Below are 262,010 nucleotides of genomic sequence, written 5' to 3' on the forward strand. Positions count from 1 at the left end.
CGTTATCATCATCAAGCATTTTAAATTGATCTTATTCTTTGTTCCTCACAATGACCTTATGAAGGAGGCTAAGTTAGAATTATCATCATTTTTTAAATTTTGTTTTCCAGATGTGGAAACTGAGGCACAAAAAGAGTCAAGGACTGACTCAGGGTCCCCAAGCTAGTGACATATTTGGACTTCAGTCTTCCAAGAGACAAAAAGAGCTGTTCCTTCCCTTGCACAAATCTTGGTCAGGAAAGGGTGGGGGTGGGGGTGGGGTGGGGGTGGGGTGAACCAACAGCTGCCAGACAGGAAGAGGACCAGACAGGGATGGCTGTTTTAGACTCTTAGCTAGGAAGAAACCTTAGGGATCATCCAGTCCAAAGCTCTTTTTACACAGGGGCACATAACAGAGAATCTACTAGCCCCAAATCACTCAACTAGTGTGTGGTCATATGGGACCCCGACTTCCAGTCCAGGGGGTTTTCTTGCCAGCCAGCCTCCAGCACCCACTGGGATGAAAGAGACAGAGTCCTTGTCCTCAGGGATCTTAGCATCATAAATGACATTCACTTAAAAATGTGCAAAACTCTCAGTCACTACTGAGCCTTAGAGTCTAATCCCTACAAGGTATTCTGCAGATGAGGAAACTGAGGCACAGAAACAGCTGTGACAAGTCACTGTGGAAACGACTTGCCAATGAGAGTTAGCACACACAGCAAGCCAGTGTCTGAGCTACCAAGTTCAGCACTATCTCCTGAGCCACCTAGATACATGCAGTGAGTCCCTGATTCTCCCTCTTATAACCACATCCACAATCTTGGGCGGATAAACATCCATACAAACAACCATACATACAGCCACATGTACACCACAGACAGCCGCCAATCGTGACTTCCCACAGTGTAGGATACAGTGGAGAGGGTTTGGGGGAAGAGAGCTGAATTTGAATCCTGACTCATTAACTTTCTAGAAGCCTTAGTCCCAAGGTGCCTCAGGACCTCAGTTTCCTTATCCGGAAGAGATTTACCTGTGAGAGTTCTCCAGGTCCCATCAGAGAACCAATGTAAGAAGCTATGGGAATGTGAGTTATCATGATTATTATTCCACGATCCTAGTCACCCAAAACAGAGGAGGGGGTGCCCGGGAGGAGTCTGGACCTCTTCCCATGGAGGGTGGATGCAGGGGCAGAGCTGGGAGCACCGGGTTAAAGACGGGCAGGATTCTGAAGGTGGATGCTTGAGGGGAGGGAGCCCCTGGCTTGGGCTGGCGGGGAACAAGGAGCAGAGAGGAGGGAGGGGGGAAGGGAGGGAGGGAGAAGGGAAGCAAACACCCCCCCATACACACACACACACACACACACACACACACACACACACACACACACACACACACACACACACACACACACCACTGCCCCCACCCTTAGCCTGGGAGCTCTGGGAACCCAGCCTGCCAAAAGAGTTCTCTGAGAACTCCCCTCCCAGGCGCCCCGGGGCAGCTTTAAAGGGGGAAAGAGAGAGGGAAACTGGGGACCCAGGGGGCGGGGGTGGGGCTGGGGGAGGGGCGTACATCCACCCCAGGCCCTCAGCTCCCGGCGCTGCCGGCTCTGAGCCCCCCAGACCTTTTAAAACCTCAGCGCGGGAGGTGGGGGCGCTGAGAGGCGGGAGCCCCCCAAAAGGGAGAGAGCAGAAAATCGTGTGACTGAGTGTATGTGACCTCGCGTGGACACGCGTGTCTGTGTGATTTTTGTGAGTAAATCTCTTGTCAATCTCCCTCCGTTCTCCAGAGTGCTCCCTCCACCATAGTAGGAGCTTCATAAATGTTGGCTCGGATTGCGACCCGGTGAGGGTCTGGGTTTGACGGTGGGTTTGAGGGGTGGGCGGGAATCCGCGCTCCGTGGGGCAGCCAGCGCGTGGGAAAGGGGGTCGGCACAGCTGTGGGGCCGGGGGGGGGGGGCTGTGGGCCAGCGGGGGGCACCGTCACGGCAGGAGAGAAACTCGCTATCAGAGGCGCGTGTGTTCGTGTGTGTGTTTGGGGGGGGCAGGTGTGGGGCAGGCTTTAGGTGTGCAAATCCCACCCATGTGAGAGGAGAGGTGGGAGGGGGAGCGTGGGCGCACTGCTGTGTTCTCGTTCGCGAGGACCTCGGCGCTGTGGATGTCAGAATGTGAGTTAGTGTGTGTGTGCCGGGGGGCGGGAGGAGCTAGGGGAGGGAAGGGGAGGAGAGACCCTCTCCCCTCCGCCGCAGCGGCCGCTCTCGCCTGGCGCCATCGCCCTTTTAAGAGCTGAGCCTGGAGAGGGAGGGAGAGAAGGCTGAGCGGAGCTGAGGGAGCAGCGCGCGATTCCTGGAACAGCCGGACCAAAAAAAAAAAAAAAAAAAAACCCAAAGCCGGAGCTGAAGCTGGAGCCGCCGCGACCGTTTCAAGTTCCCCCCGCGTGGAAAATGTACCTGATTTCTGTCCAAAGCTCCGGGATGTAAAACTAAAAGGGGGAGGGGGGGTAGCTATGGAGATGGAGACCTCGGCAGGCTCCTTTCTTTGACAGGTGTGGAGTAGGGGAAAAAGTCTGAAAGAGAAACAAGCAGCATGTACGCCAAGGGAGGAAAGGGCTCCGCCGTCCCCTCCGACAGCCAGGCTCGGGAAAAGTAAGTGCGGAGGCGCCGGCGCAGGAGCCGGGCGGCCGGGAGTCCCCGGGAGCGCGGGGCGCGCGGGGGCCGCGGCGATCGCGGGGGGGCCGCCTGGGGCCGCGGGAAAGCGGGGGAGCTCGGGAAGAGCCGGCGGGAGCGCGGAGCCGCCGGAGAGGCGAGGGTCGGAGGGGAGCGCGGGGCCGGGGCGCGCTGGGCTGCGGGGAGCGGAGGGGCGCGCGGGGCCGGGCGCACGGGGCCCCTCGGGGACACAGAGGGAGGGGGACCCGGAGTCCTGGGCCTCGGGGCGCGGGCCCCACGCAGCTCCGGGGCGCTCGCGGGCAGCTGCTCCCGGCAGGGAGAGCGAGGCTGGAGAGCCGGGGAGCTGCCGAGTTGGGGGTCGGGGGTCCCTGTTCCGTGCGGGGCCCTAGTTGCCTGCCACCTCCGGGGGCGTCGGACACGGGGAGGCAGCCCCCGGAAGGGGACGAGTGGCCGAGCCCCATCCCAGTCCCCTGTCCTCCCGTCGGTCCCCCACGTACTAACTCGCCGCCGCCTTTAAAGTTTTCGCTGGGCGCCGCGCGGCGGGGCTGGGCTGGGCCGCCCTGGCGCGCCTCGGCTCCGGCCCTAGAACGCCGTCAGCCCCGGTCGGAGCCGGGGGGCACCGGGACTAGGCAGGCGAGGGCAGGAGGGCGCCGGGGAAAAGTTTGGGAGCAGAGCCGCGGCGAAGTTGGCGGCCCCTGGCCCGCGGCGATAGTGGGGAGCGGCCGGCCCGGAGCCAGGCAGAGCGGGAAGGGTAGGATTTGGGGCGGGGGCCAGGGCCAGGGCTCTGCAGGCTGGGAGCCCCGGGGCCTGGGGCCCAGGCTGCGGCGGCAGAGGACGAGGGGCCCGGAGCGGGGGGCGGGAGGGCCAGGCTGCAGGGGGAGGGAAGGATCCGGCTGCCAGGAAGTTCTCCTCTGGGTTGCTTTGCTGTCTGTCCGGCCGCTGAGCTGAGCTGCAATCAGGTCCCGGGGACCTCAAGGCAGCCTGGACCCGGAAGGGTTTAGAAGGCCGCCGAGGGGAAGGAGGCGGTGGTGTGGACGGGACCATCCCCATCCCTCCTCTCCAGCTGTAGGAGATCACCGAGCTTAGGCCGGTCACCCCCGCTCCAGGATCCCAAGATTCCTGGGCCCCCTCCTCCGCCCTCCTGCCGCCCCAAGCACTAGGAGCTCCCGGGAAAGTTGCTGGCGAAGTGGTGGCCCCCTGGGCCCCTGGGGACAGACACGCCCCCTCCACCGGCGGCCCCGCCCCGCGGCCACCTGTCCGTCTGCCCCCTGGTCCCCTCCTGCTCCTAACGACGGGGAGGAGCTCCACACTGAGCTTTGGGGCGGGGCGTAGGGGCCTCCCTGGAGACTGGCTTGGGCTGGGGTCAGGGCGGGGTCGGGGGCTGGAGGAGTCGGAAACTTGGAGATTTTGGGGGGAGGTGGGGGCCTCGGCTGCCCAGAGGGTAGAAGGTGGCCTACTGTGTTCAAGGCCGCCACCACCGAGACCTGGGCTGCGGGACCCAGACCGGGGCTCGGGAGCAGTGGGGCCCTTCTCCATGGCTAGAGCTTCTGGGTAAGATCCAGGGTCCCCAATCTGCCCCTCCTCTGCTGAGGCTGAGCGCCCATGCTATCATGGTTTGGTTTCCCAAGAGGCCCTTCCCAGCCACCCCCTACACAAATAGGCTCCCACACACCCCACCTCAGTGGGCTCCCTTCCTCCTGCCTCAACAGGCCTGGCCTTCTGGTGATGGCTTGCTATTGTAGGGTAGCTCTTGCCGGGCTAAACCTGGATTTAGAGGGTTCCGGCAGGGAAGACCCCAAGATCCCTTAGAACAGAGGAGGCAAAATGTCATCGTTGGAGAAGGAAGGCTCTTAGTCCAGAAGGTCACAGCTGGAGAGGGCTTTCAAGGTCTGAGTTGGGAGGCACCTTAGAGATGAATGAATGCAGCCCCCTCATATCAGGAAATCCTATAACCGGCACCCCACACTCTGCCCTCTAGGACCAATCAGGCGTGTGCTTCTCCTATATAATAGCCTTTCAAAGGCAGTTATCCTGACTACTCTGAGTTTTTGCTTTTCCTACATAAATTTTAATTCCTTCCAATAATCCTATGACTCAGGTTCAGGGGACTTCATCATGCTGCTGGCTCTCCTCTGGAAGCTTAATTGTTTATATCCTTCAATGTAGAACTGAGCACACTGCTCCACATGTGGTCTGGCTAGGGCATAGTACAGAGGGCCTATCAACTCCTTATTTCTGGAAGCTCTGAAGCCCCAGATTTCTTTCCGTTTTTGAGCTGTCCTATTACACACTGTTGGCTCCTACCCAGTTTGCAGGCCACTAAAAAACCCCAGATCTTTGCCCCCAAATCGAGCTTCCCCCATCATCTACTTGTGAAGTTATTTTTTGCAATGTGATATTTCTTCCTATTGACTTCTTGTGAAGCTCCTTAAGGCCTTTTTTATTCCTTATTCTGTCTTCCTGTGTTAGCTAGCTGACCTACCCCACCTCATATCACCTACAAATGTGATAAGCATGCTAATGTCTAGGACTGAGGGCCAGAGGACTTTATCCAAGTCATTGATAGAATTGTAGGACATTCTTGCAGTAGGTAGTCACTGGAGACCTTCAAAGCTGACCTGGAACTATTTATTGAGGGCTATTTTAAAAAATCTAATCTTCAGTGTCCTAGCTTGTCTCATGGTCTAGCCAGGTTAAAGGCTTAGTGGCACTGAACCCCAAGGCTGTTGGGGAGGACCTTTTCCCCTGGCTCAGGTCAGAGGTATCTCCTTCCAAAGACCTTACTCCTTGGGACTTTACCTTCTCATCCCCAAGACTTCCCCAGCTTTTCCAAGCCCCTGGATGAGCTTCTTTTACCCTTCAGCATTAGGTTTCCCCAAGACTTCCCATTTTCAAGCTTCCCTGTCAGTCCAGGAGAACCTAAACTCACAGAATTTGACTTGGAAGTGACACCAGGAGACACGTATTCCCAACTCATGCCAGAACAGGAATCCCCTCTTTAGCATCTTTCTATAAATGGTCATTGAACTTCTACTTGGAGACTTGTAGTGATAGGAAACTCACTATCTCTAAAGGCAAATCATTTTACCTTTGGATAGTCCTAATTGTTAAGAAGCTCGTCCATTAAATTTGCTTGTAAAAAGCACTGGTTTGGGTTGCAGAGGAGCGATGTTCAAAACCAATTTCTGTTATTGTTATATTAGATAAACCATTTAATCTCTGGGAACCTCAGTTTTCATATCCATAAAATAAGTGGGTTTCCACGTCTATAAAATAAGTGGATTGGACCACATGATGTATAAGATCCTTTTGAGCCATGAATGAATGAATGATTCATGTGGGAGGCACTGGGAAAACAAAGAATGGGACAAAGTAAGCCTACCTTCAAGGAGATCACATTCTGATGGGGAAGACCATATGGAACGGTCACATGCACAAAAGAGAGCTAAATTGAAGAGAATCTCAGACGGAGAAAAGGCACTAACAAGACTTCTTGCAAAAGGTGGGATTTTAATTGAGACTTAAAGGAAGCCAAGAGTTGGAGAAAGAAGGGAAAGCATTCTAGGGATGAAAACTACTTGAGGGAGGTGGAGGATCTTGTGAAAAGAATTGCCATGAGGCTGCACTGGATTGTAGAATATATGGAAGGGTAGAAGGTTAGGAAGGGGCCAGATGAGAGGGTTGTCTGTTTGATCCTGGAGGCAATGGGGAGCTACTGGTGTTGATTGAAAAGTGGGGTGGCAAGGTAGGGGAGGGGAGGGGAAGGTTTATGAAAAGCATGGACTCTGCCTGCCCTTGGGGCACTTACATTCTGATAGGACATGCAGGAGACTCATGCCCAGTGAAGAGCCCCTTGGTTTGGAAAGTTTCTGGGGAGGGTTTGCAAATACTGACACATACTTAAACTTCTCAAGGGGATATTCCAAGCTGACTTTGGTCTAGTGGAAATTGGAGCCAGGAGACCTGGGTCTGTTCTTTAAGGCCAGATATGTGTCTTCAAATAAAGAGACTGCCCTCCCTGAGCCTGGAAAATGGATAAAAATCCTACTTGTCCCACTCACCTTGCAGGAATATTGGGAAGAAAATATGACATAAAGTGCCATGTCAATGTCAGTTACTATTATAAAATCCTTTACATTTTGATTTAATAAAAATACCATTTTTATTCAAGGCCCTCCAAGAGCTGATTTCAAATCCCTGTCTTTTTATTTATTCCCTTGATCCTGGGCATTCTTATGATCTTTGTGTCTTCATGAGTAAAAGGAAGGGATTGGAGTAGATAACTTCCAAAGACCCTTCTGGTTCTAGGTCTGTCAACTGTCTGGTTCTAGGTCATCTAGCCTCCAAAGATTTTTCTGGCTCTCTGTCTATCATCCCATCACACGAGCCCACTTCTTGCTCCAGCTAGGCCCCTCATTTACCATGGTATTGTTTGGAAATGCCCCCTGTCTAGTCTGATCCTTTTGAGTGGAAGACCCAGAATCCTAGAGCTAGGACTTCAGGAGCCCCCTCAGTTTATAGATAAGAAAGCTGATATCCAGGGAGGTTTTTGGGGAAAGATAATGAACACAATGAGACTGACATTATTTGAACTTCCTGGAGGAGGTGGAATATGGTTAGTGGTGTGAGAGAAAAGTTTGGAAAATCCTAACTTGGTGGATATATCCCTTATAGTTGCTAACACATAATAGGTATTCAAGTAAATATGTCTTGAATGAATGAATGAGCTAGTTCTCTGCCTGGCATTCAAAACCTTCCACAAAGAGCTCCCTTACCTTTTCAGCTTGAGTCAGTCCTTTCTCTGCATTTTGTAATGAGCTCAAGTAGACAAATCTCTGTCTCTTGAAAATTGTTCTTCAGCCTTCATATCTTTGCTCAGGATTTAGCTGTGCCTGAGATGTTCACCCCCTCCTACAACTGTTAAAGTACTACCCATCATTCAATCCCCATTTATTAAGCACCTACTATGTACAAGATATTTTATATTTTATAAGCATCTCCAGACCTTCACCCTTCCCTCGAGACAACAGCCTTCCCTCTCAGCCTTGCATTTATGCTCTCTCTCTGATGCAATTATCCAGTGATGCTGTGTATAGATATCGATTGACCACTCTTCTTCTTAGACTGTGAGTTCCCCATACATATCTGAACATTGCATGTCCTCCAAGGCTCAGCCTTGTAGGCTCTGCACATAGTAGGCACTTGATACATGTAAAATGAATAAACAGATGAATAAGATACAGATTGTGGGGAAGTCGGCTACCTGAAAGAAAGAGCTAGAACTCTGGGAGTGAACAGAATTAATTTCAAGGAAAAAAAAGCAAGAGGGCATGGGGAGAGAGACAGAGAGGAAGGAGGGAGGGAGAGAAAGAAAGAAGGGAGGGAAGGAGAAAGAGAAACAGGTGGGGGGAGGGAAGGAGTGAGACAGAGAGGAAGGGAGAATGTAGTGAATGTAAAGAAGGAAAGGAAGAATTTGGTTTCTGGCTAAGTCTTGAGAAATGGTCAGATGTGAGAGTACACTAGTAGAGAAACAATCTGATAGGTGAGAAAAGAATAATTCAGAGCAATATCACAGGACGCAAGAGAAGAGAGCTTCTGGAGGGAGACCGGGACAGCCTCAGTGCCCACTGATGGCGCCGAGAGGTCATAGAAGAATTCACCCAAGATTAAGATATTTAAGTCCTTGGTGATCTGGAGATAGCAGCTCGAGATCAGTCCTGAGAAAAGTCACATAGTGAGGGCTAAGGAATGAACGAATGAAAGGTCATGAGCACCGATGCATCATTATTGGTTGCAGAGTGGAATTGTGAGCTGCTCCAACCATTCTGGACAACAATTTCTATTATGTCCGAAGGGTACGGATTCTTAGACCCAGCTCAGTACCCCAAATAGATCAAAGAAAAGACAAATATATTTGTAAAAGTTCTTTTTGTGATGACTAAAAATCGGAAATTGAGGGAATGTCCACCAGTGGGGCATGGCTGAACAAATTATATTTACTATTGTAGTAATCTCAATATAAGAAGTTATAGGGGGGAAGGGGGTTCAGAAACACCCAGGAAGACCTACATGAACTGATGCAAGGTGAGGTGGACAGAAAGGAGAACACCTTCCACATAAGGGCAATACTATAAGGATGATCAGCTGTGAATGACTAAGCGATTCTTTCTGAGCAATACAATGATCCAGGACAATTTCAAAGGACCTGGGATGAAAAATGTTGTCCTGATGGGGGTCTGAGTGCAAGTTCTAGGAAGGGCTTCCTCACATTTGTAAGTTTTGGGGAAGGAGAAGGTACAAAGGAAGCCCAGGTCTCAGAAAAGGAAGGTAGCGTGGACATGGAAAGAGCCCAGTTTTGCCCAGGACTGACTGGACTCAGAGTCTCTTGTCTCCCAGGACAAGGCTGCCCTTCTGATTTAGGGGGATCCTAGATGATGTCAGGTGCACCAGAGAAAGGACAGGAGGAGGAGGAGGAGCCCCTTAGCATGGACTGTGGCTTCCTTCAAGGCTCAGCTCAAGGCCATTTTTAGCAAGAGGCTATTCCCAGTCGTCCCCCACCCCCCTAGTTCTGGACCTTTGTACCAGCTGTCCCTCATTCCTGGAATATTCTCCCTCCTCCCCTCCCCCTATGAGTTTCTCTGGTTTTCTTCAGGTCTCAGCTGAGATCTCTTTTCAATAGACTTTCCCCAGCCCCCCAACTGCCAGTGCCTTTGATGGGGGTTGAGGTCCCTTTAAGATTCCTTCCGGATTCCCCAATCCCCATGGCGTTTATCCTGACCCTGCCATCCCTCTCTTACTTCTGGCGTGGTGCAAGAACTCACTATGGGGTGCAGTCCATTTTCCATTCAGCCACTAAAGTAATTTACCTAAAGCCTAGATCGGACCATGTAACAAATCCCCACTTAGTAAACTTCAGTGGCTCCTTGTCGCCTCCAGGATCAAATACAAAATCCTATTGGGCCTTTAATCCCAGCCCCCTCCTACCTTCCCAATTTTCTTACCCCTTCCTCTCCACCAAGTGTTCTCCCATGCAGTGATCCTTGCTCCTATGCCTAGAATGCTCTCCCTCCTCATCTTTCCCTCGGGGCTTCCCTATATTCCTTTATTTGTGTTTCTAAAATCCCTTCCTTTACAGGAAGCCTTCCACAGCCCTCTTCATCCTCTGTACTTAGTTCCTATTTATCTTGTATGTAGCTTGTTTGTATGTTTGCATGTTTTCTCTCCCATTGGTTTGTGATTCCCTGGGGGCAGGGACTGCCTTTTGCCTCCTTTGTACCCTCAGGCTTAGCACAGTGCCTGGCACATAGTAGGCACCTAACAAGTATTGATTGTTTGGGGTTTTTTTTGCATTCCCACGGTTAACACATAATAAATACCTGTTGATCTAACTCATTGGTTCAGTGAAAGTGACCCAAGGATCCGAGTTTGAATCCAGCTATAGCTCTGTGATTGTTTGTGTGTGTTCCTACTGTGTTCCACTGTGCTTGGGAGCCCAAAGCCCCCCAGAATTCAGCCCCTCCCTCCCTGGGTCTCCAGTTACTTGGGGATAGGGGAGATGGAGAACAGAACATCTGATACACAGATACCTGGCCCTGCTGCATTTTCCCCGTGCCCTGAGTCTGGCCTTCTCTGTGTAGGTTGGCGCTGTATGTATATGAGTATCTACTTCATGTGGGAGCCCAGAAGTCAGCCCAGACCTTCCTGTCGGAGGTGAGAACCAGCTGGCTGGGGTAGAGCCGCCCACTCCTGCTCAGCTTCCCCTTTCCCTCTTCTTCCCTGCTGTCCTCTCACCTACCCCCACCCCCTTCTCTCCCAGGTTCCTTGGCTCCGTTTTAACTGAGATGAGGAGGGGGTGGGGAGTCTGAAACGATTCAGGGCCTGAAAGCTCGGAGGAGGCTGAGATTGTGGGGACTGAATGACTAACCCTCCCTAATTGCTGCTCTTTAGTCCCAGGATTTAGAATTAAGGCTCTATGAGGAATGAGGGGGCTTGCAGGGCTGAGGGACCCTGGGAGAAGAGAGAGCCAAGATTTATAAGGTGGGGGAAGGGAAGTGAGGCGGGGTGGGGGCAGGCGTGGGGGAGGGTTGGGCAGGGGCTCTCTCTTTCTAATCTGCTTCTGGCTCTGGCAGATCCGGTGGGAGAAGAATATTACATTGGGGGAGCCCCCGGGGTTTCTACACTCCTGGTGGTGGTAAGTTTTTGGGGAGCCCTAGAGATAGGAATGGGGGGTCCCAGTGAAGGGGGAAGGGGCCATCTCTGGGAGGAGCCCCCAAGGCTAGGAAAAGAATGATGGGAAATACTTAGAAAGGAGGGATGGAGTTGGGGAGATGGGGATCTAGGTACTGCAGGGAGGAGTAACAATTTGGGGTGACTGGAGGGGTGAGGGGACTAACAAGGGCATTGGGCAGAGCCTGGTGTGAGTTGTGCCTCTGTGTCTTTTTGACCATTTCCTTCCCCTACAGTGTGTTCTGGGACCTGTACTGTGCAGCCCCTGACCGACGGGAAACCTGTGAGCATTCTAGCGAAGCTAAGGCGTTCCATGACTACGTGAGTTCCTGCCCTGTCCAGGGCCAGATCTGGGGCTGGTGGGTGGCTTTGGGCTGCGGCTGAACATGAGTACAGCCGTGTTTTAATAGTGCCGGGCGGCTGGCTCAGTCTCCCGACTCTGGGGAGAAGGAAAGCCCCAGATTTTCTTTCTTGAGGAAGTCTCAAGTTGTTTGTCTGAGGCTGCCTCCTTCTACAAATGGGCAGATACAGAAAGAGGCTGCAGATTATAGGAACTAAGCCATTTTTACAGATGAGGAAACTGAGACCTAGAGGGGGTGAAGGGACAGAGCTGAGATTCAGACTGGGGTCCAAGCGTGGCGCAAGGGCTATGGACAAAGGGTGTTCACACACACATTTCCCCTTTCTCTCCTCTCTACCTTACTCTCCCCCCTTTCTTTCTCCCCTTCTTCCTTTCTGTCTCCATTACCCCAACTCTTCCATCTATTAGATATGTACACGAATATATTATATACATATATAAATATACATACACATACCTTCGCCTTCATATACACATCTCCCCAATAGATGCAGCAGAGTCACAGACTCTCTGAGTCAAGATGGGGGGCCCAGTGACCCCCCCCAGCTTGCCCCCTCCCCCTCCTGCATCCCCTCCACAGTAGATGGCAGCAGCTTTTTCCCTGAAGGTCTCCAGGAAAGGGAACTCACTATCCCCCTCTTTGGAGAGGAAGGTGAGAGGGGCCCCAGCTCTAATAGGCTTCCCTAGGACCTCCCTTTCCTGGTTCTGCCCTCTGGGACCCAGCAGGATAAGTCTCCCTCCTTGGGCCTGAGTTTTCTAAGTGAATGCCCACTTCTGGCTCCTTCCCCACTCATTACTCCCCTTTCTAAAATACCCAGCCCAGAGATGAACACAATATCAAGGTGTGATCTGCCCTGGCACAGGGGACAGCTGCCGGGTCTCACGGTGGGCTCATTGTGGCAACGAAACCCCTGGATCTTTCCCATACCAGCTGCTATCTAAGAAGCCCCTCTCCTGTTTGTGAGGTTGACTTTTGGGCCCCAAGTAGAAGACATATGTTAGAGCAAAGATGTGCTGCAAAATGTTTAACAATCAGCTCACCAAAAAGTAAATTGCCCAGGACATTTTACCTTTATTCTATACCCTTAACATTTTCTCCATCATCTCCATAATAGATAATAAATAAATAAATAAACAAACCCTAGTTTGTAACCTTTGCTGATTTTTAACTTATACTGAAATCTTATGCTGAAAATTTAACTACTGGCTCCCACACACCCCTGGATAGGAGCACAAAAGGCTCCAGAGGGATGGAGACAAAGAATCAGGTGCTAGATCCAGATTTTGCTGGATGGTATAGAGGATGGAATGTTGGATTTGCAGTCAGGAAGTCATAAATTCAAATCCTCCCTCAGACACTTATTATTGTATGCTGGGCCAGGTACTTAGTTATCTGTAATACAGGAAGCCCTAACTGTTCTTTATTTCAAACTCCCTGATCTTTGGAAAGTGCTGGTTAACATGTAAGAAATCTTAACTCTCTCTCTAAGCCTTAGCAATTATTCTGATTAATTACAACACATGTTACTTTGGCCTCGGCTCTCTGCCTCAGTTTCCTCATCCCTGCCTCTCAATTCCATTATGGGAGTCTTAGAGTTCTAGACCAGCTGCTATCCAAAGCACCAGCTCTCCTGTTTGTGAAGGTGAATTTTGGGTTCCAAGTAGAAGACATATATTACAGCAAAGGTGTGCTGATCAGTGTTTAACGATCAGCTCTCCAAAAAGAAAATATGTCCAAGACAGATTTTTATATCCTGCATTTCAAGAAATGCAGCTATGATTATTACTTTACTGAATGACTGTGGGCTTCAGTTCCCCATCTGTAAATTAAGAAGGCTGGAGGAGGTGGCCCCTAAAGTCCACCCCAGCTTTTAGGTTATGGGCATCCAGTTCCACATGTGCCCTCACACTTATATCTATGAAACCAGGCTGACAGCACCAAGCCCACAAACTCACCCTTGCATTTTTTTTTTTTTTTTTTTTTGGCTTAGGCACTTGGGTTAAGTGACTTGCCCAAGGTCACATAGCTAGGAAATGTTAAGTGTCTTGAGGCCAAATTTGAATTCAGGTCCTCCTGACTTCAGGGCTAGGGCTCTATCCACTGCACCACCCCCACCCCCCATACACATTCTTAAAACAGGCCCAGTCTTAGAGCACCCAGAAGCTTGGTCCCTTCCAGCCCCCAGCCCAAATCTGATCTTCCCCTCAGTATGAGCAGGGCTGGGAGTGGATGGACTGGAGGTGGAGGAGGCTGAGGAATGGTCCTCAGTGGCTGGTCTGGCTGCCCAAGTCACTTCCCCCCTCACCTCCAAATTCTGAAGATGGAGAGAGGGGATACTTTCCTCCGGGCCCAGATGACCCACTAGGAGCTATGAATTTCTCCATGACCTATATGATAGGTTCTTTGGACTTAGGAGTGAGTGGGGCGTCTGCCTCAAATTTTCTGGGGCCTAAGAAGTGACTGCCCAAAGGCCACCAAGCTCTTTAATGGCAGACTCAGGGCTCCTATCCAGACCAAAGCTGGAACCTCATAAGGATTTGTCTCCAGAGAACTCCTTAAGGAAGGATGGGAAGGATGGAGCCAAGAGGGGAGGTTGCTGGCTGATGGTCAATATTGCAGACAGTTGGGGAGGGAGAGGCAGAATGGGATGTTTTTTGGGGTTTTTTTTGTTTTTTTTTTTTTAACTAGGGTGAATTGAGGCCCCAGGGCAGCTCCACCTCCTATCTGTAAATCTAGGTCCCCACCCCTTCCCCCTGGGTGGTGGAAGGGAGGAGCAGAAAAGAGAAATTCTGAGGTAAGAAATGAAGGCCTTAAGGAGGACTTTTGACTTCTGTCTGCCCAGTTCCTAGATATCTTTCTTGTCTCTATTGGGGGAGCTCCAGGAAGCTGTTTCCAGGGGACTCCCCCTGCCTCCAGGTGGTATCCCCAGCACCTACCATCCAACCCCATATACAAGTACATTCATCCAGAAACTCAGAGATCAAAATAACTCATATCATTGCTTTTAGATTTTTAACATTCAGCTCAGGAAGGGCAGTGACTGACCCCCTTGTTTTCAGTCACATCTGACTAACTTTCTGTAATCCCATTTGGAGTTTTCTTGGCACAGATACTACAATCTTTTGCCATTTCCTTCTCCGATTCATTTTACAGATGGGGAAACTGAGGCACATAGGATGAAAGGAATTTGCCCAGGAGCACACAGAGAGGAAGTGTCTGAGGCAGGAAAATGAGTCTTCCTGACTCCAGGCCTGCCACTTGGGCTATTCCTGACTTAGTTGTGAGAGGTAGGATTTGAACTTAGCTTCTCCTGACTTCCAAGTCCAAATTCTTTCCATGCCCAGTCAGAGACAGAGAACCTCCCCCAGTAGAAATAAGATCCTAGCCGAGGGGATTCCCAAGGCTATCTAGGCCACCTTGCATGTTTTACAAATGAGGAAACTGAGACTCAGAAAGAAGTCATTTGCCAAAGGTTGTAAGCATCAAAAGTGGAATTTGCACCCAGGTCCTTTGACTGCATTCAGTGCTCTTCCATACTCTCTGACAAACACAAAAAACCCATAGAGACTCACTCAGCAGCACAACACCCCCCCCCACCTATAACCATAAATACCCACAGGCCACACAGAAGGCTGTGGGGAGGCTACCCACAAACACCCCCTTCGTTACAGGTGCAGCCAGTGTACATTACCCATTCACAACAGCATCAGGGATTAATACACAAATACTATCTCTTTTTCTTTCAATCTCTGTCTCTTTTTGTTTTTCTCTTTTTACTCTTTCTGTCTCACTTTTTTTTTTTTTTTTTTTTTTTTCTCTTTTTCTCTCTGTCTCTGTCTCTCTGTTTGTCTCTGGACTGGCTGGTTTGGCAGGGTCTTACTTTCTCTACCCAATTTTCCCCTACCCTTCCCCAGTAAGACCCCCTTAAGGTTCTTCAGATGGATTTTTTGGGAGGAAGGGTGTGACTGGAGAGGGAGGGAGGAGTCTTGAGAATTTATGTTTGGGAGACTCAGAGCCTGAATTTTTCTCCAACACAGAGTCCTTCATCCCCCCCTGCCTATTCCCCAGAACCTTCCTACCCAGTGGTCTTTTTAGTGCGGAGGAGGTGCAGGTCAAGACTTGGTTCCCACAAAAGGTTGATTCTTTCTGACCCTTCCTTCTCCTTTCAACTCTGAGGGCCCCACCTCCAACCTCCTTTTTTTATACTATGTCTGTCTCCTGTTCAAAACTTATCTCAGAATGTGACCCTTTTACCCCTTCTTTCCTTAGCTGGTTTTTAGACTAGGGATGGCACCCCTTTTTCTCACCTACCCTCCTTGCTTTCATGATAGAGCCAGACTATCCAGGAGGGAGCCTGGGGCAACTGGGGACTAGGACTGTTTAGATAACAAACCCTTCATCCTCCTATTTGAGATTCCCTTTCCACACCCCATTCAGTCCAAGCATTTCCATAAACAGCAAGAGCTGGGGAAGCTAGTTGGGGAAGTGAGAAGAGAGATGAGGAAGCTGGGGCTCCTCCTAGGTAGAGCAGGCTGGGCTGGGCTGGATGAAGGAGGAGTGAGGTGAAGGAAAACAAGATTGTCCCTGGCCAGAAAGGATCCCAGGACTTCATCTCCAATTTGCTGCTTGTCTGTTTCCCTGTTCTGCCTCAGCTCCTGGATCTCTATAGCACTCATCTCTGCCTCAGTTTCTCTCTGTGTCCTGTCTTTGCCACAATCTCTCTCCCTGTTCTTTTTCTGCTTCAGCTTCTCTCCCTGCCCTGTTTCTGCCTCATTTTCTCTCTCTCTCCTCTGCCTTTGCCTCTCTTCCTGCCCCAGACCTTCCTCAGTATCCTCTCCATCTCAGCATCCTCTGCCCCTCTGCCTCCTGGTCCTTTCCCTCCATCCCTTTCCTGTTTCCCCTGTCTGGCCCTCCAGATCTCTTGGCTAGCTACTCCTTCATTTCATTCTGGAAACATTTAGGGAGGGTTTGCCTGCTGTGGGCAGGGTGATTACTCTAGCTGGCTCTCCACATGCATCTCCCCCACCCATACCAAGCCAGAGTCAGCCCTCCAGAAATCTGGGCTGTTACCTTCTCTCCCTCCTTCTCTCCCCCCCCCAACTCTCTCTCTTTTCTCCCCTCCCCCCCATTTAAAAAAATCTTTTCTATCTTCATCAATTTTTTTTTGTTCTGGTCCTCCCTTTCCCTCCTTTCTCTCCATCCGCTCTGGCTTTCTCTCCATCCGCTCTGGCTTTCTCTCCATCACCCCATTTATTTCTCCGTGTCTCACTCCTGAACCCATTCTCCATCAATCCAGGCCTCTCTGTCTCTGCTCAATGTCTCCCTTTCTTTCCTGTGTCTCTCTCTGAGTGGGTCTATCTGCTTGCACGGCTCCACCCCCACCCGCGCCCCCAAATCTCTGCACTAAGAGCCTTGGGAGCTTAGGAAAGGGGGGGGAAGAAGAGGGGAGGGAAGCTGGGGTTGTGGAGCCTAGCGCAGGGAGCGGGGCCCATTTCCATTTCAGAATTAATGAGATTCTCCTGAAGTGAGACACACGCGCGGCTTCAGAGGGCCGTCTGCCTTGCGGGTCAGCCCTGCGGAGTCAGGCCCCGTTGCCATGGCAGCGCTGCCTTGCATATGTAAAGGCTAGAGAGAGGAGAGAGAGAGAGAGAGAGGGAAAGAGGGGGAAAGAGAGAGAGAGGAGAGAGAGAGAGAGAGAGAGAGAGAGAGAGAGAGAGAGAGAGAGAGAGAGAGAGAGAGAGAGAGAGAGAGAGAGAGAGAGAGAATGAGAATGAGAGAATGAAAGTGAGAGTGAGAGAATGAGAGTGAGTGAGAGTGAGTGGGTGAGGGAAATATGGGAAGAGATATGAAGAACTGAAGAAGGGGAAGAGAGAGCAGAGCTGGAGAACTAAGTAACTCCAGGATCCAAGCTGTCCCATTTTGGCCCACAAATTGGGGGAGAGGGGCGCAGGCAGGGGAGCCAGCCTCTGAGGAGCAATGAGGGGGAGGGGAGGCCAGACAAAGGCTAAGGTTAGCCTAGAAAGGGGAAATGGAGGCATGTGGGAGGTGGGTCTGGGAAGGAGGGGGGATTCTGGAAAAGGGAGGGTTAGTTAGAGAATGGGAACATACTGGGAATGTGTGGAGAGAGGAAATCTCTGGCAGTGAGGGAGCTGAGGATGGGGAACAAGGAGGCCCTGAAAGAAGACAAGACCTAGTGATATCGGCGGGGGAAGCAGGAAGAGGGGACTGCAGAATAGAGAAATGGAAAAGAGGGAGATTGATGCTAGAAAGAAGGGGAAATGGAATTGGAAAAAGTGGAGGTTTCACATCTCTGGCGTTTCACGTTCTGGCCCAAAGGGCTGCCTTCTTTCAGCCCCTGCCTCAAGGTCTCTAGCCTTTACACTTCGATGCCAGAAATACCCGACCGCAGCTGTCTCCCTCTTCTCCCACCCAAGCCTGAGCTCTATACCCTGAAGGGGGGGCAGGTTTAGGAAGGCCTTGGGGCAGAGATCAGGGGATGGGGGGGCGCAGATTCGCAGAAGCTGCCACATCTGTTACCAACTATCGAGGGGGGAGGGTGCCGCGGCCCTACCCCCGGCTTTGGGGAGAAACGGGTTGAAGCTCGGGAGCTTTATCCGCCTCCCCCCCCCCTCCCACCGGTCTTGGGGGCGCCAGGCCTGGCTGGGCGAGGAGGGCCAATCGCCTGGCTGTGGGGGGGAGGGGGAGGGAAGCGGGCGGGCCCGGGTCGCGGCCAGGAAGCTGGGCGGACATCCTGTCGGTGGAGCCGGGCCTGGCCGGAGGCCCCCACTCCCCGTGGCTCCTCTCGGGCCCCCGGTTCCTAGGCTGTAGCGTGGGGGTGGGGTAAAAGGGCTCGAGCGATCCCTGAGGGCCGGGGCAGCTCCAAGCCCCTCCCTGGCCCTTCTGTCTGTACTGTGGGCCCCTCTTCTGACCCGAGGCTCTGTATCCCTTTTTCCTGGTTCTGTAGAGGTCCCTCCATTTCTCCCCTCTGCATCCTGGGGACTCTCCCCTGTTTTTGCTCTCAATTCCCTCCCATTTCCTTTGCTGTGTTCAGTTCTCTTCCCTCCCTTTGCTGTATCTCTGAGTCTCAGCCGCCCCCTCTTTCCTTTGTTGGGTCCCCGATCTCTTGGTTTCTCCTTTTCCCCCCTTTTCTGGGTCTCTGTCTGTGCTTCTTTGTGACCTTGGTATCTTCAGGAAAAGCCCAGCGCTCCCCAAGCAGTTGTCATGGCAACGCCTGTTTTGCCTTCTCCGGGAAGCTCATCAGGCCCTGATTGACAAGGGGGGGAGGCTGAGGGGCCCCCCAGCTCCCCAATCCCCGGCCCGAGGGGGAGGGGAGACTACTCCCTGCCTCCAAGCCTTTCCCAGTCCCGCCCCCGCCCAGTCTTCCCTACCCTAGAGGCCAGCCCCCGGATTGTCCCGGGGAGGGCTGAGCCCGGCCTGGGGGATTAACCCCTCAGACCCCGCTCCGAGGCCACGTGGGGGCTGCTGGGAGCAAAGACTGGGACCCCCGCCCCCACCCCTCATCCATCTACATACAAGCGCCTTCCCTTCCCTGGTTCCCTCGCGGGGTGGGGAGAGGCAGCCACCCGCTGACTCCCCTGGGCCAGGTCCACCCGCCTGCCGGCTTCCTCCTCCTCTGACCCATCCAGGAAGCTCTGCGGCGCCTGGCGCTGCCCTCAGGGCTGGGCTGGGCTGGGGGAGGGGGAGGGGAAGCAGCGAAAGCCCCGAGAGGCTGGGAAAAGATCTCGGTAGCCTAGGAAGGACTGAGAACTGGAAGGGTCCTTAGAACTTAGAATGCTTTTGCAGGAAGGACCTTCCTCACAGCTGGATCGACCCTTAGGACGCAGAATCTAGGATGTCAGAACTGAGAGGGACCTTTTGAAGATGAAATGTCAGAATTATTGGGGACTCTGGTACTCTTATGTCAGGCCTATTCCACTTGCTGTGTGCAGAGGGCTAAAGTTTGCATGGGTGGATACCAAGATGACCCTGTCTGGACCCTCTGGAGCTCCGGGGAAAGTGGGGGTACAATATAGAGTGTTTTGGAGGTAAAGGTGACATCTAAACAATGCAACTGGAAGTTTTTAAGAGTCGGGAAACCTGAGGTCATCCTGAGTGTCTCTAGGACTGATAGATTTTGAAAGGCAGAGGAAGGGAGGGAATGTGGCTCAGGCGGAGGGGACAGCTAGTGGGAATCTCTTTGGAAACATAGGAGACTGCTGGTAATCCTGTTTTGCTGGAATTGAGAGTACTCAGTGGGCAGAAGAATAAAATGAGACTGGAAGGGTAAATTGGGGCCAGGCTGAAGGGCTGGGGAGCCCTTGGAGGTTTTTGGATTAAGGGAGTAAGCAATAAAATTCGTTTGCTACTGACTTGAAGCAGAGGCTAAGCTAAGAAACTTCAGCAGGAGTTGTGGGAACAGCAGAGTCTACAAGCCTTGGAATCCCACCTTTGACATTTATTGTGTGACCTTTAGGCAAGTTTTCTTAGTCTCAGTTTCCTCATCTGTCAACCGGATGGCCTCCAAGTTTCTTTCTGACTCTTCAACCACGCAAAAAAAGTTTTCCGAATATTTTATCTTCTCAATTGGGTAATAGGTACTATTATTATCCAGATTTTACAGATTAGGAAATTGAGACCGACTGGGGTTAAGTGCTTTGCTTATCCAGAGTCACATCTAGTAAAGATCTGTCATGTTTGAATTGAGATCTTCCTGATTTCAGATCTGACACTTTAGCTGCTTCTTAAAATTTTATTTAAAAACTTGTGATCCTTTGATCAAATCTATCTGAAGTTGTAGAAATGGGAAAACAGTCCAAAAGGGTTCTGATTTGGACCTAGCACAAAATCAGGCTAGCTTCCCTGGCTTGGGAGGATCCCTAGTAAACGAATGGGGGTCGCCTGAAGCCGAAGGCTGGCGCGGGGGAGCAGACTGTGTGGTGGGCAGGGGAGAAGAGGGTTAAGGTGGGGCTGCCGGCTACCGGCCGGCGGGTCCACCCGGGACTGGGCTGGGCGGAGCGCGCTGGGAGGAGGGGAGCGCTCCGCAGCCTCGCCCCGGGCGCTGTTGGTCTTGGCGGCGGCCACAGACACGCCATTGTCTTGCTAATGATTCGCGCCGAGCCCTCCTTCGAGTTCAGCTGGGTCCAGCAGCCTAGAAACCCGGCGCCTCCCCCTCCCCGGGCCCTAGCGCCATCCTGGCTCTGACTTAAGCCTCGGAGCCCGGGAGGCCCCCAGCCGAGGAGGGCAATTGGGGAAGCCTCCCCCCACCCGGCCTCTCCGGGGACCCGGGCAGGAGTGCTGGCTCTGGGACTGGCTAATTAAGTGACCTTGAATAAGTCCCGTAACTCTCTGGGTCTTATGGTCCCCATCTCTCTAGTGAGGGGGTTGGATTAGCAAAGTAGGACCTCCCAGCCCTGACAGTCCAGGGCTTTTACCCCCGGATTCCGGTTTCTCCTCTTGCTGGGCTGTCCTTGGAAGGAAGGGCAATGGGGGTTGGGGAAGGGACCCTCCCTCTGCTCCCGGATCCTCTTAGACCGGGCGATCCCGAGGGACCCCGGAACCCGGAGGAGGAGGGAGGGGCAGTGGGAAGCCACTCCAAGCCCCTAAACTTATAGCAGATGGGGTGGGGTTAATGGGGCCCGCCTCTTCTGGCTCCTCCTTCCACTGTGCGGAAACCGAGCTGGGGAATGTTGGAAACGGGACCTGAAGCTTGGCCTCTGGTCTTAATTACGACAGTAATAATAACTAGGTTCGCTCCAGCTGTATCTACATTATCGCCTTTGATCATCACTACTGCCCAGGGGGAGGGAGGTGGGGACCATTTATTCTTATTTGACAAATGAGGAAATTGACTCGGGGAGAAATGGTTGCTGAGAGTCTGAGAACTGAAGCCCGGGCTCCCCGATATTCCCATTCAGTCTGCAGCCCCAGAGGCAAGACCCACGTCTTTTGTCTTGTATGGCTGGTGCCACGCACACAGGAAGCGCATAATGCGTGCTTATCGACCCACTGGCTCCGTCCCTCCACTCCTTCTGAACCTTTGTCTTCTCATCTTAAAGATGAAGGAATTGGGACTAGACAGTGAATGGTGGTGTCTATAACGTCCATAACCTTGTACTCTGGCAGGTCTGGAGGGGGCTTCTAATCTGGACAAGTAGCATCTGTCACTGACGGGTCCTTTTAAAGCTACCACTAGGTAGCAAAAACGCCCCGTCCTCAAGGAGCTCCTTGGGGGAGGAGGAGCGATCACTTGGTTGGGGGAGGGGATCTCTAGTCGGTTGGGGGTGGGGAGCAGGGGCAGTCTCAGGCCTTCATCTCCTACTGACAACTGAGCAGATTTTAGCAAGATGCTGGTGAGACTAAGAGGCAGAGGATTTGGGGGCAGCCTGGGCAGAAGAGAATGCTGTCATTGATTATGAGGTCTCGGAACCTGAGTTTCCTCTTCTGGAAAACAGAGCAAAGAGTAGTAATACCCACTGGTGTTCAGTTGTTTTCCATCGCATCTGGCTCCCTGTGATCCCATTTGGGGTTTTCTGAGCAAAGATACTGGAGTGGTTTGCCATTTCCTTCTCCAACTCATTTTACAGATGGGGAAACTGAGGCAAACAGGTTAATTGCCTTGCTCAGGGTCACACAGCTAATAAGTCTTCCTGACTCTGGGCCCAGCATTCTTCTATCCAGTGCACCACCTAGCTGCCCCAATACTCACCTACCTCATGTTTAAGGGAAATTATATAATAAGTTTTGGAAACTTTTACCTGTTATGTAAATATCTGATATTTACATAACAGGTAAAAGTTTCCAAAACTTATTATATATATTGTAAAGACATGTGTATGATATGGTCCAACCTGTGCTTTAGGAAAATGACTTGAGCAAACGGGTGGAGAATGAAGTGGAATAAGGAGAGATTGTATGCAGGAAGATCAGTTAAGAGTCTGTGCCTCCAAATCCCATACTTAGCCTCCAGTGACTCAGTCTCCAATGTCCCCTCCTCCAGGTAGCCTTCCAGGATCACCTGGTCCTCAGCTCAATCTCCTTTTGTTGCAGTGGTCTAAACTTCCCCCTCCCATCTCTAGCCATACTAGTTATCTATATCTCTTTGCCCATCTTGTTACCTCTGCTAGCTAGATACTCCCTGAGGGCAGGCACTGGCTTTAGCCTGTTCTGGCTTCCCTCAGCAGAAGCCATCTGGGGGCCTTATGCATAATTATTGAATGAATTCTTGAATCTCTCTGTGACTTGTCATTCAGTGAGCATTTCTTGGGACCAAATACGGGGTAAGGTAGTACAGGCTTCTGGAGAAAAACCAGGGTTAATCACATGGGGGCAAATAAGACATAATCTCAGGACCTTAGAAGCCATATAGTCCAACACTCAGGAAACTGAGGCCCTGAAAAGATAAATGATACCCTTTATATTCCCTTAAATATCAAGCCACAATATTTAATGTGAGGGAAATGGGATGCTGAGTTCACTAGTTTACCAGGTGAGCCACTTTGCTTTTACATTTAAAAATAATGAGGTCTGGGGGAATAAAGATAGCTATTTGAACTGTGACAGAGCTGCACTTTATAGTAATAAACTATTTACTAAGTGTCAAGCACTATGGTAGGTGCCAGGGATACAAGTACAAAGAATGAATCGATCTCAGGGCAGCTAAGTTGCTCAGTGGATGGAGCACTAGCCCTGAAGTCAGAAGGACCTGAGTTCAAATCTAATCTCAAATATTTAATACTTCCTGGCTGTGTGACCCTGGGCAAGTCGCTTAACCTTAATTGCCTCAGCAAAAAAAGGATGAAATGCTCTCTACACACAACCTAACTACCCAATAGAGAAACATCTGGCATCTTCCATTTACATGGCCTCAGTTTACCCATTATAAGTCATTTTACCCACGCCTAATTTGAGCTTTAAGACCACTCTGAAAAGCATAAATATTCTTCCATTTTATAAAGCAGGGAGGAGATGGCCAGAGCTGATTTCAAATCAGCGACCCACACACACACCCCTGTATGAAGTTGAACATTCATTTCAACATCCTGTGCCTCAGTTCCCTTATTTTGATCTCTATGCTCCCTTTCTGATGCTATGGTTTATGATCGTGTGGGGATACTGAAGTTGAGTATCATTACATAGTTTTCCCAAGAACTCACCTTCATTATTATCCCTTTTAGTCATAATATTGACATTTGTATTGTTTTTTTTTTCCTATGAACTTAGGCGGTCCCATTGGATTTTGACCCCTACCCCATGGCGATCCCTCCCAAGGCTTTTTCTAGTACATCCAACAAAACATGCTGTTGGGGGAGGGGACTTGTCTATGCTGTAATGTTGGAGTCTGTCATTCATGGAAATAGGATGTAAAGTTGACAAGTTAAACTTAACTCCTGATCTTGAAATCAGGATTCACTTGGGGAACCCTTAATGTGATAGAACATAACATCTAGGAGACAGAAGGGACCTGGAAGATAATGCCAGGCTGAAAAACCAGGCAGAACAGGGTCTAATCTGTTATCCAGTAACAGGTCTTTTGGTGGTGGCTGTTTCTTGGAAGGCATTGAAACCAGGAAGTGTCTCAGGTTAAATTTGAACTCAGGACCTCCTGACTCCCCCCCCCCCCCAAGCCTTTGTTGAAAGATGTTCCCAGCCTTGGGTCAGGTTTTGAAAAAGGAGATTGAATTTCTGCCCTCTGAATTGTTTAATTTTTGTCTTTGTATTTCGAGTGCTGGGCCATAAGTATCTTACAAGTGATTGATGAATGAATGTTCTTAAATTGAAGGGAGGGGGATTCAGAAGCAGACAACCCAAAAGTTCTAGAGTCCTCTGTCTCTCTTTTTTCCTCATTCGATCCAATGAAACCACCCTCTCCAAAGGTACCAGTGATCTCTTAATTGTTCAATCCAAAGGCCTTTTCGCTGTTCTCATCCTTTGAGACCTTCCTCTAGTCTTTGACAGTGACCATCCCCTCGTCCATGTTGGATTTTCATGACCCCCATCTCTCGGGTTTCCAGCTGTGCTCTCTTAGCCACCTTTGTCCTTTCTTCATACCTGAGTGTCCTCCAAGGCTGATCCATTTTCTCCTCTCCCTCTCTACTGTTTCTCGGGGTGATTTCATCAGCTCCCAGGATCAGTTTTCCCTCTATGCAAATGATGCTCAGACCTATAGATCCTGCCCCAGGCCTGAGCTCTAGCTCCCCTGGCTTCTGGCTCTTGGACATCTCAAATTCAACATCACCCAGCAAGAACTCATTATTTTCCCCCCAGCATTCCTCTTACCATCAAGGATACCTCCATCCTCCCCATCACCTAGGCTTTCAGCCTCATTTTTCAGCCTTCATCTCACTATGTATTAATTGCCCAATCTTGTGGATTCTCAGGCAGTAAAAACGCATTAAGCTCCTACCATGTATGCACCCGACATTGTGCTAAGAGCTGGGGATACACAGAAAGGCAAAAGGCAGACCCTGGTCTCAGGGAGCTTATATCTGGTGTGAGAGAAGAGATTTAAACCATCAACAAATAAGCCTTAGACGGGATAAATGGGAGGTAATCAATGTAGGGGAGGCACAAGGATTTTAAAAAGACTAGAAGGGGGTTTTTGCTGGGACTTTGGGAAACCCAGGGGGTAGGGAGGAGAAGGGGGAACATTCCAGGCATGGGGACAAGCAGGAGATATGGTAGGAGTTTGGAGATGGGACTGTATTGATCGGGGTGGGGATCCTTAACCTGAGACCCTCCTGTTTGTTTTCTTGACTGGGGAAAAAATGCCATTTTTATCCTTAGGAACTTTTAGGTTCCATTGTATTCCTGTAGCTTTTATTCATTTTAAAATCCAATTTGGAGAAGGGCTTCCTTTACCAGCTTCACCACCAAAGGGGTCCAGGATCCCAGGGCAAGATTCTCCTCCTTCTGGGCTTCAGCTTGACCTAACTGGTCTCTAAGGTCAAGGATCTCATGATTCTCTGAATTAGGGAATTTTAGGATTTAGACCCAGAAAGAAACCAGTATGTCAGAGCTGGGAGGGCCCTTAGAACTGAGAATATCAGGGCTAATAGGGTCTTTAGACTGCAGAATGTCAAGGCTGGTAGAGTTTTAGAACAGAGGATATCAGAGCTGAGAGGTCCCTCAGAACCCAAGATGGAGTTTAGAGATCAGCCTTTTGATACCAAATCCAGTGTTCTCTCTAAGTGCTGTGGGAGCCCCAGGGCTGGGACTGGAAGGGAACAGAAGGCCCAGAGCTGGGAATGGGGACGCTCGGACCACATTAGGTTAGATTCAGACTGACCCTTCTCTTTCTGCTTTTCAGAGTGCGGCTGCAGCGCCTAGCCCAGTGATGGGGGGCATGGCGCCCAGTGATGGGATGCCCATGCCAGCTGGCTTCTTCCAGGTACCACAATAGGGCGGTCTCCTGGGGAGCAGAATGGGGTGGGGCCCGGACTTATCCTTTGGCAGCTTCAAGGATGAGGCCATGGAGACAGTAAAGTGAATTTTTTCTCATTGCATAGGGCTCTGGGATGTGTGTTTGTGAGAGAGAGCAAATGATATGTGTGTCTGAGAGGGGGGAAGGGAGAGAGAAGGAGGAGAAAGAGAAGGAAAGGAGGAGAGAGAGTAGAAGAGAAGAGAGAGAGAAATGGAAAAAGGGGGTGTGGGGGTGTAGGGTCTACTTGTGTGAGTCAGAGCAGCATGGAAGCTATGGCCGTGTATTTGTATAAGAGAGAAAAAAGATAGGGCCTGCCGTGGAGGAGGCTTGTGTAAGAGAGGCGCAGTCTGTCGGTGAGCTAGAGAGGCAGAATGTGGGTGTATGTGTTGGTGAGACATAGAACTGGGGGGGCTGTGGGCATGTATGCAGAGAGGGAGAGGTATGGGGGCATCTCTGTGTGGGAGGGGGATCTGTGGGAGAGAAAGGCCCGAGGTCTTTGTGGCTCTGGGGTCTGTATGTTTGTAAGAGAGAAAGCAGCATGGGGTCTCTCGACTTGGATGTGAACGAGAGCCACGGGGTTTGTGTGTGGGAGAGAGAAAGAAATCAGCAGGAGGATGTATGTTATGGGGGGAGGGAAGGAGAGAGGGAGGTACGTATCCAAGATGGGTTGATAGCAAGGCATGGGGGGCATGGGGTTTGGGGATATAAAGGGCAGGGGCATCTGTAGGGGAGAGGGGGTGAGAAAAGGAGAGAGGAGGATGTGAGAGAGAGCTGTGGGGTCTGTATGGGAAAGAGAGGAGGGCTAAGAAGCATGAAGTCTAGGGAATATGGAGGCATCTGTTTATGGGGGAAGGGTGGGGGAGCAGATCTATGGAGGGTAGGGGTCTGTGTGTGAGGGGGATGGGGGCTCAGAGACTAGGAGAAAAAGTCTAGAAGTGGGTTTAGAGACTGAAAGAGAGAAGCTTGAGGTCTGTATGAGAAAGGGAGAAATAAAAGGGAAGGTCTTTGTACACCAGGGAGAGAGAGATCAGATTCTTTGGGGGTCCTCTGGGGTGGAGAAGTTGGGGGGTATGAGAAGTGGGGGGAGAGGAGGGTATTGGGTCCCTTGGTGTGTGAAAAAAGCATGAAGTCTGTGAGAGAGAAGGAAGGAAGGGGGAATAAGGGTCTGTATGTGAGATTTGTGAGAAAGGAGAGAAACAGTGAGAGAACATAGTATGTGGGGTCTCTTGTGAGCAAGAGAGGTGTTGGGGGGTGTAGGGATGGTGGGGAAGGGATGGAAGTTGAGTGATGGTATATATGTGTCAGGAAGCCAGAGGTTCCACATTCAGAAAATTGGAGCTGTGGGTCTCAGCTACTCTAATTCAATGATAATTTAGGTAGAAGGCCTCTTGGAACAGCTTTGTGGTACAGCAACCTGAAATCAGGAGTCAGACCTGAGTTCAAATCCTCCCTCAGACATTTATTAACTGGGCAAGTCACTTAACTCTGCCTCCAAAAAAAAAAAAAAAAAAAAAAAAAAAAAAAGAAGGAAAACTATTGGATTTCCTGGCCATCTTGCATTCTTGTCAGTGATCTGGTCAAGGAAGCTTGGACCAGAGATGATGGATAGCTGGGAGAGTTGCCTAAATGCACTGGAGAGACCAGAACACTGAGCTGGTCCCACCAAGATGTATTTAGTAGAGATACATGTAAAGTCCTACAAGTTGAAGAAATCAGCTTCTTAAATACAGGATAAAAACAATCATGATGGTAATGGCCTTAAAGACCGAAGAACTCTTCATATACATTATTTGAATTTCATTAAAACATCGAGGAAGGTTTGGCCCCCCATGTTCTTTATTTTCCACCTCAGGTTCATAAAGCTAATTGTTAGGGAGGCTTCAGAGGAGGCATTCGAACCATGAATTTCATGTTCCTGAGTTGAGCCCCAGAATCTAATGCTCTGCAATACACAGAAGTTTGCTTGACAAAGATCTTGGGGTCCTTGTGGATGCCAGGTTCAGGATGAAATCAGTGATGTGATAGCCAAAAAAAGCTGAGAAAGCCTTAGACTTGCACTGAAACATTGTAAAAGAATTCTGCTACTTTCTGTCTCAGGCCACGTCAGAGATACTATGTACCCTTCTAGATGCTACATTTTAGGATGTTCAGAGAGAACCCAGAGGATAGTGATCAGCATGAGGAAGTGCCTCAGATCCACGACAGTATGAGAACCAATTAAAATAAGTGGGGATGTTCATCACCTGGAAAATCACAAGACACAGGAGAAACCTATATCTTTGGGACTCTGAAGGGCCATCCTGTGAAGATGGAGGGATCAGTTCCAGAGACGAATTAGGGGGAGGGGGTTGTGGATTGAGCTTGACAGAGAAAAAGCTTCCTAACCGTTAGAGCCGCCCCCGAGTAGAACCGGCCGGCTTGGCAGGGAGTGGGGCCCCTTGGGCGAGGGCTAAGGATGTGGTAGAGACAGTTCTTGTTGATAGATGGGCTGCTGAGGCTGCCCTGGGAGGACCCTGCTCTGAGAGCCCGGGCTTCTGACAGAAGGGGGAGTGTGTGTGTGAGTGTGCAAACGTGTGTGAATGAGAGATGTGTTGCTCTATGAGACAGGGATGCATGAGGTGGGGGAGCGTGGGTCTGTGGGAGTGAAAGGGAGAAGAAAAGAAAGGAGGGGATTGAGTCAGAGAGAGGAGGGCGTGATGTCTCTGTGTGTGAGGGGGAGGTGGAGACCGAGACCTGGGATCTGTGTGTGAGAGAGGAGTGTAGATGTGTATTGTGAGTATGTGAGAGGAGTGTAGACATGTATTTGTGTGTGAGAGAGGAGTGTAGATGTGTATTTGTGTGTGTGAGAGGAGTGTAGACATGTATTTGTGTGTGAGAGAGGAGTGTAGACGTGTATTTCTGTGTGAGAGGAGTGTAGACGTGTATTTGTGTGTGAGAGGAGTGTAGATGTGTATGTGTGTGAGAGAGGAGTGTAGATGTGTATTTGTGTGTGAGAGAGGAGTGTAGATGTGTATTTGTGTGTGAGAGAGGAGTATAGACGTGTATTTGTGTGTGAGAGAGGAGTGTAGACGTGTATTTGTGTGTGAGAGGAGTGTAGACGTGTGTGTGTGTGAGAGAGGAGTGTAGACGTGTATTTGTGTGTGAGAGGAGACATGTATTTGTGTGTGAGAGGAGTGTAGATGTGTATTTGTGTGTGAGAGGAGTGTAGACGTGTATTTGTGTGTGAGAGGAGTGTAGATGTGTATTTGTGTGTGAGAGAGGAGTGTAGACGTGTATTTGTGTGTGAGAGAGGAGTGTAGATGTGTATTTGTGTGTGAGAGAGGAGTGTAGACATGTATTTGTGTGTGAGAGGAGTGTAGATGTGTATTTGTGTGTGAGAGGAATGTAGACGTGTATTTGTGTGTGAGAGAGGAGTGTAGACATGTATTTGTGTGTGAGAGGAGTGTAGACGTGTGTGTGTGTGAGAGAGTAGTGTAGATGTGTATTTGTGTGTGAGAGAGGAGTGTAGATGTGTATTTGTGTGTGAGAGAGGAGTGTAGATGTGTATTTGTGTGTGTGAGAGGAGTGTAGACGTGTATTTGTGTGTGAGAGAAGTGTAGACGTGTATTTGTGTGTGAGAGAGGAGTGTAGATGTGTATTTGTGTGTGAGAGGAGTGTAGACGTGTATTTGTGTGTGAGAGGAGTGTAGACGTGTATTTGTGTGTGAGAGAGGAGTGTATATGTGTATTTGTGTGTGAGAGAGGAGTGTAGACGTGTATTTGTGTGTGAGAGAGGAGTGTAGATGTGTATTTGTGTGTGAGAGAGGAGTGTAGACATGTATTTGTGTGTGAGAGGAGTGTAGATGTGTATTTGTGTGTGAGAGGAGTGTAGACGTGTGTGTGTGAGAGAGAGTAGTGTAGATGTGTATTTGTGTGTGAGAGAGGAGTGTAGACGTGTATTTGTGTGTGAGAGAGGAGTGTAGATGTGTATTTGTGTGTGTGAGAGGAGTGTAGACGTGTATTTGTGTGTGAGAGAAGTGTAGACGTGTATTTGTGTGTGAGAGAGGAGTGTAGATGTGTATTTGTGTGTGAGAGGAGTGTAGACGTGTATTTGTGTGTGAGAGGAGTGTAGACGTGTATTTGTGTGTGAGAGGAGTGTATATGTGTATTTGTGTGTGAGAGAGGAGTGTAGACGTGTATTTGTGTGTGAGAGAGGAGTGTAGATGTGTATTTGTGTGTGAGAGAGGAGTGTAGACGTGTATTTGTGTGTGAGAGAGGAGTGTAGACGTGTATTTGTGTGTGAGAGAGGAGTGTAGACATGTATTTGTGTGTGAGAGGAGTGTAGACGTGTGTGTGTGTGAGAGAGGAGTGTAGATGTGTATTTGTGTGTGAGAGAGGAGTGCAGATGTGTATTTGTGTGTGAGAGGAGTGTAGACGTGTGTGTGTGTGAGAGAGGAGTGTAGATGTGTATTTGTGTGTGTGAGAGGAGTGTAGACGTGTGTGTGTGTGAGAGAGAGGAGTGTAGATGTGTATTTGTGTGTGAGAGAGGAGTGTAGATGTGTATTTGTGTATGAGAGAGGAGACATGTATTTGTGTGTCTGGGAGACAGGAGGGAGAGATGTGTGTTTCTGTGAGAGGAGTGTAGATGTGTATTTGTGTGTGAGAGAGGAGTGTAGATGTGTATTTGTGTATGAGAGGAGTGTAGACGTGTGTGTGTGAGAGAGGAGTGTAGATGTGTATTTGTGTGTGAGACAGGAGTGTAGATGTGTATTTGTGTGTGAGAGGAGTGTAGATGTGTATTTGTGTGAGAGAGGAGTGTAGATGTGTATTTGTGTGAGAGAGGAGTGTAGATGTGTATTTGTGTGTGTGAGAGGAGTGTAGACGTGTGTGTGTGTGAGAGAGGAGTGTAGATGTGTATTTGTGTGTGAGAGAGGAGTGCAGATGTGTATTTGTGTGTGAGAGAGGAGTGTAGACGTGTATTTGTGTGTGAGAGGAGTGTAGACGTGTATTTGTGTGTGAGAGAGGAGTGTAGACGTGTATTTGTGTGTGAGAGGAGTGTAGACGTGTATTTGTGTGTGAGAGAGGAGTGTAGACGTGTATTTGTGTGTGAGAGGAGTGTAGACGTGTATTTGTGTGTGAGAGGAGTGTAGATGTGTGTGTGTGTGAGAGAGGAGTGTAGATGTGTATTTGTGTGTGAGAGAGGAGTGTAGATGTGTATTTGTGTGTGAGAGAGGAGTGTAGATGTGTATTTGTGTGAGAGAGGAGTGTAGACGTGTATTTGTGTGTGAGAGGAGTGTAGACGTGTGTGTGTGTGAGAGAGGAGTGTAGATGTGTATTTGTGTGTGAGAGAGGAGTGTAGATGTGTATTTGTGTGTGAGAGAGGAGTATAGACGTGTTTTTGTGTGTGAGAGAGGAGTGTAGACGTGTATTTGTGTGTGAGAGGAGTGTAGACGTGTGTGTGTGTGAGAGAGGAGTGTAGATGTGTATTTGTGTGTGTGAGAGGAGTGTAGACGTGTATTTGTGTGTGAGAGAGGAGTGTAGACGTGTATTTGTGTGTGAGAGGAGTGTAGACGTGTATTTGTGTGTGAGAGAGGAGTGTAGACGTGTATTTGTGTGTGAGAGAGGAGTGTAGATGTGTATTTGTGTGTGAGAGGAGTGTAGACGTGTATTTGTGTGTGAGAGAGGAGTGTAGATGTGTATTTGTGTGTGAGAGAGGAGTGTAGATGTGTATTTGTGTGTGAGAGGAGTGTAGACGTGTATTTGTGTGTGAGAGAGGAGTGTAGACGTGTATTTGTGTGTGAGAGGAGTGTAGACGTGTGTGTGTGAGAGAGGAGTGTAGACGTGTATTTGTGTGTGAGAGGAGTGTAGACGTGTATTTGTGTGTGAGAGAGGAGTGTAGATGTGTATTTGTGTATGAGAGGAGTGTAGACGTGTGTGTGTGTGAGAGAGGAGTGTAGATGTGTATTTGTGTGTGTGAGAGGAGTGTAGACGTGTATTTGTGTGTGAGAGGAGTGTAGATGTGTGTGTGTGTGAGAGAGGAGTGTAGATGTGTATTTGTGTGTGTGAGAGGAGTGTAGACGTGTATTTGTGTGTGAGAGGAGTGTAGATGTGTGTGTGTGTGAGAGAGGAGTGTAGATGTGTATTTGTGTGTGAGAGGAGTGTAGACGTGTGTGTGTGTGAGAGAGGAGTGTAGACGTGTGTGTGTGTGAGAGAGGAGTGTAGATGTGTATTTGTGTGTGAGAGAGGAGTGTAGATGTGTATTTGTGTGTGTGAGAGGAGTGTAGACGTGTATTTGTGTGTGAGAGAGGAGTGTAGACGTGTATTTGTGTGTGAGAGGAGACATGTATTTGTGTGTGAGAGGAGTGTAGACGTGTATTTGTGTGTGAGAGAGGAGTGTAGATGTGTATTTGTGTATGAGAGGAGTGTAGACGTGTGTGTGTGAGAGAGGAGTGTAGATGTGTATTTGTGTGTGTGAGAGGAGTGTAGACGTGTATTTGTGTGTGAGAGAGGAGTGTAGACGTGTATTTGTGTGTGAGAGGAGACATGTATTTGTGTGTGAGAGGAGTGTAGACGTGTATTTGTGTGTGAGAGAGGAGTGTAGACGTGTATTTGTGTGTGAGAGGAGACATGTATTTGTGTGTGAGAGGAGTGTAGACGTGTATTTGTGTGTGAGAGAGGAGTGTAGATGTGTATTTGTGTATGAGAGGAGTGTAGACGTGTGTGTGTGTGAGAGAGGAGTGTAGATGTGTATTTGTGTGTGAGAGAGGAGTGTAGACATGTATTTGTGTGTGTGAGAGGAGTGTAGACGTGTATTTGTGTGTGAGAGAGGAGTGTAGACGTGTGTGTGTGTGAGAGAGGAGTGTAGATGTGTATTTGTGTATGAGAGAGGAGACATGTATTTGTGTGTCTGGGAGACAGGAGGGAGAGATGTGTGTTTCTGTGAGAGGAGTGTAGATGTGTATTTGTGTGTGAGAGAGGAGTGTAGACGTGTATTTGTGTGTGAGAGAGGAGTGTAGATGTGTATTTGTGTATGAGAGGAGTGTAGACGTGTGTGTGTGAGAGAGGAGTGTAGATGTGTATTTGTGTGTGAGACAGGAGTGTAGATGTGTATTTGTGTGTGAGAGGAGTGTAGATGTGTATTTGTGTGAGAGAGGAGTGTAGATGTGTATTTGTGTGAGAGAGGAGTGTAGATGTGTATTTGTGTGTGAGAGAGGAGTGTAGATGTGTATTTGTGTATGAGAGGAGTGTAGACGTGTATTTGTGTGTGAGAGAGGAGTGTAGATGTGTATTTGTGTATGAGAGGAGTGTAGACGTGTGTGTGTGAGAGAGGAGTGTAGATGTGTATTTGTGTGTGAGACAGGAGTGTAGATGTGTATTTGTGTGTGAGAGGAGTGTAGATGTGTATTTGTGTGAGAGAGGAGTGTAGATGTGTATTTGTGTGAGAGAGGAGTGTAGATGTGTATTTGTGTGTGAGACAGGAGTGTAGACGTGTATTTGTGTGTGAGAGAGGAGTGTAGATGTGTATTTGTGTGTGAGACAGGAGTGTAGACGTGTATTTGTGTGTGTGAGAGGAGTGTAGATGTGTATTTGTGTGTGTGAGAGGAGTGTAGACGTGTATTTGTGTGTGAGAGGAGTGTAGATGTGTGTGTGTGTGAGAGAGGAGTGTAGATGTGTATTTGTGTGTGTGAGAGGAGTGTAGACGTGTATTTGTGTGTGAGAGGAGTGTAGATGTGTGTGTGTGTGAGAGAGGAGTGTAGATGTGTATTTGTGTGTGAGAGGAGTGTAGACGTGTGTGTGTGTGAGAGAGGAGTGTAGACGTGTGTGTGTGTGAGAGAGGAGTGTAGATGTGTATTTGTGTGTGAGAGAGGAGTGTAGATGTGTATTTGTGTGTGTGAGAGGAGTGTAGACGTGTATTTGTGTGTGAGAGAGGAGTGTAGACGTGTATTTGTGTGTGAGAGGAGACATGTATTTGTGTGTGAGAGGAGTGTAGACGTGTATTTGTGTGTGAGAGAGGAGTGTAGATGTGTATTTGTGTATGAGAGGAGTGTAGACGTGTGTGTGTGTGAGAGAGGAGTGTAGATGTGTATTTGTGTGTGTGAGAGGAGTGTAGACGTGTATTTGTGTGTGAGAGAGGAGTGTAGACGTGTATTTGTGTGTGAGAGGAGACATGTATTTGTGTGTGAGAGGAGTGTAGACGTGTATTTGTGTGTGAGAGAGGAGTGTAGACGTGTATTTGTGTGTGAGAGGAGACATGTATTTGTGTGTGAGAGGAGTGTAGACGTGTATTTGTGTGTGAGAGAGGAGTGTAGATGTGTATTTGTGTATGAGAGGAGTGTAGACGTGTGTGTGTGTGAGAGAGGAGTGTAGATGTGTATTTGTGTGTGAGAGAGGAGTGTAGATGTGTATTTGTGTGTGTGAGAGGAGTGTAGACGTGTGTGTGTGTGAGAGAGGAGTGTAGATGTGTATTTGTGTGTGTGAGAGGAGTGTAGACGTGTGTGTGTGTGAGAGAGGAGTGTAGATGTGTATTTGTGTGTGAGAGAGGAGTGTAGATGTGTATTTGTGTGTGAGAGAGGAGTGTAGATGTGTATTTGTGTATGAGAGAGGAGACATGTATTTGTGTGTCTGGGAGACAGGAGGGAGAGATGTGTGTTTCTGTGAGAGGAGTGTAGATGTGTATTTGTGTGTGAGAGGAGTGTAGACGTGTGTGTGTGTGAGAGAGGAGTGTAGATGTGTATTTGTGTGTGTGAGAGGAGTGTAGACGTGTATTTGTGTGTGAGAGAGGAGTGTAGACGTGTATTTGTGTGTGAGAGGAGTGTAGACGTGTATTTGTGTGTGAGAGAGGAGTGTAGACGTGTATTTGTGTGTGAGAGAGGAGTGTAGATGTGTATTTGTGTGTGAGAGGAGTGTAGACGTGTATTTGTGTGTGAGAGAGGAGTGTAGATGTGTATTTGTGTGTGAGAGAGGAGTGTAGATGTGTATTTGTGTGTGAGAGGAGTGTAGACGTGTATTTGTGTGTGAGAGAGGAGTGTAGACGTGTATTTGTGTGTGAGAGGAGTGTAGACGTGTGTGTGTGAGAGAGGAGTGTAGACGTGTATTTGTGTGTGAGAGGAGTGTAGACGTGTATTTGTGTGTGAGAGAGGAGTGTAGATGTGTATTTGTGTATGAGAGGAGTGTAGACGTGTGTGTGTGTGAGAGAGGAGTGTAGATGTGTATTTGTGTGTGTGAGAGGAGTGTAGACGTGTATTTGTGTGTGAGAGGAGTGTAGATGTGTGTGTGTGTGAGAGAGGAGTGTAGATGTGTATTTGTGTGTGTGAGAGGAGTGTAGACGTGTATTTGTGTGTGAGAGGAGTGTAGATGTGTGTGTGTGTGAGAGAGGAGTGTAGATGTGTATTTGTGTGTGAGAGGAGTGTAGACGTGTGTGTGTGTGAGAGAGGAGTGTAGATGTGTATTTGTGTGTGAGAGAGGAGTGTAGATGTGTATTTGTGTATGAGAGAGGAGACATGTATTTGTGTGTCTGGGAGACAGGAGGGAGAGATGTGTGTTTCTGTGAGAGGAGTGTAGATGTGTATTTGTGTGTGAGAGAGGAGTGTAGATGTGTATTTGTGTGTGAGAGAGGAGTGTAGATGTGTATTTGTGTATGAGAGAGGAGACATGTATTTGTGTGTCTGGGAGACAGGAGGGAGAGATGTGTGTTTCTGTGAGAGGAGTGTAGATGTGTATTTGTGTGTGAGAGGAGTGTAGACGTGTGTGTGTGTGAGAGAGGAGTGTAGATGTGTATTTGTGTGTGTGAGAGGAGTGTAGACGTGTATTTGTGTGTGAGAGAGGAGTGTAGACGTGTATTTGTGTGTGAGAGGAGTGTAGACGTGTATTTGTGTGTGAGAGAGGAGTGTAGACGTGTATTTGTGTGTGAGAGAGGAGTGTAGATGTGTATTTGTGTGTGAGAGGAGTGTAGACGTGTATTTGTGTGTGAGAGAGGAGTGTAGATGTGTATTTGTGTGTGAGAGAGGAGTGTAGATGTGTATTTGTGTGTGAGAGGAGTGTAGACGTGTATTTGTGTGTGAGAGAGGAGTGTAGACGTGTATTTGTGTGTGAGAGGAGTGTAGACGTGTGTGTGTGAGAGAGGAGTGTAGACGTGTATTTGTGTGTGAGAGGAGTGTAGACGTGTATTTGTGTGTGAGAGAGGAGTGTAGATGTGTATTTGTGTATGAGAGGAGTGTAGACGTGTGTGTGTGTGAGAGAGGAGTGTAGATGTGTATTTGTGTGTGTGAGAGGAGTGTAGACGTGTATTTGTGTGTGAGAGGAGTGTAGATGTGTGTGTGTGTGAGAGAGGAGTGTAGATGTGTATTTGTGTGTGTGAGAGGAGTGTAGACGTGTATTTGTGTGTGAGAGGAGTGTAGATGTGTGTGTGTGTGAGAGAGGAGTGTAGATGTGTATTTGTGTGTGAGAGGAGTGTAGACGTGTGTGTGTGTGAGAGAGGAGTGTAGATGTGTATTTGTGTGTGAGAGAGGAGTGTAGATGTGTATTTGTGTATGAGAGAGGAGACATGTATTTGTGTGTCTGGGAGACAGGAGGGAGAGATGTGTGTTTCTGTGAGAGGAGTGTAGATGTGTATTTGTGTGTGAGAGAGGAGTGTAGATGTGTATTTGTGTATGAGAGGAGTGTAGACGTGTGTGTGTGAGAGAGGAGTGTAGATGTGTATTTGTGTGTGAGACAGGAGTGTAGATGTGTATTTGTGTGTGAGAGGAGTGTAGATGTGTATTTGTGTGAGAGAGGAGTGTAGATGTGTATTTGTGTGAGAGAGGAGTGTAGATGTGTATTTGTGTGTGTGAGAGGAGTGTAGACGTGTGTGTGTGTGAGAGAGGAGTGTAGATGTGTATTTGTGTGTGAGAGAGGAGTGCAGATGTGTATTTGTGTGTGAGAGAGGAGTGTAGACGTGTATTTGTGTGTGAGAGGAGTGTAGACGTGTATTTGTGTGTGAGAGAGGAGTGTAGACGTGTATTTGTGTGTGAGAGGAGTGTAGACGTGTATTTGTGTGTGAGAGAGGAGTGTAGACGTGTATTTGTGTGTGAGAGGAGTGTAGACGTGTATTTGTGTGTGAGAGGAGTGTAGATGTGTGTGTGTGTGAGAGAGGAGTGTAGATGTGTATTTGTGTGTGAGAGAGGAGTGTAGATGTGTATTTGTGTGTGAGAGAGGAGTGTAGATGTGTATTTGTGTGAGAGAGGAGTGTAGACGTGTATTTGTGTGTGAGAGGAGTGTAGACGTGTGTGTGTGTGAGAGAGGAGTGTAGATGTGTATTTGTGTGTGAGAGAGGAGTGTAGATGTGTTTTTGTGTGTGAGAGAGGAGTGTAGACGTGTATTTGTGTGTGAGAGGAGTGTAGACGTGTGTGTGTGTGAGAGAGGAGTGTAGATGTGTATTTGTGTGAGAGAGGAGTGTAGACGTGTATTTGTGTGTGAGAGAGGAGTGTAGATGTGTATTTGTGTATGAGAGGAGTGTAGATGTGTATTTGTGTGAGAGAGGAGTGTAGATGTGTATTTGTGTGTGAGACAGGAGTGTAGACGTGTATTTGTGTGTGAGAGAGGAGTGTAGATGTGTATTTGTGTGTGAGAGAGGAGTGTAGATGTGTATTTGTGTATGAGAGGAGTGTAGATGTGTATTTGTGTGAGAGAGGAGTGTAGATGTGTATTTGTGTGTGAGACAGGAGTGTAGACGTGTATTTGTGTGTGAGAGAGGAGTGTAGATGTGTATTTGTGTGTGAGAGAGGAGTGTAGATGTGTATTTGTGTGTGAGACAGGAGTGTAGACGTGTATTTGTGTGTGTGAGAGGAGTGTAGATGTGTATTTGTGTGTGTGAGAGGAGTGTAGATGTGTATTTGTGTGTGAGAGAGGAGTGTAGATGTGTATTTGTGTGTGAGAGAGGAGACATGTATTTGTGTGTCTGGGAGACAGGAGGCAGAGATGTGTGTTTCTGTGAGAGGAGAGCACCAGGGCACGTGTGGGTTTGCAGAGAGGAGGTCCATGTGTATGAATGAGAGGAGAAGCCTGGGGAGGGGTGAGAAATCCAGGATGATTGGGGGGAGAAAGACCTGGGGTGTGTATTTGTGAGAAGGGGGTGTGCTGCGGAACTAGGGGGTAGGAAAAAGCGTGAGCTGCGCTAGTGTGGGAGGGCGGGGGTGGGAGAGGTTTGGGCACATGGGGGGGTCTGTGCGAGAGAGCAGGGTTTGGAATGTGCGAAGGGATGGGGTCCATGTGTATGTGAGAAGAGGCCTGGGGCTTGTGGGTGTGGGGCGTTAGGGGTGGTCTGTGTGTGTGAGAGAAGGGAGGTGTGGGGGCTCCTGGGGAGCGGCTGTCTGGGAGGCACACACACGTGGGGGACTCACGTTGTTGGGAAGGTTTCATTTAGTGTGTCTGCGAGTTGTGTGCTCACTGGTCTGTGAAGCCCCACAGCTTCTGTATGTGTGTATGAGACAGACAGACAGACAGACAGAGAGAGAGACAGAGACAGAGAAAAGACAGAAAGACAGAGAAGGGGGGGGGTAAGGGAGGGAGAGGGAGAGAGAGAGAACAACAGAGAGAAAGGGAGGGAGTCAGAAACAGAGGCAGAAATAGAGAAAGACACAGAGAGACAGAAGAGGAAGAGAAAGAAGGAGAGGAGGGAGGGAGAGAAGAGACAGAGAAAAGGAGGGAGGGAGAAAGAGAAAGAGAAAAACAGAAATAGAGACAGAGAGGGAGGGAGAGAAACAAACAGAATTGGGTTTGTGTGTGTGTGGAAAGAGAAACATGCATGGGCTCTGAGAGGAGTATATGGGTGTGTGTGTGTGTGTGTGTGTGTGTGTGTGTGTGTGTGTGTGTGTGTGTGTGCAGCAGAGCCTGCAGGCTGTTGTGTGGATCTCTGCCATCCCATGGTGAACACTCGCCCCCCCCCCAACCAGGAACTGCCTTATAAACTCATCTGTTCTTAATTAGTGCTAATGGGAAACAGAGAGGGGCTTCCTTCCCCTGCTAATCCAATGCTTGGCCTTCTGGGAGGGGCCCAGGCTGGGACTGGAGGTGGGGCGGGTGTGGAGAGGAGAAGGGAGGGGGCCAGAACAGGGCTTTGGGAAGTGGGGGGGTCAGAGGGACTGGAGGGGGGAGGATGAGGAGGAAGAGGATGGGAATGGGCCCTGAGTGAGGGAGGTAAAGAGAGGCAGGGCTGGGGGTGAAAGGACAGCAGGCTTGGGCATGGAGCTGGTTTGGGGAGCTTTGGGCTGCCCCAGGCTCCAGGAAGCTTTCCCTTTCCTTCTCCATCCTACCTCTGGCTTCTCCTGCTTCGGTGCCCCAGGTGGGCAGCCCTCTTCGGCCTGTGCTGGGAGGCAGTACCATCACCCTGTGTGCCCCCAGCACCGGTCCCAGCCCCTGGGGGCCACCGTATCCACTTGGGTCTTTTGCCAGGGGTTTCAGGAGGGTACTCAAGGGCATCACAGACAGCCTGCCAGGGCCCAAGGCCTTAACAACGTAACCCTCTCTGTTCTGCTTTTCCCCCAAGGGCCCTCCTGGCTCTCAGCCGTCTCCACACGCCCAGCCCCCCCCACACAATCCCAACGCCCCCATGATGGGCCCTCATAGTCAGGTAAGGACCTCGTGTGGCTCCAGTCCGGTGGTGTGCCCCCGCAAGGCCCAGCCACCGCCCCCTGCCCGGTGGCCCTCTCCCTTCCTCCTCCCCATCTCTTGCTGGTCCTCTTGGGCTCTTCCTGCACACATCCCCCACTTCTTCCAGGTGTGCCCATTTGCACATGTACATCCCCCCCAGCTCCCATGCATTTACTACTCTCCCAGTGCTCAAGACTCCCACTTTGCCCACATCTCTACACCCACAGACACCATGCTTTGTATCTATTTTACACACGTGTACACAGCCTCAGTCATCCTAGACATGGTGGAGGGACAGGAGCAGAGGGGCAGGAGCCTTGCCCTCCATGTGCCTGAGCCCCGCCTTGGAGCTTTTGTTCCCTCCCCTCCAGGGTGCTCTGACCCTGCACACCCCTCACATACATGACAGGGGGAGCAGAGGCCTCCAGGCCAGGAAGAAGCTACCAGTTAGTCAGGCTTAAGGGGCCATGGGGCCGGGCTCCCCCCAACCTGCCTGAAGGAGCCGCTGACCTCAGTGGCCCCCCTCATTTCTTGCAGCCCTTCATGTCCCCTCGGTACCCAGGAGGACCCCGGCCATCCCTCCGAATGCCAAACCAGGTACACTCCCTTGCCTGATGCAGCCGCTGGGTCTCCTCTGCTGGGGCTCTGGGCCAGGGGGACTGAGGGCTGGAGGGGAGGGTCTGGGCCTGCTCTGCCCCTGGGCCTCATCTTTGCACTCCCTTGTAGCCACCTGTGGGAGTCCCGGGCTCCCAGCCGCTTCTGCCCAATGCCATGGACCCATCCACGAGGGCTCAGGGTGAGTAGCATAGCCAGAGCCCCCCACTCCTCTCGAACCCTGCAGGTGTCCGTGGGGCCTAGCCACAGCTGGGAAAGGACAGCGGAACAGCTGGGAGCCTCCTACTTCTGCGCTCATTAAGCACTTATTGTGTACAGGGCATTGTGCTGAGGGCTGCAGACATAGCTAGAAAGGCAGAGTCCCTGTCCCCAGGGAGTTGCCGGTCAGACACCTGGAGCTGGGGTCAGCGCGCATTTAGGCTGGCTGAGGGAGGGCTGGACGAGAAAGGGGAGTCCAGTCCACGGCCTGGGGAGGCTGCCGGGGAGAGGGTCGGGGTGGGGCAGCCTGGGGGGAGAGGGAAGGCCTAGAGCAGGACTGAAGGGGCGGGAGCTGGCCCCAGGGGGCACTGAGGAGACAGGCTGCCATTGGAGCTCTACCCTGGGCCTGCTGTCCGAACTGTGTTGCCCTTGCTGGGGCGACCCGGGGCTGGCACAACACTGACCTCGGCACCTTCTCTCCCAGGCCATCCAAGCATGGGAGGCCCGATGCAGAGGATGAATCCACCCAGGGGAATGGCGGGGATGGGGCCCCAGGTAAGGAGCGGGCCTTCCTTAGGGGCTGTGGGGCCCAGGCTCGACCCACACTCACAGCCCTGTCTCATTGCTTACAGAATTACGGCAGCGGGATGCGGCCCCCACCCAACGCCCTTGCCGGCCCCGGCATGCCGGGGATGAACATGTAAGGAAGCCTCCCAGGGGTGCTGGCCCCCTTGTGCATTCGTCTCTAGCTGCTGGTGCATGTGCACACGTGTGTGTCTGACTGTATGCTCATGTGCCTCTGGGCTTGTGCACACATATGTATCTGGCTGTATATACACACCTCTCTGGGCTTGTACACACGTGTGTCTGGCTATATACTCATGTGTCTTGGGACTTGTGCACATGTGTGTGGCTATATACACACGTCTCCAAGCTTGTGCACACATGTGTGTCTCTGTATACACACATGTCTTAGGCTTGCATGTGTCATACATGTGTTTGTGCGCGCCCCTAGGCACGCATCGTACAGGGCACGCCCACGTTTACAGGACACCCTGTCCTGGGTGTGTGCTTGTGCGTGTGTGTCCGAGGCGTGCCCATGTCTCTTTGCACATGTGTGTACCTGTGTGTGTTTGTGCCTTCTGGGGGCCAGACAAGCTCCCACATTGGTACCCCTCAGGCTGACCCACCCCTGTCTGTTCCAGGGGTCCAGGAGGACGGGGGCCATGGCCTAACCCCAGTGCCAATTCGGTGAGTCCCTGGCAAGGGATGAGGGGAGCATGGCTGAATGGGACAGACCCTTGGGGGGGGCTCACAGATTTCTCCTGGGAGGGGGTTGGAAAGTAAAAACATTCAGAGCTAATGACTGCTTCCTCCCCTCCCCCAGATAGCATACTCCTCTTCCTCCCCCGGCAACTATGCGGTGAGTCTCTAGGCTGACCTCACTGGATTGGCCAGGGTGGGATGGGAGGTTAGAGTGGATCTGGGCCTGAGGGAGGTCTGAGAGGTCTTAGGTCAGAGTTCAAGGTGAGGCTGAGGTTAGGATGAGGTCAGTTATTGATTAAGGGTATAAGACAATTTAGGACCTCTGTCCTCACTGCTTTTTTACCTCATCCCCTCATGTGTCACAGGGACCCCCAGGAGGAGGCGGCCCCCCTGGAACCCCCATCATGCCCAGTCCTGGAGGTACAGTGGTGTTGGTAGGGGCAGGTGGGAATGATGAAGAAGCCTTATGGGGGGAGGGCACTGGGGGAGGGGAGGAGGAGGAGGGTCTTTGCTCACTCACTTCTCTCCAACTCCCAGACTCAACCAATTCCAGTGAGAGCATGTACACCATGATGAACCCCATTGGGCCAGGCAGCAACAGGCCCAATGTGAGTGACCTCTGCCCCCTCTCAGAGCCCCCTCCCCAGCCTCTGACTTCCCAGTACCCCAACACCCCAACCCTCCCCAGCACCTTTCTATGCTCTGTACTCCACCCACACTGACTCGTTCTCTCTACAGTTCCCGATGGGCCCTGGGCCTGAGGGTCCTATGGCAGCAATGGGGGCAATGGAGCCCCACCACATGAACGGCTCATTAGGTACGTGACTCATCTGTGACATTCTATGTCCTACGCTCCGACATTTCTCCCAGCCCTGACATTCTCTGTTCTAAGGATGCTTCCAACTCTGACGTTCCATGTTCTAAGGGCCTCCTCCTCTGACATATGTTCTAAGGGCCTCCAGCTCTGGTCTCCTGGCTTCTAAGGTCTTCTCCTGAAGGCCGCTGGCTTTTTCCTCCCTCCTTCTCCCCCAACTGCCCCTTTGAGTCCCTTCCCACATTCTGAGGGTCTGAAGGCTGTTCTGTAGTTGGCGAGTTCCCTCTAGTGGTCACACTTTGTCACTACAAGAATAAATCTCTCCACAACTACTTTTTCATGGTAGTGGGCAGGGTCCATCAGTGGGAATGGCTGAGACAGAGGAGTTGCCCCTGCCCTGGGTGGTGGGTACCTGGGTGGGTATCGCTCCAGATTGAAAAGTATAAGGGGAATTTGAGAACCATCAGTCTAGATGCAGAGTGCTCCAAGAGAATTTAGAGAAAGAATTAGACTCAGCATCTGAACAGGCTGCTCCGTCACTGACTTGCTATATGGCCTTAATAAGCCTTTTTGCCTAAGTGTCAGTGTGACAGTCTTTATAACTGGATTTTTCTCAAGTCTCTCCCTGTATTCTAAGATCCCTCCCAGCTCCAACCTCTTTAGTTCTAAAGGCTTTCTCAATTCTAACATTCCATGTTCTAAGGGCCCTCCCAGCTCTGACCTCCTGGGTTCTAAGGGCCCTCCCAGCTCTGACCTCCTGGGTTCTAAGGGCCCTCCCAGCCCTGACCTCCTGGGTTCTAAGGGCCCTTCCAGCTCTGACCTCCTGGGTTCTAAGGGCCCTCCCAGCTCTGACCTCCTGGGTTCTAAGGGCCCTCCCAGCTCTGACCTCCTGGGTTCTAAGGGCCCTCCCAGCCCTGACTTCCTGGGTTCTAAGGGCCCTCCCAGCCCTGACCTCCTGGGTTCTAAGGGCCCTCCCAGCTCTGACCTCCTGGGTTCTAAGGGCCCTCCCAGCTCTGACCTCCTGGGTTCTAAGGGCCCTCCCAGCTCTGACCTCCTGGGTTCTAAGGGCCCTCCCAGCCCTGACTTCCTGGGTTCTAAGGGCCCTCCCAGCCCTGACCTCCCGGGTTCTAAGGGCCCTCCCAGCCCTGACCTCCTGGGTTCTAAGGGCCCTCCCAGCCCTGACCTCCTGGGTTCTAAGGGCCCTCCCAGCTCTGACACCCTGGGTTCTAAGGGCCCTCCCAGCTCTGACCTCCTGGGTTCTAAGGGCCCTCCCAGCCCTGACCTCCTGGGTTCTAAGGGCCCTCCCAGCCCTGACCTCCTGGGTTCTAAGGGCCCTCCCAGCTCTGACCTCCTGGGTTCTAAGGGCCCTCCCAGCTCTGACATCCTGCCTCAGCCTTTTGGATAGCCCCCTTGTCAGAACTAAGTTTGAAAAATAATTCAGGAAATAACATTTCAGTCAGAGGTGAGTAAAAGTCAAGACATTATTTCTTTTCATCTCCAAGTTTACAGACCCCTTGAGATCTGCCCCTAAAGCCCTTGCAGGCTGAGAATCCCCTCAAAGGACCCTTTCTGATGACCTCATGAGGTGGCCCAGGCCTGAAGGCCTTGGATGGAGGGGAGCCAGCTGCCCTCTGCATTTCCTATTGCAGAACTCTGAGGAGCTCTTTCTCCCTGCCAATCCAAGATCAATTCTTCCCCTCTGTCACTTCTCCAAATTATCCCCCTTGTGCTCTTTGGGGCCCAGCAAAACTAGGCCAGGGCCTCTTCCACATGAGAGCCTTTGGATGTTTGAAGATCGTTATCAGCCTGCCCTTCCAACAGAACATGGTGCCCCTGCCCACGCTTACTAGTTCTCTGGCACTCAAGCGAAACGTCTTCATTTCCTCAGTCTTGCCATCCAGACCCAGCTCTGGTTCACCATCTTTCTTAAACGCAAGTTTCAGCACAATGCTCCCATGGGGTCTGAGGGCAAAGGACAATGTCACAGCCATCCCATCCCCTACTTTGTATGCTGATGCAGCTTTAGATTGATTTGGTTCTTTTGGAGATAAATTGGACTCATGCTGATCTTGGGCTTTAATCAACACTTGGATTACTGATACAACTGGAACACAGTTGGTGCTTAATATGTGTGTGGTTTAAAAAAAATAATAGCTTTTCATTTTTCAAAATATAGGCAAGGATAGTTTTCTTTTTTTTTTTTTTTTTTTATTTTTTATTTTATTTTATAATTATAACATTTTTTGACAGTACATATGCATGGGTAATTTTTTACAACATTATCCCTTGCACTTACTTCTATTCAGATTTTTTCCCTTCCTCCCCCAACCCCCTCCCCCTGATGGCAAGCAGTCTTATATATGTTAAATATATTACAGTATAATTTAGATACAATATATGTGTGTAGAACCGAATTTTTTGTTGCACAGGAAGAATTGGATTCAGAAGGTAAAAATAACAGTTTACATTCATTTCCCAGTCCTTTTCTGGATGTAGCTGGTTCTGTCCATCATTAATCAATTGGAATTGGATTAGCTCTTCTCTATGTTGAAGAAATCCACTTCCATCAGCATACATCCTCGTACAGTATCATTGTTGAAGTGTATAATGATCTTCTGGTTCTGCTCGTTTCACTCAGCATCAGTTGATGTAAGTCTCTCCAAGCCTCTCTGTATTTCTCCTGTTGGTCATTTCTTATAGAACAGTAATATTCCATAACATTCATATACCATAGTTTACCCAACCATTCTCCAATTGATGGACATCCATTCATCTTCCAGCTTCTAGCCACTATGAAAAGGGCTGCCACAAACATTTTGGCACATACAGGACCCTTTCCCTTCTCTAGTAGTTCCTTGGGGTATAAGCCCAGTAGTAGTATGGCTGGGTCAAAGGGTATGCACATTTTGATAACTTTTTGGGCATAATTCCAGATTGCTCTCCAGAATGGCAAGGATAGTTTTCAACATTCACCCTTACAAACCCTTGTTCCAAATTTTTCTCCCTCCCTCTTCCCCCCTCCCCAGGATAGCAGGTAATCCAGTATAGACTAAAGATGTACAATTCCTTTAAACATATTTCCACAATTATCATGCTGCACAAGATAAATTGGATCAAAAGGGAAAAAATGAGAAAGAAAAAAGCAAGCAAACAACAACACAAAAGATGAAAATATTATGTCATGATCCACATTCAGTCTCCATAGTTCTCTCTCTGGATGTGAATGACATTTTCCAAGCCAAGTCTATTGGAATTGACCTGAATCACCTCATTGTCCAAAAGAGCCACGTCCATCACAGCTGATCATCACATAATTTTGTTGTTGTTATGAACAATGATCTCTTGGTTCAGCTCATTTCACTTAGTATCAGTCTATGTAAATCTCCCCAGGCCTCTCTGAAATCAGCCTGCTCATCATTTCTTATAGAAATGAGTTTCTTGAGTGACTGCCATACCTTCTTGGGCAGTTGATTTTTATTGAGCACAAGTTAAAAATTGTGTTATTATCCTTGGCATACCACATATTGACTTATATTGACCTAGGGCTGGGAGGGACCTTAATGATCATCCCACTCATTTTACAGAGGAAATCGAAACCTGAAGAAGTTTAAATGTTGTCCAAGATAATCCTGATGATGAGTCAGGATTTTAATTCAGATCCCCTGGCCTAAATTCTCATGTGCACCAAACACATACTGATCTATGGAGATCCTTGTGTATACTGAGATCACCAGATGTGAATTCAAATCTAGTTTCAGACACTTACAAGCTATGTGATCCTGAGCAAGTCCCTTAACCCAGTTTGTATGTTTTCTCATCTGTAAAATGAGTTGGGGAAGGAAGTGCTCTAGTATCCTTGCCAAGAAAATCCCAAATACACAAGACTGAAATGACTGAACAACAGAGAAGAGAGAAGAAAAGAGCAATTTTACCCAACTTGACATAACTCTTCGATCTTATTGAATGGCATTAGGTCAAGGCCAGATCCCTGAGGCATTCAGCTGGAGACTTCCTTCCTTTTTGACATCTCCCTGGTAATTCTTAAACTTTGGAGTCTGTTCTTTATGGATGCCTTCCCACCATAATCCTGCCCTCCTCCTCCATCTATCCCACCAGGAGAACAGAAGAGACTTGGTCAGAAACATAGCTAAAAATCCAGAAACTAAAATTAGAGTTGATTTCCTAATCTCAGAACTCCAAGAAGCTGAAGTTAGTCAAAGTTACCCTCTGCCGGCCTCTACCTGAAAAGCATGCACATTTCACGCTTTTCCCTTTTGGAAAAGTCGGGACCTCTGCCTCTCTAGGCTTATGGTATCCCACCCGTTCTCCCACATGTTTCAGAGATCAGTGATAGCTCCTCAGTGGCCACACCTGCCTGTTAGCCAGCCCCCCAAGTTAGTACTGACTTCATTAAGGGTAATTCAGTACTTTCATCTCCTGATTTATTCCTACCAGCCACACTTTTGTCCTCTCACCCTAAAAATCATTCTTCTTAGTAGACAAACACCTGAACAATCCACCTAGTCTCCATCAGTCATTTGACAAGCGTTTATCAGTCAATAAACTTTTTTTTTTTTTTTAAAGCAGCTACTCTAGGTCAGTCAGGTCTGAGGGGTGTTAAGTGCCATGGGTCTGAGAACAAGAAAAGGCTGTACCCGCAGGCAGTTTATAATCTGGTGAAAACAATGGAGAGGCAGAGAAAGTATATTTGGGTAATGGGGTTTGTTATCTTGGCAGTCCGAGTTGCCCAGTATCACACAGCTAGTAAAGGTCAAGTGTCAGAGGCAGAATTTGAACTCAGATCCTCGTGCTTTCAGGATCAGTGGTCAGATGAAGTAATATTGGAGGCAGGGGTCAGTCTGTCAGGAGTAAGGACTGAGCATCTCCTATGTCCACTGCCCACTTTGCTGCACTGTGGAAAATCTCGGTTCAAATCTGGCCTTAGACACTTAACACTTCTTAGCTGTGTGACCAGGGCATGTTACTTCACCCCAATTACCTCAGGGAAAAAAAGCAAACAAACGTGGGCACGACAGAACTGGGGCTTACATCCGCCTCCAACGCTTCCTGGGTGGGATGTGCGGTGGAGTCACTTAACCTGCGGGTGCCTCGGCTCTCGCAGCTGAATGGGTTGGAGTCACGGCCTCTAAGTTGAGAATCCCTTCTCTGACCTTGCTCTTGCCCCGGTGCGGCTTTTTCTGCTTGTCCTGGGAGCGGCCTGCCCTGGCTCCGGCGCCTCCCTCCCGCCCGGCTCTAGTTGGCTAAGCGGAAGTTGACCTGCTGGCCCGTTCCTCCCTGTCGCCCTCCCGCCTGCTTTTCCTTCCTTCTCAGGATCCTTTCTCTTCAGATTCCCATTTTCTGGGCAGAATCTCTAAGAGAAGGGATAGCTTCTTTCCCAGGTCTCCCTCTTTCCAGCCTTAGTCTTTGTGGGACCCCTTCCACCCAGCGGAAGCGCATCACCCGCGGGATCATCCCGCTTTGGGACACTTATTGTTGTTGAAGTCGGGAAGTTTTTCTTTTCTGAGATCTGTATCTTGGGACCTCCCCCGCCCGGGGCCTGGTTGGGAGAACCCGGAGGCGGGGAGGTCGGCGGGGCTCCCTGGGAGGAGAGGCTGGCCTCCGGAGGCCCGGCCTCCCCCGCCCACAGCCGCGTCCAGCTCTCTGTTTTCCCGCACAGGCTCAGGTGACATGGACGGGTTGTCCAAGGTAAGGGAAGTGCCCGCCGCGCTGATCTGGTGACGCTTTTGGCCTCTGCCCCTTGCTCCTGACCCCCTGCCCTCCAAGCAGCCTCCGGGCCTCTGCCCTCCCCCCACTCCTTCCCCGCCAGTGCCCCTCATCACTGGAGAGACCGCCCCTCGTGGAATCCCCTGCTCCCAGCCCAATCCAAGGCCGGGTGGGCCCCAGGGCGGGGAATGGGGATGGGACCCACTGACCGGGGGGCTCCCCCCACCCCCAGAACTCTCCGAACAACATGGCCGGCATGAGCAACCCCCCAGGCACCCCACGGGACGACGGCGAGATGGGCGGGACCTTCCTCAACCCCTTCCAGAGCGAAAGCGTAAGCGACCGTGCCAACCCTCCCCCCGCGTCGGGCAGGAGGGGCCTCGCGGGCAGGCCCAAGCGCGGTGGCCGGGGGGCCAGAGCAAGACCGTGACCGCCGGGCCGGGCCGAGGGGCACCAGGTGGGAGGGCCGGCCGCGGGCAACCCCTGTTCCTCCCCACCCCTCCCCCGCCCACGGGCACTGCCCCCTCCCAGAGGCACCAGCGCCCAGCCCCTCCCAGGGTGCCCAACTCCCGGGAGGTCTGGAACCCCCTTCCCCTGGGGAGGCGGGCGGCAGAGCGGGCAGCAGCAGGACCCCTGGGTTCCAGCGCCCTCCCCTTCTAGCTTGGGGGGCTCCCCTAAGCTGGGGCGCCCTCTCCCGGCCCCAGCACGCGGGGTGCTGGTGAGCAGCGAGGCTCCCCCAGAAGGAGCTGCTGGCGCTCTGCCCCGGCCCCTTCCCGCTGTGACTCCCCGCACTCCGGGCGGTTTCTCCCCGGGTGGCTCGGGGAGGGGGCCTGCTCCCCCCGGACAGCCGCTGAGCCCCCCGCCCCGGCCTTTCTGCTCTCTCCACAGTACTCACCCAGCCTGACCATGAGCGTCTGAGGAGAACGGCCCTCCCCTCAGCCCCGGCCCCCTTGTAAACTTGTGTATTTAAGGACCGGACACCCTCCTTTCCCTTCGGCCCCCTTCCCCCCTTCCCCAGCCCTCTGACCCCACCCACCGGGCTCTGGGGCCGGCTCCCCCATCACCCCAACCTTGGGCCTTTCGGACAAGCTGGGGGTGGTGGGGGTGCCCAGCACTCTGCCTGGGGTGGGCAGGGGGCTGCCCCTCCCTGAGGTCGAGGCGACCCCTGCTGGTCTTTGGGCCTGGGGAAGGGGCAGGGTGGGGAGGCATCAGAGGTTACTTCGGACCCTTGGACAGAGCAAGGAACGGGCGGGGCCATCCCTTCAGTGGGCCCCCGGGCCTTCTGACAGCCCGGCCAGGGGAGGCCGAGGCTGCCCACCTCTGCCGCAGTGCCCCTGCTTCCGGGGGAGGCAGAGCAAGCAGACTTTCAGGCCCGGGGCTGCCCGCCGGGGCCCACAGGCCTGACATTCATGCACCAACAACTTTACTTTTATACCGCGAGGACCTCAGAGACAGATGGACCGGAGTCCACTCCCCAGCTGGACAGCCCTTCGCCCCGCTGGGGCCCCGGGGCCCGGGTCGTGGGACTGGACCTTCTATCCCCACTGCCGGGGCTGTCGAGATGGAGCCATGGGAAAGGGCGGGGGGAGGGGGAACCTGCATCAATAAATGGAATTTGATTTTTTTTTTCATAACCCCTCGTGTGACTCTGGCTTCTGACCCCATTCCTAAGCACCCCAGCTGGGGCAAATGGTTCCCCCACTCTCGTCCCATAGAAGTGGGGGCTGGAGATGGGTCAAGAATAGACACAATGGGGGAGGCAGCCCTGAGGAGAGGGAAAAATCACAAGATCAGGGGTTCAGAGGGGAAGGAATCTCCCATTTTACAGATGAAAAAACCGAGGGCCAAGGAGGCTACTTAATATGCCTTAAGTAGTAAGTGTCTGACACAGGATTTGAATTCGGGTCACCCCCCACTTTCTCTAGCACCCTGCTGCCTAGGATGGTTTAGAGTGGCTGAGGAAGAAACTAGGTGGGTGGGTTGGGGGCAAAAAGTGGAGATAGGACTAGAAAATGAATAAGGAGCTCAGAAACCAGGGAGTGCAAAAAAATGGGAGGGCCCAAGGAATGAAGGCTGGGTGAAGGAAGAAACGCAGCCTTGAGTTTAGAGGTAGGCTGGGCTAGCCTCAGAAGGGGCTAGCCTGTTGGAGAGCTGAGTGACTCAGTGGACAGAGCAGTCTGCAAGGGCTGAGTTCTAATCCAACCTCACTCTCATTAGCTGTGGCCCTGGAAGAGTTACTTCATGTTTGCCTTGGTTTCCCTATCTAAGAATGGAGATAATAAAAGAGCACTTTCATTTGCCAAGGCTGCCGTGGGACTAGCCTAGTGGGCGCTATGTGGGTGCTGGCTGCTGGGAGGCCTGGGAGCCAGAAGCCCCTGTGAGCCCGCTGAGCCCCGGGGCACCCTACTAGGCGGGCTTTCTCCCCTGAGGGCTTCGAGGAGCTTCAGGCAGGAGTCAGGGAGAAGCCTTCAGGTGGAAGGAAAAGGGGGGGGTGGGGGAAAGGCAGGGTCTGGTGAGGACCCAAAAAGCAAGGGCATGGTGCTGAAGGCCAAGGCCTCAAGAGGGCTGGGGGGACATCTGGGCAGGGGGCTCTGGAGACCCAAACTGAGCGCCGACGGGCCAGTTTTGGGGTGCTGGAAGGGGCGAGGGAGGCTGGGGTCGGGGATGAGACTGCACAGGATGAAGTTTTGGGGAGGAGGGAGCATCTGTAGGACCTCAGAAGGGCAGGGGCCCAACCTTTCATTTCCCAGATGAGGAAACGGGCTGTGACTGAGGGCCCAGAGAAAAGATGCGGGATTGAAACCCAGACCGTTGTTACGATGCCTCCTTGGGGAGGGCCCCCCCTCCCCATGGAATCACTGAGCCTATGGGCCACAACCTCCCTGGCTCTGTGGCCATCCAAGGCGACCTCGGGAAAGACAATCAGCTGAGAGTTCATTCTCATGCTAGATTTATTGATTAGAGAGGCTGGATTCACAGTGGCCTCCATGGGCATCATGGCAAGGGAGGAGACTGGAAGGGATCATTAGTGAAGATCCCAAGGCACCTAGCTGGCAGAGGTATGCTGGTGCCCGTTGGTGCTCTCCACATAACCATTGGGGGGAGAAGCTGCCACCCCCTTCTTCATGGGCACAGGGCAGGCAGGGGCTTCGGTGCCCTCACATCGAAACTCGCTGCTCACACGCTCCATCTTGTGCTCCAGCAACATGTGGTTCTGGGGAGCAAGACCCAGGCACGCCCTGAGAGAAGAGAGACGCTGTCAGCCCTGGCTGAGAGGGGGGCTTCCCCTTGCCCCCCACCCCCGTAGCCCAGTGCCCGAGGTAACCCTCCACCAGGGCCCGTGGGCTCTCACCTGAGAATGTTCTCGATGCAGCTTCTCTGCCGAAACAGAGCATTGACCACGGGGGTGCCCGGGGGCACCAATGGGGCCTTGCAGAGGAAGCTCAGAATGGACAGGACCGAGTGGAAGCTCTGGAAATGAGGATCGCTGTCGGTGCAGAAGGTGATCCGCTGGCACAGCTCGGTGAGAATCACCAGGTCCAGGATGATGGGGCTGGCCAGGAGGGAGTCCTGGGCACAGAGAGAAGATGGTTGGGCATGTGGAGGAGCCGAGAGCCCCTCCCCCCAGAGCCCCCCAAGCAGCGCCGGCCCCACCCCGTACCTCGCAGGTGTTGTGCAGGACGATGGTGTTGGTGCCCCCGAGCATGATCTCCGATGTGTATTCATCCAGGGCTCGCTTGCTGTCCCCCACGTAAGGGACGTATTTGATCACGACCTGGGGAGGAGAGGGGGAACAGCATTGGTTCCTTGGCTAGTGGGTCCCTTACACACGAGTGGTGTGGTGGCGAGGGAGCAGGCTCCAGCCACACGAGGACCTGGGTTCAAGTCTCCTCTCCCACACACTGTGACCCAAGAGCACAGCGCCTGCGCACAGTAGGCACTTAGACTCCTGTTGGCTGCTTTGCCACAGGGATCCCTCTCTCTAGTTGTATACATTTATATATAGCTTTATAGATATGGATTTTCAAGACACACACGGATAATTTTTCAACTTTGACCCTTGCCCAGCCTGTGTTTCAGATTTCTCCTCCTTCCCCCCAGCTCTCCCCCTGCATGGCAAGTAATCCAATATATGTTAAACTATACTACCTGGCACTTTTAAAGGTTTGCAAAGCGCTTTACCTGTCACCTCACTTGATATTCACAATAACCCTGGGAGATAGGGGCTATTCTAATGTTTTACAGATGGAAAAACAGGCTCAGCAGTGAAATGACTTGCCCACAGTCCCACATTCACTGAATACATATGGGGAGATTGTTTCACTTTTGCTTTTGTGTCCTTTGAAAGTCTGGCATTCCTAATAAGTGCTTGGAGTCCAGGACTTCCAGAAGTTCAGTTCTAGCTACTAGTTCTGCTCCATCTTGTCTTTGCCCTGCCCCCAACCCGAGGTCCGCTTCTCCTGGTACCTTACAAAATAAACATTATTCAGCCTCACCGGGGTCCTCACTGCAGCAAGGCAATCGTTTTATTCCTCCCTGATTTCCCTGAATCTACTTCTCTTCTCAAGCCTTGTGTTCCTCCCCCTTTCCTTTGTCTGAAAGCTTTGCCTCCTTGCTGAGAAAATTTGGCAGCCCAGAAACATTCCCTTCAGGCTTGCCTTTAGACTGCACCCTCCGTGATCTCCCACCCCCCAGTTTTCACACTCTGTCCATCAAATGGTTGCTTCCCAATAGCCTTCAAACAGAGAGCTCTGAGCTCCCGCCTAATTCAGGTCCCCAATCCCTTGTCCCCTGGATTATGTGCCACAGAGCTGGGCCCAGACTCAAGTGATTTCCAAGTTGCCTCTGACAGGTGCTTCGCTTTTGCCTACCTCAGTTTCCCTGACTGTAAAACAGAACAGTGACCACTTCCAAAAGTTGTGAGGGTCTAATGAGTTAAAATACTTGTAAACCGGCCAGTACACAGCAGGTGCTGCCCCTCCCACCTGTATAACTTTGCATGGTGGTCCTCCCTCCCTCTGTCTACCTCACAGAGTTAAGAACTACCTTTGGCATGGAGCCTTTCCTACCCCACCAAAACCAAGACCCGCCTGCCTTCCCTCCCCAGATCCCCTGTCTTGATTAGACATTTGTGTCAATCTATTGATATTTGCACTGTACATCTGGCCCACCCTCCCAGCCCCTTCCCAGTTGGGATGCACACTCCTAGTTCCATTCTTTGTCCTTGCATTCCAAGGGCCTGGCCCAGTACCTGGGGGCTAATACTTGTTGATTGCCTGACACCACCAGTCACTACCAAGAAGTCACCCAGACTTCGATCTGTTTGCTCAGCACAGGAGCTAAAGCACACCCGCAGCCCCTTGTCCCCCACGTGCTCGCCCTGCTCTCCACGATGGGCCCCCGGCCCCCCCGGCCCCACCCCGCCCCAGCCTCATAGCGCCTGCTCCTACGCACACAGTGGTCGGGCTCCTCCCCAGGGCTGTACAGCAGTGGGTTGCTCTGCACCATGTCATCCACCACGTTGCTCTTAGAGACCTCCTTGGAGTGGAACTGCTTTGGGGCTGACAAGTTCCGGCCATCGTTGTTCCCCAGGTGGTTATAGCTGACGATGGACACGGTCTGTGGGAAAGAGGAGGGGGCGTGGGGAAGAACGCTGCAACTGTGTGCCAAATGTCCGCCCTTCCTGCCAACCCTCGTAAATGAATGGGACCCAAGGCTGGGTTGCCCAGCCCTTCATCTCCCTCCATCATCCAAGGACGGGAAAAGAACCTCAAGTTGCCACCTGGGCAGCCCGACAAAGTTCTGGCTCTCGTAAAGTAACTAACTTCTCTTCTTCAAGGGGAAACTGGGCCAGCTTCGGGTAAAGGCCCTGTCCCTGCTGAGATGGCACCAGCTCGAAGGCACCTTCCAGCCCTGCCATCCTCCTCTCCCCCCGCAGGATGGGAGTCGCTCTGACCCCAGCTGTGACATTCTGCCTTCCGGCAAGCTCCTGCCACCCTCTTACCTTGAGACCAGCTCCAATGAGGAAGTCCACAAGCACGGATTTGATCTTAGTCTGGCCGCTCTTGAAGTCGTCTCCTCCGATGTAGACCCGTCTCTGCATGGCGAGTTCTATCGCACCTGGCACGAAGGTGTTCTGGGGAGCACCATTGAGGTAGGCGCAGCCTTCCAGGATGCTGGCCACCGCAAACAGGGTGGAGGGGGACACCTCCAGGTCCCGCTGTTGGGAGAGGGATGGAGCCTTAGGACATGAGACGTCCAGGCTGGGAAAGTCCTTGGGACACAGAAACATCAGAGCTGGGAGGGATCTCAGAGCACGTGTGTCAGAGTCAGGAGAACAGGAGTGTCAGGGCAGAGAGGGACAGTAGGACATGGACCATCAGAGCTGGGAGAGATCTTGGAACACAGGATGTCAGAGTCAGGAGAATAGGAAAATCAGGACAGAAAAGAACCTTAGAAGAAAGAAGAACTAGAGAATTATAAAAGACAAAATGGACAACTTTGATTATATCTAATTAAAAGTTTTTGCACAAACAAAACCAATAGAAACAAGATTAAAAGTACAAAGCTGGGGGGGAAAAAAACCTTTATAGCCAATATTTCTAAAATACATAAAGAACTGTGTCAAATTTATAAGAATACAAAGTATTCCGCAATTGATAAATGTCCAAGGATAAGTACAATTTTCATATGATGAAATTAAAAGCTATCTGAAGTCATATGAAAAAATTAGCAAAATGCAAACTAAAAACTCTGAGGTACCACCTCACACCTCTCAGATTGGCTAAGATGACAGGAAAAAATAATGATAAATGTTGGAGGGGATGTGGGAAAACTGGGACACTGATGCATTGTTGGTGGAGTTGTGAAATGATCCAACCTAGAGACCAATTTGGAACTATACCCAAAGAGCTATCAAACTGGGCATACCCTTTGACCCAGCAGTGTCATTACTGGGTCTGTATCCCATGAAAATTATAAAGGAGGAAAAAGGACTCACGTGTGCAAAAATGATTGTAGCAACTCTTTTTGGGGTGGCAAAGAATTGGAAAAGGAATGGACGCCTGTCAATTGGGGAATGGCTGAACAAGTTGTGGTACATGAAGATAATGTTCTATATTATTGTTCTATAAGAAGTGATGAACAAGCTGATTATAGAAAATCCTGGAAAGATTTACTTGAACTGATGCTGAGGGAAACAAGCAAAATTAGGAATATATTGTATAGAATAACAGCAACAATGCAAGATGGTGATTCTCCTCAGTGGTTCAGTGATCTAAAGCAATCCCAATAGACTTTGGACAGAAAATGCCATCTTCATCCAGAAAAAGAACTAAGGAAACTGATTGTAAATCAGCAATGCTATATTTACTTCTTTTTTTTCTGTTTTTTTTTTTTGTTTTGTTTTTATCTCGCCCATGACTTTTCCCTTTTGCTGATTTTTCTCTCCCAACATGACCCATAAAGCAATGTGTAATAAGAACAAATAAATAAAAAAAAATAAAAAAATTTTAAAAGTATATGGAATATCTGAAGTCAGGAAGACCCGAGTTCAAATCTGACCTCAGACACTTAACGCTTTCTAGCTACGTGACCCTGGGCAAGTCACTTGACCCCAATTGCCTCAGCAAAAAAACCCAAAAAATTATATGGAACATCAGAGTTGAGAGGGACCTCAGAACACAGGAGAACATAGAATCCAGGCCTTAGAACATGGAACATCAGAACTAGGAGACACCTAGAATATAGGATGGCAGAGTTAAAAGGGGAACACAGAATGTTAGGATAGAGGAAGCCTTAGAACACAGAATATCAGTTAGAAAAACATAGAATGTTAGGGTAGAAAGGAAATGTTAGGGCGGAGAGGGACCTCAGAACCTGAAACATCAGAGGTAGGAAGGCCCTCAGAACATAGGATGTCCCGGAAAGGAAAAGAGAATGTTAAGATAGAGAGGAGGCTTAGAACATAGAATGTCAGAGCTGGAAAGAGCCCAAACTCTACCTTCAAACTCCTCAAAGACTATTTCAGGAAGCTTTCTCAGATACACGCCTCTCCCTCCTCGCTCTAATGTACAGTTACCGGGCATCCTAATTCTCTGTTTTGGCATCTTAACCTTTTGTAGAGTGTGAGCTCTGCCTTATTCTCCTAAGGCCTGAGTGCAGAGCTCTGTTCAGTGAATATTTGACAAATGAGTGAATGTGGTCTGTTGGAGCGTTTAAAAGATCATTGGATTCAATCTCTCCCTTTTACAGAGAAAAATAAGGGAATTAGGGAAAGAAAGCTATCCAAGACCAGCCAGCGAGGCGGTACTTTGGGGAATGTGGGACTGGAAGCCAGTTCTCCAGATCCTCAGTCCAGGGGTCTGTCGTGTTAGCGGCTTAGGCCGAACTGTCCCCCCACCCCAGGCTTCCGGAGCTAGGTGGGTCCTTTCCCCGGGATTTCTCAATGCTCTGCTCGCACCTCAATGGCCTGCAGCAGGTTTTCAGCTGTGTCATTGAGTCCAGGTACCACGTCACAGAAGCACTCGGTATTAGCCGTCCACAAAACGATGACCTTGTCCACCCCACTTTTGGTCCGGAACTCACGGATGTCCTTGCGGATCTGCTCCAGCTACAGGAAGGAGGGTAACAGCCAGGGGTCACACGGGATCCCCGCCACCATCATCCTACCTTGATGCTCTCCTGCTCCTCCCCAGGGCCCAGGCACCCACCTGCTGGGCCCGAGAACCAGGAATGAGGTTATCTGCTCGGCTCTCCTGGTTTGCAGCGATGAACTTGGGGATATAGACTGAGGGCCGGGGCCGCAGCTGTTCCATATGTGGCCACAGCTGTTCCTGGAGAGCCCAGTCCAGCACCTGTGCCCGCTTCATGGCCTCTGCCAGGTTCAGGGAAGAGATGTCCCAGCCTGAGGGGGCAGCAGATAATGTTCAGTTAGTATTATTCTCTCTCCTACCCTACCCCCAAATTAGGCTCATAGTGAAAGGATCTCAGAATGGAGAATGTCAGGACTGGGAGGATCCTCAGAACAAGGAATGTTAGAGCTGGGAGGGCCTTTAGGACACAAGATGTCAGGGCTGGAAGGGCCCTTAGAACCCAGGAGGTCAGTGCTGCTTGGGGGGGGGGAACTTTAGAACAGAGGATGTCAGAGCTGGGAGGGCCCTTACACAAACAAGGGGCTTGGTTTTAGGCAGTGTAGCATATTGGAGATGACACTGGAATTGAAGTTAGGATGCACTTGGGGGGTCAAATTTCCCCTCAGACACTTAGTACCTGAATGATGCAAGGTCCCTGAAGGCTTAAATAACTTGACCTAAGCTCTCTGGGCTCCAATTTGCTCATCTGTAAAACTCAGGAGTCAGACATCCTGACCTCTCCCATCTACGGTCCCACGAATTCCCACTCAATGTTCTCTGCCCTCAAGCCTTTTGCAGCTCTGGTTCTGAGATCTGTAATCTCAAAGGCCCCACTGACTTCCCCTGAGCCCCATTCCTCCAATCTCTCCGTAGGAGGAGGGGGTCTGGGGTACCTCTGGCCCCTGGGAGGAGGATCACCGGGTCAGATTTGAGCTATAAGGAACCCCTGCCATTTTATAGACGGGAACGTTCGATTGCGAGAGGTGGCGACTTGGCTAAGGTCTCCCAGATGCCAAGGGGCAGAGAGGGGGATCTAAGCCTGGCTCCTCTGGCTCCAGCTCCAGAGCTGTTACAGCTCACCAGGCCACCCCAGGCAGAGATGGACACGACTGGCCCACGACACAGACTGTCAAGAGCTAGGAAGGACAAGCCCATCCAGCCCCTCCACCTGGAGGAGTTCAGAAGCGACTTTTCCCAAGGTTTCAGTCATAACCTGGGTGCAGAGCCTGGGCTAGAGTCCAAGTCTCTCGATTTCCTGTCCTATGCCCTTCCCCCTGCACTGGGACTGTCCCCAAACACCAGCCCTGCCCACGCCTGTTCTCCCTGGGCCCCAGCATTTCCCAGCCCTGACTGCTTCTCCTGGTCCCATTTCCTCTCTGCTTACCATCAAAGACAATGTCATCGGGCGAGACCATGGGCAGCAGGGCACGAAAAGGGACGTGGATGCTTTGGCCATGGTCATCGCTGCCCAGGCTCACCGTGGCAGCTTGCATCAGGGAACCATAATAGTTGGCTTCCTGTTGGCAGAGTGGGAGGTGGAGTGAGGGGTGGCTCAAATACCAGCCCCTCAAGTCCCTGGCCCTGGTCCCCCATTCCTCACCAGCTAACGTTCTTACCTTCCTACCAGTCTTGGTCATCCAGGAGAGTTTAAACTTGTTGGCCAACACAGCAGCTGTCACCGTGGAGCCGTTGTTTCCACCCCATCCTACTAGCATGACCCCCAGTCGAGGCACTTTCCGCTCGGTCCGGAATGTGAAGCGGGTCGAAATGGGATGCACCTAGTGTGTGTGGAAACAGGGAGAGCTGAACAGCCTTAACCTCTCTCAGGGCTCTGTCCCATGCTGCCTTTGGGTCCCTTCCCTCCCCCACAACTCCATATTTTTCTACATCCCTCCAAAGAGCTAAACTCTCTCTGTAACCCATTCCAAGATTCCCTGAGCTCAGGATTAGCCTCCCCTCCCACAACCCCGCCTAGAACTCCTTGGCTCTGGGCCTGGAAATTGTGCCTCCTCCCCATCCCTCCGGGATCCTACTTTCTGCCCGATTCATCCCAGGATGCTCCTCACTGTCCCTGTTTTCCCACAGCCCAGCCTGAGGGAACTCTGGGACTGCTTGCTCTGTGGGGAACAAGGCAGGTGGGAGGCAAGGGACGCAGGCTACCTTAAGATTGCCTCCATCCCGGCTGACCCGGGTCGTCTGGTACGTGTAGTGGGCCTGGATGACATCGGGCCCGTAGGTGACATCGGGACTCTCCACCACAAAGGTCTCCATCTCCACTTTCTTCTCTGGGGTCCTGGGAGCTACCTGGGATCTCAGGGGCACTGGCGTCTGGAGGTGGGGATGAAACTTGGCTGCCCTTCCCCAAGGACCCCGGCCTCCCTCCCGGCCCCACCCCGGCCCCTCAAAGACTGGCCTGTCCAGTCCTGCAGAGGATGCATGCTGGGACAGGCTGACCCTGTCCGATAGGGCTGGGTACACTCGAAGGACAAAGCGAGCCGGTTGGGTGGGCAGGATGGAGGCCCGACTTGGCTCGGCCAGACACCCCTCCCCTCCAAGGTAAGGGGCTTGGTACAGGATGTTCTCTCTGGGGCGCTTGGGGGAGGGCTTTGGGAGAGGAAGGAGATATCAGGCCACACCCCCCACAGGTTTGGGGGAGGAGAGGAGGGGACCGAGAAAGGGGAGGAAAAAGAGGAAGGGGGAGTAGGAGTAGGGAGGAGTGGGGAGGGAGGAAGAGTGGGGAGGGGTGAAAAGGAAAACAAGGAGAGAAAAGGAGAGGAGAGGAAGGAGGAGGAAAAGAGGGGAAGAAGAGGAAGGAGGAAGAGGAAGGAGGAAGAAGAGAGGAGAGGAAGAGGGAAGAGAGGGAAAAGAAGAAAAAGCAAGGAAGGAGGGATGTGGAAGAGGAGAGAGGAAGAGAAGAGGAGAGAAAGAGGAGAAAAGAGGAGGAGGAGGAAGGGGGAGTGCTTGCTGCGCGGCCGAGGTTCCGGACTCCGGGGCCCCCGGGCTAGGGAAGGGTCTCCCGTGCCTGCCCGCGGCGGCTCCCACTCACCGGGAGGCTGGCGCGGCGGCGGTGGCAGCGGCGGTGGCGATGGCCTGGCTGGGGACAGCTGGCCGAGCTGGGGACATAGGACGCGCAGGTCTCTGGGGTCCTGCTGGCGGGTGAGCGGGCGTGCAGGGGCGGCTCTGGCTCGGGGCCCCGGGGAAAAAGGCGGCCAGCCCCGCCCCAGGCAGCTCCGCCCCGCCCCTAACCCCCCAACCCCCTCCGGCCGAAACTTTCCATCCCCAAGCGGCTCCCGTGGCCCTCCAAGCCCCCCCACCAGGTACACTCTCACCTCCACGTTGCCAGGGGTGACTCTGAATATGCCCAATTCTCACCAGCCCTCTCCCCTCCCCCACGCACAACTGGGGGCTCTGAATCCCCCGTACCTCGGCCAGAGTTGGGGGAGATGGGGCAGATGGAGGCTCGGAGCTGCGGCTAACAAAGGGAAGAATACCAGACCTCGTGGCAGGGGGGAAGAGGGAGCAGAGGCCCCAGAGCCTTAAGGAAATTGGCCCCATTTCACAGCTGGGAGAAGGATGTCGGGAGAGAGAACAACGTCTCATGGGGGTCGGCTCCAACTGCACTGAGCTGACTGCCCCCCCCAGCGAGGGGGTGAACCCAGAAAAGCCAGCTCTTGCCTCAGCCGTGCTGGCCACTGGGGGGGGTGAGAAGTCAGGGTCTGCAGCACCCCCCGTCCAAAGCAGGGCACAGCCGTGGCCCTCTCTAGCTCCACCTGCTCCATCCAAGCATTTTCTGGGCCTGTTAAGTGGGAGAGTGTCACCTACCTCCCAGAGTCCTTAGGAGGGTCCAAGGGGAGAGCAAAGGTGGGAGGGGGCCTATGGAGAGGGCCTGCCCTGTCTGCCCGGTCCTAGAGGGAGGGGAAGGACTCTGAGCTCCGGCTGCAGCGAGTCTCGGCCCCCTCAGCTGTGCTGTATCCAGCAGCTGATAACAGGCGTGAGAACCAGCCGCTCTGAGCAACAACAACGGATACTCACAGAAACGGGGGTGGGGGCTCGCCTCTCCGAGACATCCACCACCCATCTTCCGGAGAACTTTGGAAAACAAATGGCCTTTGGGGCTAAAACTTTCCATGCTGGCCCAGGGCCCAAAAGGTGGATTATTTTGGAAAGGCAGAGGGGTTGTGGAGGGAAGCAGGGGGAGGCAGGGGAGAGTTAACTCAATTCGGTCCAATCCAACACTTATTAAGCACCAACTATATACACTCGGTGCCAGACTGGGCCTTCAGAGAATGCCCAATTGGGACGTGGGAGGGCTGGGGAGGTGGGGAAACAGTGAGGCAGGCTCCCTGGGAAGAGTTCCTCAGCTGCTGTGGTGGAAGCATCGCCAGAGCGTGGCTCCCAATCTCCACAGGGCCTAGGGGAGGGAGACGGGCTCCTAGGGGGGCTGGGCTTCCCGGGGACACACTTGGGCCAACTTCTCCCAGATTGCAGGAGTTGCTGTAATAGGGCCGACTTCCTGCTAATTCATCCATCGGCTGGTCGGAGGGGGGGGGTGTTCGAATGCCCATCAGAGCTGAAGAGGACCCTCAAATGTGCAATGTCGGCTGGGAAGGCCCTCAGGGCCCCGCATCTCAGAGGCAGGAGGGACCTCGGGGCCGGCATCTCAGAGGCAGGAGGGACCTCGGGGCCCCGCATCTCAGAGGCAGGAAGCACACAGAATGTCAGAGATGAAAGGGACCTTGGAACACAGAACTTAAAAAAAGGAGGGAGAAAAAAAGAAGGAAGCCTCTTAAGGCCCATTGAAGGTAACTAGTCCAACATTGCAGAAGCCTCTGAGGGAAGTGAGAGTTCAAGACCTGCAGCCTCTTACAGGTATCATCCATAGGCTGCAATTAGACCAAATGGAGCAAGCTTAACCTTTGGGCTTATCTCTGGCCTTGGGGAGCTTCTGGAAAGGAGGAAGAATGAAGGGAGAGGAGGGCAGCTCTGGGAGGGGAGGGCATCTCCAGCTTGCCTTCCAGATCCAGGCTCAGGGGCAGGGAGCCCCTCTCACATCCGGCCTGCTCCTCACCACCCAGGATGGGATGGTGGCTCAGGGGCTAGGCAGGAAGTTGGTAAATTTCCACTGACAAATCTTTCCTTCTCCAGCTGCCTGCTAATCTGTCCCCACTCCCTGACCTTGGGGGAGTCTGCCCCATCGGTGTAAGGGAGCCAAGCCTCCAGGGGCCTCGAACCCACTCCTGGCACAACCTATGTCAGCTCCCCCTGGTCCTGCTGAGGTTTTTAAGGTGGACCCCCAACCCATCCCACTTAGTTTCCTAACATTCAACAGCCAAGACCACTCCGGGGCTCCCTTGGAGACAGCCCATAAAGCGCTAGGAATCAGGAGCGAGCCAACATCTCTAAGGGACATGTCTGAATAAGCCCAACTCAGTGGGAGATGGAAACACCCCTGGAATGGCATTCGGATTGAATTAAATCCAAATGCCTAGGAGTCTGCCTTCTGAGGACTTTGACCACCTACCTCTCCTGTCTTATCTCCCTCGGCCTTCCTTCCCCCTCCCTTAGCTCTGGACAGACTGAACAGACTTCCCTGTCCCCAAGCTCTCCCCTCCATGTGTTCGCTCCGTTTCCTTGCCTGACATGCCCTTCCATCTCTTGGACCTAAATCCTCCCCAACCTTCAAAGTTCCCCTTTGACAGCGTCCCGATTCCCGATGCTGATGTAAAGATCATAAAATACCAAAAATTCAATAGCCTTTTTGGTTGATTTAACTAAGGCCTAGATTTGTCCAGGGCCACACATCTAACGTGGCTCTCCCTCGTAACCCAAATGTGCCATGTTTCAGAGAGAAACGAAAGGGATCACAGTCACCTAAAGGAACTTCCTACTCACAAGTAGGAATGTTCTATAGTCGGGAGAGGAAGGGGATGCCATCCAGGCCCAATTTAAATGTCTCCAATTAAAATTAAAGGGAGCTCAATCCTTTTCACCATTCCCAAAACCCTCATTTTCCAATATCTTTATAAATCTGTAGTTAACACTTTTTTTCCCCCAAATGGACCCTGAATATGTGTGTGTATTTAAAAAGACATTTATTTATAAATGGGCCCTCTTAGCAACTTTGACCACAAGGTCCCAGTTCTGCTGTGAGGGAAAGCTAAAGAGTTTCATAAGCTTAAAACTTCCTTTTCTAAGGGCTTACAGAGGACCCTGGAATTAGGGCTGGGGAAGAAAGGAGGGCTATGATTTCTTCAGGTTTCTTCCCAAGTTCTCCCTAAGGAAAACATTTCCCCTAGCCCTCCACCTCTACTTAAGGCTTCCAAACCTTAAGGCAAAGGTGGTGCAACAGTTCAAGAAATTATCAGGTTGTAAAGGGCCTAAGGGCTCTGGTCATGCAGAGCGACGGCCCCCAGGACTATGGGTGCCTAGGCAGATAACAAGGGCAGAGGTTAAGGTTTATGGAGGCAGTACATGACGACATCCAAGTCCAGCCCCAGACGGTGAGACACAGATGTACCTGGGCTGTGTTGGCTAATTACTAGTTACAAGTAACGGCCTTTTTCTAAACTTGTTTGTGAAAAGATCCCTGGCAGGGCTTTCCCTTCAAGGGTCCTCTTGAAGAAACTATTTTGAAATGTTTAGTGCTGAAAATGGTAGCTGTATCTGGAGATTCCATCTTGGCTCCCCAGTGACCCTTCTCCACCCCCCAGCCCTGCTAATTCAGTGTTTCATCTCGGGCTGCTCTTGTGCCCTCCCAGCCCAACACATCATTCCTGTGGCTTTTCTTAGAACTCCCTCTTAGATGGTTTCTTTGTGACCTCGGGGCCTTGGCAGGAGGTAGAGCCATGCTGGGCCCTGAGCAACAAGGAATTACTGAGCTGAGGGGAGCTAGGAGTGATTGTCCCTAGTGGCACGTGGACTGGCAGGAATAACAGGAAAGGTGGAAGCAACTAGTGCCCAAAGAAGGAAGCTTTGTCCTATCCTAAGAAACAGGAGACTCGGCAGGTCCTGCTTTGGGAAGGCCGAGGGGTTGGCTGACCGGGGTCCCAGACTTGATTCCCTCAAACGACTTGCTCTATGACCTTGGGTAAGTGACTTGTTTTCTGGACCTCCATTCTACTAGATTCAGTGCCTCCTAAAATTCCACTGGCGCTGCCTTCTTGATCTGACCCGCAGCATGGAGGCCCCTCTGTTCACAGAACTTCCACAGTCAGTTTGGGCCCAGAGCCCTCCTCAGGCTGAGAAGGAAAGGAAGGAATTTATGTCCTCTCAAGAGGCAAAAAACCAACTGCTTCTGGCTCCGGAAGGGGGAGCTTAGGGAAGAGCTGACATATTTCCCTTAAAATTAAGACCACAACCTTTTCTTTTCCAATACAGTGAATTTTATTGTATGTTGCAAAATCAGCATTCACCTTTTCAGTGTACAAAAAGGACACTAGCTCTTTAAGAAAACATTAGGAAAGCTGAAGACTAGGCAGCCTTTCAATTGTAACATTTTGGCAAACTTGAAAGCTTTTGTAAACTCCAACTCCATGGCTCAAAATCGGTTTTTCTCCACAGTACAATATTACAAAGTAGAAACACAGTATCAATAAGTTAGATCATACGGAATCACCTAGAACTGGTTTATATTAACCCAAATAGCACAGATTTACTTAGCTTCATAATCCCTTAAAAGGTAGGGGGAAAAAAAAAACCAACCAACAACATAAAAAGGCAGGTCTGACTACAATGTCTCATGACAATCTGAAAGATAAATGAAGCAAGAGTCATTGAAGGCTAATTGGGTCTCACAGTTTTGAATTCATTAAATATTTCTCTGTTTTATATTCCAATTCTCTAAGTTCCAGAATATACATGTAAATGTATACAACAAATCTCTGTATACAACTCTGTCTGCAAAAATATCCTCATAGCAGATGTGTAAAGACTAAGGTCTGTTCATATACATTACCCACCCCCAACAGCAAAATCAAAATGCCAAAGCCTGAGGAAGGCAGCGGTGAGATCCCAACGCTGGTCAGTGTGCTTCCATGGAAGAATCGAGGGCCATAGGCGGGCTCTGAAGTCACTCAGGCAGACTCAGGAAAGGAGGGGAGAAGGGGAGAGGAACACTCAGGGCAACCTGTTTCCAGCCCAAATGACACCAACTCTTTGGAAGCAGTGGCTGAAAATGATCCCCCCTACCTCTTGCCTCCTCCCCATCAAGGTCAATAGCAGCAGTCTGGGAACCCCCCCACTTTACAACTTGTTTTGGCAGCAACCTCCCAAAAGCCTATGGCTGGACACACCCTGACCTTGGCTGGACACCTGAACATAAATCCTTTCTTCAAGCCTGGGATGTGCACTTTGGACATCCCACCCCACACCCAGACACAGGTATAATCTCTAAGCACAGTGCCCAGTGGGCAAGGCCCCCCCCCCCCTCCAACCCCTGAAGGTTCTGTTCTAGGGGATGACTGGGGCTACCAGTCAGACCTTGCCAAAGAAAAGTATGAAGTTATCGCAGCATTCTGGTTCAACCTGACCTGGGTCAGTTTGCCCACCATAGGGAGGTGGGAGGAGGGGGTCTCATGAGATTTTCAAACAAGGCCCCTCATCACCACCCTGATTTTCCAGGAAGCTCCTTCACACTTCAGTGAATTCTTTTCATTTGTGCTAAGAAAGCAGTCTAGAGTCCTCAAAGCTAAGCCATCTGCCATAGAGCAAACCTTGATGCAAAGGCCATTTGGGGGGAGGAGGGGGTAGAGACCTCCTCCTTCTTCATGGCCACCTCTGCTGGGTCCCCTGCAGCCTGCCAGTGTTTCTGGCACACGGTTTTCCATCTTATTTGGCTCGGATATTGGTGCTTAGATGTGGGAGCCTCATCTAGGGACAAGTGTCAGCCCACTAATGCTGAATACTGAACCATCTCCCTTTCAGTTATATCAAATCTGAACGAGAAAAGGCCGCCTCTTGAGAGCCAAGCTTCTTGTGAAAAGGTCGCTCTGTCTTTCAGCGGTCAGGCAGCCAGAGGCCTGATAACAGAGGTATGTTATCAGCTCTGACTGCACACAATCTGACAGATTGGCTTCTACTGGGGCAGATTTACTATCTGGGGAAGCCTAGGAATCCAGATTGTATCCTTGATGAATCCCAACAGCAGGATCACTCAAACAACCAAGTAGCCACTCCTATTGAAGAGCAGCCCCGCTCCAGGCTAGCCAGAAAGCAGGCAGGCCTGAGGATATGGGGAGGGGGAGGGAGCTGCTTCTCGGGCGGCCTCGGGCACAATTCCAGGTCCAGGAGAGATGGTAATTGGGGAAACTGAGCTGGACATGAAGGGAAAAGGAGAGGCTATTTCCAGGCAACAGACTCCCCTAGAGAAGGAACTTTCTAGTGCAAAGAAACCATCACCAAGCAGGTGAAAGACTGGGAGGAGGAACACTTTGGGGTACTCAAAAAAACAAGAGGGGGAAGGGATTAAGGAGGTAAAGCCCAGACACTCCCATGGGGGCCCTGCCCCCAAGGCTGAGCTCACAGCGGTTCCCTGAAGACCTGTAAGGCAGGGCTCAGGGTCTGGAACAAGGATCTAGGGAGATGGACAACTCAAGCGATTTCAGCCAGATCTCACTCCATCCCAAGAGCTGAGGGCCTGCCACTTCTTTGGAAGGGGTAAAAACCAAAGCCCCCAACTCTCAATATACCTCCAGCTGCTTGTATTTCTTTTGTACAGGGCATCATGAAAATAATAATAATAATAATAATAATAATGCCTCTATCAATTTAGTAATACTGCAATTAGAACAAAGGGAAGGGATCCAGACCATTGGCCCAAAAGGGAGGAGAGGCACGGATTTAGAAAAGATGCAGTTTCTCTCATACAAAAATAGACCATCGTCTCATTAGCAAGGAATAAAATTGGCCATCTTCATATAAAACTAGAAAAGTTGGACAGACATCTCAGAGTCCTCTGGGACAATGGATACAGTGCGCGATGAAGGCTGAAGAGAGATGCCAGTCACCAGAGGAGAGGCTTTTCAGGGACCGCTCTCCTGGGGCCCAGGGCCGGTCGGAGATTTTCCAATAGTAAACATGAAGCTGAGCTCTGAGTCTGAGCCTGCTGAGAAGCCACCCAAATGAGCTGGTTGGAGACACGCCTGCTCCAGCCGTAGGAGCTCAGGAGCTGATCCTGTGCAAAGCGCCCAGACAGCTTGCATATAAATAAGACGCTTCTTAGGCTGGTGACTCCAGAATGAGCCCCCATGACTTGGGGGGAGAGCAGGAGAAGAACCAAAGGACCATAAACAGCCCAACCAGGGGCTGACAAATCTGCAGCTCACTCGAACCTATCGAAACCAAGGATTTCCCCTGCACGTTTTCCCCTGGAAGTTAATGAGTGAGTTTTCCTTTTATTTATCTACTTTTTGTTAAATAGATGCATTTTCTTTTGCTTTAAACTTTCCCCTGTTCCCCACACACACCAAGAGGGTGAAGCTTGAAATGCCTCTGGCCCTGCGGGAGCCAGTTCAGCACGGTGACGGCCGCTGAGCCGCAGCCAGCCAGAAGTCCGCCCCAGGCCCCGGTGTTCCCAGTGCACAGGTCATTGCCAAGGCTGGAGCTGCCGCTGGTCATACTCTGCTATCAGTTTTTTGATGTGAGCCAGTTTGTTGTGTAGATATTCACAACGGTACTTTTCTTGGCTGTAGTTAGTATTAGTCTGAAAGAGATTAGGGAGAGAATACTAAGATCATCTCCAGAATGGGTTCCCCCCCAAGGGAACTCCAGGGCCACAGAACAGTCTGAGTCTGAGAGAAGGGAGGCCAATAAAAGGCCTGGGGGCCTGGACAAGCCTTTTAACCCTTCTGAGTAGCAGGTTTTCTTTGTAAATTGAGGGAGTGGGCCTAGGCCCCTCCAGAAGGCCTCTGCTGGCTCTGGGATTTTTCCATCATTAAGTCCCTAAAACTCATTTTACCTCTAAAACAGAGATGATGTGTAGAGAGAGTTTTAAAGGTTTATGAAGTATTTTACATGTGTTATCTCATTTCACCTTGTGGGGATAAGAGCTATTATTATCCCCTTTACACATGAGGAAACAAGCTCAGGAAGCTTTAAATAAGCCATCTGGGGTCAAAAAATCACTGAGTGAGAATTGAAGTGAGGTTTGGTTTTCTTGATACCAAGTTCAACATGATCATCCACTGCACCAACCAGGAGAACATGAACACTCCCCACATGATCAGGTTGTCGTGAAGAAAGTGTTTTACACACAGTAGCTACCCCAATGTCGATGAACCTTAATTAAAGGCTTTTGTGTGACTTTATACATATAATCAATATCATATTCCTTGCCTTCTCAAGCAGGGAGAGAATTCCTCACTGAACTTAAAAAAAAAAGTTAAAAATAAATAATGAATGTATTTAAATAAATTAATAATTTTCTGAAAGGCCACAGGAATTTCATGGAAATAGAGATGACTGATTTTCCCTCCTGGCTCCACCTGTGTGAGCTGTGATCTTAGGGCCCTCCACCCCAGGTAAACTTAAGACTCTCAGAGTTGGCAGGGAGCTCAGAAGAAGTCCTAATTCAAATACCCTGACATCTGACAAGGGTGTGTGACCCAGTCGTTGCCTGCAGACTTGTGGTGAAGGAATCTCCCCACCTATGAGGCAAGCTTCCAGAAGCACAAATACATCAGGAGAAGCTTTTGTCAGGCCAGGTAGAAAAGGACCATAATGGCCAAGGCCACAGTCACTGTTATCAGTGGCTCAGCCCCACACCCTGAACTGGGCATTCCCCATCTAGCAATGTCTTCAATAGACTCTACTCCTACCAACAGCCTTTCATTTTCATTCCGATCATCAAAGCCTGTCTTTCTTGCCTCTTTAAAAGGCAGTGGTGAAGGGAAGACCACCTTTATTTAACTTTTCATTCAGTTTTTGCTGTTTTCTCACAAGTCTGGGTCTTTAAAGAAAACAGACTCTCAGGCAGTAGAGGGAGCTCTACTTACCAAAGAAATCCTAGTTTTCCATAGGGAATCCATGGGGAACGGGGGTGAGGTTGGGGGGAAAGAACCTCAAGATAATTTTATACAGGAATGGAAAATTTCATCTCTGATATTCTGGATTTTCCGTTTTGTTTTTACAAGTCTAAGAGTTAAAACAAATTGTTAAAAATTGAGGGAATATCAGTTTAGGGAGGAGCTGCTGATTTCAAATTTATTCTATCAAACAGTAATAGAACGGAGTGAATGATGCTCTGAGCACCCACACATTCAATGATCTCTTGGAAATCTGTGTCTAAAAGGATTTGGGGGAAGGAAAGAGGTAAGGAGTAGTTATCAAAATACTATAGGATATGGGTAAGGGAGAGACAGAGAGAGAGAGAGACAGACAGAGAGAGAGAGAGAGAGAGAGTGAATGTGTGTGTGTGTGTGTGTGTGTGTGTGTGTGTGTGTGTGTGTGTGTGTGTGAGAGAGAGAGAGAGAGAGAGATGGGGAAATCAATAAAATGGCAGTTTACCTTTCTATGATGCTTTACAGAAGCCCATTAGAGAGAGTGTCATGCAGTGGAAAGATTGGATGTCAGATCACCTAGATTAGATTCTCAGCTGTGCCATTTAATAGCTTGTGAGCCCTTGAGTAAAACACTTCCCTTCTCTGAGTCTCTGTTTTTCCATCTGTAAAATGGAAATCATTATATTTGTACTATCTAACAGGTGTAATATCATTAAACTATTTATAAACCTTAACATGTCATATAAATGTGAATGATTATTATTAAGGAAAAGTCATATTGATGTAGACAGCCTATTAGGGCATGATTCTTTAACCATTTTTGTGTCACAGACCCTTCTCCAACTCAGAAAGGAAACTGATTATATTGAAACAGCTCTGTTAAATTACTTTAAAAAAAAAAAAAAAAAAAAAAAAAAACAGTTCTTGAACTTAATCCAGGTTAAGAGCCTCCTGCAATTTGGTGGGGTTCTGGGGGTAAGTCTGTGTGGGGAGGACTACAGAATGTGTGTGGTAGGGGAGGTAAAAGAGTAGACAGCATAGGGCAGTGGGAAGTGATGGAATGTTTGGTCTCACACTATCCTCACAGAATCTTCTGACCCAGATGATGTTCACAACCTCTTGCTTTTGAGAATGTGTCAGTAAGCCAAAGACTGTAGGCTGTAAATCACAGCTTACCCTTCTGTTTCCAAAGTGCTTTCATACACTATCATTGAAAAACCCAACAATCCAACAGGATGATTTATCTCCATTTTACAGATGGGGAAACTGAAGTCCAGGAAAAAGGTGATCAAATAGCTTGGAAATGGCAGCTATTAGACTCAAGCACCTACCACAAGACCTCCATAAAGCTCCCTGATCTATTCCTCCCCAAAAGGTATGTAGCACTTTGACTCTCCTTCCTGTGTTTATTATGTTCTGGTCTGCATTGAAATTATTCACTTATGTAACTATCTCATCTCCTCCCAACACCACCAGCGCAATGAGAATGCCAAGAATAAGGGCAGGACTTGCTGTGTCTCAGACCAAGGCAGCACACACATATTGGGGGCCACAGATAACCGGGCTGCAGGTCAGAAGGCCTGCCGTGCATCCAGGGTCTATACTTATTGTGTGACCCCAAGGCCTGGCAAGTCTCTTAAATCTTTTTGCATGTCAGTTTCCTCATCTGTAAAATGAAGGGTAATAATCAGATGACCTGTACATGAGAGCCTTCTGTAAACTGTCCAACTGCCAGGCAGATTGTCAATCTTTGGGTAAGACACATACATGCCCAGGAAGGAGCACGTCTTGAATACAAAGAGTTTTTACCCACCTTTTTGATTTTCCAATATTCTTGTAAAATCTGACCACGGGTAGTCTGCAGAGAGAAAAAAACAAAAACAAAAGAAGTGAGCCATTGCTAAAGCCACATGATGCTGCCCCTCAATTCTTTGTATATAAAGGGCCTCAGTTAAGGCAGACACTGACAGAAAAGCAAGTCCATAGTCTAACCTATCATTTCCACTTTAAAGTGCACAAATGACCAGTGAAAGACCCATTATATAAACTCAAACTATGGAGCCCAGGAAATGGAATTTAAAGAAATTAAAGTAAAAGAGAGCTGGAGAAAGGAGAAAGGCAAAACCAGGGGGAGGTTGCACTGCTACTCACAATTCCATCAACATAGATGGTCATCTGGTCAGAAGTTCAGTTTGTTGGTTGGGGAAAAAAAATGAGTTCTATGACATTTTTTTTCCATGCCCTGCATTTCCTCCTCACATCTTTACTTACATCATCATCTCCAATACCTAAAATGGTCAACTCTTCTCCACCTCTACTCACTAAATTTCCACCAAACCCCAATTCAGATGTCAAATCCACTCCAGGATCTTCTTGTCCCCCTCAATTAATAGGACTCTTTTCTTTTTCTGATAGCTTTTTAACTTCCAACTAGCTTCCAGTGGACCTTCACTATCACTGTACCCTAAGCTCCTTGAGGGCAGGAGCTGTCTTACTCATTTTTTGTCTTCACCCAGTGCCAATAATGGGGCCTTACACATAACCAGTATTTACTGAATATGTAAAGTCACTAGGGCTCCTGGAAAAGAAGCATTTAGCATAATTGGCATTTCCATAGATTTTCTAATTTAAACAAGGTTTGTGGTTCATATAAAGGAGCCAGGTTCAGGCACACTTGGCATGTATTAAAGCTTCCAATCAAGAAGTCTAAACAAAAACATTACTGGACGGTTTCCTAATGTTCTCCACTTAGGAACATCAGTAGTTTAATCAACTGAGCTGAGACCCTCTGGGCCCTTGTGCTAAAATTTCCTAGCACCAACTACTAATAAACCAATCTTCTAAATGTTTAAATGAGCTAAATTAAATGAACAGAATAATAGCAATAGATGGTGAACAGATCTGGAGATGGGACAGTTAGTAATACCTCATATTCTTCTGAACCCTGGGAAAGTTGTTTCAGCTCTGCATCCAGTTGTGTAAACCTTCGAGTTATTCTCTCTATCCGTGCATGCAAATCTCGGTATTCATTGTATTCAGCATTAAAATCATTCTTATAACTTTGACGTTGTTCCGAGGAGGAAATGGCAGCATATTTTCTAAGAAAGACAGAGACAGAAGGAGTTTAGTACAGGCTGCCTGAACTCGAGTTAGGCAGAACTTCAAGGACAAGAGCAACACCTGTTTCAGCAAAACTAGTATCAGCTAGTAAGATACCCTCTAGATCCCTAAAATGCTCAGATACTATTTCAAATAATTAAGACTATCCATTCCCCTTTCTGTGAGTTATGGAGGATGTAACAGTATTCTGTTCAGAGGGGAAGAAACAAGTTAAAAAAGGGAGTGTGATTTGCCAATATCACACGGCAAGAAGATGGCAGAACTGGGACTTGAACCAAGGCTTCTTATTTCAAATTCAGATTTCTTTCTACTACATGAGGATTCTGTAGCTCTAACATACATACATATGTACACTCTGTCTCTCTCTCTCTCTCTGTCTCTCTCTCTCTCATATACCCTGAAAGCTTTAAGCTTCGGCTCCAAATATCCAATCAATTTCAAATAGTCAATTTCCTACTTTAAATAGGAGACAAATATGGAACAGGTTGAACTGCCTGAAATTCACACACATACGCATTTTATGACATTTCCTTCTTCAAAAACTTGCCAATTCTATTGGGAATAGATATAATTTTATATTTTTCTCTCTTCTGCTATGTATGACTACAACATATGCATCTGAACAGGCAGAAATAGGAGAAAACGTGACATCTTAAGTTTCTAATGCCATTATTTCATAAGGAAATTTTTTTAAACACCAAATTTGGTGTTGAGGTGAACACAGAAAGTACTCTGTGACAAGAAGCCCACACAAGTGTGAAGTAGTTTACACACCCAAATGGACAGTTTGCATGTCTTAGGCCCTAATTGGTCTCACATTCTCAGACCTGAAAATAATAATGGAAGTTACTTACAATAGATAATCCGGCATTTCTGAAGTTGATGTTGGAACACTAGAATTATTGCATGTTCCATTTAAACCTACAAAAAATAAAGAACACTTCATGGAAAAAAAAGTCTGCAAAGCACCATCAGAGCTATATCTTCAGAAATGTATCGACAAGGAGCATTTTTATATTTTGTGACTTGTAAAATGCACAGGAACAGGACCTAGGATTAGGGCACTTCAAACTGAGAGATATGGCTTGAAAGTCAAAACATCAGAACTAGAAGGGTACTTAGAACAAAGTTGGGAGAGCAGAAATGGTCAGAGGTGAGGGCCTTATAGATGATCTAATTCAACCTCTTTAATTTTGGAGTGGAGAAAACAGGTCAAAAGTCAAGTTAAGTCAACGACCACTTTTTAAGCTCCTTCTAAGAAGACTGGTACTATTAAATTCTGGGGATATAAAATGCAAGCAACTAAGTAAAAACAAGGGTAAACTGGAGATAATCTTAGAAAGTAGTCAATGAAATTAAAGAGGACCAGGAAAAGCTTCTTACAGAAGCAAAGTGAAGTGACTTGCAATGCAGCAGTAAACACTCTCTTCTAATTTTTCACTGATTGAGAATATTGTTAAATGTCCATAGCAGTGATTACGGGGGCAAAAAGTTCATTCCTGGTGAATTGCAAAACAAATTAATAAACTCCAGGTGGGCAAAGGGAATAATTATGATTGCCTCAAAAGAGTCATAGTCACAATTCAAACAAGAGTGAAAGGAATTTTCATCCCATTTCTGGATGTTATTTTTTTCAGTGTTCAGGTAAAAGGCCATTCATTACCCATAGAAAACATGAACTACACATCCAGAACTGAAATACAAAGTCTTTGTTGGAGCTCACAGTTGCTTTTAAAAAAATCATTAAGTGAATGCTAACTATCTCTTTCTTAGAGGATGTCACCTTGTTCTTGTTTCCCCCCCACACCTTCCAGAAGACAGATGATTCTATTCTGTCATTTGAAGAACCAGTTAGGGGCAAGGTGAGCCCACAATGGACTGAAGGCATGTTAGGCACAAAAGTAATATGAGAAAAGTCTATTTGATTTCAACATAAATACTAAGGTGTGAGGACATGACAGGTACTCAAAATACACTTCTATCAGTGCTGAAAGGAATCTCACAGGTCATGATAATTTATATTTGTATAGTACTTATCATTTGGACCCAACAATAACTTGCCCAGGAACACAAAGCTTTTGTGTCACTCAAGGACTCAGCTCTTCCTTCCTCTAGGGCTTGCTCTCTTTACACTATATTGCATTCTCTTCCCCACCACCTGAAATAGGCATTTGTTCTGTAACACTTCCTACAAACAGAGAAATAGCCTTTTCTCAAACACTTCCAATGAGAGGAAACTCCTTATGCCTACGAAGCAAGCAACCAGCTCCATTTTTAGAGATTTTTGATTATTATGAAACTTTTTTCCATATTCAATTGAAATCTATTTCTCTGTGATTTCCTCCCATTAATTCTGGCATTGTCTTCTTAGACCACATAAACAACTTTATTCTAAAGTTCCTGTGCCAACTCCTCCAGGAGTTGATAAGAACAACCAATCCTTGAGTGGCAGCTCATACAGTGAGGATGGGTCTCTTCTACAGTTGATCCCTTCTAGACTAACTCTGGTTTGTCAAAGTAGTTTCTAAAATATGGTCCAGCAGGTTTAAGCAGAGTAGAATGCAACAGGATAATCTCATCGTGTTACAGACGTGGCTCTATTAATGCAATCTAAGAATGTCTGAAGGATTTTAGGATATCATGTCCAAGTTACCTTCCATCTCACCAATCAATCAATACACATTTATTAAGTTACTCTTGCATGCTGGACATACAAAGAGCAGTAAAAGGCAGTCCCTGCCCTCAAAGAGACACTAACAGAGGACAACAACATGCGCTATCCAAGCTAAATGGGAAATAATTAGAAGAGGAAAGGCACTAGAATTAAAGGAGACTGGGGAATGGATGGAAGTATATTGTTTGTGGAACAGCAAAACTATTGAATCAAAAAAGTATATGGGAGTAAATAAGGAATAAAAAGACAGGAAAGGTATGAGGAGAGTTGGTCAAACAAAGGACTTTATATTTGATCTTGGAGGCAATAGGGAACCAGTGGAGTTTATTGAAATGGGAGTGAGGAGGAGAGGAAAGTGTCATGATCAGACCTGCCTTTCAGGAAATTCACTTTGGGCTGAATGGACAGGAAAGGAGAGACCTGAAGCAGGGCAGACCTCCTGGCAGCTACTGCAATGATCTAGGCTTGAGATGAGGAGGCCTCAGAGGGGTGGCAGTATAAGAGAAGAGAAGAGGGACTATTGGAAAGATGGCACAACCGTGAAACTGACAGGCTTTGGCAATAGGCTGGAAATGGGGAAGGGAGAGAAATCACAAGCAGCTGAAACAGTTGGAAAGGTGAGAGTGAACAGCAGAGGTTAAGGTAGGAAATCATCAGCATAAAGATGAAAAATAAATCTATGGGAAATGATAAGATCATCCAAGTGAAGCAGTATGGAGGGAGAAGAGCAGAAAACCCAAGTCCAAGGTCTGATGGGCCCCAGTGGTGAGAGGACATGGTCTGGAACGGGAGATAAAGGTGTGACGCCAACCCCACCACCACCCTCTGTCCCAGGACTCACAATGGTCTCACTGTGTTCCTCACAACCAACCACCCTGAAAGAGAGGGGCTGCTATCTTCTCATTTGCAGATAAGGAAACTGAGGTACACAGAGGTTAAGCTATTGCATGTCTGAGGTTTTCCTGACTGGCAGCTAGGGGTCAAGTGGAAAAAGCCTCAGATACACACTGGCCATAGGTCCCCAGTCAAGTCACCTGCCCTGTTTGTCTCAGTTTCCTCATCTGTAAAATGATCTGGAGGAGATGGCAAACCACAGCAGTATCTCTGCCAAGAAAACCTCAAATGGGGTCAGGAAGAGTCAGAAACAATTAAACAAACAACTCAACCCCTTCCAAACCCCATAGCCCTCTTGGCTGTACCACTTTTCTAGCAGAGACAGAGAGGGAGAATTGGAGAGGGAGGAGGAGAACTGGGAGAACCTGGAGAGAAGGGATTATGGAAAAGGAGGGAGGAAGGCAGGGAGCCACAGCATACAAGGCTGCACAGAGCACGAGGAGGATGAGGGCTCAGAAAAGGCCCCTGGCTTTGGCAACCAAGAGATCCTGGGCCACTTTGAAGGGAGCTGTCTGGGAAGCCTGGTGAGTGCAGGAGCCAGACTGTAAATCCTGTTAAGACAGGACTTGTAGGCACCCACAAAAGGGAGAAGGGGGTTAAAAGAGGAGTTCTTGCTTAAGCACAGGAGATGGAAGGATCAAGAAAGGGTTTTCTGCAGAGGGGGCTGGAGCGAGCATGTTTGTTGGCTGTGTGAAATGAGCCGGGATTTTCAGGGAAAGCCTGAAAATAATGAGCAGGGATGACAGAGGGGAATAATCAGCTGAAGAAGGAAGGAAGGAGACCCTCACCCCCCCTTGAGCATGGAGGAGGCAAGGAATCATGACCTTGTGAGACAGAGTGGTGGAGAATGCAGCAGAAGGCTCTAGGGTGAGATGACATGAGGAGAAGGAGGCACTGTGGCTGAATGGATTCAAATATGAGGCGAGGGAAAGGAGTCATAGAAAATTGGAGGAAGGATGACAAAGTCTGAAAGAGGAACTGTGGGGAATTGGGAGAGGGAGCTGACCCAGTACAGACCCCACTGAGGTTGTGGAACATCAGAATAGTGATGCCATATCCTCCATTTACCTCCAGCAGCACATGTGAAGTGGGTGGTAGGAGTGGTACAAGGCTGAAGCTCAGCTGACACAATGGGTGATATAAGGGAGTGAGTTCAATTAAGACCTGAGGGGTCACAACAGTGTGGCTGAAAAGCAGGATGTGGTAAGGGAAGAGGATTCCAGAATTCTTTAACACAGAGGTGATACATTTGTGAGTGATGGCAATAACAAAGGTACAATCATCCTTGTATCAGGATGAGGTGAAGGAGTGATTCCATGGGAAGTAAGTGTGTGGTTCGAGTGTTTGATGGAGAGTCACAATGTATGGTGAATTCAGTTCCTTAGTACAAGGGCAGGACTTGGGAAGGAGAGGAAAATTGTGAGCCAGGTACTGAACTCAGTAAAGAAGGAAGGGAAGTGACAGAGATCTGTAGACAACAGCTATCAGGATTTTAATTGGGTAGCAGATAGGAACAATATGGACTTCCATGGAGAAGAGTGATGAATGAGGAAGGTAGAAGGAAAATCTAGCAGAGGTAAGGAGGAGTGAGGAGTATTCCAATTCCTTCATCTTGACCAGTGAACAGAGAGGAATGAGGGGAAGGTGCTATCAGCACTGGAAAAGGGGAGTAGAGAGGCTGCTTCACTGGAGTGGAGGATCAAGGACAAGCATGAAGGCAGGTTTCAGTAAAAGCTAGAAGATAAAGGATAGGAAGAAGTACAGATTTAGGATGAAGCAAAGTTAGTTACCTAATGGATAGATAGCATTTGGCTCAAACTTTGGGGTGAGAAAATTGAAGGAGATACAGATAAAAAAATCAGAGAATAGGGAATAAGCTTTATATGATGGCTTATAAATGTTTAGAATCAATGGGATTTTTTCTCAGATGAATGATGATACCACATCCCTTATTATTTACTCATGTAATTTATTTTTTGAACTCAAGTGCTATTTCATCTAGTATTTTACTAGAAACATTAATGTTTCTAAAACTAAATCACAACACATCAATGAGGATAGAATATTACATTTCTATGACAACTTGTGGGCCCTGGGTCACTTGGTTTCATGATTAACATAGAAAAGTTCATGAAGGAAGGCATCAATATATATAAAAAAAAAAAAAAATCAAATGCTTCTTTCTCTTCCTGAGGCTCCAAAGCTTTCCATTCAGTCACATATTCATATACCAATTCTTAAGAGATTACAAATTCTCCTCGGCTAGTATAATAATGTTGATAATAGCTGACATTTACATGCACTGTTATATACATATAATATCCACCTGGGGGCAGTGGCTGTATATGTACACCCTGGGAGGCAACAATAAGGAAGTAGCTACTAGGAATCACCAAGAACTCCAATTTGCTCTGTAATATAAAGAAACATGCTTCCTTTATACAACCCAGGGAGGTAAAATGCTAAATCAAAAAACATTTCATAGGAACACAGGATCTCAATGAAAATCATTTTATGAGGGAAAACTGATCCAAAGTAAGAAAAAAGCTTGCCCAGGATCAAACATATTACATGAGGAACAGAGATAAAGGATCATCCCCAGATCTTTTGATTTTAAATCCAGTGCTCTATGAAAATTACTGCTTTTTTCATAAAAAAGGTAATAGTATTTTATTTAGACAGGAATGACAGCAGACTAGTACCAGTTTTAGGACCATAAAGATCAGCTAGTTCAATTGACTCATTTTACAGATGAAGCAAAGGCTAATGAGTTAATTTCTGAGTTGGAACCAGAACCAAAGCTTCCCAACTCTCCTAGGGCTCCTACTTTTATAAAATTTTCCAGGACAGCCCTACCTCAAAAACCCTTCTCCCATAAGTTTTTCAAATGGAGCTTCATTTGGACACTTCTGAGATGCCAGTATTTTCTGGAAAGGGTAAGTCTTCTTAAACATGTCTATGTCAAATGCAAGAACACCTTACTGTATCTTTGGGAAGGGAAACTTGATACAGTAAACATATAGGCCAAGTTCCAAGCTGAGATGCCAAGATAACAGGCAAATGATCTCCAGAAGCTTTCATGTACATATATAAATAAACATAGAAACCTATACAGAAAAAGACAAAGTATGAGGAGAGGAGAACAGAAGAGGTAGGAGGAGAACCTAGAATGTGGCCCTGGAGCTGATCCTGAAGCGGGGAAGGAGTATTTTAAGAGGACCTAGGGGATTCCAGAGGTCAGGAGTAAAAAAGGGCATGTGGTGGGGCTGGGGGTATTCTGTACAAAGGCAGAGAGAGAGAGAGACCAGGGATGGAATGCTGGCATGAAGAGCAGCAAGCAGGCCAAGTGGCTGGACCCCAAAATGACGAGGTCAGGAAATGTACACTACAATCTAAAGGAATAAATTGTTAAAAGGGGAAAGGAAGAGAAGCAGCAGATAAATCAGCACAGCTCAGCCTCTGGCTCACTGAGTCCCTCTCCCCAAGTGCTCCTTCTCTTCTTCACTCTTTAAAAAAACAGCTTTTTTGGACTATTCAACGTTTGTACCCTTTAGAACCCATTCCTTTTACAAATTCAGAGAATCTCAGAGTCTGAAGGGAATCAAATTCAGTACATAACTGAGCAAACCTCTATCAACAACATCCTTGACAATCAGTCCAGCAATGGTGTCTACTTCACTTCCTAAAGGCTGCCCCATTCCACTTTCATTCAGGTTTTTTTCCCCTTAAGATCTGAAATCTACTTGTCTCAACTTTCCTCCACTGCTCCCAATTTAGCCCTCTAGATAAACAGGAGATTATTAAATTCTTTCCCATCAGGTCCTTGAAGACAGTGTCTACGTAAAACCTACAGACACCTAAATACCTATCTGTGGGTCGTCCATCTCCCCACCCCTACCCCTACCCCCTGCCTCTCCCAATATCTTCTCCTCAAGACAAACACCTCTTCTGTCCTGCCCTTCCATGGCCTGGTTTCTGATCTCACAATCATGATTCACCCTCTTCTGGCCTCCAAGAAAGACCCTATACTAAAGGCCAGTTCTGCCCAAGTTCTGGGTCTAAGATCCCATCCATTTTTTGAAGGAGCACATGACACTGCTGACTCAGTGATATTCCCAGGAATCCTGGAAGCTTCTACAGGCAACTTTCTGAGCTCTGGAGGAGAGTTCTACTCAGTGCCCATGCTAGCCTCCCAGGCCAAATGCTACAACCTAGGGGTGGGGTGGGGAGGGGGGGGGCTAACAAAGATAAAACTCTAGTAATTATTGCCATCCAACAACAGATGGGCTGCCATCCCTGGTGATCTTCAAGGAGAAGCTGAATAAACCCTGGCTAGAGAGCAAACTAAAAGAAGGATTCATGTTTTAGGGTTGCACTAGATATTTTCAAGTTCCCATCCAAGCCCAAGATGCTGATTCATTCCAGATCTTCTCTTCTTCCCAAAAGACCTATTATCACTCTCCTTATTCTCCTCCTGATGATAGAAGAAAACAGCCATTTTCATTTGTTTCAGGAAAATTTTTACAACTCTAGTTACAAGATTCAAAGGACAGAATTAGAAAGAACCTTGGAGAATTTAGAACACAATTCTCTTATTTCACAGAGAAGGAAGCTTATCCCCAGGAAGGTTTGTTTGCCCAAGGTCACAATATGGATATACCAGAGGTCTTTTTTCCAAAAACACCCCCACTGCCCTTTTCTACTATACTGAGTGCTGCAGCTTGCAATTTTAAATCAAATGATTTGTCTCACTGAGGAGCCCCATCACATGCATATCCTCATCCAGGCTCACAAGAGAAGTGTTAGCTATGGCCACTGCTGGCACCAAAACCTGGGGGGTAGAGGATGATAAGATATTTCCTTACACGATATGATTGTTTTATGGTCACTAAGGCCTTTCCAGAAGGGAGGCCATCCTCACTAGTCCTTCTGCCTGCCACCCAAGGCCAACAGCTTGCCCAATGGACACCTACCTGTGCCTTCCTGCAGAGCCCCACTCATCTTAGGATCGGAGTTCTTCATGAGTTCACAATCCTGCTTCTCTTCTCTATGTTTCTCCTCACTTCGCTTCTCCTTTTCTTTGTGCTTTTTGGATTTCTTCTTGGTTTTCATATGCCATGAGGCACAACTGTGTTTGCTGGTTTGGGGACAGTCTGTCAGTGGAGGGAGACTGAGGCTTTCAGAGGCCTCGGCATTCTCACAGTCTCTGCCATTGTGACATATGTCATTGCTGACATCAGTGAGGGGGTCATGAGGCCGGGGGAGCTCCAAGACTGGGAGGTGGGAGCTAGAGCTCACTGAATTGGCCACAGAAGCTGGGCCAGGAGCCGAAGGGACTTCCTTCCCATTAGAAGAGTTCAGTTTCCCATTAAAAGTGGGCTGAGTTCTTTGAGTACAATGAGATATCCTCGGCTTCTTATTTGCTAGTGGGTCAATGAAATCCAGTGGCTGAGATCGTTTCTGAGAACAAAGAAAGTTTCTTTTTAAAAAGAATAGAGGAGTTAGTGGAGTAGTAGACCTTTTAGATAACACTTCAAAAGGATCCCAACAGATTCTTATCAACTCATAGAATGTTGTTAGCTTTGGAAGGGATCTTAGGAAGATCTAGTCTAGCAGTTCCCAACCTTTGTATTTTTTAAACTGTCAAATCCTATTGATTTTCATTTTTTGACTGAGAAAATGAATGATGACAAAAAGCTGCTGTAAATCTCAGTAGCATTTTTAAATGAACTTGCATTTTAGTAATTACAGCATAAAGTTTGAAAACCAGTAACATACACATGCAATATGTTACGTTAATTGATCTGCCAGAGGCATGTCTGTTTATAATATCAAGGTATTTAATGAAATGGAATCCTTAGTGGTTCTCAGTCTATAGTCTTATCATCTAAGAATTAAAAGCAGAAGCTACTCTTTAACCTTAAGTATATTTTGGAGAACCCTGCTTGCAATTCTCCATAGAGCCACGAGGTGGCACTGTGATATAGTGTTGGTAATTTAGGAAACGAGACAGGGAGGATTCAACAGGTGTTCAAGTATAGATGAATCAGCTCAACCTGAAGCAATGAAGCAAAACTGTTAGAGAATTTCTCTGTTCTCACTTAAGACTTACTCTATCAGCACTGTCACAGAAAAGGACTGAGCACTGACTTCTCGAGAAATCAGGTGAGGAATTGGTTTCCAAAAAAAACACCTTGAGGGATTATTTGGGCAGAAACTAGGTTTCCCCCTTTCCCCTTTCTCTGCCCATGTTTCCTCTGGATATCTCTTTCCCCTCCAGATCGTATCCACATTTGAAAGAATGGTCTCCAGTGGGCCGGAGAGCCTTGGTATTCTGAAATGCTGCTGCTGAGCACAGGTAAGATGGTGAGGCCAGTGTGAGGCTTTTTCTAATCTGGGTAATGGTCAATGAGTTACTGGTGAAAAAGTGAAGAATTTGGCAAACACACTTGCATTTGTTCATCTTCACAAAGCACATCTGGATTTAAGAATTCTATTTGAAGGCAAAAGAAATCAATGCCAAGGACTTCTCAATTCCAGAATAATACTTTCTCTACTCCAGGCCCCAAGGGATAAGGAGTAATCAGAAGGACAAAGCTAATTCATCTCTCATTATACCACTTCTCTGACTGATAGGCATTCCATATCTAAAGGTGAGAAGGAATCCAAAAATACCATGGTGCTGCCTTATCCTGGGCTCCAATGGGAACAGAGCACAACAACCTGAAGGTTCTTAGCATGACTAGTATGAAGTGGCTTAAAATTAAGGGCACTAAAGTCCTTGGCACAAGGCCACAAGTTGTACCTCAGAGCTACCCCAAGTCATCACTTTTACCAGGACTATATGCGCTCAATGAGACAACAAGAAGGGCAGTAAGACTAAAGGTCTGGAGCAACCAGATAAAATTCACATCCATTTATATAAGCTCTAATGGACCATGTATTCTGGTTGGTTGGCCTGCAGCACCACATCCTAATGAATGAAGAGTGAATTCCTAGTAAGGAGAACCCAAATTCTGCATGGGAGGAGAAGGACAAAGGCACTATATGTGGATCCAATCTGGAAGAGAGCAATCATTGGCACATGAAAGGCTAATTACCTGCTTCTATGGAAAATGAATGTCTAGGTGGTATGGAGATGAGAAGAGCAAAGAGAAACATGCCTGAAATTAGTTATCCAGGGTCTGTTCTCTTAGCTTTTGTCTATATGAGAACACAGGCAAAACCCCAGAAAGAGACCAAGCAAAGAAATGCTAACCAAGAAAAGGAAAGCCCACAAGACAATCTCTGCACCATTTCAGGACTGTATATGGAAGTACAAAAGGGAAAGCTCTAATCACTTAGGACCATAGAATGAACAAAAGGCTAATTATTCAAATCAACAGTGTCATTTGATCATGGTCTTACATCACTGTTAGTAATATGTGTTAAAAACAAAAACAACCTTTATCAAAGAGAGTTGGGGAAAGGTTATTTGGTGTTCAACAGATGGTCAACTCTGTATGTCATTCTGTATATGAACAAATACAGATCCCCAAAGGCTCCTTTCTGGCAGCTTAGCAAGCACCACAGAAATGAAACCTATTTTATAGCTATAAAGGATCTCTGAGATGTCCACCCTTTCATTGCACAAAGGGAGGAGGGAAGAGAGGAGTGTGGGAGGAGTACCCAGGGAGGGGAATCATAAGTTGTAGGCCCACATCTCCCAACTTCAAGTTCAGGTTTGAGAAAAGCAAAATTTCCTTTCCTCCAGCAATCCCTTAGCAGTGATAAAAAGCAAAGTTGATTGGAAGAGCATTCACTTTCCAAAGTGTTTTGTATTCACAATTCTGGGAACTGGCAGAATTATCACAATTTTATAGACATCAACTGAGGGCCAGAGAAGCTAAGGTCAAAAGGTAGTAGAATTAGATCCAAAATCCCAGCCCAGATATTTATAATGACATCAACAAAATACAACACAAAACTTAAATCCCATGGCTATCTATGATTCTGGTTAAAAAAGGGGAAGAAGATCTATGGTGCCGATGGTGTATCTATAGTCTGCAAGACTTCCTCAGATCCTCTGACTCAGTCAAGGACCAGTTTCCCAGTTTCCATTCTTTGGATGAGGACTTTATACTAAGAAAATGACTCAAACTCATGACCAAGGAAATAAGGTGCCACCACTGAGTTGACTTTCATTTGCATTCTTGCCAAATGACATGACTCACTACACTCCTTGCTTTCCATCCTTTCCTCTCTAAAAGCATCTATGCCTCTGGCTCAAGGAGCTGCTTGGAATGAACTGGCTATCCCATCACCAGTGGCTTAAGTCCATCCACCTTTTCCTTCAAGATTCAATTTGGATGCTGCCTTTGACATCCTCCATGATAAAAGTAGTTTCTTATTTAGCTAATTTCTACAATTTCTCACTGCATTCTGCTTTCCTCTCTTATGTTCTTATCTTTTTAATTCTACTCTTAATGGAAAACAGGACAGTGGCATGAAAACAACAATAGACACAGGGTCAGAAAACACAGAATCAAATCCAGAGATTGCCATTCAACAACTATATGACCATCAGAACTACTAATAAGCCTTTTAAAAACTCACTTTCTTCATCAGTATAATGCAGACAGAATTCAAGTCAGCAAACATTTATCAAGACTGTATTATATATTAGGGTTGTAATGAGAGAAGTAACAAGAACAAAGGTAACTCCATCCTTACAAGATTGGATTTTTTTTTTTTTTTTGGTTTTGGTTTTGGTATTTTTTGCACAGGATAGAACTTAGGGAAGGAGGGTGCATTACTGCACAAAGTAAGTAGCATCAGGCTAATTCTAAGGCAGAGAGAAAGAGGAGGAGAATGCATTTGAAGAATATATTGATGCTTGTGCATGACAGAAATGAGATGGAACATTTAACAGTTTTAATATGGCTATGGAAGCAAGTATTATGAAATAAAGCTGAAGCCAGGCTATGAAGGCTTTCCAAAAAGACCTGGGAAACATTGAAGACTATTAAAGTCATTAAAGTCAAATGACAACCTTCAAATAATCTGGCTCATATATGGCTTTGTAAACTTTTACATCTATCAATAAACTAATATATATTAAGTGCCTAATCTATACCAGGACCTGTGCCATAAAGCCCCTAAATTTCAGGACCCTACTAATATTCTGTGGGGGGAGATGACATATTCTGCTGTATAGAATATATAAAAATATATGCCAAATAAGTACAACAAGCTAAATCTTTTTTGGAGGGAAGGAGGGGGAAGAGAAGTACTAAAAGTTATGGAGATCAGGAAAAGTTCCAGGAAGAGGATTTCTAGTGCAAGAACTGAGTCTTAGAAAATGAGGGGTTTTAAGAGGCAAATAAAAGATCTAAGAAGAGTCACTTTCAAGACCCAGTGGCATCTGATGAAGAGGTGCTGTATGTGAGGAGCAGGATGGCAGCCAGTTTGACTAAAATGTGTGGTTTATGAAGTAGAATCATGTGTAATAAGGCTAGAAAGCTAGGCTGGAGCTGCTTGTGAAGTCTTTACCCTCCATTATTCAAGAATAGTCCATATCTAATCATGGAAGAAGTGACCTGGTTAGCCCCGTGCTAAAGAAACATACATACATCACTATCACATATCTATGGGAAAAGTTCTTGGAGCCCAAAGCTCATTTCTATCTTGTTTTTTTTTTTTTTTTTTTTTTTCATTTCTGTTTCTCCCCAATTTCCTAGCTCTTTATCTTATACACAGTGATTACTTAATAAATGTTTATCTATTGATACATGAATGTTGGTTCTGCTGGGTTCTGTGGTCAAAACTAGGACTGTCTTGTTGACATTTGTGCAGTGATGAAGTTTTAAGAGTTCAACATGCATTAATTCAATACCTAACCTCATTCAAAGGAAACAGAACAGAATAATGGACTAGATAAAGGGTAGGAACTGTGGGTTAAAGTCCTTTTTAAAACATGCATGTGATCACTAGCACACACTTTTTCTCACTGCTCCATATCCAATCTCTAACTTTGGCCTGTCACTTTCACCTGTGCAGCATCCCTTTTCTCCTCTGATGTTGCCCCCACTCTAGTGCAGACCCTCATCATCTCTAGCATGGATTGTTGCAATACTCTATTGAAGGGTCTATCTGCTCTAAGTCTTTCTCACTCCAAAAATCACTCTGCTGGCAAATTCATTTTTAATAGAAGATCACATCTTATTACTTCATTATTCAATAAACTCTAGTGGCTCCCCTATCACCTCTAGGATCACATAAAAACGCTTTGTTTGATATTCAAAGTCCTTCACAGAAGTCTCTGAGTTTATCTTGGGAATTGTACTCTAAGATTCAAGCTAAATAAAACCAGTGTTGGCAATTTCTATAAAGGAAATCCCCTAAACCTATGAAATTTTAAGTCCGGGGAGAGGAAGGAGAGGGAAAGGAAGGGAAACATAGAACTAGAAACAAAAATTTTCTAAGGAAGTTAACCCTTTAAAAATAGACTAACTCCAGGCAAGTATATACCTTCAAAGAACTTAATTAGCAGGGCCATATTCATTATAGGCATATGCTCTGTAAGTCCCAACCTGAAGCTCTAGAAATGACCAAATCTAAGTATTGCCAGAAGTGGCTCTAATTGTCTGTGTGATCTCCCCTCTCCACCAGATTGGGAATTTCTTGAGAGAAGCATAATTTTCTCTAATTCTGCATCTCTCCCCAATCCCTAATGCAGGGAATCCAGTAACATACTGGTATTGAAGGGATAATTTTATCACCACAGGATTCTGCAGATCCCTCAGTGTTTTTTGTTCCAAACATTAAGCCGCATTTTGTACAGCTTGAGCATTTCATTGTCATTATGGTCAAAATCTAACTTTTTATATGGCCATTCTGCAACCATGTTGGATCACAGTCTTCTATAGTATACTCAAATTACGGTTACAATTCAATTAACACAAATTGCCAGAAATGAGCAGATCTCTCTTTCTGACATGGTCTGGCGAGGTTATTTTTTTCAAAAGATTTTTTAATTAAGGACAGTACAAAGATGTCTATGGGAATGTCTATGGAAAACCCTATACCAGAAATAATAGCTCACATTTGTAAAGTACTTCATAATTTAAAAGAAAGAACTAAAGTGATTTATATACATCATCTTTTTTGATTCTAACCACCCTATGAAATCTATAACATAGAAAATATTATTAACATTTTAGAGATAAGAAAATTGAATCTTGGAGAGGTTAAATTCAAGGTCATCTATCCCAGATCCCCTGATCCCAAAATCAACTCTTTGCCACAACTACTTTTCTTAACTAATAATTTAGTGTCCAAGGTTTATGAAACCCTTTGCATACAATTAGATAAATGACCATGACACTCCCTCCTCTTAGAGCTCTTTCTCCTGACTCTGTCCAGTCCTCCTTTCATTAGTCCAGGCAGCCTCCCTAAACCAACATTTGTCTCTAGCTCTTCAGGTCACCTACCTGAGGGGGTGATGAGGAATTCAAAGGATCTTTTGGTGGTGGACTTGAGGAAGGTGTGTCTCCAGGAACATTCCCTACATTCTGTGTCTGACAGAGTTTCCTGAAAAGCAAAATTATACATGATTTAAAGAAAGCATTCTTCATCTAGAAGGTAAGATGAGTTGAGTTTTGTTTTTTTCTAGGACTATGTGAGCCTGGCCTTGACACATATTAAAAGCTGAGGCTCCCTGAATACATTAGCTGACTGCCTATCTCTTAAGTTACATTTTCCTGAATAAATTTTCTGGTTACAAAGGGAAAAAACATAGCTCTGGAGTCTGACTGACCATTTTTAATTCAATGTGGCTAAAGTTAAAATTAGGCATCGGGAGTACTCAACAATCAATGAAAAGCCTCTGATTCACTGGGATCCTCCTTGCACAGGGCCTGAATCTGTGATTTCACTGGCATAAGAAATGCTCGGGTATGGAGACTCCTTTTACTAAAGTAGACCAGCACCTTTTCTGCACCTTATGAATTTTAGAAAAGCTTAAGTGATTTGTCTGGGTGGTATAGCTAATTGTGTGTCAGAACCCAAGCTATCTTCACAGCTCTGGGACTAACTCTCTAATCACCGTGCCATATTGCCTTTCTCATGAATTATGAGATGATTCAGACCAGTTCCAAAGATCTTGTGATGAAGAGAGCCATTTACACCCAGAGAGAAGATTGAGGGTGAATCATAACATAGTATTTTCACTCTTTTGTTGTTGTCTGCTTGCAATTTATCAATACAACATATCTAATATAATATTATATTATTCTTATTTTTATTTGATTTTTCTTGTGTAGCAAGATAATTGTATAAATATATAAGCATATATTGGATTATATATATATATATATACACATATATATATATATATATATATATATATATATATATATATATATATATATATATATATATATATATTACCATGTTTAACATATATTGGATTACTTGTTATCTAAGGGAGGGAGTGAGAAAATTGAACACAAGGTTTTACAAGAGTTAATGATGAAAAATTATCCATGCATATCTTTTAAAATTTAAAAAGCTTTAATAAAAAAAACTATCTGAAAAAAAAAAAGAATTCAGCGAATTAACACTGAATTCATACATTACTAATTAATGTTAACTAATCCAATCCAGATTAATAAATTCAACTCTTTATTCCTCTAGTTTAGATCTCTGGGCTTTTTCCTAAAGGATCATGGAGGGACCTCAAAAGAAAATCCAATAAAAGGGAGACAGGTTAATTGTCTTCTCTCATCATTATAACCATAGTAGAAAGACTTCCTCAATCTGCTAATCATTACCATGATTTCTACAATTCTTCAACTTACTGGATGCACCTAGAAAATTTTTAAAACTAGAAATATGGACAATCAATAATAGACATTCATCTGACTACAAAAAGTAACAAGGTCTCTAATCTGTCTTCGAAGATGAGAGAACTGCTGCTGTCTTTCAGTTCCAATATTCCATGTCCCTAAATCCTGCCAACTCTGATCCTGTACTTGGGCCATGATCTTACTGATCATGATTACATGATCTTACCAATTAAAATCTACCCACACCTTGGGTCTACTTATAGTATTTTTGTCCACATCATTGAATAAATTCTTTCAGAGAAGTCTGACTTGAAGGGTTAGAGGACTTTCTCTGGCTCTTTTTTATTTATTTTTTATCTTCTATTATTATTCTGTTCGCATACCACCAATATAGCATTCACTCTTCCCAGGATGATTCAACTTCCTGTTTGACCAACTATACTCTGGATGGTGGCTTTTACATCTCTTCTCAAGATTGACATGTTCCATTTTCCTTAGATATATTTATTTTTATTCTGAGTGCCAGATGCCTCTATGGTAAAATTAAGAACTTAAAATAGATGGCTCCTAAGCTCATTTTTATCTCTATGATATGATAATACAGTCTATGAGATTATGTGATAAAGGAATCAAAAAAGAAAGAATAAATCATTTTACCACAATCAATCTTAGTCCCAGGGAGTACCCAAAAAGAGACAATGTGAGAGGCAATAGAAAAGGGAGCTTGTCCACCCCTGTATCACATAAATTCTTGACAGAAATAATGCCAGTACTCCTATAACAATAAATTTTAAACATTTAATATTTACATTTCATTTAATTTTAAACTTGAATATAATATTTCTTTTGAAATATACCTTTAAGATTTCTAAGTTTTATATTGATTTGCTCTTTAACTGATGTTAAATTTTACAGGTGCTCTTTTATCCATTTTAGAGACAATGAATCTGATGAGGAATTCAAATCTAGAATTTCCTAACAAGTCTAGCACTCTATTCACTTTCCTACGCTTCCTTGAGAGGAAAAAGGCATAAGAGAATCAGTATAGCTGAATAAAAGGATCTTGAGTTTTGCCTTGTGGTCTACAAATGGTTTCACCTCAGCCTGCTCTATCACCTATAAAATAAACATCTATCAAGTCCCTTCCAGTTCTGATACTCACTATGTGCACTGATGGCTCTAAAAAGGGAAAAATGAGCTATTCAACAAGGACCCAGAAGTCATAAAAAATGAACATAAAGAACACTCACAGCTCAGGACAAGCAATGAAGCCCCTTTCTCCATTTCTGAGGCCCATATATATAATTTTTTCTGCCTTGTAGCTATGCTGCCTGCATTAAGGCAGGAAAGTCTACATTTACACAGTAGAAAGATATCCTTTCAGGGTCCTATTTGGGATTTGTTGCCCTAAGTAAATGCCATGATTTCAGTCAACATAAGCAAACATGGAAGAATCAACTTTTTTTTTTTTTAAACCACACAGGCTGTGTGGACAGTTTAATTTTCCAGTTAGGTTATAATTTAAGGCACTGAATATGTTTAAATTAGTTACAACAGCCCAGTTTTCATTTTCCTAAGAAATGCCAAAGAGACTTTAATACTGCAAATGACGCTGGTCTTTAACAGTGTCTCATCTCCAAGCCACATTGTGTTTTCAGATCACGGAAATTGCTCAAATACAAACAACTGTATTCTTTGTTGGCCAAAAATCATGAGAATGATGAGCCTGAAGAAAGTAAATAAGGTCAAATTTTCACCTTCTTGTCAGGATGAGAGAAAATACTGCCTTTATGTAAATTCCCAAAAGCTTTTGCATTGACTTTGGTTTGAAGCTCTTGGGCACAAGTCTCAAGTATTCTGTAACCAGAGGGAGGCTTCACAGCAGAGTGGGATCTTTTGTAAGGAAAACCTCAGGAAACAGTGGAGACCACAGGCCCAAGCCTTTGCAGACTCTGGATTTCTTGTTTACATCTCCAGGCAGACAGTCATCCAGGCTGTTTTTGGACTCTTCTCCCCTGCCCCCACTTTAGGACAGCTGTTGGTTAAGAACTACTTTTTCAGAATGAGCCAAAACTTGCCTTCCTGTCCTGCCCACTGTACTCTATCATTTGCAAGCTGATACTCCCTCCCCCCCAATTTGGTAACAAAGCAAATGTTTAAATAAATGATCTGCCTTGTGATCCAGATTCAAACAGAAACAATGGCAAAGTGAGGCCTTGATCTTGTTTAAATAAGGGAGGCTACTCCCAGTTCTGATTCTAGCTGGGCCATTTTACTCCTGTTTGAAAATATCTCTCAATGAGTGTCTGAGGCCAATCTAACTTCACGCATGGCACTCTATCCACTGAGTCACCAGATGCCTCAAAAGGACAAAGCTGACCACAGATGTCTTAAATGGTTTACAAAGCATTTTCACATCCATTTCATTTAATCTTTACAACCACCTTACAACTGCCCAAACTTAACAGCTCTGCTAACATGCCTTACACACACACACACACACACACACACACACACACACACACACACACTCAAATAAAAAATTTGACTCTAAGTCAGCTTTAAAGAAAGCTGAAAAGGATTAACATGTACAAATTCATAAGGAATGATAAGCAAAGGTTCTCATCCTTCCTGCCCCTGAATAGCAGCAGCAAAGACTATATTTGTTTAATAGCAGACCCAAAGAAATAGGTTGTACTAGAGCAACCCACTAACTTCCATTAGAAAGCACTACTGCCTGAAATTGTGGAATAAAATATTATTAACAGTTTTCTATGTCTAATTAGTTTCCTTCTCTCATTTCCTTGCTGGTAAAATGGGATCACCAATATTTACAGTTCTAACCTCAGCAGGGGCTTATAAGGAAATTTCTATGAATTCTGACTATTGGAAACATCTAGCTGATCATGAAGCTTCAAAAATGTGTCCCCAGTGGTTCCTTTTCCCAAGGCAAGCTGCAGAGGACTATGCTTAAACCATTAATGGCCTCCGGCAGTCCTTTTTCCCCAGTGCAGCTAGCTGGAAGATTCCCTCCTCTCAAATTCTGCAGGTTTGATATCTTTCTGTTGGCTTTTGATATGAGCCAAACATCAAGCTTGAGTTCAGGCCTCTGAAGCCAGCATGCCTTTTTCTACCCTTCTCAGACCTAAATTAAATAAAATCCTAATTAAACAGCCAGCACGTGGCCTCTGCTACACACAGAGGTTCAGATAATTGAGGAGCACATGCAGAATCCAGTGAGGGCACAGTTCACATGACAGCACTGTGAGGGTTGAGGAGTAGGAGTAAGCCTACATATAGTCAAAGGAATATGACACATTATTTGAGTTACCTAACAAGAATTCTTTTTAGTAACTGCTGATCTCCTTCTGAATATCCACGCCAGTCCTTCTGAACATCCTTGTACATGCAATCTTTTAATGTGTATGTGCTGTCCTTGGCACTCAAGTTGGCAACCTAGAAAAAGAGAAGCACTCAGTCAGATGAATGAGGAGCATGGAGGAAGAAGGGTAAACCTCAAAAAGGGAATACAAAATCTTAAGGATCATCCAGTCCAACCTAATTCATTTTCTAGAAAGGAAAGCAAGCTCCATATTGGAGAGGCCAGGGACAGTGGTCTCTTTACTGTCCTTCATACCTGATACTCTTCTTCCTCATCTCTGCTTTTTGGTTATCTTGGCTTCTTCAAAATCCTAGCTAAAATCAAAGCGCCTTTAACCTCTTCCTAGTCCCCTTTAATGTCAGTGACTTTTCTCTGCTGCTCATCTCCAATCTATCATGTATATATCTTGTTTGTACAAGGTTGTTTGCATGTCATCTCCCTCATTAAACTTTTTTTTTGCTATACATTTGTTTATTTTTGTTTCATGGTTACAAACTAACAAAGCACTAATGTTTTAAAGACAGAATTAGCAAGTGTTATATATAAAAACCCAAATACATGTATTAGTGTCCTGTTTTACATTTGTATTGTCAAGGCACAACATTATTGCCCTTTAGTCAAGAAAATGTTTATTTTACCCAAATATCTGTGTTTCAGACCTACCCAAGGAAGTTACCTCATTAAACTTTTGAGAAGTGTTTAGCACGGTACCTGGCATATAGTAGGAACTGACTAACCAGGGCAACCCATTCACTTCCCTAGAACAGATTCTGGACTTTTGGACATCATCCCGTAAACTTTGTCCATCTCCTGTTTCAGGAACATCTTTTTCTCCTGCTACTGTTCCTCTAACCATCTCTCAATATCAAATGTCAAGTTCCTTCCCCATGCTAAGCAGAACTCTGTCTCTTTGTAACTTCATTATGGGTCCTAATTCTTCAGAGTTCTCATTTTTTAGCAGCAACTCTTAAAAAAGCTGAAGATAAAGTACATGCCCTCAAGCTCTCTTACCTTAAACATTCTTCTTTTAAGTAAGGAAAGAAGTAGGCGAAACCCCCAAACCTCACTTCCTCAGAAGTGGAGCACACAGCTTCACATACAGACCTTTTAAACAGCATGCCTTCTAACTGATGATCTGCACACTGACAAGGATATTCCAAAATTACACAATACTTATGGAGAGTTCTGTCCTGGGCCCTCTTCTCTACCTCTGAACCACTTCATTTGGGGATGCCATTACCTTCCTTGTATCTGTCCTGCCCCAACCTCTCTGCTGAACCTTACTCTCACAGCTCCAGCTGCCTTTCATACATCTCATACTGGATATTCAGTAGACAGCTTAAATTTTACATATTCAAAACCAAGTTCATTATCTTTTCCCCAATGCCTCTTTCCAAATTTCCTATTACTGTGGAAGGGAAAAGCAGCCATGGTCACCCCAGCTCCTTACTATCTCCCACCCCCATATCCAGGGCACATCCTCACCTTTATAGTTTTGGAACCTCTCTCATATACATCATATACACAGTTCTCAAATAGACTCTCTTCTCGCTGACCCTGGCATCATTCCAGTGCCAGACTGACAGGAGCCTGCTATAGTTGGAGACTCTCCTTAGTCCACCCTCTATTCAGTGGTCAAAGTCCTTTTCCTAAAGTATCACCTGTATCACACGCCCCTCCCCATTCAACAAAGGCCAGTGCACCCTATGATCTCCAGAATCAAAAGAGATACTCTGATGTTCAAAGATCTTCCTAACCTGTATTCTCCTCCCTTCCTGCCTGGTATTTTCCCAGCTGTCCCTTTACACCTCCCTACAAATTGCAATCCTGCTGCTCTCCACGCAAGCCTGGCTCATCACTGGGCATTTGTGCTGGGGGTCTTCCAAGCCTGGAATGCTCTCCCTCCTGCCTATCTTGGCTTTATTAAAGTCCCAGCCAAAATTCCATTTTCTACCAGCAGTTTTTCCCAGTCCCCTTTAATTTGTGTCTCTTCTCTCTGTTGGTTTCCAACTTATCCTGCATGGAGCTTGTTTGTTCATAGTTTCCTGCATGGTGTTTTGACTGGGACCAATCATTTATTAAGTACCTACTATGCACATGCTAGGCAAAAATGATAGTTCCTACCCTGGAGTGCTGGAACTAGAGTAAGGAAGACCTGAGTTCAAATCTAGCCTGAGACACATGCTAGCAAATCCCCTAGTCTCTGGTTGCCTGAGTTAGAAATAATAATATTACCTATCTTCCATGGCTATGATAAAAATCAAATGAGATAGTATTTGCAAAGTATATAGAACATACTTGACACGCAGTAAGTACTATATAAATGCTAGCTATTAAGTGTCACCAGAAAAGTAAGAAACCATTATAAGAGAGAAGGCATTAGACCTAAGAAGGGTTGGGAAAGATTTCCTGTAGAAGATGGAATTTTAAATGAAACATGAATGAAATCAGGAGGTGGAGAAGAAGAGGGAAAGTGTTCTAGGCACAAAGGACAGAGACAAGTGGAGGTGTGGAGCCAAGAGATGGAGGGTCTCATTCCTAGAGCAGACAGTGCACCAGTGTCACTGGACTAAAGGGTATATGTTGTGGAAGAAGGCTGGCTAGAGCTAGGTTAGAAAAGGCGGCATTTGGTCTCTGATCTTGGAGGTAACAGGGAACCACTAGAATTTACTGAGTAGAGCAGTAGTCAAGACCTGCAGGGCAGGGCCTGTGTTTTGCATTTTTCTGTATCCCTAGCACTTAGGACAATGCATGGTCTACATACTAGACCTAGCACCTACATATTAGGTGCTTCATTAAAGCTTATTAGTTTTCAGTTGATAACACACTTTTCCTGTTAATTTCAAAATTATGTCTGATATCTAGGCAGATCTGGCTACCTTAACAGTGACAGCAACAATAAGAACAAAGATTCCAAAAGGCCCACTTTCTCTGTGATATTAATCTGAAAATCTGTGAAAGATAAACAATAAATGCATATAAGTCTTTGGGGGACATTTCTGTTTAACTGAATGTTTTGATATCGTTGATAAAAACTACAGAATGCATATGGCATTTGCCTTCTGGCTAAAGCAAAGGCAAACAGATTAGCTCTTATGGAGAAAAAAGAAAAAAGGCTGAGAAATTTAATCAGTAACAGCTGCCCCATTCCAAAAAAACCCACCTTTTTCCTACTGTCTCTCCAATATTCTACTTCTGTTTCTGTCATGGGAATTGCAGAATTCTGGCTGGAGTGAGCAGCTTCAGAAATTAGAGTGTCAATCTAATCTACTCATTTTGAGAGAAGAGGAAACTGAGGCTACAAGTAAAGAAGTAATGCAATCACCTTTGACCTAGCAGTGTCTTTACTAGGTCTGTATCCCAGAGAGATCTTAAAGGAGGGAAAGGGCCCCACATGAGCAAAAATGTTTTTGGCAGCCCTCTTTGTAGTGGCAAGAAACTGGAAACTGAGTGGCTGCTCATCAGTTGGAGAATGGCTGAATAAATTATGAATAAATTATGAATAAATTATGGTATATAAATGCTATGGAATAATATTATTCTGTAAGAAACGACCAACAGGATGATTTCAGAGAGGCCTGGAGAGGCTTACATGAACTGATGCTGAGTGAAATGAGCAGAACCAGGAGATCATTGTACACAAGACTATACAATGATCAATTCTGATGGACGTGGCTCTCTTCAACACTGAGATGATTCAGACCAGTTCCAATGCTCTTGTGATAAAGAGAGCTATATGCACCCAGAGAGAACTGTGGAAACTGAATGTAGAACACAACATAGCATTTTCACTCCTTTTGTTACTGTTTGCTTGCATGTTATTTTGCTTTTTTCTCTCTTTCTTAATTGGTTTGTTTTGATTTTTCTTGTGTGTCACAATAATTGTATAAATATGTATGCATATACTGGATTTAACATATATTTTGACACTTGCCATCTAGGGGAAGGCATAGGGGAAGAGGGGGAAAATTGAAACAGGGTTTTGCAAGGGCTAATGTTGAAGAATTGTCCACACATGTTTTTAAAAATAAAAAGCTAATTAAAATTTAATTCCCCCCCCCCCAAAAAAAAAGAAGTGATGCAATCAAAACCAGACACTTGATACAAGGCAGAGTCAAGATCTGATACTTTTTTTTTTTTAAATAACTACTTTAATAACCAACAAAGTTTTCCTATGATAAATGATTCCTTTTAAAGAGGTTCTCCTAAAAATTGCCAGGGTTAGAATACTGAGTAAAAAGGCAATTTAAATTAAAGCTTCTAGTTATTAATACAAGGAATCCATGCTCCTTCTCCCATTATGGCTCTGCTGGTTGACAGATCATCTCATCAAATCCCCTTTTAGATCAGAGAGGTTAAGGTTTTCTCAAGAAGGATCAGGGAGAACCCAGGTTCTTAAGTCCCTTCAAGCTCAGATATCCTATGATTCTAAGTCTCAATTCCATGAAACTAACCCTGACAACTATGGCACATGCAGATCCTCAACCTCCACACCCTTTTTCTGAATCTCTATGACATTCCGTGTGTGCCACATCTTTCAGGAGATGCCAGATATTTAAAGTGATAATGTTGTATTGGCTGGCGCCCAAATAGATATGATCCCTGACAGCAGATAGCACATAAATCTTTACACATGCAATCACTGGTCTACTACATTCTAAGACTAGGTGAGAAACTGCCTTTTCAGGAAAATGTTATAGATAAGACAATTTAGAATTCCTTGGAAAATAACCCCAATAAATACATTTTGGTTAAAGAAGAAACTATGCAAACATACCTTAAACTCTTAAACAACTAAATTCTTATTTTAAGAATATTTCATTGAGGCAGCTAGATGGCAAAGTGGATAGAGCACCAGCCCTGAGTTCAAATCTGACCTCAGACACTTAACACTTTCTAGCTGTGTGACCTTGGGCAAGTCACTTAATCCCAATTGCCTCAGGCAAAAAAAAAGTATTTCATAAAGTACAAAATGAAATCAAGTCAATGCTGGATTTGTTTTGTTTACTTGACATGTTAGAAGGCTTTCTTTTTAAATTTTGGGATGAGAAGAGAAAGGGACTTCCAATAGAGTTGAGAAGAAGAAGAAAGAAGAAAGAAGAAAGAAGAAAGAAGAAAGAAGAAAGAAGAAAGAAGAAGAAGAAGAAGAAGAAGAAGAAGAAGAAGAAGAAGAAGAAGAAGAAGAAGAAGAAGAAGAAGAGGAAGAGGAAGAAGAAGAAGAAGAGGAAGAGGAGGAAGAAGAAGAAGAAGAAGAAGAAGAAGAAGAAGAAGAAGAAGAAGAAGAAGAAGAAGAAGAAGAGGAAGAGGAAGAGGAAGAAGAAGAAGAAGAAGAAGAAGAAGAAGAAGAAGAAGAAGAAGAAGAAGAAGAAGAAGAAGAAGAGGAAGAGGAGGAAGAAGAAGAAGAGGAAAAGGAAGAGGAAGAGGAGGAAGAGGAAGAGGAAGAGGAGGAGGAAGAAGAAGAGGAAGAGGAAGAAGAAGAGGAAGAAGAGGAAGAGGAAGAAGAAGAGGAAGAGGAGGAAGAAGAAGAAGAAGAAGAAGAAGAAGAAGAAGAAGAAGAAGAAGAAGAAGAAGAAGAAGAAGAAGAAGAAGAAGAAGAAGAAGAAGAAGAAGAAGAAGAAAAAGAAGAAGAGGAAGAGGAAGAGGAAGAGGAGGAAGAAGAAGAAGAAGAAGAGGAAGAGGAAGAGGAGGAAGAAGAAGAAGAAGAGGAAGAGGAAGAGGAGGAAGAGGAAGAGGAAGAGGAGGAAGAGGAGGAGGAAGAAGAAGAGGAAGAGGAAAAGGAAGAGGAAGAGGAAGAGGAGGAGGAAGAAGAAGAAGAAGAAGAAGAGGAAGAAGAGGAAGAAGAGGAAGAGGAAGAAGAAGAAGAAGAAGAAGAAGAAGAAGAAGAAGAAGAAGAAGAAGAAGAAGAAGAAGAAGAAATTATTTTATTTGGTGTTTAAATTCCAAATAAAAACATGGTTTGTTTGTTTTTTAAATGATGAATACTTCACCAACTGAAGCCCAATTAACTAAAAGATTATTTTCTATTAAGAGAGAAAAACAGGCACATCAGAATAATTCACATATTTTAATTCCACCTGGAGAGGCAGTGTGGTATAGCAGATAGAGAACTGGTCTTGAAATCAGAAAGAACTAGGTTCAAATTTCACTTCTGGCACCTCTACCAAACATGGAGAACATCAGCTGTTTTCCCTTTTCTCCTCCTAGATCCTCTCTGGTATCGGAGCTCTGATACACATGGTCTCTCTTTATTTCCCTGTCAAAGTAACTGACAAGTATTCTAAATCAGGCTCTTTTGATGAGAAGTGCATAACAAATGTTGGGAACTCAAAAGTGCCCAGAGTCCAATAGTGCTCAACATTTAATCCCAAGTCCTCTAACTGCAGATTCATCCGTATTCCATAAATGACTGTGTGTAAACTCAAGAGCCTACTGGGATCACAAGCTGAAAGCTGGCAGAAACCATGGAAACTGTCAATGAGTACAGTTATGACTGAAGCCCAGAAAAGTTTAGGTAGCAAAGCCTAAGAGGCAGCCTTTGGGCCCAGGACTTGTGCTTGGGGAAGCCAAGCTCTTTATACTGAATTGGGCTGTCTCTTAAAGATCCCAAGCAGCAAAAAGAGCTGGGTGTAAATCCTGTCTCTTCTATACTCTCTCTGTGATCATAGATAACTTCATGCTCCTCTGAGGCTCTGCATCAGGCAGCAGTCTTCCAAGTTCTCAGTCCCAAGTGCACCATGCAGTGAATGAAGTGATGGGAAATAACAAAAAAAGGCTGATGAACGGGGGAATGGAGATGACCACAGTACTCATAAGTGAAAACAAGTTCAGGGAAAAGGGAACTCAGTCAAACATGGAATTTTAGTAATTGTACATTTTACCAATGAGAAGAGAAGGAAGCTAAAAAATTTATACCAACGCTACCCTTAACTGAAACACTTCAAGTAAGAAATAAAAGGTGGGACAAATACCACTCTGTAAAATATGTCCAAAAGAGTGTCATTACTTAAACATCAGGTCTCAAGCCATTTTAATCCATAAAGACAATTTTCAAGTGAATTATAAATCTCAGAGATTGAACACTGAGAAAAATCCTGTCCCATCCCAACTAAAAAATGCCTACCAACACTAACTCTATTATCCCCACCACAAGAATGGCAGATCACCTTGTCAACTAAGACATTTGCAGAGGTCATCTGACCTCTGCATCTGCATCTGACACCACAGCCGACACAGGACAGATGTGCTCCAGAAAACACGTACCTGCTGCAAGAGGCTGTCCAGTGTGTCCTTATCCTGTGACAAAAGGCCATCCTTTTGCAGCCTCAGGATCAGCTCTGGTTTCTTGTAAGGCTTAAGTGCCAGTAAATGAATAACCCTGTCTCTGAAAGGTTGCTGAGAAATCCCAGGATTGCTCTTCTTGATGGCACTGGCAACATTGATTGGCGTTGAGCGCTTCCTTGAGGGAACAGTATCTGCAGCAGTTGGGGCTGGCTTCCGAAACTGAACTTTTTTGCCTAAAATGAGATTAAACTCAATTAAATTAAATGGCATTTGTGGGTAGCTGAAAGACCACTGGCTTTGAGGTTAGGTGATGTGGGTTCAAACAATAACACTATTTATTACTAGTGCAGATTGGGGAATTACACCTCTTAAGTCAGTTTTCTCATTGTTAACATATAGAAGTCAAGTTCAACTCAATCTCTTGAGTCTAGAAGTTAGGAGGAGTGATTGCTACAATCTGATGTTTTGATCATCTGGAGAAATTTCATAGTTTTTCAGCATTTAAATAAGAAACAGAAATGATATAAAAAATATCATTTGAAATTACACATCTCTTAGCAACAAACACAGCCAAAAAACACCACTCACACTAGCATTTATAAAGTACATCTAAGGTTCACAGAATATCTTAATATAAAATCCTTACAACCACACTATTTAGAGGTAGATACTATTATTCCTACTTTACTTTTTTGGCATGTTCAAAGTCGCACAATTAACTATCTGAGGCTGAATTTGAACTCACATCTTAAAGCCAAGATAAGGGATATATTCACTACAATACTAGCTACCTCCACAACCCAATCATCCTCAAGAAGGAGGCATTTGAGCTTTGTCTTGAAGGAAACCAGAGAAACAAAGGGGTAAAAATGAGGAGGCAGCCTGTTCCAGAAATGGCACAATCAGTGCCAAAACATGGAGTTAGGAGACAGATCATATAGAAAAATTAAGAAAGGTAGGAAGGGGTTAAGCAATAAAGAACTTGAAATAATCCACACAGGAGTTAATAGCTGATCTTGGATATAGTGGAGGGTCCCTTGAGTTTAGGGAGTGAGCAGATCCAAGGTTTAGAAAAATCATTTTGACAGCTAAGTGAAGAAGGAGGCCTGGCTTGACAAGGAGGGCCTCGAGGCCACAAGAGCTGTTAGAAGATCACTTCAACAGTCCAGGTAAGAGATGGTAAAGTCCCAAACTGGGGATGTGGTGATGAAAATGGTGAGAAAGGAAAGGAAACTAGAAATACTGGAAGACAGATTTGGCCATTAACTAGATTTGGGGAGTAAGTTTAAGTGAAGAATCAAGGATGATGAAGAATAAAGGAAGACACTAACATTCTGGACTTGGGTGAATAGGAAGATCATAGTGTCATTGACAGAAACAGGAAAGTTCAGAAGAAGGAATAATTTTAGGGGAAAAAATTAGTTCTGCTGTTTTGGAAAAAAATTCACTTCAAATCCTCCTTTCTTCAAAAAGCCTTTCCCAGTTCCACCATGCATCTCTCAACTGCTAATCTCTTCTCTCAAGTTATCTTTCATTTACAGTGTACATTTATATTCCATGTACAATTTTTTTTCACCATGTGACCTTTAGAATGTGTCTTTACCTTTCTTAGTATCCCCCACCCTTAGCACAGTGTCTGCACATAGCAGGCACATAGTTAAGTGCTTGCTGATAGTGATATGTCGAGTTTCAAGTGACTATAAGATATTCAGTTCAAAATCTGGCCTCAGACACTTAGCATTTTCTAGCTGTGTGACCCTGGGCAAGTCACTTAACCCCAATTGCCTGGGGGGGGGGAGATAAATGTTCAGTTCATGATATCGAAAAGGTAGTTTTGATATGGAATTGGAGCTTCAAACAAAGATTAGGAATTATCTGCTTAGAGATAATTGAATTCATAGTGATAAGATCACTAAGCACAAGGACAAGAGGGTCCATGACAGAACCTTGGAAGATATTCCCAGTTAGCAGATCTGACTTGAATGAAAAACCAGCAAAGATGATTTGAGAAACAGTCAGAAGTTTAGGAATGAGAATCAGCAGGGTGTCACAAAAGCTTAAAGAGGAGAGGAGATAAAAAGATAAAAAGGATGAAAAGGAAGGAAATTAGATTTGGCAATTAATAGATTACTGGTAATTGTGGAGAGGGCAGTTTCAGCTAAATGATGATGTCAAAAGATTGTAGAGAGTTAAGAAGATGAGAAGGAAAGAGTATATATGACAGGTAAGAATGATAGGATCAAATATGGGTTTTTTAAGGATGGGAAAGACAGAGGCATGTTTATAGGCAGGAGAATGCAAGTAGCTAGGGAGAGACTGATGAGAGAGAATAAGTTTCCGACAAATAGCTGATGTCTATCAGAAGGGGGAATTTCCAAAAAGATGAAATCACAGCTCTTCATCCTCTTCCACTCTATTTCCACAGCTTTTTAAGGTTGGCAAAGCCTTTAAATACATTATCATGCCCAAGACTCAGAGCAACCTTGTGAGACATACTTGAGACTTCCTTCACTATCCCATTCTACTTTTTTGAACATTGCCAAGTAGAACAATCTGGACCCAGGAGACTTGCATATGAATCCTGGACATGACACAAACTCCTTATGTGACTGGGCAAGTCAGTTATCTCTCTCCCAGTTTCTTTTTCTAAAAAACAGGGACAATATCTGATAATCTAATGGAATTGTTATGGAGCAAAAGTGTTCTAGAAATATTTTATTCTAAATCAATACTTTCATCCTTGCTTTCTGAAGCCTCTTTTCTTGCAATTCTGCCAATTTACTGACAAGTTTTCTAAACATGAAACAGCTACGCAGCAAAAAAAGTTTCCAGCATACAGGAAATCAATGCATTTCCTTCCTGATTACTATCTGACTTCTCAGCTTCCACTGTTTGGCTTACAAAACAATAAGCCAGGGTCCGTTTCACATTTAGCAACTCACCACTCTGTTCATCATGGCCTTTGGGAGGAAAGAAAATATATATGGGTCATGTGACTGGAGAGAAGAAAAACCAGCTGGCTTATAAACATCTGAGATACTTGACCTTCCTGGTTAAACGTTTTTCTTCTTGACAGATGAAAAGTCCCTAAAGATATGGGGCTGGGAAAAGGGCCCACTGTTCTGGAATCTATTGATTTCTGGCCCCTCCTTCCTTCACTCTACCTTCTTGTTCAAAAAAGGTAGATAAAGTTAGCCTCTTCTGAGACAGAATAAGTTAAACCGTAGCAATAAACAGATGTTTCTCAAAATGATAAAAGACTAAAAGAACTCCCAGCCCAGCATTCTTTCCACTATATTTTCCCTCTAAATAATAAACAAATCTGACTATTAGAATCAGAAGGGACAGCATGAATGCAATGGAATATTCCTGTGACAATGAATATGAAGAATACGGAGAAACAGAAGAAGACAGATACAAAGGGGAGTCAGCAGAAGTAGGTAAAAACAATATATACGACCACAGTAGTATAAATAGAAAGGACAACAACAAAAAGCCCAGACATACTTAGTAATTATAATGACCCAAAACGGCTCCACAAAAAGGAAGAGAGGGGATAATGTATTTTTCTCCTTTCTTTGTAGAGATAGAAGTCTCCATCTGGGGAACATCACATAGAATGGCAGATATAGGTGATGCAAAGGTTAGTTTTGGTGAAATGCTTTTTCCTTCCCTTCTTTCAAATTCTTTGTAATAAGGGATATTTTTGAATAGGAGAGATCTATTGAGGAGAGATACATCTGGAAATGAAGGTGAGACTATAAATAAAATAAATATATTTTTTTTAATTACTAAGTACTCTCATAGTTATGTAGCCCAACTCCTGCCTAAAGGACCAGCTGAGAAAGGGAAAAGTCACATTCTATACCACTGGAGGGAGTGTGTACAATGAATTCATGAAAGTAATCACCCAGTGGTCAGATGACAGTGTGGTTCTCCAATGGGGATTAAGAGTAAGATGTATGGAACAGTTAATATGCTGGATGCCAGAATTAGATTCAAAAAGACTTTGACAAACTAGAACAATGAGCCAAATCCAATCAGATAAAATATAACAGCAATATGCAATAAAAACTTGGGTACAAAAAAAAAAAAAAATCAATTACACCAGTATAGGATGGGATAAATAAAATTATCTAAAAAAAAAAAAAAAAATGACATGAAAAAGATGCATTGATTTTAAGGAATTACAAAGTCAACACAAGTCACTGGTGTGATAAAGCAGCTATTAAGTGTTAAAAGCATTAAAAGGAGCACATAGTTTTACCACATGCACTCTGTCCTGATCAGATAACATCTGGAGTATTGCAGAATGCACCAGGGTCATATTTTAAGTTAGACATTAACATGTTGTAACACATCTAAAGGAGGGTATGGCCAATATGGCAAGGGAGTCTCAAACTCCCTCAAGAATCTGTACCTGAATCATATGGACAAAGATTTAAGACCAGAGGCCTTGACCTCAGAAGCAATGGCTAATACTGAACTACAAAAATTTTGGCTTGATTTAAGGAAATTTTTCTTATTAACTTTGGTTGTTCTAAAGTTTGCCTCAAAAAGTTACAAATTTTTTATCATTGGAGTTCTTTGTATTCTGAGATCTTAGCACAAGGTTCCTACACATGAAACAACTACTTCATAAATGCCTGTCAACTGATTGATTTAAGCAGAGGTTCAATGATCACTTGTCAGAGATATTGAGGAAGGCAACTCCTATTCAGAAATGGGTTCACTGGATATGAACTCTGAGATCCTTTTCAACTCTAAGATTTGATAATTCTAACATGTGATCATAAAGCTTCTGTACTTGAGCACTCCTTGCATCAGGAGTAGATTCTTTCCTTGGATTTCATGGATTCCCACAGAGAGTCTATCTTTCTGATCAATAGGACTTCCCCAGTGTCTAATAATCTGATCCTCTAACCTGCCACACCTGAAGTCACAAGACCTGACTGATACTTCGGAGTTTGGAAATAACAGTTCCCTTCAACTTCATATACTCAGATTTCAAGTTCACTTTGTTCATTATCCAGATTTTAACAATAGATATCTAAGGTCGTGAGTGTCATTTTTTTCCCCTCTTATTTTCCTCTTTGAATAATATACTGAAATCCCCAGAGCTTTTCTTCTAAAATGTAACAACTAGATGGTGCAATGGAAAAAGTACTGGCCCCGGAATCAGGAGAACCTTCTTCTAAAATAGATAATGCCCATTTAAATTGTGGCTTTATGCTTTACGCTCTTAAGGGCATCCAATAGTACAGTGAAGCAAACAGAATCAGAAAGATATCAGTTCAAATCTAGATTTAGATATTTATTAGCAGTGTGGACTTGAGCAAATCATCCTGTCTGCTTCAGTTTCCTCAACTGTAAAATGGGGGAAACTGGGGGAGATAACAGTACCTACCTCACTGGGTGAGTGATAGGTTCAAGAGAGATAATTGTAAAATATTTAGAACTGTGCCTGAAATTTATCAGGCATAAATATCAGTGCTTGTTTCTTCCCTCCCTTGGTTATAAAGAAGTTACATACCAATTCTCTCATTCAATCTCTCCATGAATCTTATGGAGTAGTGGGGAAGAGCACTATTTATCCCCATTTTATAAGCATTTTATTTATATTTCCTAAAGAGTTCAGTACCAACTCACTGTCTTCTCTTTTTCTAGGGACCTTCAACCTTTAACAACCAGGTTGATGTATTTTCAAACTCCTTAACATCCCAATTTCTCAATTTCCTTAAATCTAAGACCCTACTCCTTTATTCCAAGTCAGCCATACATAAGAATGGTCACACACTGACTCTCCTCATTATATAGTAATGCTTCTCTTATTTAATTAAAAATTCCATCCTTCATTGATCTGACCAAAACTTCCTCTCATTCCACCTCTCTCTATATCTCACCCTCTTAGATCCCTTCTCTGCCCTCACTGAAACATCTAATTCCTCCACCCTTAAGTGATTTCTCAAGTCATTATCTTCACTCCCTTCTCTACTCTTGATCCTAGACTTATCCAGTTCAACTTTACACTGGTCTCTCAATTCTCAGCTCTGGATCTGACCATCATTCCCTGACACCTTCATTCCTACTAAGGTGCAGCTAAGCAAAACAGGAGCAAGTCCATGTCGCGTCTCCTTTCCAGTCTCTGGAAGCTAATCCTATCTTTGCCTTCTTTGAGTCTCTGACAAAGAGGTGGCCCATCTTTCCAAGGCCATTCTCTATGTTTTCTTGATTCTATCTTCTCCAATATATTGCAACCCCAATCATCCCATCTTATAATTTTCAATCTCTTATATACTGTTTCCCTATTGCCTTCAAAAATGCCTTTCCCCACATTTTCATAAGACTCAACCATCCCTGCAAACTTTTATTCTCCATCTCCTCTCCCTTAGTCAAATTTCTAAAAGCTGCCAAAGCTTATTGCTTCTACTTCCTTCTCTCATTCTTTAATCCTTTGCAATAGTGCTTAAGACTTCACTCAAATGAAACTGCTCTCTCCCCAACAATAAATATTTTTTAATTAAAAAAAAAAAAAACAACTTTATTAAAGCTTTTTATTTACAAAACATATGCATGGGTAATTTTTCACATCTTGTTACACAAGAAAAATCGGATCAAGAAGGAAAAAAAAAACCAAGTAACCCTGACCTCTCTCCCTCAGCCATCCAATCCTTGCCTATCATCTCAACACCACACATTCAGCAAGCATCAATGGTGAAGAGAGCCATCACATCACCAAATCACCTAAGTATATGCTTATAAAGCCATTATCTCACATAGAATAGATAATTAACCTTAAGTGCTCTTCTATCTGCCTTTTTCAGAGTTTCATCCCTCTACAATTACTGTCACAGGTACTATCACCCTTTAGGCCTCCTGCTTCATCAGTCCTCATATCCAATAAATGGTGGTGACCGAGGATCTGAGAGCAAGCACAGGTGAAGGAGCTGGGATTCACCCTTGGGCTCACTGTCTCTCCATCCAGTGGTCATGTCAATGACCACCCCCTCCCGTGGGCTAGGTCAGGCCTAACTAACCCTGCAGACCCTGTCTCCCTCTCCCTTCACAACCAAGCTAATTTCCTAAGTCTAGTGATCATCTTTCCTTTGGATCTGGGCACAGACCTTCAGTCCTGCACATGTGCCATCTCCCAGAAGGCTAGTTCCTTAAAGAAGGCACCTCTTTGTAAGCTACTACTGTAAGGCACACCACCACTCTCCCAGCCTCACCAATAACTTAGCACTAGTATATTCACTCAAATGCTAGAAGATAGGAAAAAATTAACAATAAAAATGTTCAGAAAATGACTTCTAAGACATGATGATGAGCACAGCAGCTCTAGTATTCCTCCCCTCCTCTACTCTCATGAACACCTACAGTATAGATCTTTGTCTGGACAGCAAAGTTTTCCACTCTGCCTCTACTACTTCCATTTTTCTTCCCCCAAATCCAATCCCTCTCTGCCCCAGTGCAGTTTTGACCACAGTGCTTTCATCCAAACCTTCAATGGCTCTTTCTCACTGGCCGTGCTAGAGCCCATTGTTCACAACTCTTTCTGATCTGACTCTAACTTCCCTTGTTAGCTTCTCTCCTGCTACTCCCCTGATGAAATTAAGTGTGTTACTCTAAAAGATTAAAAACTAAGCAGTCAATTGCTCAGGGCAACATCAGCACATCACCAGAAAAACAGCCAGGGCCTGCAGCCCCTGGCACAAGAGTCCTGAGAGTACATTTTTCCACCTGGGGAGCAGAGCTCATTTAAAAGAAAGGAAAAAGCCCCCCCCCCCAAAAAAAAAGCTCATTACTCTAAGCAAAATGTGACTTATCCTTTCTGGACACCTTGCTCTTATGTCTGGAATTCCCCATGGTCTAACACTTTCTATTGAAACATTTGAAGCCTACTTTCCCCCCATGATTCCTCCTTGACATTCCCTGCTATTACTTTTTATCATCTGATCTCATTGTACTTTTATTATTATTCTTATACACCAAGAAGAGTTTAATTTATATTAATCTCTGTAAATGTTTTCTTTCAACTACTAGAATGTTAAGTTCCTAACTAATAAAGGTTATGTATAATTTACCTTTATTTAAACTTGATAATGTATTGTTATACAGAATAAGAATATATAAACCAATATGCAATAAATACAGACTAAACTACTAGAAGCTTTCATTTCATTAGCATGGATCCTCCCCCACTGACACAGCCTCTTCTTTGGTTGTTTTACCCAAGAAAATCCACTCTCCTCACTAGATTATCAGTCCATTGTCAGCAGGATCACATGTGGTCATCTAAGGTAATGACCCTTTCTACTTCCTCTCGTTTATGTTATGATCACTACAGAAATCTACTGACCACCTATCCTAGGTTGGAAGGAGCTGCCGTAACTTATGCTTGCTGACATAATCTTTCAGAATCAGGGTCACCTACCATTCAAAGATTTGAGTCAAGGTAAACAAATGAAAAACTATAAATTGAAAAATATTAATTGTATAAATCTTGGCTTTCTTATAAATAAAATTGGGATGATATTACTACTTATCTTACAAGGTTGTTAAATGGAACTTCAAAGGACTAGAAATAATTTCCACAAAGATTATTTTCAATAGCATAAAATGAGTACAATACATCATGAAATTAAGAAGGAAAGGTCTCTTTCACATAAGATGACTAGGGAAGGCTGCCAGGAAGTAGCATGTGACAATTTTAGAAGAAGAGAAGAAATGTTGAAATGAAGGGGAAGACAGATTCTGGGTTAAAGCTTGCCTGAGAGGTGGACAAGCAAGGAATAAATTCTGGACCCAGCAAATAATAATACAATTTGCCAAGAACAATTCAGTATCTAGTGAGGTGGGCAAATTGGTGTGGGATGCCAGGTAATAGAGTTTAACTTTATTTTGGAGGCATTTAACATCCGATGAATCAACATTAGCCCTCAGATGACCATATTCCTATGCACCTTACCAACATAACGAGCTCCTGGTTTAATGACGATGGCACTGCGGCTTCGGGTCTCCTCCTCAGCTTGGGCCATGCTCTGTCGGGCTTTTTGGTAAGAATCATCGGTGGCACACACAGTAATCTTGTCTTGTATACTGCCCAGGCAGTCCAGGTGGACATTTCCATTGCTGAAATACAAATAACAAACTGAGTTCTTCACTTTATTAACAAATAACTGACAGCCAGGAAACCTGTGAAGAAACTCCAAGGCTTGGTCATTTCCTGGAAGCTGACATTTACCCTCAAAAGATTCCCTTCTACAAATTCATTTCAAATAGAACAGTAAATTTAACCACCAGAGAGCCTATTAAGGTCACTCTCTACCATGTTACCCCAGGTATTGGAATATTGGAAAATATTCCTGACTACATACACTCCTGACTAGACAGCTCTAGGAGACTTGGGTTCTAGTGCAAGCAATGCTACTAATCCAGTGGCTTTGGGCAAATGAACTTATTTCCATTCTCTGGGCCCCAATTTTTTTCATCTGTAAATCTCTACCTTCTACCTCTAATAGTCCATGTTATGAGTTTCAAAGTTGCTTTCAATTCTAAAATTCTGTGATTCTGTGACCTTGGAGCATACGTTTTAAAAACAAAATTTGGTTTAACTGTAGGCAGAGACATAACTTTTAAAAGGACAGGTATGCCAATGCATATTTGCATTGACAAAAAGTATTCCATAACATCACTCACCTGGACACATATTGTTGGATGCAATCAAAGCTCCCTTGGGGGCTATCCCTGCCAATATTTGAAAGATAAAATGTGAAAGTTCGTACTTCTGTTGGATAACCAGGCCGGGGAATTGTGATGTGCTGTTTGGAAAGGGAAGGGGAAAAGTGTCAGTCACTTGGAAAGTGGCACTGTGTGACTTTTACTTAGGTTAACCAAAAAAAAAAAAAAAATCATTGGTTAAACCATCATTACCATCATAAGCCAAGACCAATCTTAATAAGAACAACTAGCAGTTGTAATACAGCACTTTAAGATTTGCAAATTGTTGTACACATATTCTCTCATTTGACCCTCATCAAACTCTGGGAGGTGGATGTTATTACCACCCCCATTTTACACACGAGGAGACAGAAGCTGAGAGGCGTTTGGTGAACTGCCCAAGGTCACACGCTAAGAAGTGGCTAAGAAGGGATTCAGTCAGAATCCCAGAACTTTATGCACTATCCCAACTAACTGACTGATCTTATGAATAAATTACTCAAACCACAGGAATTTTTACAGAGAGAAACTAATTTTATTTCTCATCAATCTTTAAGTCTCTCTTGTTGTCATAATGTGTGTACAAACAGCTATCAAGTTTTACCATGATCAGAAAAGAAATCCAAATGAGTCACATCAGGATCCTGGATTTCCATTTCTGGCTCCTTTCGCACTTGGACCCCTTTCTGTCAATGTTCTATTTGTGCTTTTGGAGCCCCCGTTCACATGGCTGCCTCTCCTTTCCCAGACAAAAGGGACTCCTCTTTCCTTTGAACTCTCAGGATACCCAACGCCCTTCCTCCTTATCCCTTTTAGTTCTATTCCTCCTGATGTTCCTTTTCACCTTCTACCCAGAATTTAGTGGACAGAGGATCTTTAACAAACAATTGGTGAATGAATGACAACAGTTTCAGGGGCAAGATGACTTGGGGACAGAAAGGCCACATGTGATTGCTGTTGATAAGTAATTACATCTAGCACATTCCAGACTATGAGAAAGACGGCTGGGATAGAAAATAATGTGTGTTCTCTCTTTAGTCACCAGCTTTTCATTGTAAAATAATCACTATACACCTAGACCTCTTGGAAAATAAATTAAATAATTTAATTTAAAGGAAAAAGTTTCACTAAAATCTCATTTTCCTGTCTTACCTAAAAGCAAGATGTTAAACATACTGCTTTAATTTGGGAGATGGGAGGGGGTGGGAATGGGGAGGAGAGAAACGTTGCTTTTAAACAAAGTTAGCCAAAGGAGGGAAGATGAATTTAATACTACATTTTAAGTACACAATGACCTAAAAAAATGTTTATTTACTAGATGTCAAGGGGACTTGAAACCAAATAATAAACTTTTCTGTAATCCCCCCCCCCAAAAAAAAAAACCCACCTACTTGATCTGGGGAGCTAACAGCATATATAATTAAAGAATACTATAAATAAATACTATAAAGATCTTAAGATACCTGGGTTGTAGACCCAGTTCTATTCTTCACTTCCCATGACTAGGCAAAATACTTTATCTTTGAATTTGGAAAGAAATTCCCATTTTGACACTCTGTATTCTATATTCTAAAAGAACTTCTAGCTCTGAGATGGTCTGAATCTATTTTTTCCTCCAAAGCTAAGATTCAGTTCCTACCTCATTTATGCACCAAGTATTTCACTAGGACTCCTGCTGTTGATATACTACTTACTGAACACATGTAACCACCCAGAGCAGACTTAAAATAACCCATTTACAGATGTGACTTTTGTTCTCAATTACAAGTCATTTGAAACACACTACACAGATGACTGAGTTTCAAGTTTCTGAAAATCATTGCCAATCAGGAGTTCATGAAAAGCATCAGAAAAATCATGGTGTGTTTTTAGTTTGACTTTTATTCATAATTACCCCCAACTACATTAACTGGAAGCAAATTCTAAGAAATCATAAAACTAGAAAAAAAAAATCAAAAGCTACTTCTGATTGAACCTGAAACCCCTCAAATTAACTGCTTTTTCAAACACTCTTTGATCCTTTCTTTTTACCACCTGCAAATAAAACACCATGATTTTGCTAAGACAGAACTCCATTAGCCTTTTTAATACCAATTAAACAACTCCCATTTCTATTGTGATTTGCAACTTTTAAAATAATTTCCTCACAACCACTCCAAATAGGGTGGATCACACAAGTATCATTTCCATTTGACACAAGAGGGAATAGAGGCTGTCCACAACCACACAGCTAAGAAAACACCTGAGCCGGGACCTGCTTCTGATTTGAAATCCCAAGATTTTAAGCCTTGTACTACCGTAAAATGGCTGATGAATAGTACAGATTCAACTACAGAATTCTATTAGTACCATTTAGATTACAAAAGTCGTAAGGGTCACATTATTGCTGTGTTTAAACATCTGAAGAGGGAGCTGTCAAAGGGGAATTGGATTAGAAAACAGAACTCAGAGCAGGGGCTGAAAGTTGCAAGTTCAAAAGCAAACAGGGACTTCTTTATGATTAGAACTGACCAAACGTGAAATGACAGTGAGTTCTACATCACTGGGGACATTTACAGAAGAAAGAGATGATGACTTCTTAGAGACAATGTATACTAGAGATTTGCTGTGTGACTCCTACCTCTTTCAGACAGCCCATTTCAGTTCATTTTCTGAATAACAGAGACATTGAATTAAATTACTGTCCCTTAGAGCTCTAATATACTATAGTGGGGAGGGGGAGACATTTTATGAAAAGATTGAACTAAATCCTCATCAACTTCATGATTCTATTTATAATATCTTTAATGAGGAGATTAAGCATATACTTTTAGTTTTCCTTAACCAAAGGTATATGAGGGCAAAGACAGATGGTATTTTGCATAATCTAATGAGGTTAAAAAAAAAAAAAAAAAAAAAAAAAAGGGTAAATCCCTAACAGTGCTGTGTTCCTTTAGTTCGAAAGCTTAAGAAATTTGGGGGAGGGGAGGGAGAGAAGAGAGGAAGAAAAGGAAAGAGTGAGAGAGAAGCAAATCTAAATAGCACAATGAATTTCTTTTTGAGGGAGGGTTAAAGATTATAAAGAAATTTGGGTTATCTTCCATTAAGAGACAGGCTTTCTCTCTCCAAGGAACTCTAATAAATAAACTTCTTGGAGCCTCTGAATTTGACCTATTTTGAAATAAGGATTCAATTTTAGGATGCTTCTGTTTTAGATCTAGTGCCTAAACCTCATTTGATATCCTATACATATATAAAAAATAGTTGAGATTCAGGGCTTGTTACCTCCAAGAAGACTAGGAGCTAAGCTTGATATCAACAGAATTTTTAAAAGTATAAAAAAATGAGAACTAGCACACATATATTGTACCTAGGATATAATATAAGATATTTAATATGTATGGGAATGCCTGCCATCTAAGGGAGGGGGTGGAGGGAAGGAGGGGAAAAATTCGGAACAGAAGGGAGTACAAGGGATAATGTTGTAAAAAAAAAAAAAAAAATTTACCTATGCATATGTACTGTCAAAAAAAAGTTATAATTATAAAAATTAATAAAAAAAACAAGTTAAAAAAAAACAAGTCAAAACATCAAACAAGTGAGATCTGGTTGAATTATGCAAGAAAAGAACTGGATCTCTCTAAGCAACATTTGAAGACTAATTCAAAATAATCGGAAAACAGCATTCTGTTTAAATATTCCAGATAGCAAGAAACTTAGTCAGCTTTTCAGTTAGGAAAAAAGGAAAAGAACAAGTATTTATTTAGTACCTGCTACATGCCAGTTGTATTAAGCACTTAACAGTAAGCTTGGGAGGTAAGTGCTATTAAGGATCCCATTCTTGAGGACTGCTAGGAGGCCTAGAGGATAGAGCAATGGGCTTGGAGTTCAAATTCAGCTTTAGACACCTACAAGCTATGTGACCTTGGACAAGTCACAAAGCCTCTCATCTATAAAGTGGAGAAAATAAAAGCACTTCACTCCAAGGATTGTTGTGAGAATCAAATATGATGACTGATATTTGTAAAGCACTTAGTACAGTGCCTGTACATAGTAAACACTATATAAATATTAGCCATCATTATTATTATTCTACAGTTTGGGAAATGAAGACAGACAGAGGTAAAGTGACTTATTTGAGGCCACCCAGCTACATAAATATCTGAGATCAAATATGAATTCAAGTCTTCCTGACTCCAGCTTCAGAGCTCTATCTACTGAACCCTCTTACTACCTGTTTTCCAATTCTTACTCTATTTACAATTAGCAACTTTTCAAAGTCCAAATGCCATGAAAAACAAAATTGGAATGAAAAAGCATCAGCTCTCAAAGGGGCCTTTAGTAATCCTAACACCTTATTTTTAAGAGGAGAAATCCAGAGACATGTAAGTTAGATAGGTATACAGGAATCTTGATTTCCAAGGTTCTGTCTCAGTATTCTCTGTGTAACATTTTACTGCCTCTTTCTATCTAAATGTGATTCTAAATTTTGGACTTCTAACATTATGCAACACTTGCAAGCTAACTCCTCAGGCAGTTAAGTACTAGGCAGCAGGCAATCTCAGGGTTCTCTTTCTTAGTTCTGATCCTAATGTGTCAGGAATAAAGGCAATGTTTTCAAATTATTGGATGATATAAATCAAGAAAAGCCAATCCCTACCACAGAACTTAGGCCTGGTCGAACAGAAGCAAATCTGATAGAATAAAATATAATAGGGATCATTATAAAGTGCCTTTAAAAAATTAATTACACAAACACAAAAATGGGATAGAATTTGGATACTTAGCCAAAGATTCTCGAACGAATGACTATAAAATGTCGGAAGTTATTTTACTGCAGATTAAAGAAAACATAAATAATTTTGTTTAAATGTTTTCCTTGCCCAATTATATAATGTGATAAATATAAGATTAATAAAGTACATAGAACTTGTCCATTATTAATACACACACACTAACCAAACAATCCCAGCTTTCAAAAAGCTTATAGGTTAGGAGAAACAAGAAACATAAGCAGATACAAAAAACACATGCCAAATAAACTTTTTTTTTTTTTGGGGGGGGTCTGGGAAATCTTAAAACTGTATGTCTGCTACTACTATATAATTTAGAGAATTTTAAGAATTTTTTAAAAAGTGTTTCTTAAAACAATTCTTTTTCTTAGTGATACAATATTTGGGAAGAGGAACAGGAGTTATTTATCCTCTCAGGTTAGATTCCTATCCACAGAATTGTTCTGGTTGTCTCCTGTAAGAAGGAAACTGACAAACTAGAGCACATCCAGAAGAGGGTGATCAGGATGTTGAGAGGAATTTGAAATCATGTCCACCAAAAACATTGGTGTTAAATATTATGCAACTTAGAGGTCTTCAAGTGATGCCTTCAAATATCTGAAGGGGAGTCATGTAAGAAAAGAGTTTAGATTTATTTTGCTTGGTTTCATAAGGCAGAACTAAAGACACCTGGTTTAATATGAAGAAAATTTCTCTGAACAATTATTGAGTTGTCTAAAAATGCCTAGTAAACAGTGAGATCTATTACTGGAGATAGGTGGTTTCTTTGTAGAGAAACTTTGATTTTGGATGGAGGCTGGCCTCTGAGCTCTCTTCCAATTCAGAGTTTATGATATTAACAAAGCAGTAAGGAGTTGATATCCGTCCATATTCAAGATTTTGTTTTATTTTGAACAATGGTTGATAGAACCAACCTCACCATTTAACATAATGGCAGGCTGAGGGGCTGGGCTTCCTCTTGCTTTCAAAGAATTCGAAGGAAATCCTAGTTCCTTCCCCTCTCTGATCTGATACACACATGGGGGAAAGAAAGTGATGGCTTCTGCTTAAATTTAAAGTCATGAAATTCCCGCACAATACTTTGTTAAACTTTTTCTCTTTGAAATCAGTCCTAAATTTAGGACTTGTGGCTCTCCCTGATGATTTACAAAATGATGTCTACAGCAAAAAGCACAGCCTTTGAAGTGACAAATTAAGTCAGAGGAGCTGCAGGGCATATTCAAGGAAGGGATTACAGTTCAACATGGGAAAAGCAGGTTAGTTTCAAGGGTCACAGTCAGTCTTGAATGGGATTGTTTGGAGCTGAAGCAGGCTGAATGACAGAATATCTCTTTTCAATTTCCCCTCTTATAATCACTGGGATTTGCTTTTTTGAAGCCAAAAATTTTTTCAAGCCTAACTTAATTCTGGAAGCAAGTTACCTTGACTCATGAATGCAACACTCAAAAGCAGATTGTCACACAGTCTGTCCCACCCCATAATAGAATATAATTTCAAAAAAACAAAAAGTCTTTTCTGTCTATGCCAGCTAAACTAGCCCTTGACTCTTCAAAGTGGTGCATTTGGCCGTTACTGACTAGATAATTAACTGAACAACTGACAAAATAAGGTGACAGACAGGTGATCTTGATTTTGCTCACACAAATGACATTTCTGCCTCCAGGATACCTCAGTACAATTTAGAATCACACTGCCATGTGTGACTTGTGAAATTACACTATTATATGAAATCTACCTTCTGTATTCTCTTTTTCATTAAGTCCAGATGATAGACATCAATGAAACGAAAGGCCTTACTGCTGAAAGCTCATGTTAGATTTTAAGCTTATGACTTAAAAAAATCAGCAGTAAGAGGTATCTTTGTTAACCAGTTCCTCTTATTCACACACTATCTTAGAAATTGTTTTGATTTTTATTTTCTTTCATTTCAAATATACTGGGGCCTTAATTCAGCATAGTGGGAAGAGTACCTTCAGGTCCAAGTCACTGCTCTCTCATTTATTTATGAGTTCTACTTTACAGCCTCAGTCACTTCTGGAGTTTAGTTTCAATTATCGGTAAAATAGAGTTCAGGAAAGTTGAACACAAAGTAGCTCATGGTGTTGTTCTGAGGAAAGCACTTTTGCAAACCATAGATCAGGAGGCTGTTGGCTCTTAGAAAAAGGTTACAAAGGTAAGCAGGGATCGAGTTTAGACACCTCACATCTAGAGTCTAGTGAGGAAGAAGAAGTAGACATCACCTCTACTTGAGAAATAAAACTACTGAGGCTCAGAGAGAGAAAGTGAATGACTCAGAGCTAACTCTATAGAGTGCTTTAAAGTCTGCAAAGCACTATACAAAACATTACCTTCTTTAATCCTCTCAGCAAATGTGGAGGCAGATCCTGTTTTTATTCCTAATCTTATGATGAGAAAACAGAGGCAGACAATGGAGTGACTTCCCTAGAGTTACAAAGTGTCTGAGGCCATATTTGAACTCCCCTCTCTTAACAATCCTCTCCACACTGCACCCACCCCCTTGCTGGCCAAACCTGGCTTGTCCAAGATCTCAGATCTTAGGAGACCAGTGTAGGTTCTTCCTGCAAAGTGTCAAATACTGATTTTTTTTTTTAAACATTTCTTAGGAGCAGTGGTTAGAGCATCAGCCCTAAAGTCAGGAGGACCTGAGTTTAAATCTGGCCTCAGACACAACACTTTCTGGCTATGTGACCCTGGGCAAGTCACTTAACCCCAATTGCCTTGGGGGAGTGTGTGTGTGGGGTGGGGGGGAACATTTCTTAAAGTACAGTCAAATTTTATTTTATTTATTTTATTTTTTTCCCAAATTTTATTTTAAAATGTAAAAAGCATTCTTAGTTCATAAGCCATGCAGAAACAGGCAGCAAGTCTACAGTTTCCAGCTGATGCCAGCTTTTACACAAACAGAAATACTGAGTTCTAGACACTGTTAAGGACTTTCAGTGAGCACAGGTGGATAAGCCTCAACTGAAAAATTTGTATGTTTTATAAAGAACAAGTTTTGCTAACAAGTTTCAGTAGGGGGTGGAGCAGCCCAATATTTCTGTCTTTCTTTGAGGTAGGAGCATCAAAATGCCATATGTCCTTGGCTTCTCAGAGCTGATTTGCTTATAAAGTAATTTCAAAACTGGTGTAGATCAATTTAGACTCCACAAAGTTAACTCATCATATCTGAAGAGAGTAAGATCTTAAAATTGCAGGTGAGCTTTCAAAACCCTTATTACCAGGCAAATAGACATGAAACCAAGAATTTTATTCTGGGTTAAGAGATGCCTGATTTCAAGCACTTCTACAAAAAATACATTTGGCTGGATGGTTAAAGTTTTTGCCCCTCTCTCCAATTTTTTCCCTAACCAACTATACAATGAAGTCCTCAAATAGTAACATGCAGATTTCTTTTGAAAGTCACTGCTGTCAGATTAAATCACGTGGCTCAGAAACCTTTACTAAATAACTCTTGTTTCCTAGCCAGCAGAAATCCTAATTCAAGATCCTCCACCCCATCTGGCCCCTTTCTACCTTTGCAGCCTTTCCTTCTGCCACTTCCCTTCAGCTCCTCTGAATTCCAGGCAGAATGTACTACTAGAAATGTGCAGCTGGAACAGATCTCAGCTGGCCTTCTTCTAACCCCTCCCAGAGGAGGGATGCTCTCCACAATCCAGGGCTGGGATTTAAAAAGACCCTGAAGGATCACAAAGATTTTTGTGTCATTTGACACACACTATGCTCTTCTTGTGTTAAATAATGCTCTGCCAGAAGTCCTTCAGAACAACTGATTCAGAACTACTTGCTATCCATTGATGCTGCACTCTCTGTCTCAACAACAGACCTGAAGGCTCACTACAGCCTCCCAATAGTAGAAGTCTCCTCCAGAACTTCCACTCAAGGAGGCTCCGAGGCTGGTCACGTCCCAGGCCTCTCTGTGCTCTCACCTAGGACTTTTTCTTTCCATATAAGAATGCAAACTCCTTGGTCAGGCAGGGAGCAGAGTGGATAGAGAGGGCCCTGGAGTCAGAAGAATCTGAGTTGAAATCCAGCCTTAGACACTTGATACTTCCTTAGCTGGGTAATCCTGGGCAAGTTACTTAACTCTGACTGCCTCATCAAAAGAAAAAAAAGAAAGAAAAAACAAATATAAATTCTTTGAGGGCAAGGACTGTCTCCCTTTCTACTTGTATTTGTATTCTCAAATACAAATGCATGGTGCCTGATACATAGGAAACATTTAATAAAAGCTTGCTGACTATAACTGTTGCCTTTTCCCACTCAGCTACTCTGAGACATGAATTGGCCAGCTTTCTTTCCTGCATCACTGAAATAATCTCTTTTCTGAACTCCTCCAAAATTTTTATTTCTCTTACTTCACTATTACATTCTGTCTTGTATTACAGTTATTTAGTACATGTCTTCTCTCCCCTAATAATCTATAAGCATCACAGAGGCAGGAACTAGGTCACAGTCATGTCTTAGCATCCAAGATGAAGGTTGTTTTATACTGCTTCTATCCATGTAATAAGGAAAACTGGGCTCAAAATGTTGGTTCAGTGACCTGCAACATGTTAATGGCCAAGTAAGATCTAGAAGAGGTTTTTCTGGCATCTAGCCTGCCCTCACTCTAGGAAACTTCCACATACAAACTGATATTCTCTCAAGTTCATTTCCTCAATTTACTCCTGACCTTCACCTTCACCTGTCTTCCACCACCTCAACCACAATGTTAACAACTCTCATTTTGCCATCAATCACAAATGCATGTTCATGGTCATGAACTTTGAAATTCTCTTATCATAGATGATCACGATCTACTGTCATTCCACCTTTCCCCTGAAACCAAAACTCTCATTTCTCATCAACCAGTGAGCAATCCTTCAACTTGTCTTGTCCTCCCCAAACCAATAATCCTGTGCTATGTACTACGCATTCCTTCCCCATCTCAACTCCCTGGTGAACCTTGGCAACTCTACAATGACTTCTTTTTCTACAGCTTCATTAAGTAGCACATGTATCAGATAAAGGCAGCAGATGGAGTTGTCCAAGGCTGAAGTTTAGCAAGACAAGATGGACAAAAAGGGGATAAGGGATCAAGAAACCATAAAATTATGCTGAGAGACCCCTACAAATGTCTATGCATGGTCTGAACTAGACCTTCACCATTGCAAGGAATCCTTTTATGCTTCCCCAATTACCTCATCCCACTCACTACAGTGGCTCTTTCAAGCCTCTCCATTCCTTCACATTCCAATGGAAAAAATGGAGGCCATTCACCAAGAGCTTCCTCTTTTTCCCTCCTCATCTCACGTCACATGGACACTTTCTGCCATGATTTCCTCTTTTACCTCTCACATGAAGAGAGATTTCTTTTATAAGGTAAATCCTCTTACATGTACAAGGGATCCCATTCCATCCTTTCTTCTCCACCAATCCTACCTTCACACTTATTTTTAATCTCTCCTTTTCTACTGACTACTTCCCTATTATCTTCAAACATGTCCATGTTTCTCCCATAAAAAACTCAATCCATCCATCCCTATATCATCTCATATTTCTCTTCTCTTTTGTGGCCAAACTCCTTGAGAAGACCATGTACTTACTTTCCTCGAATTCTTTTTAATTCTCTATAATCTGGCTTCCAAGCTTACCATCTGGACTGAAGTTGTTCTCTCCAAAGTAACCGATCAATAATCTCTTCATTGCCAAATCCAATGGCCATTTTCCGGTCCTGATCTCTTCTCTGACACTTCTCCCTAAATGCTCTCTTCTCTCCAGGTTTTCAGTACAACACTCCATGCTCATTTGGACCACTCCTCAATCTCCTTTGTTGGCCTTTCATTGGGTCACATCCTCTATCCATAGTTGTCCCCACAGAGCTCTGTCCTGTGTCTTTCATTCTTTTCCCTTCATTTTTCCTTAGTGATCTCACCAGTTTCCAACATTTCAATTATCTTGTGGAAGTTGATGATTTTCAGACCAAGTTATTGAACTCTAATCTTCCTGATGCCTTTTAGATTTGAATCTTTAACTAACTATTAGACATCTCAAAAGTGGATGGCCTAAAGATACCTTAAACTCAACATGTCCAAAACTGAACTCGTTATCTTTTTCTCCACATCTTATCCCTTTCTAAACTTCCCTATTAATATTAAGGTTTCCATCACCCTTTAAGTCACTGGGGCTTGAAATCTAGGTATCATCCTTAACTCCATGCTCTTTTCCAGACCCCACAGCCCATTTGATGCCAAGACTTTGGATTTTACTTTTGTGACATTTCTCGAAAACTTTCCCTTCTCTTCTCTGATATTGCTATCACCCTGGTACAGATCCCCATCTCCCCAGGACCAAATTAGTTTTCCCTGTCGTAAGTCTCTCCCCCTCCAGACCCTCCTTCACTATTCTCCATTAAATCATTAGTGATTTTTCCTAAAGAACATATCTGACAATGCTATTCTCTATTTAGTAAACCCCAGTGGCTCCCTATTACCTCCAGAAACAAATATAAAATTCTCTGTCATTCAAAGCCCTTCACAACATCCCATCCTCCCTTACCCCCCTTTCTAGTCTCTGTACATTTTATACCTCTCCTTATACTCTACAATCCAACAACATTGGCTTCCTTTGTATTCTTTACATAATGGGACACATTTCATCTACTGGGCATTTCTGCCCCATTTCTGGGCATTTCATTCACTGTTATCCATTCAAGAGAACTTTCCCTCTTTTCTTTACCTCCTGGATTCCCTGGCTTCATTCCAAGTCCCAGCTTAAATTCCACCTTTTATGAAAAGTCTTTATAGATTCTCCTTTATGTGAGTGCCTTTTGTCTCTTGATTATCTCCAATTTATTCTCTAAAGAGTTTATCTGTGCATAGTTGTTTTTATATTGTTTCTCCATTAGACTGCCAATTCCTGGAAAACAGGAATTTGTCTTTTGCCTTCCTTTTTATCCCCAGCACTTAGCATAGTCCTAGCACACAGTAGGAATTTAATGAATGCTTAATGACTACTGACATCTATTCAGGTGCCTTTCCATGACAACACAAATAACTGAGACTATGTAAAGAGGTATCTAACTATCTAGCACTACACAAATATGAATTACAATTGCAACTTAAATGCAGTGCTATTAACTTGAGTCACACCAAAATAAGCATTAGTTAAACTAAACTGAGTGTGTAAGTATCTAGGAGGAAGAGAAATAAAAAAGATTGCTTTCACTAGTTGCTTGATCCATTGATAGTCTTAGAACCTTTAATAATAACAATAATAGACATAACATAATAGTAGTTAGCATTTACATAGTGCTTACCGTGTGTCAAGCATTGTACTAAGCATTTTAAAAATATTATCTCAAGTTTTCCTCACAATTCTTAAATAGAAGCTATTATTATTCCCATTTTACAGATGTGGAAGTGGAGGCAGACAGAAGTTAAGGGACTTGCCTAAAATCATATAACTAGCAAATGTTTGAGGCTAGGTTTGAATTCAAAGCCTAATTTTTTATCCAGTGCATCACCTCGTTGCTGATCATTATCAGTAATAGTAATGATAGCTAGCTTTAAATAGTGCTTTATGGTTTAAAAAGCATTTTATAAGTATATCTCATTATCCTAATGGTTTCCTTATCATAATAAAAACCCTGTGAGAAAGAAGCTATTATTCCCATATGAAAGGTGGGAAAATTGAGACAGAAGTTTTGAATCATGTTATTTTCATAAATTAATGTACTTAATAATTTTCTGTCATCATCCAAATGTCCACTGCCATTCTATAATATGAAAATAAACCTTCAAATCAAAATGTCAACAAGCATTTATTAAGTGTTTAGTATGTGCCAGTTATTGTGCTTCCTTCCCCCCAGAGGCTCATATACTGGTTAAGAGTATCTGCCTGTCTTCTACACTAAGCACAGGCAATATAATTTTATGGTGCTTAAGGGAGGGGGGGGGGGGGGATTGGCTTGCTTAATATTACTTTAAATACCATATCTTATGCTACCCTGTCCTGAAAGGATAGAGCAGTGAGTAAACTCCAAATCAATAGAGATATGTTGACAGAGTATAAAAAAGTGAGTGCTTTTGTTTTGGTTTTTTGTTTGTTTTTAATGCTAAAAGTTTTAGAAATGAGACTGATCATGATACAATCTTTCCATGTTTCAAGCTCTTCATCCTTAAAAAGAAAGGACAAGTCTTTATAATTAAGATCCAAACAGGCCCTAAAATTCTACAATTCTATGAGATATGTAAAGAACTTGTCATAGGTGAATAGGATAAAGGAGGATTCTAAACCATGTTTCTGCACATGCTACTCCTCATGCCTGGAATATTCTCCCCTGCGTTAACTCTGCCTACTACCCTGAACTTCCTTTAAATCCCAACCAAAAGGCTTCCTTCTACAGAAAGATTTCTTTAACTCATCTTTAATCCAGTGCCATGCCTCTGTTAATTATTTTCTATTTGCCCTGTGTTATAGCTCTATGGAAACAGGGGCTGTTGCCTCTTTTTGAATCCCCAGTGCTTAGCACAGTTCCTGGCACACAGCAAGAGCTTAATAAATGTTTACTGAATGACATTATAAGAAGAAGCTGAAAGAAATGGTGATGTGTACCCAAGAAAAACATGCCTTGAGAAAAAATAACAAATTTCAAATATCAAAAAAGCTATCATGAAAAAGAAGGAAGTCACATTATATATGACTGAGATGGGAGAATTTGGACAAAGGGACACAAAATATAGGAAGGTAGAGTGCAGGTGAATAAAGAACTTCCTAGAGACAACAATGGAATAGGCTGCTTTTAGGAGATGGTCATATTCCTTTTTTCCCCCCCTTAAACCATTTAATTTTCTTTTTTTGTTCTGAATTCTCTCCAATCTCTCCCTCCTATTACTGAGAAAGCAAGAAAAACAAAGCCCATTATAAACTTGTATAGTCAAGCAAAAAAACAAACAAACAAACCAAAAACAAAAACCCACTGGCCCCATCCCCAGAAATGTCCTGATTTGCATTGAGTCCATCAACTCTCTATCTGGAGAGGGCACCATGTTTTATCATGGATCCTTGGATCCGAGGTGGGTCACTATGATTATTAGAGTCCCTAATTCTTTCAAAGTTATTTGTCTTTACAATACTGTTATTAGTGTAGAAATTGTTTTCTGAGTTCTACTGATTTCACTATCAAAGTCTTCCCAGGTTTCTCTGAAACCACCCATTTCATCATTTCTTACAATATAAAGTATCACTTTATTTGACACAACTTATTCAGCTATTCCCCAATTGATGAGCATCTCCTCAGTTTCCAATTCTTTGCCACCACAAGAAGAGCTGCCATAAATGTTTGTACATGTGTCCTTTTCCTCTTTCTTTGATCTCTTTGAAAGTAATGACTTAATATTAGGGTCAAGATTTTGGAGTACAGCTCCAAATTGCTTTCCAGAATATCTAGACCAGTTGTGCCTGTTTTCCTATGTGCACTCCATCACTTTCATTTTCCTTTTATGATCAACTTTGCCAATGTGATGATGGATGTAAGGTGGTATCTTGGAGCTACATTAATATGCATTTCTATATTTATTAGTGATTAAGAGCATTTTTTAAATGTTACTATTGATAGCTTGGATTTTTTTTCCCCCTAAAAACTGACATATGACCATTTATAAGTTCAGGAATGGCTCTAGTTCCCTATATTTTTCACAGATGAGATCTTTATCAGATAAGATTCCTCCCAGTTACTTAACTTTTATTCTAATTTTAGCTACACTAGTTTTCTTTGTGGAAAAAGTTTTAGTTTTATGTAATCCAAATTCTGAAGCAGCTGAATGCCTATCTTTGAAAAAGTCTTCAAGCAAAAAGCTGAAGGACCTCTGCTGTGGATGCTTGAGAAGAGTTCTGCACATTGGAGAAGAAATTGAAATAAAGAGTCTCAAGTCCTCTTAATTTTGAGATGCTGATTCTGATAGTGATGTTCATACAAATACCAGACTCAGAAAGCTTAAGAGAAGGAAAGAATTGTTATTCTGAAGAATCAACTATCTGAAAAGTCACCAAGAAGAGTTATTTTTCTTTCCCAGTGCCAGTCAAGGCTAGAGAATTCCACAAAAACAATGAGGTAAGTAATAAAACATACTACATGGCATGAGAATATAAAAGAAAGGGAATATGGCATGGAAATATATTGGGAAATGGCCCTAACAGATCTAAATTCTAGCTCAAATGCTGCTTCTTTGTGCACCTAAAAAGGACATTTTTATCTTGCTGAGTGAAATGAAGTTGTTGGGCTAATATGGCTACCTCTGAAATGCTGTGTTACATTATTTTTATTCTTCCACAAGCAGGAGGACCCCAATCATACTTTAAAATACTTTTTGGGAGCCATTCAATGATATAAATGACAAATGATGTAAATTTTTTCTAAAATGCATTATAATATTATTTACAGAGGTAACCAAATCATAGAGGCAACCAAAAGCCTTTCAGTATTATTATATGGCAAGACTCTTTTTATCCAACAATATAAGTCACAAACATATTACACTGTTCAAAGCTTGTTCTCTGTAACACCTTACCTGCAAAGCAACACTAGGGTAATGAGTTTTCACTAATGGCTCCAAGTAGGGAGTCATGACTGCTACCATCAACATTCTCCTTGATCTCACAGACTAATTAGAACAATTTTTTGTTTGTTTTTCTTCTATTGGAACCACTGTCTAGATGATTATTCATCACTGATCATTTGCTAAGTTTTCCACTTCTTGATCTGCTGAAATCACAAATAATTAAAGCACTGGGAGGTCACAGGGAAGAACTCTGTCGAGGAACTCTGTCCTTCCTTGCAACTAAAAATCTCAGCTCACACACTTTGATTTACTGAAGATTGTGGAGAAAGTTAATTCACTTTTCTGGACCTAATTTTAAATTGAGAATGATAATACAAACAAACATGTCTATAGTGCTAAAGATTTGTAAATATGCTTTGAATAACACTATCTCATGGAACCTTGAGGCAACTAGAATGTACAGTGGGGTAGAGTGCTGGCCAAGAACTCAGGAAGGCCTGGGCTTAAACCTGGTCTCGGATATTTAATAGCTGTGTGACTCTTCATTTTCCACAACACGAAATAAATATAATAACAGCACCAATCCTCAAAGGGCAAGTGTGAGGATCAAATAAGACAATACTTATAAAATACTTAGCACAGTGCCTGGTGCTATAAACACTTGTTCCCTTCCTTCTTTTTCCCCATTTTCACAACAATCCCCAGAAACAGGTACCACAGGTATTCTCATTTTACAAATGAGAAAACTGAAACACAGAGAGGTTAAGTTATTTGCCCATAGTTAATGATAGAGGCATAATCTGATATATAATATTTTTATAAATAATACTTTTTAAGAATACTACTAGGATCAAAAGCAATAATATCTAAAATACTTTTAATTCTAAAGTGAGAGACAGTGACATTATCATCACTTTCATTTCCAGAGCCTACCACAACTCCTTCTATACAAGCAATAATCACTTAACATATATTTGAACTGAGTTAGAGATGAAGAAACTGAGATATTAAGTGAAGTCATACAATGAGTTAAATAACAGAGCCTGGATTCAAACCCAAGTCTCTGGCTTCTATTAGAACATTCTATTAGCCCTAGCAAAATATAGCAAGTAAGGCACAATAAGAAAGTGAGAGATTTTGAAACTGTGACACAAGGAAAGGATGAAGGACAAGTCAGATAGTGAGGTGAAGAAAACTCAAGCCATACACACATATCTGTCTGTCATTAGATATTTGAAGGGCAGTGATGTTAAATGAGAATTATTAAACTTGTGGCTCTACAAAGGACTGAACAATTAAAGCCAAATGGACACACGATGTTAAGAACAACTTTCTTAAATCTACAACTAATAAAAAACAAAACAAAAAAAAAAGGGGGGGACAGACAATATAAATAGGAAATGACATAGCTTGTGTTCAAGCAGAGGCTGGAAGTACTTGTTTTTATTTTAATTTTTAATTCTGAACTTCAATACCAAATAAAATGGGCACCTGCACAGACAGAAGTGAACAGAAAAGGAAGGTGGTAGATGAAATGAAACCACAGGTCTCCACTATGTACAATTTGCTTTTTGTTTTTAAGGATATAATAAGATCAACCTGTAGCTTCCAAAGCTGCTGGATGACAATTTATCAGAGATGCTGTAAAAAGGAATTCTTATTTTGGAAGAGGGACTTACCCCTTGGCTTCCTTGAAATCGGATCGATGGTCTCAAAGCAACAGAATCCTATAAGAAAAAGGGGAAATATATATTAATAAGAGCAAGAAGGAACTTAAAGATTCATTAATATTATGTTAGGAATAAGACCATTTTCAAGATTGTACCTAGTTTTTAAAGCTTTAACACTGTACTTAAACATTTAACTTTGCTTGAGAGACTTGTGTCACATTGAAAATGTTTGTTTTTTAAAATCACCTGAAATACACTTGCTTCAAGGAAAATCATTTTGTTCCCCTAGGTTGCAATTCTTTTATTTAAAATAAAGACGTCAGACTAGGTAACCACATTATTTCTAGCTCTAAAATTATTTAACTTTCAGAAGAAGTCAAGGTCTATTGAAATTTTTGACTTCTTAAAGAAAAATTTCAACAAGTTGTTTAAACAGCTCAATGAGAATTTGAATTACTATGAGGTAATCATAATGATACATCATCCAAGAATCAAGTTTTTCTTCTGAATCACTAATGATTATGCTATATGTGGCAGAAGATAATATTGGATCTTGATATCCAATAACAAGAGCATTAAATCTCTATTCTATAATCACATGTGCATACACAAGACAACATGATTAGTTCTGGAAAAACATCAGAATTCTTGCTGACAACTGCTTGCCCTGCTAATTAAAATCATGGGTTATTAGCATATATAATAGCTCCCCATTTCTGTGGTGCTTTACAATTTACAAAAAGCTTTGTTCACAATCCACTGAAGTAGGTAGTACAGATATTGGCCCTTATACAGATGAGGAAACTAAGAACCAATTAAAGAAAATGACTTAGTCAAGGACATGAGTTATCAAAAACAGGTACTGGTAATCAGCTAGAAAGGAACCTTGAAGTTTTAGATTCCAATAGATGAAATTCTCCTGACTCTAAGCCCTTGACACTATACCACACTATGCAGAACTTCAGGTTTTCTTTCAATTCAATTTGATAATCCTTGGTGAGCACCAAAGCAAAGTATTGGGCTATGCATCAACAAAGATAAAAAATTAAAATAAGACTCCTCTCTTTAGCTCCATGAGGGTGTGATACATGCAAAAATAACATTGATATCAAGTCATAGCTAAGTATAATGAAGTGACAAAAGAAAGCTATATGAAATTTTAAGATGAAAACTTTGGGTTTTTTACTGTCTTGAAGTGATAGGGAAAAACCTTCATAAAAAAAGTAGCATTTCCTTTGAGCGAAAGAATGGATGAAAAATCCAACAAGTGAAAAGAGGAAAAACATTTTAGGGAAAAGAAAGAGAATGAGTAAAAGCGTTCAGGGAAAAATGTATAGGGTGTATTTGGGAGACAGAGTGATCCAGTTGGCCACATTCAACTATTTACCTATATTGTCTTCAGTCTAGAGGACAACAATAAAGTTAGGGGCAAAACAATAGTAGCACCAGACATGTTGGATGTTGACTTCTAAGCATATTACACATGAAGAAAATAAACTGATAAGACAGAATTGGTGAACTGTCAGGTCTTCAAAAAAAAAAAAAGTAATAAAGTTATGCTCTTATAAACTATTGTTAACTGTTCTGACACTAGACACATCCAAATTCAAGTACAATTACATTACAAAGATAAATATATACAAACTGTGGGGATACATGGCTTTTATAAGTCTCGGGTTCCCCAGAATCTGAATACTGCATATGGACATTCAGCAAGACATGTGTCCTGCTAATTCCAGCCACAAATACCAAGATTAAGCCCTATATAGTTTTGGCAAATCACTTCACCCCTGGAAAGGAAAGCATATTTTCACCAAAAATTGTCAAGCAGCATGGTATATTAGAAAAAAGTAATAAATTTAAGGTAAAGTCAGAAACAATGGTGGATCATAGAAAAATTCTAACTAAAAGAGATTATAGAGATGATCTAAATGTATCCCCTCAGTCAGTCAACAAACATTTATTAAGCACTTCACATGTTCTAGGCACTATATTCCAAAGATCAAAATGATCCATGTGTCCAAGGAGTTAACACTCTAAAGGGAGAAACAGCATGCAAATAACTGAACAACAAAAATATATGGAGGGTAAACTGGAAGTAATCAACATAGAGAAGGCAGTTGTATTAAGAGGAACTGGCAAAGGCTTCTTGAAGAAAGGGAGAGTTAGGTGAGATCTTGAAGGAAGCCAAAAAAAAGTCAGGAAGTAGAGACAAGGAGGGAAAATGTTTAAGGGAGAGGAGGTAGGAGTTGGAGCCGGTGCAAAGGCAAAGAGTGGGGGTGGATGTTTTGTTCATTTTACAGAAAAGAAACTAAGACCTAAAAAAGGGAAGTGAGCTAGCCCAAGGTTGCATAATTTGTACACTGGATGGGGTAATGGAAAAAGCCCTGAGCCTGCACAGGAATCTCAGCTCTGCTCCTTAGTACAAGTATAATCTGAGTCTCTTTCTCCTCTCTAAAATAACTGGATTAGATCGTATACCCTGCTCAATCCTACAATCCTGTTGCTAGGTATCAGAGCTGAGCCTTATTTTTCCTCTGAGTCTTCAGATTTTTCCTCTAGAAAGTGGGGACAAATTTCTAAAATACCTACCTAATCCATGTTTTAGGGGAAGCATTTTGTAAACCATAAAGGTCTAAAAAATGTCATTAGTTTTTCTAGGAAAAGCCAAGTGTGCATAGAAGAGTGGAAATATATCTGAAAATACAAGAACGAAGAAAAACAGAGGAGATAGAAGCTAGAGTAATAGGAAAAAAGGACAAGCAAAGAAGAACAATAGAACAGATTCCGCTGGGAGTCTTTTAGATGGAGTAGCTCTCAAAGCCATCAACTTTACCAAGGAAAGGAAAGCTATTCTCTCATACAAATGCCAGAGCTCACAGTGGGGTCAAAGAATATCTGTAGGCCTGGTTACACTATAAGAAGTCAAAAGACAAAAGTTGCAGGCTTGAGACCTATAGGTAGGTCATTGTGGGCGCTTCTCTGGGAAAAGTACTAGACAGGGAGTCAAGTTTAAATTCTTGCTTCAGCTCTCAGACTGAGAGCTTTTTTTAACTGAGTAAATCAAACAGTGCATTTTCTCACTGGTAAAACAGGTTATGGGAGAAGATGCAGAGAGAGATTGCTGAGGTACACTTCAGCTCTAATGTTTTAGGAGTACAGAATTCATTTCTATCTACTGTCACTCTAGAGAGACTAAAGTTCAATTCAAAGCTCACATTCAATACAAGAGATATTTCATTGGCACAGTTCCTTTTAAAAAATACAAACAAGGGATTACAAAGGAGAGTGGTGTAAAAGATGTCTTCAGAGAAATATATGACCAAAAAGGAAGACTAGCGGGTCCCCTATAAGAGGGGACAATGACCTCCAAATCTACACAAAGTAAAGACAACATGAGGAAACATCTTTGCCAGATTTTAAGAGATGATATGAAGAGGAGTTGCCCAAAATGGACCAGTATGAATCAGGCTGTGTTCAGCACTGCTGGAGGAAAAACTACTTTTTCAGTCACTGAAAATCTATTGCTATAGTTCCAGGGGAATGTGGAATACAAAAACCAAGGGGAAAATACCTGAAAATCTAATGGAGGCCACAAGAAGTTTACAATTAAGTAAATATGGGGGCAGCTAGGTGGTGCAATAGTTAGAGCACTAGCCCTAAAGTCAGGGGGACCTGAGTTCAAATCTGGCCTCAGTCACTTAACACTTCTTAGCTGGGTGACCCTGGACAAGTCATTTAACTCTAATTGCCTCAGGAAAAAAAAAAAAAAAAAAAAACAACCAAATAAGTAAATACAAAGTAATGGAAGCATGACAAGACACTAGCAACTGGAAGAAGATTCAGGAAAGGTCTCTTATAGGAAATATCCTTGAGACAATGGAGAGGAGGAGGTGCATTCAAGGTTGAAAGACAACTTTTGAAAAAATAGAGAAATGGAAAGCAGAATATCTTGTATGAAGAACAGTGAGGGGACCAGTTTGGCTAGACAACAGAGTCCATGAATTCCTTGCTGCCTTTGTTTAAAAAAAAAAAAAAAAAAAAAAAAAGTTTCTCTCATTAGATGCCAATCAATTGGGGAATGGCTGAGTAAGTTGCAGTATATGAAGATAATGGAATATTATTGTTCTATTTAAAAAAATAAACATACACACAGTAGAAAACTTTGATTATATCAAACTGAAAAGTTTTTGTACAAACAAAACTAATGCAGATAAAATTAGAAGGGAAACAATAAACTGGGGAAACATTGTTACAGTCAAAGGTTCCGATAAAGGCTTCATTTCCAAAATATATAGAGAGTTGACTCTAATTTATAAGAAATCAAGCCAATCTCCAATTGATAAATGGTCAAAGGATATGAACAGACAATTCTCAGATGAAGAAAATGAAACTATTTCTGGTCATATGAAAAGATGCTCCAAGTCATTAATCAGAGAAATGCAAATTAAGACAATTCTGAGATACCACTACACACCTGTCAGATTGGCTAGAATGACAGGGAAAGATACTGCAGAATGTTGGAGGGGATGTGGGAAACAGGGCACTGATACATTGTTGGTGGAATTGTGAATACACCCAACCATTCTGGAGGGCATTTTGGAACTATGCTCAAAAAATTATCAAACTGTGCATACCCTTTGACCCAGCAGTTATGCTACTGGGCTTATATCCCAAAGAAATCTTAAAGAAGGGAAAGGGACCTGTATGTGCAAGAATGTTTGTGGCAGCCCTCTTTGTGGTGGCCAGACACTGGAAACTAAGTAGTTGCCCATCAATTGGAGAATGTCTGAATAAATTGTAGTATATGAATATTATGGAATATTATTGTTCTATAAGAAATGACCAACAGGATGATTTCAGAAAGGCCTGGAGAAAGTTACATGAACTGATGCTGAGTGAAATGAGCAGGACCAGGAGATCATTATATACTTCAACAACAATACTATGATCAATTCTGATGGATGTGGTCATTTTCAACAATGAGATGAACCAAATCAGCTCCAATAGAGCAGTAATGAACTGAACCAGCTACACCCAGCAAAAGAACTCTAAGGGATTACTATGAACCACTACATAGAATTTCCAATCCCTCTAATTTTGTCTGCCTGCATTTTGGATTTCCTTCACAAGCTAATTGTACACTATTTCAAAGTCTGATTCTTTTTGTACAACAAAACAACTGTTTGGACATGTATACATATATTGTATTTAATTTATACTTTAACATATTTAATATGTATTGGTCAACCTACCATCTGGGGGTGGGGGAAATTGGAACAAAAGGTTTGGCAATTGTCAATGTTGTAAAATTACCCATGCATATATCTGGTAAATAAAAACTATTAAAATAAATTAAAAAATTTTTTAAATAAACATATTGATTATAGAAAAGCCTGGAAAGATTTCCACGAACTGACGTTGAGCAAAACAAGCAGAACCAGGAATACATTATATATATTAATAGCAAGAATGTGTGATGATCAACTTTAAAAGACTTGATTCTTCTCAGTGGTTCAATGATCCGAAGCAATCCCAATAGACTTTGGTCAGAAAATGCCATGTGCATCCAGAAAAAGAACTGAGGAGACAATGTAAATCAATACATGCTATGTTCACTTCTTTTGGGTTTTTTCCCCCCTCTCTCATGGTTTTTCCCTTTTGCTCTGATTTTTCTCTCCCATCATGATTCATAAAGCAATGTGTTTAAAAATAAATAAACTAAGTGGAAGGAAGGGAAAAAAAAGGTCTCTCTCTCTCTCTCTTGTGTGTGTGTGTGTGTGTGTGTGTGTGTGTGTGTGTGTGTGTGTGTGTGTGTGTGTGTGTGTGTTGGGGAAGAGCTATTGTATTATTAATTTAATTACAAACCTTTGGGGTAACATACCTGGAAAGGTAGGTCAGAGCCAGATTGGGAGAGGCTTTAAATGCCAAATAGGTATTTTAATTTATCCCAGCATCAAGAAGGAGCCACTGTAGCCTTTTCTTTCCTTTTTCCCTCACTGGAGCTTTTTGAGCAATGAAATAACACTGGTCTTACTTGTTCTTTAGGAATGTCACTTAGATATTCCTGCATATATCTATTGGTGCCAGTCAGCAATACCAATTAGTTTACTGCCACAGTTCAAGCCAGAAGGGATGAGGGATTGACTTGGGCTGCTGGTTTTGTAGTTAACAAATTTTAATAATAAAAATAATAGTTAGCATTTATAAAGTGCCTTTTATTCATCAGGTACTGTTTTAGCACTTTACAAATATTAGTTCATTTGATCCCCAACAGTTCTATAAGGTAGGATAACTATTATTATCCTCACTTTACAGCTGAGGAAACTGAGGCAAACTTGCCCAGGGTCACATAGCTGGCACCAGATTTGAATTGAGGTCTTCCTGACTCTAGTTACACCACTCTCTCAACTGTACTACTTAGGAACTCTAAACCAGAAGTGGATTTATACGATTGTATAGTAGTGTATAGTAGGCAAGATTGATGAGCCTTGGCAACTTGTTGGATCTAAAGGGTAAAGAGTGAAGAGCAGAGAATGATAATTTAGAGATTGTGAACTTGAGTGGAAGAATGGTCTCCAACAATAATGATCAATTATACTTGAAAAAAATACAGAAAAAAATCAGGGGTGGGATTATGAGGAGGAGAGGAGAGAAAGACAAGTTCTATTTTGAACATGTTTTAAAGGGCAATAGTTTTAAAAGCATTCACTTTGATGAGTCCAGAAGGCATTCAGCAATGTGAAAACAAACTCATGATAGTAATCATTCTAAAAATCATTATCAACTTCTTCACAAAATATAATCTACATAGTATCTTCATTTCTACTTTTTAGAATCCCTCCTTTCAAGACTATTAAATCATTATTCTATTATCACTAGCTTTTGATACATGACAAACTATTTCATTTTGGAAAAATATCAAAGTTCTTGCTAATACTTGTCTATTCTGCTTAATTAAAGCATTGGTATTTATTTATTTATAGTAAAGGGTTATTGATATTTAAAGAATCACTTCTCATTTCTGTCTTTATATCCCAGCACCTAATGCCTAGCAAATCATAGGTGCTTAATAAGTCCTTGTTGATTCAATAACAATCTATTATACAGACTCTACAGAGAATTTTAAAAAATTGTAATACGCAATGTTTAAAGTTGTTTGTGACTGAAATTCTGTTGCATGTCAAAGAGAAAGGAAAGTTTTGGGAAAGGTGAACTAGTATTATATTTATTAAAGTAGTGAGACTGCATAAAAATATCAATTCAGAGAAGCATGGGAAAAACTCACATGATATGATTCAGGGTAAAGTAAGCAATATATATAGTGACTATCTGTAAATGAAAACAAGAAAGCTGGTCAAACTCTCTTGGTACTCTTAGTCCAGAAGAACAGATGAAAAACATATTGGTCTTCCTTCAACAACTGTGTCATCACAGTGTTGATGGGATTTTTTTTAACCTTTCTGTTATTGGGAAGGATATTCAAACTACAAATGACATTCATGGGGAGAAGGGGAGAGAGAGAGAGACTGAGAGGAGAGAAGAGAGAGGAGAGAGAAGGAAAGAGAAGAGAGGAGAGAGAAGAGAGGAGAGAGGAGGAGAGAAGAGAGAGGAGAGAAAGATATTCACATTCTGGGTCGTTATTGTTAACTATAATAGGAAATGAAAGAATTAGATTAGCTCACCAAAGTTACACCTTACTTAATTTAGAGGAAGTGCCCATTCACCAAAAAGTAAGTAATGGTTAACTCTCTGAGAATCCATTGGATGAAGGTTTGTTCAGACACAGAAATTCATGACCATTAAGATCCACAACAACAAAATCATAGCTCCTTCAATAAACTTCTAGGTACTGAAATGTTCAAAGTGGTTACACTGTAATCCACCCCTGACAGCTCAGCTTTCTATAGTTAACACTAAAAAAATTAAGCTCACTGACAACAAAGGCTTACTACTATGGTGTTCAATTGAGGCATTTGTTTTAGCAACAGAGTAACACATAGAATCCTATATACATATTTATCCACATGCCCCTTATGACAGGCTAGTTGTATATCTTCAGACACCTAAGTTGTCAAATTTTTAAATGTGTGTAAATTTGTTGTCAGCATAAATTCAAAAGTAACTTTCCATCTAGAATAGAAAGCAACAGTGATTAAGAGAGCAATCTGCACTGAGAGAAGACTATGTGGATCACAACATATTTTCACTCTTTTTGTTGTTTGCTTGCATTTTGTTTTCTCATTTTTTTTCTTTTCAATCTGATTTTCCTTGTGAAGTGTGGTAATTGTGGAAATACGTATAGAAGAATTTCACATGTTTAACATATACAGGATTACTTGCCATCTAGGAGATAGGATGGGGGAAGGGGAGAGAAAAAATTTGGAACACAAGGTTTTGCAAGGGTGAATGTTGAAAACTATCTTTGCATATGTTTTGAGAACAAAAAGCTTTAATGATAAAAAAAAAAATTTTAAACAGAATAGAAAGCAACAAAAATCTTCTACACTTTTCTAAAATTCTTGGCTGCAATTAAAATAATTATATCTCTACCACAGTAAGAAGCAAAAGAACTCTTTTTAGTTCCAATTACTCCAAAAACCTTCTGTGTAACATGGGGGAAGACCTCGATGAAGCTATAGGTAGTGTATACAAAACCTTCCATAAGTAGTAACATCAGCTTACTTTGAGAAAAAGAAGTGAACTGACAGGATACTTGGCAGTGGAGTCTGGGGTGAAGTCCAGTCCTACTACTCATTGGTTTATGTGGCTTTGACCAAATGAAGTTTTCTGAATTCTGGTTTCCTCATCTGTAAAGTGAGTAGAATTCTTATACAACTTATCTTAAATGTGACTGTGAAGATCAAAGTAAAATGAAATATGTATGACTATAAAACACTTTGATGGATTTGCTATGCTCTGGAAAAACAAAAATTTAGGTGAAAAAAAAATGAAAGATCAATAAAACTGATTTTTCAAAAAGAAATTACCTTATTTTTAAATATGAAGAAACTGTTACCATCAACACAAACTCAAATTATTTATTAACTTGCTGTTTAATATTACAACATATTCCTTGGAGATCATTATACACTTCAACAACAATATTATATGAGGATGTTTCTGATGGAAGTGGTTATCTTCAACAAAGAGAAGATCTAATTCAATTCCAATTGATCAATACTGGACAGAATCAGCTACACCCCAGAGAAGGGACACTGCATTTTTGTTTTTCTTCCCAGATTATTTTTACCTTCTGAATCCAATTCTTCTTGTGCAACAAGAGAACTGTACAGTTCTGCACATATATATTGCATCTAGGATATTTAACATGTATAAGACTGTCTGCCATCTAGGGGAGGGGGTGGAGGAAGAGAAGAGAAAAGTTGGAACAGAAATGAGTGCAAGGGATAATGTTATAAAAAAATTACCCATGCATATGTTCAAAAAGACATATTCCTTGGTTATGTGACCTCTCCTATAGCTCCATATGCTGTTTTGGAACATAATTTCAGACCTCAAAGGTTTCATTTTTAAAATAGAAGCACAATACAACCTGCCTCAACTGCCTCAATAAGCCTGAGCATAGAAGGATAAAACCTTTTTAACAGCAACAAAAAGGGAAAAGAATTCATCCAAAGCTAATTTAATCCTGTTAGTATTTATTATCTTACATATATGAGCCAATGCAGCAATAACCAGCACTGTCCTTATTTGTCCTTTTGTCATCAACCCACCCTTGGTATTGCCACCTGGCAGGAATCCACATAGCCTACAAATCTGAGACTGATTTTCCTCTCCATACAGAATTACACTCCCAAAAAAACAGACTCTATCAGAGACAAATGGAGACATCTTACACACTTTGTAGCAAGATCCATTTTCCCCAGACTACCATACCATGACAAAAACCACAACAGATTGCTCATAAGAAAGCCTGCCAGTGGCTGGCCTCCATGTCAGCATGTACTATGTACAGAATCCATCCTTCTGGAGGAACATTCCCAAGAGCCAATGCTCATCTCTTGCAAGCTCCTGACAGAATAATGACTGGGTCTCCCAAGTTTCATTCTAAGCTAAAAGAAGGGAAAAATACAAGTTCCTAAAATTTTTATATAATTTTTCTTAAACCCTCATATGAACTGAAAATTGAATTTAGAAATTCCAATTAATTTTCTAACATCTTGCACATCTGCATTTGTCTCTTAAGAGAATTTGAATAAAGCAGGTTGGGAAGAAAAAGCAACAGCTTGCTAATAAACCATTTAGTGGAGAAATCTAGAATTCTAGTTCCCTTTCTGTCAGTAATTAACTCACTGCTTCCCTTCCCTCTCTAGGCAGTTCTTAATCTCCTCATCCATAAAAATGAAATCAATTCTTTAGGCTTTAGTTTTCTTATTGTTAAATGAGGATAATACCTCCAATAGTTACCTCACAGGAAAGGGGTGAGACTCATATGAGATCATGAAAAGCACTTTTAAACTCTACAAAGAAGTATGACAACTCCTACAATAGGTACTTGGTCTGAGGGAAAAATAAAAAGATCCTGTGCCTCAAGGATCCAGGGGAAGGCAAAAAGATATAGGAAAGATACAAAAGAGATATACATGACATGGGGAAGAAAGGAGAGGGGAGATTAGAAAAGGCCTATCATGTAGAAGGTGATACTGGAGGTTGAGTCAAAGGTAACATAACTAGGGAATCTGAGAGATGGAAGAGAAGGGAATTAGCACTTACAATGCTTACCACATGGCCTACACTTAACAAATATCTCATTTTGCTCCTTAATTAACTCAAGAGACAGGTGTCATTATCATCCCCTTTCACAGTTGAGGAAATTGAGGCAAACACAGGCAAGTAAGACTTGCCAAGGGTCACCCAGCTACAAAGTAAATGAAGTGGGATCTGAATTCCATCCACTTTTCCTGCCTCCAGGTCCAACATTCTCTCCATTGCAACTCCTAATGCCTCCCAGAAGTGAGAAGTAGGAGACTGCAGATCTTCGGGACACTCCAAGTGTCAGAAATAGCTCTAAGGCCAGTTCGGCTGGCTAACCCACCAGTACCAGAAAGTCAAGGTAGGACTAAGTTGTAAAGACTTTTAAATGCCAAAGGAATCTATATTTGATCCTGGGAAGAAGAAGCCACTGGAAGCTGATGTCCCTATTTTATAAATAAGGAACTCAAAGCTGTGAAGCTAAGTGGTTTGTCCTGTGTTACTCAGGCAATTGCCAAATTCTACTAAACCAGTAGGTAACAGAAATGGGGATATGCTACAGAAAATTTGCCTAGATTAGAAGATGGGAAGGCTAGGATGCCCTCATACAGCCAGATGAATTCAGAAATGAATGGATGGCAGCACTCAAGAGATTCTGAGATGCTTCAAAGTCACATACCGAGAGGCCTCCAGTGGGCTATGTCCCAGGGACCTGTATTTGGCCTTGCCTACTATCTGGATAAATGGCTCAAATGAAGGCACAGATGCTACTCTCATCCAATTTTCAGAGGGCAAAAGGCTGGGAGGGACTCAAAGGATAACAGAATTAGGATCTGAAAGAACCTGAATCTAGTAAGATGAAATTCATTGGGATAATGGTAAAGTCTTATACTTGAATGTACAAAATTAACTTTACTAGAGTAAGACAGAAGAGGCATTATATAGGTAGCAACTATCCTGAAAAAGATACAAGGGGCTTAGAAGCTCACACATTCAACACTGAGACAGCAATGTGATAATGTGTAAAAGAAAATGAATGTAAACTTGGGGATATAAAGGCAGCCACTCTTCTAAACACAGGACACTGTGTGTAAATTATTAGACCTCAGCTGCAATTCAGAGTCCTTGTACAAATGTACAAGGACACCAACAAGAGGGAGAGTTTCCAGGACATTTGTGAAAAGCCTTGGGTCAATGTCACATAAGGATGGATTGAAAGAAGTACTTGAGGCTGTTTAGCTTAAGGAACACTCAGGGAAGATCACAATAGTATTTGAAGGAGTCTCAGGTAGAAAAGGAATCAGATTTGTTTGGCTTGGTCATAGAGGAGAGAATCAGGAGTGATAGGTATTATTGCAAAGAAGCCAATTCAGATTTGATGTCAGGAGAAACTTCTTAACAATTAGAATATTCAAAGTAGAAGGAGTTGCCTTAAAAGGAGATATGTTCTTCTTCTTTGGAAACTTCTTCCAACTGTTCAGAAGAAAGACTGGGACTAGAAATAGAGATTAGGAAGTTGTATGAATAAGGATGATAATGAGACCCATGTGAACTAATGAGATAATGCAGAATCCAAAGTAAAAAGCAAACTGAATAGGAGCCTGCTAGAGATGATGGTCCACAAAGGACACTCAGAAGCATTAAAATAAGCATCCAAGAAGAGAAAGTGGACAACAATGTCAAATGAAGAAGAGATGTGGAGAAGGATGGGTTTTGAAAGGTCACTGGATCTGGCAATTAATTAAGAGATCATTGGTCCCAGAAGCATAGATTTAAAGCTTGAAAGGATCTTAGAGGCCAATCTGGGATTTTGTAGCTGAAAACATGAGACCAAGGGAGATTAAGTGACTTACTGAGGTATTAAATGAGAGTCAGCATTTGAACACAGATCCTTTAACTCCAAAGCTAGCATGCTTTCTATTGTACCATACTGTATCCTCTGACTTTGAAAAGGGCAGTCTTAGCTAAGTGATGTGCTTGGAAGTCAGATAACAGAAGAAAGATAAAGGGAAGATGAAGAGAAAGAAGAAAGTTGGAAGGAGGAAAGAGAAGGGAAAATGACAGTAGGGACATTCTTCTGCAGAAATCACTAAGGGATGGAATCAAGGGTACAGGTAACAAGGTTAAGTCTTAGCAAAAAAAAAAAAAAAAAAAAAAAGTCACCCTTTTATCAGGACACTAAAGGTTATAAGGTGAAGAGAAGGGGAGATGAGAACTACCAGAAAGTATAAGTATAAGGTAAGTATAAAGTATAAAGTATAAAATCTTCAGCTAAAAGGTAAGGAGTAATATGGGATATTTTAGGAGAAGGTTTAAATATTTGGTATGATCAATGAGGCAGATATGAAATGTCAATTATTATTATTGTGAGAAAAATTTCGGCTTAATACTAAAACTACACAAGACCAAGCAACTAATAGACAAGCAACCATAAATCTTGAAGGCAAAAAAAGGAAGTGAGAATAACACGGTCAATTCTGTCAAGGATATCTACCTAATCAGTACTCTCTAATCAGTCCCTTAATGGAAGAAGGACCTTATCAATAACCTAGTTCAGGGGCAAAGCAAGATGACAGAGAAAATGAAAGGATTCAACTGAACTCCCCCTCCCAAATTCCCCATCAATCAACAAAAATAACTCCACAAAATGAATTTTGAATAGTAGAACTGAGAAAAAGAACAAAGTAAAACCCCATTTTCTAGCCTAAGACAATTTGGAAGGTGAGTTTGAAAGGTCTATTGCATTGGATGAGAGTAGAGCATGAGTCAGTAGGTCTTTGGGGCAACTGAATCAGCAGCTGAGATTACTGGCACTGGCTACAAATCTGCTATAACACTATTAAGTCTCTATCCAAAAGAGATTTAAGGGGGAAAAAAGGAGGATGGGGTGGGGGGGAGAGGAGTAAAGACACACACACACACACACACACACACACATTTATAGCAGGTCTTTTTGTGGTGGCAAAGAAGTAGGAATTGGGAAACAGCTGAATAAATTGTAGTATCTAATTGTGATGGAATACAACTGTCCTATGATGAGCAGAATACTCTCAAAAAAATTGGAAAAACTTACATGAACTGATGCAAAATGAAATAAGTAGAACCACAAGAACAATGTACACAGGAACAGTCAATACTCATAAACATCAATTGCAAATGTCTTAGCTATTCTCAGCAATACAATGATCCCAAACAACTCTAAAGGATTTAAGATGAAAATTGTTACTCACCTCCAGAGAAAGAATTAATGGAATGTGAATGCAGATAGCATACTTTTAAAAACTTTCTCTTTTGGGGCAGCTAGGTGGAGAGTGGATAGAGTACCAGCCCTGAAGTCAGGAGGCCCTGAGTTCAAATCTAATCTCAGATACTTAACACTTCCTAGCTGGGTGACCCTGGGCAAGTCACTTAACTCCAATTGCCTCAGCAAAAACAAAACAAAACAAAAACAAAAACAAAAAAACACCTTTCTCTTTCTTGTTTGGGGGTTCTGACATTTTCTTTCACAACATGACCAATACAGAAATATGCTTTATATAACTGCACATATATAACTATATCCAATTGTTTGCCTTCTCAAAAAAACATTAGAATTTTGGAACTCAAAAAATTTTTTAAATGTTAATTGTTTTTACTTGTAATTGGGAAAAAATAATATTTAAATAATCTAGTCTAATTCTTTCATTTTATAAATGATGCCCAATAATGGAGGTAAATGGAGGTCCCAGGTCCTGGTTAGCCAACCAGTCAAAGGTAGGAATGGAATTAGAACCCAGTGATCCAACTTGAGGACAGGGCTCTTTCAACTTCTCTTTTATCTAGGCCTAAAAATTAAAAGCAGCTCACCTCACCAACTTGCCTATGTCCCCACCCATATAGATGGTGTAATGCTTACAACATCAGTATGCTATGAATTTAATTAGTGCTTAGAGAGCACAAATAAAATGTAATGTATTAAGAAGAAAAGAAGATTCCCACAAAGTGGAGATTTCACAAGTGAAAGCAACCACTAAGCACCAGGATCACAGGCAGAAATGGTCCTCAGCACCCACCACAATACTCATATTGGGTACCTTCAGATGGCAGAAGTAATAAAACCCTAAAATCTTTTTAACCTTAAAACTATAAACCTAAAACCTTTATAAACCTTGTATAAACAACACAAAAATGAGAACTACTTAACAGAACAACTAGAACATGGGAAATAAAAGGGGCTTCAAAGGCACTAATGCAAACTTTTAGGGCCAGAAGGGCACATCAAAACAATCTATTTCAACTGCCTCATTTTACAGATGAGCAAAGTGAAGCTCAGAGAGGCTAAAATGACTTCTTGTGGTCACCCAGCCAGCAACTATTAGGGGCTAATTCTCAATCCAAGGCTAAGATCTACCCACTCCTCTACACCAAAGTTTCTGAACGGGATTTCCCCTCTTCTACTTTCACCTTTGACCAGGTAAGTAGTGTTTAATTAGCAGGGACCACTAGTAGAGCCTACCTGATTCCCCAGAGGAACTCCTCCAACTATTTCTTCGGATAGGCTAGAAGCCTACAGGACACCAGGGTCAAAAAGAATTCTAGAGAGGCAATAAGGGGCCAGTGTAGAGGAAATGGCACCTTTCTTCCTATTAATAACATTCTCTGCCCCCCAAAGATCTCATTACTGACAACTCCATAATATATCAAAGAGTTGTTCACAGCACAAAAGTTATTACTCTAACACTATGTTTAGAATCTGTCAACATAAACTTTAAAATCAACATGTATTTACAGAGAGAAGGCACACTTGGAATATGTGGGAAGCATGTGATTAGATCAAACATTTTACATAATGACTTTGAGAATCATTCTCCTCATTCAATGCTCTGAACAATAATTGTTTTAAATGTACATACACCCCTATGTATGTGTGTATGTGTGTGTGTGTGTGTGTGTGTGTATTCCACTAAAATCCAAATCCTACATTGATGCTATTTATAATCCTACCAATCCTTCAAGACCCAGCTCACATGCTACCTCATCCATGAAGCCTGAAGGCAGCATGGGAAAATGAAAATAATCTTAAATTTATTGTCAGAAAGACCTGAGTTCAAATTCTACATCAGAAACTTACTAGGTGATCCTGGCAAGTCACTTAATTCTCAGTCTCCATCTCCTTATCTTTAAAAAGCAGATAATAATAGGCAACTACTTTACAAGGATGCTAAGGGATCAATTGGGAACACAAGTTAAGAGCTTTGCAAAAGCTTGAAGTATTATAGAAATGCTTTGTTGTTGTTATTCAGTCATTTCAGTCATATCCAATTCTTAATGACCCCATCTGGGTTTGTTTGTTTGTTTGTTTGTTTTTTTAAACAGTTGAGTAAACTGAGGCAAATGCTAAATGACTTACCCAGGATCATACAGCTAGAAAATGCCTGAGGACAGATTGGAACTCAGAAAGAGGAGTCTTTCTCATTCAAGGTGCTGGGCTCTACTCATGATGTCATAAACTACCCCATAGAAATGTTAGCTATTATTATCGATGATATTAAACTATCTCAGAACTTACCTTTCATTCCTCAGATTTAATAAATCATTTTGTTTGAACCTTCTTATCCCCTTAGGCTCTATTTTATCTATTCCCATCTCTCTTTTGTATAGCAAGAATGAAGCTATGTCTCACTCAGCACCAGGCCCATTGAAGATGTTTCATTTAAAAAATAAAAAAAGTGCTGACTACAATCTCCCCTGGTTTGAAGAAATCTTAAGCAATTTCTCTATTAAATGATAGGGTTTATTATGTCACCACTAAGGAAAGCTATAACAGTTACTTTTAGAATGTCAGAGCTGGAAGGTCCATCAGAGCAAACAATGAAAAGATGAGTACCTGAGAAATTGGAATGTTTCAGATTTGAAAGTTACCTTAGACATCATCTAGCTTTTTGGGGGCAGGATTGTAGATCACAAGCTTGTTGATTGATCTGTCTCATTTCCTACTTATAGATCAGAAAAAAAGGACTCAAAGGAAAGACATGATATACCTAAGTATACTAATCCATGAACATGAAATAGCTAGAAAGCAACAGAAATTCCAACAGGGGATTGAAGGGTTATTGCTACTGATTTCATAATTCATGAAGCTAATTCCAGTTTTTTGAGAAAGCAAGTCTGTAGAAAAAGAGGAAGAAGTTTTAAGTCTTTAAGAAAAGTACTGGCTGGAGACTTCCTTGGCAACTTTCCTCCAAATTCCAGTAAGTACAAATGATTGAGAAACATGTTTCAAGAATTCCTTTATTTATTTACTGGAAAGTTTGACACAAGGACACTTAAACCATGGAAAATATTTGTATTGTGCTCTTTTAGATTCTAGGTAAAAATCACATACTTGAAAAATAAGCAAATGATTGAAAAGCACTTGAAAATTATTTTCTCCTTGAATAAGGCATTTTAGTCAATTCAATTTCACATACATTTATGAAGCCCATATTACCTGCAGGTCAATACTTTAGAGTCATAAAATGTTAAACCTAAAAGAAATCTAGGATGGTTAATGCAGAAATGGATTTTGCATGACTTCCTACTTATAATAAAATAGGTATTATATTTCTTGCCTTCTCAATGGGTGGGGGAAGAGGTAGAAAGAGGCAGGGAATTTGGAACTGAAAATAAAATTGAATTTTTAAAAAATGAAAGATTCAACCCACATATTTTACAAAGGTAGAAACTTAGTCTCAGGGAAAGGAAGCAATCTTAGTCAAAGTTTTTTGCTATTTTGTTCCAAATTTGGTCATATAAAGAACACATACTGATATGTTATACCATTGTGCTAAACTAAAAGCTACCATTTCCCAAGGCAGGATTTCACCTGTGAATTACATAATACCATTATGAGTGAACAAAAGTAAGAGAATGTGTTAAAGCAAATCTGAAAGGCTAAAAGATACTCAGGTTCTCTGAATGTTTGAACATAATATACATGCAAAAATTCTGTTTGTACATTATTTCCCAGACAAATGTGGCCGACTTGTTTATTTTAAAATAGCTTCACAGTACCATGTTTTTACAAGAACAAAGAGCAGAAGACAAGAAAGACCCTTAAAAGCATAGAGCAGATATTCCAACACCTTCATTTTACAGGATGAAGATAACGAAGTTATGAAAAGGGGTAACCTGCTATCTTTGCTGACTTCATAGTAGAAGGAAATTCCTAGAAAGAAAATTCTTTACCAATGCAAAATAACCATGGATTGGCTTTCCATGTTCTTAACAGAGCTGCCCTAGTATTGAGTAGTAAATAAGTTTGTGTCAGAACAAAATTTCTGACTTTGAAGAGAGATTCCCTGAGGAGAGCCCCCCCCCCACTCAGTTCACTACACTAAGTTGCCCATTCAATAGTTTTTACATTACCATATTGTAAAAAAATCTAGCAGACTTAAGGGACTCACAATGTTATATAGATTGTCCTATCCCATGTTCCATATTCTGTCTGACCATCAATGCACAAATGACCTATCCAGGATTGACTCCTACCAGGGGCTCTGCCACCATGCAGAGATGGCGTGTGTTTTGTGTGTATATGTGTGTGTGTCTCCCACCATGCAGAGATGGTGTGTATTTTGTGTGTGTATGTGTGTCTTGTATTCCTTACCCCAATCCCATTACAACAGAAACTCTTACATAGCAATAACAAAATTCAAGAGGAAATAACAAAAAGGGAAATTTCATCCTACCTACCAACTCACATTATTCAAGGTTTACATAAATAAAATTTGTAAAACATTCTTTAAAGAAAAACAACTTAAATATTTTGGAGGTATATTCATTACTTATGTTTGGGCTGGGTCAATGTAACATAAATTAAGATACTAACAAATTTTATCTACAAATTTAATGTTATACCAAACTACCAAAAGAACAGCTTAAAAATCTAAACAAACAAACAACAACAACAACAACAAAAAAAAAAAAAACCTAGAATCTCAAGGGAAATAAATTAAGGGAGAATAACACTCCCAAATTTTGACTCATATTACAAAGCAGTAATCATCATAAACACTTGGTACTGATTAAACAGAATTACATAATAACCCAGGATTCAATAAATCTAAGAACAAATGACTTGAGGAAAAAAGTCCTATTTGACAAGAATGAGCAAACTGGAAAACAGTTTGGTAGAAATTAGTTCAAATCAACATTTTGTGACACTATATGTCACAAACTCAAAATGTTTCCGCAAAATAACATAAAAAATTAAATCAAATATCATTTACAGCTAAAAGGAGAGATCTTAATCCAATAAGGGACAGCAATGATTTCAATGGATAAAATAATTTTAATTACATGAAAACTCTTGTACTAGCTAGCTAGCACCTTTAGAGCTACCTTAAAGTTTGCACAGCTCCTTACATAAGTTACTTCACTTGATCATAACCAACAGATTTGCTATAAACAGAATCAATAAAATTAGCATTATAAGAGATGTTTTTGAGGAAGAAGAAGGGAATCTTTGTACCAAATTTAACTGATAAGAGATGAATCTCTAAGTTGCATATGGAACTAAGCTAAATATACAAGACTAAGCCATTTAACAAAAGGTAGCAAAAAACTGAATATAAAAGATGTCCAGAAGTGAGAAAATAGATAAGCTATGATACAACAAACAATCCAGTCCAATTCATACTTAATAAGAATCCATTCTCTAACATATTTAACAAGTGTTCTTCTGGCCTCTGCTTGAATATCTCCAAAGAAAACGAGCCTGTTAGCTATCTCCCATATTATATACTACATTTCTTTCAACAAGTTGATTGAATTTGCAGAATCTTTTTTTAAAATTATTTGTCATAAGGGATGGTAGAAAGGAGAGAAGGGATACAATGTGAAATGCAAGTAATATAAAACTAAAAGATATCAAAATAAAGATATACATATATGCACATGTAAATAAATGTAATAGGGAAAAGTGTTAAATCTTAGCTTTTAAAAAAATCAACTTTAAAAACATAAGGCAAGGGAGGTATGGCTAGACAGCAGTTTGTCTGAAATATATGAGTGTAAATGTAGGTCAGCGGTGTAATGCAGTAGAAACAAAAATAGGTTAGGTTCACAGAACAAAATACTCAATAACTATAGCAATCTAGTATTTGATAAACCCAAAGACCCCAGATTTGGGGATAAGAATTCACTCTTTGACAAAAACTGCTGGAAAAATTGGAAACCTAACACCGTATACCAAAATAAGGTCAAAATGGGTTCATGATCTAGACATAAAGAATGATATTATAAACAAATTAGAAGAACATAGGATAGTTTACCTCTCAGACCTATGGAGGAGGAAGGAATTTGTGACCAAAGAAGAAATGGAGATCATTATTCATCACAAAATAGATAACTTTGATTATATTAAGTTTAAAAGTTTTTTTTAATAAACAAAACTAATGCAGACAAGATTAGAAAGGAGGCAATAAATTGGGAAAACATTTTTCCATTCAAAAGTTCTGCTAACGGCCTCATTTCAAAAATATACAGAGAATTGACTCAAATTTATAAGAATTCAAACCATTCTCCAATTGATAATGGTCAAAGGATATGAAGAGACAATTTTCAGATGAAGAAATTGAAATCATTTCTAATCATATGAAAAAGTGCTCTAAATCACTATTGATCTGAGAAACTCTGAGATGCCATTACACACTCCTCAGATTGGTTAAGGTGACAGGAAAAGATAGTGACAAATGTTGGGGGGATGTGGGAAAAGTAGGACACTAACACATTGCTGGTGGAATTGTGAATGGATCCAACCATTCTGGAGAGCACTTTGTTCAAAAAGTTATCAAACTCTGCATACCCTTTGATCCAGTAGTGTTACTACTGGGCTTATATTCCAAAGATATCTTAAAGGAGAGAAAGGGACCCACATGTGCAAGAATGTTTGTGGCAGCCCTTTTTATAGTGGCAAGAAACTGGAAACTGAGTGGATGCCCATCAGTTGGAGAATGACTGAATAAATTATGGCATAGGAATGAGGAATGTTATGGAACATTATTATTCTGTAAGAAATGACCAGCAAAATGATTTCAGAGAGGCCTAGAGAGACTTACATGAACTGATGCTGAGTGAAATGAGTAGAACTAGATCATTATACATGGCAACAAGATTATATGATGATTATGGACATGGCTCTCTTCAACAATAAGATGATTCAAACCAGTTCTAATTGTTCAGTGATGAAAAGAGCCATCTAAATCCAGAAAGAGGACTGTGGGAACTGAGTATGGATCAAAGCACAGTATTTTCACTCTTCTTGTTGTCATTTGCTTACTTTTTGTTTTGCTTCTCTTTTTATCTTGTGCGGCAGAATAATTGCATGAATATGTATACATATATTGGATTTAAGATATATTTCTACCATGTTTAATTGAACTACTTATCATCTAGGGGAGGGCATGGGGGAAAGAAATGATTTGCAAGGCCTAATGTTGAAGAACTGTCCATGTATATGTTTTGAAAAATAAAAAGCTTTAATTAAGAAAAAATATCTGGTGCTCTCAGAGTAGCTAAAATGACAGAAAAAGATGATATATGTTGGGGGAGATGTAGGAAAACTGGGACACTAATGCACTGTTGATGGAGTTGTGAAATAATCCAACCATCTGGAAAGACTTACATGAACTGATGCTGAGCAAAACAAGCAGAACCAGCAATACATTGTACACAATAACATCAAGAATGTGTGATGATCAACTATGAAAGACTTGGTTCTTCTCAGTGGTTCATTGATCCAAAGCAATCCCAATAGACTTCGAACATAAAATGCCATCTGCATCCAGAAAAGGAATTATGGAGACTGAATGTAAAATCATCAACTGCTACGTTCACTTCTTTTTTCTGGGGTTTTTTTTTTTCTCCCATGGTTTTTCCCTTTTGCTCTGATTTTTCTCTCCCAACATAATTCATAAAGCAATGTATGTATGCTAAATATATTTTAAAAATTTTTTTAATGAAAAGCTGGTGTTCCATACTACTCTGTTCCAATGACATCTGAAATATTTTACCTAGTTCTAGGTACCACATTTTAACAAGGTCAATGATGAACCAAAAAGCACCCAAAAAAAGGCAATCAGAATGCAGAACGAAGGGTTTGGGAACATGCAATATAAAGATTCGTGAATAGCACTAAGAATATTTAGCCTCCGGAGATAACTTAGAAAGTAACAGCTATCTCCAATTATGAAGAATTCTAAGGTAGAATGCGATATAGATAGAAGTTGCAAAGAAGCAAATTTAGGTGTACTATAAAGAAAAACTTCCAAACCTCAAACTACTACAAAACAGTAGTCAACAAAATCATTTGACACCATCCCTGAGGCTCAGGGAAACTAAAATCCAGTTGTGGAGACAGGATTCCTCCTCCTTTTGCATAAAAATATTGGCACAAAAATGTTTGTGGCAGCCCTTTTCATAGTGGCTAGAAACTGGAAAATGAATGGATGTCCATCAGTTGGAGAATGGTTGGGTAAATTATGGTATATGAATGTTACGGAATATTATTGTTCTGTAAGAAATGACCAACAGGAGGAATATAGAGAGGCTTGGAGAGACTTACATCAACTGATGCTGAGTGAAACGAGCAGAACTAGGGGATCATTATACACTTCAACAATGATATTATCTGAGGATGTATTCTGATGGAAGTGAATATCTTCAACATAGAGAAGAGCTAATCCAATTCCAATTGATCAATGATGGACAGAATCAGCTACATCCAGAAAAGGAACACTGGGAAATGAGTGTAAACTGTGAGCATTGTTTTTTTATTTTGTTTTGTTTTGTTTCTCTTCCCAGATTATTTTTACACCTTCCAAATACAATCCTTCCTTTGCAACAACAACAACAACAAAATTCGGTTCTGCACATATATATTGTACCTAGGATATACTATAAGATATTTAATATGTATGGGAATGCCTGCCATCTAGGGGAGGGGGTGGAGGGAAGGAGGGGAAAAACTCGGAACAGAAGGGAGTACAAGGGATAATGTTGTTAAAAAAAAAAATTACCTATGCATATGTACTGTCAAAGAACATGTTATAATTATAAAAATTAATAAAAAAAAAGAAAAATATTGGCACAATAAAATATTTTAGAAAACATCTAGTAAATCTTTTAAGGTCCAGGTTAACTCCTTTCAAGCTATAATTTGTAGAATATCTCTAAAGATTTGTATTGGCCAGGGAGATTCCTGTAAAAATAAAACTGTAGAATCAGAAAATTAAGCAAAAAAAAAAAAAAAAAAAGACCACGTAGCTTCATAAAACTATTAATTGTGTTGATGAGAAAATTAGACCCAGGAAGGAAAAGTGCTTTTCCCAATTCTTTGTAACATCTAAAAAGCAACTTAAATTATATCCATTTCTAAGGTTATATATACACCTACTGACTTCATAAGACCTGCGCTTTGCATAGAATTGTCATATATCTCTCCTCTATACTACCATGCTGTTATAGTCTACAATATCAAAATCAACATAAAAAAAAAAGATTGCAGGGGGAAAAAAATCTGATGACTAAGTGTATATTTACACAAAAATGAATAAATAATTCCACAACAATTTTCATTCTTAAGAAAAAAAATTTAAGAAAAAGAAAAAGGTCATCTCAATTCTTTCAACCTTCTTATGAAAAAAATTATCTCATGAACACAGGCCATAAAGAAAGATTTAAATAATCACCAATACTAAGTTTGTTGTTTTTGCTTTTTGTCTTTGATCAGGAAAAGCCACATGGAGGGAGGTGAAGCCATGCCAGGAAAGTGAGTTGGATTTAAGTGAAGGTGGGCTGTGAAAAGTCACCAGCCTCATTTTCTCCTTTAGCTTATTCTATTCTGGAAGGCATTGCTTTTTAGTTTAACTAAAGTTTTTAGTTTGGTTTTTGGGAAAAGATTCAAGACTTAATTCTAGATCTGATATTCACTATAATGACATAAATTTGAATAATTTCAATTCATATAAAAATGAATTTCAAGAAAAGAAACAAATTATAAAACATCTTTCAAACCTTACATAGCTCTGAAGTCATACAATCAACCTTTATATCATGCAGATTTTTTTCTTGATTCTCATTTAACCTCAGATATATTCTTTATCTGGTAAAGAAAATAAAAGATTTGAAAATTCAGGTCCTCAAATGAGTTCTTCATAAACCACTGTCTACCATGAAATTTGATTACTCAACTCCATAAAGTTTAACTTGTGCAAGAGATAGTAAGTAAAATAAATCATAGTACAAATATTTACAATTTCTTGTGTTGAGAGTTAACATGTTGAAATAGATGCCCTCAATTCAATAAACTCACCATCCATATTATGTCAAAAAATTAATAATGCTAACATTATCCAATTATATTATCTTAAATTTGTTATTTTGCATCTGTTATTTTGTAAATAATATATTTTAATTTTTATTATTTATATGTACTAATTATGCATTATATGTATAATATGTATTAACATTTTTATTATTATTTATTTGTACATACACTGTGTGTACATATAAATTCCTCGTGCCCACTTAAAAAATTTGAACCACTAAAAATCAGCATGCTTTCTTACCATTTTCCATAACTGTCTCAAGATAGTTAGAGCAAGCCTTAAATAAAAAGCAGTAATGTTGAACAAGAGATCAAAATGACAATATCTGAGCATTAAATAGGAACTGTTTCACCATTTCAAATGCAGCTGAGTAAATATCTACGTAAGTCCCATATAATATGTGAGTTCTTCAGGAATCCAAAAGAATCACTTAACTCATTCCATAATCATCTGATATTGAATTATCAGAAAAATTCCCAAAGACTCTAATTTTCTTCTTCCATTACTATATTTTCCTTTCCACATTTTTTGGGGGAAGATAACAAAGTTACTAGCTGCCATCTGGCTTCTTTGGTGATGTTTTCATTTGTGTACAACACTACAATTATATGTGACAAAGTAGTTTCTGCAGTACACATGTACTATACAAAACATGATCCATTCATTGTGCAATTTAAGTATGTACGAGTGGGTATAAGGAGATACAAAGATAGCCTACAGAGTTTCCTAAACAAAGTACTTTATAAATCTTGAATTGTCTTAGAAATATGAGCTAGAACTATTCTTAAGTCCATTACAGCTAAATGAATGTATAAAGGCTAAACCTTTCTGCTTTCTAATTGAGAGTGTTATTTTAATGCTTCTCTCAGAAATAACTACTCCCTAAGATTAAGGGGAAAAAACAGACAAAACGACTAGATCCATGTCAGTGTATGAGAGTTGGCTATAAAAAGATGTAGTCTTCACCTTTAAACATCAAATTCTCATAATTTCACTCCTTCCTTCTATGATATACCTTTTAGGGCAGTCCACTCACTTTTACTGTTTGACAAGAGTCTTTGCCTAGTTCAATTTACATATGTGGTGATTTTAGCAACCAAATAGTCTGGGATCCAGCACAAGTTCTTTTTTGCTACTTTTGAGTTCACTGGTTCTCCCCACAAAAAGTTTATCCTACTGGGGAAACTCACCAAAGTCAACATGAGTAATAAATTTTGTATACTTGTAAAACTCTTATTTACTATGATAAAAGACAATTTGTATTCAAACAGTTCACAGAAGGCAATGACAACAGAAACAGAGAGGCAGGATAGAGATCTGAAAGTGCTAAAGCCACAGCTAAAAGTAAAATGAAGTTCTTATTGTAGATACTTACTATCTGAATAAAATTGGGCCAGTCACTAGGCTTTGCAAGCCTCACTTTTCTTCATCTTTAATATGGGAATAGTAAACCTCATACTACATATCTCAGAGGTACTATGGAAAAATAAACCTTTATCCACATTTTGACAAAATCAAGCATTGCTGGAATTAGTGAATAGTGGATTAAGCTTTCTGGGAATATCACAATATGTTGGTGCTTTAAAGTTGTCACACCAAATAGAAATTATGCAGGACTAGAAAGGGAATTGGACTCGGTACTCAGGAGAACTAATGGGAATGATGCTAGGAGTGAAAGCAGAAAGAATCAAGTCCTGCTTTTCACAAGAATGACAAAGATTCCCAAAGTCCAGATTAAACTATTCTTAAACTATACTATTCCCTTAAAATCACCTTGACTGAAAAAGAGTTTACTATAAGAAAATATTAGGATAAGTAAGCCTTCACAGCAAGAGTTAGCCTCCATTCCTAAGTATCGCTGAAGAAAACAGAAGTCAAGGAGCAAGTCACAAACCTAGAATCTAGGGCTTGAGAGAACCAAGTCCAAAAAGTATAGAAGGTTGAAGTGAGGTTCAAATTACATCCTGTAGTGTTAATTAACTTTAATCTGCTACTGCAAAAGGGGAGGGAGAGAGAAGGAGGAAGAGAAGGAAGGAGAGAAGGAAAGAAGGAAAGAAAGAGGGAGGGAAGGAGGGACAGAGGGAGGGGGAGAGAGAAAGGGAGACAAAGAGACAGAGAGACAGACAGAGTAGTATGTAAGAGCTAAAAGAGAGTCTCTCTTCCTCATATCTATACATACCTACACACACACACAATATATTAGAGCTAGAACCTTCAAACATCTCTCCCAAAACTCCTTTATTCAAATATGTCTACATTATCAAAAGGCTCTCTCCAAGGCTCCCAACTATCTTAATCTTGTTGATTTCTCTGCAGCTTTTGACCAACTCCTTTCTGCCCCTCCTCCCACATACACCCTTTCTCTCTCTTACTCAGTTTTTGTAACATTGCCTTTTCTTTTGTTCTCCTATCTGCCTCACTGCTCCATCTCAGTTTCCTTTGCTTTACCATTATTTAATTCCTGTGTCTAACTATGGATGTCTCCAACATACTGTTCTAGTACCTCTTTTCTTTTCTCTCTAAACCTTGTAGGTGACATCATCTGCTCCTCTGGGCTCAATTAGCTTGCTGCAGATGATAACCAAATCCATATATCCAAACCTAAGTGCTCTCTTGTAGTCCCATGTGACAAATGCCTGCTACACATGGTCATCTGAATGTCCCATATGTATCAATACAATCTTAATTGGCCTCCCAATGTCCAATCTCTCTTTTTCCTAATTAATCTTCCCCATAGCTACCAAAATAATCTTCCTAAAATACAAATCTGACCATGCCAAAGCCTTGCTCGAACTTTCAATTGATCCACATTAAATTAAAATACAAATTTCTCAACCTGGCATTGACGGGCCTCCAATATTTGGCTTCCAAGTACCTCTCCAACTTCATTTCACATTAATCCCATTCCCATACTCAATGTTCCAGCCAAACTGGATTATTATCTATTCTAAGAACATTCCATCTCCTGTCATCAGAGTTGCACAAGATGTCCCATATGCCTCCTCACCTCTGCCTTTCAAAATTCCCATCATCCTTTGAGCTTCAGTTCAGTTGTCAATTCTTCTGCTAACCAGCTGTGAATGCTCTCTTCATATTATTTTTTATCTACTTATTTCTCAATGTTATAACACTCTCCTCAATGTAAATACCTCAAAAGCAAAGGTTATTTATTAATTTTTATTAATAAATTTAAATAAGATTTTTAATGTTATCCTTCTTTCAACATTTCCTTGATTCATTATCAGATATTTAATAAATACCTTTTAAGTTGAATTTCTTTTGACTCCCTTTGAGGGAAATAGTTGTAATGGTCTTCATGCAAAAAGTTAACAATATTTGGCATATATGAGGAACTTAATAAATGTTTACTAAATTGAATTGAATTGGGAAATTTGAGATCTAGAAAAATGAGTCACCTAAGGCTACAGAGAAAATTATTAGCAGGTAAAATTATAAGATTATAGCCACAAAATACTCTTTACAGGAATGGATAGGCCTAAATAATTGGAGAAATATTAATTGCTCAACATGATAAAAATGGCAATACTACCTAAATTAAATATTTAGTATCATACCAAAACCACCCAAGTATTACTTAATAAAACTAAATAAATAAATAAATAACAAAATTCATCTGTAGGGGAAAAAGGGGCATGAATCTCAAGAGGGAAAAATGAAGGGGGGGAGGGAAGAACAGAAAGGAAGTGGAGCAGTACCAGATTTCAAACTACAATACAAAGCTAGACTCATCCAAACTATTAAATAATTAAAAATTAAGAGATTAGTCAGTTTAGGAATATATTTGGTATATGACACATAAAAGACTAATACAAGCTCAGAAGGAATTTTTGACTAGGGAAGCGTTCACAACCAAACAAGGAATACAGAAAGATAATCATAAAGAATATAAAGTGAACAATTTTGATTACACAAAATTATAAGATTTTTCAACAAGCAAAACCATTGCAGATAAACTTTATAATGCTTTCTTAGTTAATTAGGGAAATAATTAACTAAAAGAGCATTTTTGCAACAAGTTCCTCTAATAAAGGTAAAATTTCCAAGATACATAAGAAAAGTAATCTCAGAAGATGGCAACAGCAAAAGGTAAGATTTGAGCTGAATCTTCAAGAAGACTAAGAAAACCAAAGGTGCGGTTTAAAGGAGGAAGACATTCCAAGGGTCAGGAATTTATAAGAACAACAGCCATTAGTAGACAAATTAGTAGACACAAGTAGACAAATGACCAAAGTACATGAACAAGAATTTTTCAAAGGAAAAAAAATCTAAGCTACAAAGTTACAGAGCTGGCCTATCACCCAGATGGATTATCTGATCATGTGTTTTCTATACTATTTGATTAAGAGAGAAAATTTATCACCATACATTTACAAAGAAGATACTTCCCAAGAAGGCAAGAAAGTTGTATGATAATTCCAAAACTACAAAGAACATCACACACATTAACCTCAGAACTCCTTCCCAGTGGCATTATTAGATCACTAAAACAGAATCAGATGTGTCTCCAAAAACAGAAGAACCTTTATACTGAAGACTACAAATTCAAGATGATTCAGGATAGATCCCTAATAGAGCATTTGCAGGGTCCTTGACTTGATTTCCACATCCATATATCCAGGCAGTGGCTCAAAAGGCCTTTATCACATCTTCACTAAATGCCAGGTATTGTGCTATGCATAGAGGATGCAAAGAAAAGAAAAAGCAGTACCTACCCTCATTTTAATAGGCTAAGAAGATAACTTGATGTACAAGATAATATAGAAATAGGAGAGGCAAGATAATCTCAGAGAGGAAGACAAAACAGTTGGGTAAAGAGGAAAAAGGTCTCTTGAAGAAAGTGAAGTTTGATAAAAGGGGGCGGAGCCAAGATGGCAGAGAAGAAACACACGACTCAGTGAACGTCCTCACTCCCTCACAACCAATTAGATAAATTAAGTCTCAGAATTGGCTCAGGACTGATAGATACCACAAGGACTGGAAGCACGACTTACCAGCTGAAGAGAATCTGGAGTTTCAACAGGAAAGGTCAGTTCTCAGGGGAGGAATAACAAAGACCAGCACAGACGGTGGGGTAGGGGCACACTGCGCCCATTGCGCTGGGAAGGGCTCTGGGATCAGAGAAGCCACTGAGGTAAAGGAATCTGGCACAGGCTGTTAGCTCTTCTCTGCTAATTATTTAGCAGTTCAGAGGAGAAAGCCAAAATATTTTAAAACTCAAATTAGATTTTCCCCGATCTTGGGGGTGACTCGGCGGACTCGGCACCAGGGGGTGTGGCCTCAGCTACCACCTGAGAATAGTTAAGAGATTGACAAGTGGGTGGATACGGCCCAAGGCAACACACACTGCCTAGCTTAGCTGGAGGGAGTGGAACTCAGCTCCAGGAAGTCCCAGAGAAGCGGAACCTTTGAACTAGGGACCGCGGTTTCTGGCAGACACTTCCAGTTTGAGCGCAGGGGCTTCTCACGTCACCTGCTGCAGACATCCACTCCCCACCCGGACACATAGGCTGGGCTTCCTGCTGTCTTCACTATTCTACGCCCTCGAAGCACAGTAGTGCTAATCACCTCTGAGGCACCTCCAGGGAGGGGGTAGGGAACTCTCTCCCAGAGCTCTATCTTAGCTCCGGCGCAGGGGCCGCTGCATCCATCCGGTCTGGGAGGAAGCTGGTAAAGAAGTAAATAATTTCCTACCCCAGAGACAGACCCCAAAAGATTTTTTTTTAAGTATGAGCAAAAAAGCTAGAAAAACCATAGATTCCTTCTATACAGAGAAAGAGCGGGTATCCAACCCCGAGGAAGTTGACAGCAGAGAATCAACAGACAACAACCTAAAGGGGAACGATTCCTGCCCCCCATCACATAACTCTCTCCTAGAAGAAGCTCTTAAAAAATTGAGGGAGATCGAAGAAAAATGGGGAAAAGAAAGGGAAGTTATGATAGAGAATAACAACGTCCTGAAATTGGAGTTGGAAAAAATAAAGAAATCACAGGAGATGCAGGGAAACAAAATTAGTGAATTAGAAAAGGTTAAAAAAACACAGGAAAGTAGGATTTATGAATTGGAAAAGATAAAAAAGTCTCAAGAAAATAGAATTTCTGAATTGGAAAAAGAAAATAATTCTCAAAAGAAAAAAATTAGGGAAATGGAAAAAAACTCAATAGAGCAAAATAATTCATTTAAAAACGAAATTGGGCATTTACAAAAAGAACTAAAAACTGTGAAAGAAGAAAATAACTCCTTAAAAGTCAGGATGGAACAAATAGAAATGAATGATTCACAGAGAACCCAAGAATCAGTCAAACAAAACAAAAAAAATGAGAAGCTGGAGAACAACGTCAAATACTTACTGGGAAAATCTATAGACCTGGAAAATAGATCTAGGAGAGATAATCTGCGGATTATTGGACTTCCAGAAAACTATGACCAAAAAAAGAGCCTAGATTCTATTTTACAGGAAATTATCAAAGAGAACTGTCCAGAGATAATAGAAACAGAAGGGAAAGTAGATGTGGAAAGAATTCATCGAACTCCTTCTGAAATAGACCCTAAAAAAAGAACACCACGGAATATTGTGGCTAAGCTGCAGAATTACCACACAAAGGAGAAAATCCTGCAAGCAGCTAGAAAAAAACAATTTAAATACCAAGGTGCCACAATAAGGGTCACCCAAGATCTGGCTGCCTCCACATTAAAAGATAGAAGGGCCTGGAACCTGATATTCCGTAAGGCAAAAGATCAAGGACTGCAACCACGAATGAACTACCCAGCTAAGTTTAGCATCTTTTTCCATGGAAGAAGATGGTCATTCAATGAAACAGAGGAATTCTATAAGTTTCTAAGAAAAAAACCAGACTTAAACAAAAAATTTGATCTACATCCACAAGACTGAAGAGAAACAGAAAAAGGTACACAGAACCCTTGAGAACTGTAACTCTGTTGTGGGTATATAAAAAATACTCAAGGATAATTTGATTTTACTGATATAAAAGAAAAAAAGGGGGGTGTGGTAAAGGGAAGGAGGTCGGTTCAGAAAAAGGGGAAGGAGTGATAAAAAGAGGGAAACTACATCCCAGGAAGAGACATAGAAAATACACCATATCTGAGGGAACTTAGTGAGGGGGAGAATCATTGTGTGAAGAAAGTGAAGTTTGAGCTGAATCTTTTTTTTAATAAAAAACAACTATTTTTTAAGATGTTTTATTTTTCATCTCCCAAGTACATGTAAAAACAATTTTGAGTTCCAAAGTCTCTCTCTCCTTCCCTACACTTCCCACCTCAATGAGAAGGCAAGCAACTTGATATAGGCTATACATGTTTAGTCATGCAAAACATATTTCCATGTTAATCATGTCGTGAAAGAAGACACATTATCACCACCATCCCCACCAAAAAAAAATTTTAAAATCCACAAAAAAAAATTGAGTGAAGAATAGTATGTTTTCTTCTGCAAGGATGCTCTATCCAGGTCTTTCTCTAAATGTGGACAGTTTTTTTCATCAGTGGTCTTTTGGAACTATCTTGGATCCCCATATTACTGAAAAGAACTAAGTCATTTATAGTTCTTTATACAACAATGCTTACTTCACTTTGCATCAGTATATATTTGTGTTTCCATCTTGCATTTGAGCTGAATCTTGAAAAAAATCAGGGACACTAAGGTAGCAGTGAGAAAAGAGAACATTTCAAGAACAGGAGATAACAGTGTAATTTCTCAGAAAGAGCAAGTAGGCTAATGGTTAGATCATAAAGTACAAGGAAAGGAGTAAAATATAAGAAGACTGAAAAAGAATTTTAAATGAAGAGGCAGAATACTTAGTTCCTACATATTCACTCCAGCAAAAGTCTGAAATTTGAACCAGACCAAATAACAATCAAAAAATCAAATGAGCCCAGCAGCACGAGATAGAAAGAGAAGTTCTACTTAAAATAAATTTATTACTTTAAAATAATAAATTTTAAGTAAAATATTACTTAAAAAATATTTAAGTGTCTACTTACCAAGACAAGACCAGGAACTATATGAACACAATTACAAACACTTTTCACACAAATGATAACAGATCTAAACAATTGGAAAAATATCAACTGCTCATGGGTAGGCCTATTCCAAGACTAGGAGTTCCATAAAGCTCCCTAGAAAAGATTAGACTAAGGACTTCCAGGGGGCCACAATTTACCTGAAAAACTGGAATATTCATACACTATTAAGAATATTTACCCCCAATTTGTGATCTATGCTGATTGACTAGAACTATTTCTACTAGTATTCATTCTGGTTAATTATAAAAGCAATACAGCAGGGCCAGCTAGGTGGCATAGTAGATAGAATATCAGCCCTGAAGTCAGGAGGACCTGAGTTCAAATTTGACTTCAGACACTTAACACTTCCTGGCTGTGTAACCCTGCACAAATCACTTAACCCCAATTACCTGAGCAAAAAAAAGAGAGAGAAAAAAAAAAAGCAATATAGAAAAACTAAACTTGTACCATCTTATCATCCACATTTTCCTCCCCTCTATTTTTCTTGAGACTAAAAACCTTGTTTTAGATGGTCCTGCTTCTGCCTTGAATTCTTCTTATGTCTACTCTCAGAAGGGATCTCAAAATCATATGGAATAATATATGTAAAAGTCTCATAAATGTAAGACATCCAATCTGGAATTATGCCCAAAAAGTTATCAAAATGTGCATACCCTTTGACCCAGCCATACTACTACTGGGCTTATACCCCAAGGAACTACTAAAGAAGGGAAAGGGACTGTATGTGCCAAAATGTTTGTGGCAGCCCTTTTCATAGTGGCTAGAAGCTGGAAGATGAATGGATGTCCATCAATTGGAGAATGGTTGGGTAAACTATGGTATATGAATGTTATGGAATATTATTGTTCTATAAGAAATGACCAACAGGAGAAATACAGAGAGGCTTGGAGAGACTTACATAAACTGATACTGAGTGAAACGAGCAGAACTAGGGGATCATTATACACTTCAACAATGATACTGTACGAGGATGTATGCTGATGGAAGTGGATATTTTCAACACAGAGAAGAGCTAATCCAATTCCAATTGATTAATGATGGACAGAACCAGCTACATCCAGAAAAGGAACACTGGGAAATGAATGTAAACTGTTATTTTTACCATCTGAATCCAATTCTTCCTGTGCAACAAAAAATTCGGTTCTACACACATATATTGTATCTAGAATATACTGTAATATATTTAACATATTTAACATATATAAGACTGCTTGCCAATCTGGGGGAGGGGGTTGGGGGAGGAAGGGAAAAAAAATCTGAATAGAAGTAAATGCAAGGGATAATGTTGTAAAAAATTACCCATGCATATGTACTGTCAAAAAAAAATGTTATAATCATAAAATTAAAAAAAAATACAAAAAAAAATAATAAAATAAAATAAATGTAAGACATCAGCATTACCATTATCACTTAGTTCAAACTTTTCATGTCACAAAAAGGCAAACTAAGGCCTAGAGAGAAATGGCTGATCCAAGATCAAACTAGCTAATTATTTAATTAGCTGATGACAAAGCTGGGACCAGAAGGCAGATCTCTAAAATTCTAAATCAGTCTTTTTGAAAGACTCATACTATCTTGTATTTAAATATATATTAAGAGTGACACCAACAAACGAAATGCATTGTCAAGTGGAAACCAAGAGAGTGAAGGCATATAAATACTGCTTTCTGAGAAACTGAAAGAACTGGAGTTGGTTTAAGGAAGAACTTTGGGGTGCCTTAACAACAAGTTTTGATGGCATTGTAGTATTAGAAGAAGAATTACACTGTTAGTTCTTAAAGGAAAATAAATATAGCTTTTTATATAAAGATTTTTCCCATGGCAAAAGTAGCCAAATATTCATCTTGCCTGAATAAATTTATGTATAATGTTAGTCACAAATTTCAGAAGAAAAATCTAGAGTACTTACCAATCTCACATAACTAAAGAGTGATAAAAACTTCCAAATATAGTAGCAAATACAAACTGCAGTACATTCTAAAAAGATTACCTAATAATGTAGACAAGCTAAACATACTTCTTACTCACTAGCAAGGCAAAATACTAGAATAATGTCACAAATTCAATATTTCCTGTTAAGCTGACAGTACATAGCAGTAAGCCTCAGGAAAAGATCCACATCATTTCTCAACTAGAATGCTGCAGTAATCTCTTAGTGTGTCTCCCAAGGCCCAGTCTCTACTCAATTCATTCCATAAAGGCTTCCAAGTCCATCTTTGTCCTAAAATCTAGCTCTTATCTGGCCTTGAAGGGAGTAGAAAGAATATTGGATTTGGAATCACAAGATTGTCTGCCATTCATTAGCTGGTATAACTTTAAACAAATAAATTCTACAATTTAATGTAGAATTTATCATTTGTTGTACAAGTTACATTAGTCTGTTTCTTCATCTATAAAAGGAAGGTCTTGGTGGGAAGGAGTTTTAAAATACAAGAAGACTGAAAGCAATAGAGGGATAGGGGATGTCAAGATTATGAAAGGCTTTGAATGACAAAAGGAAAATATTGTATTTAACCCTGACGGTGATAGGTAGCTACTAAAGTTTACTGAGCAGAAGGGTGACATGGCCAAACCTACATCTTAGAAAAATTATTTTGGCCAACAAGAGGAAATTAGATTGGAGTGAGGAGAGACTTCTAAACTTAAACCAAACTATTCCCTGTACTCAGAATCCTTTTTCTGATATGCATCCTCCCATCTGTCAGTGATTGACAAGAAAAACCCATCTCTCCTCCATGAAACCTTCCCCATGATCCTAATCAGAAATATGCTATATGCCTGGTCTTATTTCCACAGCTGGGCTACAAACTCCTTAAAACTCTACCTTATTTATCTTTATGCTATTATCAACCTCAAGATACAATGTTCTGCTTTTCATACACTAAAAAATGGCTGAATGAAACATAAGTATATTTCTAAGATTTAAAACACAAATTTACAAAAAGTAACTAAACCAACAGAAAGAAAGTGAGAAAGAAGCACAAAAAAGTAGGACACCTTTGAATTCTACAGGAAAGGTTGAACTTCAAAAAACAAACAAGCCACATGTTTGTGCAGCAAGTTCATGTACAATCTTTTTTCTATATGAACATAGAACATTCATTTCAACAACTGTTAAATGCATTTTTTTAAAGGAGAAAAAAAAGTCAACAAATCACAGACCCTTCAACCCAATAATATCACTATTAGGGTTATAACTCCAAAGAGAATAGTAAAATAGTAAAAAATTAGTGCACAAAAACATTAAGGTAACAATCTAAAATTGATTATGATAACCTATTATCTAAAAATAATCTAATGTAATAATGATTTTAAAATCTACTCTAAATAATCTTTAAAAAATAATCTAAAAATCTATAATCTAATAATCTAAAAAACAATCTAATGTAAAAAATCTAAAATAACAAAAATAATATTTTTTAAAAATATAATCTACATCTAAAAAATATAATCTAAAAGATCTAAAAAACCTATAATCTAAATCTAATCTAATCTAATAAACTAAGAAAAAATCTAATAATCTAAAATAATCTAAATCTAAATAATCTAAAAAAATCTTAAGAAATAATCTAACGTAAATAGTGTTTTTAAAAAAAAAAGCAAAAGCAAAAAATAATCAGGGAAAAGAACTGCAAAAGACACAGCGTACCCATTGCTCAAGGCAGCTGCTGAGTGGCACCATTGCATAGAGCTGACATTAAGAAGACTTGAGTTCAAATCCTGCCTCCAAACACTTCTTAGATCTAATTCTTCAGCAGTTCACTTATTGTCTGCCTACATCAGCTTCCTCATCAGAAAAAATGCAGATAATGATAGCACCTATCTCATAGGGTTGTTGTGGGGATCAAATGAGATAATATTTGTAAAGCACTTTGAAAATCTTAACATGCTATATTAATGTTCATTATTATTATGGAATATCAATTTGCAAGTCTGTCTGTTCTCTACTAATACTCTGAAGATGCCCTTACTGCAATGCAGATGATTCTCAAAAGATGGAAAATTAAGCATGTTTACTTGTCATAGATCAACAGTTATTGATGATTCTCCAAGCCACCTTTCTAAGTTGGTAATAATAAAGGTCCGAAATAATTTCCACATTTTTGGTATCTTTACCTTCTTCAAATATTTTGTATATCAGCCCCTTAAACACCTTTACAGATATATCACCCTCTAGTACAGATCTCTTCTTTATATACTTAGTTCAATGCAATTGTTGTTCCCATTTTTATTCTCTTTAAATCTAGTTCTGAGGTCAAGTTGAAGATTACCTATGGAAGATGAGGTCGTCTAGATGTTCCTTTTGTAACTAAGCTTGTGTTGATTGTATCAAATACCAAAATATCATAAAACAATCTAGAAAAGATTTGTACTCCCTTGAACAAATTTGGGCTGTTCATCCATACAAAAAAAAGCCAAATGGATGATTAATATTGGCCAGATTTTGTCACATATCTGAAAGTAGGATCAGCTCAGAGAATTAAACTTCTATAAGTAAAAAGAAATTTTAAAGGAAGAAGTCTAAGGCAAGGTTAGCTTGCTCTAGAAGACATAATGGGGAAGATCAGAGCTGTGTAGAGGGTAATGAGAAATAAGGTTAGGTTTGTTTCTTTTCTATATTTTCTTTTTCTTTTCTTTTCTTTTCTTTTTTTTTTTTTTTGGGGGGGGGGACAGCTTAGGAGAATGAAGCTGGAGGGCAATGGAGAAACTGAAATGGTTTCCAAAGCATCTAAATCATAGGAATTAGAAGAATTTCTAACCATTTGCTAGCCATTGGAAAAGTACCATTATTTGACTGGGCTTCTAGCCCTCCCCTAAAAAAGAGTGTCAATTCTCTCAAGCACTAGCATTAAAAAAAAAAAAAATCAAATTATGTATCTGAGGAAATGACTGAACTCATTAAGTACCAGTTTCTTTTTCTTATACCCAAATGGTGAGGAAGATGCATATGCCTTACATTAAAAAAAAAAAAATCAGATTTTAAAATCCAATCATATTGAATCCAAATCAGAAGGAAAAATAATTTGTAAGCTACACTAGCCATGACTTAAGAAGGGTAAAAAGTACTTGGTTCCAGGGCAAATACAATAAGGAAAATGAAGTATCATCTTTAAGAAATTGTAACAGAAAAACAACTTTCTGCCAATATTTAGTTTCTTAATTAAATTTTTCTTTAAAATTTCTTGACATTTATAATATGCTCTTTAGAAGTAAGCTAATACGAGCTAAATAATAAGCAAGCCTCGAAATTAAGTTTCTGACTATGCTCAAAGGGCTATAAAATTGTGCAAAAACCTTTGATCCAACAATACCACCAGTAGGTATATATTCCAAAGAGATCATAAAATAGGAAAAATGACCCATATGTACATTTGCAGCAGCTCTTTTGGTGGTGGCAAAATATTGGAAATTGCAAGGATGCCTATCAAAATTGAGAAATGGCTCAACAAGATATGGTGTAAGAATGCAGTGGAATACTATTGTTCTGTAAGAAATGATGAGCAGATAGAAAGATTGAAATGAACTGATACTGAGTGAACTGAGTAGAATCATAAGAACATTATAGACAGTAACAACAGCACTAATCAATGATTGGCAATAATAGACCTAGCTCTTCTCAGTAATACAATGATCCAAAAACACTCATGATAGAAAATATTATCTACATCCAGAAAAAGAATATGGAAGCTGAATGCAAATAGAAGCATACTATTTTCACTTTTTTTTTTTTTTGCTAATTTTTCCCTTTTGTTCTATTCTTTCACAACATGACTAATGTGGAAATATTTAACATAATTATACATATATGACCTATGTCAAACTGCTTGCTGTCTTGGTAAGGGAGAAGGGAAAAAGAAAGGTCAAAAAATCTCAAAATCTTTAAAAATTGCTGAAAACTATTTTTGCATGTAATTGGGACAAAAAAATACTACTGAGTGAAGAAAACATAGAATGAAGAATTTCTAAAAGCAAAATAAACACAAAAGAAAAACTGACTCAACTATCAAGAGAAAATAAAAATATTGCTCACAATCACATAAACTAATGATTGTAAAAATGACTAATTAAAAAAACAAACCAAATTTCCTTTAACAAATATCACATGAAGAAAAAGGAATCAATATTTACTTAATAAAAAAGAATAAAACTCTTTGCAACAAGAAAGTTAAATTCCTGACAATTCACAAAAGGACAAAACATTAAGAATTGTAGCTGAAAGAGACTTCTTCAGTAATATCTAGTGCAATTATCTAATTTTTACCACCAAAGAAACTAAAAATCAGTTAATGACTTTGTACATGTGTACTGTTAGTGACAGAGCTAGAACCCAGGTCTTCTATTTCACTGTATTCCTCAATACCATACTGATTTTGCTAATAAACTTTACCAAAGGGGGAGGGGGGGAACTAATTATGCCACCATTAGGTAAAATAGAATTCTGCAACTTGTACCCAGTATGAAACTAAGGACAATTTCCAATCACAAATTCAGAGTATAATATATGACACAATAAAACAAACAAATAAACAAATATAATGACTCCCTATCTGGGAGTCAAAAGGTTCAAGTACAAGTCCCAAATATACCACTTTTTAGGTATGAGATGTGCGAACTTGGATAAAGCACTTAATCTATGACTTAGTTTCCTAATCTGTAAAATGGAGGTGATAATTCTGGCACTGTTTCAGTTAACTCACAGCCAAGAAAAGAGCTTAAGATTAAACTGCAAAGTATCATGTATCATGTAAATATAAACTATCATTATAAACATGTTTTAGCTTTATTACTAGGTCATACATTTCCTGCCACTTTGCCTTCATGCCCCCTGGCCCATTACTACTGACTGAACTGTTACAAATCAAGGACCAGTAGCTTGACTTTCCTGGCAGCTGTGCTGTCTCTCCTAATTAGAATTCATGTTTCTTAAAAATAAGCACTGCCTTGCTTTGTTGTTGCTATTGTTCAGTTATTTTCTGTCATATCTAACTCTTTGTAAACTCATTTGGGTTTTCTTGGCAATGATGCTACATTGATTTACCATTTCTTTCTCCAGTTCATTTTACAGAAAAGGAAATTGAGGCAACAGGGTTAAGTGACTTGCCTCGGGTCACACAGCTAGTATCTGAAGCCAAATTTGAATTCACCAGTCAGGAAGACTCCAAGTTCAAAGTTCTATGCACTATTGGCACCAGCTAGCTGCCTTAGTTGCTTTTCTATTAGTACTGTATTTTAACAAAAACGAAGGAAACTCTAATCTGGTAGTTATTTTTTTTTTCTGTGTATTTTTCTATTAGACAAAGTAAATTTCAGCCATTCTCATTTTGAAATCTCCAGTTGGACCTTTGCCAATTTAACTCAATGATCTATAACAGACACAAAATTTTAGAACTTAGAGCCTTTTTAAAATCTCTCTTCTTTATACCTAACTAAACTGATAATGAATAGATGAGAGCCTCTTTGCCTGTGCTCACTCAGACAAGTTAGCAGCAAGCAGAGCCAGGACTTCTGTGCCTGAGACCAAACTCACCAAATGGGGGGAGGGGGAGAACTTTATGGTTTTAAACATAAGTCTGCCTCCTGCTAACTTCCTCTCTGATCCAATTTTGCCCTGAGGAATCAGGCAAAAGAAATCAAGACAACCCAGGCCACATCCCAGGCCTTCCAGTGTAAGTCAGTATCACAGTGAAGCTTCTCTTTAGTGTTCTGCTCTCTGTATGTATATAGAAATGCCTTTGAGGGGAGGGTGATTAGGTTCAGAATAAAAAACAAAAATTTTAATGAAAAAATACATATTTTTTTAAGTCACACAAAAGTTCAAAGACGGTGGTCATTCCCCTCTAAAAGTTCTCTTTCCTACAAATTAAGCACTGACTAGGGCACTGAAAGCATTTAACCAATGATGTTGACTACTGATTAAATCTCCCTAACTCTTCCAAACAACAATACTAACATAACAAACTGCTCTAAAGCTGACAACATTCTTTTATTCAAAATCATTCACCCTAAATTCATCCCCATACAAAAAAATACCACATTCCATCATTTTTCCCTAGATCACCATTCAGCAACCACAGACTGAACTTCCTTATTTTCTTTTTTCTTTCTTTATTTATTTTTGCTGAGGCAATTGGGGTTAAGTGACTTGTTCAGGGTCACACAGCTAGGAAGGGTTAAGTGTCTGAGGTCACAGTTGAGCTCAGGTCCTCCTGACTTCAGGGCTGGTGCTTTATCCACTGTGCAGCCTATCTGCCCCTGAATTCCTTATTTTCAAAGAGTTGACATGTTATCAGGGAGAAAACATCTAGGTGAACATATATAAGAATAAACAGAATAGACACAAGGTAATTAAAATATGTCATTGGGGAGTAAAGGAACTAGTAACTGGGGAGAACAAGAAAGGCTTAGATGAAAAGGGAATTTTAGGCAGAAAGGACAGACAGTGTCATGTGCCAAGGACAGAGAAAATCATTCTGGTCCAAAGGGAAAAAATGTAGAAAGTGTGGCTGAGGTCAAGTTGAGGTCAAGGCTTTAAAACCCTGAAGAGTTTATCTATGTTTATATTTCCAGAGGACAGGGAACCACTTTAGTTTTAGTGAGTGGAAAAGCTGTTGACAAAGTCAAATCTGCACTTAAGGAAAATCACTTTGGTAGCCATGTGGAAGGTGGGGAGAGGCTTGAGGCAGGGAAACAAATTAGGAAGTCACTGCAAGAGGTTATGGGACTGAGGTCAGGTGTAGCTGAGTAGAGAACAATGGTGGCAAAATAGGAACTGACTAAATAAATAGGTGGATGATTGAGACATTGGAAGAATAATGATAGCCTGGAGAGAAAAAAGGACATCTAGAAGGGGGCTGATGAGAAAGATGAGGAAAAGATGAGTTCTTTTTGGACCATGATGAGGAAGATGTCTCCAGGACATGGAGTTTGAAGTAGTTTAAAGAGAGCTGGTGATATGGAGCACTGGGAGAGATTGGGACTAAATATACAGATCTAGGAGTCAACTTTATAGAAATGATCATTCAATTCCTGGGAAATGATGAAGTTAGCAAATGATGAGCTTGAGGTTGAATCATTATAGGGTTTTCTTGGCAAAGACATGGAGTGGTTTGCTATTCCTTCTGCAGTTCATTTTACAGATGAGGAAACTGGGGCAAACAGGGTTAAGTGGCTTGCTCAAAGTCAAATAGCTAGTGTCTGAGGCTGAACCTGAAGTCAGGAAGATGAGTCTTCCTGATTCCAAGCCTCTCTGTGCATCATGCCAGACAGCCATCACTACACCAAATGAGAGAGAACTGAAAGAGGAGACCGCCCCAGGACAGAGTCACAGGCAACAATCCTGGAGGTCAGGTGGGGAAGAGGGTATGGTGTCCAAGATGAGCCAACAAAGGAGACTTCAGGCAGAGATCAGAAAGGAAGAAGGGAATTTAGACATGCCAAGAAAATCCAAAAAAGGAAAGGGTGGGGTCAACAGCATCAAATGAAGCAGAAAGGTCAAGAAGGAGGAAGACAGAAAATTTTAAGGTCCACAGAGTTGTCAAAAGTTACAAAAGAAACAAAAGGGAAAAATTTTCCCTTTGTCCTAAATTTAATGTTTCACTAAGAAATCAAGTATCATTTCTCTTTTTCCTTCAAAACTTAAAATTAGAGGAAGAAGTTAAATTAATGTAAAATGAAAAACTAGCCTGATTAATTCCACACAATAATCTTCAGTTTTACTTATCATCCATGCAAAAGAGTTTAGATTAATCAACTGATGTTTTTCTTCAGCATGACAAAAATCAATTTTGGACCTTGGAATAATGTTCTACATATAATCCTAGAATTGGAAGGAAACTGGGTCTTCATTTAGTCCAAATCATGTCCAATAAATAAATGTTCTCTAAAGACACGATTCAACTTTTTTTAAACTTGATTCTGAGGATATTAAGGGGGGAAAAAGCGCTTGAATTATACAAGCCATTTGCACTAAAACCAATTTTCGGCTACTCCTAGAATTATATTATGTAGGGGACTGTAACAACCTCCATAATTTACACATTATAACCTTAGAGTAGGTACAAGCCCAGAGGGCTTAAAATACTTATCCAAGAGTTCAAAGATAGAAGCAGCAGAACTGAGTGGGTCTCAAAGACTAACCACAATGACACCACAAAAACTTCAATACTGCCTCCAATGCTGCCTCATCTCTTGGAATATTTGTATGTGGTCTTCCTACAAGAGACTGTAAATTCTCTGAGAGCAGAGATTTTATCTTTTTTTTTCCTCCCTGAATCCCCAAAATTTAAGATTTGTGAATTGAAATGAAGCCAGACTGAGGCCTACTAAGGCAGCCCTGAAGTCACCATATTTCTATAGTGCTAATAGCAAAGACTATAGGAATTCCTGACATCAAGGGTTATCAAGTCTCTGCTTAAGCACCTCTATAACAATGAAAGACCTTGCTACAAATAATGAACAACCGTTTATATGAAATATCTACGTTATTACAGGAAAAAAGACAAAGATGAAGCAACCCCTCTTCTTTAGAAGATTATTACATTATACCAAGGAAAAGTATATAAGTATATAAGTACATACACAATAAATCAAAGAATTTTTTCTGGGGGGAAGGGGCAGGCATTAACACACTATATAATAAACATCAGTTGCCTGTATACCAGCCCAGGGTTCCTTGCACTCATACCAAATTTCAGTGTTATCTTGTTCCCTTTTAAAGAACTAGCAAATAGTAGAGTCCCCTCCAAAACATTTATTCCAATGTTCAAATTCCATGATGATCAATTTGCCTCTTAAGACAAAACTTTTTTAAAATGCCAATTTCCACATTTAAGGGAATGAAAATCAAATCAGTGAATTTGCTTCTAGTGCAATAAAAGGTATAAATTCAGTATTAACTTGCAAAGTTGAGTTTACAACTCTTCTAATTAGAAGGCACTTCAGAAATATGAAATTGATGAAAATTACATTTTCAGAATGAAATTCAGGAAAGTTACAAAAGCTCTATTTGTAATTTTATGCTAGTAGTTTGGGATGAGATGATGTTGTTCCTTGGACTGAAATCAACCATGATTTAAAAACCAATTTGGCCCTTAAGTAAGTTATCTATATGAGAGAAAATCTGACTGATTTCCTCCAAAAGTCTCAAGTGAAGGACCTAAATAATCCGTTTATATTGTAATGGAGTAAAAGTTATTCAAATTGGGAATTGGTCTAGATGATCTATAAGGTCCCATCCTACTTTAAATTTATGATCCTAATCTCTTACCATCATTTATTTAAACTAGTCAAAATTCTATCCATACTTCACCCAATTCAAATGCCACCTCTTCCATGAAGCCCCCCTGATCCTTGCAACAGGAAAATTATCTTCTCAATACCCCCCAGGCCCAAAGAACACTTCTCATTTTACCTTCTTTATGTATTTTTGGTCTTCCGTGTATTAAAATTATTTGTGTATTGGTCATACTCATCACTGCTAGATTTCTAACCCACTTCCTGTATAATATCCTTCAGAAAAAGCACTTCTAAAAGGTTCACTAATAACTTAAAAAACAAACAAAAAGACAAACAACAAGGAAGTCATCTGGCAGGCTTTTTTTTTTTCCTAAAGTAGCTTTTCAGGAATTGAAGGATATCTGTGCAAAAGTAGGAAATGAAATGTCAAGTTCAGAGTAGCGGAAGTAGGCCAAGTGTGTAAAGTAGTGAGGGGGATAATGTGGTACCAGATCAGAAAGATGTTGGACTATACTAGATTGTTGCTCAGTCTTTTTTCAGCTGTGCCAAACTCTCTACAATTTCTTTCTAATTCTAGGCAGGGGGCTCTATGCTCTATGGTGCCACTCAGTAGCCCCCAATTAAGTCTATATCTAATTCCATCAATTAAGAATCAGTTTCTTTAGAACCTAACCAAGCTAAGGTAGACTAAGTTCCAACCCTTAGAGCAACTCTTTGATCTTTTTCTGAAGACTATCTTTTTGCTGTAACCATTCTGCCCTATGATGCCCACTTAATATTAGTATGCTATTCTCATCTAGAAGCCTCATCATCTATGGCCAAGTTGTCTGTTACTCCAAATCTCTTTCTATATATTTAGCTCCAAAAACATATGTTTTGAGCAAAGTCTATCTTTTTCATTTCTCTAATGCTGCTGCTAGCTAACCACAAAGTCACAAATTTCAAAAGCAAAATCTGTCACTAAATGGTGGGGTAAGTGGACAGATGAGCCTGTGAGCAGTGCAATATGGTTGATAGGTTACCAAACCTGAAGTCAGTAAAACCTGCATTCAAAATCCACTTGACACACTACCTATGTGACCTGGGCAAAGTCAACCTCTTGACACACCAGTTTCCTCACCTGAAGGGAAAACAATAGACTTAATAGCCCCTAAAGGACCTTTTAGTTCTTATTCTATAATCATCTTTCCTGATCCTCTAAATCCCTATGAACACTCAAAATGAGCCAATTCATACAAGGGAGAATGAGAAGTTCAAAGAGAAACCTAGTGCTATGAAAAATTTGATACAGTATAGATCACTTTCACTTTGGAAAGACAACAGTCCATATTCTATAAGATACATCCTCTCAAACCCCAAGGATATGTGTTCTTGTCAATATGCAGAAGGATCTTCTTGAGGTCCTCCAACACTGTAAAAATATCAATAGAGCACTTAGGCTGTCCATTGTTTATCCCCCTCTTCTGCTATGTGAATAATCCACCATCTTTTTCAATGATGTATTTCTTTTATTATATCCTTCAACATGGATAACAATTCTTTTTCTGTACATTCAAACCTCACCAAATGCCACACCTCTCCACTGCTCTTTAAGTAAGCTCTCATTTTACTACTTCTACTTTACTTCTTACACTTTCCATGACTCATAGCAACATAGCATTACTGGAAGATTATTGATATTAAAAAAGATAAACCTTTGTTTCAGGATGGAGTTTAGTGTCATTAAAAGAACTTTATAATTTTTCAAAGCAACTCAAACTGCTCTTTTTCTCCAGTTTAATTCTGTGTCCAAGTACAGAAACCCCTATGCTCAACTATTAACCACCTCAATTTTCAAAAAGTCCTTTCATACCTCATTGGAGATTACCACACATATAAAATTATTTACTGATATATCAGGTTAATTTATAAAAACTAAGGTCCATGAAAAGGCAAAGGTTAAAAATAAAGAATTTCAAAAACTTTTAAGTAAATTAATGGCCAATATACCAACAAAAAAATTAATTAGGGGGCAGCTAGGTGGCGCAGTGGATAGAGCACCAGCCTTGAATTCAGGAGGACCCGAGTTCAAATCTGGTCTCAGACACTTAACACTTCCTAGCTGTGTGACCCTGGGCAAGTCACTTAACCCCAGCCTCAGGGGAAAAAAAAAGGTTAATTAAAATTATTTTAATCAATCAAAATGTATTACACTGTAGACAAGAAGAAAAAGCAAACACAAATCCTATTCTCAAGGAGCTTACATTTTAATAGAAAAGACAGCAGAAATTCAAATAGATATGTATAAAGATACTAAGTACAGACACAAGATAACCCGTATTAAATAGAGCAATGTTTAAATGAAGAAAGGAAGTCAAGTATCTGGACAAGTGCAGGATTATATGCTTACAATATTGACTGAATATTAACTAAGAGATGGAGGGAAGAAAGGAAGAGAGGAAGAAGGAAGGGAGAGAGGGAGGGAGGAAGGGAAAGGAAGAAAGAAAAAAATCACAAGATAACTAATAGCTATGAAAATATAAAAAGAAATATTTTTATAACAAAAGAAAATAGATAAGTAGAACATAAAAGAATGCCACAGGAGTAACTTAATAAAATTTTATGGATATACTACACAAATTAAATCATTTTTATATTAAAATAATTTAAACACATTTAATAATTGTAAAATTGCTGTAAATAATATATGTAAACTTTATATACACTTTAACATATTTAACATGTATTGGTCAACCTGCCATGGGGGGGAGGGAAGGAGGGGAAAAATTAGAAAAAAAGGTTTGGCAATTGTCAATGTTGTAAAATTACCCATGCATATATCTGGTAAATAAAAACTATTAAAAAAAATTTTAAAACTTTATATACACATGTGTACATGCAAATAATATATGTACAAAATATATTAAACTGATTTTGTGTTTGTATAATCATTTTTAAATAGATTCTAGAAAAGTCGAATAGAGGCTAGTTACAAGAGCTGGTTTTGGTCAACTTCATTTGTCAAACATCCTACTTTTCTTAAACTGTTTTACTGTGTTTAATACATTATTCGAGCACCTACAGGTTACAAATCTCTTCAAAACTCAGACAAGAGAGAAAAAAAATGAGGTCCCACCTCTTCTTCTATTTGCCAAACAGATTTGAACAAGAGCCCTGAGCTAAACTCATTTTATTTGTACAACCAGACATTCCCAATAAACTCTTGCTAAAAATAAAGTGATGAAGTAGAAGAAAGAACATGCTCTTCTAACTTTGCAAATTGGTGCCTGAAATCAGAAGCTTCTTGAGGCCATACCAAGCAGCCTATGGCAGTTTAGTGGCTATAACAGACTGAAAAAAAGTAAGACACAAACTTCTACAGAATAACAAAAGCATGCTGCTTTTGCTGACAAAACAGTTAAAAAAAAAAAAAAAAAAGACTCTCACTGTCTTTGGCAATAGAAGGCCTTACTTCCAGAAACCCTTTTAAGTTTGAGACATGCTGAGGATAACCACTTGATTCTAGACCTAATATGGAAAACTGGACCAATTTAAAGACCTCTCCAAATTCATAAGCAACATTATTACTTCAAACACAAAGTCAGATGTACTTCTCTGAGTACAAAGCTCTAGGCATAATAATAATGAACATCAAGCCAAAAATTCAGAGGATTAATTTATTAGTAGTACATAATAAGGGTATTTATGTAATGTTTTATGGTTTAAAAAACACAGTGTTCTCACAACAGCCCTGGGTGATAATTCTTATGACTATCTTCATTTTACAGATGAGGAAACTGAGACAAACAGGATGACTTGTTTAGGGTCAACAGCCGGTATGTGACTGAGTTGGAATTTGAATTTCCTAATTCCATGTCCAGTATTCTATCCACTATGTCACTAGATGTAAGAAATGACCTGTCATAATTCAGGGACCCGTATTAAATAGAGCAATGTTTAAATGAAGAAAGGAAGTCAAGTATCTGGACAAGTGCAGGATTATATGCTTACAATATTGACTGAATATTAACTAAGAGATGGAGGGAAGAAAGGAAGAGAGGAAGAAGGAAGGGAGAGAGGGAGGGAGGAAGGGAAAGGAAGAAAGAAAAAAATCATAAACATCAGGCAGAATTTTTCATATTTAAAAAGTACATAAGGGATTTAGGATTTACAGAATCAAAGATCACAAAACTTAGAAGAAACCTCAGAACATAAAATATGAAGAGCCAAAAGTAACACTAAAATATAAAATATTCAGTCATGAAGGAACCTCTAGTCCAATTCTCCCCCATTTAGAAATAAATACACTGATGCCTACAAAGAAGTGCTTTGCCCTAGTATTCCCTTGAGATAAGAACCTTGGTCTGAGTACCAAGCTAAAGTCAATATTCAATCCATCTCAGCACTAGCTCTGCATTCAAAGTACTAAGGTTCAAAACTCTGCTCCCAACGATTACTATCTATGACCTTGGGTATGTCATTTAATTAGACACTTCTAACACAAAACGATGGCAGAAGTTTCTCAGTTCTTTTCTTTTCAGAATAATCAGATTCTTTCCATGTGAGAGAACTCAGATTCAAAGAATATGAAAACATTTACTATAATTCTCAATATTCCAATGGCTCTCCTATCACACTAGAGAAAGTACTCCCTTCAGAGGTAAAGATCAAAATTCATCAGTGTCTTCTCATTTTGTAACTCATGACTCCTTATACATGCTTTCTCATAAATTTTCCAAGAATCATCCAACATACTTTGGGGGGAGACAGAGTGAAACTCAATATGTTCTAAACCTTCTCTGTCACAGACCTCTCTTAGAAGTCTGGTAAAACTTCCCTTCTCCAAATGTTAAGAGAGGTTTTTTTCTTCTACTTAAATTGAAAGGAAATGATGAATTTAAGTTAAAAATAGGGAAAATTTAAAAATTTCCCCACAGATAGTGTGTACTCTCTCCATGAATGCCCTAGGAGTTTGTGGACCCCAGGAGATGAATCCCTACTTCAGATCTATTGATACTTCCTAAATATCAATGGAGCACACAGGCTACCTACTGACAAGCCCTCATTCTCTCTGGCTATTTATCAGTCTGTCTCCTTTTCCAGGCATATGTTTCTTGGATAATCAAAATTCTTCATGCTATTACCCCTGTGCAATACTTGCCTAATAATAGACTGAAGTTTTCTTCATGGCTACCACACATTTCTCCATTGCCCTTTGGGTGACCTGCAACTTCTTCAAACACTATTACTATTCTATGACTCAAAGACACAGAGAATCACAGAAAAAAAAAAAAAAGTCTTCATTTCAAGAATGTTGGGTCATTTAAAAAAACAAACCATCATACCATTTCTCAAAGACAATTAAAAAAAAAAAAAAGAATTCAGTCAATTCTCCTCATGTTTTATTCTGGATACGACTTATTATCCATGCACATTATTTATCCTTTTGGATACACGTACTAATTAATCAACTCTAAGAATTGTGCAATTGTATATGACAATCTGTACATAGGCACAACAAGCATTTTCATCTTTTTGTTTTTTTCCTGGACGATTAAGTAATACTCCTGAGTTAAGTATAGATAACATCTCAGAGGCTCTACAATGTTCTGAGGCTTGATGAAATGTCACTAACAGGAGTAGGTTAAGGACTTCACCAGAAAGGAATCCCTCCTTCCCTTTGGACTCTGCATTAAACAACCTCTACTCTATTCTAATGATTGATTTCTTCTGTAACTTTAGATATGTTATTTTATGCATTTAAAAATATTAAAATATTATTTAGGGGGGCAGCTAGATGATACAGTGGACACAACAGCCCTGAAGTTGGGAGGACCTGAGTTCAAATCTGGTCTCAGACACACTCCTGGCTGTGTGACCCTGGGCAAGTCATTTAACCCCAATTGCCTCAGCAATATATACATATATATATATATATATATATGTATGTATGTATGTATATTTTGAGAAAGGATCCACAGATTTCACCAGAATGACAAAGGGGCCCATTACAAAAAAAGTTAAGAAGTTAAGTGTCTTATGCCAGTCAATGCCAGTTAATGCTGAGGGTGAAAAAAAAATAGAATAAGCAGTTATAATGAAATATTATCAGGGGTTGTATAAAAAAATAAAAAATAAAAAAACTCTACTATTCCCAAAATCACAGTTCCCAGTTAGAAATTGTATATGATAGAAAGAACACTGGAACAATACTATGGAGTCCCAACTCTGACACTAATAAGTACCTTCCCTATGTGAGCTTCAGTTTCCCCATGTATAAAATAAAGTTTTGGACTTTACCTCTCAGATCCCTTCCAACACAGAAATGACCTCTCTAACCAAAAGAGATTTAATGCTAATCTACCCTCAAATGCTCCACTAAACATAAGCAATATCATTCTTTTTTTTTTTTAAATAATAGCTTTTTATTTTTCAAAATACATGCAAAGATAATTTTCAGCATTTATCCTTGCAGAACCTTGTGTTCCATATTTTTTTCCCTCCCTCTCTTAGACTGTAATTCAATATAGGTTAAAGATGTGTAATTCTTCTAAACATATTTCCACTGTCCAATCAGTATCTAATCACTGTAGTCACTGTATTGAGACACACATATTGCTCCTATCTTCATCAGGGATTTCTAGTCTTCCACTTCCCATGTAAGGACAGAGGAGTCAAAACCAAGCAGAACAACTAGCAGCAAAGAAAAGCTGGCATTCTGTGTCCTCTACAAAGGAAGGCACGGGAGGAGCTCTTTGTACCACCCTCCAGTCCTCCAAGCAAGAGTTTCTCCAAGATCTGCATCCCAGAGAGATCATCAAAGAGGGGAAAGGACCCATAGATACAGAGATACTTGTAGCAGCCCTTTTTTGTGGTAAAAATCAAGGGAGTGACCATCGGGGGGAATGGTTGAACTACTTGTGGCATATGAATGTAGCATAATATTATGGTGCTATGAGAAATGAGGGCAGGATGATTTCAGAGAGGTCTGGAGAGACACACATGAAGTGACGCTGAGTGAAAGTGAGCAGATCCAGGAAAACAGCATATACAGCAAAGATGAACATTGTTCAAAGATCAACTGGGATGGACTTAGCTCTTCTCAGCAATGCAGTGATCCAAGACAATTACCAAAGCCCCATGACAGAAAATATTATCTACACCCAGAGAAAGAACCGTGGAGCTTGTATATAGATTGAAGTATATTATCTTTACTTTTTTACTTCTTTTTTCTTTCTTGTGGTTTCTTTCACAACATGACTAATGTGGAAATATGCTTAACATGATTGTACATATATAACCTATATCAGATTTCTAGTTGAATGTTGAAAACTATCTTTACATGTAATTAGAAAAAATATTAAGAAAAGTGTAAAATATTAAATAACATAAATAAAATAATGAAATAAAAATTAAGAAGAAAAATAAAATGTTAAGAAAAAAAATGAAGCAGCAAGTATTGATGAAGTGAGTTCCAAAGCTGAAGCAACCTCCATGATGATGTATATCCTAGTGATGAACTTATGGAGAACAGGAGGAGAGGGCATGAGGAAGAAGAGGAGGATGGCGATGGTACAGTCAAGACCAAGCAGAACAACTGTTGGTAAGTGTTTTCAACTAAGTAGGTGGTGAAAGAGGGGCTTAAAACTAGGCATAACTGTGTCCAAGTCTTCCCAGCACACAAAGCTTCTTCAAGAACCATTAAATGTCTTCAATAATTTCACACTACATAAAACTTCTTTTCATCTCAGTGCTCCAAGATCTTAAAGTGCAAATCTTACTTTCAAAACTGGAGTATTCAATGTTAAATGTTCTTTCCTGAACAGCAAAGCTTTGAGATTCTTTATGTTGGCCCATCATTTAACTCAGATTGCACTGGTTCTTTCAAAAATAAAAAAATATATACTTTAAATTCCAAAAAGAAGATGATAATGAAATAAAAGTTCAGTTAAACTGAAAGATATACTAGATTGAGCATAGTTTCTTTCATAACAAAGAAATCAATCATCAATGAATAGCCAAGGCTTTATAAGTTTTAAAAACTTTCGTATTTTTTCTGCCCATAGAACTGTGATTCCTAAGGGCATTAATGTAATTAGCAGAAAGCATAGAATAATGGAAAGAACACTGAATTTAGAGCAAGGGCTTCAAATCCTTGTTCTACCCTCTACATAATCTTCTTCTCTAGGTTCAGCTTCCTTTGTCTATAAAACAGGGATGAGTGAGTGCTGCTGAATGATCTTGTAGGTGAGGAGACCATTTAATGTGAGACTCATCAGATAAGTTGCTTAGATTTTCTAAACTGCTTTTTTCCCCATTCTCTTTTTTATTCTTTGTCTAAAATGAATAGATTTCTGGCTAGGGGAGGGAAGAGTAATATATTGGAAATGAAAGTGATATGAAAATAGATATCAATAAAAATTTTAAAATAAAATGAGGTTGAGCTAGAGCATCAGATCAAAGAGTTGGAAGGTAAAGATTAAAAATAAAATGAAGAGGTTGAGCTAAAGCATAGGACCATAACTCTAGAGCTGGGTAACCTTAGAGGTCATCAATACCTCTCTTTGCAGATGAGGAAACTGAGACTGAAAGTGAGATGACTTGTCCAACCAAGGATTACAAAGCTAGTCTTTGAAAGCAGGATATGAATTCAGATCTTCCAGACATCAAACCCATCATTCCACTGACTACATCACACCCAACTGCCTCTAAATAGGATCTCTACAAGACTCGGCTAGCACTAAATCCTAGCACTGTTAGCTAAGCTTACAATTTACCACATTCGATTTTCTACTTTTTAATTCAAGATACATTTTAAGGGCAATGGGCAAAGGGATGTTGAGCACTTGATGTTCTTTTTCCAAAAGAACTCACAGGAAATAACAGAAACCCCAAGATTTCTTCAGGGGCTGCTACTTGCTAGTAAAATAAAATACAAACTTCTTAGCATAGCATTTCATAGTACTGGAGAATTTGAGAATTGAAGGGACCTCAATGGGCATAGACCATAATAAACACAAAATGAATCCTCACCACAAGTAACAACTGGTCATTCTAACCTCCTCTTAAAGACAAGACAGGGAAACCCACCACCCCTCAAAGCAGCCCATACCACTTATGAAGAACTCTTAACTGTTATGAATTACCATCTTGTGATCCCACACCGTGACTAAATAGGACTCTCTGTGACTTCTATCCCCATTCCTGATTCTAGGCTGTGGGGTCTAGAACAGATTTAACCATTCTTCCACATAACAGTTGCTCAAATACTTGAAAATAATTATTACATCCCCCCTAAATCTCATCTTCTCCAAAGTTAAACATTCCCAGTTCATTCAAGTGATCAATCTATAATAAGGACTCAAGATTCCTCTTTGGTTACCCTCTTCTAGGAACTCTCCAGCTGTCTTAATCATGGCACCTGGAATTGAACTGAGTACTCCATGAGGCCAAATGAGGAGAGAGTACTACTGGTTTACTATCATCTTCCAAAGCTGGAATCCATGACTTTCATAGAAACTTGAAATTATATTAGGGTTTGATTTTTTTGGTGGTCATACACATCATACTGAATCTGCTTGCAAGTCCACTAAACTCCCCTACTCTTTTTCACACTGCTGCCTCAACATTTAAAAAAACATTTAAAGGATCCTTCTCCAGCCTTCCTTTTAGATGTCTCACATTACCCACCCCATTCATGAACTCTACATTCCAACCAAACAGAAATTTTTCCTGAAATAACCATAACATCTCTTTTATATCCCTTCTTTCATCCAGTTATTTCCTGTGCCTAAAATTAACTCTATACCTACACCTACACCTCTACATTCCAAAATCCTTACCTTTTTTCAAAGATCAGCTCAGCTTACCAACTGCTCCTTTCCTAGTCCTTTCTTGATCTCTTGGCTGTTAGTAGTACTTTCTTGCTCAAATGACCATGTATATACTTGCCAGTTCCTATGTTAAGGATGTGTGTGAGGGGAAATTCAGGGTCAAGAAAAAGCAAGATTGAATTCCATCTCAGCTTACTGTCTGAGTGCCTCTGGGCAAATCATTTGATACCAGCACCAATGGTACTTCATCCCAGGCTCCTTTGCAGGATAAACTGAATCTGCAAATCAAGATCTCTGCAAACCTTAAAGCCCTATATTAATATAAATTTTGTTGTATCCCCCCAGTAGAATTTAACTTCCTTGAGCTCAAGAACTACTGTTAGTTTTTGAATTGTTAGTGTTTGCCCTTAATAGTAACTTAATAATGTTTGCTGAAAAAACAATTTTTTAATGTTTGAATTTTGCAGATGAGGAATCTAAGGCTCAGTGAGAAGTGATTTCCATCAGTCAAGAAACATTTATTAAGTTCCTATTATATGCCAAAAACTATGATAAGCATGGGGATATAAAGACAGTACCTGCTTTCAAGGAGCTCATAATCTAATGGGAAAGACAAGTAAACAACTATATACAATGAAAACATAGACAGAATAAACTGGAGAAAATCAACAAAGGGAAGATACTGGCATTGAGGGAGAATACGAAAAGAGGGAGTGAAAGCAATACCATTAACAGAAATGGGAAATAAGGAAACAGATTTTGGGAACAAAGGAAACTGAATTCAGTTTCAGACACACTGAATTCCAGGTGCAAAAGATGAAATAAATCCTTGGTAGGGATGGGAGTGATGCAAAGCACAAGATGGAAAACAGGAAGTTTCATTTCCCTAATACTACTCTTAAATATGACCAACTAATTTTATCTGGAACTCATTTCATTTCTTCTGTACGTAGATAAAAAGGGCCCTAAATTAACTCAATATAGCAACCCAATTGCATTCTTGGATCACAGGTGAACACTGACTCCTTCATACATGGAATATAAATACCATGATCTTCATTGCCATTTGCTATAATAATAAAATGAACTCTACTTAAGTTAACTTAATAATACAAATTATTAATAGAGATTTCTAGAACTGAACTAGAAAAGCCTTCAGAGGTCACTTCAATTAGCTTTTGACATGAACCCTGACAAGTCACTCAGCCTCTCCTACAGCTCTCCAATGATGGAGGATTATAGTTTAAGGTATCTTCCCTCTAAGCCTCCCTTTCCTTTACTTTGGAGACGCTAAAATTATTAAAATGTTTTTTGCCATATGCTGAGATATAATCTCTTTGTTACCCTCACTCATTTCTTCTAAGTTCTGCTTTCTGAAGACACACAGGACATGATTAATCCACTCCTCAGAAAAGTCTTTTATATATTTGAAACATCACATTCCCTATTATTGATCTGTAAGAATCAATTAGTAGGATGATTTCAGAAAGGCCTGGAGAGATTTGCATGAACTGATGCTGAGTGAAGTGAGCAGAACCAAGAGAACATTGATCATAGCAACAAGACTATTTGATGATCAACTGTGCCGCTAGATGTGGCTCTTTTCAATAATGAAATGATTCAGGACAATTCCAACAGACTTGTGATGGAAAGAGCCATACTGTAGGGACTGAATGTGTATCACAAAAGTACTTTCACCTTTTGTTGTTGTTTGTTTGCATTTTGTTTTCTTTCTCATTTTTTCCTTTTTAATTTGATTTTTCTTTTGTTTTTTGTTCTGGGTTTTTTTTGTTTTGTTTTGTTTTGTTTTGTTTTGTTTTTGAGAGGGGGGGGGGGGGTTGGTGATGAAATTGGATTAAATGACTTACCCAGGGTCACAAAGCTAGTGTTAAGTACCTAAGAACATATTTGATCTCAGGTCCTCCCCATTTTAAGGCTGGTGTTCCTATCCACTGCCCCAATCTGATTTTTCTTTTGAAGCATGATAAATGTGGAAATATGTATAGAAGAATTATACATGTATTGTACATGTTTAACATATTGGATTGCTTGCCGTCTAGAGGAGGAGATGGAGGAAGGGAGGGAGAAAAATCTGGAACACAAGATTTTGCAAGGGTGAATGTTGAAAATTATCTTTGCATATATTTTGAAAATGAGTTCCTGCAAAAAATAAGTGATGAAGATCCTTTAAAAAAAAAAAAAATCCCCTCAAGACTTCTTTTCCAAGCTAATCTTCCCAGTTTCTTCAACTGATCTTCACATAACATGGTTTCAAGTTCCCTCTTCTATTTTCCTCCCAAAATGTGAGGGGGAAAAAAAAGGAATAATTTCCAATACCTTTTTATTTCTAAAGTACATTCACATATTTTTCCTCATTTGACTTTTATGACATCTTTGTGAGGTAGAACACCTGAAATCTCATCATCATGCAGACTGCACCTTCTTATATCTCTCAGTGGCCTCTGCCCATGGGAAGCCCAACTATAAATTCTTCTCAAGAAAATGCAGAATTTTGTGGGTAACTCCATTTTCCATCAGCAGCTCAGCTTAATTTCCATTCCAAAAACACCATGCCCCCAGCACTGAATACTCTGATTCTTCCCCCCCACCCAGAAAACTTCTGATAATCATATAAAACTACTGATAATCATATAAAAGAAATTTCCAAATACCTATTAAGAGAAATGCAAATCAAATCAACCCAGCAAATTGGCAAAGATGAAAATACTCAATGTTGAGAGATTACAATGTCAACAACACTAATGCACTGTTGGTGGAATTGAGAACTGGTATAACTAGTACATTCTAAAAAGAAATTTGCAATTATGCAAAAAAAATATTTTTGACTAAAATATCCATACTCTTTAACCCAGAAAATCTGCTTTTGACATATACTCCAAGGAAGTCAATGACAAAAGAAAAGATTCCATCAAGACACACCAAAATATTCCCAGCAGCACTTTTTGTATAGCCAAGAACTGGAAATAAAGTTAATGTCCATAAATTGGGGAATGACTAAATGAATTGTGGTACATGAATGCAATGGAATATTATTGAGTTGTACAAAATTATGAAAATAATAAATACAGAGAATATGACAAGAACTATATGAACTGACATAGAATGAAGTCAAGAATATGATATTCAATATTTACCACAATGTAAATGGGAGAGGGAAGAGGAAATTATCACAAAATAACTTAAAATGAAAATTGAAAAGCTACAAAGAACAAACTTGGCCCCAAAGAAATTATGAAAAAACACTTCTACTTACTCCTTTTACAGAAATGGGGGGAGGGAGGGGCAGCTAGGTGGCAGTAGATAGAGCACCAGCCTTGAATTCAGGAGGACCAGAGTTCAAATCATGTCTCAGACACTTAATACTCCCCTAGCTGTGTGACCCTGGGCAAGTCACTTAACCCCAGCCTCAGGGGGGAAAAAAAAAGAAAGAAATGGGGGGAGGGTATACAGTTGTGAAATTTTGAATATAATATTATATATTTTAGATATATAGATTGATTTTGGTGAAATTTTTTCAATTCTTAAATAATTCCTTTCTTCCAATTCTTTGGAAGAATAAAGGGAAAGTAAACTATGGGGGAATCTGGAGGCACTTTTAAAAAGATAGCAATAAAAAATATTAACAATAAAATATAATAAAAATCCTCTATCTGGTATTTCCTATCATACCTCAGACCTTCCTTATCTTACCTTTGCAGTCCTCTTACACTTCTCTTACTTCCTTAACTCCAACAACTAGTTTCCTTGGCTTCCTTTAGGTCTATTTAAATCTTACTTTCTGCAAAAGACCTTTCTCAATTCCATTCCACATAGCCCTCGCCCTCTAGTATTACCTTCCATTTACACTGTACATACCTTTGTGTGTGTGTGTGTGTGTGTGTGTGTGTGTATAGATATATAATTATTGTAATTTTGTCCGCTATTAGAATGTGAACTCATACAAGGCACACATTGAATGTTTGCCTTTCTTTACCTTTTGCCCTATCACTAGCACAGTAAGCCCTTAATAAATGCTTTTGAAAGTTATGATATATGAACACTATTGTGCTATAAGAAATGATGAAGGGGATGATTTCAGAGAAACCTTGAAAAACTTATATGAACTGAAGCAGTGACAGTGATGTAAGCAATAACAATTGTGTGTTAAAGACAAACAAATCTGAAAGAATTAGGGTTGATTAATATAATGACCAAACTCCATTCCAGAGGATTAATGATGAAACAGGATATCTATACTTCCTGATGGAGAAGCAGAGTGCCAAATGGAGCTTTTTATTGGACACAACCAATACAGAAATTTGTTTACTTGACTGTTTTGTTGTTCAGTCATTTTAGTCACATCCAACTCTTTTTTTTCCCTTTCAATTAACATTCCTTTATTGAACACCTAATATGTGCGGTGCTTTTTCTGGGAAGCAAAAAATGAACAAGATGTCTTCCTCGTGATGTCCAACTCTTAATGAGACTATGTGAGGTTTTCTTGGCAAAAATACTCCAATATCCAGTATCAGGAAGTTTGCCTTCCTTCCCTAGCTCATTTTACAGATAAGGAAACAAAGGGAAACAGAGTTAAATAATTTGCCCAGGGTCACACAGCTAATAAGTATCTGAAGTCAGATCGGAATTCGGGAAAATGAATATTCCTGACTCCAGGCCCTGTACCAGGCCTTGATTTATAATACATTTGTAATAAGATTTTTGTTTTTAACTCATTCTCACTTAAGGAATGGAAGTTTGTAGTAAGACCACCACAAAATGGATTTTGTTGATTGAATGAAAATAAAATATAATTTTCAAAAATAGATAAATTTTTGTTGACTTACTTGTTGATTACTGAACTTTCTTAGAGCCTACTTTTCCAAGCAGAACTCGTAGGAAAAAAAACACACAATAGTTGTTTTGTTTTGTTTTGTTTTTTACCAAAGAGCACATTTGCTCTATGGAAATGAGTAAACTACTTTAGGTTATAATAACTCATCATTTCCAAATTCCTACAAACTACAGCAGAAATTCAATACCAGCATCTAAGCAACAGAGCTTTATGGACAAAAGAGGAAGACAGAGGTAGCTTAAATGACTTTCTAATCATTAAAGAAATTCCTCTATTGGCCAGACTATTTTCCTCCCAAAGCCAAAAAAGGGAAACCATTGATCAGACCTGGAAAGAAAGAATTCCATTTGTATAAAAACTATGATGATAGAATCCATGCCAGAATTCAGCAGAAGGATGGGATACTAACCCATACTGATCCCCATCCACAGAAATGGAAGTGACATTTTAAAAATGAAATAATTCCCCTATCATCAGAAGACTGGGAGGGATCAGATAATACTGCTTCTAGCCAGCAAAGGGCAGAGAAGAGCAAGAGGGCAATGAGGAGATAAAAACTTTTGTTGCCTTATTACAGGAAATTTGGATGCACAAAAAGTCCAAGTTACCTACCTCCTGAATTATAGGCAAAAAAAGACAACACAAATGCATCTTTAAAAATGAGTTCCTCCATGCCCAAAGGGCTATAAAATTGTACATACCCTTCAACCCAACAATACCACACTACTAGATCTGTATCCCAAAGACACCAAAGAAAAAAGGAAAAGGAGCTATTTGTACAAAAATATTTAGAACAGCTTTTTTTGTGGTGGCAAATTGAAAGAATGCTTATCCACTGAGGAATGGCTAAACAAGTTGTAGTGTAAGATGGTGATGGACTATTATCATTCTATAAGAAATAATGAGCAGGACTGCTTTCAGAAAATCCTGGGAAGACTTACATGAACTGATGCAAAGTGAAATGAACAGAATCAGGAGATCACTGTACACAATAACACCAATACTGTAACTATGATCAACTGTGACAGACTTCACTATTCTCAGCAATACAATGAACCAAGGCAATTCTGAAGGACTTATGATGAAAAATATTATCCATCTCCAGAGAAAGACCTGATGGAGTCTTTTTTGGTTCTTTTGGCCTGTGTTTTCTTTCACAACATGACTAATATGGAAATATGTTTTGCAGCACTACACATATATAACCTATATTAAATTGCTTACTTTCTCAATGAGGGGAAAGGAGAGGGGAAAAAGGAGATTTGGGAACTCAAATTTTTAAAAAACAAATGTTAAAAATTGTACATGTTATTGGGAAAAAAATAAAACATTAAGAGAAAAAAAGAATGCTAAAAATACGAATAAATGAATAAAAAAGAAATAATAGAAAAATTAGTTCCTCAAAAAATATGAAATAAAATAAAAATCCAATTTTTCACAATAGAACTAGGGTATAAAGCATATCATAGTTGGGGGTTTCCTTTCCTGAAATAATTTAGCAAAAACATTTGTGGAAATCAAAGAAAAAAGTCAAAATGAATTGGTTTCTAGAACATTTCACACTCATAATAACATAATAATAACAAAGAGGTTACAACCCTAGAAAAGAGGTGTTTTTATGATGTCCACTTTATAGTTGAGAAAGCTCAGGGAGACAGATGACGTGATTTGCTCAGGGTTACACTGCTAGGAAATATTAGAACCCACATTTCAATTCTGGTTTTTCTGACTTCAGGACCAAAATTCTTTCCACTCTGTTACCCAGATGCTGAAGTAATAGCTGATAGAAAAGATGGATTAAAACCTGTGTCTTATAAACTAATCATGAGGACCAAAAAAGAAAATGTTACTAAATAATTTTGTATACATAAAATGCCTTAGGGTCACAGTACATCTTTCACAATCTATCAACTTTATCCTCTATTTATCCATAGATCTAGAGTTGTCACTTCTCTAATCATAACTCTCCTGTGATTCTCTCAAGCTCAAAATAAAATCCAAGTACTTCTGGCTGGTCTTCAATGCCCCCACAGTTTGATCCTGGCCCCTGCTCTTATCTCACTCAACCACCCTCCAAGAAAGTTGTTCTGTCTTTTAAAAACTTCATCCTGATGCCCAGATCAGAATTTACTCATTCTTCCCATCAACTCCTCTTGCTGAAATCTTTAAAAACAGCAATTCAAAAGTTACTTCCTCCATCCAAATAATGATCTTTTGTTCCTGAAACATCACTTAATATTTTGCCTACACTACAAGAAAATGGTATTTACACACATATATTGTATCTAGGTTATATTGTAACATATGTAAAATGTATGGGATTGCCTGTCATCAAGGGGAGGGAGTAGAGGGAAGGAGGGGATAATTTGGAAAAATTAATACAAGGGATAATATTATAAAAAATAAATTACTCATGCACACATACTGTGAAAAAAATTTAAAATAAATATATATATATATATATATATATATATATATATATATATATATATATATATATATATATATATATATATATATATTGCCTGCACTTCTCATACTAATCATGTATAAATCAAATCCTTTATCAGATTCATGAGGAAAAGGTCAGAATCTATCTTTTCAAATCACAAAGCCCAGTTAATATGTGCATTAAAAATCTGTAATGATGCGTAATTTTGTTAGAGTGCGACTATCTACCTCATGAAATTTATTATCCGGAAATATACTAGAAAGCATTGAAATTGCTCGTGGAAATGCATTTCATAACTCTATAAGGCAACTAGTCAGTGCAGAGCAGAGTGTTGACTTGTTTAATGAAGTTAAGAAGGAAGGAGGAAGGAAATTCATAATATTCTGTAGTTATCCAATAATAACAAGATGATTATTTTGTTAATTTCTCTATCACTGGTCATTTCAAAGTAAAAGTTCAATGATTTCGGACAAGAAGACAGAATAATGCAAAGAGTTGAACTTGAAATAACCAGAGATCTAAAGTTTAATCCTGCCTCTCAAAATTACTGACCATATTACCCCCAGGCAAACCATTTAATCTCTTGGGCCCCAATAATATCTTAGCCAGGTGTTCTTAAGTTCTAATGACAATGTTATGAGAAGCAAGAGAAAACTTTCTGTAAATATTTAAAAGTTGTGTAAAATGTCAGCTACGTGGAAGAGAAGATTCATGCTTCAAGTTGGACTAGAATGCTTCAGAGATTAATTCCAACTCATAGGAGTTCATAACTCTTAAAATGCCATAGCTTAATTCAATGTTCATTTTTAAAGTCTATGCTCATTTTCGTTACTGGAAAAAGCAAAACTGAATGAAAAGGTTAAATCCACATTTAATAGAGGTTATTTCAATAGGCCTCCATGAATATGAACACAGCCATCAAAGATCTATTAACAGATCTTTGGGTTTAGCTCTGGCCAGACTGAGCAGTTGGTTTGAATCCAAGCTTTACCTGGGCTTACCCAGCTGGATTCTCTTGGTTTCCTCTTGTGGTCTAATTAGCTAGCAGAAAAAGAAAGCTATCCAAAATATATTTCTCTCCTTTGGATTAGCTGACACAAATTAATTTTATAATGATACATATAATCTTCTTTCCATCCCCTTACAACATAGATTTTAAAATAAGTTTTCTGAACTATGAATAACTGATATCCTATTCATTCTTCCATCCAACACAAGGGGGAGGGGGAGGGTCTATATAAACTTAGTTTTTAAAAATATTGTGAAGATTTTGCAAGGGTGAATGTTGAAAACTGTCTTTGCATGTATTTTGAAAAATAAGAAGCTATTATAAAAAATGTTTTTAATATTGTGATAATTGTATTTCAATAGAATTAGTTTCTTTTGTGCATTTAAAAACAGGATTCATAGTAGACTTTAATTTCATCATGGAAGAGACAAGGTCTTATGTAAATTCTATCTTCCCTGTACCTAACACATGGAAGGCATATAATTGTTTGCTAAATGAAGGATTCTTTTAATGATAGCTCACATTCATATAGTGCTTTCCAGTTAAACAAAGTATTTCTCCACATCAACCCTGTGAGACAGAGTATAAATACTATAATCACCACTTTACATAGGCATAAATAAACTGATCTGACCAAGCTCACATGGCCAGAGTCAGGACTGGAGTTCCACGTCTTCTGATTTCTTTTTTAATTACATTGTATTGCTTCTCCTATTAAAAGAAACTCAATGTTAGCATAAACTCTACTTCCTTATAAATAAGGAAGAGAAAAAAAGTGCTGAACTGGGAGTCAGAAGATGCAAGTTTAAGATTCTATCTTGTTAGTCATGTGAACTGTCAATCTCCACACTCTCATGAGCCACAATTTTCTTGTCTGTAAAATGGGGATAATAATACTTACATCACCTACCTCATAAGGCTGAGAGGAAAGAGCTTTGTAAATCTTACAACACTATAGAAAATAGGGTTAATAACTATTGAAAGGACATTATAAGCTACTGCTACCTTTCCTATCTTTACCTACAAACCCAAAATTTTCCTGAACTTTTTTTAAAATAAGAAGGCACTGTTCTTTCAAAAGTGCTTGAAATGAGTTACCCATTATGATGATGACATGTATGAATCAGTCAATGGCAAGCTAAATTTCAACTTGCCTGGAGATGAGGCAAGCCATTTAAGATATAATTAGCATCAGAGCAAAGTGTGTGCCATACCTTTTAAGACTCAGGATTTCTCCAATATTTTCATTCAGTAAAGAAGTAGACACTCTAGACTATCTGGATACCAGATAGTTTGTATTTTGTAAAGGCAAAATGACAAAATAATCAAACTCCTAATTATATTGGCAGGTCACCAAATAAAATATATAGAGCCAAATTCACATTTCTTCCCCTTTTACAATGTTCATTTGCAAATTGGTGATTTACTCCCAATGCAACCATAAATCACTTTAGATGTAAATTATAGTCAGTTTCTTTTCATACAATTTTCAGAAAGACAGCAATCTATAATTTATGCAAATTTTATTATATTAGGATTGGTAAAAAATAATATTTTCTTTTTTAAAAATGAAAGAATTAACAGTCTCGAACACTCTTAAGGTACATTATTAAACATCAGAAAGGAACTGTTCCAGGACTGCCACATTTGAATCATTTTCTCCTTTAATGCCTAATGGGACTGAATTTTGGCAATCAAGTATTTTCTACATTTTCTGATACTACTGAATTTAAAGGAAAAAAAAAAAGAAAGAAAAACAGCAGCAACACAGAAGATACTTGTTCTCCAATGTCCAAGGCTAGCTTCCTCTACCCCCAAAGAATCAATCACCAATGTCAATCTGTAGTGATAGTAAAACTACTTCAAGAATGATGAAGTATGGCAGTCTTAATGAATCAAAAAGAGAGAGAATGTGCTCAATGTTGATTACACATAAATACCTAAAAAATAAACTCTGCTGCAAACTTCCCTCCAGGACCACAATGGCTTAATCAGCATTTCTCTTACCCAAAGAACTCACCTTTCCCAAAGCTTTGGACCTGCAGTACTTAATCCACTATATGATGACAACACATTGCTTTTAACTACCCACTTTGAAACACAAAATTTTCAGAATGTCCTGGAACATCTAAAGTGGAAAACAATGTCCTTTATAACAAAATAATTGGAAAGTATCAGTTAAATTCAAAAAGAGACTATGATACAGCAACAAGATTATGGACATGGCTCTCTTCAACAATGAGATGATTCAAAGCAGTTCCAAATGCTCAGTGATGGAGAGAGCCATCTACACCCAGAGAGAGGCCTGTAGGAACTGAGTGAGAACCACAACATAGCATTCTTACTCTTCTTCTTGTTGTTTGCTTGCATTTTATTTTGCTTTTCTTTTTTTCTTGTGCAGTACCATAATTGTATAAATATGTATACATATATTGGATTTAACATATATTTCTACAATGTTTAACATATATTGGGCTACTTGCCATCTAGGGGAAGGGGAGGAAAATTGGAATACAGGGTTTTGCAAGGACTAATGTTGAAGAATTGTCCATGCATATGTTTTGAAAAATAAAAAACTTTAAAGAGAGAGAGAGAGAGACACTATGATACAGGAAAAAAGGATTAAACTGAGAGAAGTTTGGATACCTCCACTTTCTGGCAATATAGTGTTGTTGTCTCAGTTTCTTAACCTGTAAAATAGAATAATATTTGCATTTAAGGGGATGTGAGTTTTTTTCAATTTACTCTCAAATGGATCTGTGATCTCACAGATTTGGAAGTATACTCCAACTGTGAAGACTGAAACCTATCTATGCCATACTATATCCTACCAGACTTTTTGTCATGCTATTCCAAAAGTTTTCCACAGGAAATCCAATCAACATACTGAAGGTCTTCCTTGATTTCAAGGAAAAGTCTTCCTTATGTCTTCCTCCGTTGTCTCAGCATGATATGGAATGGATTCTGAATTTTCAAAGGTCATGCCAACAGAATACAACCTTGGGAAGATCCTACAAACACCAGAAAATCGGTGAGTACCCACCAATAATAAACATCTGGGTGTGTCACCAGAAGACAATCAGGTCCAAAAAAGTTTATTTCCAGAGGAATTAGCCACCAATAGGTACTAGAACCACAGCTCCTTAGGAAAACTATCTACTTAGGAGTGAATGGATAGCAATCACACTACTGAAGAGCGCAAATAAAATAAATTAAAATCCATTAAAGCATTAAGAAAAGGGATATAGCCATTAACATGTGCCTTTTGATTACATTTCTTCATCTAAAAGAACAAAAATAAGAATGGATAGTTTCTATAGCTGAGAGAGCCTGAAACTTATGAACATTGCTATGGCAATAGGATTACATTTTCCAACTTTTTAAGTGGGACACAATATAGAGTATGTAATAGTTCTGTAGTACATAACTCAGAATTCCAGTTACATTTGAAGTCCCCATATATTTTGGCTCAAAAAAAAAAATCACTTGTCTAAAAAAGTAAGGGTTACAAGTCAAGAGTACTCAGGAAGTTAAAACAGGATTGCACCATCACTACCAGGCTTAATCCCTCATTTCACTGGCAACAACTTCCATAAGGTAAAAAGTATGCACAATAATGTGCAATGAAGAAGAACAAAAAAGTTAACCAAGCTTATTGGGGCATCAATGAGTGGGAGACAAATGGAAGCTAATTTGAGATTTCCCTGCCTATGCCCTAGTTGACTTATGCAGCAGGCCCACACACATTAGGAGAACAGATCACACTCTGAAACCACTAACCAAGCTAATTCCCAGAACATTCATTCAACAAATATTTACTAAGTGCCTTTTATGGGTAACACATCAGCTGGTTTTTGATTTGCTTTGCTTTTTGTTTGGGGTGGGAGGGGGACATACCAAGATGAGTTAATACAGTCCTCAAGGTGCTTAAATTCTACTAAGGGAGAATTTAACTTGTAAAAGAAACCACTCTGGGAACTGTCCCATCTTAGCCAGACAAAAGGTCCTCTTTTCTTAAAAGAAAAAAATCTATAAATAATCACAATCTAGTGTAGGATTGTGCCATGAGAAAACATAAAAGGAGCTGAGACCAGAAAGAGAGACCTTTTTTCATTGAAGTGAATAGAAAAGGCTTCAAGAAGTAGCATTTAGACTGGGCCTTGAACTGAAGAAACCTTTATATTTCATCTTCCCTGTAAGTACCTAATGAGAAAAAGCATATTTAATGTTGGCAGTGATATTTGTATAAAGTATTCAATGACTGATTTACAATCCAAGCATCCAGAGAATGAAGCAGAAATCAACAATTTTAGATAAATCAGATTTTTATCTTTTGTCAATGTTCCATACAGTAGTCACAGGGTTTGATCTACTACACTATGCCAGGGTCAAAAAGCAGTGCAGGTACCAAACAGTTTTTAAGTGATCAGTAAAAGATTTCTACTTGCAATTACATCTGCAGGAATTTGTTCAAAGACCTGTACAGATGGTTTTTAATAACTGTAATCTGGTAATATAAGCCAAGTCTTCAAATCTTTTTCCAACTCCTTTCACCTACAACCATTCTAATGACACTTTCTAAAACCTAAGATTAGAGGACTTTTTCCTTCGGGCAGTATGCACTGAAGACTCTTAAAAAGAAAAAAATACCACAGCAAACTTAATTCACTATCAATTACTATATGGAAGGTCCAGTTTTCTCCACTCCTAAATTTTTCATATAACTGTTTAGATCAGGGGTTCTCAAACTAGAAGACATTTATTCGGCCCTCTGGGTTATGGCAAATGGGCTGAGGGGCGGGGACAGAGTGTGAGTTTTTGTTTTTACCATAGTGCGGCCCTCCCACAGTCTGAGGGACAGTGCATTGGCCCCCTGTTTAAAAAGTTTGAAGACCACTAGTTGAGATCAATATCTAAATTCTAATATTATAATTTTTCTGACATTTAGTTGTATAAATGTGATCTTCCATACTTGACTATAAATTTGAGGGTAGGTTTTGTGCTAAGTCAAGAAGACTAAATTCAAATCTGGATTCAGACACCTTATTAGTTGTATGCATCTACAGTGCCTAGCACATGATGCTTAATAATGTTTGTTTCCTTCTTTCCTTATTATTGAATGTTGAACTGAATTCTGAAGCAAGGTTGATGATCACCTTTTATCATGGAAGGCATAAAATTAAGAATATTTTTCTCCCTTCTCTTTAGGGGTCAGGGATTATGGAAAATATTATATTCAATACATGATATGATGTCAGATTAAGCCGAAGAATTTGCTTTTGCTGAACTACTTTTTTTTATCTTTTAGACAGAAATATTTTTGAAAATAAAAGTGACAAAACATGTCCAAAAAACTTTTTAAAGAACAAATGCTACAATTTCTAGGAGAAAGCTCACTTCAAGTTTAGACTAAAAAATAGTGTTCAATCAAGACTTCAGAAAACTGATGATTAGGTTTGCCTCCTCTGGGCAGAAAAAGACAGTAGACTATAGGAAAAGAATAAGGCTTAAGTTATCAGGCAAGGCCAATGTGTTTATCTCCCTTGTTAATTATACTTCTGTTACAAGATGGAGAAGGGGAAAAGAGATCATTGGGAAGTAAGTAATACAAAGAGAAATATCAGTTTTTGAAACCCCAAATAAAAATTCATCTAAGAAATACAATAAATTCAAAATTCAACACAATCTGTTACAAAATCACTAAGCAAAATGAATATTTTAAAGAAAACTTCAACACCATTTCTGACCCTAGTGACCACTAACAACACAATGCTGTGATACAATATGATAAATCTAAAAGACTGCAATTACCTTAACCCACCGATTAAGATGATCCAACTTAAAGTTATGGGACGTAACCCACACCCTAAATTAAAAATAGCAACATGACAACATATGGTACATACACAAGCTGGCCATCTCTGATGAGTGAAACAGGTTAGGTGGCCAGGCAGCAGCCTCACCCGTACAGCCAGGTTAAGACAACGATGTACACAGCGTGTTGGATAAAAGTTGGAACTTCTAGTTTCAAAGTCACAGAACCCTCTGAAGAAGTCTCACAGGGTACTAAGTCCACAGTTTTATTTACATCACTAATGAATTCCCTACAATTGTTTCTGGAAAGTTGCCTCAACTGGTGATTAGTTAGGACTACCTAAGACACCAAGATTTCAACATCTCTTCCACAGGTCGGCCTGCTGTCACTCCGAGAAGCATTTAGTAGGGCAACAACCTGCTTCCCTGGGAAGGGCTGGGGGGAGGGAGAGAACGAGCAGCACAAATAAGGGCAATGAAATTTCCCAGCTTACCTGATGGTGTTAAACACGTCTCCAGCAGGAAAGAAAGCAGCATTCCTTCCTAGTTAGTCTCTCCTCACACTCTTCCCCACCCCCTCCACCATCACCCCAAAGGCAAAAGCTAAATATGCCCTTTCTGGACAGGCAGAAAGGTGAGGTATGTGAGGTACCCTGAAAGAAAGGGTAGAAACAGGCCCTACTCTCGGTTTCGGAATTTGGAAGAACATACTCCAACTCTGCATCTTTCTTCCGGAAAGGCATGGGACCCCTGGCAGCCAGAGCCTACCTGGCTTCCCTCCGAGAAGAAGAACTGAAATTCCCTAAGAAGGAAGTTGGGGGTGGGAGGAGGTACAGAATTAACCTGTGAATTTCTACTGGAGGAAGGGGGAGAGGTACCAAGACTGAAAGGCCTACTTAATGAGCCTAAAAACAACCTGAGGCACAAACCACAGCATTCTGGGCAGAAGCAGACATTTCCCTGTGAAAATATGAAAATACAGAAAAGTGATTTCTGACCCTTTTTTTAAGTGAAGGACTTTTAAAAATGGAAGAGCAAACAAATACCCAGAGGTGGAAAGTTAGGTCAGCAAAGGGCAGGAATTGTGGACCTGGGGTGAGGACAATCCAAAGGTAAACTGTCACTCACCTCGATTTCCTTTAAAAAAACAATCCTTAAAATCCCAAAAAGGGGGAGCAAAAGGCACCTCTAAAAGCAACCAAGAGGGAATTGCACAGCCTCACCTTGTGGACCTGGGGGAGAACCACAACAAGGAGGAGACTGGCTCCGATGGAATGGAAGGGGACAATCCACAACCCCCTGACCCCACCCACCCTCACCCCACCTCTGCTCAACTGTACACCGCAGCCCCAAGTGCCAGGCCCGGAGAAACATATGCTGGAAGTGGGATTACAAACAAGGAGGAAGCGGAGCCCCTTCCCCCCAAGTCCCAGGACTGAGCCAGTATGCAGAGCCCGAAGGGGATGGGCACTAACCAAAAGCCCCCCACAGCTCCCCTCGGGGGGACTGGAGCCCAAAATGTCCCGGAGGCAGCCGGGAAGACCTGTGGCCTCTACTTCTGAGCCTGGGAGGAGGGGGAGGGAGCCACGCAGACAAGGAGCCACGCAACCAAGGGGGGGGTGAGGCGGGGTCCAAACGAGGTCCCCCGCTGACCGGGGCCGCGGCAGCCCCCCAAAGCTGGGCGGAGACGGGCAAGGAACTTCGCAGAGATCCATATGGCGGGGATGGGAGAGATCACCTGCTGGCCTCCCCCCGGTAGGACTTGCTCAGCCCGGACAGCACCGCAGGGAGAAGGGGGAGGGGGGCAGTCCCGAGACTACGGGGGCCCGGAAGGGGCGCCCGCCTGACTGGGGGAGGTGGGGGGAGCGGGACCTGGCGCGCGCGGGGCGAAGGGGGAGGGGAAGAAGGGCCCCGTGGCGCCTCAGCCCCGGCGCGCGCTGCGCTACGCTCGGTCCAGCTGAGGCGCCCGGGGCGCGGGGAGCCCGGGAGAGCGGAGCCAGAGGAGGAGAGGACAGGACCGGGGATGCCGGCGCCGAGCCGGAGCGCTCACCTGGCCGCCGCGGTAGCTCTCGAAGGCCCTCAGTGCGCTGTCGGTGAGCTTCACGTGGAAGACGGACACCTTGCTGCCGTCGCTCACCCGCCCGCAAGACAGCCCGTAGCCCCGAGCTTCCTTCAGTGCCGCCATCTTGCGACCCTCTCCCCCGGGCCGGGCCGTGCGCCTGCGTCGTAGCCGCCTCGCCTCGGCCCCGCCCCTTCCCAGGGGCAGCGTGATTCATTATTCAGGAGGCACGGCCGGCGCCGAGGTCCTCGGCTGGGCTACTCCGCTCCGGGAGAGGAGGAGGCGCAGGAGGAGGGGCGGGGCACTCTGACAGCCGGGAAAGAAGAGGGGAAGGGGGCGGGGCCACGGGAACTGCTGGCGGGGCGTCCCGCCGGGCCGGGAGCTACTGCGGACCCCGGGAGGAATCCGTCCAGCGCTCCCCGTCTTCCCCCTTAGAATGGAAGCGCCTTGGAGCGGAGCTCTGCCGCAGGAAGCGCTGTATAAATGTTTGTTGACTGGCTAACTGACCGATCCACTGTTCCAAAGACGTGAGGAAACTCAGTGACAGAGCCAGGCTGTCAATCATCAAGCGATAAACACTAAGCACCTCCCATGTGGCAGCCACTTGGCTAAAAGCTGGGGACATAATAAAAACGATAGTAGATGGGGGAGGAGGGAGCTTGGAATCAGGAAGGCCTGGGTTCAAATTCAGCTTCAATTGCTTTTGGCGGTTATGATCCCGGGCAAGTCACTTGATCTTTCTTTTACATCAGTAAGCTAAAATATAAAATGGGGACAATGATAACATCCACCTCTCGGGGTTGTTGTGAAGATTCAATAAAATAATTTATGAAAATAAATCATTTTGCCTTGCACATAGTAGGGTGCTTCATAAATATTGGCTTTTAGTCCGAAAGAATCGGACCCCACATCTTCTAAGCCCAAATCCAACTGCTCTAGCCAACAGCCAACAAGAACTCAGTATGTAGCAGGCACTGTCCTAAGTGCTGACAACGCAGGGAGTTCTGAGCGAGAAGGAAGGCGGGGGTTCGAGCGGTGGAGCCGGGGAGGACTCGGACTCGGGGGTCAGGGGTCAGCGGTCCACGGGCAGGAGACATCCGCTGTGGGGAGCAGGGAGTGACATTTTGGAGAGAGCATCATCACCCCATCACCCTACCGCTGTACACCCAGAGAACAAGGTGCGCCAAGGCTGGCAAAACTGTCTGGAGACGCACAACAAGGGCTGAGGACTTGAAATTTTACCTATCAATCAAAGGAGTCTAAGCTGTTTCTAGAGCCGAGCTCCGCGGGGACACGGTCAGTGAGACTACATCTACGTGGGAGGAGGAATTGGAGAGGGGAGGGGCTTCAACCAGGGGGACCAATGGGAGACTGTTACAATAATGTGAGCCCATGATATCAAAATCCAATAGAAATCTCAATTGTCTGTAAGGCTCCCCGCAGGCCCCTGAGAAGACCACATGTTACCATTATCTATTGTAGCTACTTTATTTTCTTAAATATTTCCCAATTACATTTTGATCAGTTTACGGCACTAGGAAGCATTGAGGCAGCAATGGGTTCGACACCTTCTGATGTAAGTAATCAAGGGATGAAGTGGCTGGATCCCCCCAAAGGTGTAGGGGAGACAGAATCAGCAAGAACTTCCACTGCCTGATGAGGGAGAGTGAAAAGCGCAGATGACTCCTACATTTCAAGCTTGGGTGAATGGAAGAAATACCCCCCCCAAGGGTGGAGCAGGCCTTAGAAGACCAACCATTTGTAAAGTGAATTTTACAGAAAGGAAATCAGAGTGCAGGCCCGGGAAGCTCAGGGGATGGGGGCCTACAATTCAAACCTGGAGCCTCATTTCTAGAAGAGTGTGATGGAGAGGCCCACTTGAGTAAGGGACCCCATTAGGGTCATGTGATCGATCATAGGACTTAAAACTATAGAAAAACCTATAGAGATTATTTGGAGCCAGAAGATCACTTTCAGTGCCCTGTGAAAATGGATCCATCGGACTAGAACTGTGAGCATCCTGAGTGCTCAATGCAGTGACTAGCACAGTCGAAATGCTACCAGAGTGACTTAATTACTGTTCCCAAGGCCTGAGGTAGGTCACTCCGCTCTGAATCTTTCTGAACATCATCGACTGGCATAGTTTTATTCGTGGAACTGACATCTGCTTTGCCATGACAAATTGAGAACCGCCAGACTTCACCATCAGACTTAGAGCCAAAAGCTCTCTCCCTCTTTGACAAAGATTTCTGACTTTTCTCTGGCAGTCTAGAAAAGACCCTTTCTCAGAATGTGTTTAAAACGTTAAAGGAAATAACAGATTTTATTTAGAAGCTAATGAAAATAAAGGCATGATCCCACTCTGACATTCACTAACCCCTCCTTGAAATCTAACCACAGAGGCCCTGGGAATCTGTGGACCCCTCCCAAGAAGCCCTGCTCTGTTAGGATGGGAGGCGGTTCTGGGAGCAGGGACTCTCTCAGTATCCCCAGCACTTAGCACACTTCTAGCACAGATATCAGTAAGTGCTTTTTCATTCATCAGCCTGTTTTCTAATGTGCAAAATACAAAGATCATAGAGGCTAGAAAGGGAAAGGGTCTCAAAGGTTGGAAATAGTTTGCCTAAGGTCATGTTATGAGTCAGTGGCAGGGGTAAGACTGTATACAGCTGATTCATTCATCCCATCAACAAAACTATTAAGCATCTACTGTGTACAGTGTCTCGTAATAGACACCAACAGAGAGACAAAATTAAGATAACACATGATCCCTTGCTCTTCATGGAGCCTACAGACAAATTGAAGGATAAACCAGCAACACATATAACAAGAGACAACATTTATTATGTTTACATGAAGTCCAAGGGAGGTCATTAATAACTAGGGACAAGAGAAGAATCCTGGGAGAAGCAGAATTTGAGATGAGCTCTCAAGGATAAACAAGAATTTAAGGATAATCAGAGAAAAGGCATTTGAAGCACAGAAAAGCAGCTGAACAGAGAGATGTGGGGCAGGAGGATCCCAGAAGTGATGATGGAGGAGAGAGCAGGGGGAAATCATGCAGTACGGCCAGAATGTAGAGCAAGTAAAGGAGCATAACAAGGCTGGAAAGGCAGGATGGGTGCCAGGTGTTGGGGACCTTGGATGTCAACCAGAGGAGTTTGTACTTGGACTGTTTATCCTTCAGATAAATATGTCTTAGCTGGGACTGGAGAGTCCAGAGGAGGATATAGTGTTATCACCTATGAGCATGAACTGTCTGAGAGGTAGGTGGGTCACTCTGGGATGGGCCTAAATGTGGCCCCTGGTAAGGCCCTGTTGTGATTATCAGTGAGTTCACTAGAGGCCACGGCTTTTAGTGAACCAAGAGACAACAGGAAGAGAAAATCACACAACCATTCTGGACCGGACCACAACAAATTTACACAACCTCAGCTGGCCCTCACTCCTAGGCAATCCTACTGTACTTAGCAACTCACTCTTCCCTTCTCCACCTCCTCCAAACCCGTCTCACCCTCTCAGCTGAGAACCCTGCCTCCTCTGTAAGAGAAGAAAAATGGAGGCCATTTACCTGGGAACCCCCTCTTCTCCCCTCTTCCTTATCACATTGCTCAGATGTCTTGTGTCTGCACCTCCTTCTCGATTGCCTTCCCATTTTCAAAGGACTTATGAAAAATGCTGTCCACCTCAAAGAAAGAAGCGGTGGAGTTTGAAAATTTTAAAAAATCATCTTTTTTGGAAGGGTTTTTGGGGAGGAGGAAAAATCTGTGTTTTCTTTTGCAACATGGCTAATATGGAAATGTTTGCATGATATAACCTATATCAAATTGCCTACTTTCTCAAGGAAGGTATAAGGAAGGAATGGAGAGAATTTGGAAGTCAACATTTTTAAAAATTAATGTAATTGAAAAAATATTTAAGAAATTAAAATAGAAAAAGAAAAAAAGATTGTTTTCCATGAAGAGCTGGCCCTATATGTCTCCTCCAAAACTTCCAAGATCAAATACTAAATCCTCTTCTTGGCATTTAAAGCCCTTCATTGTTTTCTGATTTCTAATATCCTACCAGCTCCCCCACCCCATCCCAAACAGACTCATGCTGTCTGCCATCCAAAAACACCAGCCTCCTTGCACTTCCTAGAACAAGACCCTCCACTCATTACAGGGTATTTCCATATCTGGAACACTCTTCCTCCTCCTCTCCACCTCTTAGCTTCCCTGGCTTTAAGTCCTAACACCCCATCTTCTACAAGAAGCCTTTTCCAACCCCTTTTAATTCTAGTGTCTTTCTGCTGTCGACTTCCAACTGACTTTCAATGTGGCTTATTATTATTATTGCTATTATGCCGGCTGGCACTGGCCTATTAGACTACCAGCTCCTCCAGGGCACGCTTTCTGCTTTATCGTCATACCCCTACAACTTATCACAGTGGCCAGCAAAATGCTCCCCGACTGGTCTCTCTGGCCCCTTTGTTAGTTTCTCTTAAGAAAGGGTCTTATGCCCATTTCCCATCCACACTGCTTTCGGACTTCTCCATCAAATAAGCACTAGGAACTTTCTCTCCCCATCCCCAACCCCCACTTTTCAGCTTCCTTTTGTGTTTTGTCCCCCAGTAAACTGCTAGGAGGGGGATGGGATGTCTTTGGGCCTTTTTTTTAAACTTGTATTTGTAATCCCCAACTCTTGGCATTGAGCCTGGTACCTAGTAGGTGCTTAATGAATATTTATTGACTGACTAACAAAAGCCCACAAGAAAGGGTCAGACGACTGAAGATCAAAGGAAAGAAGGGAGGATTGAAGCTTAGGAAGGAACCTCAGTTCAATGAGTCATAACATCCTAGAATCTGAATTAGAAAGGCTTTTAGGGGTCGTTGAATTCCCCACACCCCATTTATTTAAAATAAATTTTTATTGATCACCTTGGTGTTTTTTTTCTTCATAACCTACGCTTCCCAATGCATTCCTCCCTACCCCCTCCAAGATTCTCACCCACTATAACAAAAAAAGAAAGAAAAAATAAAAGAGCAAAAAGAAGCAGGGCTTTGTAGAAACCTGACAGCACGTGGCAAGTTTCACATCCACAATCTTCCACCTAGGCAAAGTACCTCTTATCTTTTCAAGCTGGGTCATTATCACGTCAAGCAATTGTTTTGTGGTTGACTTTGTTCTTCCTGTTTGCTTAGCTGGAGTCACTAGGGAGGTTGTTTTCCTGGGTCGGCGGACTTCATTCCGCAATAGTTCACGTAAGCAGTGAGATCCTGGGCTCAATTTAGAGCTAGCGGCCGAGCTCAGCCTCCTTCCCAGAAGTTAATGAACATTTACTAGGCCGCTCGTATTTGCCCGGCACTGTGCTTAGGGCTGGGCCAACGGGTAACAGTCCCTGTCCTCCAGGGCCTTCCGGTCTCAGGGGAGAAGATGGTTCCCAGGGGAAGGAAGGGAAGGTGGAGGTGGAGGGTCTAAGGTCTGATGTATTCTGAAGCTGAACTAAGCACAGCTGCTGATGGAAAATGGAGAATTAGCAGGGAAAAGCTGAGCCCTCTCCCAAGGAAGACTTCCCGAGTTTAAGGCCCTGCTTTGATTTGCATTTCTATCTTTGGAGATTTGAAGAACAGTGACTAGTAGTTTGGGGCTGGTGGGAGGTGCAGTGGATAGAGCACCTGACCCGGAGTCACCGAGATCAGAGTTCACATGACCTCAGACACCACCTATGTGACCCTAGGCTAGTCAAGTTGATCCAGTTTTCTTCAAGGGCCAAGGAACTGGCAGACTACTTACAGCAGGGCCTTCCCAGAGAAAACTCCAAAAGCCACGATGAAACACAACTGAACTCCAAAGTCGATAGTCTGAAGTTCTTTTGAGAAGTTAGTTCGTATCTTTTGATTTATCCTTTCTGCTATTTGCCTAAATATTTTTCAGGGCCGTATTGCTCAGCCCATTCCTTCCTTTCTTATCCTACTTGCATACTTCTTGATTTCATGCAATCAAAACTATCTTTTGTAATTGCCCCATCTTTTGTTTTGATGAACAAATTCATTCCCTACCAATAATGAAATGTTCCTGATCTGATTTTTAATGGAATGACTTTTAATACTTAAGTCATATCTATTTTGAAGTTATTCCGGTATATGGTATAAGATGCTGCTCTAATCCATCTTTCTGCCAGAACTGCTTTCCAGTATACCCAGTCATTTTTGGCAAGTATTTCTAAGGTAACTTAGGTTTTCAAAGACTTTATTTAACAGATGCCCAAACTGAGAGGTTGAATAGCTTATGTCACTTGGAGGAAGGGATTGTAATGGCCAAGTTATCTGCCCGGGAACCTCTTGGTCTCAAAATGCTCAGGGCCTCTCTAACAAGGTTTCAGATTCACATTCGCACAATTTATTCAACAAGCACTTATTTATTAATCCCCGCCAGGAGTATAGCATCAGAGTTGAACAGCAACCCCTTCATTGTACAGATGAGGAAAAGGGATGCCTGGGAAGGGCAAAGCCAGGATTGCTCCCTCCAGACATGTTGCCAGGGATGCCATTGTATTCGGAGCTTTCTGGTAGTCTCTGGGGCCAAACCAAACTGGAGCCTGCATTCTGTCACTCAGGGTCACAGAGAGACGGCACTATATAGGAACAGACATCCAAAAAACCCTAGGCAGAGTGCCAAGGGGAAAGGAGGAAGAGAGCTCTCTCATCTGAGGGGATGTGAGAAAGGCTCCCAGCAGGTGGTCCCAGGGAATCCCGAGAGGCTGAAGAAGTGAGGGCAGAAAGGCTTCCAAGGGGCAGGCCCTGTGGATAGCAAACTGAATTGTACAGAGGCCTAAGACTCCATGGAAAGAGCAAAGAATCATCCAACTGGGGTAATAATTCTTACCTGTAAGGGCTTTACATTTTACTCCTTACATATATTATCACTTCATTTGATCTAATTTGGTTAAAACCTAGAATGTGAGGAAAATCCCATGAAGTAAGTTTAGAAAGGAAGGTTGGAGGCAGAGGGAAGGCTTACAATGCCAGGCTATGGCATTTTCTTTTCTCATGCAGGCCCTAGGGAGCCCTGGAGGAATCCAGAGCAGATGGGTGGCAACAACCAACAATGTGCCCCCAGATGATGGGCAGGGGTGGGAAGGCTGGATCCCCAAGGCGGCTTTGTACAGCCCATTCTAGACTAGCCCTTACTGAGTCACAGGCCCAGAGAGGAGCAGATTTGCCCACAGAGAAGCCAGTAGAGCCAGATCTCTCAAACCCCCCCCCCCATTCTGGTTCTACAGTCCCTCTCAAAAGTCAGTCTAGGCTGGGCAGGTAGTTAGGGACCGAGGCTGGTTAAGTTGGGAAATGCCTTTCCTAAGGAGCTCCTCCAGACTCGGCCTGGGCTCTCAGCACCAAAACCAGCCATGGTGAAAGGAAGACATTTCTCAGGCTCTTATAAATGCTTCTGTGCTATAAAATTTTCAAATCATATATTTGTTACATGTGTATAAATAGGATCAATATATGTAAATGTTTCAATATCACACACATGTATGTATACTATGCAAATCTAGCACGTACAAACTGCCCTTTGCACAAAAATTCTCATGTAACACTTACAATCACCCTTTGAGGTAGGAACTTTATTATTCCCATTTCACAGCTGAGAGACATTAAATGCTGGGCCCATTGTCTTCTCACCAAGTCTGAGGTAGGGTAATCAGGCCCCAAAGGCTTCTGAAACTTGGGGGATCAGTATCTCCTTCACTACTTCCCCTCCCTGGTCACTGGCTCAGCAGCCCCACCTTGTCTTCCCTGGGCTCATCCCTGGCACCTCCCTGAAGTGAACGCTCCCAGGATGCCTTTGGGGGCACCCTCAGTGACACCCTGCCATGCTCACACTGACAGTCACAAAGACAGGCAGCCCCTTCAACTTTCAGCCCTGACGCTTGACCAGGAGCAGGCCCCGGACCTTCAGGGAGACCCTCCTCTTGGCCAAGTCCCTGGGTATCCAGGTTCCCATCCAGCAGCTGGTGGAACACAGATTGGAGACGACCACTCTGGCTTTCTGGGGCACCTGGGTAAAGCAGATTAAGGCTTCTGGAAGCCACCTCCTCCCCGGGCATAAGCAAGATGAGGACATGTGGCAGAGGATGAAGATGGAATCAAGGATGGAGATCCATGTGCACTTGACAGGAGACACAGACCCTGGTGGAAGGCTGGGGGGGCAAGGCGTGGGGTGGATGGAAGTATCTTCCTGGCTGCCCACCCCTGGGTCCCCTGGACCTTCTCTTTTTCAGTCAAGGATGGCACAAGGCCTCCTTCTGGGCAACAAGGCCAGGGTCCCTTCCCTGCCTCAGAAGCTCAGAAGGTGCTCACCCTCTCCAAGGATTCCCCAGGCAGCTGCACCCCGGACTTGGAGTGTGAAGCACACACTGGACCAGATCTGGGGGCAGAGCTCCCTGACTCGGGCTGGGTGAACGTGGGCCTTCCTGTCCTGCTTTGGTTTCCTCAGCCACAAACTAGCAATTAATTTTAAAGATTGCTTTCTAAAGCTTGGAGCGACACAGAAGACACAAGCTCATGATGACAGATTCCCCTGGGGATCTGGTGCTTTCAAGGAAATAGCACCTCCCTAGGGTCCCACAGCCAGTGGGCCCTGGGCCCCGAGAGTCCCTTCCAGGAAACTCCTGGTGGCCAGCATAGCTGGGGTGGAGCTGAGATTAGTCACCAGGCCAAGTCAGCACAGGGAGCTGTTTCAGGGAAGGAGGGAAGTGGTGCTGACAGGAAGCAAGGGGAGGGGGAAAGGAGAGGGGGGCGGGGAACCTTTTCGGGGGGACCCTGTGTAGATAGGAGCAGCCTGGCTGGAAACACCAGGCTGGGGCCTGGAAAAGGACCGAGGGGACGAGTGGCAGAGGTAGCCTTGGCTTTGGCAATGGAAAGGGGGAAGGGGCTGTCCCATAAGGGACTGAAAAGCAAACCAGAAGTGGGGGGGAAGACTCAGATCCTGTACCATGAAGTCACCCCAGGATAGATGGCAGATGGCCTTGAGGCCCAAACCAGAAAGAGGATGTGGGACAGCCCCTGGAGCAGCTTCGAGGAGGAGGGAGAGTCCAGGGGATGGCCCAGAGAGGCCCTGGCTCTGGGTAAGAATGGGGGCATTAGCTCCCAGGGAAGTGACTCATCCCCAGATTCTGAGCACTGCCAACTTAGAAGGCACCAATAGGCCCTTCCCCCATCCTGCCCCCCCAAAGCCTCTCACACCTGCCTGTCAGGGAGCCAGAAAACACCCACTCTCCAAGAAGCGAGAGGGATGCAGGAGGTGCTGGGGAAGCTCCTTCCAACCCAGAAGCCCATGATCTGCTCCCCTGGGAGTTCCCAGAGTGCCTTCAGCGGCCAAGGGAAGGGCAGGGGCCTTGGCTTTCAGGAGACATGGGCCCTGGGCCCAGCTCTGGGGATCCTGGGGCCAGGTGACCTCTTCCAGTTCTGGCTTGGCTGTCTCCTCAGCTGTCAGAAGGGAACAAGAAGTCCTACAAAGGTTGAAGGCGAGGGAAAGGCTTCATAAACAAGCCTGGGCTACATATTAACCCATGTGAGAGCCATTACCACCCATTAGAAACTCAGAATACTAATGGTGGGAGGAACCACAAAACAATGTCCAGACAGGGAGAGCCTGAAGTGAGAATTTCCGGCCCCAAAATCTTCCTCGGATCATGGAATGCCAGAAGGGTGGGGGCTGCGGAGGATTAATTAGTCTCATTTGTTCCTCATATCAAGTTGGGATGGGGGGGAAGGAGTTTATTATGAAGCCCATTTTAGAAATAAGAAAATCAAGGCTAAGAGAAATAACATGCCTAGGGCCACAGTCAAAGCTGGGAGGGCCCTTAGAAAGTGGGATGTCAGAGCTGGGAAGGGCTTTTAGAACATAGGATGTCAGAGATGGAAGGACCTTAGAACTCAGACAATCAGAGGTAGGAGGGCCTTGGAACACAGAGCATCAGAGCTAAGAGGTCCCTTAGAACCCAGGATGTCAGGGGCTGGGAGGTCCCTTACAACTCCGAAAGTCAAAACTGGGAGGAACTTTTGAACACAGAATATCAGAGCTGGAAGGAACCTTGGCATACAGAAGTTCTGAGATATGGTCCTTAGAACACAAAGTCAGAGCAGGCAAGGAAGGATTTTAGAACCTGGAAAGTCAGAGTTGGGAAGACCCTTGGATCACAGATCAGACCCATAGAGATCACCTAATGGAAGGCAACTGAAAGAAAGAAATGGCTGCCAGACCCAGACTTCTGTCTTCCCAGGAGGGCTCTTTCCCCTGCCCCAGGGGGTGCATCAGGGATCCCTTTCCCCCTTTCCCTTGGGGATGCATCTGTCCGAGCTGAGCAGGCAGCAAGCCCGGGGGTGAGTCACTGGGATTCATGTGAGCTTCCCTAGGAGAGAAGAGGGGACGGTCGGGAGTGTTGAGGTGAGGAGGCCGAATGGAGTATCCCGGAGCTGGGGACAGACGGCCTAACAGGAAGGGAAGTCGGCTGAGCCTCCCAGGCCCCTTCCACCACACACACACAGAGGAGCACACAGACATGCGTCCCAGCAGACACATGCAAACATGCACGGTGCAGACATGGCCACACACATGGAAAGGCATGTGTGCGCCTGCGTGCAGGTGGGCAGGCACACGGACTGGACACACACGTGCAGACTGGCAGGCACACGCACACACTCACACCCCAGAGCCGGCAGAAGAAGCTGAGGGCCCCCGCAAATCCACCAGGTTGGGCACTTTATTTCCTAGGCTTTCCCATCAGACAACTGGAGCCTCCACACCTGGGTCCAGTAAACTCAAACGTGGAGGGTGAGGAGGGCTGCACTCACTGAAGGTGGGGGCAGCACGGATTGGGCAAAGGGAGCGGGCACAGAAAGATACTTCTGCCTAAGCAGGGGGCACACACTCTTCCCACTTCATATAAGCCAACTCCCTGGGCACAGATGCACCCCAGCACTCTGCCGGGCAATCCTGAGGCTGAGCCTTGGGAAGGAGGATGGGAAATCCCCCAGAGGGGGGCAGAGAGTGCTTCAGGTCTACACCAGGCTTCTGGGCTCCTTCCAGGGAACTTTCAGGGTATTAACCAGCTCAAGGGCTCCAGGCCTGGCTGGCGGACTGGGGCCCGAGCTTCCTGGCAGCCCCCCTTCCCCGTGGGCCTTGTGAAAACACCCCCAATTAAGGCCCTCCCCACTATCTCCATCAGCGCCTACTCAGGAGAGCTGGGCTGAGCAGGAGTGACTCGGACCCACTTCCATGGGTTTCCCGTCCCCTTGCCAGACAGATCAGGCCCCCAGCTGTCTGCCCAGCTCAAGGGGGAGGACTGAAGAAGAAGGGAGGCAGGGGCCCCCCGACTGGGCATGGTCCACACTCTTCCCTCATTCAAAGGGACTGACCGAATTCTGGGTCACCGCCCAGTGGTGTATAAGCTGGGGCACATCAGGCTTTGGGACAGGAAGGGGACAGGGAAGATGCAGGCCTGGGGCTGGGAGGTACAGGGGAGCCCAGGCAGGCAGTAGGCAGCATCCTTCTGTCCAGGCTTTCAATTTCTGGCAGCGATGACCACGGACAGTGCCACACCCCCAAGAGCGACAGCAGTTGCCCCAAAGAGCCATTTCCATGGAATGGACTGTAGAGAAAACAGCAAAGGAAAAGGACAATGTTTAGGTGCTGCTCATCCACTCTGGACCCTGGGCCAAGAGGTGAGGGGCAGGTCCTGGCCTGGGCACCTAGCCCAGCCATGTCCCTCTGAGCAGGAGGGAAACAAATCCCTGCATGGCTAGGCCCCAACACACTTCTCCACCAGACTGCCCACCCACTGTCCCCCCCGAGACCTCCTCTGCCATCTTCCATGGGTTTGTTCATTCTCTCCTACTTGGGAGCCTCTCTTCTCCCCTTCTGTCTCTTCAAATTCTTCCCCATCCTTGGGTGCTTAGCTCAAAGCTCTACTCTTCCAGGAAGCCTTTCAGGATTACCTCTGACCACAGGGAGCATTAAGCTCCCCTGGGCTCCTAGGACACTCAGCAATTGCCATTTTGGGACTCATAACGTCTCTGGCTTTTTTCTCTATGTGTATTCCTGCCTCCTCGACTACAGTGGAAGCTCCCTGAAGGTGCCAGAAGAGCACTCTTCTGTTTCTCCCTCTCTTCAGAGTCCAGCCCAGCAGAATGCCAGCCATGCTGGAGGAAGCCCTCGGTACAAGCTGATGGGCAGGGAGGGCGGGACTTCCCTCTGTCCTGGGTCAGACTCTTTCCAGAACGCTTAGGGCAGGTCCTGCCTCCCCTTTAAGCCTTTCCTGTCTACCCCAGGGAAAGAATAAGGGCAAGAAACACTACAAACAGAAAGGAGCTCAGAGATCCCCCACCCAGGGCCAAGAGTCTTTGGTCCCAATTGTGCTACAAACCTCAAAAATGACTTCTGATAGTCCCTTCCCCAATGCAGGCCTCCATTCCTAGCTCTAATTTGAGATGATTACACTAGCTGGTCTCAAAGCTCCCTCTCGTTCTATCCAGCCCTGACATCCTGGGTTCTAGGGGCCCTCCCAGCCCTCACATCCTGGATTTCCCTAATGCTGACATACTAAAGGCTCAAGTCCCAACACCCCAGGACTGTGATGTCAACAGGTGACCTGGCTCTGAGAACTGGCAGAGCTACTGAATTTCAGCCTCTGTAGTCCCATCCCTGGCACTGCATGAGATGGCAGTGTTTGCCAACAGCACAAAGGGGCTCTCCTCACCTTTTGGCAAATCTTAGCCAGACCAGAGGTCTGGACTCCTCCCCCTGACAAATCCCTTACCCATGGGCCCTTGGCAGGACTCTTGGCGGGCACTCCACTGGCACCAGCAGTACCAAGCATCTTCTTGTACATGGCAGTCTCTGTGTGTCTCTGGGCAGCATGCTTTTTCACCAGCTTTGAGAGCTCTGAATGAATAGTCTGCAAGAGGGACACAGGAGAGACAGAGAGAGCCACCCCAAGAAGTGTTGGGAGAGGGAGGCTGATCCCAAAGTTCTTAGAGAAGCAGTAAGGGAGTCCCCTCCATTCAGGCCTCATTCTGCCAGTAAGGGGAAATGGGGTTGTGGGAGCTTTCTAAGAAACAAGTAAAGATGAGCCAAATGTCCTGACGTGGCTCCCTCACACCCAGAAACTTCCTGTTGAGGCCCAAAGTGGGTTGGGGCACCTCCAGATCTTCTGAGCCCCTCCCCTGTCCCCCTTCCCCCCTGCCTCTCCCCAAAATGCTCCAAGACTCACCTTGTTGGAGGGCTCCAATTTGAGGGCAGCTCTCAGGATAGGGATGGCCTCAGCATACTCACCTTGCTGCGCCAGCACCTGGGAGGGCAGGGGGCAGTCCTCAGAGACAGCGCTCTCCCCAAGGCGCCCCCGGCCCCGCCTCCCACAGCCAGAGTCTGTGACTCTCAGGCTCCCCACAGCACCAGCAGGACTGAGCACCCGGAGGCTGGCTGGGGCAGGGCTCACCTTGCCCTTCCGAAAGAGGGCCTTGATGTTGTCTGGCTGGTGGCTGAGTGCCAGGCTGCAGGAGCTCAAGGCCGCGCTGTAGTGGTCCAGCTTGAGCTGGGAGGCAGCCAGGTTGTTCAGGCATTTCACTTTCAACTCCAGCAATTCCGCCTCCTCCTCGGGACTCACATCAACTGGTATGGGGAGCAAAGGAGGATAAGTGGCGGGCCCAGCCCTGGCCAAGGCAGGATGGGCATCGGGGAAGGGGGCGACAGCAGGGCTACTGCAAGGGCTCAATGCCAGGGAGACCCCCAAGGAGACGGGAATTCCCTGAACATGGCGCCCTTGGGGAAGCAGGGACAGACCCCGTGGCACCTTTGGAACTGGCACCGATGGCCTTGAGGGCCAGGTCATAGGAGTTGGCAGCCAGGACGAAGTCAGCCCTCTGGTAATGGGCATTCCCACACTCGCGCTTGTGGTCAGCCAGGCTGATGCGCTCTCGCCCGCTCAGCAGCTCCAAGTCAGGCCCATCCACGGCGTTCTGCAGAGCCACCTCGAGGCGAAGGGTTGAGTTGGGAGGGATGGCAGGACTCCTGTGGGCCCAGGGGTCAGAAACCAGGGACTCTCAGAGGTCAGGTGATCCCACCTCCCCAGTTCCCCAACTGGGGGCAGGGGAGGCACAGCTTCCTGCCCGATCCAAGCAGCGGGTTTGCTTTCCCTCCCTAGGCCTTAGCTTCCTTATCGGGAAAAGGGGAGGACCAGAGCAGGTCATTGGAAGGTCCCCTCCAGCTGGAACTAGGAGGCTTCCTGACCAAGGCAGTGCTTACGGGCACAAAGTCCTTCTCCTTAGGAAGGGTAGGCCACACCAGCGTTCACCGGCCACCCAGGAGAAATGGGGAGAACGCATAAAGGGAGCAGGAAGGGGAGACTTTTGTCAGGAAGGAGGTGAACAGAGGCTCTAATTAATGAGCTGGGAGACTCTGTGCCATTCTGTTGGGGACTTGTCCTAGAGACCTGCAGGACTGTTTCTAAGGAGGTCCCGGTCAGGATGGGAGGGAGAAAGAGTACCCAACAGAGAGGCAGGACATTGGAGAGGTCCTGTATCATTAATGCTCTCTATGAACTGGACACTGTCCTCCTCTGGATTTTAGTTATCCAACCTGCTAAGTAAAATGGTTGGACGAGATGTTGCTTAAGGGCCCTCCCAGCCCTGACTTTCTAGGTTCTAAAGGTCCCCCCCCCCCCCAGTTCTGACAACTCATGTTTGAAACCCCTTTTTAGCTCTTTGATTCCACATGGTCCTGCTCTCTGGGCAACAGCTCCTGCCCCAACCAGGCCAGTGCACAAGCTCCTCTGCTCCATCTTACCTGCCACACGACCCATAGCAGTATTTGGCATCTGCGATGATCAGGGCTGTTTCTCCCACATTCATGAGCTGCACACTCAGATCCAAAGCCTTCAGAAACAAAGTAGGAACCCAGATCCCAGAGAATGAGGAACAAACTGAGCCAGGGAGGGATAACAAGCTTCTCCAGGGCTCCTCTGAGCCATGCACTCCGTTATCTTATTTATTCTCGCCATAATCTGAGGAGAGGCTATTAAAATCCCCACTTTACAGCTAAGGAAATGGAGGCAAACCGAGGGATGGGGACTTGCCCAGAGCCACCCAGCTAGTGAGTGTCTGAGGCCACATGTGCGTGCCCAGTGCTCTCTCCACCAGCTGCCTCTAAGGGATGGTCCCAACCCCCAAAGCCCAGGCTTGGTCTCCACAACCAGGGCCCAAAGGACCATCACTCCTTCCTTTGCTTCACAGCACCTGGAGAAAGTCACAGTCTCCCAGGGTGAAGGTGAGACTTGGCTGCTCTTCCACCTGTGTCCCATCATCCTCAAGCGAGACCTTCAACTGCACGGTCACATCCTGGCCCTTGCTGGGCCGCTCGGCCCCAGGCGGAGCAGCTACCAGAATCTTCTTTCTAAGCAGTCCATTACCTATGAGGGAGAAAAAGGGCAAGGAGACATCCCAGGGGTGAGTAGGAAGGCCTTCTCAGTTTTCAATTCATTATGTTTATTTGGTCTTCTCCAAATGTCAGGAGCCCCCCAAAACAAAACAAACAAAAACACCCCAAAATGTCAAGAGCCTATAGGATGAATTCACAGAAAGGCAGAATCCCACAGGAGAGCCCACAATCAGGCCCTCATGGATTAAACTCCTACTAGGCACCAGACTCCGAACTGAATGCTGGAGCACTGCTCTAGTATCTGCAGAGCAAGTACAACGCCTTCTTCTGAAGGTCCAAAGGTGAGGCAAAAGGGAGATTCCAGTCTAGAATCACACTTGGAGGAAGGAGATTTCATCTCAAATCTAACCCCAGTTACTGGGCAACTATGGACAAATTCCTTTCTTTCTCTGGGTTCCATTATTTTCATCAATCAAACAGAAGGAGGTCTGAAGGACATTAAATGAGGCAATCCACCAAATACCTTCCAACAACAAGAAAAAGTCCATCTGGAAAATTATTCACATCAACACTAGATATAATGTCCTCCACCAAAAAAAAAAAAAAAAAAAGGAAACAAATTCCATGTGCAATAACAAGATTGGCTGATTAAACTGGCATGTGGATATAATGAAAGAGCATCACCTTATAAAGAAGGCTAAGGAAAATGGGAAAATGGGACTCCGCAGCAGGTTGGATTAGAAAGGACTTCAGTACCCAGCTCTTCAGACTCACCTAAACCAGAATGCCCTTGCCCAGACAGAGTGTGTCCCCCAAGCCTGCCTCTGGCCTCTGACAGAGGGCCCACTGACTCTGAGAGGTTAGCTTTGGTGCTGGAGAAGCGGGAAGTCCATCCTAGACGCTAGGTTTGTCCTGCAGCCTCAACAACCTGACCCCTGGGAGCTCCCATGGTAGCCTGATGACTCCTAAAGAAGCCTACAAGCAACTAAAATTCCAAATTCTCTTAGCTGGATTATCTAACCATGTCTCCGTCTTCACTGGAGGTGGCTTTCTTCTCACAATAACACTTTACATTTACCCTCTTAAATCCCACCTTCCTGCTTTAGCCTAAGGTTGGTGCCTGACTTTGCCCCCAAGGGTATAAACTGTCCCCATGGACAGCATCCCTATCAAATTCTCTGATGAGACCTTTTATCCAAGTCACTGATTAAACAGTTACAGCAGCCTAGGAGTAAGCACAGATCCTTGTAGCCAGGGCTGGCCTGGAACCAGCTCCAGATGGCTTGAGACTTAATTGTGAAATTTTCAGATTGAACATTTACACCTCAGAAGTCAGCAAGCTCTACAAATTAGGGTTTAATTGATTTTTTTTTTAAACAAATTTTATCTCATTTGATTCTCACAACAAACTTTGAGGGTAGGACCTATTTCTTTTTTTGCTTTTTAATTTGGAGTAGGTAGGTAATTAATAAGTGTTGATTGATTTTTCAGAATTCCTTGTATTTGTCATTTTTATAGCAAAAGCATCCTCTACTACATTCACATATACAATGGATGCTGCCGAGTCCCTGGGGACAGTTCATAGCCTCAGAGGCAAAGTCAAGGGCCAGAAGCTCTGGCCAGGAAGGCTGAAGCAAGAAGGTGAGATTTAAGAAGGGTAAATTAAAGTTTTATTGTGAGAAGAAAGTCACATACTTGAGTTGTGCTGCTTCCACAGTAAGTACTTGAATACTTTAGTTATATTTGGCAACTTTGTTTTTCAGTGACTTCCTTGTAGTATATGCCCACAAGGAGGGGCCACAGGACATGAACAATGGCTTATCTTCATCCTAGGCTGTTTTCTAGAATAGGGAGATCAGAACCAGAGCATATTGATTTGCTTATTCCCATCAACCTCTGCCTTTTTAAATTAAAGTCTCTCCTTCCTATCTCCGCCCCCTCTAATCCTATCACAAACATATCAGGTCAAATAAAACAAGCTTCTAACCTGGATAGGTCAGCTCCCATATTCATTTTCTTCTCCCAGGTCTATGTCCCTGTCACCATAACTTTCTGGGGTGGGATTTGTTTTTTCTCATTCTTCCAGTCTATTCCTGACTTCAGACTTAATACTGGGTCTGACAGAGTATATTTCTGGGGGGAATGTCTGGTCTGGTGGGTGTCGGAGTACTGAGGGTCTATGATTCTAGATCATAAGCTTAGGCTCTCAAGCAAAGTCTAATATGATTGGGTTTGGGTCTGCTTGGAGTCCAGTAGACCGTTGATGGATTCAATCACTGTAGGTCCAATGGACTTTGTCTGGGAGTCTTCCCTTGCTATTCTGGTGTAGGTTTCAATGAGGACTGACAGGAAGTGAACCAACAGTTTAACAGATATAGCTATCATTGGAAGCTTCAATATAAATGAATACAATTTAGATTGGCAAAAAATCCCATCTTCAGATTATCTCAGACACCACACTATTTAGAGCAATATTTTTTGCTGTAGTAAAAAACTGAAAATAGATGTTCTTCAACTATTAAATGACAAAACAGACTGAGGTTCAAAGGCAGTGGAATACTACCAGGCAGTAAACATTACAAATCTGAAAAATTCAGAGAAACATGGAAAGACTTATACAAACTGATGTAGAATGAAGTGAACAGAAGAACATCATGATACCAATGTAAATAGAAGCAATAATGAAATCAGATGGAATTTTCTGTAATTATGGTAGTTAAGATGGACTCTGGAGAAGAGTTGGAAAAATACAATCCACTCCATTCCCTGCAAAGGTGTCGAACTATGGGTATAAAACCATCCAAGTGTAGCTGACTCAATCTAAGCTTTGATTTGGCTGAACTGTTTTTTTCTTTTTATTTCAAAATGTTTATTGTACAAATCATGCATACCCTTTGATCTGTGTCTCTACTGGTGTGTCCCAAAGAAATCATAAAAGATGGAAAAGAACCTACACATGCAAAAATGTTTGTAACAGCCTTTTTGGAGTACAAGGAAGTGGAAACTGAGTGGATACCCATTATTTGGAGAATGGATGAATATGTGATGGTATATGAATGTGACGGACTATTTCTGCTTGCTCATTAAGAAATGATGAGCAAGCTGATTTCCGAAAAGCGATTATGTGATGATCAACAGTGATGAACTAGGCTCTTTTCAATGATGAGCAGATCCAAGACAATTCTAATGGACTTGTGATAGAAAGTGCCATCTGCATCTAAAGAGAGAATTATGGAGACTGAATGTGGATCAAAGCATAGCATTTTCACCTTTTTTGGCTGTTGTTTGCTTGCTTATTTTTTCTCTCACTTTCCCCCCTTTTGATCATATTTTTCTTGTGCAAAATGATGAATATGGAAATATGTTTAGGAGTATTGTACATGTTCAACCTATATCAGATTGCTTACTGTCTTGGGGGAGGGGGAGGGAAGAAGAAAGGAAGAAAAATTTGGAGCACAAAGCTTTGCAAAGATGAATGTTGAAAACTATCTTTGCATGTATTTGGAAAAATAAAATATTATTTAAAAAAAGAAAAAAGGGGAAAAATGTCTATTGTAAGAGAAGGCTCATTATATAGGGAAATAGGAAGGAGGGATGTATCTAGAGATTGTCATGATATAAAAAATTTAAAGATTTCAATAAAAACAAAACACTATCAAAAACAATGGACACTGTTTTTTAGTAATGTATGAACAACAGCTCCTTCTGGTTTTTAATAAAAAGAAAAGGCTGAAAGATCTGGCACCACCAGCCCTATCATTCTTTGTTTCTTCTGAGGTGATAAGTCAGCCTTCACCTAGGATGCAGGGCTCAGCAGGATAAGAGTGATCTGTTTTAAACATGTCATTTCTTCTGTGACCCCTCCACAGATCCTGTGGAGATGCTGATGTTTAACAAGGAAACTGTTAACAGCTGCTCTGCTGGGTCTCTCAGATGCCTGGAAGCTGGTGTACTTAGGGGCCTTCTCCTTTACAGTAATTTACTGCTGTTGTTAAACGAAGGTAGTTTCTTGGGATTAGATTAGCTGCTTCCTGGGGACTAGATGCCCTTATATATGACAGCATGGAGCCAAGAACATAATTCATAATAGCCATAAGAGCATAATCTCTTTGGCCAGAGCTGGAATCAGTCTTCCAGCCAGGCAGTGATCACAAAAGCCAGCTACAGTTTGTTCTGTTCTTATCTAGACAAGTGAAGAGAGCATCTTGACCTGTTCTGCTAACTCCATACCAAGACTTAAAATTCAATAACCAGGACTGCATCAATTAAGTTGCCTGCCTATAGCTGGGAAAAAGCTGATCCAGTCAACATGTGATGTGGAGTTATAAGAAATTAGAACATTGTTTGGAAATGTTAGGTCCTCTTTTCTTTTTTTTCTCTTTTTATTTTTTTTAAATTATAGTTTTAGGGGCAGCTAGATGGTGAAGTAGATAGAGCACCAGCCTTGAATTCAGGAAGACCCGAGTTCAAATTTGATCTCAGACACTTAACACTTCCTAGCTGTGTGACCCTGGGCAAGTCACTTAACCCCAGCCTCAGGTAAAATAAATAAACAAATAAACAAATAAATTATAGTTTTATTTAGCAGATATATGCATGGTAATTTTACAGCATTGACAATTGCCAAGCCTTTTGTTCCAATTTTCCCCCTACCCTCCAGATGGCAGGTTGTAGGTCCTCTTTTCCAGGGGAGAACATGAAGGCACCAAGTTGCTGAAGCAGCTGCCTTCTATGCAAACCTAATTCTATGGGGGATGTTACAGATTTCTTTATAAATGGTCACTACCGGCATGCTACTGAATGACGTGGCTTTCTGTTGCCTGCTGCTTTAAATAAGTAGAAAGCATATGACAGTCCCAGATCCAGCATTCTCCTCTCTGACACATACATTGATCTACTTTCTGATCTCAAAAGTTTTAAGAGTCACAATGTCCAACACTAACCAGGCACAGCAGCATGAGGCCAGAGGACACTATGTGAAATCAATCAAGAAGGATGTTCTGATGAGTGTGAACCACTACATAGAATTCCCAATCCCTCTCTTTTTGTCCACCTGCATTTTTTATTTCTTTCACAGGTTAATTGTATATTATTTCAAAGTCCTATCCTTCTTGTGCAGCAAGTATGTATGTATTGTATGTAACATATACATTAACATATTTAATATGTATTAGTCTATCTGCCATCTGGGGGAGGGGGTGGAGGGAAGGAGGGGAAAAGTTGGAACAAAATGTTTTGCAACTGTCAATGCTGAAAAATTACCCATGTGTGTTTTGTATAAAAAAAAACTATAATTTCCCCCCCTCCCCCCCCTCCCCCCACTGGGATTAAGTGACTTGCCCAGGGTCACACAGCTAGGAAATGTTAAGTGTCTGAGATCACATTTGAACTCAGGTCCTCCTGAATTCAAGGCTGGTGCTCTATCCACTGCGCCACCTAGCTGCCCCTGTAAAAAAAAAAAAAAAAAAAAAAGCTATAATAAAAAAAAAAAGAAAGGTGTTCTGAGTCCATTAACAAAATGTGGGAGGAGCAGAGCCAAGATGCTAAGGGCAAGGACTCACCTGAGCTCTCTGCTCTCCCAAATTCCCCTCCAAACTACTTTGAAGTAATCTCTCAAAATTGTGGAGTGGCAGAACAAAAGAGCAACCAGCCCAAGGCAACTTAGAAGATCAGCATGGGGATAAGTGTGGCTTCTGGAGTTCTTGGCCTACAAACAATAGGGGGGTCAGAGGAAGACTAAAGGGGACCCCTGGCTGGCACTAAGTACATGATGCGCTGCTGTACTGCTGGGTCCCAGTCACAACTCCAGAGGGAGCAGGAGCACTAGCACAGCAGAGAGGAGTGAGTCAGGGTGACAAAGAGTTACTCACAGATCAAGAGAGTAATGACCACACTGCTCCTTAGATTACACCATCTTGAAAGAAGCAGAAACTTGCAGATGCCCAGAAAACAGCTTGAGATAGTGCCCCCTCCACCCAGGAGCAGAACACAATTTTAACAAAGTTAAAAATCAAGAAACTGGCTGAAAATATTAGTGAACAACAACAGCAAAAAAAAAACCCAAAAACCATAAAAGACTACTATTGTGAAAGGGAAAAATCAAAACACAATTTCAGAAGAAGACAACAAAATCAAAGTTGCTATATCAAAAATCTCAAAGAAAAATGTCAATTGGTCTCAGACGGCCCCCTCCTAATCTCCCTCCAAAAAATTTCCAGAAGAGTTCAAAAAGATTTTGAAAAAACAGCCAATAACTTTAATAATCTAGTGTTTAACAAACCCAAAGACCCCAGCTTTTGGGATAAGAACTCATTGTTGGACAAAAATTGCTAGGAAAATTAGAAATTAGTATGGCAGACACTAGGCACTGACCCACACTTAACACCATACACCAAGATAAGGTCAAAATGGGTTCATGATCTAGGCATAAAGAATGAGATTATAAATAAATTACAAGAACATAGGATAGTTTATCTCTCAGACCTGTGGAAGAGGAAGGAATTTATGACCAACGAAGAATTAGAGATCATTATTGATCACAAAATAGAAAATTTTGATTATATCAAATTAAAAAGGTTTTGTATAAACAAAACTAATGCAGACAAGATTAGAAGGGAAGCAATAAACTGGGAAAACATTTTTACAGTCAAAGGTTCTGAAAAAGGCCTCATTTCCAAAATATATAGAGAACTGACTCTAATTTATAAGAAATCAAACCATTCTCCAATTGATAAATGATTAGGGGATATAAATAGACAATTTTCAGATGAAGAAATTGAAACTATTTCTAGCCATATGAAAAGATACTCCAAGTCATTATTAATCAGAGAAATGCAAATTAAGACAACTCTGAGATACCACTACACACCTGTCAGATTGGCTAGAATGACAAGGAAAGGTAATGCAGAATGTTGGAGGGGATGTGGGAAAACAGGGACACTGATACATTGTGAATACATCCAGCCATTCTGTAGAATGATTTGGAACTATGCTCAAAAAGTTATCAAACTGTGCCTACCCTACTACTTATATCCCAAAGAGATTTTAAAGAAGGGAAAGGGACCTGTATGTGCAAGAATGTTTGTGGCAGCCCTTTTTGTAATGGCCAGAAACTGGAAAGTGAGTGGATGCCCATCGATTGGAGAATGACTGAATAAATTGTGGTATATGAATGTGATGGAATATTACTGTTCTGTAAGAAATGATCAGCAGAATGATTTCAGAAAGGCCTGGAGAGACTTACATGAACTGATGCTGAGTGAAATGAGCAGGACCAGGAAATCATTGTATACTTCAACAACAATACGGTATGGACTTGGCCGTCTTCAACAATGAGATGACCAAACCAGATCCAATAGAGCAATAATGAACTGAACCAGTTACACCCAGCGAGAGAACTCTGGGAGATGACTATGAACCACTATATAGAATTCCCAATCCCTCTACCTTTGTCCGCCTGTACTTTTGATTTCCTTCACAGGCTAATTGTACATTATTTCAAAGTCCAATTCTTTTTGTACAGCAAAATAACTTTGTTTGGACATGTATACATACATTGTATTTAACTTATACTTTAACATATTTAACATGTATTGGTCAACCTGCCATCTGGGGGAGGTGGTGGGGGGAAGAAGGGGAAAAGTTGGAACAAAAGGTTTGGCAATTGTCAAATGATGTAAAATTACCCATGCATATATCTTGTAAATAAAAAGCTATAATAAAAAATATTTTGAAAAACCAAATAAGAAAAATTAGAAAATGAAATGAGAGAAATGCAAGAAAATCAGGGAGTTAACAGCTTGGTAAGAAAGATAGGAAAAAAAATACTGAAGAAAATAAAATCTTAAAAACAGAATACTCTAAATGGTAAAAGAACAATAATTCATTGAAGAGAACTCTTTAAAAAGCAGAATTGGTCAAATAGAAGCTCACTGAAAAAGGCAATATTATAGCTAAATTCCAGAGCTCCCAGGTGAAGGAAAAAATACTGCAAAGCAGCCAGAAACAATTCAAATATCATGGAGCTACAGTCAGGATCACATAAAATTAAGCAGTTTCTACATTTTAAAAAGATCAGAAAGTTTGGAATATATTCTGAAGGGAAAAGGCAAAGGAGCTAAGACTGCAAGCAAAAATTAACTACTTAGCAAAACTAAATTTAATCTTTCTGAAGAAAAAATGGGCATCCAACAAAATGGAGCACTTTCAAGCATTCCTAATGAAAACACCAGAGATAAAGAGAAAATTTTTATTTTCACACACAAAAGAAGCATAAAAAAGTAAATAGGAAAGTATTTTAATACTTATTTCAATAAGATTTAATTATTTTTATTCCTACATGAAAAGCTGATACTTGTAAGAATTTTGTCATTATTAGGGCAGTTAGAAGGAGTATACATAGACAGATGGCATGGGTGTGAAATAGAATTAAGGAGAAAAGAGGAAAATCAGGGAAAAGGAAGGTAAAATGGGGTAAATTACCTCACATAAAATAAAAGCAAAAGAGCTTTAACAGTAGAGGGGAAAATTGGGGGAGGGAGTGGCAGACATTATTTGAAGCTTACTCTCATTAGAACCTGCTCAAAGAGGGAATAACATGTGAACTCAGCTGGGTATAGAAATCCTACCCTACAGGGAACTAGGAGGAAGGGAGGGGAGAAGGGAGAAGATAAGGGGAGAGAGTTTAGAAGCAAAACAGGGTAAAAGGGGGCAGCTAGGGGGCGCAGTGGATAGAGCACCAGCCTTGAATTCAGGAGGACCCGAGTGCAAATCTTGTCTCAGACACTTAACACTTCCTAGCTGTGTGACCCTGGGCAGGTCACTTAACCCCAGCCTCAGGAAAAATAAATAAATAAATTATATATATATATATATATATATATATATATATATATATATATATATATATATATATATATATATATATATATAAATAAAAAACAGGGTAAAAGGAGAGAGAGAGAAGGATAAACAGAAGGAAATACAAGAAATCATAACTGTGAAAATAATTTTACAGCAAGGTTCTCTGATAAAGGCATCATTTCTCAAAATCAAAGAAAACTGAGTCAAATGTCAAAGCATACAAGTCATTTCCTAATTGATAAAAGGTCATAGGATGTGTACATAGGCAATTTCCAGAAGAAAATAAAGTTATCTATAGTCCTGTGGAAAAAAATGCTCTAAATCACAACTGATTTCAGGAATGCGATTTAAAATAAGCATGCTGCCTTTGTCCTGGTCATCCAGGTTCACGATCTGGGCGCCACTTCAATTTCTCACTCATGCTCAGCCCTCATATGTGGTCTGTTGACAAATCTTGTCATTTACACCTTTACATCTCTAATGGACATATACAACACACACATTTGCATGCACACAATACACACAAATATATACACACAAATACATACACACACACACTCTCCCCCCTTCCCTCCCTCACCCAACCCCACCTGAATACACCTTCTCATCATCTGTCTCCTAGACTGCTGTAATGGCCTGCTTGGGGGTGTCTTCCCCTCCAATCTGTCTTGCCCTCTGCAGAGGTTTCCCCAACGTATGGACCTGATCTGCCATGTTCCCACTCCATAAACTATGGTGGCTCCCTGTTGCCTCCAAGACCGAATACCAAATGCTCCTTTGGGCACTTGAAGCTGGCCCCTTCCCTGCACCCACTGTACGATCAGGGAGTCCCTTCCTTGTCCAGGTGAAAGCCCACGCTAGGACACCCTGCTGACAGTGAAGAACATGGAGGCCGCATAGTTCAGCCAGGGCCTAGGGGGCTAAATTAGCCAGCGCCGCCTCTGCCTGGGCTGGGGAATGTCAGACCAGGTCTGAGCCCGAGACTCTGGCAAGAAGCTGGACTGGAACCTGGTGAGCACCATCAGCAGGAAGGGCTGAGGAAAGAGGACAGACTTCTGCTGCTGGCGCAGATACTGTCTGAGCAGCCATCCTATCCCCAAAAGGAATCCCCACAAGTGCAAATCTGGGAGGACAGGGAGCTCACCACCTCCTGAGGCTGAAGAAGACCTGAATCAGCCTTTTTCAGGCGCCCCTCCTCTCTCTGTTCTCTGCTCCACATGACAACAAGCCTCCTGACCTTCTTTTTTCCTAGCAAACATCTCCACTCCCCTTGCAAGCTCCTCCCTTGACAATGACCTGAACTCAGAGCCTCTGCTGTCTTGGCCACTTTCTTCTGGACACTGGGCAGCTCACCAAAGTCCTTCTTAAAACATGGCTCCCCCTCAGAAAACAAGGCTAGCAAGGCCAAAGGGTGGGGGGGGACTGTCGCTTCCTGAGGCTTTGGAGCTGTCCCTTACCGTGTGGTCCAGGCCTTCTCTGATCTCCCCGGGGTGTGCAGTCTGCAGGCTGCAGCTTCTTCCTCTGTTACCAGGGCTACCCTTCCAAGATGGCCTTGCTCCCCTTCCTCAGGCACAGACCGGGCCATGAGCCTCCTCGACACACAAATGTCCTAACACTCAGCATCGTGCCCGGCACATTTTGTCATTCAGTTGTTTCTGAGCAATTTCTGGCAATCTATGCCTGACTTTGCAACTCCCTCTGAGATTTTCTTGGCAAAGATACTGGAGTGGTTGGCCATTTCCTTCTCTCATTTTACAGATAGGGAAACTGAGGCAAACGGTGAAGTGACTTGTCCAGGGTCACACAGCTAGTAAGTACCTGAAGCTGGATTTGAACACAGGACTTCCTGATTCCAGGCCTGGCTCTCGATTCTGCCACCTAGCTGCCTTCCCTGCACATAGCAGGTGCTTAATAATCCTACCAATAACTAAGTTCTTAATTCCTTTTTCCCCAATGTCTGAAGAAGTGGTATTATCATCATCCTCATCCTCCTCATCATACCTGGATTTAGGGAATGTATTTCAGTCTGTAAAGTGCTTTACATTAATTACCTGAATACAAGTATTTTTGTGGCCAGTATGCACAAAAACTTATACAAAGGTTGTCTCCATGGAGGAAGTATCAACTACTTTAGCCTTTCTGAACAGTGATTTGGAACTCTGCCCAAATTCCCTAAACTCTGCATGCCCTCTGACCCCACTATGCCACTCAGAGGCCTATATTTCAAAGATGATTCAAGAAAAACTTTAGAAAAGGACCTATGTGCACAAAATATTTTTGTATTGCAAACATTTTTTAAAATTTTATTGTGTCATAAGAAATGACAAAAAGAAACTGGGAAGAGTTTTATGAACTGATGCAGTCAATTCAGCAGAATTAGGAAAATAATTTATAGAATAGTATCTTATGATTTCAGAGAAGCCTGTAGAGATGACATGAACTGATGCTAAGTGAAGTGAGTAGAAGCAGGAGAATATTGTAGCAACAAGAAGATTATGTGATGATCAATTCTGATGGATGTGGATCTTTTCAGCAATGAGATGATTCAGGCCAATTTCAATAGATCTGAGAGAGCCATCTGCACTCAGAGAGGATTATGGGGACTGAAAATGGATCACAACATTTTATTTTCACTCTTTTTTTTGTTGCTTACTTGAATTTTATTTTTTCCCTTTTTGATCTGGTTTTTCTTATGTAGAATGATAAATGTGGAAATATGTACAGAACTGTACATGTTTAATATATATTGGATTAATTGTTGTCTGGAGGGGTAGGAGGAAGGAAAAAAATTTGGAACACAAAGTTTTGCAACGGTGAATATTGAAAATTATCTATGCATATGTTTTGAAAATAAAAAGCTTTCATAGTAATAAAAAAGAATAACATTTTAGAGGAAAATTAGTTTGAAATAATAAAGATAACAGCTAGCATCTATATAGCTTATAAAATAGCATAAAAATAAAACACAGGATTTCAAAATAAATCAATTATATTGAAATATAGTCATCAATGCTAAAAAAAAAAAAAAAAAAAGAAAAAGTTTGTAGATCCTATGACCCCAAGTTCAAGGACCGCTATAAGGAATTATTCTTTAAATAAAACTATATTTTGAGTTTTATTTATAATTTTCTATATTTACTATTTACATAGCTCATATATTATACTAGGCACTTTACAATTATTATCTCATTTGATCCCAACAATCTTGGGAAGAAAAGAAAGGACTGAGAACTCTGGTCAAAGCAATGATTAACCATGAATCCTGAGAACTGATGATGGCCCATACTGTCTAGCATCTGCCTATGAGGGGATGGACTCAAAAATGCAGAATGAGATATATATTTTTGGACATGGTCAAGGTGGGAATGTATTTTGCTGGCTTATTCATTGTAAAAATTTAATTTTTTAATTATTGAAATGAAGAAAAAGGCAAGAAGAAGATAATAAATGTGCAACAACAAAAAAAAAGTCATCACCCCTCCCACCCCCAATAAATAAATAAAACAAAACACATACAGATTTCCCCTACTCTTTCCTCTGTGGTCAAAATCTCTGCTTGTGGCACCTGAATTATAGAAGATTCTATCAAACTGAAAAACCTTGAGTAGGTTTTTTTTTTCCCCCATAACCTTTGAGTAGGGTTTCAGCAAGACTCCTAGCCTGAACCAGATTAGAATGAAATTGGGAAATGTTTAACAAAATAAATAAAAATCCAACAAAATGCTAATTTATGGTCTTTTAAGTAGGCAGCCTGCTGAGATTCACTTCTACTTGAGTGACAGCACTACAATAAGCATGAGACCCCTATCTATGAACCAAGGGATAGTAAATCCTGTTAATCTGAACAATCTCAATATACATAAAACCAGAAGACAAAAGGAAGTTGCAGCTAAATGGGAGGAATAGCTAATAAGTTTGCTTTGAAGAGACAAATAAATAGCTATCTCCCTGGATCATTTCATTCTGCAGTGCTCATGATAAGTATTTACAAAAATACTACTATGAGGATAATTACATCTTATATATCAATAGTTGTGTAAAGCACAAAGTAATAAGAGAAATTATGTATAGAACTTGTTAAGGCTATCTTTAAAAAAAACAATGGGTGCCTTAATATTTGTCAACATCAATGCAAAGGTATGCATGGAGAGGCAAAGGAAAAATAAATTGGAAAAACAATGTTCAGGAGTAATAAATAAGCCAAAGGCCTGAAGACTACACAAAAGCCTCATGCTTATCACACAGATTTTTCAGAAATGGTATTGGGGAGCATTAGACATAGAAAAAAAACAAATGATGTCATAAAAAATATAATTCGTTATAAATTATTATTATTAAAAGGCTGGAAACAATGAGTTACTGGTCTGGGATCCATTTCTGAATCAGCTGTCTCAAGAGTCATCTCACTGATTTGTTAAGAGGAAAGATCAAAATCAGTACCAAATCAAGGGAAAAAAAGGGAAAAAAGATGGGAAAACATGGCACACAACTTCAACCTGACCTTTTTAAATAAGTTACTGATGCAAGGAAAAAAGAGAGAAATAGTTAGAATCTACATAGACATAGATTATCACCATTTCTTAAGAAAAAATTTAACCACTGTAAAATGGTTACTACCACAAACAGGAAACTCAAGGATCCTGTGCAGTAAGTTGATCTCTTTGCTAGATAGGCAGATATGTGGGAAAGGGCCACACTGTTTTAAAATGTAAATTTCTTCATAAAAACTTAGAAAGGAGGGTGATACAAAATTATAAGTAGTATATTATTTCATAAGACATGGCAAAGTAGTGGAGGAAAAAAAAAGGTTCAAACAAACTTGACTTGAGAACCATCTGACAGAGATTGTGTCTACATCATTCAAGGATAAAACAGGATAACAGATGAAAAACAGTAAGCCTTTCTAAAACCTACTATCATAATACTCCACAAGCTATGAAGAGGAAATGAGACCAAAAGAACAGCTGGACTAGGCCAAGCACCCAGGGACAAGGTCAGTGCTGGAGGCAACAGGACTCAGAGGACACTAAAGGATCAATCTGCAAAGAGTTAATGATTGAGAGAACTAATGAATGTTTTAGGACGGGGAAATCACAAGGCTTATTTTTACTTTAAAAAGTTTACTCAAAGGGGTGGCTAAATGGCTCAGTAGATAGAGCACCAGTCCTGAAGTCAGGAGGACCTGAGTTCAAATCTGGTCTCAGACACTTCCTAGCTTCGTGACTCTGAGCAAGTCACTTAACCCCAATTGCCTAAGGAAAAAAAAAAAAAAAAAAAAAAGTTTACTCAGGGACCCATCTTCCCAAAGAGAGGAATCATTGATGAAGATATTAAAAGTTAACAGGTTCTCACCAATTGATATTCTACAGCAGACCACATCTTCAATATCACAGAACTGTCTAAAAGGTGTAGAGAACACAAGATTCTCCTGAGTTTATGATTTATTGACAATCAAAAAGAAAAGAGAAGCATGTGTGATCTTATGTACAGAAGACAGGCCTCAGAGTCAAGAAGATGAGAAATCCTAAAGTGGAAACAATGACTGTGGGATCCTGAACAAGTCACTTAGTACCTAAGTGCCCTAAGCAATTTCCCAAGATTATAGGTGGCAGAGCAAATACAAATCTACCTTGAAAGTTCCCAAGTTAATGAAATTGTAGGTCTACCCCAATCCCTGCTCTCACTCCACCCCTACCCTCAAAAAAGTAGAGCAATATAGAAACTGAAAGACTCTCTTCCATCAAGGAGCTTTCTATGAAGAGGTAAAGTCACATATAATTCCTTTAAAGATGTCACAACAGAAAGACCTTTTTCCAATGATCTCTGATTATTAATATCAAAGGAGGCATAAAGCAGAAAGATGTGTATTTGTTAAAGATCCTAAAGTGACTGTTATGGAAGAAAGTCAAAATAGTTTTATTTAAACAGGAATTCCCTATAAATTAGATATTCTTAACCTGAAATCCATGAATTTTTTCTTTTAATATTTTGATGACACATTTCAACATAATTGATTTATTTTGAAATCCTACTGCTTTATTTTTATGCATTGAACAAGCATTATTCTGAGAAGGTTCCACAGGCTTCACCAGATTGACCACCAAAGGGGTCTGTGATTCAAAAAAGGTCCAAAACCTCCCCCAACAATCTCCTGCTTGTGGATGGCAGTTGACTGATAGTCTAGTCAGGGAACTTTGCAAAGTTTCCTAAATGAGATGCAAAAACGTTCAAGTGTTTGGTCTAACAATGTACATAAGAAACATCACATAGGTCGAGACTATTACTCTGAGAGGCAGGAGAAGCCACTGCACAGACAGACTAGGCACGTTGATTAGAATAGATAGAGTGAGCTTCCAATGAAGATGCTCCATGAGCTGGGCACAAAGCTGAGCAGGAGGGGAGGGGAGAGGGGATTTGCTTTAAGAAAGAAACTTCAGTGACCTCAAGCTTTCCCCCCAAACAAAAGCCCACATTAAGTGTCTTTGGCGATTTTGTACAGAATGAAATCTGCAGTTTCCCCTAAGGGCAGCGGAGAAGGGCATGAGGGGTTTGAGTAGGAGGCCACATTTTACCAATAAGGAAATGCCAACCACATACAGGGTAGAGGAAACAGATACATAACCAGGATAGGAGGTGGGCCAGTGGCGAAGGAGGACCACAAGACAAGGGAGGAGACTTGAGCTTCCTCTTTAAGTGACTTCCAGTGGCCTATTTATAGAATATATAGAGAAGAGCAGGTTCAGGTTTCTACCTGAAGCTCTAAGATCTCAGGAGAGAGAGAGATGGCACACAGATCTTGGAGGAGGACGAACAACGAGCTCCCCCCACAACTCTCCCAAACAGATCTGGGAGGCAGGCCATGATGAATTAATCCTTGGCTTGAAAAATCCAAGAAAAAAAATCAGAGCAAGCCATTTTTCCATCCCAGATCAACCCAAGCAGAGACAGGCAGAGGCCTGTGAGGACCCCAGAGATTGGGTTTTCAGCCAGGAAGGGCCTTTAGAGAGCCCAGCAGTTGGGCAGCTCTGCTCCTCATATGTGAGCTCTGGGTCCCAGATTCAGGTTGGCATCCAGGGCTGGCATTTCATGGGGAGGGCTTGTCCAAGGCCATGTACCAGGGAGGAGCAAGTTCAGAAGCAGGCAGCAGCTCTGTGATTTTGACCCCCGGAGGGGAATGAGGACCCAGTTCCAGCCTCCAGCCCACTCTGAAACCGACATCAGAATAGACAGGGCAGGCAACCCAGACCAAAGTCCATTGGACCGACAGTGACTGAGCCCAGCAGCCCTCCGATGGAACTACAAGCAGAGACAAACCCACAGGCTTGCTGCTCAGACCCAAACCCAAGTCAGGAAATTTAGACTACAGGGACAGTGATCAGACTTTGCCCTGGAATACATTATTTTGGAAGCCTTGAAAACTGATGAGTCCTCAGCCTAAGCTGTCCCTGAAATCCTAGAATCACAAACACTCAATATTCCAAGAATGCAGCAGCAGCAGCAAGACCAGACCAGACTTTCCTTCCAGAATTGTGCAGAATTTGGCCCTAACATCAAGTTTGAAGTCAGGAAGCAGGCTGGAAGAAGGAGCAAACAAAAAAGAATCCCACCATAGGTAGCTATCATGATGACAAGGACACTGAAGCATAAATCCAGAAAAGAATGTCTACGAAACATCTATCAGCAAAGCCTCAAAGGAAAATGCAGTTTAAGCACAAATTCAACTAGAATTTCTGGAAAAATAAAAAAAATGAAGCAAGCAAAAAAAAAAAAAAAAATGCTGTAAATCAAATGAGACATGTAGAGAAAAAAGTTGGAAAATAAATGAAAGCTATATTAGAAAGGTAATTAGGAACTTGGCACAAAAAATGCAAAACCTGTCTTTGGCAACAAACTCCCTGAAAATTACAATGGACCAAATGGAAGCTATTTCATGAAAACAACAAGAAATATTAAAACAAAATCGAAAGACTGGGAAAAGAAATAGGAAAAAACCATAAGATATCTCATAGCAAAACCAAGTGACTTCAAAAACTGATCTAAGAAATATGATAATTTAAGAAATAATGAAGTACCTGAAAGCCATGCAAAAAGAACCTAGAAAGAGTTCAAGAAATCATAAAAGAAAACTGTCCAGATCTCTTAGAATCAGAGGAAAAAGTGGGAAGAAAAAGAATCCACCAGTCACCTCCTGAAGGAAAACCAAAAATGAACATTTCTGGAAACATTACAGTCAAAATCTAGAGCTTTCATAATATTGAAAAAAATACTGCAAGCAACCAGAAAGAATTCAAGTACTCAGGAACCAAAACATGACTGCATCACATGGGCTTTAGCAACCACCATGAAAAGAAAGAGATCTTGGTATATAATGCTCCAGAAAACCATGGAAAATGTACCCATAATGACTTCTAAGCATTCCTCATGAAAAGACCACAGCTGTGTAGAAACTCTTAAGTGCAAACACAGGCATCGAGAAACACAAAAAGGTAAATATGAACAAACAATCATATATAACTTTAATAAAAAGAACTACTGACATCCTAATAAGGGATATAAAACATATGTCCTCTTAGAGCCCTACCATCATCTGGGGGCATAGAGGAAGGCTAATTAGACAGAAGGCCTGGGAGTGGTTCTCTTATGATCTGAAACAAAGAATGGAAAGGGAGAGGAAGAGCACATTTGAAGGGAAATGTCAAGGGAAAATGATCTCACATATGATCTAAGTGTGCCAGTGGACATATCTACAAACAAGAAGGTTAGGGGAGCCAGAGACAATTACATCTCACTTTTATCTGAACTGGTTAAAGGAGAGAAACATATATAATACTCATGAAGGGAAGAAGGAAATAAGAAGGGTAATTTAGAAAAGGCATTAGTCCTAAGTAAAACAAGTTAATTAGAAATATGCAAAAATATTTATAGAAGCTCTTTTTTTGCTGTGCAAAAAAATGAAAACCGAGGAGAGGGAAGGGTTCCCATTAATTTATAAAATGCTTATTTGGAACTATGCCCAAAAAGTTGTCAAACTGTACATACCCTTTGATCCAGCAGTGCTGCCATTGGGATTATATCCCAAAGAAATACTAAAGAGCGGAAAGGGACCTGTATGTGCCAAAATGTTTGTGGCAGCCCTCTTTGTAGTGGCCAGAAACTGGAAGATGAATGGATGTCCATCAGTTGGAGAATGGTTGGGTAAATTATGGTATATGAAGGTTATGGAATATTATTGTTCTATAAGAAATGACCAGCAGGAGGAATACAGAGAGGCCTGGAGAGACTTACATCAACTGATGCTGAGTGAAATGAATAGAACCAGAAGATCATTATACACTTCAACAACAATACTGTATGAGGATGTATTCTGATGGAAGTGGAAATCTTCAACATAAAGAAAAACCAACTCACTTCCAGTTGATCAATGATGGACAGAAACAGCTACACCCAGAGAAGGAACACTGGGAGGCGAATGTAAATTGTTAGCACTACTGTCTATCTACCCAGGTTACTTATACCTTCAGAATCCAATACTTAATGTGCAACAAGAAAATGGGATTTACACACATATATTGTATCTAGGTTATATTGTAACACATGTAAAATGTATGGGATTACCTGCCATCGGGGGGAGGGAGTGGAGGGAGGGAGGGGATAATTTGGAAAAATGAATAAAAAAAAAATTATAAAATGCTTGAATAATTCCTGGTATATGAATGTAATAGAATATTACTGGGCTGGAAGAAAAGATGAAGGTTTCAAAGAACCCTGGAAAGATCTTCATGAATTGATGATAAAAAGGGAAATGAGTGGAACTCAATATATATAATGACAACAATGAGGATGAGGTAGTTAAACATTCACCTACATCCCCAACCCAGTGAGAAACAACCAAGCTTGAAAGACTAAGGAATTCTGATCAACAGACCATAGCCAGATTCCAAAGAAGACATGATGGAACTTACTCCTCACATCCAAATAGAGAGGCGAGGGATGCAGAATGACAAATGAGGCACATTTTTTGGACACAGCCAAGGCAGAAATGGGTTCTGCTTGACAACACATGTCAAGGGAAATTTAATTTTCCTTTCTTTTTCAACTGAGATGAAGGCAGATTTTTGCTGATTGAAAAAATATATATTCTTAAAGACATAAAAAAGTATTCAGAAGGAGAGAGAGGCAGGAAGCCCGAATCCCACAAACAGTAGGGTGAGGACTTAAACCCTGTCTTCTCAATTCTAAATCATTATCTATCAAACGCGCACAGAGTGCCAGGGCTGGGGACCAGGGATCTTGAGGACCTGCAAGGGCAGCGGCCCGGCTCCCAGCCTCCCTCATCGAACTAATGCTAAGTGTGGCTATTCCTGACCGTTCCAACTTGTATTTGTGGTGAGCTCTCCCAGGGTAGGGCCCATCTCTCACTCAAGCCAAGGGATAAAGCATCGCGGAGGATGCTCAAAGAGAGGTCTCTAACGTGCTTAAAGCGTTCTGTAAAAGCTATTGTTTTATTACTGTTATTTGCCAGTTTCTACTCTCCTCCTTCAACCCAAGGACCACACAGCTGGCTCCACCAGGAAATACCTCAATTGGTGTCCTCCACATGACATAAACCCTGCGACTAGGGCAGGGAACGTTGCATTTTTGTCTGGGTAATACCCCGGCATACAATAGGCACTTAATAAATGCTAGTTGACAGACTGTCCATCCAAGGAATCCAAGCCCAGACCCAAAGTCCCAAGCCCAGCTCTTACCCAGGATGTCCATCCACTCCTCCTGGAGGGGGCTCGAGGACCCTGCCTCTTCAGACGGGGCCGGCTCAGCGGGCCCCTCGCTTGGAGCGGCCCCCAGGTCCTCCAAGGGAGGCAGCTCACTCAAGTCATCATCGTCTTCCTCCTCTTCCTCTTCTGTTCCATCCAGGACTTCAAAATCCTCCCCGGAATCCAGCTGGGCAGCCCCGGGAGGCGGCGGAGAAACGGGGCTGGGGTCTGCGGGTGCAGCTTTGGACGCCATGCTCCCAGAGGCAGGCTGGAGGGGGGACAGAGAGAGCGCGGGTAGCCCAGGGTCCGGCGGGGAAAGCGAGGCTCAGGGACGCCTCCAGTCCTGCCTCTTCCTGACCTGGCAAGTCCCATCTACCTGCCCGGGCCCAGTTTCACTTGTCCAAACGAGGGCCTGTCCCCAGGCCCCCTGCCGTTTCTGACATCTGACAAGTCCCACATTTCCGGGACGAGACCGGGCTGTGGGGGTGGGGGGCAGAGGGACCCCCGCGCTATGGGGGGTGGGGGAGAGGGGTTGCTCACTGACCCCTGAACCTCCAGCTAGTGTGGGCTAGAGTTCGGGGCCTGAGCTGCGATCCCGGCCCAGCCGCGGTCAGACCACTCAAAAGTGACCTTGGACAAGTCGAGTTGCCTTTGGGCCTCAGTCTCCTCCTCTGTGAAATGGGGGGTTTGGATGAGAGGACTTCCGCGGCCTCTCCCGCTCTAAATCGACGATCCCTATCCAGGAAGAGGGCTCTACCTTCCTCCCCCGCCCCCACCTCCCTCAGGGGCCCCCACAGCCCCCCAGCCCTTGGGACCCTCCCCCACCGTTCACCTAGAGCTAGACAGGCCGGGCTGGCACACCTGCGTCTCTGGAGTAAACCTAAGCCACCCCCTCCGCGCGGCCAAGGTGGGGTCCCAACGGCGGGGCTGGGGGGTCCCCGGCCGCCATCCCGGTCCCCAGGCCGCGACTCCAATCCCCGACCCACTCCGGCCTCAAGCATCTGTCCCGCCCCGGCCTTCCCGTCCACCCGGCTCCCGGGAGTTACCGAGGTCCCAGCCCGGCTCCCCCGGGGACACGTGGCACCAGCTCGGGTCCCCCGGGGTCCTCCGGGCCCCTCTACCCAGCAGCAGCGGCTGCTGCCCGGCCTCGGGAATCAGCTGCCCTAGGCCCGCCTTCCAAGGCGTTTATTTGCTAAGCCGGCCAGGAAGACTTTTCTGATTGGTCGATGCGGATATCGCTCTAGACCCGAGGACCCGCCTCCTTCCTGCTTTGGTTTCCAAGGTTTTTCAAGCTCTTAAAGAGATCGACGCTAAACGCGCGGATACGGAGGTCACGTCCAAGGCCAGGCCCCGGAGGGCGGGGCCAGGACTCTCAGCATTGGGTTGGGAGATCCTGCTATTAAAATTACCGCGAGAGCGTTCACCCCCCCGGAAACCCGCAACCGCCTCCGGTCGGGACTTAATTATTATGCTAATTGATCAGATTCTAGAAAGTGCTGGAGAACGCGTTAATAACAAACTTTGGAGTGTTCGGCCGCAATTCTTCACTGTACCCACCCTTCTCCCCGAGGAGTGGGTAGTTAAACACTCCCCCGCACATCCCCCGCCCCTTGTGAAACTCCTGACCCGTCCGAAGGGGAGCCCGGGGGCCCTACATCGGCGACTTCTGGGTCCTTGGAGGCAAAGCTGCGCCTGATTTTGACAGATTCCTTCTCTGTGCCTTATTTTCCTCGTCTGCAAAACATCCACATGAAATTACATATATTTATATAAAATTTGCATAATATGCAATTTAATTTCTCCTATCTAATTATGTGTACATGATACATGTATACATGTGTGATATATACACATAAAATTATTGAATATTGACATAAATATATTAAATCTATACACTGAAATATAGGAAAATATTTGAAATATATTTTGATCTTTTTTGTTTTAAATTAAACTGGGCAGATCGTTCTAGCGACACACAAGAATAAATTGAATGGAAAAAGCTTAACCTGCTGGGGTCACCCCCCTTCCGTCCCCTCCCCCACTTTCAGAGGCTGAAAGGACTTTAAACTCCATCTAGTCCAGCCTCCTGCTTTTACAGCCCCAGGGAAATGAAGTGAACTGATCAAGGTTGCCATGGATTTATGTAATGAAGTTATCTGTGTTTGTGCGTCCAGAGGGCAAGGACCACTTCTGTTTTTCTTCTTCCAATAAAAATGTTGATTTATGCTTTTTTTTCTACATCAGAATCACTTCCCAACAAGCTGCACCTGTGCCTCTGCCCCTCCCACCCCCAATCCCCATCCCCATCCCCCCACCAGTCTCCTCATCTGTAAGAAAGAATTTTGAGCAAAAGCAGCTGACAAGGACATACAACATTCCCCAGCTCCTGACCTAGAGACAGGAAGTCTGTTCCTGCCCCTTTTCTCTGGGATCAAGAGTTTTGATCAGCCCACGGGACAGCAAACATTAAGGAGGAAGGCCAAGATAAGGTCTGGGGTCACCCTGATTACTTAACTCCCAATGGCCTCAAGGAAAAGGGGGGAGATAAAAACAGTTTTTGTTTGTTTAATCAGGACACTTGGTTTCATCTCGTTACTGGAAAGAATGTATTTTGACTAGCAGTTATTCTGTAATTTATAGTCTGTTACCTCAATCTTTTTTTTTTTGTTGTTCCTTACAAGACATTCTGAGTAAAGAAAGGCAGTTAGGGTGTTCAATGGATTAGAGTGCTAAACCTGGAGTCAGGAAGACCTGAGTTCCAATTCAGTCTCAGATACCAGCTAGCTGTATGACTTGAGCAAGTAACTGCTGTATGCATCAGTTTCATTGTCTGTAAAAATGAGCTGAAAAAGAAATGACAAAATTTGGAAACTGAGGCCAAGAGAAGTAACTTGGTTTAAAAAAAAAAAAAAAAAAAGTTACTCAGAACCAGGATTTAGACTGGGTCTCTCTGTCTCACTCAGAGCACGGTCCCGAACAGGAGCATCCCAAGCAAGCCTACAATAAACCAGCGGGAGATCCCGAGCCCCAGTACGTTGCAGCAGGTAAATGCCAGCACCAGGGCCTGCCTTGTGCCTCAGCAAAGCACACCCCACCTGTGGGGTCAGCACTTCGAAACCCCATGACCTCCATGCACCTCTCAGTGCAGCCCAAGACACAAGGATTCCCTGAAGGTGTCAGAGCACCAGGTAAACAGCCAGGGCCCGCACAAGGAGCCTGAGATGGTACTCATTCTACGCTGGGGAGCAGAACTCAAACTGAAAAGAAAGGAAAAAGGCCAGAGAGGATGAGGAAAGAGCAACAAAAAGGATTCTGACCATGGAAAGTTGTTATGGTGACAAGGAGGATCTCGGCACAGACTCAGAGGACTAGTGTCAAAACCCTAAAGAAAAGGTTTCAGGCCCAGAACTCTGGGAAAAACTCAAAAAGGAACTTAAAAATCATATGAGGGGCAGCTACATGGGCAGTAGATAGAGCACCAGCCCTGAAGTCAGGAGGACCCGAGTTCAAATGTGACCTCAGACACTTAACACTTCCTGGCTGTGTGACCCTGGGCAAGTCACTTAACTCCAACTGCCTCAGCAAAAAAAAAAAATAAAAAAAATTATGGGAGAGTGTAGAAGAAAGATTGGGAAGAAGAATGGAAGTGATGTGAAAGAGTTATGAAAAAAAGAGTCAAAGAAAACAATTGCTTGAGGAGTAGAGTTGGCTGCTGGGAAGTAGAAATACAAAAACCATGATTGAGAATGACTATGACCAGAGAACGGCTGGCTTATTGGACCAAGATGGATGAGATGATTAACTTCTTCCCACTTTCCTGAGCCAGAAATTGGCTGCCCTTCACTGAAGCATTCTTCCAGAATTAGTGCTTCATTAAGGCAAAGATTAAACTTTTAAAAATAAAGAAATGTTAAACAATTTAACAAACATTAATATAATACTATAAACAATATACTACAATAATATTATACAACAAATGAGACATTAATATAATGATTAAATAAGTATTAAAATATCGACATTTTGTTCTCTTGCATAGTCTGACCCAGTTTTTACCACTATGTACACACACACCAAAAAAACCCTATATAAATATAACATGTGGCCACTACTTTGTAAGTGAAAGGAGTTAATTCAGGAAAGCCCGGGTTCCTGTGGCAGCTGGCTATGCTGGTTACACTCACAAAGACTGTGCCCTTTCTTCTCTTTGATTTTTGTCCTTTTTTTTCTTTGCCACTGTTAAGTGCTACATAAGCAATATTAACTAAAATATTAACCCTGGTTTGTATTTGACTAAACAGTCCCAAGAAAGTTGGGAAGTACCATCCAGTACAAGTGGGAGGTTGGAAAGTGGGCAAAGGGCTGACTAATGGGAATTTGTGTTCTTGGGAGATTAGCAATCTGGTGGAACTCCCTTGGATGGCTTTGAAGCCACAGCAAAATGATTCATATGAAGGACAAAAAGAGAAGACTTTACTTCGAGCCATCATTTTCCTATGCCACAGACATACATATTCTGGATTGTCTGAGCATCATTTCAGGTCCCAGAACTCATGGCTTATTCTCTTAGCAGAAGTGATCTTCTCTTAGAAGGAAGGAACACACTGAATGGGCAGCCAATCCCTAATTTAATCAACATGAACCTTTCATGAGAGAACTGGCAGAAGCACATCCATCTTTCAGGATAGCTATTCAGTCCCCTGTGTTATAGGGAAGAGGGCAGAGCTGAGTTAGCAGGTATTTGATAAAATTAAATTAATTAAAGTTCAGTCCCAGACATAACTAGGCAAATACAATGCTCTCCTTGCCAAGTACTTGTAGTAGAGAAAGGGAGAGGAATAAGCATCCTTTCTTCCTCCAAATTGGGAAGTCCAAAGAAAAAATGAAATTGATTATCTCTCAATGTAAAAGTCTCAAAAAAAAAAAAAAAAAAAAAAAAAAAAGAGTTTTTTCTCTTCTCTCCTTTAACTGGGCTACTGAAGGGTGGCTTTTCCTGGCTCATCTTTGATACAGCCCCCCAACCTAGGGACCATCAGGAACCTCTGATTGTGAATGTCTTTTTATAAGGAATCAGAGGACATATCTCAGGAAAAGGAGCCCAGTTTCATGGGAAGTCTTCCAATCCAACCCCCATTCCCTTGCTATATTTATTTTGACTTGTGTAGACAAATTTGGGTATTCAAAAATAAGTATAATCTCCACTCCTGAGATTTGTCTAGCAGTACCCTGAAGCCCAGTGATGCTGGGTTAAGGTGACATCACTCCTTATTGGAGGAAAGGCTTCTGAGAAAGAAGCAAAGATGAAACAGGAAGGAGATGGGGAAGAAAAGGTGAGGTGTGAACTTTGGATGTGACACTGGGGGCTTCCATAGGCATATGGGAGGAGAAGATGATGGCACATTGACCTCCCTGAGGATTCTCTTAACTAAATGCACCATCTCTAAATCTAAACATTTTTTTCCTAGCTGTCCCTCATACCTGGAAATCTCCCCCACCTCATCTCTATCTCTTGTCTCCCCTGGCCTCCTTCAAGTAGAAACTAAAGTACCACCTTTTGACTTAAAATGAAAAATACTTAGCTATGCTATTCAGAGTACAGATTGAAGTATATTTCTTTTAGCTTTATTTTTCTTGAGTTTTAATTTTGGTATGTGTTTTCTTTAACAATATAAGTCATATGGAAATATGTTTTGCATGTATAACATATAAAATTGCTTGCCTTCTTTTTTTATTTTTTATTTTTTATTTTTTTATTCATTTTTCCAAATTATCCCCTCCCTCCCTCCACTCCCTCCCCCCGATGGCAGGTAATCCCATACATTTTACATGTGTTACAGTATAACCTAGATACAATATATGTGTGTAAATACCTTTTTCTTGTTGCACATTAATTATTAGCTTCCGAAGGTATAAGTAACCTGGGTAGATAGACAGTAGTGCTAACAATTTACATTCGCTTCCCAGTGTTCCTTCTCTGGGTATAGTTATTTCTGTCCATCATTGATCAACTGGAAGTGAGTTGGATCTTCTTTATGTTGAAGATTTCCACTTCCATCAGAATACATCCTCATACGGCATTGTTGTTGAAGTGTACAGTGATCTTCTGGTTCTGTTCATTTCACTCAGCAACAGTTGATTTAAGTCTCTCCAAGCCTCTCTGTATTCCTCCTGCTGGTCATTTCTTACAGAGCAATAATATTCCATAACCTTCATATACCACAATTTACCCAACCATTCTCCAACTGATGGACATCCATTCAACTTCCAGTTTCTAGCTACAACAAAAAGAGCTGCCACAAACATTTTGGCACATGCAGGTCCCTTTCCACTCTTTAGTATTTCTTTGGGATATAAGCCCAATGGCAGCACTGCTGGATCAAAGGGTATGCACAGTTTGATAACTTTTGGGGCATAGTTCCAAATTGCTCTCCAGAATGGCTGGATTCTTTTACAACTCCACCAACAATGTATCAGTGTCCCAGTTTTCCCACATCCCCTCCAACATTCATCATTATTTGTTCCTGTCATTTTAGCCAATCTGACAGGTGTGTAATGGTATCTCAGAGTTGTCTTAATTTGCATTTCTCTGATCAGTAGTGATTTGGAACACTTTTTCATATGAGTGGAAATAGTTTCAATTTCATCATCTGAGAATAATTGCTTGCCTTCTTAATAAGTGGGATAGAAAAGGAGAGAGCGAATTTGTAATAAATTTTTTTCCTTTTTTTATTATAAAATTTTTTGACAGTATATATGCATGAGTAATTTTTTTTATAACATTATCCCTTGTAATCATTTTTCCAAATTATCCACTCCTTCCCTCTAGTCCCTCCCCTAGATGACAGGCAATCCCATACATTTTACATGTGTTACAGTATAACCTAGATACAATATATGTGTGTGAATCCAATTTTCTTGTTGCACGTTAAGTATTGGATTCCAAAGGTATAAGTAACCTGGGTAGATAGACAGTAGTGCTAACAGTTTACATTCACTTCCCAGTGTTCCTTCTCTGGGTGTAGTTGTTTCTGCCTATCATTGATCAGCTGGAAGTGAGTTGGATCTTCTTTATGTTGAAGATTTCCACTTCCATCAGAATACATCTTCATACAGTATTGTTGTTGAAGTGTACAGTGGTTCTGGTTCTGTTCATTTCACTCAGCATCAGTTGATTTAAGTCTCTCTAAGCCTCTCTGTATTCCTCCTGCTGGTCATTTCTTACAGAACAATAATATTCCATAACATTCATATACCATAATTTACCCAATCATTCTCCAATTGATGGACATCCATTCATCTTCCAGTTTCTAGCCACTACGAAAAGAGCTTCCACACATATTTTGGCACATACAGGTCCCTTTCCCCTCTTTAGTATTTCTTTGGGATATAAGCCCAATGGCAGCACTGCTGGATCAAAGGGTATACACAGTTTGATAACTTTTGGGGCAGAGTTCCAAATTGCTCTCCAGAATGGCTGGATTCTTTTACAACTCCACCAACAATGTGTTAGTGTCCCAGTTTTCCCACATCCCCTCCAACATTCATCATTATTTGTTCCTGTCATTTTAGCCAATCTGACAGGTGTGTAATGGTATCTCAGAGTTGTCTTAATTTGCATTTCTCTGATCAGTAGTGATTTGGAACACTTTTTCATATGAGTGGAAATAGTTTCAATTTCATCATCTGAGAATAATTGCTTGCCTTCTTAATAAGTGGGATAGAAAAGGAGAGAGCGAATTTGTAATAAATTTTTTTCCTTTTTTTATTATAAAATTTTTTGACAGTATATATGCATGAGTAATTTTTTTTATAACATTATCCCTTGTAATCATTTTTCCAAATTATCCACTCCTTCCCTCTAGTCCCTCCCCTAGATGACAGGCAATCCCATACATTTTACATGTGTTACAGTATAACCTAGATACAATATATGTGTGTGAATCCAATTTTCTTGTTGCACGTTAAGTATTGGATTCCAAAAGTATAAGTAACCTGGGTAGATAGACAGTAGTGCTAACAGTTTACATTCACTTCCCAGTGTTCCTTCTCTGGGTGTAGTTGTTTCTGCCTATCATTGATCAGCTGGAAGTGAGTTGGATCTTCTTTATGTTGAAGATTTCCACTTCCATCAGAATACATCTTCATACAGTATTGTTGTTGAAGTGTACAGTGGTTCTGGTTCTGTTCATTTCACTCAGCATCAGTTGATTTAAGTCTCTCTAAGCCTCTCTGTATTCCTCCTGCTGGTCATTTCTTACAGAACAATAATATTCCATAACATTCATATACCATAATTTACCCAATCATTCTCCAATTGATGGACATCCATTCATCTTCCAGTTTCTAGCCACTATGAAAAGAGCTTTCACACATATTTTGGCACATACAGGTCCCTTTCCCCTCTTTAGTATTTCTTTGGGATATAAGCCCAATGGCAGCACTGCTGGATCAAAGGGTATACACAGTTTGATAACTTTTGGGGCATAGTTCCAAATTGCTCTCCAGAATGGCTGGATTCTTTCACAACTCCACCAACAATGTGTTAGTGTCCCAGTTTTCCCACATCCCCTCCAACATTCATCATTATTTGTTCCTGTCATCTTAGCCAATCTGACAGGTGTGTAGTGGTATCTCAGAGTTGTCTTAATTTGAATTTCTCTGATCAGTAGTGATTTGGAACACTCTTTCATATGAGTGGATATAATTTCAATTTCGTCATCTGAGAATTGTCTGTTCATATCCTTTGACCATTTATCAATTGGAGAATGGCTTGATTTCTTATAAATTAGGGTCAGTTCTCTATAGATTTTGGAAATGATCCCTTTATCAGAACCTTTAACTGTAAAAATATTATCCCAATTTGTTACTTCCCTTCTAATCTTGTTTGCATTAGTTTTGTTTGTACAGAAACTTTTTAGTTTGATGTAATCAAAATCTTCTATTTTGTGATCAATAATGATCTCTAGTTCTCCTCTGGTTATAAATTCCTTCCTCCTCCACAGGTCTGAGAGGTAGACTATTCTCTGTTCCTCTAAACTATTTATGATCTCATTTTTTATATCCAAATCATGGACCGATTTTGATCTTATCTTGGTATATGGTGTTAAGTGTGGATCCATATCTAGTTTCTGCCATACTAATTTCCAGTTTTCCCAACAGTTTTTTTCAAATAATGAATTTTTATACCTAATGTTGGTATCTTTGGGTTTGTCAAAGACTAGATTGCTACAGATGTACCCTTTTTTGTCCTTTGTACCTAATCTGTTCCACTGATTGACTGGTCTATTTCTTAGCCAATACCAAATGGTTTTGGTGACTGCTGCTATATAATATAGCATTAGATCAGGTACACCTACACCACCTTCATCTGACTTTTTTTCATTAGTTCCCTTGCAATTCTCGACCTTTTATTCTTCCATATGAATTTTGTTGTTATTTTTTCTAGGTCATTAAAATAGTTTCTTGGGAGTCTGATTGGTATAGCACTAAATAAATAGATTAGTTTGGGGAGTATTGTCATCTTTATTATATTCGCTCCGCCTATCCAAGAGCACTGAATGTCTTTCCAATTATTTAAATCTGACTTTATTTTTGTGGCAAGTGTTTTGTAATTTTGCTCATATAATTCCTGACTTTTCTTTGGTAGATGGATTCCTAAATAATTTATACTCTCAACATTTGTTTGGAATGGAATTTCTCTTTGTATCTCTTGCTGTTGCATTTTGTTGGTGATATATAAAAATGCTGAGGATTTATGTGGATTTATTTTGCATCCTGCAACTTTGCTAAAATTCTGAATTATTTCTAATAGCTTTTTAGTAGAATCTTTGGGGTTCTCTAAGTATACCATCATGTCATCTGCAAAGAGTGATAGTTTGATTTCCTCATTTCCTACTCTAATTCCTTGAATCTCTTTCTCGGCTCTTGTTGCCGAGGCTAGCGTTTCTAGTACTATATTGAATAGTAATGGTGATAGTGGGCAACCTTGTTTCACTCTTGATCTTACTGGGAAAGGTTCCAGTTTATCTCCATTGCATATTATGCTTTCTGAAGGTCTTAAATATATGCTCCTGATTATTCTAAGGAATAGTCCATTTATTCCTATACTCTCAAGCGTTTTTTAGTAGGAATGGATGTTGGATTGTATCAAATGCTTTTTCTGCATCTATTGAGATGATCATATGGTTTTTATTAATTTGATTATTAATATGGTCAATTATACTAATAGTTTTCCTAATATTAAACCAGCCCTGCATTCCTGGTAAAACCTACTTGATCATAGTGTATTATCCTGGGGATGATTTTCTGAATTCTTTTTGCTAATATTTTATTTAAGATTTTAGCATCAATATTCATCAGGGAGATTGGTCTATAGTTTTCTTTCTCAGTTTCAATCTACCTAGTTTAGGTATCAGTACCATGTCTGTGTCATAAAAGGAGTTTGGTAGGACTCCTTCATCCCCTATTTTTTCAAATTGTTTATATAACATTGGAGCTAATTGTTCTTTAAATATTTGGTAGAATTCATATGTAAATTCATCTGGTCCTGGGGATTTTTTCCTGGGGAGTTGATTAATAGCTTATTCTATTTCTTTTTCTGAAATGGGACTATTTAAGCAATTTATCTCCTCCTCTGCTAATCTAGGAAGCCTATATTTTTGGAGGAAGTCATCCATTTCACTTAAGTTATCAAATTTATTGGCATAAAGTTGGGCAAAGTAATTCCTTATTATTTCTCTAATTTCCTCTTCATTGGTGGAAAGATCCCCCTTTTCATTTGTAAGACTAACAATTTGATTTTCCTCTTTCCTTTTTCTGATCAGATTTACCAAAGGTTTATTTATTTTATTGGCTTTTTCATAAAACCAACTCATGGTTTTATTTATTAATTCAATAGTTTTTTTTTAACTTTCAATATTATTGATTTCTCCTTTTAATTTTTGTATTTCAAGTTTGATTTTTGGTTGGGGGGGTTTTAATTTGGTGTTTTTCTAGCTTTTTAAGTTGCAGGCCCAATTCATTAATCTTCTCTTTCTCTATTTTGTTCAAATAAGCCTCTAAAGATATAATATTTCCCCTTATTACCACTTTACCTGCATCCCACAGATTTTGGTATGATGTCTCATCATTGTCATTATCTTGGGTGAAATTAATAATTGTTCCTATAATTTGCTGTTTCACCCAGTCATTCTTTAAGATGAGATTATTCAGTTTCCAATTACTTTTTGGTCTATTTACCCCTAACTTCTTATTGAATGTAATTTTTCTTGCATTGTGGTCTGAGAAAAAGGCATTTATTATTTCTGCCTTCCTGCATTTAATTTTGAGATCTTTATGTCCTAATATATGGTTAATTTTTGTATAGGTTCCATGAACTGCTGAGAAGAAGGTATATTCCTATCACCATTCAGTTTTCTCCAAAGGTCTATCATACCTAGATTTTCTAATGTTCTATTTACTTTTTAAATTTCTTTCTTATTTGTTTTGTGGTTTGATTTATCTAAATCTGAGAGTGCAAGGTTGAGATCTCCCACTATTATACTTTTACTGTCTATTTCTTCTTGCAACTCTCTTAACTTTTCTTTTAGAAAGTTAGTTGCTATACCACTTGGTGCATATATGTTTACTATTGATATGGCTTCATTGTTTATGCTACCTTTTAGCAGGATATAGTTTCCTTCCTTATCTCTTTTAATTAGATCAATTTCTGCTTTTGCCTGATCTGAGATAAGGATGGCTACCCCTGCTTTTTTGGCTTTACCTGAAGCATAATAGATTCTGCTCCAAACTTTTACCTTTACTCTGTATGTATCTCCCTGCTTAAGTGTGTTTCCTGTAAACAACATATTGTAGGGTTCTGACTTTTGATCCAGTCTGCTATCCGCCTCTGTTTAATGGGAGAGTTCATCCCATTCACATTTACAATTAAAATTACTAATTCTGTATTTCCTGCCATCATATTATCCCCAGATTATGCTTTTTTCCCTTGACACCCCCCGAACCCTTTCCCCAATATTTAATTTATAGACCCCACTTGTGACGTGCAGCCCTCCCTTTTTAGTATCCTTCCCCCTCCTTCCAAATCCCTTCCCTTTTCTTATACCCTTCCCTTATTCCCCTTTTCCTTTTTCCTTTTCCTCTCCCCCCTTTTAATGAGGTGAGAAAGAATTCTCTGAAAAATAAATATGTCAATTATTTACTCTTTGAGCCTACTCTGATGAGAGTAAGATTCACACAATGTTTCACCCCCTCTCTAAATTCCCTCAGATGTGGTATTTTTTCTATGCCTCCTCCTGGGATGTAGTTTCCCTCTTTTTACCACTCCTTCCCCTTTTTCTGATACTACCTCCTTCCCTTTACTACTCCCCCCCTTTTTTTTATATCAGTAAAATCAAATTATCCATGCGGACTTTCTGTATATCCACAACAGAGATACAGTTCTCAAGAGTTCTTTTTACCTTTTTCTGTTTCTCTTCAGTCTTGTGGATGTAGATCAAATTTTTTGTTTAAGTCTGGTTTTTTTCTTAGAAATAAATGGAATTCCTCTGTTTCATTAAATGACCATCTTCTTCCATGGAAGAAAATGCTAAACTTAGCTGGATAGGTTATTCTTGGTTGTAATCCTTGATCTTTTTTGCCTTTTGGAATATGGCCCCTTGATATTTGAATTGCTTTTTTCTAGCTGCTTGCAATATTTTTTCTTTGTTTGGTAGTTCTGCAGCTTAGCCACAATATTCTGTGGAGTTCTTTTTTTAGGGTCTTTTTCAGAAGATGTTCAATGAATTCTTTCAACGCCTATTTTCCCTTCTGTTTCTATTATCTCTGGACAGTTCTCTTTGATGATTTCCTGTAAAATAGAATCTAGGCTCTTTTTTTGGTCATAGTTTTCGGGAAGTCCAATGATCCTCAGATTATCTCTAATAGATCTATTTTCCAGGTTTATAGATTTTCCCAGTATTTGACGTTATTCTCCAGCTTTTCATTTTTTTTGTTTTGTTTGACTGATTCTTGGGTTCTCAATGAATCATTCATTTATATTTGTTCCGTCCTGATTTTTAATGAGTTATTTTCTTCCTTCACATTTTTTAGTTCTTTTTGTATATGCCCAATTGAGTTTATACATATATATATATATATATATATATACATATATATATATATATATATATATATTTAAAGTAGCACTTTTGTGGATATAGATTAATTGGAAATAGTTGAACAAATTGTGGTATATAAGCCATAACAATAACTAACCTTTATATCATACTTATATGTGCCAGGCACTTTACAATTAGTATTTCACTTGATCTTCACAACAACCCTGAGAGGTAAATTACTATTACTATCACTAATTTTTTTTTCTTTTCTTTTTTTTTCTTTTTTTTTTTTATTAATTTTTATAATTATAACATTTTCTTTGACAGTACATATTCATAGGTAATTTTTTTTTACAACATTATCTGTTGTACTTCCTTCTGTTCCAAATTTTTCCCCTCCTTCCCTCCACCCCCTCCCCTAGATGGCAGGCATTCCCATACATATTAAATATTTTATAGTATATCCTAGGTACAATATATATGTGCAGAACCGAATTTTGTTGTTGTTGTTGTTGTTGCAAAGGAAGGATTGTATTCGGAAGCTAAAAATAATCTGGGAAGAAAAACAAAACAAAACAATGCTCACAGTTTATACTGATTTCCTAGTGTTCCTTTTCTGGATGTAGCTGATTCTGTCCATCATTGATCAATTGGAATTGGATTAGCTCTTCTCTATATTGAAGATATCCACTTCCATCAGAATACATCCTCATATAGTATCATTGTTGAAGTGTATAATGATCTTCTGGTTCTTCTCGTTTCACTTAGCATCAGTTAATGTAAGTCTCTCCAAGCCTCTCTGTATTCCTCCTGTTGGTCATTTCTTACAGACCCAATTGAGTTTTTAAATGAATTATTTTGCTCTATTGAATTTTTTTCCATTTCCCTAATTTTTTCTAGAGTTATTTTCTTTTTCCAATTCAGAAATCCTACTTTCTTGAGAATTTTTTATCTTTTCGAATTCAGAAATCCTACTTTCTTGAGAATTTTTTATCTTTTCCAATTCAGAAATCCTACTTTCCTGTGATTTTTTAACCTTTTCTAATTCACAAATTTTGTTTCCCTGCATCTCCTGTGAATTCTTTATTTTTTCCAACTCAAATTTCAGAACGTTGTTATTCTCTATCATAGCTTCTCTTTCCTTTCCCCATTTTTCTTCAAACTCTCTTAACTTTTTAATAGTCTCTTTTAGGAGAGAGTTATGTGATGGGGGACAGGTATCGTTCCCCTTTAGAGTGTTATCTGCTGACTCTCTGCTATTAACTTCCTCAGGGTTGGATACTCGCTCTTTCTCTGTGTAGAAGGAATCAATTTAAATGAATGTTGAAAATTGTTTTTACATATATTTGGAGAAAATAAAATACTAAATAAATCAGGGGAGAAAAATTGTTGAGAGAAAATTGTTTTTATGTATAATTGGAGAAAATACTAAATAAATTAGGGGAGAAAAATAAAGTACCACTTTCTGTGAGAAGTCTTCCCTGGTCTTCCTTAATCTTAGTGCCTTTCCTCTAAGATTATCTTCAATTTAGATGGATAGAATCTTGTTTAAACATAGTAGTTTGCATGTTGTCCTTCTCATTAGACTGTGAGTTCCTTGAGAATAGGGACGACTATTTTGCCTATAATTTTGCCTGGGACATTGTAGGTACTTAATAAATGCTTGTTGATTGTCAAACTGTTAAGCCTCTACCCAAGTCTCCACTCCTAGACCTGCATCCCCTGAGACTGAGTAGTTTACTACAGTGAGATCACTCTCTTCCTAATTAGGCTGACATTCACTTCACTCCTAGGTCAGATAATCCACCTTCTTCTGTATTCTGTCACCTAACTAACCTGCATGGCTTTCCTAGGAATGTTTTACTGTTTGTTTTGATGAATGTGTTTATTCACTGAACAGAAGTGTCTTTTGTGTAATAAGAGTATAATGAGGTGGGAAAGCTAAGCTGTCTCCATTAAACTGTTACCCCCTCAATACATACCCCTGATCTGAGGTAGAGCATTCCTCTCCTTCTGCTTCCCCAAGGAACCAGGGAAAGTTTCTAAACATATTCCCCCAAAGAGACTCATATCCTTACCCATGTGTGCAAAAATATCTGTGGAAGCCCTCTTCGTAGTGGCAAGATACTGAAATTGAGTGGATGCCCATCAATTGGAGAAGGGCTGAATAAATTGTGGTATATGAAGGTTATGAAATATTATTGTTCTGTAAGAAATGACCAGCAGGAGGATTTCAGAAAGGCCTGGAGAGATTTACATGAACTGATGCTGAGGGAAATGAGCAGGACCAGGAGATCATTGTACACAACAAGATTATGTGATGATCAATTCTGATGGATGTGGTTCTCTTCAACAATGAGATGATTCAAACCAGTTCCACTTGTTTAATGATGAAGAGAGTCATTTACACCTAAAGAGAGGACTGTGGGAGCTGAGTGTGGACCACAACCTAGCATTCTCACTCTGTTGTTATTTGCTTGCATTTTGTTTTCTTTCTCAATTATTTTTTCTTGATCTGATTTTTCTTGTGCAGCATATTTAACATGTATGGGACTACCTGCCATCTGGGAGAGGGGGTGGGGTACAGAGGGGATAATTTGGAACAGAAGGTTTTGCAAGGGTCAGTGTTTAAAAATTACCTATGCATATTTTTTGTAAATAAAAAGCTTTAATAAAAAAAAGAATCATATCCTTGACTGCAAATATCTGATGTTTGATAGACATAATCCAAGTCCTATACAAGCTTTGAAGATGATTGAGAGTTTATTACCAGCTTAGCTGTCTTGATCTCCACAAAGGTTGGAAGTATTTTTCAGAAACATGAAGCAGAAGTTCCTGCTTCATGGGCCTATCTTAGCCAGCCCAACAGGATTTTTGTATCTTTGCATCTTCTGCTTTGCTTGGTTTCAAGTGCCCTGAACAAAATGGTCCAGCGCTGGAGACCCTCTGGTGTCCTGTCCTATCCCCACGACTGCCTCCTTTTGTGTATTATATCCTGATTTTGATATAAGCTTCTAAAAAGCAGAGGCTGCTTTTGTCTTTGTTAATTTTATCTCTAGTATTTAGCAAAGTGTCAGTTCAACCCCAGTTAGTGTTTTCTTGGTAAAGATCCTGGAGTATTTATTTTTTGCTTCTTCTCTAGTTCATTTTATGGATGAGGAAACTGAAACAAGAAGATTAAATGATTTTTCACACTAACATCTGAGGCTGGATTTGAACCCTGGTCCAATATGATACCTAATTGCCATTCATCTCTATCATCTGGTTATTTAAATTAACTTGAAATACTTTTTTTTTTCTTTTTCCTGAGTCAGTTGGGGTTAAGAGACTTGTCCAAGATCACACAACTAGGAGGTGTTATGTGTCTAAGACCAGATTTGAACTCAGGTCCTCCTGACTTCAGGGCTGATGCTCTATCCACTACACTAACTAGCTGCCCCTTGCCTTGAAACTCTTGACCTTTTGTTCTTCCAGATGATTTTTGTTATTTTTTCCAGCTCTGTGAAGTAACTTCTTGGGAGTTTGGTATGGCTCTGAATAAGAAGATTATTTTAGGTAGTATTGTCATTTTTCTTATATTAGTTCAGCCTTCCCATGAGCACTTGATATTTTCCCCAGAGATTAGATCTGACTTTATTTGTGTGGAAAGTGTTTTGTAATTGTGTTCCTACAGTTCCTGACTGCCTTGGCAGCTAGACACAACATTTCTCTAGGGAGACACTGGGACTTTCCCCCTGGGGATTCCTGTGCTTCTCACTTACTCTAACGTAGCCCTCTGTGCCTGTTATTGAGAGCATCTACCTTTCCCTGGCAGAACTGGGGGGAGTTGCTGTACTAAATGATCTCCCAGGGATCTCCCAGTCTGAGGCTGGAGCCAATTTTTTGTTTTCATTTCATCTGAATCTCCCCATTCTCCTCAGAATGTGTGAGTCATGTCTCCTTACCTTATCACTGTCTCCTTTCCCCTTTCTTTATTCTTCTACACCTGACCATAGATGGAGGGAAGTTTTGCCATTACACCTCTTCCCCACATCCCCACAGCTCCCAAACTCCTACTTTTCTTCAAGCTTCCTTCCCCCTCTTCCTTTCAGCAGAAACCCTCCTCTTACACTTTCGCTTCAATTCCCTGAACTTGCTTCCATTTTGGAGGAAAAGGTGCCCATTTTTCCTTAGCCAAGTCACCTTTCTACTTTTGGATTTAATTCTACCCCCTCCATATTCTTTGAGAATTTGCCAATGTAAAATCTATGGTTTCAGGGCAGTACAGTGGATAGAGCACCAGCCCTGAAGTCAGGAGGACCTGAGTTCAAATCCCACATCGGACACTCAACACTTCCTGGCAGTGTAACCCTGGGCAAGTCACTTAACCCCAATTGCCTCAGGGGAAAAAAAAAGTAAAATATATGTGTATAGGGGCCCCTGTGAGTTCAGTGTGTCCATATACTTCTGTCCAAAAGAGAGAGGGGTTAGGAGGCTGAATGGATATCACTAGAGTTTCTCCCACCCCCTCTTCCAAGGGATACAGGGTCCTACCAGGAGGAGAAGAGGCTGACCTCATCTCAGAGAGGAAGTACTACCTAGTTTTACCTCTATTTCCTCCCTAAATAGGATTAGTCTAGGTCAAACGATTTTTAAATTCAAGCAGATTTTCCTAGTTAACTCATCCCTTAATGGGGAAGGCGGCTCCTAAGTTGTATCTGGAAGCTTGACTCACTTCCCACCAGATGCTAGTTACAGAAAATAATTTACAAATAGTAAATAATGAGTAAAGCCTTTTTTCCAAGACAATAGCAAATAGAAATCAGAGCATTTATGCAGAATAGAATATTCCAGGAAATACACAAAATGAAAGAAGTCTCCCACTGTGAGTGAGAGAGCTCAGCTAAGCCAGGAGAGCCCACCATTGTACCCAAAGGGGTTTCTAACTGTGACAACTGGAATTGAAGCTACTAGAGGGTGCCATAGTGCGCAGAGATTGGGCTTGGAGTCCAGAAGACTCCCTCCTCTTCCTGAGTTCAAATCTAGTCTCAGATATCTATTAAGCTATATGATCCTGGAAAAGTCATTTAATCTTGTTTGCCTCAGTTTCCTCATCTGTAAAATGAGCTGGAAAAGGAAATTGCAAACCACTCCAGTATCTTTATATTTTTCTCTCTTTTAAACAATTTTTAAATGTTTATATATTTTCTTTTTTTTTTGGTTTTTTAAATAACAGCTTTTTATCATTTAAAACACATGCAAAGATAGTTTTTAACATTCATCCTTGCAAAATCTTGTGTTCCAAATTTTTCTTCCTTCCTTCCCTCCCATCCCCAAACCTGTAATCCAATATGTGTTAAACATGTACAATTCTTTTATACATATTTCCATGTTTATGATGCTACACAAGAAAAATTAGATCAAAAAGAAAAAAAGAGAAAGAAAAAAATCAAGCAAACAATAAAAAGGTGAAAATACTCTGTTGTGCAATAACAAGATTATGTGATAATCAATTCTGATGGTTGTGGCTCTTTTCAACAATGAGGTGATTCAGACCAATTCCAATAGACTTGTGATGAAGAGAACCATCTGCATCCATAAAGAGAACTATAGGGACTGAATATGAATCACAACATAGCATTTTCACCTGATGATTTTCACATGATAAATGTGGAATAAGTATAGAAGAATTTTGCATGTTTAACATATACTGAATTACATATTTTCTAGGGGAGAGAGTGAGAGAAAGAAGGGGAAAAAATTGGAACATATGGTTTTGCAAGGGTGAATGTTGAAAACTATCTTTGCATGTATTTTAAAAATACAAAGCTATTATTTTAAAAATCCCAAAATATAAATATATAAACATAAAAAAGAAAAATAAAATACTATATTGTGATCCACATTCAGTCCCATATAATCTTCTTTCTGGATGCGGATGACTCTCTTCTTCACAAATCTATTGAAACTGATCTGAATTACCTCATTATTGAAAAGAGCCACATGGATCAGAATTCATCATCACATAGTCTTATTGTTACTGTGTATAATATTCTCTTGGTTCTTTCTCTTTTCACTTAGTATCACTTCATCTAAATCTCTCCAGGCCTTTCTGAAATCATCCTGTTGATCAGTTCTTATAGAACAATAATATTCCATTACTTTCATAATACCACAACTCATTCAGCCATTCTCCAACTAATGGGCATCCATTCAGTTTCCAGGTCCTTGTTACTTCAAAAAGGGCTGCTACAAACATTTTTGCACATGTAGGCCTTTTTTGCTTTTTTATGATCTCTTTGGGATACAGACCCAATAGAGGACACTGCTAGATCAAAGGGTATGCACAGTTTGATACCCCTTTGGGAAAGTTTCAAATTGCACTCCAGAATATTTGGATCCATTCACAGTTCCACCAACAATGTATCAGTGTCCTAGTTTTCCCACATTCCCTACAACATTTATCATTATCTTTTTCTGTCATCTTAACCAATCTGAGAGGTGTGTAGTGGTACCTCAGTGATCCCTTAATTTGCATTTCTCTAAGCACTAGTGATTTAGAGCAGTTTTTCATAAGACTAGAAATGGCTTTAATTTCCTCATCTGAAAATTGTCTGTTTATATCCTTTGACTATTTATCAATTGGAGAATGGCTTGTATTCTTACAAATTTGAGTCAATTCTCTATATGTTTTAGGAATGAAGCCTTTATCAAACCCTAAGAGGTAAATCCCCCCCCCATTTTCTGCTTCCCTTCTAATCTTGGCTGCATTAGTTTTGTTCATACAAAAACTTTTTAGTTGAATATAATCAAAATTATCTATTTTGCATTTCATAATATTCTCTAGTCCTTCTTTGGCTAAATTCTTCCCTTTTCCATAGAGTTAACTATTCCTTGTTCTCCTAATTTGCTTATGGTATCACTCTTTATGTTTGTCATAAACCACTCCAGTATCTTTACCAAGAATACCTTAAATGGGGTCACCAAGAATTGGACATGACTGAAAATGGCTGATCCACAAAAATAAATGGTGATGTACTCAAGTTATCTGTTTGTTTTTATGTAGGCTTTTTCTTGGAGTATTTCTGAGAAAATTTATTAAAAATTCTTAATACAATACCTGGCACATTACAGCCTTTATATAAATGCTTATTTCTTTCCTTCTCCCCCTCTAGAACTTCTTCCTAAAGAGAACCTAAGGCTAGATATTTATTCTGTCTCAAAACCAGAAGTGCAGTTCTCCTCTCCCAGGATCTTGGCAGTTCTGCCCCTCATGCAGGCATAAAACACTGAGTCATCATTTTTTTTTTTCCAATCAATAAAGAGAGTTTTATAAAAAAGTGAGATAGCATGCAAACAACTATGTACAAGCAAAGTATATGGTGGATAAACTGGGGATGGTCTTGGAAGGAAGATCTTGCGAAGAAGCAAAGTCTTCTAGTAGAAGGTCCAAATTCAGCTAAGACTCGCAGGAAGTCAGGAAATAGAGATGAGGAAGGAGAGAATTCTAGGCTTGAGAGACAACCAGGAAAAAAGGCTTGGAGGAGGGAGATAGAGTACAGTATTCTAGGAGCACAATATCCTGATGTGTCACTAGATTCCAAAGATCATGAAAGGGAGTAAGGAGCAAGGTTATGAAGAGCTTTGAGAGCCAATCAGGAGATTGCATATTTGTTCCTCGAGGTGATGGGAGACACTGGGCTTTACTGAGTGGAATAATTAGGGGGGACACATCCTATTGAGTCGGGATTGGTTAGATTTATGCTCTATAAGGATGACTTTGTGGCTTAGTCAAAGATGGACTGGAATAGAGAGAGTAACCATAAGGTTAATGTCTGAAGAGAAAGGAGATGAGGGTGTTCACAATGGCAGCAGTTACAGGGGAGAGATCTTATGAAGGAAGAAATTATTGGACTCCATAAGTGATTGGATATGGAAAGTCAGAGAGAGAATAAGGGTAGACACTTCCCCAGGAGGCAGATAAACCTGCACTCTAATCCTTTACTGAGTAGACAGAAGGAACTCTAATAACTCCTAGTGAGTGGGGCTGCCTACAAGATGTTTGGCCACTGAGAATTAGGGGACAGATATTTACTAATTATAGGGGGCCTCTGCCCCTTCTGTGATCTATAAGAATGAAAAGAGCTCACCTATTTTATCCCTTTTTTCCTATATCTCCTTGGACATGTACAAGACCATGATCCAGCAAGGAAGTAAGCCTGTGGGGGGGTGGGGGAGAAGAATTGAATTCTTCCCTTCATGTAAAGGACAAAAAAGGAACATTTGTGTAAGAAAAAAATTATAAAAATAAACTTTAATCAGTTGACAATAAAAATTTATTAAATTTTTATTTTATTTTGAGGCTGGGGTTAAGTGACTTGCCCAGGGTCACACAGCTAGGAAGTGTTAAGTATCTGAGGCCAGATTTGAACTCGGGTCCTCCTGAATTCAAGGCTGGTGTTCTAACCACTGCACCATCTAGCTGCCCCTATTAAATTTTTAGTAAGAACTCAAAACTTTTAAAAATAAATGTTAAATTTTGTTTATATGTAATGGAGAAAAAATTAAAAAATTAAATGGTTTTTTAAAAAGCATTTACTATGGGTTTGCACTGGGCTAAGTTCTGGAAAAGTGTTAAGTGTATACAAAAAGGCAAAAACATATTTAACATATTGGATTACTTGCTGTCTAAGGGAGAAGGGAAGAGGGGAGGCAGGGAGAAAAATTCAGAACACAAAGTTTTATAAGGGTGAATATTGAAATCTTTGCAAGATTTTTGAAAAAAATAAAAAGCTGTTATTTTTTTAAAATCTTTTTAAAAAAGGCAAAATAATTCCTGCTCTCAAGCAGCTCATAATGGAATGTAAAGTAGCCCAATTTCTGAGTTAAATTGTGGAGAGACACACACCATTGAGAGGAACAGATAGAAAACTTCTCAAATGAGTGTATTATGAGGACCTATTTGAAAGTTGGACAATGACAGAAATGATGGTTCTAGGGCTTTGCGGTCCATCAGTTTAGGTCATTTACATGTGACAGTTTTTAGCTTTTTGAAGCTGGCAACTAAAAGAAAAAAATCAATTAATTGGGGACATGGAGATATTACATAATGACTATTAATCTGACAGAAAGTTGAATTCCTTGAGTTTTATCTCATATGGGAAAGCTGAGTCCCTGAAAGTTTTTAACTTGAGGCATTAGCAGCTCAGATGGGGACAATGGAAGCTAGGAAAATATAGAAGGCTTCTAAGCATGACAGCTGCCTCTTTAACTGCTTTAGTTAAGTTCCCATGCTTTGCTGGGAATTTGCTAATTGGAAGAGAGGAATTACTTGACTGATTGCAGCTGCAGAATGCCCAATGAATGAGAGCTGAATCTTGATGCTGTTAAAGAACCATGCTCCTTAAATGTAAGAGAAAAGAATAGAACTCAGGGCTGACAATGGTGTTACATCTTGTTGCCTCCCCTGCCTCTTTGGTTCCAGAGATAGAAACAGAAGTAAGACTACATCTGTTCATCTGTGAGCTGTAACTTTGCTTTGAGCGGAGATTTGGAATTGATGTGACAAAGTAGCATGGCTTATGGTATTTTCAGACCTTAGGAGTTTGTCTGTATTCTTGCTTAAGGAAATTGCATGTCCCTGAAAGAGCATAACACCTTCTGAAGAGGACCCTATTAAGGGTGGCTATGAGTGAAAAGAGCTTGTCAATAATTCCTTAGTTGGAGAGCAGAAGATTATTTTATCTAGTAGGATGGTGAGGGCCAAGAGGAACACCTGGAAGAGAACTGGATTTGTTTTTGTTTTTTTATTATTAATTTAATAATTACACATTTTTTGACAGTATATATACATGAGTAATTTTTTTATAACATTATCCTTTGTATTCATTTTTTCCAAATTTTCCCCTCCCTCCCTCTACTCCCTCCCCTAGATGACAGGCAATCCCATACATTTTACATGTGTTACAATATAACCTAGATATAATATATGTGTGTAAATCCAATTTTCTTGTTGCATGTTAAGTTTTGGATTCTGAAGGTATAAGTAACCTGGGTAGATAGACAGTAGTGCTAATATTTTACATTCAATTCCCAGTGTTCCTTCTTTGGGTGTAGGTGTTTCTGTCCATCATTGATCAGCTGGAAGTGAGTTGGATCTTCTTTATGTTGAAGATATCCACTTCCATCAGAATACATCTTCATACAGCATTGTTGTTGAAGTATATAGTGATCTTCTGGTTCTGCTCATTTCACTCAGCATCATGCAAGTCTCTCCAAGCCTCTCTGAATTCATCCTGCTGGTCATTTCTTACAGAGCAATAATATTCCATAGCCTTCATATACCATAATTTACCCAACCATTCTCCACTTGATGGACATCTATTCATCTTCCAGTGAGAACTGGATTTGTATGGCACAGGTTGTTCCTAAAAGGATCAAGAACACCAAAGCCAGATGTGTCTTTTCTTTAATTTCACTACATGGATGCTTCCATTTCTGTGTGTGTCCATTCTTCCTTTTAGACACAATAAAGAGTATCCACTCTCCCCTAGGCAGGATTCATTGGTGGGAGAAAGTGTTCATGGACCACATTTATTATTATTTCTGTTTCATCTATTACAAATATTCCTGCTTTTGCCCATTATTGAGTAAATGTGAGACTTGTTATTGCTTTTATCTTATTATTTAGTAAATCTTTATGTTTAAGAGTTAATGGTAGCCTGGTGATTGATTTTGTGTAAATAGGAAACACATGAGTGAGGGTGGAGGTTCAGGAGCAGCAGGCACTCCATTTAGTAGTGAAGTTTATATCCCTAGGACCCTGAAGACATGGAATACTACTTTTTTTGGAACCTTAAGCACACCAGAATAAGTTAAAATTAGGGTGAGAGAATCATCCCAGAAAGTAAGATGGTTCATATCATGCATGGGCTACAACCACATGAGTTGAAAATGTTTGCTTTCAGGAGAAACATATGGCAAACAGCTTAGGCTTGCTCAGGCAGGCCTGAGAGGAGAGTTTCTATACCTCTAATTTTTGCATGTTTTATTTTTGGTCTTTCTGTTTCCTTTTCAGAACACAGATCAGGGACAAGCTATGTGGGACAGTGACCCTTAACCAAATTAAAATCAGAGACTCTCAAGGAAAAAAGCCAAAAGGATTTATTATGTGAGAGAAAGGGCAACTCCTAATAGACAAGGTGTCCTCAATAGGGGAATGCAAAGGGCAAGATGTCAAGAGCAGGATTATATAGACCCTAACTCAGAAGCCCCCATCCCCTTCCTGACCCTTCTTCCCATTGGCTGAGAGTTCAGATTTACATTCTAATCTAATCAGAGACAAAGAATACTAGCCAAGGACACATTCTTTTTATTATTATTTATTTATTTTTTATTTTTTTATAATATTATCCCTTGTATTCATTTTTCCAAATTATCCCCCCCTCCCTCTACTCCCTCCCCCCAATGACAGGCAATCCCATACATTTTACATGTGTTACAATATAACCTAGATACAATACATGTGTGTAAATACCATTTTCTTGTTGCACAATAAGCATTAGATTCCGAAGGTACATGTAACCTGGGCAGACAGATATTAGTGCTAACAATTTACATTCACTTCCCAGTGTTTCTTCTCTGGGTGTAGCTATCTCTGTCCATCATTGATCAACTGGAAGTGAGTTGGCTCTTCTTTATGTTGAAGATATCCACTTCCATCAGAATACATCCTCATATAGTATTGTTGTTGAAGTGTATAATGATCTTCTGGTTCTGCTCATTTCACTCAGCATCAGTTGATGTAAGTCTCTCCAAGTCTCTCTGTATTCCTCCTGCTGGTCATTTCTCACAGAGCAATAATATTCCATAACCTTCATATACCATAATTTACCCAACCATTCTCCAACTGATGGGCATCCATTCATCTTCCAGTTTCTAGCTACAACAAAAAGAGCTGCCACAAACATTTTGGCACATACAGGTCTCTTTCTGCTCTTTAGTATTTCTTTGGGATATAAGCCCAATAACAGCACTGCTGGATCAAAGGGTATGCACAGTTTGATAACTTTGGGGGCATAATTCCAAATTGCTCTCCAGAATGGCTGGATTCTTTCACAACTCCACCAGCAATGTATTAGTGCCAAGGACACATTCTTTTACATGTTAGGAACTTAATGCTAATGAAAAGGTCAGGGGGTGGACAGGAGGGAAACATGTTTATCTAAGATAATCAAACACCTTCAGCTTAGGGCTACTGCACAAATAATAAGATGTAACTGGGGCCGAGGTCCAGGCCACCTTCTTATGAGAAATCTTCCCCCAGCTTATCTATCCCATTCAAAAATAATCAGGATGTACCTGTTTCTGGGTCCAGAGAGGTTGGGAGCATGAATACCCAGCTGAAGGGGGCTACCAGCTGAGTGACCACCAGAGTGGCTCTTGGAAGAGCCCTGGGCCTCTGGCCAAGGAGTCCTGAGTCTAAATCTGGTCTCAGACACTCACTGTATGACCCTGATCGAGTCACTCTGCTGCTCCCTGCCTCAGTTTCCTCTTCTGTGAAAAAAGAACCTCCTAGGGTGATTGTGAGGATCAAACAAGATATTTGTAAAATTGCCTAGCACACTGTCTATCCTATAGTAGGCATTTAATAAATGCTTCCCCCCCAACTTTGGCTAAGGGAACTTAGCCACTAGAGAGAGAGATGTGATTTTTTTTTTCCCTCACACTTTCTGGGCTTGTTATGAACTTTTCTGTTCCCATTCCCCCCTACATAATTGCCTAAAGTTTAGTTTTGGCTCCTGCTAGGATTTCTCCAAAAAAAAAAAAAAGGAAAAGGAAAAGAGAGGTATTCGATGTACAATGCAGATCAAATGTAGGACAGCTATTTATTTCCTTCACACAAAAAGATATTCTGAAAATACAAAAGATTCACAAGTGCATTGACAAAAAGTTAGTAATTCTATAACTGGCAATAAGTTCTCCTGAGACTTTGGTACTTATGTAACCTGGAGCTCAAGTCTAGAAATTTTATATAACACTTCTGATTGGTAGAGAGGAGGACTCAACGCCATCTAGCTACACAAGGGGCAGAATTGATGGGGGAGCTTGCAAGAGAATAAATATTCTCCTTCATTTTTTTTTTGAGAGAAGATGTACAAGAATCTAGGGACAAAAAGGGGAGACCAAGAAAGAGACAGAAATAGATCAAGACAGAGAAACAGAGACAGAAACAGTCAGACCGATCAAAACAGAGACAGAGAAAGAGACACGCAAAGAGACAGAGACAGATATCAAGACAGAGAAAAACAGACTCAGAAATGGTCAAAGACAGATCAAAACAGAAATGGACAGAGAATGCACAAAGAGAGACAGACAGAGAGACAAAGATGGAGAGGGAGACTGAAAGAAAAGTTTGTGGAAAGTGGAACAAATGGGAAGAAGCTGATAGCTCAGCATGTCACTGGTTTCCTGCTTGCCTCCCTAGAAAATTTTGGGAAATTTTTTTTGGATAAAATGAGGAATTCCTAGTGGGAGAATTCACTTTATGTTTTTTGATATCTTCTTCTCTTTTAACTTCTCTGGTCATTCTTTGCTTTGGATAAATGCTTTTGTATACTTTTCACTATTTGTGAGCGTGTGTGTGTGTGTGTGTGTGTGTGTGTGTGTGTGTGTGTGTGTGTTCTCCTGGAGTTCCCTAGAGTTCCCTCCCCACCTTCTGCAACCCCCTTTTTATAGTCCCCTGGTCACATGACTGAGAGCCCTCGAGCTAGAGCATGATCTGCAAGAGCAAGGAGGCTTTTCCTCATTAATGAGGCTTACTCAATACCTTAATGTCCTGTTATCAGGCTCAGGCAAAATAAGCTTCAGAGTGCCTCTCATACTCTGCCCCTGAGATCTGCCCTTGACCGTAACAATCCAGAAAGATCTATTCATGCTTCCCTTATAACCCCATGAAAAACCATAAAGAATATAATCTATATTTAAAGCATTAACATAGGAGACATTTTGTGAAACTGGTGAACTTGAATTTCACTTTCATTTCAGCTCTGTATTATCCAAATAATTTCCCCCTTTTCAAGGATTTTGGCTGAGAAAGGGAGGAGAGAAATGGGAGGAAGATTGGCGATTGGAAATTCTTTTCCTGAGAAGACAGCAAAAAGAATGCATGTTGATAGGATTGGTGATCTTTGGAAGCAGAAGGGTCTTCATCAAAGGCTTGGAGTTAGGGAGGATATTGTTAAGGAGGAGGATGCTAGGGGGATGGGATGCAAGATGAGAAGGGAGGAAATGGGAGCTCATGGTCAATCGTCGACATTTTTTCATTTAAATATGAGACCATCTCCTTACTTAACTGAGATGGCGACAGAAATGGGTAATGGCAGAGGTTTAAAGAAAGAAGATGAGTTATGGAACAATAGTTCTGGTAAATGGGATAGAAAATCAATTAATGAAGAGTACTATTGTCTTGTTTCATGGTAGGCCCAGTTGAGATTAGAGGACATAAAGAGTCATGGCAGACTCAGACAGCACAATCTTGTGACTTTCTCCAATTGAGTTAAGAGGTGTGTGAGAAAAGGAAGAGAAACATTTGGTGGGATATAAGCATGTGTAGGGGGCGCAGCAATTCAGGATTGGGACTGGACAAAGTATAACTGATGACAAAAGAGAGGAATGTAAGAGTAGTGGGTGATACAGCTTTGAACTAATTCACCGAGGAATTGAGATTGAGAAAGAATGTATGTAGTCAGACAACAAAGATGATGTCCTGAAAAGTATGAGGGTAGAGGGATTAAAGATCACAGTGAGAATGAATAAGATTGGAGATACTAAAATGGAGTATTTTTAAAAATTATGATCAGATAAATGAATTTCAGAGTTCTTGTGCGTGGAAGTGGACCATCTGTGGTGATGGGAAGAATGAGGTATAACCATCCCTGTGTGTAACTAAGCTGGAGTGGAAGAGTAGGTCATGGAAATTGAGTGGAATGTACCAAAGGAAATTCAGGTGTAGTGGATACTGGGGCATGCCCTGATGTCCATGCCATGGCATCTCAGATGGCATCTCCATGCATGAGATGCCACGGAGCTATCCCTAGGAGAATTGGAATGACCAATAAGGGAAACATCTTGGAGCACACATAGCTGTTTTGTAACTAGCTCTGGTCAGCTAATCATTTGGTGAATGAGAAGCTTTTTGGCTAGTTATAGTCAATCTAAAAGACCTATCAAATTGAAGCATACTCTTTTTTTATGCTGAGGCAATTGGGGTTAAGTGACTTACTCAGAGTCACACAGCCAAGAAGGGTTAAGTGTTTGAGGCTGGATTTGAACTCAGGACCTCCTGACTTCAGGGCTGATGCTCTATCCACTGCACCACCCTGAAGTCCCTGAAGCATACTTTTAAAAACTTTATTATTCATTCTCCAATTGATAAATGGTCAAAGGATATGAACAGACAATTTTCAAATGATGAAATTAAAACTTTTTCCACTCATATGAGTGTTCCAAATCACTATTGATCAGAGAAATGCAAATTAAGACAACTCTGAGATATCACTATACACCTGTCAGATTGGCTAAGATGACAGGAAAAGATAATGATGAATGTTGGAGGGGCTGTGGGAAAACTGGTACACTGATGTATTGTTGGTGGAGTTGTGAAAGAATCCAACCATTCTGGAGAATAATCTGGAACAAAAAGTTATCAAAATGTGCATACCCTTTGACCCAGCCATACTACTACTGGGCTTATATCCCAAGGAAATACTAAAGAAGGGAAAGGGACCTGTATGTGCCAAAATGTTTGTGGCAGCTCTTTATGTAGTAGCTAGAAACTGGAAGATGAGTGGATGTCCATCAATTGGAGAATGGTTGGGTAAATTATGGTATATGAATGTTATGGAATATTATTGTTCAGTAAGAAATGACCAGCAGGATGAATACAGAGAAGCTTGGAGAGACTTACATCAACTGATACTGAGTGAAACGAGCAGAGCCAGGAGATCATTATACACTTCAACAATGATACTGTATGAGGATGTATTCTGATGGAAGCGGATATCTTCAACATAGAGAAGAGCTAATCCAATTCCAATTGATCAATGATGGACAGAATCAGCTACACCCAGAAAAGGAACACTGGGAAATGAGTGTAAACTGTTATTTTTACCTTCTGAATCCAATTCTTCCTGTGCAACAAGAAATTCGGTTCTACATACATATATTGTATCTAGAATATATTATAATATATTTAACATGTATAAGACTGCCTGCCATCTGGGGGAGGGGGTTGGGGGAGGAAGGGAAAAAATCTGAACAGAAGTAAGTGCAAGGGATAATGTTGTAAAAAATTACCCATGCATATGTACTGTCAAAAAAAAAAGTTATAATTATAAAATAAAAAAACAAACAAAAAAACCCAAAAATAAATAAATATAGAAGTGGGGAAAAAAACTTTATTATTGTTTTTTGTTCTGCATTTTCTTTTGCAACATGACTAATATGGAAATATATTGCCTGATTGCACATGTTTAATCTATATTAAATTACTTACCTTCTCGAGCAAGGAGTTACAAAAAGAATCTTGAGCTCAAAATTTTAAAAATTTAAATTTAAAAATTAAGAAAAATTTAAAATTCCATTTACATGTAACTGAGGAAGAATTGAATGTAAAACAGAAACGCCTGCCTTTTTCTTTGCTGCCTTTTTTTTTTTTTTTTTTTTTTTTTTTTTTTTTTTTTTGCCACAGTGAACTCAGGAGAGCTAAGTAATCAGTGAAGGAAGTTGAGCCTGTTACTTGGCATCTGGTTGCTTACAGAAGTTTAGCATCTGAGATAGACCTTTGGTCAGTCAGTCAACAAGCATTTATTAAGTGCCTACTACTTGCCAGGCATGTGCTAAGCACCAGGAATATTAAAAGATGCAAAAAATAATCAGTGCCCTTGAGGAGTTTACAATTTAATGGGGGAGACAATATGCACACAGATATGTCAGTGAAGGGCCAGGGGACTAGAGTCACTGCCAGGAGTCAGGTGTAAGGGAGCTGGAAAGGTAGGAGGGGGCGAGGTGATGAAGGGTTTTGAATGCTAAGCAGAGCATTTCATATTTGCTCCTGGAGGCAATAGGAAACCACTGAGGCTTTTTGAGTTGGGGGATGTGTGTGATATGATTAGATCTAAAGGGAAGTCAGTCTCAAACTTTAAGCCCAACACTTGCTGCCAGACCTGGCTGCCTCTGGATTATTATTAATAAGGATCATAAAATGTCAGTACCTTAACAGTTATGATAACACTTTACCTGAGATTTGCAAAATTCTCTGCTTTTTACCCTTAACTTTTATCAGACTTAAAAGTCTTCATATCTTCCCTTACTTACTACAGTGCTTAATAAATTCTTGTTGTTTCACCACTGATAAACAGAGAGACAGACAGAGGGACAGAGACAGAGAGACAGAGGGAGAGAGAGAAAGACAGAGAGGAAGGATAGATAGATACAGAGAGAGAGAGAGACAGAGGAAGGAGAGCGAGAGAGACAGAGGAAGGAGAGCGAGAAGATCATTGGATTCAACAATGAACAGATTACTGGTAACTTTGGAGAGAAGGTGCTGAGGAGATCCGAGTTTCAGAAGAGCTGACAGCCAAAGTGGACTTGGGATGGAGAGAGCCATCTGCACCCAAAGAGAGACCGTGGGGACTGAATGGGGACCACAGCATAGTATTTTCACTTTTGTTGTTTGCTTGCATTTTAAATTTACTCATTTTCTTGCCTTTTTGATCTGATTTTTCTTGTGCAGCTTGATAATTGTATAAATATATATGTCTATATTGGACTTAACATATTTTAACATGTTTAACATATATTGGATTACTTGCTATCTAGGGGAAGGAGGGAAAAATTTGGAACACAAGGTTTTGCAAGGATCAATGTTGAAAAATTATCTGTGCATGTTCTGAAAATAAAAAGCTTAATACAAAAATTAAAAAAGAAAAGAAAAAGCTTAAAAAAAGTTTAAAACCCAGAACGTCAGAAGGGTCTTAGAACAAGACGACGTTTAAGCTGGGTGCCCAATCCATATAGTAATTGCATTTTAATCTAGTCTAAGACACTTTCCAGGTAGATGATGCTGGACAGTCATTTAGTCTGTTTCCTTAGCCCGCCTCTCTTCCTGGGTTGTTGGGAGATTTTTTTTAAGCTTAGCACAGTGCCTCAAGTAATAGCTGTTTAATAATCATCTATTCTTCCCTCCTCGCCTGAAGAATATGAAATGTCAGGGCTGAATAGCTCTAGCCCAGAAATTCACCACCAGCGATCAGTAACATGTTTTTACCTTTTAACAAGTGTATAATTGCGCGTAATATAACTGGCTTCCTTGGCAATCCGATGTCATTTTATATTATCTAAAACCATGTCCTGAGAAGGGACCTCCCTGACTGCTCCCTTCCAGTCCTACCTCTAATTTCCGCTGTTCCATGAACAAGACCCTCCCCCTCGTGGCCCGCTTCCTCTGGCTGACTCCCATGCCTAGAATGTTCTCCCCCCTCAATCTCTGCCTCCCGATTTTAGGGCCCCCTTCAAGTCCCCTCTCGTGTAGGAAGAGCCTTTCGTGACCCTCTCCCTTCCAGTGCCTTCCCTCCAATTACGTCCATTTATCTCGGATACTTCGCGTACTTCTGACAATTCCCCAGACTAAACCCCTCCGGGGCAGGAGCCGCCTGGCCTTCTGGCATCCGCAGCGTTTAGCTCCGCGCGCACACAGTTGGCGCCCGTGTTTACGGATTGACACCGGGGTCGGGGACACAAGGGAGATGAAGGCTGGCCCGGCCCAAGGTTCTCGTCAGACGTGTCGGGAAATAATATAATAACAGAAACCAGCACCCACCCAGCATTAGATCAGTTTTTATAAAACTTTAAGCCTCGGAACACTTATTCTCCTCAAAGGAAGCAAACAGATTACGTGACCTGCCCAAGATTACAAGGATAAATTTGAACTCGGGTCCCTGGAGTCCAGGCCCTGAGTTCTCTTCACCGCGCCACCTAAGAACCCAAGAGTGACCTCTGGAGGAACAGGTTAAAGGTTCCTTAGGGAACCACTTCCCCGCCCTTTGACTTCCTGACCCCATCTACGAGGTCT

General features: G+C 41.9%; 4 protein-coding genes and 1 long non-coding RNA gene across 23 annotated transcripts; 2 read left to right on the plus strand and 3 right to left on the minus strand.

Moving 5' to 3' along the window:
- Positions 1 to 1,530: 1,530 nt before the first annotated feature.
- On the plus strand, positions 1,531 to 49,509 carry SSBP4 (single stranded DNA binding protein 4). Of its 13 annotated transcripts, none has more exons than XM_074302663.1 (19): positions 2,254 to 2,427; positions 2,527 to 2,626; positions 10,285 to 10,357; positions 10,777 to 10,838; positions 11,110 to 11,194; positions 25,541 to 25,621; positions 39,155 to 39,238; positions 39,796 to 39,855; positions 39,985 to 40,054; positions 40,556 to 40,626; positions 40,704 to 40,771; positions 41,277 to 41,322; positions 41,459 to 41,494; positions 41,703 to 41,757; positions 41,875 to 41,945; positions 42,076 to 42,154; positions 47,829 to 47,857; positions 48,108 to 48,209; positions 48,764 to 49,509. In XM_074302663.1, exons 2-19 carry the CDS (start codon positions 2,568 to 2,570, stop codon positions 48,791 to 48,793), a joined length of 1,161 nt encoding a protein of 386 aa, XP_074158764.1. In that variant the 5' UTR covers positions 2,254 to 2,427; positions 2,527 to 2,567; the 3' UTR covers positions 48,794 to 49,509. The 13 variants fall into 13 exon arrangements, 12 of the variants coding, with proteins under 12 accessions (XP_074158803.1, XP_074158783.1, XP_074158764.1 ...); XM_074302643.1 differs by having other exon boundaries at positions 2,255 to 2,427; positions 48,108 to 48,332; XM_074302649.1 differs by having other exon boundaries at positions 2,321 to 2,427; positions 2,510 to 2,626; positions 48,108 to 48,332.
- Positions 49,510 to 50,808: 1,299 nt separating this feature from the next.
- Positions 50,809 to 60,473, minus strand: ISYNA1 (inositol-3-phosphate synthase 1). Of its 5 annotated transcripts, none has more exons than XM_074302744.1 (11): positions 60,331 to 60,473; positions 58,669 to 58,836; positions 58,125 to 58,286; positions 57,893 to 58,025; positions 56,587 to 56,780; positions 56,337 to 56,486; positions 53,880 to 54,095; positions 53,330 to 53,494; positions 51,537 to 51,650; positions 51,228 to 51,445; positions 50,809 to 51,114 (listed from the first exon to the last, which is right to left on the minus strand). In XM_074302744.1, exons 2-11 carry the CDS (start codon positions 58,777 to 58,779, stop codon positions 50,922 to 50,924), a joined length of 1,656 nt encoding a protein of 551 aa, XP_074158845.1. In that variant the 5' UTR covers positions 58,780 to 58,836; positions 60,331 to 60,473; the 3' UTR covers positions 50,809 to 50,921. The 5 variants fall into 5 exon arrangements, with proteins under 5 accessions (XP_074158845.1, XP_074158835.1, XP_074158873.1 ...); XM_074302734.1 differs by lacking the exon at positions 60,331 to 60,473 and adding an exon at positions 59,555 to 59,709; XM_074302772.1 differs by lacking the exon at positions 60,331 to 60,473 and adding an exon at positions 59,555 to 59,690 and having other exon boundaries at positions 50,809 to 51,144; positions 51,208 to 51,445.
- Positions 60,474 to 66,911: 6,438 nt separating this feature from the next.
- ELL (elongation factor for RNA polymerase II) lies at positions 66,912 to 194,926 on the minus strand. Of its 2 annotated transcripts, XR_012488226.1 has the most exons (13): positions 194,761 to 194,926; positions 125,419 to 125,466; positions 108,382 to 108,503; positions 107,651 to 107,814; positions 98,662 to 98,915; positions 91,351 to 91,475; positions 86,664 to 86,763; positions 80,166 to 80,652; positions 72,479 to 72,545; positions 71,431 to 71,602; positions 70,318 to 70,362; positions 69,010 to 69,166; positions 66,912 to 67,207 (listed from the first exon to the last, which is right to left on the minus strand). XR_012488226.1 is itself a non-coding variant. In XM_074302715.1 (12 exons), the coding sequence occupies exons 1-12, from the start codon at positions 194,893 to 194,895 to the stop codon at positions 67,091 to 67,093; spliced, it is 1,836 nt and encodes a 611-aa protein (XP_074158816.1). In that variant the 5' UTR covers positions 194,896 to 194,924; the 3' UTR covers positions 66,912 to 67,090. The 2 variants fall into 2 exon arrangements, 1 of the variants encoding a protein (XP_074158816.1); XM_074302715.1 differs by lacking the exon at positions 69,010 to 69,166 and having other exon boundaries at positions 194,761 to 194,924.
- Positions 80,451 to 88,281, plus strand: LOC141562727 (uncharacterized). Of its 2 annotated transcripts, XR_012488233.1 has the most exons (4): positions 80,451 to 81,357; positions 81,473 to 81,550; positions 86,647 to 86,814; positions 87,868 to 88,281. It is a non-coding gene; the product is annotated as an uncharacterized LOC141562727 (long non-coding RNA). The 2 variants fall into 2 exon arrangements; XR_012488234.1 differs by lacking the exon at positions 81,473 to 81,550 and having other exon boundaries at positions 80,467 to 81,357.
- A 10,572-nt stretch (positions 194,927 to 205,498) lies between the features above and the next one.
- Positions 205,499 to 231,005, minus strand: FKBP8 (FKBP prolyl isomerase 8). Its single transcript, XM_074303410.1, has 9 exons — positions 230,849 to 231,005; positions 229,797 to 230,070; positions 210,045 to 210,217; positions 209,596 to 209,684; positions 208,604 to 208,821; positions 208,250 to 208,422; positions 208,025 to 208,102; positions 207,572 to 207,709; positions 205,499 to 206,404 (listed from the first exon to the last, which is right to left on the minus strand). Exons 2-9 carry the CDS (start codon positions 230,053 to 230,055, stop codon positions 206,318 to 206,320), a joined length of 1,215 nt encoding a protein of 404 aa, XP_074159511.1. The 5' UTR covers positions 230,056 to 230,070; positions 230,849 to 231,005; the 3' UTR covers positions 205,499 to 206,317.
- Positions 231,006 to 262,010: the final 31,005 nt, after the last annotated feature.

Source organism: Sminthopsis crassicaudata, chromosome 1, assembly GCF_048593235.1.
Source record: "Sminthopsis crassicaudata isolate SCR6 chromosome 1, ASM4859323v1, whole genome shotgun sequence".
NCBI lineage: Eukaryota > Metazoa > Chordata > Mammalia > Dasyuromorphia > Dasyuridae > Sminthopsis > Sminthopsis crassicaudata.

What these genes read in the sequence shown, in the direction of transcription:
- SSBP4 (XM_074302643.1), top strand. Translation starts at nt 2,568, where the DNA reads ATGTACGCCAAGGGAGGAAAGGGCTCCGCCGTCCCCTCCGACAGCCAG. An exon ending in TGCCAGCTGGCTTCTTCCAG is followed by an intron (nt 25,622 to 39,154) that starts GTACCACAATAG and finishes TTTTCCCCCAAG; the next exon opens with GGCCCTCCTGGCTCTCAGCC. An exon ending in TGGCGGGGATGGGGCCCCAG is followed by an intron (nt 40,627 to 40,703) that starts GTAAGGAGCGGG and finishes CATTGCTTACAG; the next exon opens with AATTACGGCAGCGGGATGCG.
- ISYNA1 (XM_074302744.1), bottom strand. Translation starts at nt 58,779, where the DNA reads ATGGAGACCTTTGTGGTGGAGAGTCCCGATGTCACCTACGGGCCCGAT. An exon ending in CGATGACATTGTCTTTGATG is followed by an intron (nt 56,781 to 57,892) that starts GTAAGCAGAGAG and finishes CTGCCCCCTCAG; the next exon opens with GCTGGGACATCTCTTCCCTG. An exon ending in TCCTGCACAACACCTGCGAG is followed by an intron (nt 51,446 to 51,536) that starts GTACGGGGTGGG and finishes CTCTGTGCCCAG; the next exon opens with GACTCCCTCCTGGCCAGCCC.
- ELL (XM_074302715.1), bottom strand. Translation starts at nt 194,895, where the DNA reads ATGGCGGCACTGAAGGAAGCTCGGGGCTACGGGCTGTCTTGCGGGCGG. An exon ending in AGAGCTACCGCGGCGGCCAG is followed by an intron (nt 125,467 to 194,760) that starts GTGAGCGCTCCG and finishes TTTTTCTTATAG; the next exon opens with GATTCTGTTGCTTTGAGACC. An exon ending in GGCTCTGCAGGAAGGCACAG is followed by an intron (nt 72,546 to 80,165) that starts GTAGGTGTCCAT and finishes TATTTTTTGTAG; the next exon opens with GTTTAAATGGAACATGCAAT.
- FKBP8 (XM_074303410.1), bottom strand. Translation starts at nt 230,055, where the DNA reads ATGGCGTCCAAAGCTGCACCCGCAGACCCCAGCCCCGTTTCTCCGCCG. An exon ending in GAGACTGTGACTTTCTCCAG is followed by an intron (nt 209,685 to 210,044) that starts GTGCTGTGAAGC and finishes TTGTTTCTGAAG; the next exon opens with GCTTTGGATCTGAGTGTGCA. An exon ending in GTCCTGCCAAGGGCCCATGG is followed by an intron (nt 206,405 to 207,571) that starts GTAAGGGATTTG and finishes TTTTCTCTACAG; the next exon opens with TCCATTCCATGGAAATGGCT.